A 288,358-nucleotide genomic window follows, 5' to 3' on the forward strand; every position below is an offset into this window, starting at 1 on the left:
ACCCACATAGAAGATGCTCATTGCGCCCTTTACACATGTTTTTATTTTATTTATTTTTATTTGTCCTTTTTACGAGATGTTTAAGGCCAACGCATCTGAGCTGTAGGTAATGGCAAAAATACCAACAATAATTGTAATAATAGTCTAAAAACTGGCAATCAGAAAGCAAAAAATAAATGAAAAATACATGCATAGCATGCAAAACACGAACATACTTCTATAACTTAAGGAGGCCTGATGTCATATGACAGACATTATGTCCTAATTTAAAATACACAAGACAATTTTGTAAAACAAGTCCGTCGTGTAACTGAATAAAAATAAATGCTAGTCTTCATAATATAAAGCAAGCAACTACGAAACATAAATTATTAGCCTGGGCTGCTGCAATATTATTTTTTTTAAAGTCAGAAATACATTGACCCATGCCTCCTTCCTTAAAAGACAATAGTCAGGATTTTATAACGCAGGCCTATAGATTTAGATCAGCCTAAAGATGGCTCCAGAGGTGGGTGAAATACAACATCGGCTACCTCCATTTTCCTTTAAGTCTGGAGCCATAAAGTCTAGAAATCACAGTTACACTTTATGTACAGCCATTTTATATGGCGTCAAACCTGCAGCATGTCTGGCTGCAATGAATGATAATAATCATTAACCCTACTGGATTATTTCCTGTGATGTTTCAGTGTGCGCCGTGGGTGAGCTGCCCTTATATTATTATTGCCATAAAACTTTTTTTTATTCATTTAATTAATTTTGTTTTTAAAAAAATGTTAGAAAATTAATGAAAATCCCACAATGACTGTTGTGCGTCAAAATGTCTCTAACATACGCGCACAATGACGCACACAAGTTACAACAAAACTGCATTTTAAGATCAAACTAAACAAATGGTGTGTGGGATAATCTGAGTTTTGTCATTTTCACAAGTTTACGTTGCTCACATAACGACTAAACAACATAAATCTATGGGTTAAGATGTATAAAATGAAGTATAAATTACGTGTTTAACTGTGTGGGGATTCTAAAAGTCAGCGAGCCACACAGTGTTTGTAATATAGGCCCTAGTGATCTTATTTCTTTGTGCGCATTAGTCACTCCAGGCCTATAAATTCTGCAGAACTGCAACCTGAGAACCTGCATTAAATTTGATGCTCACAGAGAAACAAACTGGCACAACTTACTTCTGGTAATTTTGCCAGTAGTGTTTGCATTACATCATAATATCTGTACCTTAAATGGAAAACAGCGTCTTGAGTTTCAGTTGGAGATGAAATGGGATAAACTAGAAAAATAGATCTCCTTCCTTAAATGACATGAAGAAACCCCTGGTAGCCATAAAACGCACATGACAATATTTCTGTTCCTACCTTAACATTGAAATCCTGATGTGGTGACATATTTTAAAGCAGCTGAGCGGCGAGTCAAACTTCTTTTATATCTCAATTCACGGCAATGACATTGATCGGAGGAGCGCCACCCAGTGGACAGAGGAAAGCAGGGCCTACAGTGCAACGCGACACAAACGCAGAATATTCCTACCGCGGTAAGATGCTGAAACAAATGACGCCGGAAAGGTCCGTGAACACAAGCTTTCAATGCTCCCAGCCGTTGTTTTTCAGCCCCTTAGTCACAGTTAATAACCTTGGTCTCAGACGCTTTATTGCACTACACTCCAAATGCTCCAGACGAATCCGCGTTTTATGGCCAAGTTACTGGAGCAACTGGGAGGATGTGCAGCAATCAAAGCGGAATTCCTGGGAGCCTCACAGGATGCACGGTATAAGGAAGGCATCAGGGCCTTATTAGCTTATGGCAGGCCATTCAAGTTGTTTTCAACTGGGCCTGCTGGTGGATACAAAGCCACCTGAAGCCAAAGTTTACCCATCTTTTTGTGCGCACGGGCTTCTTTTGACCTTCATTTGCAGGTTAACATAAATCCTCATAGTCTCAGTTCATATTTAGCATCATACTGATGTGAGGTATTTGGATTAAACCACTCCAGATGATAAATACATGCCCATATAAGACTGAGTTATCTAGAGTCCGCCCCTTTATTTACCCCAATGTCACTGCCTGATGGGTCAGCTGACTTTGAGTGGACGAAATGAAGTCTTTGAGAAACTTTGCGAACAAAGTCACGAACATAGATAAGTACATAACTTTTGGAAGGAGGCGGCCTGTTATATCTACAGGCATTCAAACAAGTGTCAAGATCGTTTCAGTGGGCCTAACACGCATGTTAGGTCACATCTCAGCCTCTCCTCATCGACAACAGCAAAATGAATGAACCCTTTGTAATGGATATCAAACAATAGCTGCAGCGGATCTCATTTCCAGCCATGAGGGAATAAAAAAAGCATCAAACCTACATATCATGCATCTGATACGATCCACGTGCTGGCATATAAAATAAACTATGGGATTTTGTTTCATCTGGGGAGTCTGCTCTTTTATCAGCGGTTTGACTTTTGGATGAAGTTCGGGAATAATCCAACTTTACAGCCAAGAGCTCAACTAGGCGCCTGCACTGAGGGTCAAGCGCAGATGTTAAAAATCTCTAAATATCAGACTTAAAATGCATGAAATGGATGAACTGATATCAGATTATATTTTGACCAATTCTATAACTATGCAGCATTGAGCGGTATTTTTTTTTGGGGGGGGGGGCAGTTGATAGCCGCCAGCAGTGTCAGGTGTGGTCTGTCTTATAGTATAGTAATAGTAATTCCAAAACACACAAAACAGATTTACAGACACCGGAGTTGTATTTGTACAATAAAGTTAAAATATTTAAGAGAAAGAATGAAACACGAACAGTAGTTTGATTTCAAGATTTCTGTCCACAAAAGTTGCGTGTGCGTGCGTAAATTTGAACAAAAAAAAATATATTCTTAAGAATTTAAGGAAAAATTAATATATATATATATTTAAAAATTGCATTACAGTAATCTCCGTGTGTATTATTAAATTATACAAAAGGAATTCAGACACATTTGGCTTCCCGCGTGAGCGAACCATACACGCAACCACGTCACTTTAAAATTTGGAAAATTGTTGATTGGTCGGGCAGACAGAATAACAGGTCTATATAATAATAATAATAATAATAATAATAATAATAATAATAATAATAATAATAATGATAATAGAGCCAACGGTGTTTAATGACAAAATAGTGTATAAATATTAGAATTCTTTATGAAGTCTGACACATTAAAAAACTCGTCATCCCGTCCAGGTAACGTGTGTAGTCTTGATGAGTGGGGTGAGTGGCTGCATGTCAGTGACAGTCTTTGTTCAGTGTTTATAGCAGGGGGTTTGTGGTGTAGTACTGTAAACGGTCTCTGTTCAGTTTCTTCTCCTTCATCCTCCTGTTCTGAAACCAGATTTTGACCTGGCGGTCTGTGAGATTGAGCATCCGTGAGAGCTGCATGCGCTTCTCCTTGTTGATGTAAACGCTGAAAAAGAATTCCCTCTCCAGTTCCCTGATCTGATACTTTGAATATGGACATCTCTTCTTGCGCGTCCTCTGGCCACCTGAAAGATAAATACATACAAAAAGAAGGCATGGGTCACCACATTAGATATTATAGAGACATTGCAGCAACATGAAATAATGAGTCTATTTCCTGCTCTGAAGCTGCGGTGGTGATCTATGAGCTTTGGAGTTCAAGTGTCGCCCTCCTCTCAGGCCTACAGGACCCAGATTTGTAAACAAAGACTGGACTTGATAGTGGGACATGTAAGTTGGGCATGAAGGGACTGCATGTCGGAAGTTGTGAAAACTTACTGAAATCTGTAAAAACCATACCGGCTGCTTTTTAAGAGTGGGGGCGTGAGCCTATAAAACAAACAGTTATGAGTATCATGTATATGTGATATGCTTGTATTGTCCGCTTTTGATTTCACTGTGCGTAAAGAGCTGTTGTTTTAGCGCCAGGGAGAGCAAATTCCATGAAAACCAGTTGTTGAGTTTAATCCCCGAATATGCTGTGAATTTGTAAATATTTATCTTTGAATAAGACGCAGGGTTTAAACCTAAATCTGCGCCAAAGTCGCATTAAAATGCCTCAGCAACTCTCCTCAGTCGAGCCAGAATAAAACATAATAAATCCAAAAGTGCGCATGTTAAAAGAAATATGACGCCCAAGTTACTTGTAATAACAAGAAGGCAAATATGAAAGACATAGGCTAGGATGTATTTACAATATTTAGATTTCACTTATATTTGAAAATATCATGTGTCATATAAATGAAGTTCACAGGCTGACTGCAAGGATATTTACGCGCACATGTGCAGGGAAAAAAAGTGGAGATCTTGTTTGAAATCTTGGAAGACAAGCTTAACGCCAAAGTCTTCACGGCCAATTTCAATCCCAAGCACGTGATCTTGTCGTTTATAACATAGTTTTGTTATAGGGTAAATCTGCAGGCCCTCCATAAACCTTACGTGCTTATAAAACAGCATATAAAAAGCTTTAAGAGCAACGCGTTAGATTTTTCTCCTTCTTGCATTCAGTGGGGCTACTCACTGCTGCTTTTGCTCTGTTTCTCCTCGCTGTGGCCGGAGGACGACTTGGGGCTGCAGCTCTCCGCCGTGTCCGAGCCCGGGTGAGCCGGAGCGGGGCTTGTTTTGGCTGCGTGTCTGTCCGCGTCTGACGCTTGTGCTGTCGGCGTTGTGCTGCTCTCTGCGCTCCCGTAGGCGGTGTCGAAGAACTGGTCGAACGCCTGTGGCAGGACGCCGTTCCTGCCAACGCTGCCATAGAAGCCGGGCGTCGGGTTGGAGGAGCTGGAGGAGTGGCTGGCGCTGGAGCTGCCTTTCACCAGGACCTCTCCCCCCCGTGAGGTCGGGCTCGTCCAGCCGTCCCTGTGCACGATGTCATCGGGGTAGCAGTGTGACAGGCTCCCCCTGCTGTGGTGCCATTTACTGGAAGTATCAATCCCATAGTCCCTGAAAGCCACATCTCTCACGGACGGGACCTGTGGCAGCGCTGAGGACTGATAGGGGTATGTCATGGGGCAAGAGGACTGGCTCTGGGTTAAATAATGAGGGAGACCCGAGAAGTCTGCTCCGGAGACGTAGTAAGTGCAACTCGGTAAATACATATTAGAGCCAGAGATCCGCTCATCAAAATCCATATTCTGCTGGTGGAAACGTCCTATAATAATCCTCGCATAGTTCCTCCGCGGCGCTGCGCTCCAGTCACTTTGAGGCAGACTGGTGGAGCAGAAATCCTTAGACGTACAAGCTGACGTGGGGATCCATCTCTATCCATTCCTGAGGGCCAAAGCCATGTGACCACTGGCACAAAATGACAGATAGCCTACGCCTCAGTGTGTAGCCTATATGAGTCAATGAGTTTATAAAGTAGACCTTTGGCTGTATGGGGAAGGAAAAATACTGAGAGGGAATTTTGTTCAGACACAATTTAGGCTATTTTGGATATTTTAAAAACGGGCTCTCTTTCATTGTAGATCTTATGTGGGGTTACTTCTATCTGGCTGTGGACTGAAATCGTTAAATTACCAAATTACAAGGCAGACCAAAACAGAGCATTATATCCAGTTTCACGCCAAGCTGTTTAACCTGCCAATTTGTACCTTTAGGTTCGTTTCTAAACCTATAACCCTCACCTTCACCTTAACCTCAGACGTCTGAAGCATTTTAAGGAGGGAAACATTTTTAGACCATGGCGACGCGATTTAGACTTTGCTATGTGAGGCTTAATCGTCATGGCACAACATTTAATGAGCTAAAACTGAGAACGTGTTGAGTTTGAAATTGCGCGTCATAATTAAGGCCCGTTACGCACATGCGTCAATTATTCTGGATGCTATTTCAGTTAATTTGATCTATTTTAAAACGACTTCACGGTTGAGCAAATGGCAGGTATGACTTCGTCGTCTCTCTGTGTGAATATAACATAGCTTCTTTAGCTATATATAGATTCGAGTGGCGGAGCAATGCGAGCCATGCTGCACTTTTGTCAGGCATCACTCCAGTTTGGCACGCAGGGACAGAAAGACAAAGGCCTGTAAAGTCACGCTTGGTTATCTGTCTTATGGCTGCTATATGTTTGTTTGGACCAGTATTTTCAGGATCATTGCAGCATGCCAGCACGACTCTGTTGCAGAAGTCACTATATGCCCAAATTTATGTTTAAGTGCGTGCTGGATTTGTCTGTTTTTACGCGTAAAAGTTGATAAACGGACCAGAAGCAGCCTGAATGAAGTTCATATGAGGCTAATCAGCTGATGTATATACACACAGTCACGGCAAAGCATCCTTAACATTTAATATAAACATACAGATGTTGTTTATAGGCTTCTAATAATGAAGGTATTATCAAAGGGGCTCCAGCCTTTGCATCGCCTGCATGTTCTCTCTTTGCAACGCCCAATATAAACCTTTGGACACGGGCTATTTCCCACACTCCAATCCATTTTCATTTGTCATCACTGCTCAGTAAGTGGGCACATGTGTCACATATCACTAATCCTGTTATGCAGCCAATTTTGGAATTTAGTCCAAATTCACTTTTTCATACATCAAAGCCTGTGAATTTGTCGTGTGCAGGGAAGCATTAGGAGACTGCGCAATATTTCATTCACTCCAGGTGGTTTGCTGTTTGACTTCAACGGTGAAACTGTTATTCATTTGGCGATTAGAATAGTCTTATATGATAATTTAGACCATAATTCCCATTTTGATTCTTTTCAGCCTCTCCTGCGCAGCGTCAGGCTGCAGGAGTGGCCCCGTTTGACACATTAAACCTCTCTTTTTTTAATTCTCACAGCACAGTTTTCAACAGCCTTAACCACGAAATTATTTGGCAACACTGTTTATCCCGAGCCAGTATGATGCGTATTAACATAGTAATATAAGTAAGAGTGGTTTCATTAGTATCTCGTGGCTAGTGCGCACGTCGGATGTGTGTGTAAACAAAAAGATGGTAAACCTTGACCTCCAGCCGGCTTTCATAATTAGGAAAACAAATGCGCAAAAACGCATTTCCATAAAATTTAAATTTCTCTTTTTCCATAGATCCACTTTAGCTTAACTGTACAGAATTACTATTTTTGCAAAGTAAGATTTTTTTTAAATGTCACCTTAAACGATGGGTTAATATTTTGAATAAAAAGTGTTAGCCTACTAAAACCAATTTATTTTTACCAAAAGATTTTCCTGGTATCATTATATCACACTGCTTAGACGATCACATGAAAGTCAAGGCTGGTTGACGTGTCTGAGTTGCCTTCAAGGGTTCAGATGCAATAAAGTTGGAGGGGGAGATGAAAAAAACAAACATGTGGCCTAATGCCTGCAGCACAAGCCCCCTGTAGGTCTTTATCACACATTTATTCTTCTGCAGAAGAATATTTACATGTGATATTTATCTCAGTGTGGCAGAAAATGCAAAAGCTGGATGTGTAAAAATACGTTTAAGATGTAGCAGTCAGTGGTGGGTGATGTGGCTGTGTGAGGAGGAAGCTTCAGGGGATTTTAAAAATAAAAGCAGTTTTCTTGGTTTCCCTGAAATTTCCTTCGACACTTCAGGAGGAATGTGGTTTAACTTAACTGCCTTGAAATCTGTGTGCGCCTCCTGCCTTCCCCGGTTCCTCAGACCATTTCACAAAGAGCCGTTTTATACTATTCAGAAAAAATGTGCCGGTTAAGATTCACAGTTTAAATGCTCCATTTGGGATGTTTGCGCTAAATAAATTACAAGTACATTTATAGAATTTGAGCAATAGCTGGAAAATGGGCATTTTATTTCAACTTATTCTGATGTTTGTAATCATTGCTGGTGTGAATAAAAAATAAAATAAAAACAGCTTTAATTTAAATGTATTTTGTGTGTGTATTAAAGGGGTTGTAAATTAAAATGAGAGTGATAGCAGGTTTCTATCGAGTGTTGAGGATTGTGGTGGTCTGTGTTTACATGTGGATCAGGGATTATGCATTTAAAGAGGAAACCAAACAAACAATGTCTAAATCCCCCCAGTGTTTGGATATTTATGATGATGTGAAAGCGTTTAAAAGAGGAGGCAATACTGCTAAAAGATTTATTACTCAAAATAAAACTTTTTTCCCCAAGATTCTTTCAGTACAACTTTGTTCGCATTAAAAATGAAGCCTTGAAGACGGAGTATTTATTTAAAAATGACTGAAACATGATGATTTGGAAGACAATAGAATTTTGAAAAACAAAAATGATCCAAGACGTTGATCCGATGTAGTTAAGATAAAACTATTTTTCTGTGTATCAGCCAATCCCTGTCATGCCAGATCTAATGATTTCTAAAGCAATAAACACGAAAACCTGGTTCGGATTATTTAAAGTGAACTATGGTGAAAAAGAAGGACATATTTAACGACCAGATGAAGGACGATAATTAAATCTGAACACACAACAGACACCAGAAAATGGTTGCACATTTGAAGTCATCAAGGTATAAAGAAAGTGAGAAGAGAAGAGAAAAAGATGCAGCCTGACAGCACCTCTGGGGAGGGGAGGCTTCTCCGGAAGCAGTGGACTGTTGGGGGGGTTTACAGCTGAGGCTGCTGTAAAACACAACAACTTAAAAACCTAATAAAACTTTCTGGATTCACAAATTCAACCTCGCATTCATCCACGAGTGTGTGGCTGTCGAGCAGATGTGATAAGACTGCAAAAAGGCAGCAGGTCTAAAATAAAGTGGGCTCATATTAAAGACGCATCCATCACTTCCTGTCCAACTGTCTGCACTTTTAAGTGTGAATGTCTGTTGTTAGTATGTGATATTGATAAATGCAGATTTGTAGCCTGTCATCTCGGTAATAGCTGTAAAGTACACTTGCAAAGCGCGGTGTGATGCATCAAAGGTGGGGAAAAATTTAAATAAATTGCTGCAGTGGCCCAAGACTAATTTAAATTTACACAAAATTCTCATCCAGAGTCAAATGTGCTCATGCATTGTGCTTTTTGGTAGGAAAAATATTCAGCTGCCATTGTGTCAATGCTAACTCCATCCCATCAGTGTTCGGAATAATTTGTTTGCTTAGGAAATATTTGGATTTTTCCTTTATTTCATTCTCCCTTCGAGTGTATAAAAGAGTTAAATCATAAATAAAGATTTTCCCTTTTGTCTGAAGTTCACTGCACAACGTCCAACACCACCCACCCCCCCCCAAACACACACACACACACACACACACACACACACACACACACACACACACACACACACACACACACACACAAGCATTACGCACAGAAGATGAAAATGATTCATCAGTTTTATCAGATAAGCCTGTTTCAACAAGAAAATCGTCTTGGCTCCAGTTTCCTCCTTGAAAATTGATTAAATTTAAGTGAAAATGTTCAAGTGTTTATTATTAGATTATGGTTGTATTAAGTATTTTATACCTATATTAGTTATTTGGCTATTATCGATGCAGTCACACATTCATACAGCACGGTTCAGGCCTGTTTTATGTGACATTTTTGGAGTGAGGTGCATTAACCTGTTTGGCTGTTAGGGGGAGCAATGACACAGAACAACAGAGGGGACACCTCATTACGCATGCAAAGGGTTTCTAAAGAGATTCAGTCACAACAATGTGCAAGAATATTTTCATCCCCATCATCCCCAAACTGTAAAGAGACAGTGACGGCAGTCCAAAAGCTGACACCATTTCAGTTTTCTAAAATCATTATCTGTATCAGAAGGTATATCTTTCCAGTCAATCAACAACCAGGAATCTGCAAGTGCTCTTGAGCAAGATGAGAAATTTGCCTGCTGCTGTTAGAGTTGGACGGGTTTGAGCTCAGTATGATGCTCCAGCTCCAGCAGGTTTGATTTTAATTTGATGGAAAAATAGGAAATATTTTACGCACAGTGTTTTTATGGAGTCCGAGAATCACATGAAAGAAGGTGATAGTATACATGTCGATATGTGATTATGATAAAATCATGTGGATCATCTTAACACCATAACACAGTCATAATAAGCCCACAGTAATAAACTATAGGTAGGAGGCTAAATATCAACACTCAAATTTTGAGAAAAGAGTTGTGCGTAAAAGATGAGAGGTTGTTGGACGGCGGATTAACAGGCCTCTCCACGAGCTCTCTCTCTCTCACATTTCTCATGTCATAAGGTTTTGTTTAAATCCAGCTTTTAAAGGCAGATTTTTAAGTTTTTGTTCCAACATGAGATGGATCTAATCACCATCAGAACAAAATGAAAACACATGAAGAGCAGGTCATGCGAGGACTTGATGAATTTACACAAATATAACAGACTGCATCTTTAATATTTACGTTTTCGATTGAGTATTAATTATCAAGTATGAGCATGAATCGGATAATGTTTTTCTAACTTTTTTAACTGGCATTTTTGCAACGAAAATTCAGGTTGCAGTCGATAAAAAGTGCAAGATCAGACAACAGTTTTCACGTGCGTAAAGTAAAAGCATGATGAAACATAAATACAATCAAAGTGATCCGGCAGGTATTTTTTTCACTTAAATTTTTTAACTAATTTTATAAGTAAGAAAGAAGAAATAGGCTTCAGCTACAATATGAGTATTGAAAAAAAAAGGCTATATATATATATGTAAAAAATGATGTAAGTCATCATCATGATGGTGTTTGAACTGTACCATGATTTAAAAAGGCTTCAACTTAAATATTGTGTAAAATCTGTCATTACTTTTATATCAGTATAATTTTTCTGTCGCCCAAATATTTGTATATCCTAAAACAGAGGTATTTTATTACTAATGCAATAAGGTTTTGAGCTCCAAACTTACTGTCAAAGCTGAAATATAACATTTTTGTAAATAAAAGGTAAGACAAATATATATGTAATGGCAATGTTTAGAAAACACATAAACATACTCAAACAAATGCTTCTGCAGAGAGAATACACACATCAGTCTATGGACACACGCTGTGCTGACAGAGCTTCGCCACTAGATGGAGACATAAGCTGTGAATGGTAGAAGCCCACAGAGACTCTGAGCTCACACAGGCCTGTGGGCCTCTACACACTCACAGTGGAGGGAATATACTACAGCAATTTCTAATTTTACCGTGGAAAATATTCGTAAAGGTTATCCTCGATCGATTAAACATCCGTTTCTAATTTGTAAAAGAAAAAAACAGACCTATGAATGAAAATGACAAGATCACATGGCGTCTCTCAAACATTTATTGTCAAAAAACTTTGGCTATTGCAGTCAAAAAAGGGAGGATAGATAGTTGCAGTCAGATAGTATTTACATGTTTAAATATGATTACTGTTCTTGACAGAAATTGCATAGGTCAACCTGTTCGACAGGAGAGTTTTTCTGAGTCAAACCCTGTTTAGGAAAAAAAAAAAAAAAAAAAAGACAGTGACGTGGACACAGTGTGGGCAAACCTATTGAAATGCTCAGGCTAGTTTGATCACGTGTCAGATACTTGCTGTTTGAGTAACATAGGCTTATTTTAAATAGAAAGGATGAAGTGTAAACTCTTTAAGCCTCCAAACTGTGGAGTGGAGAATAGCTGAATAATTGAATTATGTATACACCCAAGATATTATTGACTCTGCAAAGACAGAGTATGGAGACATGTTTTTTCTCTTAAGCGTGCTGAAAATATAATTTTCAAAATCCATTTTCTGTTATTAAATATTTGTTTTAGTCTGTCTGCATTGTGATGATCACAGTCGGAAGGTGACAGTTTGTTAGCTCCCCACTGCATCACTGTCTAAAGACGAATATTGTAACTGAATATTGTAACTTATTCCAGAGGCTTCAATCTTAATTTAAGGGTTGGATTAAGTGGAATAAAGGCGCAGGATTTCTCCGGGTGTCTTGTGCCTTTAAGGCCTAAATCTCTTATTGTTTAGTGAATATTTTAAAGAGATCAGGCATCCCTCGCAGAATCGCCTTGGTCAACATGTTGCAAACCATTTCCGATCTTCTGTCAACAGGCCGCATCGACTGGTTCCAATTAAAATGTGAGGAAGGAAATGTGTAGGTCAAAACAGAGCCGCTCTGGCGACAAAGAAACCGTTCATAATGTAATAAATTATAGCACAGTTTTTTTTTAAGATGAAGGCCCTTTTCACCTCCTGGTTCAGTGTCTCCAGAGCTAACTGGGGCTCTTGAATTTATTGACGACTTTCTTCTCCTTTACGCGCCGGTTCTGAAACCAGATTGTCACTTGTCTCTCTGTCAGGTTTGTCTGCGCGGATATCCTCCTCCTTTTGTCTTTGGTGATGAATTTATTGGCGGCGTACTCCCTTTCCAGTTCTTTGAGCTGCACCTTGGTGTATGGCACACGCTTCTTTCTCCCACGGCGCACAGAGCTGTCTCCACCAGATATAGTGTCTGTGGAGGACAAAAATAAAGTGTCACATTTTAATCTGCTCGGCTGCATCAGAGAGAAAACGAAAATCTTTTTGCATTTTCTGTATTTGATTTTCTTGTTTCAGACGAATTATTAAATATTAACATTAAAAAAAAGTTTTCTTTTTTACATGCACAAGTTTAACCGCACCTTCCCACGAACACTGCATATTCTTGTGTTCATAAAACATACCTTGTAAAGAGGACTTCCACAGGGGATTTGACTGTGGCTGCTCCTTGGTGCAGTAAACTTGACCACTCCAACCATTGGTGATGGCCCATGGCTGGTAGGGCTCCATAGGCAGTAGAGACTCGTGTCTTGGCTCAGATGGAGCACTCAGCGCAGGTACGACAGGGACGTCCAAGTAGCTGGGCTGGTAAGGACCCGAGGAATAGCCCTGATAAAACGCAAATTCCTTTGCTCTTGTCGAGAACTCCTCACCAGAGACCGATGAGTCCATGTATTTATCGCCATAACCAGAGGGCTGCGCGCAAGCCTTGACGCTGCCGTGTGACATCCTACATGGGTAATAGCTGCTGCCAAAATATCCATAAGGCAAAGATGCATTGGGCGAGCTCTGAGTGGCAGAACAGGGGCTGCATTGTTTGCCAGGCTCCCCCATGCCAGAGACTGGCACCTCACTCGCAGCGTAGGTGGTGCTCGGAGCCAGCGAGGTTGGATGCGCTAACAAATTCCTGCACTGGTTTGCAGCAAAATTGCCTCCAGTAAATCCTTCCATGTTCTTGCTTCTGTCATCCAAGCCGTTGTCGTAGAGAAACATCACCGGGTCAATCCAGTGCGAGTGGAGGAGTAATGAAGCGGTCATAGCATGCCTTACATCGAGAGGACCAACTCTTTTTCAAAATCCCCACGACTGAGCAGAGACAGGGACTCAGGCAGAGTAACGATACCAACACGCCTGAGTACATAAAGATCGCAAGGTTATTGGCCAGGGCCAAACACGTGATATGCAAAGGAGATGATAAAAGTCTAGACATCAGATAGTGCAGATCAAGCTGTATATTTGTGAAGATGTACAGCACATCAGCATATACATAAGTTATGCAGAGAAGCCCTGAGGGTATTTTTCCCAAACATTATATTGAAATCTTTCTATTGAAAGTGAGTGGAAGTGGGATGGAGAGGCAAAGCTGTCTGTCGTGTACTGTCATCAAAACATGCTTAGTGATGGGTTGTGTAACACATGGGGTGAGAAAGAAAAATATTTGAAAAGAAAAATGATTTACGCAGTTTTTTAGGGCGTAATGGGTGCGTAATTACGCGTGCCATGTCGGTTTCACAAGCTCTATATCTGTGCGCAAAGCAATATTTATTTCGGATATGTGGATTTAAAATGATGTTGCTTTTATATCTAAAGATTGGACCTTGTCATGCGCTTTCAGTCAGACGCTGCAGATTTTTTAAAAGTGTACAATCATGTTCTCAAATTATCTGAGTGGACCGGCTGGCTAGGAGAGAGGCTTTTAAGCAATTATGCATGCAGATTTTTTTTTAAAGAAAATAAACACAGATCAGTGCCTTATGGATACATTTAAAACCTGTATTATAACAACCATAATAAATGTTATTATCCGTACAATTGGCGCTGCAGCATGTAAATGCAGAAACTCGCTCAGTGTCCACTAAAATACCAAAAGTATGCCACATTTGGCTGCACTCTTCCTCATACGGGTTAGACGCGGCTGGAGGCCAAGGTCAAGTTGAAAGTTGCAGTCTGGCCAAATAGGCACTTCACGCCAGGAAGCCCGAAGAGAAAACACCGCTGAATGTTGAAGAGGAGGTTTCTGTGCTCGGTTTGAAGACAAGTTACATAAACTTGTTTTCCTCTCTTTCTTTAATCCCAGACATCGGCGATGACAAAAATATATTGGCATCAAATGTCCGAAATCAAAGCTGAGGATTGTTTATTATAATCCTCCTGCTGGAGTGAAAAAGTGACCAAAAGGAAAATAAACTCTTCCTCAGCGTGCCTACATATTTCTATTCTGCGTAAAATGCCTCTATGGAGAGCTCTTGTTTTCCTTCTGCAGGACGCACAGCTAAAAACGTAAATGTGGTATCGAGCCACACGTACAATACACAAACAAACCCCTCGCGAGTCTGTAGTGCAAGAATAAAAATAAGATGTTTACGTTGAGCCTATGTATGGCACTGAAACACTCAGCTGTGGGTGCACTGGAAAGGTTTAAATTAGTGTCAAACTGAATACTGTTTCAACTCTCAGAGTTCATTTTTGGTTTACATTTCTAATGTGCGACCACAGACGCAGAGAAATGTATACCCACCTAAATTTGAGCACCTTTTTATTTTTAATAGAGTTTTCCCACCTTTTGAGGCTGTAAATCTTTATGGCCCAAGTTCAGAGCTTGTGGGCAAGACCGAGCAGTGGTCTACGTCTCAGGGAGAAAAGCATTATGTTTTATGTTATTGAGGAGGTTCGTGTCTGATATTTGTTTTTTATTGCATTGTTATGATAACCGCCCTTTTTTTGTTTACCGCTGCATTTTGGATAGAAAGTGGCCTTTTTTAAATTTCGCATGAAACCGACAGTGAAAGTGAGCGTTGGCTGGAGAGGGATCATGTCAGCCACGTTGTTCACACATCAGAGCGGCTGTCTGTCTCAAGCAGCTGCTAGGAACTGGTATATAGGACAGTTACACAAAAAGATGATCCATGCGTAAAATGAAATTAGGTCTTGAGATGGTGATAAAGTATGTGCTGATATATTTAACTTGTTCGTTCTCGTAACTCGTTCGTCATTTTATTTTCAATATGCCGTCCATACACACACACACACACACACACACACACACACACACACACACACACACACACACACACTCTTTAACATGATAACCCAGATGGTATTATTACTGACGGTGGCCAAAGACGCAGTAAGGACATATAAAAAAAATAATAAAATGCAGTTCTTACATTTTATCATGCAAACAGTAATAAGTAGACTATAAAATAACTGGTGAAACTGGAAACTTTGATGCCAATTTACAACAAAATCCCTACAATTAATCGGAAATATTCAAATATAAAACATTTTGACTCACTGTAATCAAATGATTTTAAGATTACCTGTTAACGGATGACGGCTAAACAGAGCCGGGTTTAATAAATAAAAATTAACCTGTGAAATTGATTGTTGATTATTGTATTTTGACCAAGTTTTGACTTGCACGGTGGGTCTCATAAATATGCGCAGGGCGGTTTTACGGGTCCTTAAAATGTAGAATTTTGTTTCTTCTTTTTTTCCCCTTTTTTTTGTAATACAGCAGTGTAAAGACGCTTTCAATTGGATAAGGAGGTTAAAATTAAAACCACACAGACTTGACAACAGGCCTAAGGGTCTAGGTCTGTAGGTCTATTGTCAAATTCATGCGGACATTGCTTAGACGACAACAATGACTTGTTGCACTACAGGCTAGAGTATTGATTGAGAACAATTTGGAACAAGAAAACAGCAAAGTCATTTTCTAAGTCATCCCTGTTAGGACACAACATCCGCACCTTTCACCACCGTCAAATCTAATTAACTTATCAGTCACATATATGCATCTGTTTGCTGATGCGTGTAGACTCCTGTAACTAGCTCCAAAACTACGTAGGCCTCTATGCACATGGTAGAAATCTGCGTCAACACCAAGTTTATGAATAAACACAAATGGATGCTGAATGCAAATTTCATTAAAATAAAGAAGTGTTGAAGAGACCGAGCACGAGGGGATTACGTGCGTGCTGCAGCAGATGATGTCAGGCTGTGTGTGTCAGTCTGCTGGAGGCCTGAGACCAAAGCGCTGCTCTGTTTGCAGTACCTATCAAGTAGATGACAACACGGCTCTTAGCCTACAGTGCTTAATGGACTTTTTATGGGTTTGTCTTGTGATCGCATGACCTATGGCACCTTGGCCCCTCAGTGGCTCTTGGCAACTAGATCAGAAACATGCCGCCCTCCTGGTCTGGCCTAAGTGGGGATAGAAAGGAGGTCCACACATCAGTAAAAATTACTGAGGCTGGATGCGTGATGCAGCAGTCACAGATTTCTTCCATGGCTATAGGGAGCAGGCGATAATAAATATCCACATCTTCATTAGCGGGGAGCTTGTGCTGGATAATTTATTTCTAACTCAGAAAAAGTTTGATGCGTCCTTTTCGTTTTGGAACAACAGGCGCAGCTTCGGCGCCGTGTTTCTCTTCCCGCCGCTGCATCTGCTCTGCAGCCAAGCTTTGTTCAACGTTTCATCGTGACTTCTGAATCAGTGGGAAACACGATGCAAACTAGAACATTTGGGAGCTATTTAATTTACAAGCGCTCAGCCATGGAGGGAACATTGTGCATGGCGTGTCCAGGCATTTAGAATTTAAATTGCCATTTTCATCGTGAGAAAAAGTATCCTTCATCCTCTGTGTGTAAGGTTTGGCTGCATTTGCTTGCAAGTTTGTGGACTGCCTGAATTCACTTATTTGAGCTGTGCTTGTTGGATCAACGAGTTATTCCAACAAAACCAGAATAAATGTCATCACCACAACAAATCTGCAGCAAATACTCAACAAGGTTGGTTTAATAAAAATCTGTTAATATTTTAAGTTTACTTTGTTAACATCCAAATCCAGAAAGGAAAAGTGAATGAAATTTAAGGGAAGGTGTAAATTAATAGTTCACAAAGTTGAAGACATCACAGTTTGTCTTTATTTCCTAACAGGATATGATATGACACTCTTACCCCAAAGTAACATTTCCATTGTGAAGAGAAGTAACCCCCTCATGAAAAGAAAAAGACAGCAACATAAAGAAATGATCACAAACTATAGATAAATATGTGGAGACTAAACTGTGTTTGAAACAGAGTGAATGAGTAATTAACACCACAGATTCCCACCAGACTCTTTGCATTATAAGTTGTAAGATGTGCAGAGCTGCCACTGCGTGACAGTCCACTAATCTCTTGGATCCTCCATATATCTGACAGTTCACTGGCTTCTAAAACTGAAGGGAGTGTTGCATATTAAAAGGCTAGATCACACAGGAAACATGATTTCCAATAGGAGAGAAGTGCTCACATGATCTGTCACGCTGTGTTGGAGCTCTCTTGGCTTCATGTCTTTCACGACTTTGAAAAAGAAAGTCCTCGGGGGCAAAATGCACCCTAACTACCCTACGTTAGTCCTGTGCAGGGCCAGGCCTGGCAAGGCTGTGGACGGGGTGGAGGCTGACATTACTGGCCCTCCTCCTCACGCAGGAACTGGAACACGGAGGAGAAATCTTTAGTAGCATAACCGCGTGCGCACATCATACGGTAGATCTGATGGGCTAAGGAGCCGAGGGGGACAGGAGTCTTTGTGTTAGTGGCTGTGTTCTGCGCGAGGCCTAGGTCCTGAAAAAAAGAAAAGCAAACATACATTAGAAAACCAACAAAGCTGAAAATTAAAACTCTAAAACCAAAACCACCATTCCACCCACCACAGAGAATTTTTCTTTATGTTGCAATAATATGGGCTTGATTACCTTTTAAGAGGGATGTAAACTACTGCTGAGTAGTTCACTGCATCATTTTAAGTGGTGTGACCTAAGATAGAATTTTTTTTCCCAACACTGTCTCTTAAATCCCTGTCACATGCACAACATATGGCGGAGAAATTAGTTTCCGACTAACTCTGCTACATATACAGTATACGAATCACAACAATCCACTTAAATCCAAACATAAATACATACGTGTATCTTTATGTTCCAAAAATTGGGGCTAATAGAAAACAAATGGTTTCTCAACAATAATTAGAGGAAACAAAACTATTACAGCCACAAAATATTAGTTATGTATGTGCAAGAATGTGGCGATACGATACATATCACGATACAAGAGTTACAATTCAATATATTGTGATACTGTAAACAAGGCGATATACTGCCATTTTATTAAATCTAATTTTAGGAAAACTATCACAGTATGAAGATCACACCGCTGTATGTGTACACTCTGAGAAAAAAACATTACTTTTTTATATTTGTATTCATAGCATACCCTGTAACATGCTAGCCATATGCTGTAACGTTTGAGTGGAAGAGTCAAATTTCTGAAGAAAGATTATAACACAGCTATCTAACAGTCAGGGGTTTAAACACAAAACAAAATATATCACTACCTCAAATTCTTTTCATGTAAACTTCATTAAAATCATCATTAAAAATCAGTAGTATTTTTCACAATTGATACAGTATTAAAAAAAAAAACATTGCAATACTAAAGTGTATGGTATTTTTCTACACCAGTATAATTTTTTTTCCTAACATATGTCATAATAACAAGGTCAACATGTAGAAACCTAAAGATGAAATGTTTGTGGAAACCCAAATGCTCAATTGTAATTCTATGATTAGGAGAGTGAATGTAGTACAGTGCAACAGGTCATTAAACTAACCTTAGCCATCAGCTGGGTGCCAAAGCCTCCCTGGTAGTTATTCCCAGAGGGGACGCCCTCCATGACTCCAGGCACAGGGTTGTAGGTGTCACTGGACCAGCACCGACCTGAACTCATGTTTAGGATCTGGGCCAACAGCTTAGGATCAAGACCGAGTCTGTGAGTGAAGACAAATCCCTTGTTATTTACACAAAGTGTACTGCTGCTGCACATGCTGCTGTGATTTAAATTGACTGCATGTGCTATTATTTGTAACCAAGATAAGATTCACCTGATTCCCAAGTTCATCGTCTCTGAGGTCCCAATCATTCCAATGGCCAGAAGCATGTTGTTGCAGATTTTAGCAGCCTGTAACAAGATCACAAGTATTTTAGATTTCAATATCCTGAACGTCATCTTACATTTTTTAAATCTTATCAAAAACTCTCATTCATCTGCTATCTTCACTCATGAAACTTAAACACATGAAAATAACAATAGAACTTTATCTAAATGATGAATGCATTGCAACAATTCCCGGAAAATATGAAATATCTGCCCATACCTGTCCAGTTCCAACCTGACCGCAGTACACCACATTAGCTCCCATGCAGGTGAGCAGTTCTTTGGCTGCAGTAAATTCCTCCTCTGCTCCTCCAACCATAAAAGTCAGTTTACCCGAACTGGCAGCACCCACACCTGGGAATGCAAAATTGTGCTTATGTACAATGAACCACGTGCAAACATGCAGAGATGTATGGATGTAGCGATCATCGGTTCAAATGCAGTGATGAAAAGGAAAATAAAGGCAATTATATGAATGTGCTGAAAGTAGTTATTGTTAATTACAGCCTTCTTAGAGTAGCTGAATAGCAGCTACTTTGTGGCTGATGTTGGCAATTAGGAGATTTTTTTCATGTCGTAACTAAAAAATAAAATTCTTTTGACACGTATCACTGATGTTCACGGTAAAACAGCATGGAAGACCCATCAAACTTCTCCAAAGACAGAGAGATGATGATGAACTGTTTTGTTGTCTGACAACAGCCATATGGGTCCATATATCTCAGTACCCTTTGGTGTCCTGATTGACAAAGCTTTCTTTGGAACACAGAGGTGCAGCACAACCAACATATTTTCAGTGGGATGGGGAGACAGTTAATTAATGTTTATGAGCCTTTGTTGCACGTTGTTTCCCATCTCTCTCTACTCACTTCCTGTCAGCTCTGCATCTCTGTAATACTGACTCTAATAAGAAATAAATCCAGAGGAAAAAAAAAAACTTCAAAAGAACACTCTGTGGCTATAAGATATATTTATAAAGGTCTCAAGCATAGCCCAAAATGATTGATTAATGGACATGCTTTTGGGGTGAAAATAATGTGTCCCTTTGCTGTAATAGTTTGGAACTACAATGACTGACTCACTGTAAACGCAGGGGACCAATGAATCAAAACCGAACAACAATGTACCTCATATAAAAGGTGATACAAATGAGAAAACAGTACAGCAACCAAGGTTAAATGCTACACTAAAAAACAAGTCTGTAAAAATGTCTTTTTTAAAAAAAAGATCTGGACACGGACAATAACTTATGTCGTCTGTTCTCACTGTCCATTCCAAGTCAGTCCAAAGCTTTGGGACACTCGGAAAAAGTTTGTCAGCCCTCGCTTAGTTTTATAAACAGCCACTCTTGGAACCATTTGTACATTTGACAGTGTGTTCAGGTTCACATGGGGTTAAATTCTCAGTAATGAAGCATTACCAGGTGCAAGCCACATGGGTGCCAAGAAATTAACCAACATAGTCTAATAATTAATACTAAAGTTTACAGGAAGCTGATGGAGAGAAGCCAAGATGGGTGTTATAGGTTTCCCCCTTCTTGGTCCTCACAAGACGACTGCCAACAGTATTTTGTACTAACTGGAGTCTTTAACGACTGAGCTGCTGGAGACAGGTGGGAGCTACAACAGTCAAGCTGAGAAATAACGCATAGGTAATGACTCCAAAATTCATACAGAGTAAAGAGAATTCTGCCATGCACAACGACGACATTTTGAAGTAGTGCAGCAACTTTAACTTCTTCTCACAGACATGTAGTCTTGGAGAATCAAGATGAGAAATCTGCATAACAGTGAATGCTGATTGTGACAGTGAACAACGTGTCATTCTTGTACAACATACAATACAGGCCAAAAGTTTGGACACACCTTCTCATTCAATGCGTTTTCTTTATTTTCATGACTATTTACATTGTAGATTCTCACTGAAGGCATCAAAACTATGAATGAACACATGTGGAGTTATGTACTTAACAAAAAAGGTGAAATAACTGAAAACATGTTTTATATTCTAGTTTCTTCAAAATAGCCACCCTTTGCTCTGATTACTGCTTTGCACACTCTTGGCATTCTCTCCATGAGCTTCAAGAGGTAGTCACCTGAAATGGTTTCCACTTCACAGGTGTGCCTTATCAGGGTTAATTAGTGGAATTTCTTGCTTTATCAATGGGGTTGGGACCATCAGTTGTGTTGTGCAGAAGTCAGGTTAATACACAGCCGACAGCCCTATTGGACAACTGTTAAAATTCATATTATGGCAAGAACCAATCAGCTAACTAAAGAAAAACGAGTGGCCATCATTACTTTAAGAAATGAAGGTCAGTCAGTCCGGAAAATTGCAAAAACTTTAAATGTGTCCCCAAGTGGAGTCGCAAAACCATCAAGCGCTACACGGAAACTGGCACACATGAGGACCAACCCAGGAAAGGAAGACCAAGAGTCACCTCTGCTTCTGAGGATAAGTTCATCCGAGTCACCAGCCTCAGAAATCGCAAGTTAACAGCAGCTCAGATCAGAGACCAGATGAATGCCACACAGAGTTCTAGCAGCAGACCCATCTCTAGAACAACTGTTAAGAGGAGACTGCGCGAATCAGGCCTTCATGGTCAAATAGCTGCTAGGAAACCACTGCTAAGGAGAGGCAACAAGCAGAAGAGATTTGTTTGGGCCAAGAAACACAAGGAGTGGACATTAGACCAGTGGAAATCTGTGCTTTGGTCTGATGAGTCCAAATTTGAGATCTTTGGTTCCAACCGCCGTGTCTTTGTGAGATGCAGAAAAGGTGAACGGATGGATTCCACATGCCTGGTTCCCACTGTGAAGCATGGAGGAGGAGGTGTGGGGGTGTGGGGGTGTTTTGTTGGTGACACTGTTGGGGATTTATTCAAAATTGAAGGCACACTGAACCAGCATGGCTACCACAGCATCCTGCAGCGACATGCCATCCCATCCGGTTTGCGTTTAGTTGGACGATCATTTATTTTTCAACAGGACAATGACCCCAAACACACCTCCAGGCTGTGTAAGGGCTATTTGACCAAGAAGGAGAGTGATGGAGTGCTGCGGCAGATGACCTGGCCTCCACAGTCACCGGACCTGAACCCAATCGAGATGGTTTGGGGTGAGCTGGACCGCAGAGTGAAGGCAAAGGGGCCAACAAGTGCTAAACACCTCTGGGAACTCCTTCAAGACTGTTGGAAAACCATTTCAGGTGACTACCTCTTGAAGCTCATGGAGAGAATGCCAAGAGTGTGCAAAGCAGTAATCAGAGCAAAGGGTGGCTATTTTGAATAAACTAGAATATAAAACATGTTTTCAGTTATTTCACCTTTTTTTGTTAAGTACATAACTCCACATGTGTTCATTCATAGTTTTGATGCCTTCAGTGAGAATCTACAATGTAAATAGTCATGAAAATAAAGAAAACGCATTGAATGAGAAGGTGTGTCCAAACTTTTGGCCTGTACTGTATTTTTTAACAACTTCATATTATTGAATTTATAATTGATAATCGTAATTCTTTACATCGACTCTTTAATTTCTGAAGCGACTGGAAAACAAGTTACAGCATGTCCTCATAGCACAAAAACCAGTAAGACCTGTCGAAAATATCCCATCTGTGGTTGACAGATGACAAAAGGTATATTTCTCTCTGGAGTGGGACCATCAATGTTTATGTAACACGCCCCTTGGTGAAAATACTGAAGCTGTCAGAAAGCAGGTTTGTGGAGGAATTCCTTTCAACTGTGCCTGTTGCTTTCAAATGCAAATGCTTCACTCATGCATCTAAAGTCAGAGACCTGAGAAGCACTGTTGTTTACTCAACAGTATTTTGGGGAAAAAAAATAAAATAAATAAATTAAACACATGCATTTTTTTGTCAAACGTAATCCAATTGTTGTCCAGGACGGTCTACTAGAAGACTGCGTAGTCACTCCCTATTGGAGATGTCATATAATCCTCCAGGGAATGATCACACACACAGCACCTGTTTATCAGTCTGTAGTTATGTTATTTCAGACCTCTACTCTTTTAAGATAAGAATTCCAGTCTGAGGAAAAATGAAAGATGGCCCTTATCTCATCTGATCTTTATGTTTTTTCACACAAAGAAACTGTCAGACACATGCTGACTCAATTACATCCCCACCACCATGTGTGCTTTTATGTCTAAACTTTAACCACGCTAGATTAAACAGTCACCAACATGCCACTGCACTTCTTTTGATTTCCATCTAACCACTGGAGATGTTCAAAAAAAGTTTCATTTAGGTGATTGACGTGATATATCAAAGTATGACATACACTTCAGGTTTGCACCGGTTAACCAGCCGGCCCCACACACAAAGGCACAAGTTCAAGGCGGAAAGCTGGACAACTTTAATCCATGTGCACTACCACAGGACGGAAGCATATAAATCATTACTAATCTTTAGGCCCAGGCTATAAAATGGACCAGAATCAATTCAAATAAAGTGGCCGTCCTGACGTGGACGAGGCCAAGTTCAAACAAACTGTGTTTCTGCGTGGACCCCCGTGAAAGTCAGAGAGCACACACGTTACAGCTTGTAACGTGTGTGCAGGCAGGAGCTCCTCTTCCTCCTCCTTTTCTGCCTGATACTGTCGGTGTTCTTTATTAACTGTGACGTAGCTAAGTTGTCACCAACAAAAAAAAGTGCTGAAATGCCAATGTCTATTCACAGTTCAACATGACATAACATTAAAGCAGCTGGTGACTTCAGTTAGTATGTTGCCCCGAGAGCAAGAGTCCCTTCCCTGCATTCCACACATACAATACATACACTGTAATACATATCAGAGCTCATGATCACACCAGGTAGATAGTTGAAACTAGAGATGTTTCGATACTATCTTTCCTTCCCAGTAACAATTCTGATGCCTGAACTCATTCATATCTCTCTCTCTCTCTCTCTCTCTCTCTCTCTCTCTCTATATATATATATATATATATACATACACACATATATATATATATATATATAGAAAAGAACGTTCTGTTATTATCTAGTTTGACATTTTACCGATGGCTAACCTTACACTTTTTTTAAAACCAGAAATGAATTCTTCTTTGACACTCTAAAACAGTAGCTGCTATAATGCTGCACGGCACCACCTGCTGTGTATGCTACAGTTTTAGAGCTGCTGTGCATGGATTTATGGGAAAATTGCTGTTTCATTCAGTTTAGAAAGCACTTTAAAGTTTATCAGTAAAACACATGGTATATGATCAGTGCATAGACTTGTGTACTTGCAAATCCCCGGTCCAGCATTTAGGGCGGTGTTACTGATACTGGTATCAGCATCAAACAATTGTAATTGAAACTTCCTTTCAAATAATGTAGAACTAAAACACCTAGTTGGTTGGTCGAGCAATAGAAAATAAATCTGCAACTACTGTGATAACTGATTAATCATCTGAATAACCTTTGAAGCAGAAATGACAAGAAAATCATGTTCAAATTTTAATATTTTCAGCTTTTTCAGACTTCTGTGATAGTAAGCTAAGTATCTTGGCAAAACAAGATCAAGAACAAGGTCACAATGGGCACCAGGAGCTTGTGATGGTTTTTTTGGAAGACATTTTTATGGCATTTTTATGCCTTATAATACTAGTGAGAAGGACGTGAAAGTAAGGGGGAGAGGAGAAGACCTGCAGCAGTGAAACTGACTCAAACCTGTGCTGTAGCTGTAAGAACTCAGCCTTAATGGTATGTGCCCAACCCGGTGAGCTACTGTTTCACCTACGATAGGTGTATCTAGTTATTTACTGACATTCTATAGACCATACAATTAAACAGGAGAATAGGTGATTGATTAACTGATAATTAAAACAATTGCCTGTTGCAGCCTTGCAATAATGTAGGATTACAGGAGTGCTGGATTGGTTGGAATTATTTTTTTCTGAACAACAAAAGGTAATAATCCATTCAACAGATAAAGCATGTTCTCAAAAAGTTTTAAACTATACACTCAGTTGCCAGTCTAAAGAAACCCCCACCCATTTATTTCAGTGGGAGCTGACTTGAGACATCTTTCAGTTTAATGCAATACAGTTCGCAGCTCCACAATAGCCAGCAAAGTGGAATCAACACCTCTCTAAAATAGTTTCAACCAAAACTAAACATTATTACCTTTGTGAAGAGGGATTTATTAGGCTTTGTAAAGGCTACCCGATAACCTGACAACGGAGTGCATTTCAAGATTAGACAGTGAATTGCACAAGATATTATCCAACCTATATCGTGATTAAATATGTAAAATGTACCTCCTGATACAGGTGCATCCATAAAAACTGCCCCCATCTTCTCAGCAGCAGCAGCCATCTCTTTCGACACAGATGGGTCAATGGTGCTGGAGTCAATGAGCAGGGAGCCTTTCTTCACCTTTCTGTTGAGAGAACGACATGATTTAGAATCCAACTTAAATCCATGAGGTTTTTATTCATGTATTAAAAGAGAAATAAAAGCATACTTGAGAATGCCATTGGGTCCGGTGTACACATCTACTACATTTGGACTAGAGGGGAGCATGGTGATGATGCGGTCAGCTTTGTCTGCTACATCAGCAGGATTATCCACAATCTGAGAAAACACACACAACCACAGGATGAGAGGAGAACAAACAGGTGAAAACTGAATCAAATATAAAAGACTTCTGTATATTTTACACTCTCACCTGAGCGCCCAGCTCTTGCACTTCCTTGCAGGACTCCGGGAACACATCGGTAGCAATGACTGGGTATCCGTGCTTCAGCAAATTCTTTGCCATTGGGTTACCCATGTTGCCAAGACCAACAAACCCCACCGGTGTCTTGGAGGCCATAGACCTTGTGGAGACTGCAATACCGGCCATGGATCAATGATAAATATCCTTATCATACATTCAAGGACAAAAATTCTTGTGTGCTTGTCTTTACATTTGATGCCTTGTTTCCCCTGACGTCATGAATGGAATATCTTAATTTTTATTTTGTAGAAAATTAACAGTAAAGGTAATGTAAAACTGTGATTCGATGAAATGTATTAACATGCTTAAATTTCATGTAGGTATGAAATCCCAATCTAATCGCCCTTCAGTCCAAAGTCATCTAATCTAATTGTACCAAGCCTTGATAACAGAACATTCTTATAAAAGACAAGCATTTCATTTTAAGTTCACAGAAATGAGTCAAAGAAATAACTTTTAAAACTGTCTTTTTACTAATAACAGAGGAGATGTATCCTGTAAGGTTGTTTTACTAACATTTGTTCCCACAATACTGCATCTAAACCAAAGATGATCTAAATGATAATGCATTGCGTGCAAACTGAAAAAGCACAAAATGTATTAAAGTTTTATTTTTAAAACAGAACATGGTGCCTGTGTTGAAACCCTCTGCAGAGAGCCACCTCCATCTTTATACAAATAACTGACTTGCCAAAGTGTGCGGTGACTGATTACATAATGTGCCTTAAATAAAGATACGGGGACACAGCAGGACACAAAAGCATATGTCGACAGTTCCCACCATTCACCGTTTTGAAATGTTGTAGACGAGCATTGGCTGTTAGCACGTAGCTTCGGCACGCAAACACGACGTAACTTAAAAGAAAAGCTCCTTGGCCAGTTAAATAGTTGCCTGAAGCCCCTGCAGCAGCAAAAGCTGAAGCTAAACCCAGTCTACTAGCAAGAATTCACTCAAACTTCTCTCACAACATGTAGAGCAAAAGTAGTGTTTTCATGTCACGAGAAGCCTTCGACTAACAACACGAGCTTCTCAAGTTAGCAAAGCGACGTGCACAGCGCGCACACGGTGTCAGTTTGTTCTCCTTACCAAATGCAAAGTCAACATGCTTGCAACACCTTCCAACTAGGTACCGAGACCCTCTCAACACAGCGGCCATGCTTCTTTCCTCTTGACCTTACGTGTGACGTTGTAGTACGTACATTAATGGCGTTTCCTCGGTCCAATGAAACAACAGACATGCGCAGCACAGCCCCCCAAATACAGCCAATCAGCTGTAGGGGAGGGACCGGGGTAGACCTACATACGTGTTTCCGCCTCAACAGATATCTGTGCTAAATTTATTTTATAGTGTGTATGTTTATGGCTTTATATTTTCCGACAATGATATAAATCTCTGCAACTAAAAGAGTTTCCACGTGTTTCATAAAAATCTCATCCATAGTGGTGGGATAACTAAAAATGTCACAGTGTAAGGAGTACTCATCAATATTTATATAGCTATGTTATGATTACATTATTATTACTGACACTTCAATGTATACACATTTAATGGTTTGACATAGCTATAGCTAATTATATATATTTATATTCCAAATAATTTTCCTATTTATTCATTATTTATACTATTTGTATATTTATATTTAACACACTTATAGATCAATTTCTCAACATTTTTTTTAAATTTTATTTTTATATGCACTGTGGTTATATATTGTAATATATGATGCACATATTTGTACATATTTTTTGTAATCCTTATTTTTCAATTTTCTCTCTACATGTTGTCTTATATTGTAGCATAATGTACATATTTTAATCATACATTATAATTTCTTTATGTTGATATATAAGAGCAACTGTAACGTGATCTAGGGATCTATGAAGTATTTCTGATTGTGATTCTGATACCTGTAGTCTCACCTAGGAAGGCACCATATTTTATGATTAAGTTGAAATTGACCTGAGACTGTGAAATCTTTATACACAAGGTGAGCAACTGGTAAAGATAACTTTTGAAAAAAAAAGGAGAAGAAGTTAAAAATACACTCTTCTTTTAAAGTATAGTGGATTAGAAGTAAGTAAAGTGCAAGTAACTTAAAAATGGTTTAGTTTGTGACATTCCACAACTGCTTATAGCTTTCAGATGTTGCATGTATGTGATTTCATTTTACTGCTGAGGAGGTTTCACATCAACTTTGGTGTATTTATACATAACAATAAAAACTGTAAGAGAACATTCAGAACGACTACAACAAATATAGTCTCTATATATGTATGGAGAATATGAAGAATGCATCCAAATTAAAAATATACCTCTAATATCATATATTCTAATACTATGACTCACACTATAATCATAACCCTTGCTCACGTGATGTTACCCAAAAATATTATTTTCACTTGATGCTCCATTATGTCATTGGATGTTTTTCTTCTTCTTTGTAACAGTCTGCTCTCCGAGGTTATTTTTACATGGTAAAACTTTGTCAGACGGGTGGGATTCCCAAACGGTCCCTTTTCCGGAAATGACGTAATGTTGTTATTATTCCAGGAAGAGGGCACGGGAAAGCACTGAACTGCGTCAACAATTGTTTTTATGATAGATTCGGATTTCAGCTGCTGTTCAACATGTCAACTGGGTAAGTTTAAGATTTATTTTAGAAATGTGACCTTTAATGCCGTTGTTGTTGATATTCCCTCCGTTTGACATGTTTTTTTGTAGAAGCTAGCTCCAGAGACAGCATTGCTAACTGTTTACGTTAGCTAACCTTGTCCTCCAGTTCATAGCATTGCTCTCGAGTTAGCTGCTCTGTGTTTCGTCGAGGGCGTTGTAGCGTTTCTTATCTTACTCTGTGTGTTCGACTCGTTTAAGATAATATTTTCTTGGCAGTCTTAGGAACAGATGTCTCTTTGCCTCTCGGTTAACATGGTGCCTCGTCCAGTAAAGTATGTAACTACCGTTAGCTAGCTAGCTGCATGGCTAACTTATCCCGATGTGATCACTGTTTTCACATTAGGCCTCGAATGGTTGCTTGTAGTTGCCAGCTGTTAATTTCAGCCATTACCGTCTACTCTTGCCAATTTTATAATTAGCGTTGTACATTAGGGCAGGTGACTGCTGTAACGTAAGAGAACAGTAGTGTTAAGCGTTTCCGATCATCATCCGAGGGGCTGTTAAGAATGTCACAGGCCCAATTACGTCGGACAAAATTATATCAGCTGAGGCCGAAATGGAAGATCCACCCTGACTCACGTTAACCATGCGGTGTTTTAGTGTTAAGATTAGATAAAGGTCCGTTGTATCAAGAACAGTCTTCTCTACTGTCATCTAATTTCACGGTATTTAACATAAATAGACCTAAAAATAAAGTGGCCCAAAAGGCAATTAAAATATATAACAGTCTGATACTACTTTTGGTACTTAAAGTAAAGTGATCTTGCCAAACAGTGACTCAAATAAAAATAGATGTCAGCCATTATGATAAGTAGAGGTCTTAATGTATCAGGTGTAAAGTGGAAAACTAAGTTAAGCTCCATCATCAAAGTCATTTTCTTACCTTAAAGGATAACAGTTAAGCATAAAAAGGCACCTCCAGTGACAACATTTATACAATAAAATAATTTGTGAACAACAGAATCAAATTAAGAGTTATTGTTCACAAAGTTAAGATAGTATTGAATTACCATTACAGGCTGGGGGATTTAAAGAGTAAGCATCAGTTTTATTTTCAAAACCTAGAAAAGCGAAACTAAGAGAGATAAGAAAGATAAATACTTGAGTTAAAAAAGCTCTGGACAGTTATAAGGTATTTCTGCTGTATTTGTTGAAATTAGATAGGTACTGTTTTCTCGTTTGGAACAGGTTTTCACTTTTGCATTTGAGGAAAGACGTTATCACCATATCTAGAGGACACAGTATCATATAATCCTTTACATGCCTGTTGGTGTTATCAGTGTAACTGTGTGTCAGCAATCATTGGTGAATATATGAACTGATTTAAAAGGCCTTTGAAAGGTGTATTTAACTAATGACCAGGCCCCATACTACTTAGAGTGTTACTGATAAGTTCAGCTTTTATGGACGTAGCTAAAGTATCATTGACCTGTTGCATTGTTTGTCCATACTGCATTGAAAATGAAAGGGCATGGCTTGTCCTGTAAACTTGGGTCTCATGGATATTGTTTGGGTTTTAAAATTACAGTTTCACTGGTCATATGAGAGCAAACGTCTGGTGGCAAACTTGGAATTTTTTTGACTTAACATCTTGACATAGATTTTCCGACAGTCCTTGTGAGACAGATGAGTGTCATGGGAGGGGAGGGGCACATGTCCATTAGCCCAGTAGTCTACAGTCTGACGGCTCACATGCCACATTTATACATTTGTTAAAAAAATGTAGATTTGCAATTTGCCTATTGTTGATAACTTTCTTCATATCAAACATTTCCTCAGTTGGGACAGAGTTGCATTTACTTCAAACACGTCATCTGTTTTTTGCTTATTAAGCAAGAGCATCACGCACAAACATCAAAAACAAAATTGGTGGCATGTAACTTTCAGAAGATACTTATTCCATGAACAAATCTATTTAAGGGTTAAACAGATTATCTTCAATATGAGGACAATCAGAGATAACTCTTGTATTATTGTATAAGACATGATCTTGCATTGTCACCAGCAGACATCTGTTTACTGGAAATACTAAAAAAATAATCTTGTACCCAGATGATTAAAGATAGGAATGTCCATGCACTGTTTGATGTTGCTTGAAGGCTTCAGTGATGGCTTAGTAGATTGCCTGTGTTTGAGTCTAATGAGAGACTATAGCAGACTGGGATGGCAAATGATGAAACAAACATTTTGATATGGGTCTGAATTAAAATAAAAATCAATGAATAGTGATTATATTTGTTGTTTGACTATCGAGTGGTTAGCCTAAGTAAATTGAGGATGTTCCCACTTGAAAATGTATGCTAATAGCTGTGTTATAAAGATATGTCTAATTGTTTTAACTCTCAGATAGACAATTGATGGGATAAATTGACATTTTATTCAGTAACAGTATAGTAATTGTAGGACTCTCAGTGTAAGATCACTCTCAGTGTGTGGAGAACTGGGTTCCCTCTTCACTTTATCTCATTCACAGTTGTTTGTTTCTGTGGTTGTCAGCGTGTCAAATCATATGTTGTGTTGCTTGTCTTCTTTGTGTGTAGCCACTGCTGAGTGATTTATGGAACTGTTCCTGGACGGGACTTTGTTGAGCAACAACATGGACACGTCAAACTTTGCCCACGTCATCTTCCAGAATGTGGGGAAGAGTTACCTGCCCCATGCTGCACTGGAGTGTCACTATACCCTGACACAGTTCATCAAACCACATCCAAAGGACTGGGTTGGCATATTCAAGGTGAATAACCCTCTTCAGTGTATTAGCAAAGCATTTGAAGAACACACAAGAAATGTTATGATTATTAGTAGTTGTCAGCCACAGCTGAGGAGACAACCTTGCAGGACGTGAAACCTATGATCAGAATAGTCACTCTGCTCTTACTCGCATTGGACTCACTTCTATAGTGAATTAAAAAATGAAAATAAACAGTCTCCCATTTTATGGGAATTCCCTAAAATTCCTTCAGGTCCCCAGACCACTGATTGAGAATCACTGAACTAGAGCATATAGTGTATGATGTGCTGGGAGGTAAACCTCTAACATTCTGCATGAAAACTCCTGGTGTACAAGGGAGCAATGACACTGTGACTGTCTAAACATGACTTAAAATCCACTAGTATGTGCCAGTAAACCTTGCAGCTATGATTCAGGATTTAAATTTTGCAGAAATTGCAGGACTGACATTTTCGTAAAAAGGTGAAAACAAAATATTCATTCAGTGGTGATAAAAACGGAGAGATTGTTAAGTGCAGCTATTGTTGTATTTATTTGGAAAATTAGCTTGGAAGAGGGAATGGAGCGTTCCGACCCCAACACCACACACTTCAGTGTCCCACATGGATCTTGTTATAGGAGCACATTAAATCCAATACAGTGGCAGTAATTTATTTTAGCCTCATCTGTAGTGAATTGTGGATGTACACAGAAGCATATGTCACCGAGCTCTTCGAGGCTAACATGCTTTTTATCTTCCGGAGATGAGACGGGAGCTGGAATTAAATCACACCAGTTCAAAAAAATCAAACTAACGGCTCTCTCTTGTTGTGTTGCACACATGTGCTTCTAGTGTTCAGAGTCAGAGATATTCTTGCATCATGCACTTATTCTTCTAGCATACTGTAATGCCATTAAGCCAGCCAAGACAAATTGTTACAGTTTTGCTGAACATGAGACATTTAAATTGTTCATATTTTTGTAATATTGATGGAAGCCATATATTTATTCTCTGTCTGAAAAATGTATATCAGTGATTAATATGCTCACTGGGTGCTATTCATGATTGTGGATTTGAGAAATGGATATATACAGATGTTTTTTGTGAAGTCTCACAGAGGAATGAGGTCATTTTAGGCTACTGGAGGTGGATCAGCTAATGTCTGGAGGCTGTTTAAATCCTGGATTCAGCACTCTGTTGAAGCTGGATGCCACATCACATTGTGTTTGGCCTCAAGCTAGGCACCAACCAGCAGCATAGATCTTAAAATCACTAATTTCTTGAGCCTCTAAAACACAGAGCTGAGCTGGAAAAGGCTGAGGGCAGGATCGTAAATTGTGTAAATGTTCCTGGCAGTGCTGACAGATGAGACGTTCGTTGCCAAGTTCTTGCGTTTGTTTGCATTGAGATAACCTGGATACGCTGTGCATCAGTGTTAGCTCCTTAACGCACAATTAGTTGCTATTGGCTCTCGGTCAAACAGAGCAAATCCCGTTTTAAAGTGTTTAGTGCGCTACTACTTTCTAGTTTTTTTTTGTTTGTTTGTTTGTTTGTTTTTTAACCATTTGAAATGAATAGTGTGTGTTCCAGGTTTGTCTAAGTGTCGCGGCTAGACTAGAAAATGTTCTGTGGTTCAGTCATTTGAAACTTGTCAGCACCGCTATCAGTAATTTGGTTCAAAGAATTCTGAGTTTGAAGAATTATGACTAAAATGAAGAAATACCCCCACATTTTTGATTTATGCTTTCACATGTCAACCTAAAATAATTTACAAATGTTTAAATTATGCACTTTTGCTTGACAAGTCAAACAAACTAAATGTGCTATTGGTGATAAATAAAAGGGAGACAGGTTCTTGTTTGCACAGGGACAAAAGCAGCCTTTGGCCCTTTTGATGTTGGAACATTTACCATTTGCAAGCTGTTCTGGGCTTCATGGAGGAATGTTGTTGGGACAGGTTGTCACAGTGGCCTAGGAGAAAGCAAGCACTGCTTTATAATTAACCTGTCTTCGAGCACAACCTCTCCCTGTGATTCATGAAGAACTTGCTCCCTGAATTTATACAGTCTGACTGGCACATAGACAATACATTACCTCCTGCAGCAGCATTGCCACTGGCTTCTCTTAGCTTTCCTGCAGAGGTATGACTTTGCTGGAATGTTGATGAAATTCATGTTTAAACTAAAGTACATTTGGTGCACTCTATGGTAACATTTTGTAACTGCTTGTATGTATGAAGATTTTACTCTTGCAGTGTTACCTTGCCTGTGTTATTGCTCCAGTTACCAGTCCAGTTTTTTATGGTGGCTCTACACCGTCTCCACATCCTCTCCTCTTATTTACACACATTGCAGACCAGTGTGTTGTAAGTGAAAGAGTTCCTCTCAGAGTTTTCACCCACCACCACCTCTGCTGCTCTAATGAGTGGACTGGTAAGGGCTAGCCTTCAGTAATGACACTCTCTAACTAGGTGCATGTTTTAATTGCTTCCTGTTCTTTACTGCTGGAGGCTGGAACTGCACTGGCAACAATTGGGGGTTTTGGAGCACCGTGGCCTTCTATCTCTGGCTCTGACAAACACTCACAGTATTGTAGCTGTAGACTGTTTGTACACATGTAAGAAAATAAGCTGCCCAGGCATTTAAAAAAGCCTGTATACATCAAAGCTATATCTGCAACAGTATATATTTAACCAAGACCTGCCTGCATGAATATTTAAATTGTAATTTTTGTTAAAAAAAAACAACACTTTCAAGACTTAATCTATGTTCTGTGGTAGAGGCTGTGTAAGAGGCTGGTTTGGCAGGGTTTGTTGTGGATGCGGGTGTGTGCCTGAGTGTGCACACCGAGAGCCAGCCAGCCTGATGTGACTCTGATTTTGTTTGACAGTTTTATGGCACCGGGCTGAAGTTATGGATGTATTTTCTGTACTCCCCCTCATCAGCCATCAGTTAACAACACATAAAATACGTATAATTACATTTTGGTTTTCATTTTCAAGTCACCTATGTATAAAATTTTCACCTATTTTCCCCTTCCTGTTAGAAGTGAGTTGTAGCTGCGTTTCCACAGTTCGGCTTGTTCATGACAAGGGCCGGGCCACATGCACGTGGTGACCAGGAGTTTCACTGGTTTACAGAAATGGTCATTTTTTTTCTAGGAAAGAAAAAAAATCACAGTAGGCATTAGGCTTACGCTATCATCCCAGCACAGATTGAAAACCCCATGATGACTGTAATAAACCAGATTGAGATATTTTGGAAGTGGCACTGTGTGGATTCTAGGAAGTCTCCTTGTTAATCCTCCATTGTTATTATCTTGCACTGATGTGGTGAGAGCGTCTGGTTGAATGGATTCCCCACAATGTCTCACAGGTTGGTTGGAGCACAGCGAGGGACTATTACACATTCTTGTGGTCGCCTCTGCCTGAGAACTATGTGGAAGGCACCGCAGTCAACCGAACAGTGGTGTTTCAGGGTAAGATCATACCATAGTTTTATATAACTTTGACACCTTTTAATAACCGCATATCAGAGGGCTGCTCGGAGGATTGTTAAAACTTTAATACTGAATCAGTGGGTAGAGTTAAATGAGAACATTTCCCCACAGGTCTCTGTTCTGGTGTTAAAAGACATTTCAGTTTATGTGTTTTTTTATTTTAATACTATTTTTTATAAAGTAATAGTGAGTGACATGACAGGGAGAGAGGCATTTCTTATTTGCCGTTTCGATTCAAACCCACAACATCACAGATGCGTAGTCTACGATCCAGAACACTACACCACTATGGTACTTTTTTCAGTTTTACACACACTTATCCCAAAATTATAACTGCACTTTTTTGTAATAACTACAGCATAAGTGTGCAGTTAAAGAGAAGCTGAGGACTGAGGTGAGTTTAGGGTTTTGGAAGGATGTCTTTGCTTCTCTGTACTGCTGTGCGCTGAGTTCACTGACTGGATGTCGTCCTTCCCTAGGATATTATGTGCCCAACGACGATGCCGAGTTCTACCAGTTCTGTTATGTGACCCACAAAGGGGAGATCAGAGGAGCCAGCACGCCATTCCAGTTTCGTGCCAACAGCCCTTCAGAGGACGAGCTGCTCACTGTGGAGGATGAATGCAATTCAGACATCCTGGTGGTCACCACCAAGGCTGGCTTCCTTGAGGTATAATATGCCACTGCAGTGCTACTCAATACTTTGGCTGTCACATGCGGAACAGCTATTTAAATCTCTGAGTTCATATTAGCCATTATTAGCATGGCGGTGTACTTTGTTACCAAACATCTTGAAAAATGTATCTTTCTGTGCAGCAAAAGATGGAGGAAGCCCAGAGAGAGAAAGAGGAGCTGGTCAAAAACATGGCTCTCCTGAAGCAGCAGAAGGAGCAGATGGAAGCGGAGAAGGAGAGCCTGCAGAAGGAGTGTGAGCAGGAGAAAGAAACCTGTGCCCAGCTGAGAAGAGAGAGCCAAGTAAGAATGAACTGAGTCAGTTTTCTGTAGGCATGTAGGAGTGCCAGCTGTAAGGAGGGGAGAAAAATGTTTGTTGCTGTTGTAAAAGTTTTGTCAGTGAAGGAAAAACGCTTGTTGCTTTTTCTGCTGTTTATTACAGTTGTTTTTGGTTGTAGATTTAGCAGCTCATACTGCTAAATGTGCTAAATTATATGATTGATGCTCTTTTCTTGTTCTTGTAGTTATTCCAAGCACTGTTTTGCATTTGGCCAAACAGTCTCTTAGCACCCCCTAGTGAAAGAGCGCAAATATGCAAAGCATCCAAACTCGTGATCCACTAAACATATAAATAACTCCCTGACAGATATGAATGTCTATATTATCAAAGTTGTAATTCAGTTTTTTTATAGTATAACATTAAGTCTTAAAAGCAGTGTCAGTAATAATTCAAATGACTGTCCTCCGTCGTAAATCTGCTGCTTTTAAAACGGCTTTCAGATGAAAACATGATTACAGATTTTGTGGCTGTTAATTTTATGACTGTACTTTTATATGATTTTTTATATGGTGTGAATATAAAGATTCCAAAATTCTGCCTATAAACAAACTGTAAAAAAAAAAAAAAAAATCATTTCCCTTTGCTTTTTTGATGTCATTTTTTATGTTTGAAAACTTTGAACCGAGGCCTAATGTTCATCTAAATTTAGACTTGCAATTCTAAGACAATAAACTTTATGCTTTGCACACGTTTTCTACGTGCATTGAGTCAAAGAAGATTTTAATCCATCTAGATTTATGTATATCTGGGCACAAATTGTTATTGTTATTATTTATTTTATAAAGTATTCGTCTTCCGCATTTTATTTAGTCTTTTGTCTTTTTTAATTCCACTTCTTTTACCCAGTACATTTTATTGTCTCCCAGGAGGTGCAGAATTCATCCCAGGCTCTGCTAGAGGAGAAAGAGGAAGTGAAGAGGAGGCTGGAGGAGGCCACAGCCAGAGTTATACAGCTGGAGGAGGATCTGATTGGAGTCACCCAGAAGGGCCTACAAAAGGAAACTGAGCTGGACAGGTGAGATCAGGATGGAGGGTTTGTTGCAGATTCAACTTAATTGCAGGGTTTTTGGATATGTGCATGCTTACTCATATGATCATCACATTTCCGTATTATGTATATATATATATAACTGACAGCTAGGTCAAGTAGGACGAAAGTAGCTTGTGACTGTTTCATATTTTTTGCCTGGAGCTTTTTTTTTTAATGGTGCATAAAAAAAGTGTTATACCATAGACCATACTCTGTTGTCACTAATGAATTATTCCAAACAGCACATGTGAATATCGATGCTGTGATCAGTGATACAGTTCGTGACTAACAACTTTATGACCATTTCCTTAGTCTCAAGGACAGAGTGAAGAAAATCTCAGCGGAGAAAGAGGCACTCGAATCTCATCTCAAGAATGAGAAAGATGAGAAGGAACTGTACAAGGTAACTTGTATGCAGTATCAATATGTTTCTTCACATAAAGATTAATAACAAAACAAGGTCATTGTTCAGATAGGAAGCAGCTAATTACTTACATGTAATCATAATGTCAGTGGGGCAGACGTTGCAGTGGTTCACTTCACTGCTTTGTCAGTGACAGTTTTACAACCTGTACAGTTAGCATTTTTTATTATATTAGAGTCCCCTAAATTGGAGGTCCAGTTCATTGGCTTTTCCTGTTACTGTTTTTCACTTTTTACTACTGCGATTATTCTGTACACTCATGCCCAAACATTTAGTCTAAACAGGGCATGCCTTATTCTGTCTTCTTCTGGTCCGTCTGGTGTTTCTGTGCCTTTGTTGTGGTCGGCACCGCACAGGAACTGGGAGTGCCACTTACTGTAGTGTCGCCATGGAAATTGAGCCAAAAGCCCATACCTAATTTAACTTGCACCATCACACTGGGGCTGCTGCATGAGGAAAACTTTATGGGCCTATCTCAATCTCTGTTTTGTAATTGAGGTCATGCAACATTTATTTTAATAGTCATATGTTCTTTGGTACATGATCGTGATTGGTGTTGTATAAATGAGGCAAACGCCAAGGACCTTATGTTTTATAACTTCTCGTGTGTTTTATAACTTCTTCTGTGTGTGTGTGTGTGTGGGCATGTGTGTGTGTGTCTGTGTGTGCGTGTGTGCTCAGATTCACCTGAAAAACCGGGAGCTGGAGAACACTAAGCTGAGTGCAGAGCTGCAGATGCTGAAGTCTGTGGATGTGAACAAGGAAAACACCATTGCCCAGTTTAAAGAGGAGGTGGGACGCCTGCAGACGTGCCTCACTGAGAAGGAGAAACAGTACAGAGAGATTCTGGCCAAAGTTCCCCCCTTGGTACAAAAAAATGTTTTAAAATTTAAAAAATGGTGACCTTATGGAAATAAAAAAACCCGTCACCTAACGTGTTTGTTTCTGGCAGGGAGATATTAAGGCCCTGAAGGAGCAGCTGCGGCAGAAGGAAGAGCAGCTCCAGGCCAACCAGCAGCAGTCCGCCTTGTTAGCAGCTGAGCTGAGGGACGCCGCCAGCACCCGCGACCGTACCATGTCTGAACTCTACCACATGAAGCTGGAGGCCGATGCCCTTCGTCAGGCCAAGGCTGAAGCTCAGGCCCAGTGTGTCCGCCTGGAGCGCCTGGTGGAGCAGATGAAGGCAGAGGCTAAGAAGGAGGCTGTAAGGCTGATAACCAATCTGCTTACAATGATAGATGATATGCGAGTGTAGAAAACCTCTAATATTCTGAGAGAGTAGCAATTAGAAATTTTTATTTTTAGTTTCTGTCCTGTCATTAATTTAACCTTTAAAAACTCATCTCTGTTTATCAGAATTACATATTTAGAAGTTTTTTCATGAGAAAAAATCCCTTCATACCCTGAAATAGCTTAGATGTTACTCTACATCTTTGCATCATTTCTTATCTGTGGATCTATTATTTGCTAATTACTCCACACCTCTTTCTCCATCTGCAGCTTGCCTGTAGCATACCTGACTTTGCTTATGGCTCTCTACAAAGTTAGAAACATAACAGTAACAGAGAACATGATCTTTGGTTTGACTGCATTATCAAGCAGCTAAGAATGTCTAATGTTAGATAAACCTTGTTCCTGATCGCCAGCTAACTTTCATATAAACTTTTCGTATTCACAACCCGACTGCTGCAAGTCGCAGACTCACTGAGACAAGGTTTTGCAGTAATGACCAAACGAGCAGTGGAGTAGTAACGTTAGGTTTTCAAATAAGCGATCTGTTACTTTTAAAATATCACAATAACTGTTATTTCCCTGATTGATTGCTGAACATGATGTGCTCTAGCTGCTGCTGAAAAACAATTTAGAGCCTCTGCTTAGCGGACAGCTGAGAGGCATAGAGAGACTGTAGGGATAAATGGCATGCAGATAAGCATACTTAACATCTTACTTTGTGAATTAAGGATTTATTTTAACCTTGTTGAAAACAGTGGACTAAGTAACTAGATGACTAACAGGACTAAGACAGTTTTGGTGAGTTTTATTTTGTTTCTGTCAAGTTTGAATGAAGTGTGTTTTACAATTAGTTAACAAGACAATCACGCTAACCTTATAGTCTGTATAGTCTGTTGTAAATATGCTATTTTTTGCTAAAGGCAGTGAGAAGGTTACTGGTAGGAAGAGCAAAATAATGGAAACAGAAACAAAAAGGGTTTTATTGGTTCTGCCTTTCAGGGGGGCTGTAATTCTTTCCGTAGTTCCACATAGCTCCACATTAGAACAGCTTTTTATTGATCGCCACCATTTTACTAAAGAATCATTTGATAGCATCCCTTACAAGTGCTGGCAGACATTGTAGATGATCAATTATAATCATTTAGGTTCTATTAATAAGGGATTCCCATGTTTAATACTAATCTGTTTTTTTGTCATGTTTGTCGTCACAAGGCCAAAGCAGAAGAAGAAGCTGCTGCAGACCCAGCTGTTGTAGCAGAGCTGCAGAGAGAGGTGGAGGACCTGAAGCTGCGGCTGCACATGGCTGCAGAACACTACAAGGAGAAATACAAAGAATGTCAGCGACTGCAAAAACAAGTGCTTAGATTCTCTGATCAGCAAGGGGTGAGTCCCAACAGACACCAGCTGACATACTGTGTACCTGTGAAAGAACAGAACTTAGATTTCTGTGACAGCGTGTCATCCTGTCACATCCCTCTGAGGTTAAAGATCCTTTGGCCACTCTTCAGTCTGTGTTGCTAATGTCTTGACTGGAATGAATTTCACCCTGAGATTCATCTTTGTCAGCATTCAGTTAGCTATTTAAGATGCTATTACATGTACATTTTCATGTCTTTTTATAAAATTAATATGCAAAGCTTATTATCTACAAAAAAATATGTGAAATTGTTTAATTCAGTGATTGTTTTCAGTAGCATACTTGGTGTCCACTGATCCTGTGTATATCAGTTTAGTTTCTTTTAGTTGTTTCTGTCTTCCAGTTGCATTTAGAGCTAATTTTCAACATGTTTTTTGTCTGTCTTAGGATCTGAAGAGAAGCTCAGCACAAGAGGCCTCAACAATCCCTCCATCAGTGAGTCCAGACACATCAGTGCCAGGTGAGTTATATCTAACTGTGCCAAAGTGTAAGTCATGAAATGAGTAATTGCATTAAAAACTGCCGTCGTGCTTTGCCAAGCTGTCTGACTTGCCTTCATTGTCTTTTCAGGGAGTCCAGGTTCTGCTGATCCAATGCTGGAGGCTATCATCCAGGAGAAGCTGAAAGGCATCAGCAGAGAGGCATCTGACAGGAATGACAAGTACAGGAAATGCAAGCAAATGTTGGCGGTAAGAAACGGATTACTTGCATCCTTTTATTGCTCATGTGCCCCCAAATTAGATGTTTAAACTAAGTTGTCAAAGACTCATGCTCTATAAAAGGATTACATTCAGTATGTGCTCTTTGGATTGTAAGACACTTGGTTGTTGTCTGACTGCTCTTCAGGAGGAGAAGGAGCGTAGCTGCATGTTTGCTGATGAGCTGGCTAAGATGGAGGTGAAATTTAAGGAGCAACTGAAGTTGAATGAGAACATGAAACTGCAGTTGGCAGCAGAGGAGGATCGCTACAAGGTCAGTTCATCCTACAGTCTGTTCAGAGTACAGACACTTAGCACTGCGGTCAGGCCGTTCGCTGCCAGTGATGCTGTGCTGGTCTGTCTTTGGACACTTGCTGTGTTTTAACGCTGGGTATGGCTGGTCTAGCTCAGGAATGGAGCCTTTGATGCTATCTCTCCCCTTGAAGAAAGCCGCTCTGACAGTGTTGTTTATGAGCAGGCCTATCTGTGAGACGACATTTTACTGCTGTTTATGTCAGACTCTGGAGAACAGCAAAGCTTGGCTCTGAGGAGTCATCTCCAGTTGCCTGGCTAATGCTGTGCTTGGCTCAGATCACGCGGATATTTGCTTAGTGTCTCAGAGGAATTCAAACAGGTTGTTTTGCTTTGAGTGGTACTGTACATAAATCAGTCCTCTGCAAAGGGAAGCCTTTTGTGGCTGTGATCAATTAATGTCACGCACTGAGGCCTGAGAGTATTTCAATGATGCAGTTTTCAATCAGCAGCACGTGTCAGATATTTAAGGATTGAAATTGTCACTTTATTCTTCTGTTTTTGTGTTTTGTTTACTTCAGAGCCAGGTAGCTGAGAAGGGACGGGAGGTGAAGGAGCTGAAGGACACTCTAGCACTTGTTGTGAAGGAGAAGGAAAAAGTGGAGGGGGTTAGTGGCAGCTTTCATTTTCTCTTTTATGGACTTCTTCCACCCTTAAAATTCCTTGAAAAGTGCCATTCCCTTGCCATTTTCCCTCTCCCATTCTGGTCTGTTTTTAATATGCCTCTAATTGTAGAAGCAAAGTAAATGAGTTCTTATTTTCCATTCCATTACTTTGGACCACAGCAAGGTCCTCACTGGCCTAAAATATTGCTTCGAGGTAATGCTGTTACAGCTAAGAGGAGCAGAATGACCCAATTTGAGGTTTAGACTGTAAATTAAATTGGCGTCTGCAGCTAACATCAATAAAACGCAGCGTCACAAACCCTTTGAAAATGAGAAGAGTTTCTCTTTTAATGAAGGCACTAATTAAACTGTGTGAGTGAGAGAAAAAGCAAGAACTCACAGCTCAGGAGCTCCTGTGTGGTTGTAAGCTGTGATATATTGCTTGCCTTGACAGACCGGGAGGTAGATGGAGATGAAATCAGATATTTAGCTCTTGAGAAAACATTTTTAATTCTAACATTGGTCTTTGTTGTAAAAAAAATTCTTTAAATTCTGCTGTTTCCTGCCCAGGAGCTCCAGAAGAGCAGCAGCAGCAGGAAGGGAGATCAGGGGACCAGTGAGAAAACCAGCTTGGAGAGTATCCAGTCCAGTGTGCCTTTATTCCTGCAGTACCCTGTTCCTTACACCCAGGATGCCCCCACCCCTTTGCTGGTCTCTCAGAGCCCCAGCAAGCTGCATTTTGGGAACCCTTACTCCATCTCAGACTCAAAAGGTTGATTTCCCTTTCAGATAAATTCACATTACTTTGTTAAAAATTCTCTAGTAGTAACTGCAGAAATGATTTACTTGTATTTACAGTATCTTTGTCTCTGAATCCCTTCCCCACAGATGAGGAAGATGAGGAGTTCTCAGATGACCAGCTGCTGAGGCTGCCCCCTGTGGGCCCGCCCTCCTGGGACAGCAATGTGGTGTGTATCCAACCCACTCGCAACCACAGCCGGCCAGAGGGCCACGAGGAGTCAGAGGAAAAGCAAAACAACAACAATGTAAGCCTCTCAGACTGTGCTGTCTGTATCTCTCCCATGTGCAGTATGCAGCTAAATACTTACAACTGACTTCTTTTTCTCCTCTGTGTTAAAACAGGGGTAGGTAGTTTTTGGTAAAAGAAAACAAATGCAGCTCTCCTCCTGCAGCCCCTCCCTCTTTTTCCGAAGCCCCTCCCACCAGATGAGCACAGGCACATGCACGTACTTCATACATTTCAATTGTGATCATGATCCTGATGCCGTTCTATCGTGGCAATTCTGTGAGAATAATCTTCCTATTTTTTTTGCAAACTTTTGGGCCTGTAAATCCCTTTGAGATCGCATACTGTGATATAAGGTTCTAGCTAATGTTAGCTGCATAAAGGTGAACTTAGATTAGCTGCAGCTGTGAGCCTTTGGCTACTGCTAGCATAAGACATTTCCTCTCCATCTCTAAAACGCGTTGCTGATATTGACTAATTTTTGTTTTGTTTATTGTCAGACATTCTTTTCGACTCTCTTTTTGATACGTCAGTCTTCCTTTGTTTTGTGGTTGCTTTGCAGTGTAGCCAGTTTTTGCTAATGCTGGAATAGTAGCTTTTACTGTGGGATTCTCTGCCATTAAATCAGGTTTTCACCATCTGAAGGGACGTGCACATGCATCTGCATTTGCAAAATAGACAATAGGAAGGTTCTGTCACAGGCTAGATTTTCTAAATCTTAGGACGCATTCACACTGGCACTTTTTAGTCCACTTTAAATGAACCCTGGTCCGCTTCCACAGATAGTTCGGTTCATTTGGAGTGGTGTGAATGCTCATTCGAACTCCGCTTGAAAAATGGGGGTCTCAGTTCACTTGCAACTGAACCCTGGTGCGGTTTGCTTACAGTGGGAAATGCGAACCAAAGAGAGGAAGTGACGTAGAGTGCAGTGCAGTGCATTTTGGTGTTTGGTGTCTTTGTGGTGACGAAGCCGGCTGAAGGAGATGGATTTCCGTTTCCGGTCCTGGCCAGTCGATGAGGTGGATTTTCTTCTTGTTCGTGCTTTTTTTCTTCCTTGTCAGTTGTCATTTCGGGCAATACTGCCGCTTTAGAAAGTGTGAAAGCGAACCGAACCAAATTAAAGTATGAAATTTTTTGGCATTCTCCGCCCAATTGAACCAAGTCCCCCGGACTATCCTGGTGTGAATGCACCCTTAAAAACAGAGCCAAGAGGAGGTGCAGAGGTCTAGTTTTCTCTCAGGCCACTTGAATTACTATATGCTGAATGGTTATTGTCCAATTTTTGCCCAGTGATGCCATAAAAGAAACCCTCCCCAGCTTTAGATATTCACAAATGTTCACAAATCACAAACTTTCTGTTTCAGGGTAATACCAACGAACAGCCCGCAGCAACTGAAACTCACAGCCCATTTGTGAACGATGGACAAACCGCCTTCTGCTTTGATCCCAGGTAACACACCCTCAGATGCTCAAACACCCATAAATGCCATCCAAGTTTGCTGCACCCTACATTTTCTAAACCTGTGCATTGTAACATGTGTAAAGTGTTTGTTCTGCTGCACAGCCCCCCTTTTGTTGGTATTAGTCAAGCAGCAGGCCACCCACGTCGCATCAGACAGATGCTCTTTATTAGCCCGTGCTCCTGGTTTGCCCACATCATCACTGCACTGCTTATAAACGTGAGCTTTCTCTCCCTGCCTTTTTCTTCTTCTGTCCTCTCCTCGTGCGCAGCATGGACATGAAGAGATGTCCACTGTGTGAGGTCATCTTCCCACCCAACTATGACCAGAGCAAGTTTGAGGAGCACGTGGAGAGCCACTGGAAAATCTGCCCCATGTGCAGCGAGCAGTTCCCGCTGGACTGCGACCAGAAGGTGTTTGAGAATCACGTGCTCACTCACTTTGACGGCCACCCGCTCAACTTCGACTAGAGCAAAAGAAAATCAGCACATCCGGTCTGCCTACTTCCTGTCGCCACTGAAATAAATCACTCTGCACTCTTTTCTGCATGTAATGGTGTGAAGATCCACTCTTTAGGACTATACCGACTTTCGCTTTGTTACTTCAACGTAGAGAAACACTTTGAAGTGATGTGACATTTTGAAATGACATTCTAATTCAGTGTATATGGCAGGGCTACTGAATCAACCTTTTTTTTATAGGTGAAAGATTTCCCTTCATTTGGATTTGAAGAATGACTTAGGGGGATAAGACTGTTGTATGTATGTATACCAACTTCAAATTGACTTGGCTCACACAGATCTGTCAGACTACAGGATGTAACGAATCAGGGAAAGAGATAAGTGTTTACCAAACTTACATTTAAAACATCCAACCAAATGGTTCCCCCCTTAAACATCACTGTACAAGTCATTTGCTCCTTCTTTATAGAAAGCAGCCTTGGTGCACTATATGCAGTCAGGGAGAACTCTTCAGTGATAACATTAAGACATGATAATACAGTATATCATCAGATCATCTATTTTAGAATAATTAAAGCCAATGATATTGTGAAAGCCTTGATACTTTGTGTATGATATAGATTTGTTTTATGTTAGGTTTCCTTTGTTTTGATTTCAGATATTTAATTGGGTTTTTGTGTCAGACTCCTTAAGAACCGTCATATCATCAGCTTATCAGTGCATGCTGAGCTTATGTTAATTTCCTTCCTTTGTTCTTCTCTTTTACAGTAATAAGTTATTTCATTCATAGAAATGTTTCATTTATTAAGTGAGTTTCATGTAACTAATACGAACTAATAAAGTCTGTTTGAATCTGAATCGTGTCCACGTGCAGTCAATAACACAGGAGTCTTGAGGCACACGTCAGAGGAATTTTTATTCTAAATGTAACAAAAGTTTACATGAAGCAGCTTTTTGAAGAAATACAGTACATCACCATTAGTTTCTCCAAACAACCTCTGGTGTTGCCTTTTCATACACTTTATACTATTGGGTTTTTTAACTCCAGAAACATATGAAAATATAATTTAATGCACTTAACACAACAATACATTCACTATACACTATATCAAAGACTTCCCTCCATACTGGCAGTACAATACTGTCACAATTCTCAATTGGACCGTAGTTCCTCAATGATAACATCCATGCAGTGAAGATGTTACTTATAATGGCTCAAAGTTTTTAAATCCCCAATCTTGTGGCATATAAAGGGGAACTATGCCCATTTTCAAAAGTCATGCATGTCATTCCTATGATCTAAGACTGTCGAGAAATATAAGTAAACATGAACAACTCTCCCAAATCCAAAGTACTGAAAGTAAAATTTGCAATGTCATAGGGTGTAAAGTCTGGAGCTGCTCCATAGACAATGAATTGACAAAGATGTTGGAGATGAATGGGGAATGCGCTGACTATACAGTGGTGGAAAAAAGTTTTCGGACACCCCATGCATTTGTGAAATATTGCATTAAGAATCACTCTTAGGTCTTCAAGTGCAATTTCTTTTAGTACAGTCACAGCCAAAATACTAAATAATCCTAAAAAAGCCATTAAGAACTTAAAATTGATTGGTTCCATAAAAATACATAAGAAATTTTGAGTATTGGGTCATTTTGGTACCAGTGATGAAGGTCGTTCTTTTTATTAAAAGACACAATTTTTGTTGCCAAGCTTCGTGTCTACATAAAGCCAGCACATTTGAAAGTTCTTCAGGAAAGGTACAGCTGCCGCCAGATAGCCAGGAAGTGCAGATGCAGTCTTTCAGCAGTTGGATACACTCTGCAGAAATACAGACGAACCAACAGCTTGGAAGACAAACCAAGATCTGGGCGTCCAAGGGTTTCTTCAGCAAGAAATGACCGCATCCTGATCCGCATGTGCAGGCAAAACCGCTGAATGACATCACAGGAGCTTCAGCAGCAGTGGTCAAACCAAACTGGTGCCCAGTGTTCCACCCGCACTGTACGTGGCTGACTTTTAGATCATGGCTTAAGGTCCTACAAGGCTATCAAGAAGCCCCTGATCAATGAGAGACAGAGGTTAGCCCGGCGTCATTGGGCCCAGGCATACAAGAACTGGACAGCCAGGAATTGAAAGAAGATTTTGTGGTCAGATGAGTCCAGTTTCCAGCTTTATCTTCCTCCTACTAATGTGAGGGTACGCAGAAGGCCAGGCGAAGCATTATCTCCAGCATGTACACAGTACCTACTGTCAATCATGGTGGAGGCAGTATCATGGTTTGGGGATGCATGAGTGCTGCTGGTGTTGGTCATCTCACTGTCTGTGATGGCACATTGAACTCTACCAAGTATTGTACCATTCTCGAAACCCACATGCTCCCTTCTGCGCGTGCACTGTTCCGTTGAGGTAAAAACTGGATGTTTCAACAAGATAATGCCTCTTGCCACACATCCAAGGCCAGTAGAACTTGGCTGCAGGAGCACAGTATCCAGGTCTTAGAGTGGCCAGCTCAATCCCCGGACATGAGCCCCATTGAAAATCTGTGGTGGATTATCAAAAGGTCTGTTTCAAAGCATAAACCAAAGAATTTAGAAGAATTAAAAGCAGTAATTCAAGAAGAATGGGACAAGATTACCCCTCAACAGTGTGAAAGGCTCGTGGGGAACATACCAGCCAGGATTAGAGCTCTACTAGGTGCCAATGGCAGGACTACTAAATATTAATTTGATGATGTGATGGTTTATTTATTTTTTGTTCATTTTTGAACACATTCTCTGTTATTTGTTGACTTTGATACCGACAATGTTGAGAACTGACATATTGAAACTGTCAAGAATTTAGTTTTGTTAGTTTTTCTTGTAAACAATAAACAAAAAAATATAATTTGTATTTGTTTGTATCTGTCTAATGCAGCCACACCTTTTGAAACACAAAAAAGATTTTTCCACAAATATTTCATGATAATATTTGAGATTGTGTACAATTTTAAGGGTGTCCGAAAACTTTTTTCCACCACTGTATATGTCCATTGTCTGTTTCAGAACTGAGGACATTACAACAGAATAAAGCTCAATTGGCTATAAAAAAAAAAAAAAACCAAACATTCTGCAGGTCCACAAAATCAGTCTCCCATTCATTGCCTGTGGAACAGCTCCAGACTTTATACCTGACGACATCACAAGTTTGAGACTTACTTCTCTGATGTCTGGTTTTGAGGGAGAGTAGCTCATGTTCACAAACACTGATCGGACTTTCCTATGCCATGGAAGTAACTTATTGCAGTTCTTAATTTAGGTGGTGTTCCTCTTCAGTGGATGGATTTGATGGTATATGCCTTCAACAGACATATTTTTATGGCACAAAGTAGGAGCCGCATGTGTTAACCTCACAGCCCAACATTAATGTGCTAAATACATGGCTAACATCTGCCCCAGCTTTTCTCTATCCATGACAAACACAATCACATGGTTTCATAAGAGTGGGGAGTCAGTGAACAGCAGACAGTCTGGGCTGAGCTGTCTGTGTAATGTCTGCATTCAGCTGATTTTGTCTGAACTGTCAAAATAAAGCCATACAAAGATCTGTACTGATTGGAATGGTTTACAATTCAAGGCAACTACTGCACATACAGAAATCTCACAATACTGGAAACACTGGAGGTTTGGTATACATCATCCCTTGGAGCAATGTAGAACTTGCAAACTTCTGCTCTGAAGGCCTTTTCGCCTCGTTTTTGGCTGCTACTGTACATAGACCAGAAACGAGATATTGGCAAAGAAAATGCTAATTTGTTGGCAACTTGTTACAAAAAGTGCTTTGATTCCTCGCTGTAAAAACAGCAAGAAAAAACTGCTTATGTCGTCAGGAAAGTGACCGGGAACGTTAGGCAGCTATGACACACTGAGTTCCCATTATCCCACTGAACAGCATTAAATACTATCTGAATGCTTGGGCAGGATTGTGGTGCTGAAATGCTTGCAAACGTCACCTGAGATCATCCTTTGGTGCTCACACACAAGTGTTTGCAGTAAAACAGATGAAAAAAGGTTTGGAATACTTGTGATATGAAAGGAAAAGTAACTGAGTCAAACAACTGATTATTAACATTAAGTCTGATAGAGAATGTCATACCACACACATTCTGATTGATTGCATTTGCCTCTGTTGGATCCTACTTTCCTGGGAAAAAAAAAAAAATCTTTCCCCAGTCTCCTATGACTTCACACTGCCTTTAAAGCAGGATACCTTACTGTACGTGCAAGGCTACTCGTGACTTGGTGCGGCCATTCTCCAGTCTCCAGCGAGCCCTCAGCATCAACGAGCACCATATGTCGAAACAAAATAGTCAGATAGATAAATGATAGCTTAATTGTGCAAAAATACAAAACTGTGAAATACATAAAGATTCAACATTCATAATAAAAGTTAAGGATGAATAATAACACATTTATACCATGCAATCAAAAATAGTGTCATAGCAAAGTGGGGTAAGAGAGAGAAGAGAAGGGGGAGGGGGCGGGGTTGAAAAGGGTGGAATGAGAAACAGCCTCTGCTGGTGATGGTGGTGTTCAGATGGTTGGGAAGTGGCCTGAGGGAGAGTGCTGGTCGCTCACTCGGTCTCTACTGCTGCATCTTGCGGATGATGTCAGTAGAGATGGGTGGGTGGAAGTTGATGGTATGGTGGCGGAGACCCTGAGACGTTTTGTAGCTCTTCCCACACCGGCACTTGAAGGGCTTGCGCACCCTTATCTGGGTTCGGTGGCCGTTCTTGGCGTGATATTTGATCCCGTTCACATTCTGCAATGATGATGCAAAAAATATGACACTCAACCATTACTTAACATGGAAGTTAACATGTACAACTGTGCTTCCACAACCATGTACATACATCATCAGCAAGGCCCAGGACGCCCACTCCAGTTGCGTGCTCAGTACTTCCCAAACACATGCATTGTTGCGAAAACACATAGGTTACAGTCTCATGGAGGGCACGCTTCTCATGGCAGCACGTGTTTGGGAAGTAGTGAGCATATGACTGGATAAATGAGACTTGGGTTAAACTCAAGCAGCAACCTCAGGCTGAAAAATAAAGCCAAATCGGAGATACCAAAAGCAGTTTCATGAATGACCACTTAAGGCTGGCTCCAGATCCTCATAGACCCCCTTATTAAAATGCCCAACTTTACAGCAGAAATAAACATGTTTAAAAAAAAAAACAGTTTTGGTCTTGATAGCTAATTTTCATAACAGCTGTATGGGAGGTGAATTTTTATATATCTCACCTGTTTGCATTTTATTCTGGCTTAAAGTTACGCATATTTAAGGGCTGATCAAGTGAAAGGTGGTCTGCAAGGTTTCACTACAGTCTATGAGTCACAGCTCCACCATCTCATTCAAACAGGGTCACTTCTGGCTGAAAAAAACAAGATGGCAACGGCCAAAATTCTAACCTTAAGGCTTCAAAACAGTTGTCCACAAACCAATGGGGGACGTCATGGTAGCTACATTTATTATGTTATACGATCTATAATTATACTGCACGAGTTGTGTGAGAGTTTGTGTTTTGATATAGCTTTGCTGTCATTAAATGTGGTCCCCAATGACTTTAATTCATGAAGAATGTTTGCCTTTTTGGATTCTTCATTTATTCTGGAGGCATGCAAAGTTTTCTTCATGATTTCTACATAAGACACAGTGAGTAACTGACATACAAATAGCCATTTTGAAGGTAAAGTATTATTTTTAAGGCATATCTCTGGATCTATATCAATGTACATTGCATTTTCTTTTATGCCTAATACTGTGAACCTTTGCACATCACCAAGAACAGTGTGGGGCAAGTCAAAATCTCAAGGCACACCTTTATTTATACCTGTGCAAAATAGCTTCTTAACGTGTTATCATTCTTACCACGATGTAAGACAATGAAACAAGAAAAAATAAGACAGGTAGCTTACTGATACTGTCAATTACTTTTTCTCTTTTCTTTCGGTCGTAGGTCGTCTTCGCTGGTGCTTTGTTGTAATTTGCTTTGTACAATAAGGTGATCCATTGTCCCACTCACAGCTTTCTCCTTTTGTCATCATCCTGTACATTGGCTGCCAATCAGGGCGTTTGATGTGTCACACACTTTTCTCATGCTCAAACGGGACAAATTGGTTCCCCATGACGGTTTGTCGATCAAATCAAATTAAATTACATTTTTAGCTACAGTTTGCCTCTTTATTGGGAAATGAGTGTGCACAACATGCTGATACAGTCAATTAAAAATTAATTAATAACTCTTTGTGCAAGCCAAGTTAAATATTGCAATAATAATGTGTGGTTGTCACAAACTCCCATGGCACACCTGGATTAGCAGCACGGCACACCATTTGAGAACCACTGCCCTAGAAAATATGTTTGCACATTCCCTCCTAGCTCATTTGTTTAACAAAATAACATTGTAGAAATTTTTAAATAGTATTTCTTAATGTTTTATTGTAATGTATTGTCTATTCTATATTTGTTTCTTGTCAATGCATCAAAACACCAAAGATTTGTGTGTGTGTGTGTGTGTGTGTGTGTGTGTGTGTGTGTGTGTGTGTGTGTGTGTGTGTGTGTGTGTGTGAAAACCTACTTGGCAGTAAACCAGATTCTGATTCTGATTCACACATATATATATAAAGGAGGATGCATGCTGACAGTAGGCTATAGAGAGGGGAAATAAAATGCGTTCTTCAATCTTGTTCTGCCCCTAAACAGATGCCTAATGGTGCCTGCTGCCTCAGACTAAGTCATCGCCCATAACCCTGTCATTCACGTCAGCAATGCAATTTTCTCAAGCTGCACATAATTTATCAAAACCACACACGCCAGATGTGAACGGAAAATCCTGTAAAACTCCACATCACTGAAGTGGACTAGATGTATGCATCTATGTTGACAAGCAGTAATGCCCAGCTAAGAACTGATTTTCCATTGTCAACAGTGGGGAGTCACTTTTAATTTTACATGAGCAAATAAAATCACAAATCTCACAACACAAATATCTCAGATTTTTATTTGGTCTCTCCCTGGGCATGGTAAAATAATTTGCACCATTGCTTTTTGTTTTATTTAAAGTGTGTATTCTAAGAGGAGATGCTGAGTGAAACCTACCTTGTATCTCTTTTTACAGCCTGGCACAGGGCAGGCAAAAGGCTTCTCATCTGCTCCATTCATGCACATAGAACTGAGGATGGACTCGGAGCTGATGGCGCTCTCCGTGGTCCACGATTCGTCACTATCAGACTCCTCAAAGTCTACCTCCTCCTCATCACACTCACTACCTGTGGGAGGGGGAGAGACAGAAAGTCAAACAGTAATTGACTCAGGGTATCATGACGAGACATGCGATCATACGAGCTGGAGCTCTGATTAATGGACACTTCATGACTAATCAGTGGCGATGAAATCCTGGCCTTTGAGCCTTCAGGCTCACAAGCATGGACCGTTCTCAACATGTGCTCTGGGGCAGTGTTCCTGTAATCTCTACTTCATGTGTTACAGTGCCCAAGTTTCCGGAAAGACTGAAATATGCCAATCGTGGGAAAGAATGTTTGCATTTTACTAAGGTCTTGGGATCGGAAATTTTTATCGATTAATTACAGATGTTATGCCAGAAGAAAAACCACAAGAGCTAAAAACAAGACAGAGCGTTCAAGACTATACACTCTACAAAACAACTACATGAGTACATGGGAAAACATGACAGGGGAAAGAACCTAAAGTTTTTCTCTGTTACGTAATGTACACAGGAATAAATTAGACCAGTGGTTCTCAACCTTTTCATGTCAAGGAACCCTAAATTGATACACATTACGTCACAAAGCATTTTGTTTCAGGAACCTTTCGGTTGTCTGATACGATTACGACCATTCTATAGTTGTCAATTACAGTTGAAGAGATAACCGTGGAGGAAGAGAAAGCTATTATCAGAAAAGTCATTGTTATGGTCTGTAGTGAATTAAGTGAGTATAAACAATTCCCCATTTTTCTGAGTAACCCAGGGATCCTTGAGGGAGTTCCAGGGATCTAGGGAGTCTCTCTCTGCCTCTGATTGGCTTAGCCTGGCATTCTCACCCTAACCCTAACCAATCTCATGCCTTTTGCCTAAACCTAACCACTTCAACCAATGAAGGCAACAAGCACGAGCCAGTCAGAGGGAGAGTGGGAGAGTAGGGCATATCATGCCTTCACTTTCCTAGGGAACCCAAATTCGCCCCCTGGGGCCCATGGTTAAGAACCACTGAATCAGACAAATCAGCTGAACTATGAAAGCTGTGTCTCGTTCTCTGTGGCTTGAATATGAGTTTTATTAAAGACTGTCTCCTAAGCTCTCCTGCTGATGCTTTTACTTAGAGGATAATAACTGGAGTCATAACTGCTGAGTCCATCAACCAAGTAATGGGAAACATTCAGATCTAACAACAATTTAACAGTGAAAATATCACACAAGTGGGATGAAGAATTATCAACAAGTGACACGTAATCATATCATTTCAGTTTTAATCAGCCATTTAAGTGATTACAACTGACAATTGAATCTCTTATCATTTGAAAAGTGAATAAAGGGTGAAAATACACAATGCCCTCTGCCAGTATCTTGACATTAATATCAGCTGCTACAGCTGCTTTTCTAAGTGAGTGAGCCATTGGTTTTATCCTATATGATACTTCATTAGAAGCCTATAAGATTATTGTTTTATCCCTTAAAAGCACATTGACTCTTCGCCTTGTTGCCCTACTCATAAGAAGTAACTAAGTAAGCTGGCAGAGATTCAGACACATTTCAGCTGGGTGGATGCCTGCCTTCCTAATGTCTTGAAAACAGACCTCCTGGTTGAAGGTCTCCTTGACTGCTTCACCACTCTGCTGCTAGCTTAATAAACAATGCATAACATGTATTTCACTGCGAACAGTCACTACATTCTGTACATCTTACTAGAGATGTGAGTGTGTTAAAGGGTGACTTCATCTGCGTTCTTTTACCTGTTTTTCGAATGGAAGCCAAAAGCAGTGATGTAGATTAGACCAATGATAAGTGAAAGGGACAGTTCGTATTTATTTGAAGTGGGGTTGTATGAATTACTTATCTAGTCAATGTAGTAGATGTTGATGAGTACACCCCCAGTTTGATGAAGAAGACAGGAGTACCACCATGGAAGCTAAGCAATGTACCGCTGTGGACGGGGGCAGCAGCAACATGTATTTTAGCCACCCCAAAAAATCAATATGAGTGTAAGTGTACGCTATATTTAGAATATTTTCACCACTTTACATTGCAGTCAGACAACCCTCGTTTGAGGACTTGGCTCAGATTCCGGAGTTACTCCTTAAGGAATCTGGTCCCGTTTGATTTGGCGGTGGAAACCTCTGGTGACCACATGCCTTTGCTGACCTAGACCCCAGCGGGTTTTGAGCCCTAGACCTTCTGCATGGAAGACGAGTGCTCTAACCACTACACGAGGGCCCTTTCTGGCCTTTCAAGCCAGACTACTTTGACAAAAGCAGTAATTTTACCTCACAGAACACGGGAGTTGATGGTCCACCAGCTAACATGGCGTCCACAGCAGTACATTGCTTAGCTTCCATGCTGATTTGGGGGTTAGAGGAATATAGTTTATTTGGTAAACTGATGGCACAGAATTCTTAAAAAGGCTCGTCTTAGTCACAAAGTGGCAAATTAGGCAGGCTATGTGTAGCAAAGTCATCATGCAGAAACCTACGTCTGGTCACATGGGGAAATGTTTTTAGAAGGGCTTGGGAAAATTGCCATTTTGACACTAAAACATACGCACAAATTTGAATAAATAAAGAATATTGCTGGGAAGCTACAAAATGATATATGCACCTCAAAGTAAATAAATGAATAAATAATGGACATGCCCTTTAAAAATGATTGTGTACCTGTAGGCGTATTGCTGCGGAAGGAAGAGGAAGGGGTGATGGGTGGGGTGACTGGAGGGGTGAGGTTTCCACTGGTGTGGCGAGGCGGAGTGGAAACACTGCTGCGAGACAGACTGCCTGACAGAGACAGAGACAACTTGGGCTGCACCTTCTTCTTCAAAGTTTCATGTTCTCGCCGCGCAGCATCTGTCATGAACCTGGCATTGAAGGATGTAAGACCAGTCAGGGTTTGCAGTCTGTCTTATGAAAAGAGGGTCATGTCGTTCAATGTACAATGAGCAGCTTGCTACTGTAGGACTCCCCTGATGTTTACAAAGTTCTGCTATTAAAGGTTTGCTACTGTAACACACAGTTAGAAAAAAACAACATATAATTGGCTCTATTCCCATCAAAACAAACCTTAAGCTGGGTTTATGATGGATAGTAAAGTCTTTGGTAAACGCGTATCATAAAAATGAAATGTTAACATAGACATTGTTAAAGCAAAAGTGGAATTAACAAATTAAGCAATAACCACATCAAGATGTGTTTGTGAAGGCAGGGAGACAGCGGCAGACCTTCTTGTATGCTGGCTTGTTGCATAAGACTTTTAAAACCACTATTTAAGCACCATATCAAAGACGACTGGGATGACTCTGGTGCAATAAAAAAACAAAACAGCTACTAAATACTGAAGTAATACATATAAGCAATCCACCAGATGACATTTGAAACTGCTGGTCGTTGCTTATAAGAGCTCATAGGACACAGCGGTAATACTCACTGATGCAGAGGACGTCTGAAGATAAATCTTTACGGGCCAAATGTCATAATTGTATCAGATTTAGAAGGCAGATTTACTTATAATTGAATACAAACGCTGCTGTTTTTTTCTCGATAATTGTTCATACATTTCTTTACCTGTTGATGTAGCTGAGGGCAACATATGTCGGCTGCTGCTGCTCCTGCTTCTCCAGCTGACGGGGGTCTGTATCTGAGCAGGCGAGAGAGGGATAGAGGTTAAATCTTGTCATATAAGGCAATACTGAGAATAGCAGTGTGCTTGTTCTCTAGGTTTTTTTTTACAGTGCCGTTTTCTGTTTTTCTCCCTATGTGGGATGGCTGGTTCATCCTGCACTGCAGTCTTTGCTTCACTGGGGGAGGTTTGCACAATCCAATCCATCTTCAAACAATAATCCTGACCAACCAGAAGTTAATAGTGCAGTGACAAGGTTTCTTCACTGGCTTCTCACTTACAAGTTCTCCCAGTTGTTTTAAATGAATTATACTGCGGTGCCTTGAATATCCTCGCACTGCCCAGACACAAGAGGAAAGGTCCAGGGCTGGTGTACACTATATTGACTTTACTGATTTTTAAAGGTATTGCAATTAAAATCCAGATTTTAGTTCAGATGTAAAACATGGGTCATCAATGTAGAAACACATTGACACAGTGGAAACATAATCAGTACAAACTTTTCAGCTAGATTTACAGCAGTTATTGTACATCTATGAAAATGAACTTTTCAGTACAAATGTTGAATTTGTTTTATCTTTTGAATGATAAAGATCAGAGAGTCCCCCCTGAGCAGTGCATTTAGTGGCAAACAGTAGCAGACAGTGGTTGAATTGGGTGAGTCTCAGGTATAAATGTGTGTGCATGAAAGTCAGGAGTTGGGCTGTCAAAGACCATACACGCTCAGCTGACTCGACGAATACAGGCCTATAAAAACTACTTAGCAAAAATAATCAAAATGCAGGATATTGTGCAGTGTGTAGTACAATTAGTTTGAACATGATGTCACACACCACTGTCTAGACTACAGTCATTGTTTAGTTAAGTATTGCTGGAGAAGCGCCACAGTTTCCATGCTGATGCTGGTTACTTGACTTATTTCATCTTGCCTTATGTACACTGTTTTTCATTTTTTGAAGTTAGTTTATTTAGTCATTTATTTTATACAAGTTACTCTACGCTCCACGATTAGGCTACTTAACTGTTGGTAAAATGCAGGGTCCAGGCAGTCTGAAGCTATATTCTGCAACACTACTTTTAATTAAAATATACAAGGAAAAAGTAACATCTCAAGTGCCTCCACTTTTGAATTTCCATGGCCATTTTGAAAAGCTGCACAGCAGACGCCACATTGCTCATACATGACCACACTTGACACATACTGCGTTTTCCCATGCTGTGCTCCAGACATTCATCTTGCTCAGCAGTGCTAAATGTACAACAATAGCCAATCTCCACACCCTGAGGTGAAGCGGGCCTGACTTCAAACGCTCTTCCCGCTGCCGTCCATGTGGGAGAAGAGATGCCCCATAAAACAACAGTGTCTACCACTTACCAGCTGAGCCTCCCTGTCTGCCTCTGACAGAGCTGTGAAAGACTGCCACCCCCATGTGGTTAAATCTATTGCTTGTTTCCATCCACAAGCTCATTTATGCACAACACTTACACCTAAGGCTATTTGTAACATTAAACTTTCAAATTATGCTTTTGTAAGGCACTTTGATGACAGTGCAGCTTTAACAGAATCTGCATATTCAGCAAACAAAAAACTGAACTGCACAGTCTCAGTTGATATGATTTAAAAATGCCAATGATATAAAACATATGGAAATAGTGTAATTAAAACTGTCTTGGTTAAAGGAAAAAGCAACACCTTTGTGAGGCTGTAATAAAACCCTGAGTCATACTCAATTATTGCTTCCACGATGTTGGGCTTTTCCTCCTGTTTGTTTGTTTGGAACAAAACACCTAAAACAGATTTCCATTAAATGTCTGCTGGACAGAAAGACACAGTGCCAGAGAAGAAGTGATTAAACTTTGGTGGTTCTCTCTTATATAGGGCTCCACCATTCGGTGATGTTTTGTTTTCACTGAGATGGGGACAGAAATTTGACTCCAAACTCTCACGGTGTGTCTGAAGGGGCAAGACTACGGGTTAAAGGCTTGGGCGGTATCTATTTTTTCTTACCTTATTGTCATTGTCATTGTAGCATGTATGACATTGTCTAGCCTAGTATGATTTATTTCTAATATGCAATTAGCTACTTAGACAAGTCTTACTGAGTTTAGATACTTATGGCCCATAGAACAGGCTAATGAATGAATGAATGCTGTGGTGGATACTGACACATTAGTGGGCACAACTGAGATGATGTGTTGAATAAAATCATGTGGCTACTAAACTGCTTTTGTGGTCGCAAGAAGTTGTGTCAAGATAAAGTTATATGTGGCAATATTTCCAGAGAGGGCCAGAGGTACTGTTCTTTTTTTACCACTCCTGTAACGTTATCCCCACCACTCACAGTCACCATCTTTCTCAGTTCAACTGCCTGTTCCATTACCAGAGACTGACTTCTGGTGGCAGAAACTGTACACTACAATACATTGCCTAAATGCAGCATCTCTGTATCAGTTTAATAGAGAGACAGTTTTGACAGTATTGGAGAAAAAAAAAACCCTGATAAAGAATACCAACTGGGTATCCGCACCATCAGTTATCAATAACTGTCAAGTTTTGGAAATTGGCATTAAATGTATGGTCATAAATTGATCTTGTTTACCTGTGATTCAATAACAAATTTTCTGAACTGAAACAGGAAGCTAATTTTAAACTGTATTTTAGTTAAGAAAAATTGTTATATAAAGACTGTGTGTATTTTCTTAAATGGGAAAAAAGATTGAGTAAAAACACATGTTTATAAGGTATCCAAAGAGTATTATTTAAGTCACTGACTGGCATTCGTTTGGAGAATGTCGAGGCAAGACATAATTGCAAATCGGATATTTGTTGATGTTCTCTGCATTATTACTTCAGGTACTGTCTGACCTGGTAATCACTCAAAATGAGCTCTTGAAGTATTATTACCTTCATTCAACTTCTCTTTGGTTGGAGTTTATCACTAATGCTGCATTCACATGCTCTTCGGATGGTCCCACTCCCCACTTCAACTTCAGCGTGTTCATGAGCTTTGAAGTCGTAATGTGTAAACAACATGAACGCTACAGAGAAAATGTGTTGTATTTTATTGTTCAGAGCATTTAACGTCCCAGTGAAGATTCATGTTGCTCTCCAAGTAAGGTGAAACAGTTTGAAGCTTTCTATTGCAAAGTGATTTTGTCCTAGACTTGTTGCTGCACCCCAAAACCACTAAATATTGCTTTACCTGGCTTGCTATCAGGGTTATTGCTAAAAAATAATTTTCTAACGAATCTAGGTGGACAAGAACTCAAAGATACAACCTAATACTATATTAGAAATTACATGTGAGCAAAAATAATATTCAATATGTGAATTAATAAAAAGTTTCTTAACATCAAGCAAACACTTACTTCGTCCAGCATGTTTCTGTGTAATACAACGTCAACCCGGCAAGTCGTGTACCAACATTTTTGCAGACTTTCCGAGTTGTTGTTCCAACTTAAGGGGCGTTCTGTGAACTTTACCAGTGGGAACTAATTTTTCCAATTATTCCAACACCTCATGAATGCAGGGTAATCCTCATCCTGTCATCCAGAAGCCATATTGAGACATCTATGCACATGGACCAACACTAAAACAGAAGACTACCAACACGGTGTATAAATTGAAAGTACAGACACACCATCTACCACCATCTATAAAGGAAACACACAGCACAGACTGCACTCTCTGCTTTAACAGTGTAAGCTACTGGCTTAATTCTGTCATGAGGGTGGAAGTTGATGTTGACCAGAAGAACTCGACCCAAACCACATTTAAGTATACGTGAGAAAGTTCCTGTTTTAGAGGTCTAACAGGAATCTAAATCAACAAACCGATGTCAGTCTTATTGAAAAGTAGACATGGGCGATGAAAGACGCAGAGCATCATCCACTCAGTGATTACAGCCAAGCCACTTGGTTGACGATGAAATAGTGGCAAAGTTTTATGATACTGGCAGGTAGGCTGTAAGAACAGCTTAAACCTCAGCGCCTACGGCTCAGGAGGGTTCTCTCAAGGCCTCAGTCGTAAGCAAGTGTTTCATTAACAGTGGCTTTATCCCCAGTGAGAAGGACAGCACACCTCTCTACTCTCCAGCCAAAGTCATGGAAACGCAGAGTAGGACAGACACAGTCATAATGGCACTAGTCCCCCTGCCAAAAGCCGGAGGCAGTGCAGAGACTTTTCTGAGTGCTCTGAGTTGGTATGTGTGTGTGTGTGAGTGCACAAGAAATCCCTCCTAAGATCCCTAATGAGACTCAGGGAGTGGAATGGCAGCCTGCTTGCAGACCGCTCAAACAGCAGTGGATCAATCTGTTCCCACACACTGTAAATCACACACACCTCAGGTGGGGACTGGGGTGAGGGAGGCCTGCAGGGGCCAGTTCCCCCGCAGCCTCTGCTATTCTTTTGGGGCCACCAGCAGTCAAGGACCGGGACGAAGGCGCCTCAGTTAGAGATGAGAACCCCTCTAATCAAACTACACAGGTGGTCCACCTTGGTGGCCGACTATTAAGAAACCTAGTCGGAAACAAAAACTGTGCTTATTCACCATCGCTAATTCCAGAGGCAAACAATCCAGTTCCTATAAGGCCCAGTGATTGTTTATGTATGAGTGGAAGTCAGGTGTGGGATAAAGAAGAGAATGTAAGATGAAAACAGTTTGAAAACATTTAATAGAGTTTCATAATGAGGCTCTTCATTTTTTTATGCTGTGATTTTTTAAAAGATGTAGCTTAAACATTTTTTTTTATTTCAAAAAAATCAAAAACACAAGTTTCCCACTTTACGCATATTTCGTTTTCTGCAATTGCAGTTCACAGCAAGCAGATTTCTCTCTTGGCAAAGCAAAGAAAAAAATCTGGATAAAATATAAGAAAGCTGCTGATTGTCTTGCAGGTCTGGAAAAACCCTTATAGTAATTAAAAAAACATTTAGTGAAACAACACCCAGTCTTAGAAATACAGCAAATTTCCAACCAGAGTTTTGCATTAGATTTTTAAATGCATTTCTTAGCTATTTTTTTTAAATAGTCAAACACCCTGATATATTTTCCTGAAAAAAAAACAGCAAAACTAATATACCCTACATATTTCTAATTTCATCAAACCTGTTTCATGCTTACTGCGACAGGTTCCTCACAAACCTCTTCTTTTGAAGTATTCACTATGCCTGTTGTTAGTGTCTATATGTGAAGTATGTGTATGGGAGCATAAACTGACTGAGTCAGTGTATGAGTGCAGAAAACATGATGCAATAACATGTTCTCATTAGGGCCCCTGTGACGGCCTGCAACAGGAAACCAACGGACGATCACACAACAAACCTTCCTAAGGCAACGGCAATGCTTGCTGCCCTCTTGTAACGCCCTCCACGACCCTCTCCCTCCCACACACACACACACACACACACACACACACACACACCAGACGCACAGCTCCCTCTCTCATTTCCACCAGTGTCTGGCTCTTCCATCCACCCTCATGGCCAAATGCGCTGTGGGGTACAGCAGAGTGGTGAGCATTATGGTGACATGTTTATGGCGGCTGTGAGCAGCGGGGGACATTACCAGGAGTGGTGGCACAGGTAATTCATTACGATGTGACCTCTGAGGAGGAAATGAAACAGAGTCAAGCTCCATGTGCAAGCTGCCTTTGCAGGTTACTGAAAAAAAAATACACGGGGACGTTAAAATGAACTATTATAAATACGTATAGCACAGACGGCAGCTTAAACATTCATGTGCACAAAGTCATACACACACAAAGACACATTTGTACAAACACACAGGCAAAACACAAAGGGAAACACACAAAAACACACACTTTCATCGCTGCTCATTGCAGACATATGGTAGTTGGAATTGTGATGTTCATTCGAGCCACAACTAATGACTATATTCATTTTTGATAAATCTGGCGATTATGTTCTTGATTGATTGTCTTGTCTGATCAACAGTTCAAAGATACTCAGTTTACGATGATATAAAATTGAGAAAAGCTGCAAATCAATACCAAGGAAGAGCGGTAACTATATATACATGAACTGAATATTTGCCATTTTTGCTTTCAAGCTGACAAGAGCACTGAATCCACTGACAAAATAGTTGCAGACACATTTCCTGTAAATAGAATAATTGAACAGCTGACGGATTATTTCAGCTCTAATGTGTGTTTTTCAACACAGATGCCAGTGGTTTTAGACTGATATCCAGCATTTGCAATCACTCAGTCAAACTGCATGTTTGGTAAACTGGAAAAGCAAAGTGACACAAGCAGGTTTGCTTAAATCCATAGGTGGATTATAAGATGAGAGGCCCCGTGGGCACAAATAAACAAAGGGCCCCACCATATCTCCTACGCAGGAGCAAGACACACAAACTATGTTGTGGTTTTTGTGTCTTTTTGTAGTTGTTTGGGTCTCTGTAAAGTAATTTTGTGTCTTTTTGGTCATTTTATGTCACTTTGTAGTCATTTTGTGTCTCCTTGTGGTTGTTTTGCATCTCTGTCATCATTTTAAGCCTCTTCGACATCAGTACATGTTAATTTCAATGACATTTTGCAGGTAAAGGCCAGGGGGGCCCTGACACTTTAGGCCCATGCCTATGCCCGGCAGGTTCATTCAGTAATCCATCCATGCTTAAATCCATAATATTGGGTGGGCTATCAGCTCTCAGAACTACACTTATATACAAAGGTCAGAGAATTTCAGAGACATTCTAGGTTACTGTAATTTGCAAATCAAGGCATGAAAAATAAAAATGAACAGAAAAGTTTTAGGTTCAATTTCACTTTTACACTCTAATTTATGTCAATGTAGGAGGAACCTTCATATCTACAGCATTTGAAATAGGAAAATATAACATGTGTTTAACATGATCCGTTGAAATATTGAAAAAAATCTCATAAGAAATGTAACAAATTTCCGCAAATATATTATTCTGGTCTGCACTGAACTGCCCGTCTGTGTTGTGTGATGTCCGCACAGGCCGTACATCATCTCCTCTGAAGAATGTTTTATCGGGTACAGGAGCCCCTCATGTCGCAGTCACCGCACAGGAACAGGAGCACTGCTGTCGGGGGATGGGGAAATGTAATTAGGCCCACCAGGTGCACAGATCAGGGAACCAGTTACTGCTTCCCAAATTTATTACTTCCGCACAGATTTTGGGGGTGCATACCAAAAAAATCTACTAAATGAGCCTCCAGTGAGAATTGGCAACAAACAGACTCATTGTTGCTAAGCCTGGACACTTCAGGCCATCAGTGTGCCAGGCCTCAGCAGCACACACATACTCACAGATCTGAATAACACGGTCGCTATTTCTTTCTGCTCTACAGTGGCCTGGTCGCTCAGTGATAAAGTAAACATTTCACTGACTTAGTGCGTGATGTTTTTTCATGCTGCACAAGAATACCAGACCATTGAGGAGATCTTTCGAGCTTAACATGACTTAGGCTCAGTGTTAAAACTGTCCTCTGGTCTTAGTGGTGTTTTCTGCAGCTCATTAGCAATCATGTCCTTTAACATTACCTGAATTTGTTCACAAAGGTCTGAGCGGACCAACCAACATTCATATTAAATGTGCTGTCACAGTGGTGGACAAACAGTAACAGATCCATTTTGTGTTTGTTTTATCATATTTGATGTGGAATGGAAATTATTCTGTGTAAATTATTATTATGTATTAAATTTGATTGATGATTTGATATTTGTTTTTTGAGATTGTAATTTAAGTTCTTCAGGACAGTCCTTTTCCACATGACTGTATGTGTTTGTGTGTATATTAAGATCAAAATCTTATAGCATGGAGCTTTTAAACTGTGCATCATCAGCTTTTAACAATGATGTCTTTGGGGCTTCATATATTTCAAAGTTAGTGTAATAATCTCCTTCAAGTACAGTGATTTAATGGTACAAAACTACTCTGGAAGGATTATGATGTATCAAGTATGAGGATTATTTAAATTACCAATTATTTCTCTCTGTAATTTGCCAATTATGATTTTCAATATGCTTTCATTTACTGAAGATTGGCCCTTTGAGCTGGTTACTGTATGACACATTACGCTGCGTTGTTAAATGAGTCTAGCAAGAAAGTTTTGGCCTATAATATCCACCATAAGCTTTTACTGTACAGACCAAGGTCTGAGGAAAAGCCTCTCAACCAGTAGCAGAGCAGCGCCACCTCTTGTTCACAGACCCAACCAGCAGGCTGGCTGGGGAAAATGGGGACAAGAATGTGTGCTTGTTTTCCAGGCGCCTAATTATAAAGGAGAATGTGCTTTAAGCAGCAGGCCACCAGATGAGGAGGAAGACAGGCCAAATCAAGCACTCTCTCTGTAATTATGCTTCACAGGCACTTGGCACAACGCGCAAGATTTCGCACTTCTCAGAGTGGGCACAGGCCAGCGGACAAAGGAGGGGGGGCAGCAAAGTTTTTCCACTCCGAGCCAACTAATTGCCTCATTATTCCCCAATAAGTCATTTGGAAGCATTTTTTTCTGACGCTAACACCTCAGACACATGCACGGCTCACAATCGGAGGGCAGAGGATATTAGAGCCAGTCAAGCAACAAACAAGAACAACAGAGACAGCTGGGCCTTGTCAGCTTCAATAATACGAGTCTGAAATATTAGATTGGGAAACAGATGTAGGAACTAAGAGAGTGTCAAACTGTGAGGAGGGGAATTCACTTTGTAGACTCGACTTCAAATATAAATGCTCTAGCACATCACAAAACTGTTCACAGTATAATGTAAAAGGTATGTGAGATAAAACTAAATGAATTAGTAGTTTCTGACCCTTTTTTAAATACACTTTTATGCACTCTATTTTTTTATGTATTCTATTAAACACATGGATGTAGCAAAGAAGTATGGAGGACCAAAACATAGAATAAATATAAAATAATGAATAAATAATTAAATGTGTATGTATTTAATAATAAAGTGAATTAATTCTATAAGTAAATCGGACTGTGGCACATAACACAACCACCTGGGAATTAGATAAAAACCCTGATGAAGATGAAATTCTCATATAAACTCAGGACCATACTTTTATTTTTACAAATTAGGCTACTTAAGTAAAATTAAAGCATAACTTTTCACCTGTACACAAAGGTGACTTTGACCAATATAAAGCCCTTTGGAAGCACATACATTTGTACATTTTTTCTATACAGTAAAGATAAGATAATTTCATTAAACACACAAGTTAATGATGCTCTGATTAAATGGGCACCATCTGGAATTGGCCATCAATCACACAAATAACTCAAACAAAAGTCCGAAATTTCATCAATAAGAAAAATCTATCATAAAGTAACCTAGGCAAATAAATATTTTAATAGCTTAATCCATAATGTAATGTTTGACTTTCCAGTAAGCACACACAGGGAGTCATTGTTATTGTCTTGCCTCACATGAACTACAGGAGGCGCTGTTGATTATGGTGGGACTTGAAGTGCAGTCGGCAGGGCAGCATTTGAGCTGCTGTTTAGTGTTCACTGATTGTGATGTTAAGGATGCTATGAATTGATGGTGCTGTGTACTCTAGACCAGAGTTCAGGTGGGACTGGATATGATTCCAATTCAATGAAATAAAGGATAATAAAATTGTATATTTTTTCAGACCATGATACAGTTGTTACAATCACAGTCATGAAGCCAAGTCAAAGTCCAAATTTTTACATCACCATGGCAACACAGTCTCTAATAAACTGCTGCAGGAGTGCATGCAATTATTTATTCTAGCCAGTTCCACATGTCTGCCTTAAAAATGTATTTGTTTTTTACTTTTTCCGACGGTCGGACTTGGGGTGGCCTATCCTTTAAAATCACATGATGACAACTGATTTAAAAAAAACAACAACATATAAATGAGTATAAAAAGTTGTACAAAGTTGTAAGAGTTGTGGACTTGTGATCAACACCGATGACATCATGCACTCTCAAGAGAGATTTTTTAATCAAATGAATACTACAACTTGTGGCCTTTCACACAAGTGTGCATAACCCATAGTTTGTCACTCAGTGGACAAACTGTCACAGCAAAAGCTGAACATGATTACTAACTAACTATTTTCTTTTCAGAAACCAATACAGTATCTGAGTTTTTCCCACCTACAGTATCAGCTGACAGACACCATATCTGGTTAAAGGTGATAGCTATAGGCTACCGATATGGATATGGAACTAGATATACCCATATACTGTAAAACTCCAATTAAAAGTCCCAGTTAAACGCCCAGTCCCTTTGTCTAGTCTGGTGTGGCTGCACATTTTGACAAATAAACACCTGTCTCAATAAGACACCTGGTCTCATTTCCAAGCAGCAATTTTTTCTTTGGATGTATAAAAGTGGGTTGTTGGCTACCTCAAATGATGTGTCCATTCCTTGATTAGGGTTGTAAGAGTCCTCAGATCAAAAGAATCAAAAGGATTTTTCATAAAAATTAATCCAAGTTGTGAGTATTGTTTAAACAGGATAAAGTGATGTTGTGTCGGTATGGCGGGTGCTGTAATCCTCGAGTGCCATAACTCACCCTCTATCTGATGCACTGTCTGTCGGAGCTAGATCAAATAAATGATTCATAATTGATTTATTATCTGAAGTCTAATTTTTAAACAAGTGATATTCATACTGGTTGAAACAAACAATTTGGTTGTATTTCCCAATCTTTGCTGAGCAACAGTTTTGTGCGAAAGAAATTCAAGGCCTTTCTCATATAGATGCCTGTCCCAAATATAAGCCTGTTGATTTTGGTGATTTAAGCAAATAATAGCCCAGGCTATTAATTGTTAAAAGTTTTATGGTATGTCTAAGGCACTTATTATTGTCATTTACTCTCACTCATTGTAATTACTTAGCATGTGAGAAATATGAGAATATGACACATTTCATGAGAATTTATTTATGCTAATGCCAGTATAGACAGATAGACAGATAGATAGATAGATAGATAGATAGATAGATAGATAGATAGAATGCATCTCTACATCCACCCTGTCAGAAACACTCTCTGACCAGACCAAAATGCAACATCTGCTTGGAGAAAACAGTGTCAGCACCATAGATACAGCAAGATATGTAGTTATGTAGTGCATGTCATGCCTAAGAGACAACCAACACAGCAACATTATAGTTCATCTCATCATAGATCTCACTTTGCCTTTTTATTTACTCCTTCATTTAAAACGTTTTTCTCCTTTAAAATGAATGCCTATGCATTTGAAATAATACATTGTCTGTCTTAATGTGTAATTGTGATTTGGCAACACAATGTCATGCCAGTAAAGCTTATTGAGTTGAATTGAACTGAACACAAATCAAATAACTGAAATATGCAACAATATTTGCAAAGACATAGCTAATAATATGATAAAGAAACTTAACGCTTCTTAAAGTGATAAAAAAACAAATAAGACATGTTGAACAGTGACTTGGTTAAAGAGTGCATCCTGAGCTCCAGCAGGTGATATAACTGTTCTACACTGTCAGGCGGACTGAAACAAGCTGATAAGTAAGTAATGTATCTACGGTGGCTCGTGCAGGCTGCAAGTTAACTCACAGCGCTTCCAATGCAGCGCTGCGCGCGGGCCTCGATCTGCAATAATTTTGCACGAGCGACTCGACGGAACGTAAAGAAACGGTCTCCTACTTCAGTGCCGCTCTGCCGCTGTTACAGCTGTCTTATCACTGACAGGGCGTCGATACAGAAATACAGGTGGCGGACAGGAACTGTTATATCTACACAAAAACATCAACAGCCACCACACCTAGCAACAGGGTTGTCAGGACGCAGGAAGTAACTTGCTAGCTCGCTAACTTAGCCACTTATGCTAGCTGCAAACCTCGGCCATTGCTAGCTGCGACGCTCAGTACTTATCGGCTCTTACCGATGTGGTTATCCTCGATGTGCACGATGAGCTCGGCCAGAGAGTCGAAGTGAAGTCCGCAGCCCCCGAACCTGCAAGCGTTGGAAAAGAAAGAAGCAGCGGCGATGCCTGTCATGGTCGCTGCTGCATTGGAAATGAGGGCAGGCGGCAGCAGCAGCGAGCAGCGGGGAGACAGCAGGCGGACAGCGGTGGGAACAGCTGGAGCGACAGGGGCGGTGCGGTGACTTCTCCGAGCTGCGTCAAACCAACTGGAGACAGACAACCAGACCGGAAGTAAGGCGGTGTGACTTTCATTCATGCTTTCATTACAAGAGCATACACTGTCTTTAAAGATACCGGTAGTCAATAATCATTCATCATCATTTTGAGTCTCTTTGTAGAAGTTTTGCATGTGTTTGTTGTCATTTTGTGTCTCTGTGGATGTTTTGCCCCTTTTTCGTACACATTGTAAGGCTCTTTGTGTCTCTTTGCAGCTGTTTTGCATCTCTTTTTGTAGTTGTCTTGTGTCTGTTTGTGGTCATGTTGAGTCTCTTCCTGGTCAGATGTTTGTCATTGGGTGACATTTTGCAGATGGAGGCCAAGGGGGAAGGCTCCTGATACTTTGGCATCCTGGGCCTGTGCCCTGTTGGTCTGTTCAGTAATCCATCCACGAGGAACACAATTGAAATAAATTCATTTTAAGGATGATCTAATCAACTTATCAATTAAACTAGTACATTATAAACAAATCAACTGACTTAATATCGCCACTAAAGAAGTCTAAGAGCCTAGTCTAAACTAAATATAGAATATTGTTTATATTTTTTAACACGTCAGGTAATTGTATTGTCTCTCAGGGTGTAATTCTCAAATAAATTAGTGGATTTGTATATTCGTATATTATATTGTTACTATTATGTTATGACCCATAGTAATAATAAAATAGAAGATTCATTACAATGTCAGCAAAGGCACAGTTTGCCCATGTAAAAATTATGCAACTCTGACGCAGTTATTTGTAATGATAAAATACTGAGGAAAGGTTTTTTTTTTTGTTTGTTTTTGTTTTGTCTTACTTGGCACATGTAGTTTGTGTAGTCAGTACAGTTGGCAGGATTCAGGAGACCAAGGGACTTTCAGTAGTGAATCAGCACCCTTACTACAAACTACTTGCTGAATCTTTACAGTTTTTCAGTCTGTCTCCTGGTGCATCGCCTTCTCAAAAGGTGCTGCTTTAACAAACTGTCAAGTGTTTGTGTCCATGTATATCCACACTAAAATGATCTAATAATTATTCCATTATATTATAATATATATTATTATATTATTGTTATTATTATTCTTATTATTATTTATATTATACAGTTGTGACATGGATTACACACTGGAGCAACAAGTAGGTGCAATACATAATATAGCCACAAGATGGCAGTGTTGATCAGTAGATTAAAAAATGAGTCACGTCTATTCTTTGTGTTTAGTAATTTAGGGGATCTTCTACAATTATCCCAAACTTTGCCAACAGTGTTGTTACATGTATGATGCTAATAAGTACTGAAAGAGAGCAGAGTCAAATACATTTAAAATACAAGTTGCTTCAAGCTTCTGTTTGATGTTATCACGACGTGTTTAGCACCATCGAGATCACTTGATGCATCATGTGCTGTGAGGTAATTGTATTCATTTAGTTGTTTGAGATAGAGACGAGCTAGAAAAGAACACATGTTGCCATTTTGATGTATTAAAAAGTGGCCAGTTTCCGAAAGATTCAGTTATGTATGAAATCCATTTTCAGGTTACAGAAAGCAAACAACTACTGCTTGTGTGTGCAAATTTTTGAATTTTTGTCAGTGTAACAGATATAAAAGATTTTGTGTCTTGTTAAAAAAAATGTACTTTGTTTCTTTTGATCTGTTTTCAGGGGAAGCAAGGGAGTGATGCAATCACCTGCAAGACATAACTGGATGTCTGCACAATGTACACGTAAGAATACATAACACTGGTATATAGACAGAGAATATTAACCTTGTTTGTGCACAAAAATGCAGATCTGCTGCAAATTGGCAAGAAATCAGTTTTGAAAATGTCAAATTACAGAAATTATATTTACTAAAAATGTACTTTTTACATTGCGGTAACTTTAAGTCTGTGCTTGGTAGTCTTGTAGTGGGTCATAAGTGTGTCCAGTGTTTTCAGATTAGGCACCGCAGTGATGTTAAAACTATTTTTCCACTTAAGCTTGAGTGGGATTTTACTTTGAAAAGCATTATATCACATGCAGCCTCTTGTTTGAGGAAGCTCATGGCTTTTCCTGTAAGATTCTGGCATTGTGTCACTTATTGATGGTTGTGTTTGATGAGCATAGCTGCATCTAATCATTACTCTTCAACTTGTTACAGCCCATAAATGTAGATGATGTAACAGATGTGTTTGTGATTTTCTGCACTAGAGATTTACTGAATAGGTTGTTTGATTGAAATGTAGAAACACATGCAGGGGAAGGCACTTATCATAGCTGCTGGTCACTAACTAAACTCTGATAGTTATTTGCACTTCCACTTAAATTCTCCTGGTTTGCACAATTTGACTCCTGGGAGAGATCTTTTCCAACCTATATGTCATTTTAAATCTAGATTTGCAGGCCAAAGTACATTTTGGAGGGAATAACACAACTGCAAACTGCTGCACAAATTAATCCAAAATATAATCCGTGCAATGTAGTAATATAAATAAAGTCTTAAAAATGAAAGATATAAAGTTAGAGTTATCATCCATTTATATGACACTTCTTTAAAACCCAGCCAGAGAACATTATAAATGGTTTTACAAATGACTTTAATAATGCAGTATGAGCGCACACAGAAGCCTAAATTAGATGTCAAAAGAGTGATGTACTTAGCCACAAAAACTGAGCACAGAGGACATCACCCTACACTGTGATAAATCTAAAGACTCATCGCACAGGCAGCACCATTCACCAGCCACCTAATGTAAATGTTACAGGGTTGAGTGTTTGAGTGCGGGAATGTCACTGGGGTTATCTACTGGGAACCTCCCAGCACATATGTTTTGTTGAATTAGGCTCTCAGTTCCACCATAACGTACTACAGTGATGTTTGGTGTCTCTCCCGCAGCAGGGGAGTTAACTTTAACTATATGTTAAAGTTAAATGCCCACACCCCTACACAGAGTTTTAGTTACTGTACAGCTGTTTTGTAGTGCAGTAAATAGACTTTCATAGATGCTATGTCATTGACACCATAGAGCAGAGCATGACAAATTACTTAAGATTCTCTTTTCAGGACACATAAATATTTCTTTGCAGTCCACCCCAGGGTTTGATAAACAATGTCAACAATGTCACACTTTGGCAGTACTGTTTACAAGTCCTGAGGTCTGACTCATTATTCAATATTTCCTGATTTTTAATCACAACAGCTAACACATCCTTCTTAGGAGTTTGGAGACTAAATTATATCAACAATTACAGCCTACAAGTCTGGTTGAGAAGAATTAAAATGGAACCTGGCCTACATCCATTGGTAAAGCAAGCTTGAAAGTCAGCCACTTTGCATCTATGAGTCTCTTGTAGTCTTTTTTTGCATCTCTAATTAGTAATTTTGCATCCCTTGTAGTGATTATGTGTCTCTTTGTAGTCATTTTGCATCTCTTTGTAGTTGTTTTGTGTCTCTTGCAGTTACTTTGCATCTCTTTGTAGTCATTTTGTGTCTCTTTGTAGTTGTTTTTTTGTCTCTGTAATTATTTTGCATCTCTTTAAATTCATTTTGCATCTCTTTGTAGTCATTTTGCATCTCTTTTTAGAAATGTTGCATCCCTTGTAGTGATTGTCTCTTTGTAGTCATTTTGCATCTCTTTTGTAGTTGTTTTGTGTCTCCTTCAGTAACTTTGCATCTCTTTGTAGTAATTGTTTGTCTCTTTGTAGTTGTTTTTGTCTCTTTCTAATTATTTTGCATCATTTTGCATCTTTTTGTAGTTATTTTACGTTTCTTAGTAATAATTTTGAATCTCTGTGGTAATTTTGTACCTCTTTGTAGCTGTTTTGTGTCTCTTTGTGCTAATTTTGCATCTCTTTGTCATCATTTTGCACCAATTTATATTCATTTTGCATCTCATTGTAGTAATTTTGTGACTCTTTGTAGTAAATTTGTGTCTGTAGAAATTTTACATCTCTTTTTAGCTGTTTTTATGTCTCTTTGTAGTCATTTTGCATCTCTTTGTAGTAGTTGTGTGTCTCTTTTTTAAATTTTTTGTCTCTTTGTAGTCATTTTGCGTCCCTTAATAGTTGTTTTGTGTCTCTTTGTAGTCATTTTACATCCCTTAATAGTTGTTTAGTGTCTCTTTGTAGTCATTTTTGCATCTTTTGCAGTTTTCAGGGCCCTTTTAATTCTGGGGCCTTGTTCATTTAGTAATACAGGTGACAGTTTTCATATTTCACATCCTTTGCATCATTTGCGTCATTTTGTGTCTCTTTGTAGTTGTTTAGTGTCTCTAAGTGGTCTTTTATGTCCCTTTGTGGTTGTTTTGCTGGTGGTTGTCTGTTTAGTCATTTTGTGTTTCTCTGTAATCATTTTTAATCTCCTCCAGGTCGCTACATATCTCTTTGAGTGACATTTTGCGAGTAAAAGCCAGGGGGGGCCCTGACACTTTGGGCCCCTGTGTCGTGCCTGGGAGGCCTGTTCAGTAATCCAGCAATGCTTAAAATGGGCAATATAGAAATGTACCTGTAGTTTACAAAGGGCAAAGAATTTAATAGATGAACTTATAGTATTTAATTAGAATACCCTTTAAAGACTTTTTGCAGTACAATATATGTGCTTGTTTGCCATATTTTATGTAACGTTACACCGTGGATAACCAAAGATATTTTTTAGAACTGAAGATAACATGAAACTGAATGTACAATCTGCCATGGCACTTGTCTTCCGGAGGTGTTGTAATGTGGAATGGCATGCAGATGCTCCAAGAGCCCAACATTTCCATCCCTGCAGGCACAACTCTCTCTGCTAAAGGTATGAAGGGCAGGAAACAATGTTTTACAGAAACATTCCATATGTTTGAACACCCACTTTCCATCTTTGATTGTTGCATGAAGTAAAATATTTATGAAGGTGTTTTATATTATTTTGCAAATTGAAATCCTAGATGACACTTTTGTTATTTAGCCTCCTTCACCTTTTGCACCTGCTGCAACAAAGCACGCTCGCTGGTGCTAATCTTTCCAAGGTGATCTTACTCAAAAGCATTGCACAAAGGCATAATAATAAAAGGTTTAGTATAATATAGATCAAATCTGCTTTAGTGTAGGTCACTGACCCGAACTGTATCGGCTCTTTCCAACCTTAATAGTCTGCTCCTCTGGGAGCATAATGTTTGGATTGGTTGGGAAATATATTGGCAATAAAGAGACAAAAGGATGTCATAAACGTTGATTAAAGCTCTGGTTAAAAGACAGAGGCGGAGAAGCTCTGAGTTATGAGGGCTTTTCAGACTGCGTTATTGTTTCAGTGACAGAGCTCTTAGTGCGTCTAGTGGAGTGGTCGCAGGCGAGTGGTAAACATTTCTCAATGTGCGAGGAGTCATTAATCCCTGCAGCCAAGGATGGCTTCACTACCGGTGTCTGTGGCCCAAGAAATCACAGCCAGTTGGCACCAGCAGGTCACACAGAGCTCCAACATAAATGCTTTGTACTCCAAAGCTGTTTAAATCTCCTCAAATGTGCTGTAGCTAAGGCACACATTTCAAAAAAAGGCAGTGTGGAACAACTAACAACGCTCAATTCATTTGCAAGTGAAGCTGTTGATGATGCATGTAAGGTCTGCCAGGTTATGGCCCCTTTGTGAGAGATACGCTTTGTTAAAGGTCCAGTGTGTAGGATTAGGGGGCATCTGTTGGCAGAAATGGAATATGATGATCATAATTACATTTTCATTAGAGTATAATCACCTGAAAATAAGAATTGCTGTGGTGTCATTAGCTTATAGTGAGCCCTCCATATCTACATAGGGAGCGGGTCCTCTTCCAGGGAGCTTGTCCTGTTGCACTGCCATGTTTGTACAGTAGCTCAGGATAAACACACTGGCTCTAAAGAGGGCATTTTGCATTTTTTTTTATAGTGATCTCAAGGCCACTGTAGATTCTCTGACGGGGAAAGGGAGGGGTGAGCAGAGGGGTATTCAGTTGGTTGCAATCTGCAACCTCACCACTAGATGCCACTAGATTAGACACACTGGACCTTTAAAAAGTAAAAATAAAAGTAAAAATAAGTTTGATTTGACCCTCAGAAAAGAAGGCAGTAGCAAAGGAAGTGAATTATTAGGGCCTTGAGAGTGACGCCATATATGTGACTTTGATGTGAAATATGAAAACTGTCACCTGTATTACTAAATGAACAAGGCCCCAGAATAAAAAGGGCCCTGAAAACTCCATGTGCTAATTCAACTGAATGATAGGTAGGTCCTGGTATGGTTTCCAATCTTGCTGTCCTGTCTGAAAATGGTGGTTTTGACGTTTTCGGACCTTCCTTATCTAAGTTTTGTGCTTACCATTACATAGTACAAAACCAATTTATGTTTGATCAAATTACCACACAGCAAATCGGACACCAGGTAGTATTCCATCCTAGGAAAAACTGTACACATTCCCCAGAGGGAAGGCAAAATTGGGGGTTAATGGTGGCACAGCAGCTGATTTTTGCTGCAGGGTCCGGTAGCAGGTTAATCCAGCCATTACTGTCACCACATAATAGACAGCCACCTGGATACACAGGTGGCAAGTCATAATAGCTTAATACTGCATAACACTTGTGACATGAGTATCCTGGAGTGTAATTGTAGTTTAATTTCGCCCTGGGAAATATTGTGCACTGTTGTTTCTGTGTATTTGATTCATCCGAAAAGGGGTTTTCACAGAAGGCAGATTTCACAGTAAGAGAAACAGAGGTGCTGAATTCACACCCTTTTGGTCACACTTACTGGGACACTTTAACCTTAATTGTAACACCTGTGTTTTTATGGACAGGTCAAAATGTCTGAAGTAAAAATGCCTATTTTAAAGGAAAGTTTTCCGTTCTGAGTTGTTTCTTTATTTATCACTGACAAAGGAAAGAGAAGGGTGCAATATATATCAGCCTGTTAATGCAGGGCAAATTAATTATCGTAATGTTTCCAGTATGCTGCTTGAAATTTGTTACAGTATGTGAAGTCCCAAGTATTGTCTTTGAAGTGATGAAGTGTGTGACTGAAACTCATTTCACACTCAGTGAACTGATGTCACTCCGCTCATGGGACAGTTATCAGTGAAGACGCGGTGCAGCGCGCTCATTTGCATGCCTGATTGGTCAGTACTGGAGATCCAGCTTTGCACCACACCCACTCCAGGTCCAGCACTGTCCATCCATGCCTCTGGATGTGCATTTGCAAACTCCGCCCCGCTCGCGCCGCCTCCAAGCGGACCGCAATGATTTAGAAGTTCAGGAATCCCACGTGACGTCACCCGGGGGTGACGTTATGCTTCTCTAAATAGATCGTATTGTAATCTTTTCTCAGTCCAACGTGGTTTCTTCTGAGAGACTGCTTCACATTTTCTACACTTGTTTGGTAAGTTGAAAACCTCACGCCACCATGCAGAGGACCGTGCACGCGCCCCTGCAGGTTTGTTGTGTTTGTTAAAGACGATCCTTGTTACTTTTTCTCCTGCTTTTTCTCATGCAACAGCTTGTTTAGTTGTTCGCTTCGGTCGAGATGTTGTTTTTTTCCCTTTTGTTCTCAGCTCATTTGCGCGTGCAAGTGTGAGAGGAGACGGGTCATGTTAGTTTGGTGAGAGTAGGTGCATTGTCATCTCACTTCGGTGTCCGTGCGTCGGCCTATCTGTTGACTGTTGTTGAAGTTGAACGCGGAGACAAGTGCCGCTGCTGCTCGGTCTGTCAGGTAGCAGCGGAGGCAAGTCTGCAGGAATTCATCTCGTCTCCGACTGAAAACTAGGCTACAGTCCGGGTCATTGCAAAGGATGATTCTCGCTGCACTTCACACTAAGTTGGCACTTCTTCCATCTTTTGCTCCACAGCTCAAAGCTGCATCATTGCCATGCCTGTCCCATCTCGGGATACGCAGGGCCGGCGTTGGTCCGGGACTCTCTGCCTGCGTGCTGCTGCGGTTCACCAGTGATCGTCTGGAAAATGATAGCCTGGTGCTTTTTGCTGTCATGCCATTTACAAAAAGAAAAGAGTGATGCTCCTGTTCCCTTGAAATTTACGTTCCCCCTTTTTTCTTCTGAACGGCAATATGACCAACATTACGTCATTCTGCAGGCCAGTCGATATTTGATTAACCGCTGAGATGTTGAGGGTTACTTTCAGGAAGGTTGTGCTGACGAGGCGCGCTTAGTGGCTGCACGGCTCGAGAGAAAAAGGAGAGATGTTTTAATCATTTGATTACTCTCCTCTGACATTATGTTTATGTGACAACACTATCAATAACCACTTGTTTCTCATGCGCGCTGCTTTAGATTAATGTGGAGGCTTCCGGTTTTATTATGTGCCTTTTAAGTGGCTCTGTTAATAACACCTGATAATAAGGCATTTAAGTTTGATGATGATGGTGGTTAATTAAATTAATGCAGAGTGACATGGACTTTTATTTTTTAAAAGATGGTTTTGAGAACAGGCAGCTATTATAGGATACTTTTATAGAATAAAGTGACGTTTTATGAAAGCAACAGTTTGAGAAAAAGTTTGTCAGAAGAATGAGCTTCACAATTTCCTCTAATTTTTTGCAAGAAGAAAAAAAAAATCAATAATCTTTTAAGACTGAACAAAGTTAACAATTATGATTTAATAGTTATAACAACAATACATGATAAGTCAGTTTTTTAGTTGTACGAAATCTTATTCTACTGGAGTCTAAGGGTCCAGGGTTTCTTTTAATATGTGGGGGGTACATATGAAATGTAGATATGAGGGTCCTCGGGCAGAAAATGTCGAGCATCACACACTTAATTTCTTGCATTCTTGTGAATTTTTAAGCACCTCCTTATGCCTTTTCTGCTCCATTTTAGGGTGTTTTAATTGTGTGAAAATAAAAATACTGGGGGGGACAAATGCACATGTTCTAAATGCTGAAGTGAATGTTTCCCCTGCGTCCCCCCTGAAATCTTCACCTTTGCTGAAGTTAATAGCCAACTCAGGAAAATAAACACAAGAATATAATAATTACAGAAATTAATACGAAACAGAAAAGACTGTAAAGTCACTAACTGAACTTACTGGATAACTTGAGTTATTTAGTAACCTTGATGCAGATCCAATTCTTCAAATATTTTGCATAATGTTCAGCGTAATTGCAGTCCAGTGGCCCATTGCAGTAATGAAATGTGACCTTTATTTGTTGATGGTTGTTGCATGTGCTCAAGGTGAAACATTCCTGTGGTAATGATTGCACTAATGCAAGAAGGGGTCGAATAACAGCAATCAACAGTTTGGCCTCACCATAAGTGTCATTATACCTTAAAAAATCTGTTGCGCTTATTTTATTTTGTTTACGTGTTCATTTTTTAATCATTTCATTCTGGGACTTTTTGTGAGGATGATGTGAGTGCCCTACTTCTTTGTGCTTGTTATGAGTTTACATGTTGTGGAAGAGAGTGGTAATTGATAGGTCTCAAGGTTTACATCACAGCAGTCTTTTTTGTCATGCATTCACTTCGAGAGCAGAAGTTCAGGGCAGACATTGTCTAAGAAGGCCATGTTCCCCGCCTCAGGCTTCGTTGTGATTCCACCTTGAACTTGTGCTGTCAAAGGCCCAGGCTAAGGGGAGTTGGAGATTTGAATTGCTGTGCATGTTTGTGCTTGCTTTAACCCCATATGCCTTTGCACCCCAGCCCCTCTTTTCCTCACCATATTGTTCAAATTCTAATATGTGGCCTACCTGGAGAATTCCTCCCCAGCTCCTCTTGAAATTGAATGCTGGACCCTAATCCTTCCCCTCACACACATCAGGATATAGTTAATGTAAAGTGTAACCAAATTTCCTCCGCTAAACTAAAACATCTATATCAAATGAGAGCCAAGTGCCTCTTCCAAGGAAAGGGGCGTTGAGTACTGATAATTTTAAGTGTGAAAGCTATTGGATAATTCACAGAGGCATTCGCAGAATTAATGGTTAAAAGTTTTATGCATCATATGGTTCGAATTTCCTGGTAAATGTGATGAAATGACCAAGTCCCATTTTAGAAACAGGAAGGTGAAAGTAAAAGTTTTGCCTCTGCTTTCACAGTCATGGACACTCTTTCTTCTCCTATTCCTATTAGTGCTTTCGGTGATGTCAGTTTTGGGGATTTATTGTAGAGTCTTAGATTTGAATGAAGTGATTCAGAGTCATACAGGTGTTCAAGAGGAAAGCCTGGTGAGGGAATAGTGCAAACAGCTGAAAGTTTCATGTAACTGTATTTGAGATGAATGTGGTCTAAAATGTTGAGAATAATCAGCGACATGTCCACAGACTTTTCGAAGCACAGCTTCTTCAGTCATACTCGCCATCACCCTTTTTCTAGTTTTGGTTGAAGGCTAGGATCAGCAGTGTTAGTCGTGTTTGTTGTGTCAGAGGAAACCAGGTGAGTTTTTAGGGGCCCTGTAGAAGAGACCAAGTGCACTGGTGACAGAAAGAGAGACCAGGGCTCATTGCTCTCTGACAGAGAGACCCTGTCCAGACCCTGTTCTGCAGGCTTGCTCATGAAGTACAGCTTGTTAGGAAAACAGCACTGCTTAGCATAACACAATATTTGAGTGTTTTGACTGTGCTTGAGGAAATAGTCTGTAGCTCTGAAAAAGACACACATGTACATGGTGTATGAAGGTATTCATGCTCGACACGTGACATGTAGCAGTGACTTGAATTTTGGGTTTGTTTTCGTGAATTGATGATGGTGGCAGGTGAAAGTAGAGGAGTAAACTTTGTGTTGACAACAAGTTTGTGAATGACAACTGTTGGGTGCAGTGTCAGTTAAGTTGTTCCAGTCCTTGTCAAGAGCGCACATGATAAACAAACACTGAATGGTGATGATTAAAATATTGGCTTCTTAACAGACCCCTTTGAGTTGTTTTGATTGATTGTAGCAGGAGAAAAACAACAGAAAACAATGTTAACTTTAGCTTCTTAATCTACAATTTCTTCCATTAAGTTTTACTTCTGTGGTGCCAAATAAAGATGCACCATGTTTTTGTACACCTACGAGCTTTCCTACTTCACCTAGGCACAATTCAAATAGTTTATAAAGGCTTAATTTATCTTTTGGAGTACAAAATTGGTCTCTATAATCCTCAGCACCCTGGACATTCAAACATCACAGCACTTATGGGGCCTTCAGGTATGGAGTCTGAATATTTATTGCCTGTTTGCATGTCCCGTACCGTTAGACCTGTACGTGTCAGTGTAAAGAATCTTCTGTGGCTTAAAGATAAAGACGGTCTCCGGGTGCTGTGCTGTGGCTGGGGATTAGTAGAGACTACTTCAATACTTTTGTCCTCACTTAACATCTGTTAAAACATCTGTATCTTGGGCATCTGTAGAACTGGCATGTGGTGACTGCTCCAAGGTTGTTTGTCAGTGATGAGGATAGTTTACACAGCAACGATAAGACCCTGAAACAAGAAATGCACTGTGATGCAATAGCCAGCAGTCACTGAACATGAAGCCCAAAATAATACTTTTTCTATAACTCAATTTACTGAGTACAATTATTTAAAAAATAAGTTAGACTTGTATCTGTGTCAACACAAACATCCTAATGAGAAATGCTTAAATAAAATACAGAATTAATAAAACAATTATTTTAAAGAGGAAGTCACTGATTAAGGACTTAGTAAGATAAGTGCCAGCTGTTGGCACTTGGCAGCTTTAATACTCTTTGCAGTCCCTAAAATGTGTGTGGTTTTTATACCAGCTATACTTGTTGCATTGATTACTATTTCATATAAAAATATAAATATATTTCTACATTTTCTGCCTACAATAATTGAACAATATTGCTGTAGACACTGTTTCCAGGAACAAATATGTAAGCTGTTGCAAAAGTTGGTATAGATATTTAAATGTGTGAGAGGCATCACATGCATCAAATGCCACGATTGATTAAAGTGCACATCAGAGTTTTTAAATGCCATGTCATTGGTTTGATCTTGAGAAGTAATTAAAAATGCACCTGTTTATTCTCTGGTTTTTCTCTCTGACATCCTGTCATAAATATAATTAGGCTGTTTTCAATTTATTTTTAAAGCTGAATGCAGAATGCATCTTTATGTGCATGATTTAGTTTCTGTATTTTTTTTCTAGGTATTTACAGAATTTGTTGGCTTTTAATTTTAATGTGACTCTGGTTTCATTTTATTTTATTTTTTTAAAAGAGCTCCCCTCTGCCGGGAATGTTTGTCCTCTTTGGCGCTCTAAATTATTAAAGCATCTAAAACAATAACCAAAGCCATTGCACATTTGACATGATGCATTGCTTTGGCTGTAGTGTGCTGAACAATTACTCACAAAGCACAGATTTGGCAGTAGTTGCAAGTAAACAAATAATTTTAAAGTTGTGTTTAGAACAAATAAAGTGCCCCTTGTATGTATCCGTCAGGCAACGCTGCTCTGCCACCCCTCCCTTTCTTTTTCTCACAATGAGATGTCCACTAACTGAAAACCCTAATTAAATCCTAAAATGATGACTGCACGACTGAAATGTGAAAACAGAATGTAAGTTTAAAAAAAAGAAGGTATTTGATGTCTTTTTAGTGCCTTCCATTTAGAGTTCACTTCATCTCACTGCATTACTAAATTAGTGCAAATGGATTTTTTTACGCTACTAATGAGGAGAAATTGTAGTTTCCAGATCAGTGCCAGATGTGTTACACCAGACTGTGTCACTTTGTGGTGACAATAAACATTTAAAGACACCTTGCTGGAACTGTGGTTTCAGTATGGTGTTGGTGTTTGGTCAGACATTTCAAACATAGTTTATCGTGTCATTGTTTCCATCCAAATTGAATCTGAAACACATTTCTATTTTTCCTAGATGTGAATCTGTGCATCTGTTGGCCCAGCAGAAATGAATGTTAAATGAGTATAACAGTAAATTTAAGAGTGTCATAGAAGTACATCACTTTTTGTCGTTATTTCTGTTCATGACTGGCTTCAGAGCAGATAATAGTTGATATGATTATGTGTAATAAATACAAGAAAGTCCAGTGTTCACAGTCCTTTTATAACCCAGAGTCTTTGCCTGGATGTCATTTTAGTGGATCCTTTATTACTGTAGTGTGAGAAAGCTGTTTATTACTGAATATAACCACACAGCTGTTTCAGGTGCAATGGCAATTTTTTTGTGTAGCGTGACACAGTGAGTGTGTTTTTCCTCTTGGAAGCAGGCAGGGGAAACTCAAGTCATTCACTTCCTCTCTCCGCTTTCTCCTTTTGTCTTTGTTTTTGCAGTTTTATGAGAAGGTGGCCAGAGTGATGAACTCAGACCAGGAAAGGCCGTTCGTGTGCAACGCTCCTGGCTGTTCTCAGGTAAGTGTGTTGAGACCAACAACACAGCACAGTGTGTACGCGTGCATGTCTGCCTGTAATATGAAGAGGTGTACATTGAGGAGGCCTGAGGAGTGGGTTACTGCCTCACGCATGGGGGAGAAACAGAATAGCATGGAACTAAGTGCAACACAAAGTGTAAATAACGCTGCAGGTGTTAAAATACCTATAGAAAAAAGTGCTATTTGAAGTCAACACCAGGGTCTTTTAGGATAACGAAGAACAGCAGATGCTATTTTGGGTTAAAGCTTCAGTGTACAGGCGTATCTGTGTCAGAATGTTTTTTGTCTTCTACACACAGTTCTTACAATTCTACCTTTAAAAAAAATCAACAGCGATTCCCCACGGAGGATCATCTAATGATACATCGACACAAACATGAGATGACCCTTAAGTTCCCCTCCATAAAGAACGACAACATGTTATCAGGTGAGTTGCGGCTGCATCAATACAGACGCACACCCACTACCTCAGCAGGGCTCACAAGAAACTCGTAGCTCATTTGCAGGTGTGTGCCTCAGTGACTCATCCTCAGACTCACTTGTCTATCATCAGAAAACTTCACGGCATGTCTATACCAGTTGTTTACAGTAATGTAAATCATACGACACACATCACCTCGCAGCTCAGCTTTACTCCGTCTATACCACTTACACGCACTTCAGGAGACGCTGACGTATGACTATAGTCTTCATCACGTTAAGCTACAGTGTGATTAGTGTTTGCCTATCATCAGAGGTGTCCTGATCTTACTATAGAAGGAGTGGGAGATGGTTTACAGAGGTTTTATGGATGCTGCCTCAGGTGACATACTGACGGGCACATTAATCTACAGTTCAAAGAAACACCAAATCATAGATTATGTACTGAATACACAAGTGTCAACCCAAGGCCAATCCATAAGTATAGATCTCCGTTCCTAGAAACGGCCAGGCCACACTAGATGACAGCACCAGCCACGCCGCAGAGATTGTGTCTTCTTTATTATTTACACTCAGCGGACAGCGGGATCGGATTTTCTAGGCCGGGTGTTCTTATCGTCTGAGTTACAGCTCTGACCATTTCTCTCATTGAGACCTTGAACTCAGGATGAAATACTCAGTGCTTATATAGTGAGTTACAACTCATCCACACATGGTAACAAGCTCTAAGCTGGTCACCAAAACCGTCTTCTCTTTAACTTATAGTGCTATAATTGTTGCCCTAGAGTTAACCTCCTGCTCCACTGACTCATAAGTGTTATCCTCACCTAAAAACAGACATTACATGCTTTTTATTAATAGAACTTGAGTTCTCAGAAATGGAAAACGTGTATTTGTAGTAAAACTGTGTTTTGGGCACACAGGTCATGATGAAAGTTTGAGTCAATCTCCAGTCTAGCCAGAATGGATAAACAGACCATGAAGTATGCTTTTAGCCTTTGAAACAAGCCTGATCCTAAAATCACCTTCGACTGTCTGAAACCTGATCTCTGCGCACCCCCCACAACGTCAAGTTGAATACCACAGCTCAACAAATGAGACCCCCACTCAGTAGGTGGGATCTGTGCTTTATCAGCTGAAATGGGCTGTCAAGCGCAGTATCTCTCTCTCGCTAACAGAGTGGAGGTTATGTTTTCTTAAAATCATCTCAAATATGTAACAACAATGTACATTCTTTACTCTTCAGTCTTTATGAACACCTCCACTGGCTTTCTTTAAGTCTTTAAGGTCTAACTGTTGCCCACATAAATAAATGAATAATAAGAAATAAACAGCTTTTTAACATTATGCTGAAACAATGGGGCTACAAAATACAAGACAAAGATCAGCGGACAAGAGAACTGATTTTGCAGATGAAAGGTTAAACATAGAAAATTACACAAGATACAGACACAAACTGTCAGATCTGGTAAATTCAGTGTGATATCTTTGCTTTTTAATTGGTCAAACATATACTGTACTTCTTTCTAACATGGAGTGAGTGTGTGAAATGCTGTTGTGTATAATTTTGTGTCATGTGTTTGTTTGTTTAGTGCTGAAAATGAGCTTTAAGCTAACTCTGGCTCAGTACTTAAACTTAAACAGCATCTCCTGGCTAAACAGCTCTCCTTATCTAATAATATTTAGCTCGTAAGTAGATGATTTAAGTGTCATATACAGTCAAGAAGATCGTATAAAGCATATACTACAATGAGTGTTAAAAGTTAAATCATATGTTTTATTATCTAAGTGAGTCACTTTAATAGCGATGATGCTGTAGAATGATGGAAATACTATTTACAAACAGACTGTTGCAGGGATGATGTTTTTCTGTAGGCTGACATTGAGGATAGCATCGCCCTGTTCCCTTGTCAGAAAGCCTATGAAATTTTTCTGAACACCACTTTTATGATTTTTGAAGCATAAATGCAAACCCAAGAAATAAAAAGATAACATTAGGCTATAAACAGACTGCATCACGATCACATGACTTCACCGTCGCCACCACAACAAGGCTGTACAGCCGTGTTCAGTGTGATGACATTCTCTCGTCTCATGTAGCCACTTGTTAGCAACCACCTTTTTTAAGACACATGAAAGCTTCAAAATTCACAAGTTGAGTATTTACTGATGTATTTGATGTTGTAGAACAAAATGTGAAAGTCTCTTAAGCTTGTGTTAACCACAGACCTCATTTAAGGCATTTAACCAAAAACCCATTCAAAAAACCCACTGACTTGTAAGACAAAGGAACCTGGAGTGCTAAAATACTAACTCATTTCCAAGACTCATTCCTGCACCACTCTATACCATGATATTTTTCTAGCACCATGATGTAGGGGTTGTTTTTATTTTAGTTTATAATAGGTCATGGCCTACTCAATGACTACAACTCAATAATGAGACATTTTTAATTTTACCTCTCTCTACAGGACTTTTGGTTTAGATTTTCACCAACTAGAGCCGTGCCTGTGTGGTGTTGTCGTGTGTTTTGTATGTTTTTGTTGTTGATGTTGTTGTATTTGTGGTGGTGGGATGTTTTGTGTGAGTATGTACTGTCATGTGTATAATAGTGTGTTTGGTGTGGACCCCAGGGGAGAATAGCTGCTGCTTTGGCTACAGCTAATGGGGATACTAATAATTAAAATGAAATGAAACCTCAAATTGTAACATTTATGTTTCATATAATACACAGTCCCCATAATTAAGCATGCTGCTATATTCCTTGTCCTTTAGTGTTTTGTTGTCCATGATCAGAAGTTGAATTCAAAGCTAAAACTTAACAAACCTCTCCTTGACTTGCAGACCAGACACCCACGCCAACACGCTTCTTGAAGAACTGTGAGGAGGTGGGGTTGTTCAGTGAACTGGACTGCTCCATTGAGCAGGAGTTTTGCAAGGCCCAGGAAGAAGAGGACAGTAAACAGGTACTGCAGAGTAAAGAACAAAGCCTCAGGCTGAAAAAAATAACAGAAGTGAACCCAAAGCCGCAGCCACTCAAAGGGATTAGGTCAGATAGTTGTGATCTGTTATCTGGTGCTATCATCAGTCATGTCATTAACAGCAGCCCACACACTATGAGCTGATGCACACACTTTTAATAGATTCAAAACACCTAGACCTCATGTAACTGCACTCTGCGTGCTTGTTAAAAAGCTGATAACCACATCTATGTACACACCTCTGATATTTCTGCCACATTTCTCCTTTTCATCCAAAATGTTGTTTGTCCATACACCATGTCCTGAGATCCCTATCAGTCTTGTTGACAGTGACAAACAGGGCGAGCAGGTGGAGATTTGTCATTCATCACAGATGAGGAGAAAAGAGATCAGGTTCTCCACCTGTAACTTCAAACAGCTCTCTGTGCATCTCTCAGGGAGGGAGTCTTATTTCTTCCCAGACGTACAGACAGACCCCTGAGACAACTTTTGTGGCAGCAATAAAAGACCTGGCCAGACATTCTCAGATTTGACAAAAGACGTGGTCATTTATGCATTATAGATCTACCTTGAGGCACCTTCACCTGAAACATGGGTGCTAGTCAGATCACCACAAGACAGACTGCTTATCTCATGTCTGGAGAGATGTGCAGTGCACACTGCAGCTAAGCTGTCGTCTGGGTGGTTTGGCTCTAGAGCTCGTCTGTGCTCAGGTCAGCCTTGTCTAGCCTCCCCAGCCTGTGTGGTTTATGATGGGAGGCTCTGCTAAGTCAGCAGGAGGCGAGTCGGAGCAAGACTGTCCGTGAGTGCATCGCACAATAAGCAGGGATTGAAAGCTTCAGGAAAACAGCAATGAAATATTAATTTACAGAAACAATATGAAGAGAAGTGGTTGATTTAGTTCATTCGTAAACCTTTAATTTCCTCCACTGCGGCATGTATATCTTAAGGTCAATACATGTTGTCAGGTAAACTGTTTCTAAAATGTGACCGCCTGTATTCTCTTTTCTATATTTGATAATTGCCAGCAGCTGTTTCACATTTGACTTCATGCAAAGTACTTCAACTTGCTGTTTGTTTTATGCCAAGATATGTGCATTGAGCTTATAGATATATTTTTAATTGCGGTACAGGCTTATTTTGGAACGTATATGTGGTTTACATGTAATAGATGTAAAACAAACAAACTGTCCTGCTGTGTAAACAACAATAAGTAAACCTGGTCTTCATTAGACTTTCAAAGTTTCCTCAACTCAGAAAAAGCCTGTGGATGATAGTTTACATAGTTCCTCATTACTCATTCAAACAGTTGTAATGCTTGAGTTGTGCTTTAAATGCAACCTGCTATGAAGAATGTGACACTCTTGACAGATTTCTAATCTTGTGTACTCGTTTGCTTTTCTTCCTCGCTGCAGAACATCTCACTGCACGGCCAGGCAGGCCAAGGCCAGCACCAGCAGTCCCACTCACGGATGGGCAACCATGATACCAGCATAGTGATCCAGCAGGCCCTGCCCTCTCCTCAGTCCAGCTCCGTCATCACTCAGGCTCCATCCACCAACAGACAGATAGGGTGAGTAGGCCAAGCAGTCCAAGAATCCAGCAGAACACCAGAAAGTAACAGAGAATTTATCAGACATGGAAGAGCAAGAGAAGTTTTTGTGTTTTCAGTTGTGTGAGTTTCGTCTTTGTGTTGAATGAACTGCTGACAGACTCAAAATCACGCTCTGATAGGAGTGAATCCTCTCACCTCAAGTGTGCCCCTGATATAGCGACAGCCTTAGGCTCGGCCTGGTCCTTTTGTGTCCTTGCTGATTGTCATCCCTCCGTAGTCTCTGAGGTAATGTCAGGGTTTTGTTACATTTGGAGCAGTATGTGTGTGGGGGGCTGGCGATTCATGTTTTGCTGCTCATTCAGTATTGTCCCATAGCAGAGCATGCCAAAGAGGGTCCCAGAGGACAAGATGAGGTCATTGTTGAAGCCTTAGCTGTGACTGCTTTTACAGCGGTTTAGCATTTCATGCTCTAAAATAGTTCCTTTCACTGTATGGGAATGTCAGCCACAGCCTAGGAGCTCTGTTTCTCTGATACCTTTTCGCTGCCATGCTACAGGTGTGTAAGATATAAATAACTGCAGTCTGTGTGCTGCGCTGCTTCATTGTTTGCCTGCAACGTTTCATGGTCAAGGTGCTGCATACTGTTTGTAGTGAGGCTGTGTGATTTTATAAACTCTACGTACTGTCTCGGGTCTTTTAGGGTAAAGTCTTTCCCTCAACTGACTTTTTGTCTTTATATATCAGGAACATAATCATTACCACACAAAGATTTACACACACTTTTTCCTTATGAAGACACTCCACTGACCTCATTCATTCCAAATCCCTTAACCTCAACCACCTTCAAACTTGTGCCAGGGCTTTGTTACTGTAAACCAGACCCGTGGCAAGCAAGTTAGACATTGAGATGGCTCAGTGTTAGGCCCTCGCTGTGTCGAGGTTGTCCTGTGTAGATTTACAGCTTGAGGAGCTAGTGAATATTGGATGGGAGGCCCATCACTAAGCCTGACTGACACCCCGTCAGGCTCTTTGTCGAGGACCAGGATGGAATTTCACCCCCTTGGAGGAGCAGCAATCACTGCCAGTAACAGAGACTTTGCTGGGCCTGCTTCACCTGAGTTTACCTGTCATTAAAAACTCATCAGAGCCAGTGTGGCGGTGGTTTTCGGCCACAGAGTGGCACATAAGTCTCATCTACAGTTATCTGAAGCACATTATTTGAGGCATTCCCAAATAGGGATGGGTATCTAGAACTGGTGCTAAATCGGTTTCTGATTTGTCGGCACCAAAATATCGATATGCTCCTGGACAAACTTTGCTGCCATCAGTATTCTGTAATGTTTATTCATTCTAACAGGGCTGCTCCAAATACCAGTTTGGGGGCATTGAAAAATAATTGCAATTCATCAAAGCTTTGACAGCACCTTAAATAACTTGACTATTAGCTACTTTGTTAGCATGCAGATCGTACATTAGCCATGATAGCTAGAAAAAAAAGAATTCTTTGCAAGACAGCTGAGCTGCTACTTCTAGTTTTCAGGTGTTTGGCCAAGCTCGTTGTGTATTTGTGACATACCAGTTCTTTTGGTATATCTGGGGTCCTCTTTGCAAACTTTGAAACTATACCAGCTCTGTAAGCCTGTCACATATGGTCAAACTGACCCAGTTTCAGTCGTGCTGAACTGCTAGTGATTGACATTTAATGAGAGCAAGTCTGAGTCATAAAAGTATCACTAAGTTCAAATGACCTTGTCTGAGAAACACTAAATAATTATAAGTGTTGATGCATAATGAATAATGTTGGATAACCTCATTTTAATTCATGGGATTTTTGGAGTGATGCATTTATATAAATGTATTAAAAAATAGAGCAATTGAATACTGATTTTGACATTGATTACCATGGCAGCAAAGCTTCAAAGCATTCGGGTCAGCCTTGTATTCTAATCTATCATATTTAAAATTCATTACTGCCCCGAATGATGACAAAGCTACAAGTGAGGTGATTACTTTAGACAATGCATAACTGTGTGTTACCATTCTGCACTCTCCAAGCATGGCTGACAGGGCAAAACATTCAAAAATGTGGGCTCACTTTATGAACGTCAGTTGTTTTCTATAATATTGTTTAAGTTTAGTTTCTGGTAGTGAAGCAGCATTATGGCACATCAGCACCAGGAATTTGTTCACCCAACCTTGTAGCAATTGCTCCTCACTCATTACATTTACAGGAAACTCAGAAAACAACTTGACTTGTTATTTCTGCAAAAAAAAACCCAAAAAAACAGTAATAATGAAATAACTTTTGAATCTTTTCGTGTCTATTTTTTTCACCAGAGTTTGGAGAGTAGTATCAATAAGAGCATCGATAAGTATTCGTACAGAGAACAGTTTCAATAGAATTCTAACGATACCCATCCCTATCAAGAGACACTGATATGTGCTAAAACTGCATAGGCGTCACTTGTTTACTAGGACAGTGGAATCCTCACACATGAATAGGATGAGTACATTTACACAAGAGGAATCTGGAAATGTTCACATCAGCAGGAAAATGGGTTGAGGAAACCCCTCCATTGAGAAGCAGTGCTTCCACAGGAAGCCATTAGGGCCAACCAAAGGCTCTGTGCACAGGGTCTCTCCACAGGAACTTCCCACACACAGAACAAGCCGGACACTTCACAGGCAAGCTGTGCTCTGTCGAGAGTTAGGGAGCCTACTGAAGGTCAGATCAGGGGTTCCCCTGTGGTCCTCTCAAGCGACCTAAACTGTAATCTCCAGTATATTTTGATTTCACATCCCTTTGTGAAGTGAAGGCAGTCAAAACTTGTTAATCCACAGTGCATTAAATCTTCACTGTGCAAATGTTTATGCTTAGTTTTAACCATACTAATGTCAGAGACAATTAGGAAAAAGTTATCCTCGTCAATTAATCTGCTTTGTTAGTGTGTGTGATCATTGCAGGCCTGTAAAGCTTTTAATCTTGACACACTTTATGGAGCTCTGTGGTGAATGTATCTCTGAATGAGAAAAATTCACCAAACAAAATCAGTTTAATCTCAACTCCATCTGCTTCCTTCGTTCTCGGCTGTGCTGAACGCGCAGCGTGAGCATCCAATGAATTAGGATAACAAGTCATTTTCATTGCTCCACAATGTTTACTAAAGAGCTTTGAGGCTTGGAATCAATTAGGATTGGCTTTCCTCAAGTCCATTTACTTTAGGGTTGAGCTGGGCCTGCAGCTGTGAAACCTGAGGACCTCTCTCTTTTTCTCTCTCTCTCTCCTTCTGCTCCGAGTCCCTATACAAGGTCTTTGGGGAGCTGCACTGACACAAACCAGTGTTAAAACCAGGCATAAGAAACAGCCAGCAGATCTTAATGTCACGGCTATCATTATCATACAAAGCGAAGCGGCGTCCAACAGATTTGAATGCTTTCTGCTTTTCAATTATAAACATCTGGTGCTGAGTTATGTCAGAGTTAAATGCGTTGGACATTACTAGTCAACCATGTGAGATACAACATTCTGTGGAAACCTCAACCTTTTGACTCGTAAGAGGAGATGTGCGGGTGTGGGTGTGGGCATGGGGCACTAAAAATGACATTCCTCCTTTCAGTAGAGGAACTCAGTCCAGCGTTTCCATCACAAAGCACAATCAACCTGACTGCAGCTGGTTGTAGTGAGGAGTGATTACAATCCAGATGTGGTAAAATATCTGCTCAGTTTATGATGATGTGGTATTTGAATACTTATTTTCATTTTGGCTGCGTATAAAAACAGGTGCTTATATTAAATGTGGACAGTTAGCTTAAATGAGTAATTATAGAGAACACTGAGAATTGTGTGAACCTAAAAGGTGCCATCCTCAAAACCACAGACTGTTGATGTCAGTGGTTTTGGTTTGTCACCATCATCAAATTGATTTTAAAAAATATCAAAAGAGAAGTTTGTATCGTTTTATTCTTATGCAAATGTGACATAGACAGTTTATTTTACGTTAAAGTATTCCACCATACCTGAGTTATTTTTCTTTCAGTTTTCTTCATGGAGCATTTATCTCTAAGCTTAAATGCGTCTTGCTGGTGATGTCCCACCCTGGGCATACAACTTTAAATTTGGCTGCATGATCACTGTGCAGAGCTCTGGAGGAAGTCGGTGTGCGGTTTGATTTCCCATGCTGCTTTAAATGCACAATATTTTCACACCTCAGAGCCACCAGCCACTTGTGTTCCTTCTTTTTGCCTTTAAGGGAAGTAGCAAAAATAGATGCTGATCTGCGTGCCTGCTGAGCAGCGGGGTGTCATGCAAAGCTCAAAGTGTTGGGTGACACATTTTCTGAGAACTTCCTGTGTTTTCTCAAGAGGATTTGGTGATATGCTGATTGATTATTAAAGACCAACGACTTAAAGATCTTAATTTGATAACTGCCATGCTCTCTGTTCTCTTCACTTTCAAATATTTTTTTTTAAAAAAAGCACATTTCTCTTTGCTTGATATACAGTTTTAGATAATAGCTTGCACTTTCTACAAAACGTAAAGCTAAGGGTCACATCTGGATAGCAAATAAAATTTGATTAATGTGCAAATGCAATTTGTGCATGGTCTGTCACATACAGTATAGTTTGATCCTGATGTAATATATTTAGTAGTTCTCTAAGTTGTTTACATACTACTTCTGCTGTTACAGTACAGTAAGTTAATGGTAGTGTCTTGGTGCTGATAGTCTTCATAATTTTGATTCTAGGATGCGTTGCATATCACTTTTTTATACATTGCGTAACACTTTTTCCAGTGTGTGTGATTAAAAAACTGTGCTGATTTCAACACCCATTGTGCCAGTGCCAGAACAGAGAAAGTCTCCACACCTCTGCAGAGAGTTATGGGCTTTCCACGGACAAACTTTGACCTCATGAACTTCGCAATTTAAACAAAACTTCCTTTATTATTGTTTATGATGAGATTGCATTGAGAAAGTGGTGATAAGGAGGGAGGTCTGCCCTGAGTGCAGGAGCGCGGACCTCTACAATATGCCTGAGATGCCCTCATACTCTGACTTGGCAAATGCCCCTCTCCACGGGCAACTGTGGGCAATTGTCTCAACCGTGTGTAAACTGTAGGGCTAACACACACAGAGTAGTAGCAGGCAGGGAGAAGAGAAGAGAACATAAACAAAGGTATAGAAAAACAAAGGTGTACAGTGTAATCAATTACAAAAAAGGAAGAAGAGAAAAAAGAAAGAGAGAGAATGCAGGATGTACATCTGACCTGAATTAAGATGAGCTCATTGTGTACTGCAGTGGGTTTAATAGTGCGTTTGTAGAGGAACGCCCAGACTCTGTTCCCTCTCATTCCAGCGGGGCTGTGTCATCCCTGCCCCGGGGCCACCACACATGCAGGCTCCTGCACAAGCAACTCACACACAGGGACATGCCTCACAGCTCTGGGGAGCGCAGGGATCACAATGCCGGGAAGTGTGGAAAAGGGGGATCAGAGGTGGACAGAGGAGAGGAAGAAAGGGATCAGAGGTGGATGGAGGAGAGGAAGAAGGGGATAGGAGGTAGATGGAGGGGAGGAAATGAAGGATCAGGAGGGTGGAGGAGAGAGAGAGGAGAGAGGCATTAGATGTGAGAGGACGTGGGGTTTTCTAGCAGGATGGTGGCTAGCCGGGTGGAGGAGAGGATAGAAGACATGCCTGCACAAGGAAAGGAAAAGACAAATCATGTTTTGATGAAAGTATGGACAAATCAGAGGAATGAAGGTGTGAGAAAAATGCAGTGAGATTATGAAAGGAAAGTGAAGATGGAAAACTGAATGAGAAACAGCAGGATGAGACTGACAGGCATCAGGTGGCTGCATGAGAGGAAGAGAAGTTGGTTAAGGAGCAGAGGGACAAACAGGTTAATTGATAGTGGCATTTTAGTGGATGAAGAGGGAGAAGGATGAAGTATCATTACAAGTGAAACGGGCGGTGTAAGCCAAACGTTACGACATCAGTCAGGTGCTGCTGACAGATGCCAGGTTAGCTTGTAACAGCTTATGACACAGTTTTTTCCCGGTTCACTGGTGATAGGAATGTACTGACATGCTTTTTATTCTCGTTGAAGCTGAAAGACAACCCGTCTTCACTCAGCTACAGTAAATGGCATCTAATGAATCAAAACAATATCATATTTGGTGAATAAATACCACAACACTCATGCTAATTTGCTCCAGAGTATCATCCACCACCATTTCTCAACTGTGCTTTGGCACAGCTTAACTCAGCTTGAGGCTCCCTAATATGAGGACACCCCATCCCAGATCCATCCCAGTGCAGCACCCTCCCAACAACCATCCCTCCTCTAGCCCGCTAATAAAAGTCAGCCTGTGTCGTAACCCATTAGGGCTGATTTATTTGATCAGATTCGTATTATTTCCTCAGTCCAAACCCCATGGCACTCTCCTCCCACCAGTGATTAAAGGCAGTAAATCAGGGGCAGGTCCTGTGTAGTGTTTACTCAGAGAGCCAGGCAGCTGCAAGCTGTTTGAGGCCCTTGTTTCTCCCTCTGTTTACCTCCGTTCCCATGGCGACTGCACCACCGTCTCCCGAACGTCTGGAACTTGGCCCTGGGCTGTTTTGGTTACGTTCGAAAGTTTTTAGCTGCTGTGTCTACCCAGAGCTCGCAGTGACTTCACCCAGAGAGGAGTGAGCGCAGAGATGTTGGACGAGTCGAGGAGGGAAAGAGAGGGAAAAGCGAGAGGAGGAGAGGAGGGAGGGACGAAATCTGGGGGTGGGCAGGGTGGGGGGAGGGCGAAAAGCCAAGAGCATTACATCATTGCTGGAGCAGAGTCAGAAAGGGAAGGATATGAGTCAGTGGACTGACTGCACCTCTCTCTCCCTCTTTCTCCCCACGTTCGCTCCTCTTGGACAGCAGCCAAGCCCCTTGTGTTTAAGTCTCCCAGTGCTTGAGTTGGAGTTGGGACTGTGGGGATTGGGACAGTAAAGCTTAGTGTGTGTACAGACTGCAGGATTTGTAGGTTAGAGCAAGCAAATCCAGAGGGGTTTGAGTTGAGGTGTGGGCACCCTGAGGGGTCCAGAAGAGAGTTATAGAGGATTAACTGAACAATGAGAGGAGGGGGAAACAGGAGGGAAAATAGCAGGATAACTTAGAGAAATAGACTATGGAACAAGATTTAAAAAGCAAAAGAAGGGACTCAGGGAGAGAAGAAGGTCTAGCAGTGATGTCATGGTGGAAGAGAAGGTGGGCGGGGGGGTGGAGGGGTGGTGCGGTGGTGGTTCTTGGGCGGGGATTGTGGAGGAGAGCTGGGCTGAGAGTGAGGCACTCAGTAATGTGAGAGTGCAGGGTCAGGACTGCAGAGTGTCTACCTGCTCTCCCCTGGGGCCCACAGCCCAGGCTATTATCAATCCCCTCAGTGGAGCCACAGCCTGTCATTATTCACTCACATACACACATGTTCACACACACATGCACACACAGCTGCGTGAACATGCACACACTGGCACATGCACTTATTCACACACAGACACTCAGAACATGAGTCTACTAATCCACTGCACAGTCTGGTGCATCATGTATTGACAGATGTAAACATAGAGAGCAGCAGAGAATTAAAAGAAGAAACACCTCGATTAGAAATCTTTTTTCATGCATATGGAAACCCTGCATCACAAGCTAAAGCTGAAATGATGCATTTCAATAAAGTAGGTTGATATTTAGGGCTGAAACTGACATTTATTACCTCACCAAAAAGGCTATGGTTTGTTTGTTTGTCAGCAGGATTACAATACAATACTACCGGCCCTATTATCATGAGGCCTGGTGGAAGGGTGTAGCACGGGCCAAGGAAGAACCCATTAAACTTTGGAGTGGATCCGAATCACGGGGCGGATACGCAAATTATTTTTCAATTTCATTAACATTGCAAGAAAGGGCATTTGGCCTTGGCAGAGGTCTGTGCTCCCTGAGTGCCCTTCTAATGTTGGATTACTGATTAATGAATTAATACTTTGTCAATTAATCATTTCATTAAAGAAATACATAGCCAAACACAGATTTTATAATATGGTAACAGAAAAGAAAACGTACCTCAAGTGCTCTTAAGCAGAGCAAAGAAAATAAGTTATATTAAAGAACTTTTCAGGAATATTAGTTGAAAAAACTCTGATGGATCTCTATCAGGGCAGAAATAATAAAAAAGACAGAAAACAATTAGTTTATAAAATGTCTGACAATAGTGAAAATGCCCACAAGAAGTTCCCAGAACCAAATATGACATCTTCAAATATATTGTTTGTTCCAGCCAAAAATTTTAACCCACAAAGATCCAATTCATCATCGTCATAGAAGACAAACTAAAGCAGGAAATAATTTGAAAAAGAACTTGGCAAATCAATTAATCAACTAATGTGTCATGTACCAATAAGTGAGGAAATGGACACTTTCTAACAACTTATATTCATAGTGTCTTTCTGCCTCCAGTTTGCCTCTAAAATGTCTTCATTTATCAGCAGAGTCAGCACAAAGCTGAGTTAATCCCCAGAGGAAGTACTCTCACATGTGAGTGTTGTTTTTCCACCCTCTGGACAAGCAGGTTGTGTTTGGTGTGTGTGCGGTGGTGACCGACACGGTGTTCTTCCTCCCCCTGCTCTGCTGCAGGTGACGAGCGCAGCAGTACAACCTGTACGAGCTTCAAAGAAGCCTTTCTTCTCTAGAAATCGAGAGCCTGACCTGCAACAGCCAGTGACCTGTGTGTGCGGTGTGTCGACCTCTGTCACAGTGTAACCCTGTGTCAGTGTATTTCACTGTCTTGTCTTAAATGAATGAAGAGCACATATCAGCATCTTAAAGCACTCATTTGATCTGTTAGTAATGAATTTAGAAAGTTTTTAAATTGTTACTCTCAGTCACTTTTCAGTACCCAGTTTTAACATTTTCTCATATTCTTACTCCTCAGCTTTCTGGTTGATTTCCCATAAAAGTTGCTGTGGCAATCTGCCTAGCTGGGAATATGTAACATTACTCTAAGTGTGAATGAAAGGTACAACATGCAGGCATTGTTGGCTACCGTTGGTGAGCAGTATCACCAGCGAGCCAACCACAGATTCACTCTGGCACTGTGATCATGATTTTTGTAGCTTCCTCTCATAGGATTGCTGCTTACAGTTGGCTCCTGGTCTCTACCTTTCTATAAAGTCTCAATCTCACCTGATCGCTGTGCCTAGAAAGGTCCCGAACACAGCAAAATAAGAGGAAGATGAGAAACTGCAGGCAAAGGGCAGAGTCTATGCAGATATATACACAGCCACACATTTCTAGTGGATTATAAGTGACGATTGAGAGAGATATTTTTGTATATATGTATTTTTTTCCTGCATAGCATACCTTTACATCAGAATTATTAGTATACTGTATAAAATATGTACAAGGTTATGATGGGCTTGGACATATACTGTACATTTATGAATTTGTGCATATTATACAGTTTGGTCTGCTATATAAAGATACGCAAAGGACAATACTGAAATGTCTTCAATTGTTGGATATCTAGATATATTAAATAAGCCACTTTTGAAACAAAATACTATGAATGAGGCAATTTCAAGTTGTTAAAGAGATGTAAACAAAGATTTTACAGTATAATTTTAAAAATATGTTCTCCAAAAGTTTTTCCTCTTGGCTTCTGGCAAAGAAATTGCATTAGAAATCTCATTCCACATCTGCAGTGCGAAAAAACTTCATCATGGAGTCATCATACCGAATTAAAATCCGGCAAAACAGTTTTTATGTACAAAATCAACAGCGTGTCCCTTCCAGTGCCTCGTGACTGTTATTTCATCCTATTGGATGCTGGCAGAGTCTAAACACAGAGGGGAAACTGTGTTGATGTAGCGCGCAGCTACACTGCATACCTCATTGTACTTTCATGACTTTTCCCATGTGGAAATGTTCGCAGTGTTGCTCAGATGTCATACGTGCTGTTAAATGAGTGTGATTGTGATAAATTGGGATGTTAGACGGGAATGACACACAGTCGGGATGGTAATGGTCCTGTGTGTGTGTGGAGCAATCTAAAATGTCTGGAGCGTAAATGCACATATTTAGGTCTGGAAAAATACAGGTATTTATTCAGGTGGGGGAGCATTTGCTCTGGTGCACCCCCCTCGCCCCATTTGGCCATCACTCCCTCACTACTCACTATTACGGTAATCCAGGCTATGATGCGGTCAGTTGATTATGTTAACATGTTGAAAACAGCCAACCTAAATGTTCATGGAAATGATGCTTTATTGACCAGCGTTCACCCTGATGATACTGATAACTTGATTTACTGATTCTTTTGATACAGGATATTTAAGAATCAAGTAGTGAATGCTGTTTGTTTAAGCTGTAGAGACTGAGCAGTTGCTGTATGCATGAAGGTGTAGCAGCACCCTGCAGCTGGGAATCAGTGTTCTTACAAGCAGGGGTTTGGTGGCAGTTGTATAAATGATGTCACCGCGTGCAGATGGAGTGGTCTGGCTGTTTGGACGGCTGCAGCCCTGAGCCAGTGACTGTGACAAGACTGCTGTCAATAGTTTAAGCTCAGCCCGGGCCTCATCTGTACATGTGATTTATCGATGTGGCCGTGAGTGTGGATAGGCCTGTTGGTCCGCACACGCTTTTGTGGTCACCAAGGAGGATTTTTTTCCCCACAAGGCTCCCACCACTGTAGCAGTTTCTAAAAATGATTCCCGTCATGCACGTCTTGTGGTTGTTATGACAAATATTATTCATTCATCATCTCCGTCGTCGTTATTCATCCATTGTACTACATGAAGTGGGCTTGTTTAAAGTGCATCCAAAAACTCCCAAGATGCCTCAGCTTTCAACTCTAGCATGAATACGCAGCCACACACACACTCTTTTTTTCCATTCTGACTTTGTAGCCACAGAAACAAGTGGAAACTAAAAAGGAAAGAAGTTGGGGAAAACATTTGCTCTGAAATAACGCAGATGTGAAATGAATAAATGATGCAAATAAAAGATGCAAGAGCAGCGTGGTGATCTAACACCGTAGAATTAAATAGTCCCAGGGTTCTTTTCGGGTTAAAGCATTTTGTAAACCTCTGATAAACCTGGTTGTAAAAACACATATATACTTACACATAATAACATACAGTAATACTTTATTTTAACCCTTTAATATTTATGAGCATAGACTAAACAGGGAACGAAATGTTTATAACACATTGTACTGTATAGTTGTAAGCCAATATATGGGGTATTTATTGATGCATATGTCAACAATTATAACTCCTCCTGTGAAGATCAATGATTGAATGAACATAACACAATTAATCATATAAATATATATTTATTCTATTAACTTAAAGTATTTATTTATTTATTCATATCATCCATAGCAAAGTATTAATTAGTTCTGCACTGCTCTTACTGTCAACCACAATTTTGTGCTACCTTCATAAGCATCTATCTATCTATCTATCTATCTATCTATCTATCTATCTATCTATCTATCTATCTGTGAGGGTGTTTGATGTGTGTGACCACATATTTTTAGATATGTTTACGGCTTCATTCACAAGCAGTCACTATGTTTTTCTACACCACTTGCAGATGCTTCACAAGAGAAGTTATACAGCTAACACCCTAGAGGAGGTGTTGTTTTGGTTCGATGTTGTTACATGATAAAACCCAGAATAACAATATTAGTAATCTGTAACAGTGCAAAACCTGAAGTTTTCTCAGTGTCTGTATCTCTGTGTCCTCTCAGGCCTGTCCCCGGCTCTCTGTCCTCACTGCTGCACCTACGAAACAGACAGAGACAGCCTCTGCCTGCCTCCATGCCTGGAACTCTGCCAGACCCGACCATGCCTGGCTCCTCTGCTGTGCTGATGCCTGTGAGTACAACAACAGCGCACAGAGCACAGTCACTCACGGACGCACGAACACATGCAGTCACTCACTCATATGGGACAGCAGTGTCAGTTCAGACTGCACATAAGCTAGGTATTAGTCTTGGATGTTTTCTATCAGCATTAAAATGATTTGCAACAGTTATAAGGAAGGATTCCTCCTCTGTGTTTAGAAGAAAGACTTCATTGTAATTAAGCCAAAAACCTAGAGGACCCACATTGGGAAGCGAGGAATGATAACAACCCAGAAAAACTCCTCCTATCAGGATTCTAATGATACAACATATGTTCTCATTGTAACACAAGACAGCCTGTGTTTATGGTATGGAGAAAAAAAACCTCCCATGTTTATTAAATTAAGAGCTAAGCGATTTTGGGGAAGATTGACGGTTCAGGAAAGGGGTGCAGGTTTGGGTGATATTTTTACACAAAACACACTTAGCGCAATTAAGGCTGTGTGTCAGGTTCTAGGCCTGAGTCTCTGTGGACAAGGGGGAGAGCGGGGGTCAGGCAAAAGGGGGGAGGAGAGGGGCCGTTTCTCCATGGAGACCACCAGCTGGGAGGCCGCAGCAGCTCACACACGTGTGCGCGCGGACACTCACACAAAAGGTTTCTTCTTGCCTGCGTATACTGCTCACATCATCGCCCTGCACAAGTGACCTCTCACCCTCGTCAGCGTAACCAGCTGATTTCCTCTCATTCAGGTCTCAGCTGTGACACATGACCACATTGACCAGGGTCACTAAGAGGCAGGCTGTAACCACCACACACATGAATACAGTTTCTAATGCAATCATACAACTAGCTCACACCTACACACATCTCGTTCACCTTATTAACACAACCTGCACCTAGAGAGGCCAGGGGTTTGATGTGTTAGTCAGACTGACACTCACCACACTATTATCAGAAACACACACACCCTTGTTGCACCAGCTTCCTGTGTTAAGTCCCTCCGTGCTGGCTTCCTGTTTTGGGTCAGCTCCAGTTATCATCACACAGAGCTGTGCACAGGGCAGCCTGTCATGTGAAATCAGGCTCTCATGCTGTTTCATCTCACCCCCCTCAGCCTACTGTGAAGGAAGATGAGTCTCATGCTGTAAATGCTAACACATCTATTGTGTGAACAGTGATAGCATCTTGTTAAGACATAAAAAATAGAATAAATCATCAGACTTCTTTATTGATTCATCTTGTTAAAAAGTTTTATGGTACTGGATGTGTCCACACTTATGAGTAAGACTGTTATCATGGTGTTGCATCTTCAGATGGAGAGACAAATGTCCATGGGCTCCAATATGATGGGTATGCAAGGACCCACCCACAGCAGCTCCTGCTCTTCCACTCACATTCCCTCCATGCACTCAGAAGCCAAACTGGTGAGTATATGCGTGTATTCTCATGGATACGTACAATTTTGTGCACACAAGTGCACACACTCAAGCTCAAAGTGTTGCAACTTTCTTTTCCACTGGGCTGTGCCAGCAAAGCTGTGCTCTTAGGTCTGTGTGGATTTCATCATTTGGTGTGTAATCAAAGCTGTGTCTGAACCTGCCAGTGCAGCACTGGAGACTCTGGCTGGAATAAAGGGCCCTTTATGTGGTTGTGGCTGAGCTGCCCACCGACTGCCTGATGTATATCTTAATGTACAGAACATGTTCTGTAGGTCCTGCAACTTGTTAGCACTAGTTTAACACAGAGGGGAAAAAATCAAATGACCTCATCCTTCACAAAGCAGGCAGTTAGAGCTGTGGGAATGAGACGTAGCTGAGAGAGGAGAGAGACAGAACAGAGAATAAGTACAGAAAGACTAAAAAACTGAAGGGAGAGAAACCTTCCACTCAGTTTCGGCTTTGCATGTTAGCACTGCTAACACTGACGCCAGTGACTGACAGTGTACGTCTGATTGATGTCAGTTACACTCTAAGTGATATGAACTGATTAATACTGTAGCAACGTGACCACCAGCCAACCTTTGTTTTCAAAACAAATAACTCTGAAAATGGAAAAGGCTCCATAAAAATAAGAGCAAGTGTCACGACTTGGATATCAAAAACTCACAAGCGGTAATGAAAAGCATTGGCCGCTCTTTGTGTTTGGAAAGGTTTACTGATAGCTGATTTTGCTGGACAGAAACATCTTGTGGAGAGGGAGCGAGAGGAGAGAGAGAGAGAGAGAGAGAGAGAGAGAGAGAGAGAGAGAGAGGAGGTAGCAGAGGTCATTAGAAGAGTTATTGCTCTGATAGAGGAGAGCGGGAGCATTCCCAGGGCATTTAATTCTCCCTCTTCCTCCTGCTCTCTCAAGATTGATCGTCTTTGTAGTCTTTTGAATCTCCTCAACTGTTCCTATGGTAACACGCTGGGGTAACACAATATTAGTGTATTAGGCTTATCTCTCCCCTGGCCATCATCCAGACACATCTTACTCTTTTTTCCCTCCTCCTATCTATGTAATTGAATTGTAAATGCTCTGTTAGGCCTCCCATAAACATATGCAGTCACTAAATGGCTACAGGCCCCTCAACCATGCAACTTTCTGGTTAGTTGGCCATTCAGACACGGGGCACGGTAACCAAATGTGGATCAATTGAGATTCTGCTCCCTGATGTCTGAACGCAACTGATGGAATTCCATGATTGTGGACAGAAAGTGAGAGACTAATTATGTTATCAGGGTGCGATCTCCAGCGTGGGTTTCATAAGCATAGACGGGGGTCTCTAATGTCTGTAATATCCGCGCCTGGGCCACGTCGATAAATACGGCCTCGCTATCGGATAACTGGGCCATGATCAGGCCCATGTGTCCCCTGCGACGTTCTCAATCCGGCTCTAATCGCATTACCCCAACCATGTTGACTTTCCGCCAATGGGAAATCTCCGCACTGTAACCCCACACCCCCGAGGCACGGACCTGGATGCACTCTTTCTGCTCAGCGTTTACATTGCGAGAGCGGAGAAGGGGATTGAGTGGGACTTTGATAGACATGAAGGAAACAGATAGACAGGGAGAGTGAGCAGGGGAGTTGAAAGGCGAGAGACACTATCAATATTCTGCGTGTGAGAAATAGGAGGAATTCTTTGTGAGTGACATGAAAAGACTTCTGCTCGGCCTAGTTTCCTTTGCCCCGCTGTATGTGTGCATGCATGTACGCTCATATGTGTGTGATTGTTTGATATTTTGTGGTAACTGGAGGCCTCTGTAGCAGAATTAACCCTCCCCTGTCAGAGAAATGCCCAGAGCCTGGACTAATGAAGGCTAATTGATTTTTGTGGTGGGCCAGAGCAGCAGGGAGGCCTGTCTCTGGTGTAAATAGTTAATGAGCCGAAGGACTGCTGTGGCCCCTTGGGGACTCATATCTTGCTCTAAGCTCTCTGTTTGTGCTCTCTCGGCCAAAGACTGTATCTGCATCAGTGCCCATCTTTGTTCTCTTCTATCTCTGATTTTCTCCTTAAGTGCCATCGTTTAAGTGGTACAGCAAAGCCCGACGGTGCACTAACTGACTTGTATGTTTTCCCTTTTTGCTTTTAGCTGGTTGTCTGGGAGTGTTGCTGAGATCAGAGTGTTTTATTAGTTTTGGTTCAAGTGTTTTTTTTTTTCTTCTTCTTGCAAAGGACTGGGTGCTCATGGTGCCGGGTGTGGTTGTGTTCTGCTCTGTTGTGGTCTGGGGAATAGAATGGTGCGTGTTGTGCGCTGGAGGTTGTGGGATAGTTGACCCTCGCAGCGTAGAGGAAACGCTGCAGAGAGGAGGCCAAGTTCCACAGCACGCCGGCCAAAGCATTACGTCAACGCTCAGAGCCAGTTCTCCACAGGGCCTTGCGAACGGTCGCACACACACTCACATGCTCGCTGACTGCTCCAGCTCTGTGTCATCCTCCTCGCACGGTGTCACATACTTAGACAGCCACAGACATTCACACACACACACACACACACACATACAGTCAGGTACTTCAAAAACAACAGCAAATGACACACACACATGCACAGAGCACATGCATATGCGTGGAGATGCACACACACAGTACCGTATAAACACACGTGCATATGTGCGCTGCATTTTCCTATGCATACTCCCTGTCCTCCTCAGATGGTTTGTTATCTTTGTTTGCATGATGAAAGACGTTCATTATCACTCCTCATCTGTAACAAGGGGAGCCCAAACAGCCCTTATCAAGCTGTTTCCAAATAACATCTGCGAGTGCAGACTATGGGACTTGTCTCAGCTCATGTCACTGGTGGAATTCAGCATTGTTTTTGTGTCCCTTTTAAATGAGCTCCATGCTTTCCACACATCCTTCCTGCCTGCTAATTTCAGACAGAGGGGCCTTGAAGCAGTTTGGTGCAGTTGTATGAAAATGTGTTATTTATTATCTCCCAATTATCTATTGTTTACATTGTTACTAAGGACAATAAATTTGTCACTAAGCATCGGGCTAGGTGCTGAGTTTTTTATGAGGTAAACAATACTATATGTTCCTTCACTGCAGCTCTCTTGGCTGTGGAGCTGGCACTGGATGGGTGGATGACATAATTCCTGGCATGCTCTAAATGTACTCCTTTTTACTTGAGGAGGGGAAAAAAACAGTGCGTCTCTTAAAGAAACATTTCATAGGACACAGGAGGACCAATAATCAAAGTGTTTCTAGCACGCTAATGTAGCTTTTTACATTTCATTTACACAACCCTCGCTGTTCTTATGTTTCAGTGTGGTTACAGAATTTTAACAGGCATTTGGGTTAATGGGCTTAAAGTTCAAGTTTTGCCCTGTGCAGAGAACAAGTGAAAAATGAGAAAGTTACATATATATTCTGTTGAGAAATTTCAAGAAAAGGAAACTTGTGAAGCAGTTTTCAAGTCTGCTATGCTGTGATTGATTGAGCGATTAGCTCAGTCTGAAGTCATTTGTAAGCAGTTAAAACTATTAGCGTACATGGTAACCCTATTACGTGTTCCATTCATTTCCCTCCACCATAGTAGGGGAGCACCTCTGGCTAAACCTCTTGTTGTGAGGAGGAGCAGCACACACAATAGGAGTCTGACTCCAGGTTTTGTAAGCAACATCTGTATGAATGGTGGCATTGTCAGGGTATGATGTCATTGGAGAGGGACGGTGAGCTAAGAGCACAGCTGAATCTGCACGCTGCTTCACTGAGTTCTTGAATATGTGCATCTGCACTGTATATGTTTGTGTGCATGCTCATGATGGTTTGCTTTCAGAGAGTTGACATCCTCTCTGGCTATCACTGTCCTTGGAGTCAAAACACATCTGTGGACGACGTGGGCTAAAACAAACCGTAAAGTTAAAGTTTGTGGATTTGATACAGATTTGTTATGTACATATGTGTGGTTAGTTAAGTAAATGTGAGGATGTGTGGTAAACTGAAGTCAAACAAGGACACAAGACACATGGCAAGATATGCTGAGACAGAGTTGCAGTGTAGGGAGAGCAGCCAATGTCAGAGTGTTGGATGCAAAGAACGTTTTGTGGATGATAAACACATGATGTTTCTCTCTATTGCTATGGAGGCGAGTGGTTTAGTGGAGTGCGGTGCTGAGGAGCTGCTGGATCAATGCGTGTCTGCCAGTTTATCAGTGTTGGACACAGACCAGAGAGAGGCCCCTCTCTCACCGGCTCCACTGTGTTGTCAGTGCCAAAGTGTCTGAACCACATACACACCTTATGCTGTGATAATAAATCAAGGTAAATGGACATGCTGTGATTCATTTGAGAAGCTTTATTAGCACCAACAGGATTGCTGTCATAAGAAACAATGTGTTCACTCACAGTTGCACCATTTATACACACTGCCTCCCCAAGTTAAAGGAATATTTCACCCACAAAATGGTCACTTCTATATCAATTAAAAAAGGAACCTGTTATGTTGGATTCATGAAGAAAACTTTGTTTTTCTGGCATGCCTCCACAATGAACAAAAGATTCCAAAAACTGAGAAAATTCTTGATTAATTAAAGTCAGAGTATATTACATTTAACAACCGCAACACTATATCAAAACATCTGTCTACAAACTCTCACACAACTCATGCAGTATAATCCAAGTCTCATTTATCCAGTTGTATGCTCAGTACTTCCCAAACACATGTATTTTCTCTAAAAGCTTACCATGTAAGCACTTCCATATACGACTAGCGCCCCTGGGCAAGCATGAGTGTTTGAATCCTCCTTGAGCACAGTTCAAATGCCCAGGTGTGCTACTCATTTGTATGTGAGACTGTTTATGCAGAAGTGTTTCAAATAATAATGTTTTAGTGAAAATACATGTGTTTGGGAAATACTGAGCATACGACTGGATAATTGACACTTGGGTTTTATTGCACGAGTTGTGTGAGAATTTTTAAATGGATGTTTTGGTACAGTTTTGCTGTAATTAAACACAGATGCCTTTTACTCCAAGTCATCAAGAATTTTCTCAATTTTTGGATTCTTTATTTCCCGTGGAGGCATGTGAGAAAAACAAAACTTTCTTTACAAATTCAACAGAACATGGGGTGAGTAATGCATTTCAAATGATCATGTGGGTGAAGTATTCCTTTAATTTATGCCATTAACACAAAACTGTGGCCTCTGTTTCTAGTTACTTTCATATCACTGGTGAACCATTGCATAATAATAACCATTCCACACATATCTTTGCTAAACACAATGGGCAAGATGCTACATTTTTCACATTAGAGTGTCGACCTGGCACAAGGTAAGCAATGTAATTTATGAGACTTATTTTTCTGCATTATTTAACAAAACGTAATACAATGACCGACACTATGTGATCAAGTTCAAGTAACTGAGACTTGAAAAAGATGAATTAATGATGGGAAAGGCTAGAGGCCTCTGACGTTGTCTACTATTAAATTATTTTAAAAAACTGTAATAATTCTATAGTAACCGGATAGTAGACAACTGTGTCACATACCCTTTTTACTATTTCTTACATTAGTGTTAACCCCTCATCAGGAACAGGGGTTTTTATGCTGCTTTGACCCATTCAGTTCAAAGTTTATCCAACATCACTGCATCAGTCTCAAAGGGATTTAACGTCAGTGCCTTAATCCACATGAAATTTACAATAATTTAATGTATTAAAAATGTGAACAAAATCCTGTGAGAACTTCTTGGTCGAAATAGATTTAGATCTGACCTAAGCAGTGAGTGCACTGCAGGTAAAAGATTCTGTTATATGTAGTTTGATAAAAAGCAGACCAACTTTACAGCTGAGAGTTCAAGGTTGACATTGTAAAGCTACTATACAGCAAGGTCTTTTAAGGACTGTGTATATTTGAGTAACCCTCTGCATGTCTGTGTGTGACTGTGTGTGTGTGTGTGTGTGTGTGTGTAGGTGGGTGGGGGGGTTTGGACGAGAGGATGGCAGTTGTGGCGCAGAGTGTCGCATCTGTTTGTCTTTGGATGACTGCGTGTTGTTTTAGCTGTGCTGATGGGAGGTGTATGTGAAGGCCATTTGGTCATGGTTCAGGGCCCGTGAATGGGACGGGGCTCCGGTAGAGCCAAGCTTGGGTAAACCAGCTGCCATCACCACACGGGCCAGACTGAACTGGTCCAGCCACCATGAGCCCCCCTGGAGCCTGGGCAGTGAGCGAGATCACTCACTGGACTCCAAAATAACCACCCAGACACTGGAGGGGGCGATTGGAACAAGTCTGTTGTGTCAGAGATTTTCTGTCTGATAAAGTGTGGTCAATATTGACATGTTAGGCCACTACCTCATCTCTCAAACTTAGTCTATACTTACATGTTAGAGCCACTTCTGTTTGCTTCATGGTGCTCAAAACTAACAGCCTTCTTCTATCATATTTCTTGTCTTTGCTGCTCAGTTGTTTTGACATGTTGGAGCACAAGATCTAGTGCCTGTGGTTGTCTCAGCAATGTGTAATCCCAATGCAAATGTTAATAGATTTAATATGTTGATAGAATATTTATAAATAGTGAGTGGGAAGTTAAGGGTTTTGTTTCAGCCAAAATACACACGCATATGAGTTCAGTTATTTTAAGCATCTTTGAAATGATGTTTGATTCATCCAGTTACTTTTATTAGCACGATGACACATAATTTGCCCGTCGCTTGTAATGCAGAAAATTAAGACATATGTTCGTGTTTATTGTTGTATTCATGCTCCGTGTGTCTCCCTCTCTCTGAGGCATTCTCTGTATTCAAGATTGTGGCAGTGGGTGTAGTGATAACCATGTAGGCTGCGCTGGAGCAGGGCTTTACAAGAGAGGGAACAGTGGGGATATACAGACTGGAGTCAGAGGCCCATCCATTAACTTGACAGGGTGGAGAAGCTGCCAAGAGTATGAGTGCATGCTTTGGAGCATGCTCCTTAGTGGGTGTGTGTCTCGCTGCGCCCATACCGCCACGGTTCCTCTGAGCACCACCAGAGTGCCGGGCCCTGGCAGAACAGCCGGTCTGTGTCCATCTCCCCGTCTGCGTCTGGAACCACAGGGAGGGTCTGTTCGGCCCCGGCTCTGATCAGCTTGGCCCAGAACCTGGGAGAGGAGAGAGGGGGCGACATTACAGCCCTCCCATCAGACTGTCTGCCTCTCCATTCCCTGAGGAAATCAGTTTAACAGTCCCCAGCTCTTGGCAAGCAGAGGGAGAGTGGGTGGAGGAACAGGGAAGAGGTGTGTGTGAAGGAGAGAGAGAAGGGGGGGACGTTACTGCCTCTCTGGGCGAAGAGGGAAATCTAATAAAATTGAACTAATGGGGGTGTGGAGTTTTAGGGCACAGAGAGTGGGTTTTGCAGACAGGCACTGGTGGGTAGTGGTGGTGGAGATGAGGAGGATGGAATTAGATCCTCTGAGTGCTTGGCAAAGCAGCAGAGCCAAACTCTGGCTTTCAACTGCAGATGGTGAACCCATGTTGGGTTTAGAGAGCGAGTAAGGGGGTGAAAAATACCGCCAGGAAAGTTACAGCTATGATGTATTATGCAATTAGAAATACTGTGTGCTTACACATGATCACTGCGCTTGTTTGGTGTTAACAAAAGGCTGACAGAGACAGACAGAAGCTTTAATTTTCCTCTGTGGACTCTTTAATGCAAAGCAGAAGATCTCCATTTGAAACTGTGATCTTTTAAACAATGACTCCACAGACTGGTTAAATCTTTCTAACCTGCTGTAAGGCGCCAGAGGGCCACAGGTCCCCTGATAGTACACTGCTCCACTTTTAAGGGGAATAAAAGTGCTCACCCTGACCTCACTGGGTGTGATTTACCCATCTGAGGCGGGCGTGGTCTCCTCCTTTTGTACCTGCTCCGTGCTCTTGCTTTCCTCCTCCCAGGGTTAATAGATATGAAGTCATCTGGCGAGGAGAAACCTGAGTGTGTTCTCAGGATGTGCCCAGAGCACTCACGGCGACATCACTCAAAGCCCCCAGTGTCAGAGAGGAAGCAGCCATTAATAAATATCATTAATGGGTGATCACCTGGTATCCCTGAAACCACATAAATGAGAAAGGCCTAAAAAAAAGGTGTGGGAGTGGAGAGGTCAGGGGGCAAAGGTCTGAGAGGAGACAGCTCCCCTCTGGGCAAAAGATGGTTCAACCGGAGATGGTGTTTTAACAATGGAAAATCAATAGACATACTACTTTAAGTACACTTACAGAATACATAAAATGTAGTGTCAAGCGGTTGTGATTACATATATAGGCTGGTAGTTTATAGATTTATCCTGGTAGGAGCTGACATGTCTTTATGGCTACAGTGGTCGGAGGAAGTGCTGCTTGGCTCAGATGGCCCGACAGGTGCTCTTTGTTGGGGCGGGGAAAAGTACAGAAAACAAGATCCCGGTAGTATCAAATTTATTCAGACAACATAAAAAAACAATGCACTCCATCTTCAGATTAAATGATACCATATATTTATTCTTGATGAGGACCCAAAGACAGCACGTGTTGGTCTGTTTGATTGCCTTTGCTTGAAGATAAATATATGAGTTTATTTCACTGGCAGACGGAGTGCCTTTTTTTCCATTGTTGTCTTCATTAATTTGAGACTTCCAAGATCTTGTTTTTTATGTCTCTCTGGTGTCATGGACTGCTCATCCTCTTTGCTGTGTTTTCCCAATTCTCAACAACAGCAGGGCAGACAGTGGCAGCACAGACTGTGTGCCATCCCATCTGTGAGCGCCCTGTGCCGCCGCAGGCTAACACCTGCACTGATTTAATGACTGTTTTCTGTAGCGGCCATGTTGCTGCAGGAGAAATGTATATGTATGTGTGTGTTATTAAGAGCAAAATGAATGTGGTGGTTAAGTTCTTGTGCTTAGCGCAGTCTGGGGGAAATACAACCGTGTGTTAAAGAGTCATTAGGGAGCTGATGAAGGTGTTTGAGAATCACAGCCTGCTCATCATCGCTCTGCTAACGTCCCGTAGTTGCGTCACTGTGGTTCTGGATACAAAGACTTAAGTTTTTGGCAGAGGTAGGGTTTAACTGGAGAGCTGGAGCAGTAGTGGGCACTTGTGCAGAGATAGCCTCAGGAAAAAGTTTCTATCACGGTAAGGGTTTTCTCTTTTGACACAGTATGAAAAAATATATATATATTTAAGTACTACACCTGCCATTTAATTAAGCGTTTGTTGTCTTTTCTTGCTTTATATTTCTTTATTGCTCAGATCTATTTGTGTGGGATAGGTTTCGTGTCAGATATGTTGTCTTGGTTCAACAATGTAAATATTAAAGGGACAGTTCGCCCCCTAAATCTAAAATACATGTTTTCCTCTTACCTGTAGTGCTATTTATCAATCTGTATTGTTTTTGTGTGAGTTGCACAGTGTTGGAGAGTTTGGCCGTAGAGATGTCTGCCTTCTCTCAAATATAATTGAACTAGATGGCACTCTGTGTGTGGTGCTCAAGGCGTCCAAAAAATACATTTGAAAAACTCATCAGCTATGTCTCTTTCCAGAAATCATGACCTGGTTACCCAAGATAATCCACAGACCTTGTTGTGAGCAGTTTCATGTAGGAACTATTTTCTTTGTACTGAACTGCACCCGCAAACTGTATCATGGTACAGAAGGAAAGGTGCACCTACTGCTAGCACTGCTAAGCTAGCCAACGCTAACAGCTCACCCGAGGAGGACACCAGCAATCTTTACAACATGCAGTATGCTGTGATGCAGTTGGTGGGTGTAGTTCAGTAGTAGTATCTACATAAAAACTGCGCACAACACGGTCTGTGGATTATCTTGAGTAACCAGGTCATGATTTCTGGGAAAAGACATTGCTAATAAAATTTTCAAATGTTTTTAATTAGTATTTTGAGCACCACAAGTAGAGTTCCATCTTGTTCTATCATATTAAAGAGAAGGCGGACATCTCTGCGGCAAATATCTCCAACCCTCTGCAGATCTCACAAAACATGTAAGTATGTATTTTTTATTTTGTGGTGAACTGTTCCTTTAACTTGTGTTTGGTGAAACTGGTGTGATGTTATAGTCATGCACGGTCCTTCTCTTTTGTACTTTGTCTCAATCCGGTTTGTAACCATCCCCGCTAAGGTTTTTGGAGTGGCCCCTCAGCTGTTTGACCTGCCTCTGTACTCTGACACACTTAGGCCTCTTTGGATGCACGCTAATTCAATTAATAAACAGATAGCACTGCGCTGCCAGCTGGACAGCTCTCAGAGACACTGATAAATGAGCACTAGCTGTCTTGTGCTGATGTGTGTGGGGAGGAGACACTAGAAGCCATCTAATCTCCCCCCCACCCCAAGTCTCTGTCTCTCCCACTGCTCCCCTTCACCTCCCTTTTACCCTCTCCGTCCTTCTCCCCTGGCGCCTGGTTGGCAGGGAGTCAGATGAGCATCCTAACCACTCACAGACAACTTTACTATAGCCTTAAAAACACAGCACAGAGGTAGAGAGGCAGCCAGCAGCTTCCCTTGGCTCTTGTCCATTCAGGTGACTGCCTGCTCTGTGAATAAGTGGCAGGAAGGAGATAGTCATACTCTGATTGGTTTTCTCCTTCACAAGAGGGGTGGGCCTCACCTCTGTGGTGCTGACTGACAAGCAGAAGGCTGGAGGGAAGTTGTTTAGTGTGGGCTGTCAGCCTCAGAATTCATCCTGTGACACACGGAAGATGTCCTTGTCAACACTGGTGACTATGATTGATATCTGTAAGCTTGTTTAAATCCATTTTCGGTTTAAGGTGCTTGTTTGTTATCTCTGCATGTTTAAACAAAGAAAGATATTCAGTACAAAAAGTTAGAGCATGTACATACTGGAATTTATACTATTGATAATTACAATATATAACAGTAAGCCAGAGCCTTCTCCCTGCCTTTTTGTTACCCTCAGTGGGTCTCAGTATGACTGTGATGCTGTGGACAGCTGCAGGACTGTGGCCGCTCGCTGTGTGTTAGTGTACACATTCTGTGGTTTTTTAACCCCTGTCAGGGACTTTGGGCCCTGAGAGTTGTGTTGCTGAGGCTGTGGTGAGTGTGGCTATCAGGGGTTAGGGTGTGATCAGATGGGGATAAACATTAAGAGAGGAAATTTAAAATAACGCTCACAACAAGGGTTAACTGATGAAATCATGCAGCTCCAGAAATGTAGTGCTGTTTCACTATGTCAGGCATCCCTTGATCTGACAAGCAGAAACTATACTCAGCCAAAACAGGCTTGGCAAGGTCATAATTTCACTGTGCTGGTTTCATGTACAGTTCTCTACATCAGGAAGCTATGGATGAAAAGTCAAGTTAAGATTATGAGACTACTAGTAAATCCTTTTATTAATACATATATGCAATTTGTAAATATAATACAAACCAGGAGGCTCATTTTTGTCCTACTTCTAAGGTGATTTATTTGACTGTGTCTCCTCCCTCCCTGGTAAAAAGCTTTCCACTCATGAACAGTGTGAGAGAGGAGTGGAGGGCTGATGTTGTGCTCTGGTCATGTCTCAGCGTTGTGATCCAGACCAGCTGGATGCCATTCCCTATGGGAATCATGAATGTGAAGGTTGTTAAAAGATATGGAGCCCTGGACACAGCGTGGACTCTCTGACAGCAGCTGGGAGAAGGGGGAAGGGAGCAGAGAGAGGAAAGAGAGCACTGGGAAAGAGAATAGAAAACTTTGTGGAATTCACAACAGTAGCCTTGGAATGAATGCCTTTGTTTACAGTCTATGGTTTTCAGTTGTGTTGCTAAAGTTTTGTTGAAAGTGACAAGTAGGCAAATTATAGACGGGATATATGACTGGACTTTAGCGTTTGTTCAAGTTTATTAAAGTATTTAGTAACATTAGCAGTGCACTTGGTTAAAAGATATGCATAATTCAAACAGGGTTATTGCAGATCCTTAAAAAGTCTTATAAGGCTTATGATTTATTAATCTAAAAATAAGGCCTTAGTTGGTATTAAAATGTCTTAAACCAATTTTTCATGAGTCTTAAAAATGCTCAGACATATGAAGTAGGATTTTATTAATCTTTTTTTCTGATGTTGCGTTGTAAAATCTCAAAATAATTGGTAACAACTGTTTTCTTAAAATGATTTACTGATTACCTCTTGCATTAACATCATGCACATCAGGACAGTGGAACCAACAACTGCTAGCTAGCTGTCACTGTACTCTGGTCAACATGGTGAAGTACAAATTCAATGAAAACTGGCTATTTAACTAAGATTTTGTGCCATGGTTAAAATAGAACTAAGCAATGTATACACGGCTCAGTGTATTTTATGCAAAAACTATTTGTTTTCGAACTTGGCATGACGGAAGTCAGGCTGTGGAATCCCACATGCACAAAACTGTAAAGCAGGACTCAACAACAAACGCCAGCAATTTCCCAGTTCTGTTCTACCCTTGTCTCCAAACATTTTGGCCAAATTAATGATGTTGGTTAATGTTTTTTTTCTTCAGTTTTGGTTATCGTAAAATTGGTCTTAAATTTAATTCCAAACGGCATTAAAAAGTCTTAAATCTAAGTCACTTTAAGCTGTAGGAACCCTGATCAAAGTCCAGCCGTCTCAACACTCTCTCAAGCTGTTATTCTAAAAGTGGTTCAAATGTAAATAGGTCATTTAGGAGTTCAGACATGGATTGTTTTATTTTGTCTAGGTTTGTGTACAACCGATGAAGTCTGATGACATATTTTGGCACTTACATGTTTTGGTTAGGATTTTTTTTTTCCTGGTCTTGCGGTTGTCTTTATGTGATGCCCATAAAAACAGACTCCTGAGGAGAGAAGCATTCGGTAAACACAAGGAACACAAGCGCACCTTTAGAGAGCCTCTCTCTAGTCTCGCTCCCAGGCCGTGCTGAGACACCAGTGCAGTCAGGACTAAGTAGACCACACGGTTAAAGCAACAAACCTCCTGCTGGGTCAACAGGAAGGGAGCAGTCTGAGACTCACACCTTGCCAGCAAGCTCATCTCATAGGCAGACATCCAGACACACACACACACATGTGCACGGAGGAGAGAGAGGCTATTAGGGATATGAGGAGGAGGGACTGGTGGGATGGCAATCACAGAAGGTAAAGCAGGAGAGTGACAAGACTGAAGGAGAGACAGAGGACAGCCTAAGTGGCTTTGATTTGTTCTTCTGACATATGGATTTATGGAGTCATTCATCATCTCCTAGTCAGCACATGAACCTGCTCTGTAACTGTTGATAATCAGCATGCCAATAGATGAGAGCGTGTGCAGAGTTTTTAAATATATTTTTTACAGAAAATTATGTTAAACATTGTGCTTGCTGTCCAATTTTATCCACTCAGAGGCTGAAGGCTGCACTTTCACACCACCCGGGTGCCATCGCCAACGGCAACATGAACTCCATGGGCCACATGATGGAGATGATGTCATCGCGGCAGGAGCAGGGCGCCCACCATCACATGCACTCGCACCCGCACCAGCACCTGCAAGCCCCTCCCCATGCGTACCAGCACCACAGCCACCACCACCACAGCCAGGGCCACGGCCAGGGTGGACACCACCACCCACAGGGACACAACCCCCATCACAACTCCCACAATCCTCACCTCCATCCTGGGCACCCACACCAGACCTCACCGCACCCTCCAATGCACTCTGCTTCACATGTAAGCAAAACACACTCCCTGGAGAGCCGAGGCTTTTAGACAGTCGAAAGGCTTCGCCGCAAGTTCAATAACACATTAACTACACTGCACATTTAAACCTCTCATAAGCCACTGTATATCATATATGTTGTGGCCAAAACACACAGGCAGCACTTTAGTAGACCTGTGAGCAGTTTTGAAGTCAGTTATTAGTGGTGCAGTTTATCACAGTACAGTAAAGCTAAAATTAAGCTTTAAAGTGCAAGTAAAGCAAAAATAATATGTGTTATGAGTTTGTCACACCACAGAAAAATGTGTCACTAGCAAAATTTTAATTCTTGAATAGAAAAAATAGTGAAGTATGTGAAATTAGGTTTGAATATCATGGAAAAAGGAGCAGTATTCTCTGCTCTGAGACGCTGGGGGTGTGTTCGCTGAAGGAACTGAGCTAAAGAACAAGCCACTGTGAACCAACAGACTCTCGCTAGCAGCTAACAGCATCAAAAAGTTCTCGTTCAGCAGCTAACCAAGTAGCACAAAGCACACCCACTCTCTGAGCCAAAGAACGAACTGCTGTGCAACGACAGCCTCTAGTTCAGGAGCTAATGTTAGCACAATGCGCACACCTACAGCGGTGATCAGTAACTGCTGGCAGGCTGGGTAGCTGATTTAGGCTAAAAGACAGAAATATACGCTAGTGACAGCTTTTTTTTGCTTGTGTTTATATGATTGTAGCATTAAACAGATGTATTTATTCACAAATTTATTAGACTAAGGGGGGTTAGCCAGGAGAGCTTGTTGAACGTAACGAACTCTCTGCTCACACACAAGGGAAGCATGTGATGACACTGATGCCATGCGCTCTATAACGTTGGATGGTTCCAGTGCATCATTGAGCCATGATTTTGGCCTTGCCCAAAAAATCCTGGACACAGAAACTGTGAAAAACAGTGTCTAACACTACAATTCAGTACTGTATCATTCACAGTCTTTTCACATTTCTTCAGTTAGTATTTCCTAGCATGTATAATGTGTTTAGAAAGAAATCTCTTATTTTACTTTACCTGGACTCTAAATTCACAGCAAGTCAGTGGATGAACACATTTTCCCTTGCTGCAGTCATAATGCCAAGTAGTTTCCTGGCAACCGTCTCAAAGGTAATTTTGTCCTTTGAGGTTGGTCAGCTGCAGGTCAGTGTCGGATGCCTGCCATGGAGGGAAAGGGTCAGAAAGAGGCCATAAAGTGGCCATTATAAAAGATTCTCAGTACTGTCTCTTAAACTGTGCTCCACGCCTTCCGGCACTGCCAAGCTGCCATTATGTGGCCACAACATTCTCCAGGTGCAGAAGAGTTTTATAAATGCTGGACCTGACGATGACCAGACAGCCTTGGCTAATAGTCCTGGAACATCTTAGCTGTGGATATATTTTAGTTTTATTCTAATTGAAAGTTTGAAAGTATTGCTCACAGCAATAAAAATAACATGATGTGGGACACTTTGTCCTTGCATTGTCTAACGGCCTCTGCAATGCCGAGTATTTTGGATGAAGGACATCAAGAAATGCAATTCACTGTATGTTCCAAATGTATCATTAAGGCATTAAAACAACACTCTCTGTATGCACAGAGGCCATTAAAGCAGCTTGTATTTTCCATGGTTCTCATAAAAATGGTAATGATCTGAAGACTGAAAACACTTGACCTTGCCAAGTTTATGTCAAGATCTGTCAGTGCACGTAGGGTTTTAGAAATAAGTCTTTTGACTGTGTCTGGTGGTGTTAGTCTGAGTGGAAGTGGGCGGTGGAAAACTGCCTCCTGACACCTCTTTAACAAGGTGGGCAGGCGGGTGAATCAGCCCAGTCACTCACTCACTCTGTCACCCCTGACGCCCACAGCCCGGCTCCCAGGGCACGTGGCACAACCAGATGTTGTTTTTGGGGAAGTTGCCAGACATGGAATAGCTGCAGGAGGTAATGTATAGATGCTTGTTTTGAGGCTTTGAGGGCAGCAGACAGGTGGCTGGCTGTTTTCCAGGTGTGTCAGAATAGTTACATGTCTGGTTGAGTGGTGGCAGACAGACACGCTCTCATCAGTGATGCTGATATCTTTCCCGCCCCATGTTTCAGATGTCGCCTGCCACCCAGCAAATGCAGCCCACGCAGACGATGCAGTCTCCGCCACCCAGTGGCGGACGGCGCAGGCGAGTAGTGGACGAAGATCCGGATGAACGCCGGCGGAAGTTTCTGGAGCGGAATAGAGCGGCAGCAACAAGATGCAGACAGAAGAGAAAAGTCTGGGTGATGTCATTAGAGAAGAAAGCAGAAGAGCTCACTCAGACCAACATGCAGCTTCAGGTACACTATGAACTTAAGATGTTAAAAAAACTGCAATAACTCTTGTCCATAACTTGTCCATGTATGAACCATACCACTCACAACAGTCAGCATGTATTTTTGACTTGAAATCCATATCAAGAACTTTATCATGTTATCTTGTTTTGCACCAGAGATAATGGCAGTAAGATGGATTGGTATGAGTATAAATATGTGTCCAACACTGACAGGGTCAGCTGGTAAAAATCAAAGCTGCACATCTCCAAAAACATATATATATATATATATATATATATATATATATCTCCAGTGCATATGCAAGAGGAGAGAGATGAGTCTTGGGTCTATTTTATGGACCTGACAAATCTAGTAATTAAAATTGGTACTAAATAGCTACTCTGTTGCTAAAAATATTCATCATGTTGGAAACAAAATACTTTTCTGACCCATCTTACTGTGTATAATGTTTGATAATATTGCAGACGTCTGTTTTTATCTTATTTTATTGTCCTCTATTGACAGTTATTTTTTGTTGTTGTGATGTTAGCTGCTGTAACTCTTAAATTTTCCCAGCTCAGTATCAATATTTCCTTCGCTTTGCCTCCAACAATGTTTTTTCATCTTAGGTCAGCCTAATCATCTCAAAAGTTACACACACAAGCCGCTTATCATGGCTCTTCTCGGATCCACTCGCATATGACACTTAATGATAAACAGACCGGGGACCCAACTTGGACCCGACTCACCATAATAAAACATGGCCCCAACCCTGTACAGTTCCCAGCCCAGACCTCAGGTCCTAGGGTCCGGGTGAACCCAAGAAAACTTCTACTCCACGTTGCAAATTTGCAGCACAGGTTTTCATTTAAGAACTGAAGCCCAATGCAAGATATTGATAAAAACCTTGTGTTGTGATAGGAATACACTGTTTGTTGTTCATACAAGTGATGAAGGGTAAAAGTAAAGCTTTAATTGTGGATTCAGTGGATGATGTCTTTTGTTTTTCCTGCATTTCAGAATGAAGTGACCATGCTAAAGAACGAGGTGACCCAACTCAAGCAGCTTCTCCTCACACACAAGGACTGTCCCATCACCACTATGCAGAAAGAGTCCCAAGGTTACCTCAGTGAGTAGCTCAGACATAAACACAGACACACACACACTTGGGAATTTGACCAAAAACACACCTTCATCTCTGTGCCTTAGCCCGACAGTGCGGATAGCACTGCGGGGAAACATTAATTGTCTTGCCAGAGGAAAGATTTAAACCCTACAGACTGAACTGTGATGGACACAGAGTGACTGCCAAGACTCTTCGCTCCTATGTGCTGGTATCCAGCTCCCACACTTGCAGCAGGACTCTTCCTTTCACATATGGGTGTTGCACACTCTGGTAGTCAGCCTGGACTGGGAGTTGGTAGTCTGAATCCCGAATGAGACCTGTTTTTCCATCTGACTGCACCTCTGCGCACAGAGGCAGCCGAGACTCAACGTGAGAAAGACGTCACAGGCTGCACATTGGCATCCAAGCTCTCACGGATGCCCCAAAATCTCACTGATTACCGGACTGTGCCTCGGCTCAGCCGGGCATGACATCAGAGCCCCACCCTTTGATACGGATACAAGTGACATTTCCATGTAATTAGGATAAGGCACCTCCCAGTGTGGCTTTAGTGCAGGAAAATAAGGCTCACATCCCCGTTGGCTGAATGGTTCTTTTATACAGAGGAGAGCCAACTCCCAGACTGGGCTGGGAGAGACTTTCATCAATGAGTCTAGCTTGTGTACAGATGTCACCTTCACTGTGTCCAAAATTCATCAGGCGTGTTTATGGAGTTGAGTGATTCACTTTTCCATTTTTGTGCTATCCATTTATGGTCTATTTTGGGATGACAGGTGACACTTTAGGTGTGAATTTAGTGTGTGATTGTGTTTGAAATCTATCTGCTAATAAAGCTTTTTTTTTTTTTACAATGAAATATGGTCTGTGTTTATTTTGATATTATTTATTTCATGATATTATATTTAGAAGCCTCTGCGTAGAGTTTGAAGGTCACAGTATTTACACTACTCTGCACACATGTTGTCCGTCCTCACTGATGTCTCTGCTGTCTCCTCAGGTCCAGACAGCAGTCCGGCGGGCAGTCCAGCGCCAGCATGCTCACAGCAGCAGGTCATTCAGCACAACACCATCACCACCTCCACCACAACCGTAGGGGGCAGCAATGTGCACGGGCAAACCAATCACCGCACAGACATTAACCCCATCCACTAGGGACAAGAGAGACTATAACCCCAGCCCAAACTCCCCCTACTACCCCTGCTTTCTGAGGGTCGCCAGCTGCACATGCTGACCCCCCTCTCCCTCCATCATGAAAGACCTCAAAGGCCTGTGAGGCTGCTCTTTATACAGTAGCTACAGTATGTATTTTTATAGACCAACCCTATTAACGCATTAATGTTCTATGGTTTGTTCTTCTTTCTTTTCTTTTTTTTTTTTTTTAAATCTGTTTTATCTTTGCTTTTAGTGAAAATGGAGTTTTTGCTAATCTCATGCAGCATTTAAGTGACTTTTTCTGTTGTGTAATGGTACAAAATGGACCATGATGGTCATGGAACCAGAGGACAGTGAAAAAAGCCTCAGCCTGTCATCTCTTTTAGCAGACCTTACATCTCTGTATGCCTAATGGACTGAAAAATGAGTCACATCATTCTCTGAATATCGCATGTGGGCAGTGTGTTGAGTGCATGCAACAGGCACTAAGTGATTGGGATGTTGCTGCCTTTAAGTTTGAACGTCAAACTGTCACTATGATGTCTTGAAGACAGGAATATGCAAGCAGGCGTAATGATCCGTGTATGACTGTTAACCTTTTTCCCTGTCAGCGGTATTCTTAAAGTGTGTCATAAAATACAGCACGGCAGTGAAAACATGATCAAATGGAAGCAATACATCGCAGTATTGATCATCTTCTCTACTGTATGTCCACACTGTGACCAGCACGGCCAAGCCACTCTGGTCCCAAGGACATACGATGCTGTTACAGCCACAGAACTGTACACTGTGATACCAGTGAGGCAGCTCGGGAGTTGAAACAAACTCCTCCGCTCTCCAGGACCAACTGAAGCTTTAATTATTGAGGCCTCTTTTTTTGTGTGTTTGTGCGGATTTTAGGATCCATAGTTTTGAGTATGCGTGTGACTTATGTATATTATGTTTTTTTCCCTTCTTTCCTCTGCAGAACAAAGTTCAGCAGGTGCGTAAAGAAAGCAAAACAAAAAAAGTGTGTGAGAAAGTGACAATGAGCATCATTTATTTTTATTTTTTGTTGTTGACTGGCATCACAGAACTGGCAAAGTGTTTTAAAGAGGAGCAGTTTACGCCTGTGCTTTCCAAAATGTCACAATGTGCCTGAATATTTCCTAAAAATATCTTACGTTGGCTTTCTGTACACAGCAACTCTTTGTCTTCAAACAATCAAAACCATCGTCAGTGTATTATTAATGATTTTTCTCTGTTGTTTTGTCATGGATGTGTCTGCTGCATGTAAGCGCTAAACCAGCTGACCAAGGAGAAAAACACCCGCTTTCCATTTGACCTCTGACCTCTTCATCAGTTTCTCTTCTTCTCTTTCTCAGGCCTCCTCTGCAGAGCGATGGATGTACTAATAGTGACCTTGTTTTTTTTTATCTCCCTTCCAGCCTTGAAACTTCACCTCTTTCTCATATTGACCACGACTCCTCTTTCCTTCTTTTCCTATGACCAGGAATGTCGACTCATTAGCATGATGACCATAATGCACTGTGTTTTACAGTAGGATGGATGAAATACATTCCACTGACAGGTGGAGCGATCGCAGAGCTGTCTATGCACTTTGTCCTCTGTCGCGCCAGAGGGTAGAATAGCCATATTAAGGTCCGAGTAATTCTCAGTGACCCCACCCCCCCCACCCCCTTATTCACACACCAGCGAGAAACTTAACTGTGTTTGGCTTTATGGAGAGACTGTGCCTGGCATGCATCACATGTCTGTAGATAAAAGAAGGGAACCTAGAGCTCTTGTAGTAGGATGAGGCTCAGTTAAGGACCCTGTTAAGATGGTGCCCTTTTTATTCTGGAAAATAAAGATGAAGGATGTGAACTGAAGATCTTTATCCCCATAACAAGTTCAAGTTTTGTTGAGGCATTTGGACTGTTTGTGTCACGTGTTAACCCTGGAGACTGTGTGCAGTTTGATACGTGTGTCAATGAGATGGAGAAGTTGATTCTCTTGAAAAGGGCTTTGTCGTACCATCCCTTTGAACTGAAGCTTGCCTTATTTTAGGTTGTTTTTGAAACCATATTTAGATTGTTAAACCATTCCAAATTAACCTCTTGCATGTGAACATTATGGCAATGACTTCAAAATACTTTCAACTGGAATCATTTGGAGGATGTTGCTGTTTTAAAGTTGGATACGAGAATCTCTAGTTTCATTTTTGACAGTGGGTCCAGGTTCAGAAAAAGACATTTGTTACTGCAGAGGCAGACGAAATATAAAAAAAAGGACAGATGGAAGTGCAGTGTGAGTGCGTCTGTGTGGATCTGTGTGAGGTGGAGAACAATTCTTACGTATTAATGATGTTATAATTGTATTATTTTAAATCTAAAACTATAAATATTGTACATAATGTCATTAATTTCTGTAACCCTGTACATGTAATGCAACCACCTTTCTTTTTGAAGGGAGTAAACGTGTGGTACATGTTTGTAAATAATGTTCACATAGCACTTGTTGCCTTTGTTGTACGTCGAGGCTCATTTCAGCGCTTAAATACATTGTTTATATGTAATGAACTGATGAATCCATTCTTGCCTGCATAACTTTGTACATTTTCTTTGTGCTTGTAATGACATTGTCTCCGTTTTGTTTTTGTTTTTGCATTTGTACAGATGTTAAAGTATCACTGCAGTTACATTACGGTATGAAAATAAAGCACTTGTTCTGTAACATACAACTAACTGATGGGATGTGATGTCACAGCTACTTGTGATTGAAATCCAGGGTTGGGTAGGAATAGGTTACATGTCAGGATTATGTAATCAGATTACAAAAAAATAAGTGACTGTAATCAGCCCAGATTACATTTTAAAAAATGTGTAATTCGGTTATAGATACATCGTCGAGGATTACCTGACCACATGTTTAATTGTGTCTTTAAAATATGGCAGCATTTTGAGTGAGTGCTCCTCTTTCATTTCAAGAGCAAGGACCTCCATGTGACCTTTGAGTAAAAAAACTTGCCCAGAAGAAACAGCATCCATCATGTTGTAGAATATGAACAGTACATCTGTGGTTTGTGCCAGTACTGTTTTTGTAAAGGTCATCTGATTTGACCAACTGTAAATGCAGAATATGCAAAATACATTTTATTTGCCTTGGAAATGTTCTGAGATGTTTAAAGAGAAAAAAGAATAACTGTTATGGCTGCATCCTTAATTTTAGTGTAAGGTGCAATATTTGCAATGTTTGATTTTGACGTAATCCCAAAATATTCCAATTACATTTTTCTCCCAATACAATGTATAACATTATCTCTTACAAAAATTGCCATGTAATTAGTATTAAGTAGGTGAAAACATTTCAAAGTAACCTGACCCAACCCTGTGAAATCTAGTGACACGATTATATCCTGTGCAAATAACCAGAGTGAAAACAATAACGAAGACATCAATGTAATATTTACAGATATTTAAAGAATTAAACTTCTGTTCACCTAAAACTATCAACAGTACTTTCCCTGATGTTTGTCCTTGAGACATAACTGCTCATTAAATAGTTAAGTGCTTTAAAGGTTTAGAATACTCATTAATTATTAAACTGTCTAGACATCTTGATAGTTGCCCGATGAAATAACATGGCAGTTAACTTTAGTACACAAACAACTACGTGGCAATCGGTCAAAACAATAACCAACTAAAACTACAGCACACTGCAGCAGGTCAGATACATTTTTAAAGCCACAACAAAAGTCAAAAATAATGACATTAACAAGCTGTGAGTGTTGTTGCAACATGCAAAGCTGCCCCTAAACTTTAATCGAAGATATTGAGTACTTTAATATTGCTTTAAGGCCCTGAATTAAGATAATAAAAAATGTAATAGTATTAACTTTTTTATTACACTGAATGCCCACAGCAGTTTTGGGAGATGATACTGTTTCTAATTGCTTTGCAATGGAAGTTCTTTGTAGCACAGTGACCCCTGGTGGACATTTTGTTGACTAACCAATACTTGACAGCAGAAACCCCATTCAAGAACAGGTGCAGCCACACCTGTAAAACACTGCAACATAAGTCAATTTACAAAAGTTTTTTAGACTGTAAAATCATGGCAGCCTTCAGTGATCATTTAGACACTCAGATTTAGAAAAAAACATTTTATTTCATGACAATTCAGCTCCAGTTTCAAGGTGTTTCATTATCAAGCATGTTCTGACTGAATGACATATGAACTGTACTTCCCCCTTTCACACAATCAAACAAAAATGATGACATGAAATGATTTCCATAGCACTCAGGCCTGACAACAGGCTGAAGTGGTTGTTGTTTAATCTGTAATATTTGAGTTGCTCATGCGGACGGCGATCCGCAGATCTGGATCCAGGCTAAGAGAACGTATTTAATTTGCAGTGCATCAGAGCTCAGTCCAACCTATAAATCAGCTGCAAAGACATGTACAAATCCAACAACGTGCTGATTTACACTGGCTGAGACAATCAAACAGTCTCTAAAATCAACAGCCAATAATCAAAAATACGCTCTATAAAGAGGAAATGCTTTGATCATTTGTGTTGCAGCACCAAAACACTTCATATCCAGCCACGTGTTGACAGGAATCTGTCAATCATGTCAAAGGACCTCGCTGGTTGGTCATAAGGCAGAATGTGTCCTCCTCCTCGGATGATGACCTGCGTGACACGAGGACCGATGACAGAATTTAACACAAGTATTAATGGGGTACTTTTCATATTGTTTATCTGATGTTGTTCACGTCTGCTCACCTGGTAAAAATCTCTCACTTGTCTCACATAACCGGCCACCTCTGTGTCACTGGGCTGAAGCTTCCAGTGGAAGCGAGGGGCTGTTTTGTACTCAGCCGACCCAGTCCAGTTGACAGTGGGCAGGAACCTCTCAGTCAGCGGGGCTGCTACAATTACATCAAGCTGACCACTGTAGATTAAGACCTGGGTGTGTGTAGAAACAGAGCAAACAAGGAGAGACTGTTAGAGAGACTTTAGAGGGACTTTCCTCTGTTCAAGTGTAAGCAACATGCTACCACTGTACACCGAATAATCCTGCACCCCTCACCCTATAGTTGTCCATCAGCACCCCGAGCCACGGTTTGATGCTCTTCATGACATCTTGCAGAAGGTGCTTCTCCACCTGCGAGCCGTCATGGAACGTCAGGTTTCCCACATGGATGGCGCGTCGCACAGCTGGCAAGGTCACAAACTGGGAGAAGTACTCCTGATCTTCAGGCTCCTGTGGTGCATAAAATAATAGAATGTAGTGGCTTGTGTGTTGTTTTAAAGGGACAGTTCACCCCAAATCAACAATACATATTTTGCCTCTTGCCTGTAGTGCTATTTATCAATCTAGATTGTTTTGGTGTGAGTTGCTGAGTGTTGGAGATATCAGCTGTACAGATGTCTGCCTTCTCTCCAATATAATAGAACTAGATGGCACTCAGCTTGTGGTGCTCAAAGTGCCAAAAAAATACATTTGAAAAACTCAACAGCAATGTCTCTACTCATGAGGCTTGTGTCTGTGACAAAATGTAACCATTATTAGTGTCTTACTCGGCTGAGCTGTAACATTAGCTAGCTCAGTGGTGGTAGGTGAGCTTGCAGTGGATGCACACTTCCTTCTGCGCAGTGACACAGTTGATGGGTGTAGTTCAGTAGAGAGAGAATAGTTCCTACATGAAACTGCTCACGACAAGGTCTGTGGGTTATCTTAAGTAACTGGGTCATAATTTCTAGAAAGGGGCATTGCTGTTGAGTTCAAATTGATTTTTTGGCATTTTGAGCAACACAAGCTGAGCGCCATCTAGTCCCATTATATTAAAGAGAAGGCAGACATCTCTACAGCAGATATCTCGAACACTCAACAACTCACACCAAAACAATCTGGACTGACAAATACCACTACAGGTAAGAGAGAAAATGTGTATTTTCGATTTGGGCGTAAACTGTCCCTTTAAGTTATAAATAGGTTATTTGAACATGAAGTTTTGAATTTTTTGCTCCAGAAAGTCACACAGGAGGTGACCTACATACCTGACATGTCATGTAGTTGAAGTAGTTGGTGCAGCCGGTAGCATTTTGGAAGAAGGAGGGATATGGTGACACGTCACCATTCAGCAAGCTATCAAAAACCTGACATCAGACATTAACACAAAGATCACTGACATGTTTGATTTTAATTCACTGTTTTACAGTTTGTTAAATGTTGTGATAATAAAAATGGCATTTATTCACTGAACCATTAGAAATGATGATAAGTAACACTGACTTGTATTCTGACAAGAGAGAGGCATCTCTTACCTCAAAAGCTTCCACCCACTTCTCCTGCTGGATGAGTTTAACCCCGAGGTCTGTCTGCTGGACGACATACTGTCGTTGGAGCTCGTCTATCATGCCTGTTTGGTACATGAACTCACCATAACCACCCAGCATCTGAGATGGAAAAAATATAAAATAGTATCTCATTTCTACACGACACAGACACATTTGTAAGACATGATGATGTCGTTTAAAGACACTGTCAGATACGCACCAGTTCTGGATCACAGAGCCCATCACCAATAGCCATTCCCTTGAAGTTAATTTTCACTTTGGCGGTGGGGTTGTTTTTATGGATGTAGTAAGAAATGGCTGGAACATACTTCCCTGCATAAGACTGCACGGAGACAGAGAAGGTTTACATGGGTTAGCATGTAATGCTACTGCTATAAATTTCCACAGGGTTCATTTACAAAGCTTGAAAAGAAAACATACCTCCCCAGTTGCGTAAAACTCACTGGACTGATACTCTGGAAAGATCTGGAAGAACTGTGTTAAAGCACTTTTACAAGAAAGACATGGGAAAAATATCAGAGTTAGTAACAATCAAACAGCAGACTTATAGATCTAAGTCATAAGAACAGTATGTTAGAGTTGGATGGCAGTTTTTCTCACCTATACAGATCTCTGCCAACATCATCCTGGTCCTGAGCAAAACCTTTGTCATCATCAGTGAAGCTGAAACCTGTTCCAACCTAGAAGAACAAATAATTCCTTAAAGACTTGTAAATATTCACAGAGCATTACAAGGTCAGATGAGCTTAGAAACCTTGAATGAAAAATGTGTTTTATGTCTGAGGATAAATAATAATACCTACTGGATTGTCAATGTACAAAACTGAGTATCTCGTTGTCCAAGCGTATTCCCTCAAACCAACTGCAAAGACACAAAACATGAGCAGATCAGAAACAACGCTCCGACACAAACTACACATTGCATGTTTGAATATGCTGCTGATCAGTTCTTACCAGTCATGTTCTTATACACCACATATGGTCCGTGTTCCACAAAGAGACCGAACATGGAGGTGCCACCGGGCCCGCCTTGCAGCCAGAGCAGGACTGGAGCGTCATCTCGCTGTGCCTGTCAGTCAGGGCATCACAGAGAGGGTTGAGATCTCAGCACCACCCAGTGGTGACTTCAGATTATTGACAAAAACAAAAAAACTGAACGAACTACACTCCATTAGCAAATACCTTCTGTGTGTTATCATTCAACTTCCCAGCCAGTGATAGTAATACAGATTAAAATGGGGTCAGCTTTAGGTTTATCAGATTGTAAAAATGTGGCAAACAAGTCAAGGTAAAATGTCAAACATGTGTCTTTTGTCACCTAATATGGAATTATCAACTCTGGACTATCACATTTTGGTGGTTTTTGTCTGAAATTCAGGAACTTTTAGAGATTTTTAAAAGGAGACTCTGGTGTTTTTCAACCTGGACAGTTGTGCACTGTCAAAAAAAAGTGCTTGTTGTTATCCCTGACAGGCTTGTATTGTTATTATAAGTGTCTGACAACATTACAGAAAAGACGCCACAGAGAAGTGAAACTTTGTCTTTAGCTTTCACTGACCCAGTTTTTTGCTACTTCTCTCTTAAGGAGAAGTTTCTTTTTGAAATGTCATGAGAGGTGACCTTTATCAGGAAAAACAACAGTGAAAACATTAATGAGAGTTGGGGAGAGTAGAAGTGTTTGTTGTCTTGGAGTACAGAAAGCATATCTTATTCTTATCTAAAAGATTTTCAGTGACATGGCTGAAAATTCAGCTAATTTCGACAATGTAGAAAAGTCCACAAGATAAGCGAAAAGTAAGGAGAAACATTTGATTTCTCTGTGTCATCTTTTCCGTTAAATTATCGACCCACATAGAATAACAATCCGAGCCTGTCAGTGGCAAAAACAAGCACTTTTAATGGACATAAATCAACAGTGCAAAATTAATATGTAAATTTGATGCTTCTGCGTCTGGTGCTTTCTGGAGGACATGCAGAGAGGTGTTAGCTAATTATGTCGGTACATTCTGGACACGTCAAAAGCTTACGACCTATTGGGACAACATATATGTAACAGGATATTTTGGTACTGACTTGCCCAGGGACCCCATGGTAGTGCTACTCGGAGTAATACCAGATGACACTGAAGGGCAGGCACACACTTACATTCTCCAGATTCTATTAACTGCACCTATCAAATGTATCACTGTTCACGGGCTGGATCCAGAGACCCCCTACTCATGCAGTGTGGTTACAAAACCTATAGGAATTGTACTGTACGAAAAAGATCACTCATTACTTACACTTGCAGAAAGTAACATTTGATAAACAAGACGATAAGAGTATAATTATGCCTGATCCTATGCAATTATTGACCCATATATACTGTCTTCATCATTATTCTATTATTGTTGTTATTATTTGCCTCTATTATTTATTTTACTTTTCTTTTTTTTTAAACCCATTAAGTACAAGAAGATTATGTGAGCTGAATGTGGATGTGGGGAGCAGGAAGATGTGGGAGGGGAAGCGCTGTAGCTGCAGCTGTCTCTTAAGACTGGAACAGTTTCAAAAATTGTTGTCTCCATTAGTCGCTTAGACACAAAAAGATGGAAAGACAGGGTCTGCAACGACTCCTGTAACTTGTAGCTGTAACATACAGAAGCATCTGCACACACTGAACTGTAAGGCTGAACAAGAATCTCTCGGACTGAATGCAAAGTGAATTCTGTAGGAGATAAATAGTGACTGTCATGCACTATAATATGAGGTCCAAAAAAATTGAAAGAATATGTGTATCTTCAGGGCTGCAAGCTCAATCTTTCACTCAGTGCCATGAAAAGGTATGTGATATTGCTACACTGACATATGAAATACAGATAAGGGAATTGGTTACTGATTTATAGCTTTAACAACACAAAAAGCCCCTAAATACCTTATTTCCTTTTGGCCTCGGTTGATAAAACCTGACTTCTAACACAAAGCAGGGTCTACCACCATAGCTGACATTCCCACACTCACTGCAGCTGACTAAACACACAGGTGCACTTCCTTATCACAAACTGACTGAGGGGGCACAGTAAAAGCATCTGAAGTGTGATTCTTTTGAGTTCCAACAGATCAAGTGCGTGATTTACTATTTATATCAAAAATCCTTCCTCCTCCTTATGATCCTGTCCCAAACTGCAGCACTGACAATAATGAAACTGCGTAATGAGAAAAGCCCCTGCTGTAAAGAAGAAGTTTGAGCCTACCATCAGTGCAGGGAAGAACCAGAAGAAGAGGTTGCTGTTGTATTTCTTGTTGACAGTGAGGTACCCTGCATAGCTCTTGACGTTGGCACCTGGCAGGTCTCCTACCAGACTCAGTTTCCTGGCTGTAAGAAAAAGATGTGATCATTATAAAACTGTAAACATGAGTCCAGCTGACTGCAGTGTTTTAGTAGTGTTATGCAATGTGGGTGCACTTATACCTTCGTCTATGGCTCCCTTCTCCAGGTAGGGAGTGAGGAAGAGAGGAGACCCGGGGTCGACTCCATTCAGGCCGCTGACACGGTGAGATTTTCGGCAGAAAAACGAGGAGCAGCCTCGGGAGAGTGCGGAGTCCAGACAGGCCCACAGTAAGAGGACACCCAGAGTCCTCCTCCACAGCCTGCCCATAGTTACAAAACCCATATCAGACTACAGGACTCAGGTCTGCCCTCAGTGAACCTCAAACATCGCAAAGTCACTCACATTTCAAAACAGTCTGACCACAAGCACAGCGCGAGCCTGACAGCACCCGGAAGTAGGCGGAAAAAAAAAAACACATTTAATTTGTTAAAACTCACCTCATGTTCACCGTGGTTTCTATGGCAACGGGATAAATGTCAGCCCTTATTCAGAAAGACGACCAGAAGTTGGTCTGCTGTGGACTGAGTTATGCGTGAACATGATAAGATGAGTCACATGACCAGCTCTCCGTAGGCCATATGACATATTGCGTCACGTGGTCATAGTTCTTGCCGTCGGCGATATAAACCCTCAGCACGGTCTTGCAGGCAACGTCCTGCTTCTTGAAGTTGCCTAAAAGGAAAAAAATGAACGTTTTTTGTGCTAAAACAGCTGCTGAACACGGCCATATTTCAAAACAGGTTAGACTGACCTGGTGAATAAACTGTGAGTGCTGTTTTAAGACAGGTGCTGCTGAGTACAACGGCTAGACAAACAAATGGGACACGAAGCTAACAAGTAAGAAGCATAGACTGTAACGTTTTATAGTATTATTATGTATACTTATACAGTGTATGATTTAGAAGGATAGTTTTGACGGTAAATATGTATGTGTGTATATGTTCACCAAAGAAAATTGAAACATTAATTGAAACATTAAAGGTCCGCTGTGTAACATTAGCAGGTTTTAGTGGCATCTAGCGGTGAATTGCAGATTGCAACCAGCTGAAACATCTTCAAATTCCTTTAGTGTTCATTGCTCAGGACGATTTTACTGTGAGCTGAATTATCCGCAAGGGTCTCCTCTTCCCCAAAACAAATGGACCAATGATATAAACCTGTATAAACACCGACTAAAGTAGTTTAATGTTACAATTCAGTGTTTCATCTACAATGTTTGGTGTGTGTGAGACTGGGCACTAGCCTAGAACTTCCATACGAGTGCTCACCTTTTTTTCTCTGATAACAAAATGTGTGCTTACCTTATTTTTGGTCCAGATGTGTAGGGCATTTTTACTTTGATTCAAATTATCTGCAGAGGTATTCTCCTCTACAAAACAACCAGGGCAGGTAAATGAAACTAGTAAAAACAATGAATAAAGCAGTGTCACAATACAAGTCAGTGTTTCTCCTACAATGTTTGGTATGTTGGAGATGGGCCGCTTGCCCAGTGCCTGCTAATGTGTGCTCACCTTTTTACTCGGACAACTTAAGATCCAGACATTGAGGAGGTTTTTATCAGGAGCCGAATCATTGGCAGAGGTGATCTCCGTAGATGAGGACCTGCTCCATATGTGGATATAAACGGCTCATTCTAAGGTAACGAAAACGAAAAAAGGTGGTCATAAACAATATATATATTTATATATACATATATATACACACACACACTACTATTGTAATAAACGATATATTCCGTTTCTGCCAATATGTTCTCCCTAAATCCCACACACTGGACCTTTAAAAAATAAAATCACTTGCTTTCTCAGTGTCCCATATTGCAAGTGATACAACTGGAGAAAGTTAAATGAAAGTGTACAGCTCTGATGCTGGTGACAGTTCACAATACAGATAAATATAGTAATAAATCCTGAATGAATAAATTAGCCTTTTGTACAAATCTTTAAAATGTCATGTTTTAAATTGGACAGTTGTATTCATAGTTTAATTTAAGCACACACCTTGTATTATTTCCCCCTGAGCACAAAGTGTTAAAGTGGTGCCTGTGAACTCACTGCCAGAGTAATGCTCAGTCAGCATTTGAAAGCCCTCTGTACACTTTATACTGTATAATTAGGTAGCATAAAAACTGGGACACATGGTTTGGCTTTGCTTCTCACTGTCATCCTGAAACTAGAGAATAAACATTTGGGTAGGCTGTGATAGGCTGGGACACCCAAGCAAAAATACCCCAAAGTCGAATCTCCGCAACAGGAAAATGATTCTCAACACTGGCGCACATTTAAAGTTGCATTGTCTGCCCAGCACCAGATGACAGACAGAGGTTAACAACCAGCTAAGTACACAATGTACATATGTATTTTTCAGGAGTTGAGGAGACCAAATTGGAGCAAAAAGACCACTGACCAATGGGTTTGGATTCATCAGGTGGCCAGACACACGACTCCGGTGGGATGATAATGTCGCTCCATGTCTGCTGAATGTGTAAGTTGGTATTTTTGTTGCCAATATGTTAGCCAGAATGACTTATGTTGGTAATACTGAATGTTAGGGCTGTGTGTCAGTCAATTTGGTCACTGATGCAGCCTTAAAAACGCTACCATGTATACTAAAATCACTCTGAATTTCTTTTCTTTTTTTCTTTTTATTGTAAATGCTATTATATTAGTATTATTATAGGTCTTTTTCACAGACGATATTTTAACTTGTCATTGTAGGAAAAGCACATTAACAACATTAACAATGACTGCGGTTTGTCCCAGTAAGCTGTGACAGTGAGCCAGCATGCCATAAATTGAAGTAGCTCAATGGGATTCAACCATCATTCATTTATTCATTTGCTCCCGTGCTTTTCCTACTGTGCCATGTTAAAATGTCTTCTGTGAAAAACACCTATAAGCCAGCATACACAACAGAAACCTGCAACTGTGAGACACAAATAGAGACAACTCATTATAAATGTTAATACTATGTGTATGTCCTGCTATGAAGGTCAGAATGCTTGCCCTTAAAAAAGCCATTAGTGTCCACCAGCACCTAACTCAAACAGTGATTTTGGTATAAATGCTGGGATTTTTAAAGCTGCAGGTATTAATGTTTGGCCACTAGGGGGCAGAAGAGCTTCAATATTAGCTGAGTGTGGTGTTGACAGACACTTTTGTGTTACAATACAATGCACAGTGGATATGAAGCTACTCACAGCTGGGGAGAAGATTGTGGACTGTGATGTGACAGCACATGTGAACAGGTGAGGAGATGAAGGCTGCAGCACACTTGTCTGATGCTTACACAGCTGTGTATTAATAGGTGAATTCACTTTTTATTACGTCTGACTTGTTGGCAATTTAAAAAGTCTGGGAAGGCTTTAAAATAGGTATGTTTTGGGGCATATTTGATGGGCAATCACACTCAGTTACATTTTTGTAACCTATATTTGCTCAACAGTTTAGTTGCACACACTCTGATCTGGAAGCTGCCCACTACAACCACACAGTCCTATCTGTTGGCCACTGAACATCTGCACTGGAGCATTTGTGGCTTTAGTGTCTTTCTCAAGGGCATCTCAGCAGTGGTAATGATAGAGAAAGGAGTACCACGCTGTCAGTTAACTGCCCAGATTTATCCTGCACTCCAGTGATTAAACAAGCAACCTGTTGGTGACAAGCAAAATAAAACTGAGGGCAGCCAACCCAAGTTGTCCCTAAATACAAGAAGAAACAGTGAAAGTAGCAGAAAGGCATGAATAGGAAATTGAGGGGGCTTCAAACCCTCCCTTCAAAATCCGTAGTTAATACCACAGACACTACATCCATCTTTTTGTTTGTGGTCTTGGAGAAAAGTGGGGGAAGCAGCCCCACCAGATGGCGCAAAAAAACTGACATTCATTCTGGCTTTTTCAGCATAACATGACATAACATGACATCTAATGAAACTGTGCCAAAGCTGGAACAATGTGGTTCAGCCAGTTGGGCCTTTGCGTGAATGGCTTATAAACTCGAGGTTTCAACACAAAACTTAATGTGTGTTTTTGATTCTGAAATCAGAGCTGAAGTCTGCTGTTTTGGGTTTTTCTTTTGCATGTCGGGCTTGCTTACATCTGGCAGCCCTGCTCCAAACTTTCACTTTAAGAAGGCGCGTCTACGCTGCAGTGTTTATTACAACCCTTAAAGTGGCACATGGAAACCATAGCTGATTTCTGCATGGCACAAATCTAGACCTACAGATTCTGCGTGTCCGGTGTGGGGAAATGCTTTGGGCGAACTGATCCACGGAGTATATTCCTGTGGCTTGTCTGACTATTTTTATCCGTGGCGGCAGCACCTTCAGTGAATGCTGCAGCGCCAGCTCCTCACCGAGGCGCGCGGCGAGCCGAGGAGAAGGATCGGCAGATTCAGACAGACGGCTGGTGGGGCTCGGGACGAGACGAGACATGAAATAGTCCATCGGTAGAGCCGTCAAAGGTGAAGCACATTGGGACGCGAGTGAAATGGAGGCACCGCCGGGGACGAGCTGCTGTGAGCGCACCTTGGCCAAACGGGAATAACCGAGCCGTGAAACGGGCTGGGATGGCAGCATCCAGTAACTCAAGCCTCTCAGGTTCATCTGTGTCCTCTGGTAAGAGTTCACATAGCCCAGAGTCAAACTAGACACTAAAGGCTTTGCTCGTAAGCAATAATAATAATAATAATAATTATTATTATTATTATTATTATTATACTGATAATAATATTGTGGTATTTGTAATAGCGCTTGTCTGTGTGTTTTGAAATATCTGCCTTTATTTGGTTTAAATCAAACTTTTTTTTTTTTTTCATCATCTTGTCTAAAACACCTCTAACACATCCACCAGGAAATGTGACATCCTCTTTTTTCCTCCATCTGCATCTCACACGTGCTTGGTAATCATTAAACAAACATATAATTAAATAACCATCCAGTGGCTGCTGTGATTTAGGATTAACCATAAGTGAAAAGCATCTCCATGTGTTATATCTGGGTTCAGTGGTGGAAACACTTCAGGGAAAGGACACCTTTCATGTGCAAAGGGATTATAAGCTTGTGAGATGCAGTCAGTGTGAGGTTGGATTTGGATGTTATCATTAGATTGCCAATCATCTCTACAATTCCCTTATTGACTTTCCACTTGGCTGGCTTTAAGGATTATCTTTGGCCTGTGTAGTCTACCATTTTCTAAAACGCAGCACCAGGCTGGGACATTGTAAAAAAAATCCTAATATGCTATGGTCCAGTGACATAATACAGTTCATACTGCCACAGTGTGCACAAAACTTCAATCGAATCCCCATTGCATATAATGAGGTATAGCTCAGTGAGTGGTGGCCATTATATATTTGTAAAAATTTCAATTTCAGGGTTGAATTTTCACAGAATGAGAACAGAAAGTGGGTTAGCAGCTGTTCAAACAAACCCAGAATGAAATAGCCGCACCATGCTTGTCTCAGTGTATATCCCACTCAGTGTTGATAAGGCGCGTTGCTTGTGTTTGCCAGGGTATAAAGTACAAACTCCACTATCACAGTGCTGTTTGATGTAGAAGCCCCGCCAACAACCAGAGGCATGTGTGTGTGAGCAAGGGACAGTGTGTGTGAAGGGGAGGGAGAGGCCGTTTATAATGTCAGGCTCAGCACTTTGGATTTATGTTTGCCGTCTCCACCAATATTTTACATTTAACTGTGAGGAGTCCAGAAAATGTGTAGTGTACAGAAATGTTAACAGAATATTGCACGGCAAAGCTATCAGTTTATTACAGGGCGAGGACATCGTATAGTATACATAATGTTTGTTTTACTTTCTTACTCTCTCTGAATCCCAACCACACCACACAGCAGAGTCACATTTCCCCTAGGTACTGCCCAATGGGAGGGAAAGACGGTCGTTTCCAAGCTGATATAGCCTGTGGCAACCACATGCTTCACAGAGCATTATCTCATGTGTGCGTTTCAGAGAGCAGCGGATTTACTGTTTGACCACTGCTGCTTTAAGAGGAAAGTCTTTTCTCTCTGTGGCATTGGAGGGTTGTCATTACTTTTGGGCTCTCAATATAATTATCAGAGGTTACAAGCTGCGCTGCTGCCAGGGATAGAGTGGTTGTCACAAGGGTATTATTATTTTCATGCGGAGCTCTTTGGCAGTCAGACACAACATTTGAATAATCTAGTCTATGAGGCATATGACTCAAAAATGAATCTCGGCTCAATTTCTGCTCCATATTAGGTCGTCTGTTCTGGCTGCAAACAAAGTGCTCTTGGTGTAGTTATTTCAGCTGCTTCGGATGATGCTGCTATCTGGTAATCTTGTTTAGAAGCTGTTGTTTCGGGCAGAGTGTGTAAATAAAGTTTATCCAACTTGTGTGACTGGCAGCAGCTTGGTTTATGATTGTAGCAATGGTAATTACATTATGAGAGCCGACGCTGATTTATTTCTGCTGCTGCTTCCTGCAAATGATTGAAATTGAGGAACAATGGTATGTACACAGACCGCCTTGCAATGTATAGACTGGATTGTATATACACAATCTGTAACTGCAACCCTGACACACAGGTGAAAAATAGTCAATGAGGCTTGACATAAAAAGATAATGACAAACTGAGAGGATTGCAACACGATTGCAGCATTCATGTTGCAATCTCTTCCTCTGCCTGGAAAGATATTTTCTGGCTATTCGTCTAGATCAGGGAGATTCCTACACATTCTTGGCACGGGTGGGCACTGAAGCATGTACTGTACCAGCAGCACACCATTTGCCAGACGGCTCCAGGAAATAAAGCTTTGAAAATAAATTGAGGGATAGAGCATGAAAGTATGCCTTCAGCTCCAGGCCTTAAATGACAAAATTGGTCAGGGAGGCAGAATTACAGCCATGTATTACAGAGAGGCTGTCTGTTCAACACAATTCTGCACATGTGTCTGCAGTTCACCTCCAAATCTTTCCACCACTCTACTTCTTGTCTTTGCCAGTGTAAATCACACAGGACTGCATTTGTGTCATCTATGCTGACTTACTGAAATGATCTGCATGTTTCACAGCATCAGTGAGTGGGGAGTTCGTCCCCCAGGTATTTAAATTCGGGTTGAACGTATCCCAGTCGTCAGTCCTGTGTTAATTACAACAACAGACTCTCTCAGTGGCAGACACGAGGCGATGCCAGAATCAGATCACTAAATCACACTTTTCCCTTTTAAACTCACCGACAATTCCTGTTAACAGAAAAAACATACAGTTTCTCTACTGGTGTACAGCCCAGTAGCACACAAACACGCTCCAGAGAGGCGCCCTCATACCTGTCACATATTATCTGGTCAGCACTAAAGCAGTGTTGAAATGCTTGTTTTGGATCAGTGTAATACACAGATGGTCTCCCTGCTGCAGCTCTGCTGCATCCCACTGACAAGACAGAGTGTGTGTGTGTGTGTGTGTGTGTGTGTGTGTGTGTGTGTGTGTGTGTGTGTGTGTTTGTGTGTGTGTGTGTGTTTATATGAAGGTCTGTATGTATCTGTGTACTCCAGAATGTGTTGTCTCTGTATGTCACTTATATATGTGAATAATACTGGCTATAAATTACATTGAGGCTGTATGTTGATATCTGTTATCTTTTTCTTTTTTAATCAAGGTGCATCTTATTCAAAATTCTCTTTCAAATGGCCAATTCAAATCTGACTTTTTTTTACTTCCCTAGCCAAGCTTATTCACATTTTCATCTTCAAGGCCTTTAGAGAGCAATGTTTTGAAGCAATAAAAGTAATATGATAGCCTTGATTTTTAGACACTCAGTTCAAGTGGAAACAGACAACTTTTGTACCCCACCTGCGCTGCTCCACACCACACAGAGTTTTGAGAGGTACGGTTGTTGACGTCACAAAGACAGTCAGATTGCTTTCTGTCATTTTCAGAGTCTAGCAACGGGGCTCTTTTTCGTTTGAGTTTTGTAACGTTTGCACAGTAACTTCAGTTGCTCCATCATCTGATTTTTCTGCTATTGCGAGTAGTAACTGCAAAGAACTTTCACTGATACTCTCTGGTAACTGGGGATAGCTACTGATAGCTACAAGGGAAAACAGAGGTGCTATCCTCTTCCTGTTTTGGTTAATGAACTTCCTTTGTGCCACAAATCAAGCCTTAATTTTCCCAGGAGATGAAACCAGACAGAATTGTATAGTGAACGCAGATGGTGCCATTATTCTATAGGTATCACATCACATTGTGCATTCAATAGTTACTTCATCCTGACAAGTAAAAGCACAAAATCTTGTGTATTTTCACTATAAGATAAGAAAGGCGTCACTGAAAATAGCAAACACAATAGGTACTAAAACATCCGAGACAGGAATAGTCAGGTAGCTCAGTGTTTGAACAACCATCTATTCTGAGTAGCTGCTCAGTTCAAGCAGAGCAGAGAAAAATACACTTAACCAACTGTAAAAATACTGGGGTGAAATATGTGGTTGTGGTGCAGCACACCAACACCAGCTTGATCATCATCATCATCATCATTGGACCGTCAAGGTCACGATAACAGTGACCGAGAAGAAACTGGGTCACACAGGATGTCTTTATTGCTCAGTACACTCACAACCTGAAATGAAAAAGGATTGAAGATCCACCAAAACAAACAAGAGACCAAAAAGTCATTCACCTTCAGACAGACATCCCAACATAGATGAGCAGGTGCATGTCGACGGTGGGAACATGGGGCATGAAACTAATATCAACACTGCCTGTTTTTATGTTTTCTTATAAGGAGACTGACTTGTATCCACTAGTGTGTAAACCTTAAGAACTAACAAGGTGATAGTTATCACACTCTCACTGTTAAGACATCTGTGTTTCGTTTCAGGCCTTGTCTCTTTAGCCGTTCGGTTAGATGTGTTGCCAGTACCTTGCAATTAGACAGCATAGAAGATATGGTGCAGTGACAGCTGTGCAGCTTGTATTTCATGCCTTTGCAGATGGACCTTGAAGTCGCATCTAGTGTTAATTAATAACCAGCATAGGGAGGAGAGGATGGATGTTTTATCACTGAGGTCCAGCATAAATATTCTTGTTTTGGTACTGGCAGGAAAGAAGTGTGAGCTGAAGATTTTAAGGGTTGAGAAACAGAAAACAACCCAAGTGTTCAAAATAAAATTCACCATTAATTTTGTCCAGTGTGTCCCTAAAAATAGCACAAAGTCCTTTGGTACTACCCAGATTGTTAGAAAGGGATACCCCTGGTCCCATACTCAAAAAGCCTGTCCCGTGGTGCATTAGTGTGCCAAGTACTTCAGGTTCTTGAATTCAAACCCTGAAGACTATCCTGTGTGAGTATGTTTACCTGGCTGTAAAGAAATCAAGCACCTCTGCCTGCCTGACAAATATGCAGACACGACAGACCTTGAATATATTCCTATAATATACAACAGGGCTATTCAATTACAAATTCAGTTCGGCTGATTTTAAAAGGAGGAAATGTAGATGGGTCCAGACATTTTCAGCAGCTTATGTAAAACCTTTTTTTTTTTTCGCTTTTGGCAAATGGCAAACAAATGCAAATGAATGTAGTTAAAAAAAAAAAAAGCTATGTTTATCCTGTCACTTTTGAAATAAAAATGGTCACATATCTGACCCAGAAACATCACAAAGTGTAGACACAGAATGAAAAAGAGCTATCAGTGCTACTGATGCACAGAACCATAACAAGTCCCTCTTTACCAGTATCTCCCTCTTCCCTCTCCGTCTCTCTCACACACATGTTCACATAGAGACACACATCTCACCTTGTAATGTTTTTCATTGAAGTTAAGGATAAGTGTTCAGGGAAAGACATAGGACATGTTTTTTTATTCTGTCGCAGCCCAGATGTTTCGAAAAGCTACAAAGCGTGGTTGGTTCTGCTTCACATGAGAAAACGTTGATTTTTGAAAGATATGACAACCAGCGTTGTGAAGCTGATCCGTACATCATGCCTGATTGGCACTGCACATGTGCAACCCAACAGAGATGAGAAGAAAACAAGATGCCTCACTTGTTAGCTCCTTTCAGACACTATATATAGTTTACATATTTTGTCATGTTGGCAAATTAGATTGATGTATGCTGGGCCACACAGAGGTTGTTTCAAGGCTGATTGTGGCGCGCCAGCCGCCAATTGAATAGGCCTCATACACAATAACCAATTAATGTTTGCATTTGTGTTGTTTGGAAAGAGCAAGTGAAACATGATCACTATTGGGGAGTTTTAGTGAGACTGGACATTGTTCCTGCTGGATAATTGAAATGACTCCACACAGAAAACTTTGTATCTTCTCCGCTGACATCTATCCTTTTTCTCTAAAATGAGTGATACTGAACATGACTGCACAGGTCATGAAAGGCTCTAAACCTGTTGTCTGCCGTGTACTCGTTATACCTCGACATGAGTTATTGTTTTATGTGCTGAGGCAGTTTTCTTTTTTTGCATGTGCGCAGACTCTAGAGCAGACGTTATCTCAGGGGATGAAAGTCTAAGGCGAGCTTGATCCTCATTCATCACATATTCTCTTTGTCACCAAAGCAAACACCCGCCGGTAATTATTTTATTGAATGTCTCTGACTGGTGAGCAATGGAGGGCAACACAATTAATAGCTGTTTCTTTGGGGGGGAAGAACCCTTCGGCTGCTCCAGAATTTTAAATTCTCCCTGATCATCAGACGCTGCACAAACTCTGAGCTGCTTAGAAATTCTTTTTGATGTTCTTTTTCTGTGTGTTTATACACGTGCACGTATATGTGTGTGTGTTTGGTTGAAAGTGGGTATGTACAGTGTAGCCCAATGTATTTGTGTGTGTTTGCGCAAGTGTGTGCTGGTGTTTGCATCAGAATCGACCCTTAAGAGTTCCCTTTTCCGAGCCGGAGCTCGCTGCAGAATTCCAGACTGAAATGCCATTCGTCATTAAAAAGAATCAGATTGAAAAGCGAGTATTTGGCAGCCGACCAGATGAAATCACATTCTTTAAACAAGCTGCAGTGGAATAAATCTTTCAGAGTGTAGCCGGCGCAATACACAGTGACAAAGCTTCAGCGTAAGGACAATACATTTTCCAAGGCAGCTTGGCCACAAATCAGCAAACGGAGCCTGAAGCCTATTTATTTGTATTTGAAGGCAGGCATTCTGCAGAGGGCTTTAGCAACAACGTTTAACCTCAAAGCATCCACTTCTCAGTTGAACTGCTTTTTCATCATTTACATAATTATTCAGCATTTGATCTTACGCACCTATCTTGTCTTTCTTGTGTAATTAATCCAACTCTTACCAAAGTAACAGCGCTATTATTATGAGAGGCAATGATGAGCTTTGGGTATGTTTGATAATGTTGCAACCAGCCTCCAGTCGAGCTCCTGCTGCAGTCAGCAGAGAAACCAGCATGACGGAATTTCTCTGATTGCCTGCTCTGTAAGTGCCGTCAGTTAAACAGATAAATATAGCACAGGAATATACAGAGACTTTGAGAGAAGTTGTGATGCAGTTTGTGCCATTTGCATGAGTATGAGTTGATTTCACAATTCTGCTGCTCGTACATCAGTGCCCACATCCAACAAGTGCTCACTGGTTTTCAAATGCCTCTCAGGTGTGTTGCATTTCTCTCACTCTGGCCTGAGGGGTGTGGCCCCGATCTGCTGATCAGTGCAAAGGAATGCTTTAATTGAGCAACATGTATCTTCTGGACCAACATGATTCATTATTCACACAGACGATTGAGTCCCTCAGTGATGGTACTGTGAGATAAAAGTGGAAAGAGACAAAAGAGACAACTTTTTCCCCTGCTAGCGTTTCCAGTAAGGGTGGGAGGAAATCGATTCAGCATAGTATTGCGATATTTTTGCGTGGCAATATTGTGTCGATGCACAGACACAAAGTAACACTGCATATACAAATTAAACTTCTGGCAGCCTACTTGAACAGTAAAATCAATGGCTTTTGTGGTCAACTAGATACATTTTGGTCTAATAAAAAGGTATAAAGAGAGATATGACCAGACTGAAAGCATTTATCTTATTAGATTACACAGATGTTGACAAAGTTTGGGAACATCTTTTGCATTTGAAAAACAGAAAGTAAATCGCAGTATATGTTATTGAAATACTCAACATATCACAAAACGTTTAAAATTGCAATAATAATATATCATGAAAAGTATTGTAATAAAATCATATCATGGGGCCTCTGGTGTTTCCCACGCCGAGCATTTCCAAGTGCTATCATAGTTGGTGCTGCTGTGACAACTGGGTCACTTTCCATTTTCCTCAGAGCCCAGCAACATGGCTCTTCTTCTTTTGCAGAGTCGAGTTTCCACAGTTACTAGGGTTGTTACACTGTCCGCCATTTCTGCTGCTGGGGATAGCAACTGCAGAATTTTCATTGATGCTCTTTGGTAACTGGGGACAGCTACTCATAGCTACTGGGGAAAACAAAAGCTCTACTTGTTGTGGTTGCACAACTGTTGACGCACTTCTTTTGTACCGTAAATTGAGCGTTCAGTTTCTCAGGAGATCATACCCGGTAGTAGACAGAATTGAATTGTGAAATCGAGGCTTAATCTTAAGGCAAATGGTGTCAATACTCTACAGCTATTACAATATTGAGAGATATTACAATAAACATGTGAGAGGCAGATTAATCATTTGTTGTTATAGTGGCTATTTTGTGCATATTGTGCTTACTATCATATGCCCTTGTGATAACAATAGGCGACCATGATTCATACTGTATGACTGAATCCTTCCAGTCAGTCTCACTGTGGGAACATGTGTGACATGCAGTAACATTTAGACATGCAATTAGATGTTAGTGGTGCTAGTTGGTCAAAACCTGTCAAGAAATGGCTAAATATTTTAAATTGCATGGAAATATTACCAGTTAGTTGCATGATTGTCATCAGAGAAACAGATACTTTCTGTTGGGTGTACTGTGCTTTAACTGATGAGCAAAAATGTTGCGCTGTAATATTTTAAAGGTATACTATGTAGGATTATAAATGCAGTCACTAGCATAAATGAAAGTAAAAGCCAACCCCAGATTCACACTCATTTAGCGTTTTGCCTCGTTATATTGGCGTTTTTTTCGATGCTTTGCCTCTTGGATGCCTGCTGCTTATGGTCTGGCACCTGGTTACTACCTTTTTATAAAGCCCCAACCTCACCTGAGTGCTGTGTGGGAACCCATAAACATTCCGTGCACAGGAAATAAGAGGAAATACAGGCAGAGTATCTGCAGAGAAATACACCACCACACATGGGTCATAAGTGATAATTGAGAGGGATTACTTCCATATGAGATTATACATTGTTTTTAAGGGAAATCCTGCATAGTATACCTTTAATTGTAGCTTTGTTTGTAACATAATACAGAAACAACATCATTATTTGAGTTTAAAGGTTCATACCTTGGAAACAGGAGCTTTACATAAAGCCTTTAACCACATCTTTTGATCCTCTTCAGTGCATAGAGTTGCTGTGGTGTGAGTGGTTAAAAACGTTTTGTCACCATAATTATTATATTATGAGTTAAAATATGCTGTACTATTTATGTCATAGTGACAGCTGGGCATTTTATTACATTACTGGCAGTGTGGTACGGTAGCAAATTTTGCCACATTTCTGACTCGTTTAGCGACACGTTTTATTACAGGTCATTACTTCATCCGCTGGGTATTACAGTAAATTATCAGTTGCTACGGGGCATTTACTTCATCACCTCTCTAACTCTTTTCAAGCTAATGTAACAGCACCATCATATATTTCAGGAATGCGTTCACATAATTATAAATCAAACACCATGTTTCCCAAAGGAAAGTCTTCCTGTGGGTTGCGAGAGCTAAATTGTATTTACTTACATTAATTTTGATTGGTGTGTTTGTGTGTTTTTTGAGACCCTGCCGGCAGGTAATATAGATCAGGTGTGTGCCGACACGATGTTTAGCGAAACACGCAGACATCTGTATTGACTGTCCTTGAAGCGGAGACACTGATTAGAAGTGTATTCACTGGTGCATCTCAAGAGGCAGCTGCACAGTGTGAGGCCATATGCATAATTATAAAACAGAGATAAACAACAGTGACATAATCATGGCGAAGGGTTCGCAGTCAGTCTACTGGGAAAGGGATAGATCCGGAGATTATAATGAGAGAAAACAGGGCACGGTCTATTAACACCACTGTGAGTTAATAACAGAAACCTGCTTTATTTTTGTGTTTTACAGACCCTGAGGATTACCAACCGCCCATATGGAAGTCCTACTGTGAGTAATCAATTCATCTTATATGTTGAACAGCAATGTTTTTGACTGATTTGACCTGACTTTGACCTTTTAGTGTGTTTCTGTAAGCAACAGCACATTTATTTGGGATCTATAAATAGCAGAGAGACATTTCTATACTTGGAAGAATTGGGCTTTGTTGTATATAGTACAATTAAATATGGTGCAGGTTCCAAAAAGCTACGCACTCACACACACACACACACACACACACACACACACACACACACACACACACAAGGCACAAACTCAAACACACTTGCCCACACAACACATTCACGCATGCACAAATGCAAAGCAGCGGATTCCTGATCTCTGAGTAAAATAGGTTACCGTCATCCAGGGAAAATACGATTTTCTACCTGCAAAGAGGCTCAGCTGAAATAAGGTCCTCAGAACACCCACCTCATTATACAATGTTTTTGCCATGTGGGAGGAAATGGATTGACTCCTCAGAATATATATAGCGCATTTGTTAAAGCAGAGCACACACAATTTCAGCTGGAAACTGTGTCTGTCCTTACAGTGATTACAGTTTAACCAATTACCATTTAAAGCCTTTATATACATTTTTCCTGTAATTAAACGTCTCTTTCCGTATAATTTTCCCAATGATGCTGCGTTTCTGAAGTCTCCCATCTTCTCCTGACTCTTCTGGACCTCTGCTGAGGTATTTTTAGAGCACACTGTGTCACAGGAATGGATGATGTCCAGATCTTGCTGGTTGGCTTAAGTCAGCCTGACAAAACATGAAAATTCACAGTGAGGAGTCCTCCTTTTCCTGCCCGGAGAATCTGCTGTGGTGAAGACTTAGCTCAGCCTTGCACAAGGATTTCTCTGCTGTAGTGCCGCTTGTAAATAATGGCGACACTGTTGCAGCCTTTAGCACTCATCTGCATCTTACAAGGTTTAGAAGTAGCAAAACGTACATGTAGGAGCGAGTGCATTGAAATATGAAACAGGAAAGACTGTGTAGGATTTAGCGGTACCTAGCAGTGAGGACTGCAGATTGCAAGCAGCTGAAACATCTCCCATGTGCTAAGCATGAACTCCTGGTTCGAAATCCTTCAGTGTTCATTGTTCAGGACATTTTACAGGGAGCCAAATTATCTGCAGAGGTCTCCAGGTGATTATAACTGGTAAAAAATGCTCAATAAAGCAGTTCCACATTACGAATCAGTGTTTCCCTGACACCTTTTTCCCTGATAACTTAAGATCCAGACATTCAGAGGGTTTTCACTGGGAGCAGAATTATCCGCAAAGGTCTTTTCCTCTAAAAAAGAAATGGACTCTGTGATTTAAACCCGGAAAAATTCTGAATAAAGCAGTTTCACGTTTAAAAAATGTGCTTTTTTCTGACGCTGTCATTGCAAAGGGGCTGCAAACTACGGTGGCCGACACAAAGATGTGAAAAATAAACACGAATGGCCCTATCCAGAGCCAGTGTGTGTTTGGTCTGCCTGTTCTGGGCTACTGTGGAAACATGGCAGTGAAACATGGTGATCTCCATAAATGAGGAACTGCTCCCTATGTAGATATAAGCGGCTCACTTTAAGGTAACAAAACCCCAACAGTATTTATTGTCAGGTGATCATACACTAAGAAACACTGTTCGGCTTGTTGTGGAGGCGCTGCTGACTATTGTGGCCAGCCTGAAAACGTCAGTGCTCCTATTTAGAGCCAGGGTTTGGTTTTGGTGTGGACAAGGACCCGCTCACTATGTACATATAATCGTCTCATTCTACGTCAGGAAAATACACCAATTCTTACTTTCAGGTCATTATACACTAAAGAAAACATACTTATTTTATCATATTCCATTTCTGGCTATATATCCCCTGAAATCCAACACACTGGACCTTTAATGTGGCAGGATTTTGGGTTTGGAAATGTGGCAGTTTGTCAGATAAAAGAGAAACTCAAGTTCTCAAAGATGAAGGATTACAAAGTTGATATGAAGAAAGGAACCGCACTTAGCTACTGATTCCTCTGTTGTGGAAACACGTCTATCCTGACAGAGAGGGAAACAGCAGGAACAGCAGCAGGGCTTCAGCTTTTCTCACATATTATTCTCTAATGGTTACATGCTTATTCTGCGAGTCTGCTGAGGTGTTTGTGGCGATTACTCCGCCTAGCACAAATCCCTCAATTCCATTTTCACTTTGCTTCACTGATTTACTTTGAGTTCACCCAATACTCTGATACAGAGGAGCTTGGATTTGCTGCATGTGTGTATTTGGAAGTGTAAGTATTTGTGTTTCACAGTATTGTGCACATGTAAGTGTATGGAGCTACATGAGGGTCAAATGTTTTGTACTTGAAAAAATAAAATTTGAAACTGAAAATTCGTGTGTTGATCTTGAATTTTGAAAAATACAACAATGAAGGCACTGTCACCCACACCCCTCTCAGTTGATGCCACGCCCCCCACGCCACATCAGGGTCAAAAGTCTGAAACTCAAAAAACAGATTTGAAACTGAAAAAAAAAAAGATCTGAAAGTGTAAAAATAAGATTTGAAACTGTAAAAAATAAGATCTGAATCTGAAAAGATAAAACTGCAACTGAAAAAAATAAGACCTCAAATGTTAAAATATATATGGAAGTGAAAAGTGAAAATAAATTATTCATTCAAAAGAATTACCAAAGTGAATCAAAATTATATTTCACCTGAAAAAACGTTTCATATACTTATTTTTTATTTTGAATACATTGTTGTATTTTTCAAAATTCAAGATCAACATATGAATTTTCAGTTTCAAATTTTATTTTTTCAAGTACAAAACATTTGACCCTAATGTAGCTCCATATAAGTGCACATTAGGTAAGTACACAACAGGTCTTAATTCACACAAATGGACTGCAGATATATGGTTCCTGTCATGTAAACCACCAGCTGCCTAGCCTTGCATATATAAGCTAATGGCTCCTGTTGTACCTTGTTACCTCTGCACTGAGTCAGAGCTGCAGTCCGACTAAAGGATGTTAAGTGGAGTCGTCGTTTGATGTCCAGGAGCGTCCCGTGTCGGAAAGCTGCACCGCATCCCTTAGTTTCCCGCACATCTTAAGTGTGTATTGAGGTTGTTATTTTGGTAGCAAATCTACAACATGTATGTAATTACAGCATGCACTGAGCTGTGTACATAACTCAGAGGGGCAGAGGGCCCTCATTAACATCCGTGTGTTTCTCTGACAGTGTACCAGCTACAGCAGGAAGCCCCGAGACCAAAGAGGATCACATGTCCTCAGGAGGTCAGTGCATCTGTAAATCTGCATACCACAGGCCATTGTATAGGACTGGAATGACTGGTGTTATATTTTTAACCATTTATTTTTAAAATATGAGCAAATAATAGTAAATGCCAGAGTCAGATTCTCGGAAATCAACAGGGAGTCTGTGAAGTCAAAACAGAAGACCTGTAATACCTCACATTTGAGAAGCTGGTAATGATAGTTTAGACGTTGCAACTGTAAATGGTTGAAATAACATACACCAACCATAGACACAGACGTCATAATAAGCAAATAACTACCACACTGATTACAGTATGATGTGATGCAGTGCTCCACAAAAGATGAAAAATACATGACAGACACAAGAATTATGAGGAAAACATGCAAAATGATTTTTTTTTTTTGTAATGTGACAATGAACTACCAAGGTTCAATCTGAACCACCTGCTGGCTCCATTTATTTCTCTCAAAAACAAAGAGGTTTTTTACCCCCCCTTGCTTCAAAAGCAACTCTAGCAGACTGCGGCCCACACTGCATTTTGCAAACTCAGTTTTCTCTCTCAGGTTTTAGCATGGAAAACATTCACTGAGAAATGATTGAGTCGAGCAGCTGGGAGCCACACCAATCAGTAACCTATGGGGAGCGACTCGCTGCTTCTTGAAACTCCCACACCTCATGAGTAACTCTTAAAACACAGTGGTATACCAGAGTTTGAAAATCAAGCATGATCCTCCAACTGCATGGTTTATTCTTTGCTTTAGATATATTTTGGAATGGAGAAATTCCCCATTTTCAAAACACATTTCATGTTTAACCTAAAAGACTTAGAGGATGTGTTTACAATACTTCAAGTATGTCTTAAAAGAGGGAAGTTTGTACTGATAAGACTAACTCTGGATGATATCCACTTGATTTGTCAGCTCAGACAGCTGAAGACTAATATTAGCTTCAGAAACTTTGGAACAGATTCTTACACAGAACAATGAGTGTGGATTTTATGTTCGCCTATCGCTTACAGTGGAAACACATTAGGAAGGGATCGAGAATAGTGCTGCAATGATTAATCAATTAATAGTGGACTGTTAGTTTAGTTAAGTTTATTTGTTTCGCATACATAAACACAAATCACATGAAATAGTCGATATAAAGTATGTGTGAGAGTGTGGTTGAAACCTATAATGGCTTAATTAAAAATAAACACACCCACTGGTAGGGCTGCCCCTGACTAAGAATTTTCCAAGACGACCAGTAGTCGTCATCGAGGGCCATTAGTCGACCAACGTCACGTTTGTAGTCGACCAATGAGAGTGAAGAGTGTAGATTTTACATATCACCTTGGTTTCTGGACATTTTCCAGCATATTGCTCAGTTTAAAACATTTGTTAGTAAAGTTATAAAATGTAATTAGTAACATTACTTTAATGAAGTAATCAAAATAGTTACATTACTTATTACTTTATATTTTTAACAGGGAAACTAGTAATCTGTAACCTATGACATTTTAAAAGTAACCTTCCCAACACTGGTCACCTGTACATGTTTAAAATGTTCACATAAAATGTGTAGGAGAAGGAAGAGTGTTGAGAAACAGGAATCTTTGCCATATTTACAGTATGAACATCAGTTGTTGGTTTTTTTTCCCCAAATCAAACGTTTTAAATGTTAAATGTATCGCCAACTAATAAAATTTATTGGATTTGAGTATTTTTAAGGCATAAAAAATATCCTCTTAAATGTGAATATTTTCTGGTTTCATCCTCCCCCTATGACAGTAAAATGAATATCTTTGGGTTGTGGGCAAAGTTTTAACTATAAAATGAATAGCTATGTAATTTGATAGTCGATTAATTGCTTTTAGTATTTTAAAAAATATTAATTCTCTCATTCCAGCCTCTTAAATGTGAATATTTTCTGTTCGTAATCATTAGTTGCAGCCCTAATCGAGAGGGAATGATTACAGCACAGAAAAGTTGTTTCAGTGTTCATATGGACCACTGATTACTGTTTTAGGACGTGAACATTTTACATAGTGACAGCAAGAACAGTAACAAGTTTAGTAAACTCTGTGCACGCAGCAGGAACACTGTTGATGGACAGCACAGACTTTACTCCCTCGGCTGTGTGAACAGAACAAGTTACTATACTTGTAACTGCCCTCGCTGTGAGAACTGTCAAGCTTCCATTGTACAGCCTACCAGAAATGATGCATGTCTCATCCTATTTTGAGTCTTGCCACGCTGTGATGAGCAAAGTGAAAGCTGTGGGCTGGCTATATGAGATTAGTGGCTACTCCTTAATTCAGAGCACAAAATGATGTTTGACTTATCACCAAAAGCACTATAATCATAACTGTGAATTCTACACTGTCGTCTGTAGAGGTGCACGAAAAGAGGGTATGAATTATAAAATTGTCCATATATAAGATGACATATACTGGATGAGATTTTTTCTTTTTCTTTTTTAGCCGCCATATCCTTTGATTTGTACTGCAGACACACTGCACACCCCGACGTGACACAGTAACACACTTAATATTAATTCTTTGCAGCTGGCCCTCTTTCACCAGCTGTTTTTCTGCTCTGCCTCTAATTCATCTCCACACTCTGTGATTTGGCTTTATGGTTTGGTAGCTGCGAATAGACGTGGGGGCACAGATGGAGATAATCTGTTCTGTGGTGTGGACTCCTTTATCTTTCACACAGGCTGTAAGAACAATTTGCAAAGCCATTTAATTGAGCTTTCATATCATATTGCTCCAGCCAATATGTCTTCCTCTGCTTACAGATGGAGAGCAGACCCAAATACTACGGCAGAGAGTGAGTGTGACGCAATTACTCTCATTGTTTTGAGGCCTTTTTTCAGATATTAATGTGCAGGCAATGCTTTCATTCATCATTACTGCCACATTAGATGTGTTTAAGTTGGTGGATGCGTATTTTTTAAAATATCCAAATTGCAAATCCTGAATAAAATTACATTAGTGGAAGAGTTACACGAGCTGCATTTTTGTCCACAGGTTTCATGGCATGATCTCTCGAGAATATGCAGATGAGCTTCTGGCAGGAGTGGAGGGTGCTTACCTCATCAGGGAGAGCCAAAGACAGCCAGGGACACACACCTTGGCCTTAAGGTACCAACACCATCAGTATGCAGCACAGATTCCCCTGAAAGGTCGACTTTATCAGCAGCCCAGTCCCCGCTCAGTGTCCTCATTGTTCACTTTTATTCATCCGCTCAACAGATCCCACCACTGCTCACCTTCACTCCTGCTGTCCTCATGTATCTCACTCCAGGTTTGGGCACCAGACCCTCAACTACAGATTGTTTTATGATGGGAAGCACTTTGTCGGGGAGAAGAGGTTCGAGTCCGTCCATGACCTTGTGACAGACGCCCTCATCACTCTCTACATTGAGACCAAGGCAGCGGAGTACATTGCCAAAATGACCACGAACCCCATCTACGAGCATCTCGGTTACACCTCGTTGCTCAAGGACAAGATGGTGCACAGGCTGAGCCGCGGACGCACGGAACCACGCAGGGTCACCTTCCAGAGAGATGAAAAGGTGAGTTTCATGAGTGATTATGTAAGTGTCCTGAACCTTTATGTGCACTGTGGGTGGTGAGACTACAGAGGCTGAAAGGTACAAAGTTTAAGCGTGTACCTCAGTGAATTGTCCTTGAGCAAGACACAGCTTCACAGATGTTGTTGTGTAGCTGAAACGATAAGTCAGTCAACTGAATAGCAGGTTGACTGCAAATTGTCAAGAACTTTGATAATCAATAAACTGCGTGATGGTTTATTTTTCACCTAAAAATGTTGATTTTCTCAGATTTGCTGCTTTTGTCTGTTTTTCTATCATTTTAAAGGATTTGTTTTACATTTTTGGAAATATGCTCATTCTTTTTCGAGCCGAGAGTTAAATGACTAAAATAATATGCTCATGTTTGTAGAGTAAATATGAAGCTACATCCAGGAGCCGGTTAGCTTAACTTAGCATTGACTTGATGGGGGAAACAGCTAGCCTGTCTCTGTTTAAACACATCCCAGCACCTCTAGGAATCCCTAACATGTTATATGATATATATGTGTTTTTATCTGTACAAAAACTGAGGTATAAATGTATGTTCAGACCAAATGCAAAGCAAATGTTTGGCACATGTTACTTGCATGAATACAGCTGCTGGAAAGTTTTTTGGAGTAAAGGTCGTGCTAACTAACTGGGGAAAGCAGCTATTGCTAACATTAGTAACACTGGAATTAAGTAACAAATGCATATTTTTGGAACTTACCATGCAAACCTGTGGTTTCACTCCTTTTTCTCCGAGCCTTGTCCCTTTTATTTTTATTCCATCCCATGTACAGTACTGACATTGAGTCGTAGAGGTTTGTACCGTATTTCCCATTCTTGGAGACGTCATGAGATCTCAGTGCTGATAGGCTTTGGCGACACAGCATCATGCAAATTTTGTGCTCCGGTTGAAACATTTCAACTTACACAGATGCTTATATGTGTCTTTCTTCATCCCCTGATGCAAACCTGCATCTGTTTGTCTCTTGGCATTGATTTTTATTGTAGTTGTGACATGCAACAAATTAGTTTCATTTGGTCCAAACACACCTTTAAAATGACAAATTTGGGTGTTACAGTGGGTTCTGTACCGGACTATTTCTTGGCTAGGACTAGTAAGTAACTTCTTTGAGATTTGTTGTCACCATGATGTTGCCAGACGAGCTCCATGAGAGTGATATCGATCCTCTCATCTAACTCCTTGCAAAAAAAGCAAATAAGCGCATATCCCAAATTTAATGTCATTGAGTTTTGGCCTGAAATCTGGCCTTTTACTCCATTATCTGACATTTCAGAGACTAACCTGTGAATCAGTGAACAAAAGAAATATAATGGAGTCATAAAAAAAATTGTTATCTGCAGCTCTATCTCTGTTGTCCTTGGTAAGAAAATCTGGCTGAAAGAGAGTTGAGTTATTTTACCATTCTAACACTGAATGTAGTTCCAATGTGCTCCATATAAACCATGAAAGAAGTAGCTGATTGAAACCAAACTCAAATATTGGTATTTGACATTTCTTCAGTGTTAAAGAAGCAGCCTTGAAAACCATTTTGAACTTGTTATCAAAAGTCCTTAAACTATTTCAGTTTTATTACTTAGAGACTTCAGTTACATGCAGTCCTAGTAGTCATAATAACCCACAATTGCCTTATGATTATATGTTTTTATTTTAAGTAGTACGTCTAATTTAGAAAAAAAATCATCTCATGATCTGGTACGTTTCTCTCAGTCCTGTTACAGAAACTGTATAATATCATTATTTTGATCTACTTCCATGCTGCTGAACATTTCCAGTACATTTTACAGTAGGATGAGAGTGCAACTGAGAGGACACTTTGTCCTGTGAGTGAGACGTACATTATCCCAGTAGCCCCTGGGTGTGTTCACTGCTGCCATGCTTCGCTGCGTCCTCTGAAAGGTAATGATGACCGAGGGGACTGGGACTTTGCTCTGCCTGCTATGCATACCAGATACACTGATCTTGGGTGAGACAAATTGCACATTGCATTCATTGGCACTTGTGAGGTGTTGCTGGATTAAAGTCTGTGAATGATTTATCAATGAGGGACGAGGGATGTCTGTTTTCATACTGGAGGAGAATCCAAACTATCCTTCCACTAGGTGGCAATCTTAACTTGTTTCCTCCTCTCTTCCAGACCTAATGATGGCACTGAGATTCACACCCAGTCCCTTTATATTGACAGATTCTGATATTTCCTTCTTCAGAGATTTAATGAGCTATATTCTTAATGTGTCTCTCAGCTTGAAGACCAGATTTATTGCTTTGGGGGATTCTTTGTTTTCAAAATGTCAGTCAGTGACAGACACATGGCAGCCCTGTCAGCAGGAGCATCAGTTGCAGTATTAATATCATCAGCCTTCAGTTTGGACTCTGTAACTTGAAACATGAGCCATTAATGCTGCATTTTTGACCTGATGGCCATGGGTCAGTCAGTGGCCCTTTGATTTATAGTGGTTTCATAGAAGCTTAGAGCTACACATGCCACTGCCGACCTCTAGGAAGCCCTCAGAGTAGAGGACTGCCCTCACAAGTGCTCTAAGACACGCAGACTGACCTGTGTTTGCTTAACACAGTGCTTTATTGAACTGTGTCCAGCGCTGTTGCACTCTGTTTGATTTGCAGCTATAATGTTTGAAAGTTTGTGCGCTGCAGCCTCCAATTAACCTCCACTTGGCAAGTAAATCTGGAGCACGTCTCTGTCTAAACGTCACATTGTCAGTTATCTAGGCGCTTTTGTAAAACTGGCTTCATATTCCTCCTGCCAAGTTTTATACACAAGGATCTGAGTCAGTGACAGCTGTGATGATGACAGGCTTTGGCAGACAGCGTTTGAAAACCACCTGCCAGTCAAGGGAAAAAGTGTTTTCTGTCTGCTCCAATATTATGTGCCCAAAAAGCAGAGACCCGGCCCGACAGCTCGAATCTGTGGCTGCTGTTTGAACTTCGTGTTTACCAATTACACAGCCACGCCCTCAGGCATTACAGCCACAGTGGCTTCACTGTATAGTCAACATTCACATGTATTTACTCAGTGTCAGGTTGATCGCACCATATTGCTGTGACTGCAGATTCTTGTGTAATTAAAATGCCCTCAGAAAGTGAGGGGGGGGGGGTGCTTGACTCGACCTGTAGATCAACCTCCTGAGTTTACTTTTCTTTGCATGTGCAGAAGTTTCCTCAGTGGTCAGAACGTCTGCCACATACCTCCTGATACTCACCACACTGGTTTACTCTCAGTGGGGAGCTCCTGACAGGCTGGTCTGCTCGCATGCCCTGAAAAGATTTCCAAAGAAATTGTCACGTTGTTTGTTAGGATAATTACCTGTTCTCTCCCGAGAGTTTCACGCTATAAAAATGCAAAAACAGCTATTTTTGTGTTTTAGTTGCAAAATGTAAAAATGTTCCTCACGCCGCATTGTGAGTGCTCATTTCCAGCCTTTTAGAAAAGGTTATTTCTTTTCAGTCGCAGCCACAGAAAAATAGATCAATTTTCAGTGTTCCTAGTGGATACACAGTGGCAATTTCTTCCACTTTTGAATAATGGCCGATATCTTTGACTGCTATACCCCTCATAGTATGCCTCTTTTTCTTTTTGTGTGAGATGTTGTTAGGGCTGTTTTGTTTGGCATGTGGGTAGTTGTATCCTGTTGTCTTACTGTGTCAGCGCCCACTGTGCCGTTTTCCCATGATTCCAAGTACTCAGTCACAACAGAGTCCGCTCAGCTGTGCTCTCACAAAGCCTTGCGGGAATAAAAGAGCCAAGCCACTGAAAAGAAAGCAGAGCTTGTTGTGTGACCACCTTTTGTGTCCTTTCTTCCACACTCTTCTTTAAGAGACAAGAAGCCATCTGCCTGCGGACAAAGAGCCCTCGTCCTCCCTCCCTCCCTCCCTCCCTCCTTCCAACCTCGCAAGGCTAAAATATCTGCAAGTGGTCTATTCCTCATCTGTCCACTCAGACTTAGCTGCAGAGCTGCATTGTATGGTATGGTATGTGTAGGTCTTTTCAAGGAATGTCAGCCACAATGACAAATATCTTCACCTGTCCTGTCACTCTCAGCTATCAGCCAGTTAACTGTTGCCCCCAAAGACAAAAAGCTGGTACACAAAAGGCTCGCAGCAGTGTTTTAACTTTGCTACTGTGTCTGTAAGCTGCCAATCCTTTCATTTTATCTCAGCTTTGCAGTTGCCCTTTGGGTCTTTTTGCTCTCCGCTTCACCACTCTGCTTTTTCCCCACCTCTTTATCATCACAAATCCAGTGCTTACTGGCTTCACGACCTCTCCTCCCTGTTTAATAAATCAGTTCAACCTTATGTTCGGGCTTAGCTGTTCGGTAAAATAGCTGTTTGCCACAAAATCCTGCAGATGCTTGTTATTTGACATGTAGTTTCCACTGCTGTCAGTGTTGTGTGCCATGGTTCAGAGCTTCTTGATTAATTAGAAAAGCCGAAAGCCCTCTGGTGCCGTTTACTGGTTGTTTACAAGCAGAGCTAATAGGGACAAATTCAGCATGAACATAGCAACAGCCCCCCACTGCCAAAATACTGTATGGCTGCAGACCTGCAAATGAGCCTGCTTTGGGATTTTACTTGGATTTGGGCACTGTGGGATTATTCCCTGTGTAAGGATTATGGCAGTAATCCCTCCCAATCCCAGTTGATGGTCTGGCTCTGCTGGTCCTCTGAGACAAATGATTGTGATTGGCGGGAGTAGCAGCATGCAGCCAGAGTGTCTGGAAGATCCAGTCTGGACGGCAGTGTGGGGAATTCCACCAGCCGACTGACATAGCTGGAGGTCAAGATCTGTTTGAATTACGAGGACAGAGCCTCATCTTCTCTGTTAGGCCAGAGAATCTTCGGTCAGTCTTTGAGCAGTTGACTGACCTATTTAGGAGACCCAGCGCTGACTGAGAGCTGCTGGCAGTTGAGTATTATCTCCAGTTAAGTGAAGTGGAGTGTGTCCGGAAGGCAGTGTGCTAATGGGAGTGTGCTCTGTGCTGTAAAGAGGGCGTCTGCACTATTGATCCTGCTTTACAGAGCTGTTGAACTGTGTGAAGCGGTCCTGACAGCACCCGACCGCCCTCACTCTCAACCTCTTGGCCCCTCCCTATCAGGGACCCTGTTCTCTCTCCCTTTCCTTTCTGGGCGTGTGAAAGAGGGCCATTGTGTGAGGCACACTCCTGCCTTCAGGCCGCCCACTACCAGTCCCATTCCCCCTGCTCTTCTTGCTCACTGCCGCTGCTGGATTCTGACCAGATGCAGAGTCAACCCCGTGCTGCCTGTCATCAGTCGCCCTCCTGGGTCAGAGGGGAGTGGAGTGTAACCGCCGCCTCTGCGCTGGGCTGTTGTCGGCAGCGTTTGCTGCACAGCACCCACGTCTCTCCCCCACATCTTTCCCCAGAGGAGATGGAGAGTCTGTGGGAACCCGAGCAGGCGAGCATGGAGGCTGAAGAAAACAGAGGAGGGGAGCTGATTACTCACAAGACTAAAAGACAAGAGAGGAAGCATCAGGAGCTCCTGGCTTTGGCTCTGGGAGTCAAATTGGGCAGCAAGGGAACACTTCTGTGGAAGCCTATTAAACTGTTGGCCTCCTGTCCACAGATCACCTCCCCTCTGGTGCGACGGAGTGCCTTGAAAGATACACCAGAGAAGCAGTGCTCCTATGAGAAGATACACAACTTCAAGGTAAGCAGGTTTTTGTTAAGAAACGTTAGATGGCTAATGACAACTAGATCTATTTATTCATACATAATTATTAGCTGTCAGTTTCCTGCAGTGGTTAAAGGGGAACACCACCCAAATTAAACAATCCAATATGTTATTTCCATGGCCAGGAAACGTTCAATTAATATTTGTGAACATGAGCTACCCTCCCTCAAAGCCAGAAACCAGAGAGGAAAGTCCCCAACTTGTCATGACCAAGTATAAAGTCTTGAGCTGCTCCATAGACAATGAATGGGCTTTTGTGGGACCACATTTTTTTTTGTTTTCTTTTTCATGACCAAATGAGCTTTATTCAGTTGTAGAGTTCTCAGTTGTGAAACCAAAAATGTACTACATACTCAGAACACTCCCCTGGGTGCTCTCAGTGTCATCTAGAACATCTTTACCAATTCATTGTCTATGGAGCAGCTCCACACCTTATACTTACCGACATCATAAAGTTGAGTTTTAGCACTCTATGTTTTTTTATTTAGCAATGAGTTGTCCCTGTTTACTAATATTTTTGGACATAAAAATTAACATGTATGGAATTTGAAAATGGGCATAATTCCCCTTTCAGTAAGAGAGACTGTTTTACAGATATGTTTTGCCTGCCTCAGATGTGTGCTTGTCCCATCACAGACCACAGTGTGTGTTGCTGTTTTGATGAGAACACACGCAGCTGACACTGCACTGAGGGGAACTAATGGACACACTATACTGCAGCCCATTAGCAGAGCACATTGATTAACATTGATTTTAAAGCTCTTAGATCCAATTTTGTAGTGGGCTGCTGATTTTGTAAAAGCAGTTATAGAGTTATAGAGAAGTATCATAGAGTCCTCCGCTCTCAGCCAAAGAGTGTAGGTGCTCAGTACATTGTGGAAAGCGGAACAGAGTTATGATTCTTAAAATATACAAAGGAGAATTTAGGGATACTTTGCCTTGGGGCGCCTTAACATTCTTGCAATTGTATCTTAAGTTTCAGTTAACAGGCAGGTTATAATGACCCCCAGCTTTTTGTATACCCCCCTTTTGAAAAAGAACAAAAAACTATCCACTCACCACCTGCCATATGCCCTCTTCACTCATCAGTGGACTGCTACCTATTCAAAGTACCAATGAAGGTGTGTGTGTGTGCACATGCATGCAGGTGTGCCTTCATTTGCCATATTATCTGTGTTTTCAGGGTGCACAGTGGGTGTACATCTGTTATTTTGACTTGCAGGCTTGCCTGTGTGCCTGCCTGCATGTATCCGATTGCCCAGGAGCAGATGCCAGACACATTATAGTTAATCCTTTAATCTGCCTTGTATATACAAATGCTCTCATTTGGCGAGGGGTCCCATCCACTGTAGCTTGGGATCACAAAGTAATCTCTGTCCTGTACATCAAAGGGGAGTTTCTCTACAGTTTGGACTGGACATAGCAATGACTTGCAATATGTAACGTGTGTATAACCATGTTGTCTTTAACCCCAGGTACACACCTTTCGAGGGCCGCACTGGTGCGAGTACTGTGCCAACTTCATGTGGGGCCTCATCGCCCAGGGTGTCCGCTGCTCAGGTAACTAAACACTCCAATATCAAAGCTGCATGTCATGTATTACACAAAGAGTATCATATAAGTCTTGGATTGAATGTGTGATCTGTGGCTGTCTCTGTCCTGTGACCGACTGTCATGGCTGTTTCAGTTGCATAATTTTTTCCTTTTTTAATTGGTGGTTCAATGATGGCATGTTTTGTTGTTATTTTCCTGTTAAAACTGTGACAAACAAGTGAGATCCTCCTGTCAGTGATTCATCGAAGCACAGTCCTCACACTTTTATATAATCACAGCTATAACTGCTGTCGCTCTTTTTGAACTCTCTTCCCCCTCAAGACTTTTTAATCACAGTCACACTCAACTGAAGTCAACTGAAAGGCAGCTTCGTGTTTTTACACACTATTTTCTAATTCCCTGATGGCTGGTTAGTGTGCAAAGAAATGCCATGTGATGTGGTATGCTGACATCCAAATGTAAGTTCCTCTGTCCACAGAAATCACTACGAATAAAATCTGTAAATGCTGATAAAAGGCAGATCAGATGAACAATAATTGTTGACCAAATATAGCAGCAGATCTAAGTGATTCAATGCATATGAGAGTTCAGTGGGGTTTTCATGTCCTCCGTAGTCACAAGATTCATTCACTGCACAGGCTCAGTCATGAAACTGATGTGCACATCAGAGGACTTGGTAGCTTTCTTCCTAAACAGAGTGTTTGTTGTTGAGACATTTGCCACGCTGATAAGCCAGCGGCAAACACTGGTATCATCAGACACCTCATGTGCTATGTGAAACAGGAGAGACTTCTTTGTCCTCTCTCACTCCCTGTCTAGCCTCTATTTTTTTTCTTATCTCCGGCTGCACTCTCTCTCTCTCTGTGAGTGCCAGCTGAGAGTGAGGACCCCAATCAGCAAACCGGCGTTAATGTCGCTCAGGCAGTAAAAACGTCTTTGTGATGAACGATTTCAGTCAGACACCCCGCGTCTACAAGTACGGCTCCTTCAAAAACTTCATTCCAAGCTGTGCCGCCACACAAGCAGGCATACTTCTAACACACACTCTGGTCGTGCCAGCTGTCCAGCGCGCATCCATGTGACTACAACCACAACAGGAACCCCCGCTCATGTAGCCATGCTCACCGTTATCTACCTTTGGCGCAGTGCATGGAGACGGCTTAGCTTCGGCTGTGCTGTCTGACAGCGCAGTTTATCACTGACTCTGGGAAACCTTTGCAAACTCCTGTCTTAAGCCCGCTGCGATGGTTGTGTTAGCATCAGTCTGAGACTAATCTCTCTCTCTCTGTTTATCTCCCTGTTGCTCTTCAAGATTGCGGGCTGAATGTACACAAACAGTGCTCCAAACTGGTTCCCAGCGACTGCCAGCCGGACCTGCGCAGGATAAAGAAAGTGTTCAGCTGTGACCTCACCACACTAGTCAAAGCTCATAACACAACACGACCCATGGTGGTGGACATGTGTATTCGAGAGATAGAGCTGAGAGGTAACATGCAGTTAATCACATTAAAAGCCATCAGTCATTACAGAGAAAGGAAAGCAGAGCTTAACGTTTGATTAAGAAATGCTCAACTCAAGCAGTCAAGTATTCTGCAATCACTTTGCGATGATTAAAAATGTCCCCTATAGCCTCTATTTCCTTTAGCTCATTTTTTTATGTCTACAGTGCAGAATTGGAGGCAGTGAGGGTGATGACGGGAAAAAAAAACTGAGACAAGCTTCCCAATTTTCTGTTGCAGGTATGAAATCTGAAGGTCTCTACAGAGTATCTGGCTTCTCAGAGCACATAGAGGATGTGAAGCTCGCCTTTGACCGAGGTTTGTTGACATCAGATTTATTTGCCCCAGGATTTTGGTCTCTGAGGTTTTAGTTCACGGGTTCATACTTTTTAAATGAGAAGCTTGTTTCAGCTGCAGTACAGCGTGAAATAGTACTGTCCATTATTTTGTGACGTACACAAGAACATTCAGCCTTTACTTTTAACTGTACTCAAACATGAAATTAAATTACATTTTTTTTCATCAACAGATGGTGAAAAGGCCGATATCAGTGCCAGTGCCTATGCAGACATTAACATCATTGCTGGTGCTTTGAAGCTCTATTTAAGAGACCTTCCCATTCCAGTCATTCCGTTTGACTTGTACCCCAGATTTATTCAAGCTGCAAGTAAGAGCTCCTCCACTCCTCCACCATGCTGTTACAGTGTTGCTGGTTCCCTGCAGTGCTCTGATACTAATCATGTTACTGATGTAATGTAGAAATTCCAAATGCTGAATCCAGACTAGAGGCCATCCACGAGAGCTTACTGCAACTCCCGCCAGCCCACTATGAGACCCTGCGTTACCTGATGGCTCACTTGAAGAGGTCAGCTCATACACACAAGTCATCAGTACAAGGACATGCAATGTGTTAGTTCTTTTATAACTAAATTCAGATCCCCTGCAAAGACTAAAACCGACAATGAATGATATAAGATTTGCATGTAAGGCAATATGGCAATACAGGTAATAATCCTCTTGTTCTTGAAGATATTTTCCTTCATTACACTGAACATTGGCACTGTAGTTTATTTTGAAATGGCAGACAGTGGTGCTGCAACATTTTGGCTGGTATTGTGTTCACCTTGCACAAATTGCAGCAGGAACTAACACAAAAGGTGTTTTGAGTGTTTTGCCAGGTGTGTATATGTCTGTCTGTGGACAGATTTGGAAGTTCGAAGATGGATGTGGTCCTTGCAAAGGGACCAGAAGTTGGGAGTGGGAAATAGGTCCCGTTGGCCCCTTAACTTTACGGTCTTGGCCCACATTTCTTTTAAAACATAGATCTCTGTGGGTGGTGTGATCCCATCGCAAGATGGTCTCTGATTAAAGATGTGTCGTACAGGCTGAATGCCACAGAGAGATTATCATCAGCTTTGGTCTTTTCATGGGATTTGCTGAAAAGGAAAGAATCATTCCAACCTTATCTTTGAACTTAACATTCCTGAGGTAAATAACCTCATGACCCAAAAAGAAAACCACTGTGAAATAGAGACCCTTTTGCGATGGGATCACACCTGCTGCGATGCAGCAATCCGCGACTTAAAACCAATATCAGCCAGAGGCGTAAAGCAGAGGGGCCAACAGCCTCTTCCCTACTTCCTATGCCCCTGCTTCCAGCCTGCTTGCTTGGACCACAGCCGTCAACTCAACCTACACGTCTGTTAAGTTGTGTGACTGGGTGCGTCTTGTACAGTTGTGACGTTATTGCAGTGACTAAAAAAATCGGTCCACAGACAGACAAATAAGCACCTGCAAAAAAACTTAAAACTGCTTCTGTGATAGTTCTTGCTACAGTAGATGTCACCTGAACCACATTTTGCCATAATGAGACACACACATAAATACTCACAAGGTGAAGGCAATGTCAGCTGTCATGAAGTTGTCACTGCTGGTAATAAATATTGAAAAACATGGAGCTGTTTTTGTATTATTCCTGATCCTACTGTTCTTTCAAACCTCAACCTGTCATCCTCTTGTGTTTTACAGGGTGACACAGTTTGAAAAGGACAATTTAATGAATGCTGAGAACCTGGGAATTGTCTATGGTCCAACGCTTATGCAGCCACCAGAGCAGAACGCTTTGACAACCCTGAATGACATGAGGCAGCAGAAACTGGTGGTGCAGCTTATGATAGAGCATGAAGATGTCTTATTCTAAGGACTGAGGCATGCAGGCCTTATTAAAGAAACGAAGGACATTTATTTATTCTGTCAAAGAGGAAATTCAAGCCACCTTGATTCTAATGAAGTTTCAGAATAGTTTGTAAATCAAATTGAACTTGAAACACTTCTTTCTCGCATGACTGTTTTAGTTGAAGTTGGTTTAGTGTTGACATCGTCTTGTTACTGTAAGTTTTGGGATTTCATACCCAGCCAAGACCATCATTTTTATATTAGGAAAGGATCCGGTATTTTTAACTACCTTCAGTGCTGTTCCCTCCTCTCTTTAATTTGAAGACTGTCACTACCTGGTGTAGGCTCAGTCATGATGACAGCGCTGTGTGAAATCTGCCCCAGGCAGCCCGTCAATCAGCGCTGGTGCTGTGTAAACCCAGCCTCACAGCAGCAGCCTAGTTAACATTCCCACATTACATATGTGCATATGGTGATTTTAGTGGGAACGCATGGTTAAAATTCATTGTAGATAAAATCAGATCATGTGATGATCAATATTTTAACTGTGCGTACTAAAAAATGGGAGATGAGACAATTGGGCGCTCATTAAGCACTTTTTTGCAACAAGTGTAAAGATTTATTTTGTAAAGATGTTTATTTTTGTCTTTTACTCTGCATCATGTTCTTTTGTCACAATAATATATACTGTTGAGAATGATGTTTGTTGAATTGATGTCTAAATACAAAACTGATCACAAGAGAAAAAAAGAATCAGAGGAGGGAGTTTGTGGATTTACCATTTTTTTTAATTTTCAGTGTGCTCAGTGTTATGGTGAGGAATACACAGGTGGATTAAATACTGATCATTTTGATTCACACGTCATCTTTAGTCATATTGCAAAACTCTTCTGCACACGTTGGTTGCCAGTTTTGTAGTATTTCTGTTTACATGCTGTAATTTGGGATATTTTCAGGGGAACAATATGATCTGGGCCCATTTAAATTTTCTTTTTGTAAGCCAGTAACATTGCTCGGTGCAGCAGTAGTTGCCATTCACTTTACAGTGCCATAGAAGTTAATAGTCACGCTACAGCTGCACCGAGTGTGTTTCTTTCACAGTTAGTTTGATGTGATTAAGTAAATCCTTTCTACAAATCCATTTTATCAAAATGTATTTTTGTGACGGTTGTAATTAAAATGTAATTTATCAAATGTTGATTTATTAAAGGAAAAAAACCTTCAGTTTAGTGCGACCTGTTGTACTTTCTCACAGTGTTGTCTCCATTTAGCATAATCTTACCGCAGTGTGATAGCTGGAGAAGAGGTTCAGTGAGAAGACAGGCCCAGCCCTATTCTAGTGAATATTTGCTTGTAGCCTGAAGCGCAGTGAATCACAGGTATGTGGTTAACAGCCTTTTTCTGTTTTATCTTGTGACAGTTATTGTCATACCCTTGCCAGGTATTTTGCCTAAAAGGCCTTATCCAATATTCAATCTCTGTCTTGCAATATAACCTTTCCACTCATCCAGTTTCACCCGCAGATTTGGTCAGCATGGTGGAATCTTGCCAGGTAGCATATGCACTTTAGTGGTGAGATGAACAGTGGTGCTCTTTGTGAGAGAGTTGCACCACAGTGTTCACACTCTGGTTTGCTGCTTTAGCGCTTTAACTTTTTCTCACTCTGAAATCTGTTTGTGGTTCCTGAGGATATGGTGGGTGCGCATCAGCCTTCACTAACTTAGAAGTAGAAAGGTTGCAGTACAATCATAGCACCTCCATTCACAATTATCTGTTTAAAGAGTTGTATAAGGATTAGCTCTAGTTTAAAGGTCCAGAGTGTAGGATTTTGTGGCATCTAGCGATGAGGTTGCACAACTGAAACTTCTGTTGTGTGCCAAGCGTGTGGGAGAACTACAGTGGAAAATGCAAAAGCTTCAATGGCCCTGTCTAGAGCCTGGGTTTGGTTTGTCCATTTGGGGCTACTGTAGAGACAACATGGCAGACTCCATGAAAGAGGACCCATATGTAGATATACACGACTCATTCTAAACATATGACTACTATATACCATTCCTGCCAATATCCATTCATCCATCCATCTGTCCATTTTCAACCGCTTATTCAAAGCCAGGTCGCAGGAGCAGCAGGCTGAGCAAAGCATTCCAGACATCCCTCTACCCAGCAACACTTTCCAGCTCCCTCTGGGGGACCCTGAGGTGTTCTTAGGCCAGATGAGATTTATAATCCCTCCAGCGTGTTCTGGGTCTCCATGGGGCCTCCTACCAGTTGGATATGCCCGGAACACCTCCAACGGGAGGCGCCCTGGAGGCATCCTGATCAGATCCCCGAAACATCTCAAGTGACTCCTTTCGATGTGAAGGAGCAGCGGCTCTACTCCGAGCTCCTTACCCTATCTCTAAGGCTGAGCCCAGCCAGCCTTCTGAGGGAATTCATTTCAGTTGCTTGTATCCGAGATATTATTCTTTCAGTCTCCATCCAGAGCTCATGACCATAGGTGAGGGTTGGGATGTTGATGGACCAGTAAATGGAAAGCTTTGCCATCGTGCACAGCTCCTGCATCACCGCAGATGCTGCGCCAAACCACCATTCCATCTCACACTTAATTCTACCCTCACTCGTGACAAAGACCCTGAGATACTTGAACTCCCTCATGACCATAATCATGATCATAACACGATCTCACACCTGGCTTCTGCCAATAGATGCCCCTAAATCCTACACACTTGACCTCTAAGTCAGTGTCTAAAATAATTTGAAATGCAAACTTGCAGCATGTTTCTATGTAGTATACAATTATGGTACAATTTTCATGCACCCCTATGTAATTGGGCAACTGTGATGTCTTACAGTGGCTTTAATACTCTTAGCTTTCTGCTAGCCTTTACTGTTGTAATAGAAAGCAATTGCATCCTCCTCTGTCTCAGCTGCATCATCAGACATGTTTTTATTTTTGGTCAATTTAACTCGGGAGGCTTATGTTCGCTGTCAAGATTTACTCAACCAAAATCTTACAAAGCTTTAATTTGTATGTTTGGGAAAAGAATAGACCGAGAGCAGCGCTGACAGCCATCACACTTCTCACTGGTTTCTTTAATCTTTGAAACACTGTTGCTTCCTGTTGATGCTGCAAAGCTGATTTCATCCTAACCACTGCCAACTGATAGATCATTGAGTCATAGGTTACATCTGCTCTGACTGTCATTTACATTTTATTTTTACATTTTTACTTTAGTAGTCGATGATTCCACCAAGTCATTGCATTACACATTAATTTTAAGGTGGTATGCGGAGTCACATATTTGACATAGAGTGTAAGTATAGAATAATTTGACAGAGCTAAGAGTATAAGTATTGCTCTCTTCCTGTTTATGGATTGTTCTCGGATACTTAAATATGAATTTTAAAACTTTGTTTCCTCCTCAGGGTCCAACAAGACCATTTTGCATTTGGACATTATTTTTGGGCAGCATTTCTGTTAGCAAGTTATTCACTGCAAACTCCACAGTTTGGAGGCCACTGAGAGAAATGGTTACTAAAGGCACAGTACATTTATACATGAACTGAAAAAATATGAAAATAAATTCAAGGCTATTCCTTTAAGGCATAACACAGATTTTGGAATATTCATCACTGCAACTTACTCCTCTGTGATTCAGTCCTGGTGGCATGAAATATACATAAGTGTATGTGACTGCTCTTTCATTTTACTTATCCAGAAACCGTATGAAATCTAAAATCTGAAATAGATGGACCCTTGACAGTACTTTGTTGCTGTTTGATTTGATCAAGATCTTCAACTATGATTTTAAGAGTCTGGGATGAGAGTGCCCTCTAGTGATTAATGAAGACACACACAGAGAAACTACCATCTTCCAGTATCACATCACCAAGGCTGCCTGCATGCAGCACACAGTCTCAGTTTTCAGAACATGTAAACATCAAAAATAACATTAACATGAGTTCTGTTTAATTCAAAAACATTTATTTTTTTAAATGTATTCAAACAATTTCAAGACTGTAACCTCAACTCATCTGTGGTGGCATTATCAGTGCAGGATGGAAATATAAATTAATTATGGATCTTCTTTTCCATAAATTGTTCAGCCAAAATACTGTTCAACTGCAGTGTAAGAAAAAAACAAGATTCATGAAACAAAAAAGTAAAAAAAGTAAATAAAATCAGTCCTTTAAAGCTCATCGTGTTGGTAGGTGAATTCCCTCGCAGATATAAAACCATCTTTATCTTCATCCTCATTTTTGAAGATGTCATCGACCATCACATCATGATCTGTGTCATTAGGTGAGTATCCGTGTTTCTCAAATTCTTTCTTCAGGTATGCTTTCACCTGTAGGGCAGACAGAATAATAATAACATTCATCAGTAGCAACACACTCTTAATGCAAAGAGAAAAGCAGCTTCAAGAATTTCACACCTCCTCTCTGCAGAGCTTCCAGTCATCATTCAGATCCATCTCCCGGAAAGACTCGTGTGACCTTGGACCATTTCTGATCTCCATGAGCTCAATGTCAAAAATGAGGGTGCTCATTGGAGGGATCTTGCCTGTAGGTTCATGTAAAAGAAGCACAGATATGTTATGGTGGAATATGTGAAGAAGGGGGGATCAGAATCTGTAACATGTTTTTGTGTGTTACAAATAGTGACCTTTTCCTTCCTTGCCATAGGCCAGGGATGGAGGGACTGTCAGCTTCCTGCGCTCTCCCGTGCACATGTTTTGCAGGCCTTTATCCCAACCCTTGAGCACCTCTCGAGTCCCAAGAGTGAACCATACTGGGTTTTTATCCCCATATTTGCGGCTGCAAAGAGTCACACAGATCCATTAGTTTTCTTTGACAAAGAAAAGTCTAGCACACACAGAAACTGATATCACAAATATAGACAGTACATTGCCACCTAACTATAAAGAAAGTCCAGTGGTCAGTGTTGAGGTCTGAATTGACAATGGCACAAATACTGAGAGGTGGTGGGCTGCAGCATAGTGTAGTCCATTAGATCCATGTAATGATTTGTACAGTCAAAACAGGCAGTGATTTTTCCTGCAAGCATTCACATAGAATTGCATAGCAGCACATGTAGCATTGTTAAAGTTTCATGCAACTCATTACCTGGAATAAAACAAGGTGCCATTACTCTCCAAGAATCCCTCGTGATGAACAAGAAGCATGTCTCCATACTTTGACTTACGGTGACACATGAAAGGTTTATGTATGACTTCGATTTTAACTTCTGGCTCAGGCAGTTTCCCCCCGGTGACAAACACTAACAATGAGGGCAGTATCGAACAAATAGAAAAAATAATCATTTTGATAGATAATAGCTCCCTCATTCGCAAAATTTACAAAAAGCTGTACCTAAAAAATGCAGTACTTAAAATAAATACATGGCAGGAATGCCAACTACGTGGCAGCCAACTTCTGCATTAACGCACCCACTGTTCAGTTGAGAGCCCTCCTCCCGCTACCATTGGCTAGATTCACCCAAAAGCCCCGCCCATTTTATATATCCTATTTTTCTATTGGTTATTTGTTCTGTCAATCACCACAATACACACCCACACTACTTAAATCCCTCTGATGTAAATGGGTGGAACGTTGTTAGCTGGGTCGTGCTAGCTTAGAGCCCGATTCACGAAAAAGTTTACGCACTTTCTCCGACGTAGAGAGTGTAAAGCCGAGGACGTTACTCCACAAATCACACTCGGGGCCCGATGGAGTCGCTGCAATCAGCTGTACATTGTATCTTGTTATGATAAACAAGTAATGAACGGCGAAGACACATAATTAAACAATGGAAGGAATGCTGCATAAATGGACCAATTACATAAGTGGTGAGTTAGTCTCGTAGTCGTCGCGTGTTGTCGGTTATTAGCGCTCGTTTTGAGGCGGCTAGCTAGCATGACAACGTCACAGCGTACTTGTGTTGAGTTGGTGATAACGTTAACAGGCAACGGGTAGCGGTAGGCTAACGTTAGCAACCTTCAACTATCGGAGCTTAAGGACCGCTTTAAACTAGCAAGCTTGTTGTCGACTAATTTATCTGCTTAACGAATTAGAAACCAATCGTATTTGTGTACGTTTAACAGGTAGCGCTAGCTAATGTCGCCACTTCCCACCATCTGTCATTATAATCTGATTTAACAACTGACTAGCTGTTGCTAACATCACGTAGGGGTTAACTCTTTTTAAGTTTATGAACTAGACAACGATGCTTTAATAAACACTTTTACTAGTGGCTTTCAATATTGAAAAATGACCACACTATTTAATCAGCAACGTTTCAACAATGATGTGATAACACTTTTTCAGGTTGGCAGCCTCGTTGGTTTGTGCTTGATGGAGGAACTTTGTCTTACTATGACTCCCAAGAGGATGCCTGGAAAGGTTGCAAGGGCAGCATTAAAATTTCAGTTTGTGAAATCCAAGGTCGGTATGGCTCAAGTCCTGTGTAATCTCACTGTCTCATTGTGCAAGTGTGTATGAGTAGCTTTCTGCTGCTTTATGATATATTCCTGGTGATAAGCATGTCTCCCTGTGTGCTGCTGTGTTTCATTAGTTAATTCCTCTGACTCTACGCGAGTTGACCTGACCATACCAGGAGAACAGTACTTTTACCTCAGAGCCATCAATGCAGCAGAGAGGCAGAAATGGCTGGTGGCACTGGGGACAGCCAAAGCTTGCCTTACAGACAACCGAACAAAGAGAGAAAAAGGTAATTGGATGCGATAACATCCTGATCTGACATTGCATGGATTGCAGCTAGTGTGCTATTGTGAACGTTTGCTATTATTATCATCACAGAACTCCAGGAGAACACAGAGGCGCTGAAAACTAAGATGTCAGAACTCAGATTGTACTGTGACCTTCTTCTGCAACAAGTTAACAAGATCAAGGAGAATGATGAGCCAGGAGACACAGCGGAGGTAAGGTTTAGGTTTGGATGAGCCGATGAAATAAGAGAAGCTGCTGCTGGTGTGAAACTGCAGTATAGGGTAGCCCATTTGCAACTAGCAAGACATCAAATTGTTGTGTGCTTGCGCTTTCTAATGGCCAGACAGACAGCAAATGCTATCACAAACACATTTTCTTTTATCAGAATCAGAATCAAAAGTACTTAATATAACTATAAAGCAAATAAAAGAAAAGAAAAATATTAAAAACATAGATATGTGGAATTTGCTAAGTCTATAAAGTGTGTAAAAATATACAAATATATGTATTGTGCTACATTACAGTGTATAAACTAGCGTTTCCGCATATAAAAATATATATTTTGCTACAATGTTCAATAGAATACATAAATAAATAGAATAAACATAAGAAATATGTACAATATGTGCATTGAATGTTAAATGTATACATTCAGGAGGTGTTGATGAGAATAAATAAGTATACAGAAGAACATTACTCAGTTGAATAACTGCACAGAATATAGCAACAGTTGAATTATTGCACAGTTAAGGCAGTGTTGCAGGGAATAGTTGTACCTTTAAGTCGCTATTACACAGTTGGAATTTAATGGATAATTATGAATTATAAATGCAGATGGATGAATTAAGTCCAAGTGCCAGTCTATTGGCCCAGAGTGGCTGAAACTGAGGGACGAGTTGTGCAGTTTGATGGCCACGGGCAGGAATGGCTTCCTGTGGTTCTTTGTGGGGGGAATGAGTGTCTAGATTTTGGAAGGTTTTGTTGGTTAACCCTAACAACATACTGTCAGGACATTTAGAGCAACAGTGGTTAATGATAGCTAATGTGTGTGCTTGTATGCCCTTTTCAGACGGGCATAGACACTGGAAACATGGTGAAGTCGACATGCACCACTTTCCTCAAGACTCTCGAGGAATGCATGCAGATAGCAAATCGTACTTTTGGTACAGATGTGGCAACACAGAGTCCACCAGGGTCTCCTCCAGTAGCAGCCATCAAACCTCAAAAGGTACTTTTGTGTTACAGCTTCTGTGTCTAGTCAGATAACTTAATAACATCTGGTATAAACAGTATGACTTGTTCTCAAAGATAATTATATATGATTATATAACTGTGTCTTATCTATCCAACAGATTAAGCCTGTCAATCATTCAAATCAGAACCTTGGAGAAAAGTAGGTGACTTTTTTCTTTCATTATACATTTTATTTTGTTTACACTGCTCTTTCAGGTAGATGTTCAGAGTAGCACTCAGCAAAGTGAGATGGAAAAACCCTGTCAGATGTTCTCTGTTGATATAATAATGTTTTGTCATTGATGTTACTTTTCCATGGCATAAGACACAATTCCCAATTTGCGCAACAGAAAAGCATCCTTAGTTTTACAATTGACAAAGCGCACTCACATTTATTCTAGATGGAGGGATTTGCCTGAAACCCCAGGAGAACCAATTGCACATGATACCCAGAGCATTGACTCTGGAGCAGAAGGACCAGATGAGCCAGAAAGACCAGACAGACCAGAAGAACATCCTTCCACACCAGGTAAGTCAGGGGTCCCCAACCAATGACTTCACCCACTGCAAAGTTCCCTGGACTCAAAACCATTACTGCATTCCATTAAAGAAAAGCCACACACAACAACAAAAGGGGCCTGGTTGTTGCGTGTACATCATCTGAACTGATGTGGATAGATTATTGCCTTTTAGTGAGCGGACAGTGATGGATGCCCCAGTTACATTATTGCATTTCCCTTAGCAGTAACAAAACTTCTGTAGAGAAGGAGCTACTGCCACTGATGGAAACTCTTTACCGATTTATTGTTTTGGGTTATTTATTATACATATTGTACCTCAACGGAATACAAAGATATGTTATTTAAAACATATAATGTAAAAAAGACAATTAAAGGAATATTTGCTGTTGTTTTTTAAGCTTACTGATGAGGGGGCCTGTAGTGCTTCCTTTATTAGATACAAGTATGTTAGAATATATCCCTTTGTATCCCTATATGTATAAGAATATATCATACACTTTGGATTAGACTGGATGTGATGCAATAGTTCCAGTTGGTACTGTCACAAATAGTTAAGACAGATGAATTTAACACCATAGTTTGTAGTTCAGTATATTAAAAACAACAACAACTAAAAGCCCCGTTTCCACCAAACACTTTTGTTGTGGTACCTTTGGAACCAAAAGTAATCCTTCAGACATGGTACCTAGACTCTAGCATTTCCACCGCAAAGAGCACCCTTAAATGTGGGCGGGGTTGTTGTCACTCACTGCTCTGTCCAGCACCCACTGTATTTCCTCATTACCGGTGACACAGAGGGAAGTCTGCACCTGATTTATTGTCCACAGAACAAGGTTACGCACCGAAATTTTGCTGCCGCAAGAGGCAGCAAAACATTCTCTCATTTTATAGTTACAGTTTACTAATAAAACTCCAGGGTATGAACAGTAGTTACATAAACCCCAAAACCAGCCACAGCTCAGCCCTGAGCAGAGTGACCGTCCACTATTGACCAATGAACGGACTGTAGTGTTCAAAGCTCCAAGTTTTAGTACCAGATCTGTGTGCTAGGTACCCCAACATAAGGGGTTTCTGGTACCATCCACAACTTTTTACAGTGGAAACAGAAAAAAAGCGTACCGAACTGAAATGTGCTGTGCCTTACTGCTCGGTGGAAATGGGGCTTAAAGGGAAATTTCGGTTTATTTCAACCTGTCTCCTATTGGCCTAAATTTGTTTCAAGTGACTAGTGACATAAAAGTAATAGTTAGCATGTTAGCCGTTAGCCTAGATACAGCCGGGCCGCATAGTAGCGTCAGACCTGTTAAAACGTAAGTGAACGGGCATACCTTCAAGTGCAAAGTTAGTCCACTAAACAAGCTTTTTCTCCACAAAGACCGCCTCATATCGTTAGGATAAATGTCAGAGAACATACAGAAAACGACATGTAAACGTGTTGTCTTACCTTACCAATGTGGTGCAATGTTTGTTTACCATCTAGCTCTGCTTTCCAAAGCGCGGCCGAAATATATATCTCGCAAGCTCTAGATAAAGCCCAGCTGGATACTACTCCAGGTGGAGGTGTCTCGTCCTCGGTCACATCCAGACCTTGAAAATAAGGCTGCAACCGGTCCCATTCCTTGCAACAGAGACATTCCTCTTCTGTGGGCACTGGGGCACAGCATTCACAGGTACGCCACCAATCTCCAGAGCTACGCAGCCTTGCAGCAGCCATTCCTCCTCTCTCGTCCTCTACCTGTTGTGCCTCTCTCTCCTCCTCCGTTCTTCAATTTCACGAAGCTCTTGGTCAGTGTATTCTGGCTCAAATAAATAAGGGTGGCCATCAGACTCTGCAAAATCAAATTCCTTCTCCACAAAGTCAAAGTCTGGCAAAAAGTCAGTCATTATTCTATAAATCTTTCATAAAATAAATGAATGAACTTTTCAGGCTACTATCCGCTTCTGCCTTCCATCTGTTGCTGCTTGTTCTCGCGAGATTTCAGGCACGGTATGAGATCACTGCTTGTTCTCGCGATATTTCAGCCGTGCTTTGGAAAGCAGAGCTAGATAGTAAACAAACATGGCACCACACCGGTAAGGTAAGACAACACATTTACATGTCGTTTTCTATATGTTCTCTGACATTTATCCTAACGATATGAGGCGGTCTTTGTGGGGAAAAAAGCTTGTTTAGTGGACTAACTTTGCACTTGAAGTATGCCCGTTCACTTACGTTTTAACAGGTCTGACACTACTATGCGCCCCAGCTGTATCTAGGCTAACAGCTAACATGCTAACTATTATTTTTATGTCACTAGTCACTAGGAGACGGGTTGACATAAACCGAAATTTCCCTTTAACTGTGAGACTTTTGGGAGATATGGAAGAGTTCAAGAACATTTTTTGGGTATGAAGGACTATAATGTAATATAATATTTATCAACATGCTTTCATTTAGTTTATAATTTCCTGAAACAGTTTTTGTTAGCTTAAAATAAGCCCTTTATATCTTAAAATGGGAAGTGGGTCCTCTTCCACAGAGACCACTGTATTGCAGCACCATGTTTCTACAGTAGCCCAGAACTGACAAACCAAACACTGGCTACTTTACTTAACCTAAAAGCTTCAGTAGCTTCTCTCCACGCTTGAAAAGGGAGGGGTGAGGGAATGGCTGTTCAACTGGTTGCAATCTGCAATCTCACTGCGAGATGCCACTAAATTCCACACTGAGGTCCTTTAATCTTAAAGAAATGAAAAGCATTTCACAAAGCTTAGCGCTAAGTAATAGTCAGGTGTGGTCATGACTGAAATCAGTCACACCTTACGTGACCCAACTGCCATGTTAGGTGACACATTGAACCTTTTAACTTATAGAGGCCAGTGCAGCGTTACTTACACTCAATACAAAATGCAGGGCTGCTCTTGAAATTTGTTATATGATTTTGCTAAAACACTAAAAGAAGGATGAGCATGAGGTTTGCGTTGGTGTAATGTGCCAGTGGTTAAAGATGATAAGTCTGCCTGATAGTTGTGCAAGCCATCAGAGTGGTGGCTCCACAATTTGCTACACACGGTTTAATGAAAACTTGGCTTCAGACTTGACTAAAACCATATTCTGCATGCCCTTTTTTCTGATATATACAGCTACTGTTTTGTCTACTGTGTCACACAGACATTGATGCCACCAACGGCAACAGCTCAGTCAATGAGGAGGAAGCTGATCCTTCTTCACACACTACCCAGGATACCTCTGAGACAGAACACTATGACGTGCCAGCAGAAGGGAACGAGGAAAACGAAGCCGACGATCAAAAGGAGACAAAACACGAGCAGAAGCACAATGTGGACCAAAGTCAAGAGCACGACAACAACAACAAGGAAGCGAGCACTGTCCAGCCTCAGCACCCACAGGAAGCTGTTCCAGACCAAGAAGAGGCGAAACACAAAGACGAGACTTCCAGAGATTCACCAGAGCTGGAAGACACAGAGCAGGTGGAAACTTTCTTCAGCACAATGAGCCACAGGTATGAAAATGCTACTCAGGAAGGTCACATCCTTTAGGACACATTGATTACTGTAGAAGTTACTGAACAATCGTCTGTGATATTTCACTATGACAGTATTAGGGTTAACCAATCTAAGCTATATGTAGTATTTTTGTCTTTGAGGAACTGCACTTCTGCTGCAACTTTTGACTAAACTGCACAGTTACTTAGTTTGTGGAAATATATTAATTGTATCACAGTGTTGCACAGAGTAGATGTATAATAACAGGTTTGGAAAGTTTTAACTGAATCCATTTCAAGATGTCATGATGAGTGTTTTACATTAGTATGTTCTCTCTTGATCACATGACACAGAGAGGCCCTCATCTGATATTTGGGTTTGTAAAGCTTTTTTGTTTCACTCTGTATTTCAAACATTTTACTCTCTGTTTTTAAGACCTTGAAGAGTGTTACTGAACGTGGACTAGAGTGTTTTTAATAATTTCTGTAATATTCAGTTATGACGTAAACAGTATTACAATGGAGAAAAATCATTGTCTCACTTAACCAGTATTCAAGATGGGGACTACAGTGTGTGCATTTTGGAGTTTGTCTTTTTAATATGATGAGACAGTTTAAGAAAAGTCACATTAGCAAAATAACAAAACATCTCTGTTAAATGGTAGACAAAGTAGCAGACTAGTCTCAGGTATTGTCAGGCATAGAATTGCATGACACTGTGTGAATCATTTCTCTGGCTTGGTTTTGACGTTTGTACCCTTTTCTTTTTTTCGTTTGAGTTGATCAAATAAAAATTGAAATGGCATACTTACCTCTAATATATTCTCCTGTTTGAATCTGTTCTACTTTTTTAGATTTAGTGATATAAGACTGGACGACGACAATGGTATCCCTACACAAGAGTTTTTGGACTCATGCTATGCAATAGTACCTGTATTAGGTAGGCCGGTCACTTTCAGTCTCTCCTCCTCTTAATCTGCCACTCCTTTTTTCCTCTTTCTCATGATGTGGTCATTTCATTCCGTAAAACTTTTATAAGGAAGTCTTTTTCTCTACTTTATTTGTCATTTCAGCATGCTCCTTTATTCATATTGTCTTTAATTAATGAGGTGGCAGCTTTCTGTCTTGGGTTCATCATCATTCTTTTCTTACATGTCGTTGTTATTTCTTTCTGGAGCTATATGTCTTTCCATGGTTTTATTTATTCTTGGTAGCCTTAAAGTTTATATTAGGTTTGTTGTTCGCTCATACATGTTCATGTGGCTGTGTGCGTGTCTTTGTGTCTATCTACACAGTGTACTACATATAGATAAAGGTCACCATAGACTGTATAAAAGAAGTGGATGTAGCCATCATGACATTCCCCATTTGTTTGTGGATTACTGTTTTAAAGCCTTGAGTTTAGTATTTTGTCCATCGCAATCTTGGATATTTGGAGCCAGAAATGACTGCATTTGGATGAGTGGGTTGAGCTTAGTAGGATAGGCATTGCTATGCTTCTTTCCCTATTGACAGGTTGCTGTGAAAGCGCCTTGTCAATCACAAGGTAGCCATGCCCTAAAGCATACCCTGCTTTATCGTCTCTTTTACTATAAATTAGACCATTAGTGACAAAATAAGCATCATGCTGTATTAAAAGTTTAAAACAAGTGATCGAGACCAAAAATTCATTAGGAAAATGTTTATTGAGGTAACAATTTAAGTGACAAGTAGAGTCATGTTCTCGTGCTTTTTGCAACCAATGGATTCGCCCCCTGCTGACCATTAGAAAGAATGCAGGCACTTGGCATTGGCTTCACTTTTCAGACCCGGAGGTTACGCCCACAGTTTCATACAGTCCATGATCGTCATGCACAGTCACACTATCAATATAAAAAAGTGCAAGACTTTAGAAACAACATTTCTTGACAAAAAACTTTTTAGAGCTTCACTAGGCTTGGCCCAATGATAAGGAGGAGAGGTAAGATTAGGATCTTTGGTCTTCAAGAATTACCTGGTGGTTTGAGAGATTATCAGGAAAACCTTAAAAAAACGACACATATGTAAACATGAAAGATGGCCAAGGTATTATCAGCCTATGTTTTGTACTAACCTTTTATAATGGTCCTCTGTAAATTTAATTGTAGATTTGTCCGAAGTGACGTGATCTTTCGATCGATTAAGCCTGCTCACCTCCAGCTGCTCTCAAATTGACAATCTCTTTCAAATTCAATTCAATTTAAATTTTATTTATAAAGCCCAATATCACAAATCACAGCGGATAAAGAAAAACTCTCCAAAAAACTCTTTAACAGGGAGAAGATGGTAGAAACCTCAGGATGAGTAACTGAGGAGGTATCCCTCTTTCAGGATGGACAGACGTGCAATAGATGTCGTACAGAACAAATCAACATAATGAATTTACAGTAATCCATATGACAAAATTATACATAAAGAGAGACAGATCTTGACACATACCCAGATACTAGTGATATGATCTGTGTTTGATATCATCTACGTCACGCAGCAGTATTACAAGCCTTCATCATTTTCCAGGGCTACCAATATCAGTACCCTTAAAGTGATACCGATACCACTAGAGTACTTTCATTGATACCTTTTTTTCCTACTTCATTTGATACCCATCATGTGAATGGAAACATAAACTATCTAAAATGCCACCAGACACCACAGGCGTGTAGTGTAGACATACTCTTGAATGTTGAGTGACGTCTCAACATAGTGAACTGCCCACTCCATCATATACACAGCATTCAGCTTCACCACACCACAGAGTGTATGGGTTGCAGCTGCTGCGGTAGTGGGCTTTGTTACATGTCACATTAAATTGAATAATGGTTGTAGTGATTGGCTGCGAGGAATATCATACACAGTCACTCAGTCAGTCTAGATCTGGGTACAAAAAGGATATAATGTATGAATGGTTTGGCTAGAAAAATTTAGATACCTTTTGGTAGTGGGTTAAAACAAACAAGGCAGCTGCATCTTTCATTGCTGGCTGTTAACTACCACAACATTGTCTTGATAAGTCTTAATATAAGAAAACTGATCTCCATAAGCAACAAAGAAATGATCATGGATTTTCTCTCCTCAGACAAGCTGGGATCCACAGTGTTTGCACCAGTTAAAATGGATTTTGTTGGAAACATCAAGGTACGCGTACATGTCTTTGACTCTTTGTCTTTTAGCAGATTTGACTGTTCAGCTAAGGAAATGATGACACAGTTGTTTTTCAAAAGTAGCTCTAAGTCTTGTGCTAAATATTATGTGACAAACAAGATGAATCAACATTAGTACTTAAGGATCTGCAATATAATATGTCCACGGGGAGACATTAGCTGTGCACAGTGCTGCTTAAAACCAGACATGACTCATCACTCCTCTCATTCTTGAGCTGTCAATGCAAATTATATAAAAACTGATTGAGCTGTTAAATGTATTATAGTTTTGTCATTTGAGTAGAATCAGGATCTGTTTCCCGCTCACGTCACTATATCACTCTCTTCACCCTGTAGAAAATTCACCAGAAGCTGATGTCCGACCCCGACAGTTTCCCCACGCTACAGTCCATCGTGTTACATGAAGTTCAGACAGATGTTGCCCAGGTGCGCAACTCAGCCACAGAGGCTCTGCTGTGGCTCAGAAGAGGCCTGAAGTTCCTCAAGGAGTTCCTGTCAGAGGTCAACGCAGGAGAACAGGACATCCAGGGAGCACTAAGTGAGTCTAGGATGCACAAATCTACAAACAAGTTCACACAACAGATTCAAGATTCGTTATATTCTGTCTGTTCTCTCACCCAGGTAATGCCTATGGAAAGACCCTTCGACAGTACCACGGCTGGGTTGTGCGAGGCGTTTTTGCTGTAGGTATTTCCTCCTCTCACTGATGCTTTTCCCCTCTGAGGTTTATCTGTGCTTGGAGTGTGACTATCGCGTGCTTCTATTTCCCCAGTTGGCGCTGAGAGCCGCCCCATCTTATCAAAACTTCGCCGCTGCCTTAGTGTCAAGAGAGGGCGATGAGCTGAAGGACGGCTTCACTAGCGGCATGCACAGGGACCTGGGAGTGTACCTACCTGCCATGCAGAAGCAGCTGGCCATCCTAGACACCCTGTATGAAGAATACAACCTGGAATCTGATGAAGTGGTGTGAAACTTGACCAGAGACAGGATCTGAGTTCAAGGAAGGATATGACCTGACTGCATGGGCAGAGTAGTGTCTAAGAGCTGGAGGAGGGTGCCAGATGCAACGAGTGCATCTTGTGTACAGAGTAGGGTGAGCATGTCCCGTGTCAGTGTGAGGTGTTTCCGGTGGTTGTTAAATTCTACTACAGTAGAGGGTCTAGGTTTGATGAAGGTATCAGTGTCTGTATTTAGGAGCAAGCATTAACAATGAAGACGTTACGGTCTGACAAAATGTAGTTTTGTGGGTCTTGTTTAAAAGACCATTGACAGTGTAGGGATTTTAAGCCCTATCGTACAGACTCCCACCATAATGACTTGTGGTGACTTTGTTACTGGTGCACATGTTGTGGCTGTGTAGTAGCTTTTTATGTACAGGTACATAATCACAAGGTATTTGGCTCTAGTGACAACCCTGGAAGATCATGTGTGATCCCCCTTGAGCTGATCGGAATGCAAAGAAATGTTTAATCAGGATTGTCCTGCTTCCTTAGATTCATGAAAGAGGGATACTCACAACTTAAACAAGGCACTATTTTGACAAGAGTAATATCAGATTGTTCCAGTGCCCAATAAATGCCTTAAGTATGTGATGGGATTGCATACTGGGCGAGCTTTTAGTCTATTAGGTAAACACTTTTTCATGCACTGACTGTTTAAGTTCAGTGGACATTATGATATGACATTGATTTAGTTTCTTTCCCTGAAATATTTAATATGATCCTGCAGGATGACAATGTATGGTTTGACATGTTGAACAATTGCTCTAGAGACTTTCCGAGGGACCAAAAAGGAGCTGTCATGGGGAATGGCTTTAGCCTCTGCTGCCTACAGTACCACAACACACAAGAATGAAAACACAAAGTGTAGCTGTTAAAGTACTGACAACTGCTGAATACTTAAGTGGACATCCTCTGCACAAACCTATGCATAAAATGCATTTTCATAATGTCTATTTATTACGTCTTAAGTTATACAGTTCACATTAATGTCACAGGGATCCGTTCAGTCCAGCTTTTGTGTGAATGTATGGACATTTGTAGCCACAGAGCATGTTTATTGATTGCATGGTTTTATGTATTAAGTAACATAGGAGCCAACGGAAACTGAATATAGGCCAAGGACTTAAATTAACCAAGTTAATATATTGATAGAGAGTTAAACTACATCGCTTCTCCTTCATCTCTGTGCTATGATAACATTCAGCTACTCTACAAATTTTTTTTAATCACGTTGTCCATGCACTGTTCTACATACTTGAGTGTTATCTTCTGTACTTAATATATTATGATGTCACTCCAACAATGAAAAAAAAAGTGTGGTAAGACTCCACCTCCTGGCCAAGTTAAAGTTTCTCCATAGAGTCACTGAGCCATTCAAGCAAAGCAGGAACATCCTTATAGGGCTTTTTTTTAAAAAAAAAAAACAAAAAAACAAGACATACCACATAGTATTTGTAACTTTATTCTAACTTTTTGTTTGTGTTTTCAGGAATGCACACAGTAATAATTCTTGAAGTTAGTCCTTTGCAGCAGGTTTACATCGCAGATGTGTAATGGGCTGGTTCACTGTTGCAGATCAATTCCAATGTTAATCCTGAGAATACTCCATTGTAATATTGCAGACATTTGATTTGGGTTTTCTATGACTGTACATAAGATGCTATTTGATTTTTACATAATAAATAATTAAGTTGTCTTAGTGTGTGTCTGGTGCTGTCGCAGATTCATATTTTATTGTCCTATATAGAGGAAATTTGTTGTCACAGTCTGTACAAATAAACACTCAGAACTGGTTACAGACAGACAGACAGACAGACAGACAAGAACATCACAAGTCTATTACAGTGACCCTGGGTTATTAAGAGCAGTAATGGTTGAGGACACCTCCTCTCAAGGGATGATAATCTGTGGCCAGGAGGGAGGAGAGTGAAGCATGGGTTGAGAGGGTGGTAGAGGTGGTGTGCGGTCAGTGCTCTGTAAGTGGTGGCAGTGTCAATGAGGGCTGGCAGGATGGGGATGCTAAATATTTAAGAAAATATATTGGTGATTTTCAGGAGCTTGATTCTGTTGATTCAGTATTGTGAAATAGCAGGTGGCGCAGTACAGAAGGATGGGTACAATAATGCTACAATACAGGAAGAGCAGGAGGAGGGTTTGACTCATGCCCTTAGTTTGGGAATCGCAGACAAATATGTAATTTTCTATTTTGTATTAGACAGGAGCCCAGAGGTATTAGGCCATATTCTCTCAACCTTGGTGACCATACACAAATACCCCTCATTTCAAATGTCAATCAAACAAATCAGTGAGTAAGCAATAGATACTAAATCTGCACAGGTGTTGTAGTTAGTCGGAACAATAGTGGCACTGAGCTCAGATAACACCTTTGCATACCTTGCTGTGTGTGTTTTGCATGTGCAGCAGTAGTGTGTCTTCTGCCAGGACCACATGCCAGCCATTCCTCCTTATAGGTCAGGGATTTTCACTTGGCTTGGGCAAACAGCTGGGCCCCTGCCTGCTTCCTGTCCCCGTGGCCTCCTTTGCATCGCCCCTTGTGCCGCAGCTGTAACGCTATACCACCCAGCATGCACTAAAATAACCCCTTTTGTTGGAAAAAGTATTTGATTTCATCTAAATACCTGTGAGAGCTCAAAATAGATCCTACATGTTTAACATCATGGCTGTATTTCTGACAGAGCGGAAATCAACAGCTATTAGTTCATGAATTAATTTTAACTGTTCAAGGTTCCCAAACTCCACAAATAGTACACTTGACTTGGGGGGGATTCTTCTGTGAGCACAGCAGATCTTTTCATTACAGAGCAGGAGAATCAGGTTGGCCACCGCATCTCCAGCGACATTTAGTGCTGCAACTGAGACATCTGTGGTACAAATCTGATTGGTCTGGTCAGGGGGAATGCACATGATGGGATAAATACGCCAAGGTAAGCTTTTACTGGGGCATCTCAGCAGACAAATTGTCCTGATGTGATTTAGAAAAGAAATACAGCATGCTAATAGAGTTAAATGGCCGTGTCCAGCCTCAAACATCTCTACTGCAACACTGGCCGGCTGCCCGTGCCCAACCTGTATCACCGTGCTTCATCTCCAGGCACAGACGCAGCTCTGAGGGGGGCTTTGTCGAGACAGAATGAAAAGCTGGGGGGAAAAACCCACTGCCACGTCTGAGAAAAGTGTTCACTGTGTGGTCTCTTAACTATTTAGTCAACCACAGCACTTTGCAAGGAGCTGCTGACAGCGTCTTTTCCCCACTTGATAGATATCAGCTTTTTCTTTTTCTTTTTTTTTTACAGTGAGTGCTCTGACAGAACATCAATAGCATCTGTATCACTGTCTATCTGCTTTTTTGCACAGCTTCCAATCACTGTCACCACTTGCTCACAACACACTGGCAGCAAAGCCACAGAAAACCCCCTGACTTAAGTTTAAAGATGCATGTGTGTAAGACAAAGTAGGGAGCTTTGAATGATTTAAATTCCTGTTTTATTTTCAGTTCTTTTTTTAAAGTTATCCACAACTACTATATAAATCATATAATCATGGAACAAAATGAACTTTCACTATCCCAGTCACAGTGTACACTATATTTCTAAAGCCTCACAGTATGTTACCACATGCATGTTATGTTTCAGCATTGATGTGCATACACAGTACAGGATACAGCACAGCAGCACAGACAGAACATTCAACACAGTTTCCAAAAGGTTATTTCAGCATTGTGCATGGCACAGTTCATCTCTATCATATAAGGGGTGTCACACATACAGTACTTAGCTACACTCTGGGCAGAGCAAGACTTCTTAAGACACCTGCTATGCTGATGAATGCGATGAATTATACAAAACAAAGTGGAAGCATTTCACACTCAAGCATGCGGAGACAATATAGTAACAGTCTTTATCTTTAAATTGCTTTTTACAGAAGAATCACCTCATAACACCTGACTACATGTAAGTATGGCTGAGAACAGGTTCTCCCTTGGCACTGCGACTCATACAGTAGCTTATGGAAAATGTCAGCTTATATCGGCAAAGTCGTTTTCACCACCGGTGCCCAACACGCAGCAGACTACATCTACACTGTTAAGTTAACTGTTGAGTTTCTCTGTTGCTGTATATGCTGTAAGACAGAAGGACTGGATAAAGAGGTATTAGAGTAAATACAGTAAGGACCACAGAAACAGACTGGAATTGAAATTCCTCCCATCGTTAGCAGCTACAGACTTCCCCAGCCTCTCCTGTGCAGTGAGAACATTAAGAACATAACAGTTTCAAGCCTTCATATACAGAATATGTCATCTCTCACTGAAGCACAGGGAAGAAACCCAGATCGTACCTAGAGGATTGCGCGTTGTCGATACTTTAAAGCTCTTGTTTTGAGTGTGCTTCAGCGTACAGTCACTGCCATCTTATTTACAAAGAGAGTAGTGGGGGGTGCCTGTGAAAGGTGCCGTGTGGAGCTACATGACCTGTTGGTTCCTGAGAAGTTTATTTTTTTTTGGATTTATGAAACCTTGTTCTGACTGAATTGTCCCTGTCAAGCACCACCACAAGCTAATGAAGCCTCCTGATATAACAGTCTCACTGACATGTAAGTGCATAATTCACGCACCTGTCTCCATCCCTAACCATGCATATTGATCTTACCATGCCTGGTTTTACCCTTTACAACTTAAATTCTTGATGTGACACTCAGAGCCTTGTTGGCAATAATAAGTAAAGTGATGGGTTACATGCTCGGATAGTGACAGCTGCTGTCATGGTCTCAGTAATCCCAGCCTCATGCAAAAGCTGTGCACTGTCATACCTGAGGCCATGGCTCTGGATGTCCTACTGCCTCTCTTTCTCAACAGTAACTGGGTCAAGATTAATACGCCTCTGGCCCCAATACAGCTCCTCTGCAACTTCTCCCACTGGCACTTAATTAAGTCTCTGCATGGCTGTCACACAACTGTTGCATCCAGAGGCTGATTCATGGTGAGGAGGCCAGTCTTAAGTCCTGCTTGTTAAGACTGAGTGCAGTTGTCCTGTGCATTTCCTATGTGTGGGTGAAGGCTTTCGCCTCCACTATAACTCCAGGGAGCGACGTGGCATCTCAGCAGCAATACAGAGGAGTTATAGATATACTGTATATACGATTTGTTTTTTTTCTTTCATCACTGGCTGCCTCTACCTTCAGAGTCTCTTGCTTGGAGCATTATTGTTCTTTTTTTTGCATGAAAATATTCCAAATAACACACAGAGGATCCTGCTGCACCGTCCAGCTTCCTCCTCAAGTGAAGTACTTGCAGTTTGTGGAGTCAATAACACAGTGTGGTGTGCACTTGAGGTGACCATATGACCTGCAAGTAACAGGAGAAACAAGTTTTAAAGGTCCAATATGTAGAATATAGGGGGATACATTGGCAGCAATGGAACATAATACAACAAGTATATTTTCTTTAGTCTATAATCACATGAAAATAAGAATCATTGTGTTTTCGATACCTGAGAATAAGCAATTTTATCTACATAGGGAGGTGGCTCCTCATCCATGAGATCATCATGTTGCACTGCCATGTTTTTACAGTAGCCCAGAATGAACAAACCAAGCACTAGCTCTAAATAGGGTCATTCATGTTTTTTTATCAGCCACTGTAGTTAGCAGCACTTCCCTGACAAACAGCATCACAAAAACACAGATTTCTTTCTAACATGAAACTGCTTTATTCAGTGTTTTTACCGGTTTAAATCAAGGGGTCCATTTGTTTTGGAGAGGAAGAGACGTGTACAGATAATTTGGCTCTGGTTAAAAACCTCTTGAACGTCTGGATCTTAAGTTATTAGAGAATAAAAGTGAGCACACATTGACAGGTGCTGAGCCATCCGACACTGTGCTGTCTCCGACAAGCCAAACAGTGTCGGAGGAACACTGACTTTTAACGTGAAACTGCTTTATTCAGTGTTTTTACTGGGTCTATTATTGGGCCCATTTGTGTTGGAGTTGAAAGATCTTCGTGGATAATTCGGCTCTTGATGAAAACCTCCTGAATGTCTGGATCAGAAAAGCTGATTTGTAATGTAAAAGTGCTTAATTCAGTGTTTTGATTCAGTGCTCTAAATCACAGGGTCCATTTGTTTGGAGAGGAAGAGACCTCTGCGGATAATTCGGCTCCTTGTAAAAACCTCCTGCCCAATGAAAACTAAAGGAATTCTAACCAGGAGAAGTTTCAGCTGGTTGCAATCTGCAATGCCTACTGCTCGATGCCACTAAATCCCCCTAAATCTCACAAACTCCTCCTTAAACATGTCAACACACGCTTCTTATACAGCACAGAGTTTTGACAACATATAGTTGTGTACTCTGCTTACCCTGGAAGATATGAATTACATGTCTGGTATCCAAAGTCCTTTCCATCACACTCCTCAGCCCCCTCATAACGGTATCCGTCTCCACAGTAAGCGTGTTTACACTCTGTGGAAAGATGAGACAGCAGGGGTGGATGGGGTTATAATATATGTGCACACCAAAGTACAACTAAGGAGCTCTCACAGAACGCCTGACGTGGACATGTGACTTACTGACACAGCCGTCAGTGACGACTCTGTTCCTGTCGTCACACTCCTCTCCGTTGGAAATCTGCACTATCCCGTCACCACAGTAACCTTCATCATCAGGTGCGTTTTCCATGGACTGGAACGGCGTCAGCTGGAATGGAAAAGTCTTTTACAGAGTTTAAAAAGTTGAACAAGAAAAGGAAAAAGAAAAGCAACAGTGTGTAAAACAAAATTGTAACACCAAAATCTATGACCCGAACGGAGACTGTAAAAATGGACGTAGCTACCGTGATGTTGTTGGTTTTTGGACTCCCGTTTTGAAGCCTTGAGTTTGGCATTTTGGTGTTTTTTGGAGCCAGAAGTGACCATATTTGACAGCCTGTCACTTGAAGTGGCCCGCCCTTAATAATAATGTAACTTTAAGGCTTAATAAAATGTAAACAGGTGAGTTATATAAAGGTTCACTCCACATACAGTTGCCATGATTGTTAAAATTATCTACAGAGACCAAAAATGTTATTGCATCAGGCTATAAATATGTTTATTTCCACTGTAAAGTTGTGCAGTTTAATGTTGGGGTCTATGGGGATTACTCGCTTCTGGAGCCAGCCTCAAGTGGCCATTAGAGGAACTCCCATTTTTGGCTTCATTTTTCAGCCCCTGAGGTTGCTGCTTGGACCAAATAGGAATTTCAGCTGCATTGCCAGCTGTTAGTCAAAAATTGTGACCATTTAATATTCAGGTAATACATACAAATTGTGACACCTCATCTGACGATATTTGGTCAAAAATCTTTCATATAATTTAACTTTTAGCGCCACAGAATCTGACAAATTCCACTAATCACAGCTATCAAAATGTGTGACCCGATCTAAATACAATGTTAACACCACATTTGGTAACAACTTTCAAAAAAGTATAACAAAAACATTTGCAGAAGCAGTGTAGCTGAAAGTCTTTTCTCAGGTCATAGAAAATGGTGGCACATCAGATTCTGTGACCTATAATAATAAAGTATGTGACACAACATGATGCAGTGTCAACTGATATTTCTGTTTGGGTCACAGATTTTGGTGTAGTGAAGATAATTAGATTTTGCTGCATGCAGTGATACCTGGATTGGCAGCCAGCCATCAATGTCTTTGAAATAGAGAGATCTCTGGTCTTTGCGGAATGCGAGAGCGTTATCTGTGTGAAGACGCTCCAGTTCTTCCTCATTGCTCACGACGAATATCTGAATGAAAGGCAAAGTGAGGAAATTTGCTGTCACGTTTTCAATATTTAGTGCATTTTGAATTAGATGGTTGGCGTCCTGCCGGAGTGCAATTTTGAGATATTGAGCATCAAAATTTAATATCTCAGCTTGAAGTATGTGTCTGAAAGCAATATCCATGTCCCCTGAAGGCATACTTTTATCTCTCAAAACTTTTTATCTTTAAATAATTTACTCAGAAGTTATTAAAACCCTATAACCTCTGGGTTTCTAAAAAAAATCACAAGTGAAAATATCCCTGTGTGTCAAATGATTCAGTACATCACAAATTTCTACACATAACTTTTTGCATTTGAGAAGACTATAAATTCCTCACCGCTGGCACTTTGGGATAGTTTCCTCTGGAAGGATAATCATCAAATGGAGCATTACTAAGAGAGCCGCAGCTACACTTTCCAGGAGGCCCAGGTGGACCACGTGCACCCTTTGTTCCAACCATGTAGAGTCCTAAACATATACAGAGAGGAGAGGAATATTATACAAAGAGAAAAAAAAGCAAAAGTTTAGTGCCAAGCAGCCAAAGTGAAGTGTTGTTGAGAGTTCAGTCTACAGTAGCTGATATAAATACTGTATGTCATTAAATCTGTGATTCATCTATCAAGAAGGAAACACAATAAACTTAACTGACTCAGAAACTTGATCAAGATAACAAATGTCACATTAATTATCTGGTGACATAACATTTGTAAAACTGCAGGGAGGCTCGCCATCTGTGAATCCATTTTAGCCACATGATGTCATAACGACAGCATCGTGTGTCACCTCAGGAGATACAGTTTCTCCGGTGCTAAATAAGACTCCTGGTGTTACCACTTACACTGGTCTAAAGTGTGCTTCCTTTTGCTGACATGGGTGTTTGCTGCTCCTCACACCAGCTTTTCACACTCTCTCAGAGAAAGTGCAGAGCCACACACAAACCAATCACTTGTTGGAGATTTCAGAAAAAAGGTTAAAGTTCTCACCTGTGGCAGGTGAACCAGGAGGACCGGGATGGCCTGGAGTTCCCTGTGGACCTGCAGGTCCCATTGGACCAACACTGCCTGTGTCTCCTTTCATTCCCTAAATGCAGTCATAACAACAGACAAGGTGGTCAAATTCTAAACATGTCTTTACATGATATTTCAGAGATTACCCAGTCCTGCGTGTACAATGAACATTTGGAGCACTGGACATGAATTACACTTTGAAGAAAAAACTTGCTTAGTGTCTCTTTTGCGTTGTCAGCATCTCTGCTTCAAGCACTTTAGACTTTGCCTGTTTGCTTAGCGTATTTTTTCTCTAATGTATGCCTGCAAAAACTTCTGTGCTCAAAATATCCTTTTTCACACTGTTTCATCCACAGATACCCCTTTTCCACCAGCATGGAACTGGTTCCGTTCTTGCTCCTGAACCTAATTTTGAACTGCTCAGAGCATTTTGACGAAAAATAAACTGGTTCAGAGCCTATAAAGTTGGTTCTCAGCTGGAATTGAGAAATAGTTGTGTGTTGTCAAGCCATTGGGTCATGAATATGATCTATTTTGTAATTGTGTTTATTATATAATAGTGTATTTTAGCAGTGAAATTATTCTCTGTTTCCTGCCCAGGGACTACAGTTGAAAATTAGATTATAGCTAACTCTGATGCAGCTAAGTAGCTGTGCACTGTCCATGTTAAATAAATAAAATAAATAGTAGGTTTTCCTTGACCTGAGGTGCAAACAGTAACGACATCAGTGGGTGTGTCATATTCTACAGGTTGGAAAGAGAGGATGCAGGAGGCAACAATGGAAAAGTCATGTGAGAAAAGAAAACAGCATACAGTGGTCTCATATTCGTTTTCTAGTAAAAACAAATATCAGTAATAATAGAACAAAAGTTTGCAGATAATCAAAGCAAACACAACTTTGCTACTCTTTACTTCTGTTGTGCAGCACCCTCCATTGATGACAGATCCTTGATTACAGTGGTTCTAGTCAAAACTGGTGGAAATGTGTTCTGGTTCACTAGATAGCAAAAAATCCTTCTAAAAATCCTAAACGGTACCAGTTCAAGAACCAGAGCTAATTTGATGGAAAAGGGGAATGACTGTCCTCTGTTCTCTTGTTAGAGGAGAGCTGTCTCTCGCTGTGTTTTAGGTCTGCCACACCCGTCTCTGAGTGGCTGGATCACCCACACCTGAACCTCATTTGATCATCAGCTGAGCTGTATATCAGCCTCCAGAATCAGTGTTCTTTGCCTGTTTGCTACTGAACTGTTTGTGGGGCTGCCTGGTGCACCTGCAGTTGAATTTGCTATTGGTGAAAGTCCAAGTTCTGGAAAGTAGCTACCTTGATGCAGCTCCCTTTGTCTTTGCTGACAGTTGTGAGGAGTGCCTCATTCAGTTAGTCTTGATAAATTTAAGGAAGCCTTACAGTTTCTCTCATTTATTTGCTCTACTTTTACCTCTGTTTTTTTTTTTTTCATTTAAGGAACTGAGTATTGTCTCTCTGTTTGATTCTGTAGACCAATTTGAATCTTTATTTTCCAGCTAGTATGGTCTTTTTGTTTATTATTTTGGCCTTGGAGACCCTTATGCCACATTTGCTCCCATTCCATCACTGCTACTTGATTTATGTCTGTTAATCATTTTCCTTTAAATAGTTGTAATTCATTGTAACAACTGAAGTGTTTCAGCAGCCTTTCTTGTTGTTTTGGTCCTATTTATGCAGAGGTTTTGGGGTAAACTTGTTATGTTGCTCCCTGTGTTTCCCCTAGATATTAAGCAAAGGTCCTAACACACACTCAAAATTAAGGCACATAAATAACTGTTAAAAACAAGGTAAAGAGAATGCCACATTCCCACAAACTCTCAAACGACTGTTGGTCTGATGCAGACAAGACATCTGTTTATAGAGATGAACAAACTCCTCACCTGCTTGCCTCTCTTCCCAGGTCGGCCAGTGGGTCCTCTGTTTCCTGAGATCCCAGGTTCTCCTTTTGGACCCATTTCACCCTGTACAACAAATCAGATCAACTCAATTTGTAATTTTTGCAAAACAACAAATTCAAAAACCTTTATTGTCTGGAATGTGTTTCTTACTTTCTGTCCAAGCATTCCTGGGAAACCCATCGCACCCTGTGGAGAAAGAAAAGTAATTGATAATGTGAAATTTAGATTACACACAACATATATGCACTATAGTGCTGCTACATTCACAGTCACCACTGCTACTGATAAACTCTGCCCACCTTGTCGCCTTTCATTCCACTCTCCCCACGATCACCTCGAGAGCCCTGATGGAGCAGATTGCAGTGTGTTACATCACATTTAGTCAGGATGAAGCAAAGAATATGTTATCAATATTGCATTTCCTCCTGGTTGGTAATTACTAAACTGGTCACATACCTTTTCCCCTTTATAACCAGGTAAACCCTGAAATTAAAGAAACAAAACATCCAAGATGAAATAAAGAAGTGTGAAGGAGAGATCATCCTTTGTATCAGTGCAGTTCATTGGTATCTCGTACCCTTGGCCCAATTTGTCCTCTGGCTCCGGGCAAACCCATCAGCCCCACGTCACCTTTCTCACCCTGACACATGGAAAAACATTAAGAATAATGCAGCTTTGTTTATTTAGACACATGTCCCAAAATATTACCCACACCCCAGAGAACAAATAATAAGTGTAAACTTTAAATTGACAGTTCTTTAGTATGGAAATGTACTGCTGCCAAGCCACAAAATAAAAATGAATAAATAAAAAATGATCAGTATCAGGTAATAACATGAAAAGATTCATATTAAAACAAGATATTTTTTTTTATGTTTTTACAAAATATTTTAATGTTATAACAAGATATTTTCCCATTATTACCTCACACAAACTTATCACGTCATAACAAGTCTCTAAATATATTTTTCTTACTGTTATATTGTGAAACATTTCACACCATAACATGCTAATTTATTCTTATAAAACATTTCATGTTATAATGTGATCATTTATTTTGTTATAACCTGAAACTGTTCACACTATAAAGTGCCAACTTAACTTATTGTTTTAATGAGAAACTTGTGTTTCAGTGAGGAAACAGTGTGTGGACAAGGATAAACTGAGGAATATGGCTCATTTAAACAATTTGATTAAGTTTGATTTAAGTACACTTCATGCTTGAGTTGAAACATGGCAAAATTTTGCTGCCTTTGAGTGCAGTGGATGATACTGTGGTAAGTACGCATACTGTGGGCTTACACTAAGAATGATTTTAACAATTCTCTGTTAAAATCAACAGGGAGAGGTGTGTAGAAACAGCTGTTTCTTACCGCCTCTCCAGCATTTTGACAGATAATCCTTCAGAAGTTCAGTTCAGTAAGGTGCTCTGCAAATGACGTATGACTTATGTGGGAGCTCTGATCGATAAATATATCTGATTTGTGGGCGATTTGAGTAGGGGATGAGCAAATGCATAAAAAAAAAATCTCCAAATTATCTTGTTGTAACAAGAGGACATCTCGTAAAAACATGAAAAGCATCTTCTTATAAAAAGAAACTTTTCCTGTTATTACCTGAAACTGATTTTTTTTTAATGGCGTGGCAGCAATACACTTCAATCAAGCATTTATATAGAAAGGTTGTAACAGAGTATTTCATTGTACAACTGGGACTGAACACAAGTCATATCTAACACTCCTCTACCTCTACCTTGTGCTGGCACTTACTGGTCTCATCTCATGCCACATATTGTATCATCTACATTATGAGGTCTGACTTACTCACTTTGGGCCCACTTGGTCCAGGCCACCCAGCTGGTCCCTGCTTCCCAGGAAGCCCAGGAGGACCTGTCCGACCCTTACAGGAGACATCAATTTTAACACACAGCCTCAGATGTAGAAATACTTTATAAAAGTCTAATAAAAACAATGGCTGCCACAGCTGAAGGAGCAGTTATCTGATTATGAAATCAGACCCTCTCATGTCTGTTTGCTTTGCAGGAGAATCTAAGTGCAGGATTTGCTGCATAAGCTGACAGCCTGCTTGCCACAGTATTTATCAGCCACTGCTGCACATGTAGGGAGAGAATGACTTTAACGAGCCCTGTCACTTTGCTCTCTTTAATTAAATGATGGGCTGTATATAGAACCGGAGCCCGTGCTTGTGGGAAATAAAATGATTTATGACCTGGCTGAAGCACTAAGCTAAATTGCACTGCAGTGCTGCAAAGCTGCTCAGTCAGGCCACCAGCCAGTGAGGCTCTCCCAGTGGGCCGCTTTTGCTGCTCGACCACAGCGACGGATCATTTAAGGAGGTCACTCCTCTTCCGCCTGCCCTGATCAAACGCTGCTGCCCTGAGCTTTCAATAAAGCTGTGTGGGCTTGTTCCTCCCATCCTAATAGAAAGGGAGGGCTGTCTGACAGGGAGGCATGATGCTGGATGTCTTTGAGGGGTCAATACTGTGGCAATAAGCTCTCTTTCACTGAGAGGAGACCATCCCTCTGCCATCAGAACAGCCTGTCTCAGCAGCTCTGCATCCCGTGCATCCTGTCCGTGTGTCTGCCTCCTGTCAAGGTTGTACTCGCTCACAATTCCTTGATGTACACAACCAGGCACTGGCAGCACTCTGAGTTACAGCTAGCGAGCAGGCGGAGGCCCTGTATCTCATATTTGAGTAAATCCACTTAGTGGGGAAAATGGAGTGATTAATGGAGACTCTCACCTTTTGCCCAGGTCTTCCGATTTCTCCCTGGCAACAGGATGCGGAGGAGGGGAAAAGGACAGAATTTATTTAATACACTCCCATCAAACATCTTTTAGTCAAGTGCAACAGGTATGTAAACATGATCTTTAGAAAATAATGCTTGTAAATATATAATGAGCTACATAACTGACACGAGACCAGCACATGGGAGAGTAAACTGCCTACCTTTTCTCCCTTAGGCCCTCCTATCCCTGGTAATCCAGGTGGACCCTGATGAACATAAAAACAATAAATATATGGCACATGCTCATAAATCTCAGAGATAACTATCTTAATTAGTTTTATTGTCCACAGCATCTCACCACAAAGTCATGTCTGCTTCTGGGAGCCCACAGCTGCAGTTTCAATTAGCTAAAGGCTGAGTGGCCACTATTGATTTAAAAAGTGCCTTGTGGGTGTCTTTTGATAAGCTGAAACGCTGCTGCAGTCCAGCTGGTGCTGTAACAGCCTCAGATGGGCAAAGCTTTGACAATCACTCAGTGGATCTGCTTTTTGCTCATGAAATGCCGGCTCAAGGCACCTATATTGAACCAAAATGTCCTCATATCTTTCATCACCGGAGTACACAAACACACGGACACATGCTTGTGTTGGTAATCCCTGGAATTTACGCAACCCAGTACGCCTTTCCAGGCACACAGCTCTTCGGACCTTTTCTGAGAATGATGTGTGGGGCACTGGCAGCCAGTGGAAAAAGGCTATTTGTGTCTGAGCTAAATGTAGAGCGTTAATGGGCTGCTGTGTTGCATGGGCCAGAGAAATCCCCATCTCCTGCTTTGCAGGAACTCTCAAGTTGAAGAGGAGATGGGGGGTAATACGCTGTTGGAGTACTGATTCTTAACACCTTGGAACACCAGAGGCAGTCTGTGATTTAGCCATACAGACAGTGGATCCTACGCAAGTCAGATTGTGGGAGGTGTGTTGGAATGGTGTAATGACGCTAATGCCAGATTTACAGTACGTTAGTGATAACTATGGTGTTTGGGAAGAATCCTACCTGAGGTCCAGGGGGACCAGGAGGCCCGCGGGGGCCTTGGATGCAGGCAGAACCTTTGTCCCCATTGCCCGACTCTGACTCACCACCACCATATGAAATGTCCTCATTCTGTAAAATAAGAATAAAATTCTGAATTTCTTTTAGAACTTGGACAAATGCTCTTTAGATAGAAAAGATGTAGCAGAATTATGCTTTTTAAAATGTTGATAAAGTTTGTCAAAGACATTTATGTCTGAAATACATCCCATTCTTGACAAAATTCGCAGCCGACAACGAAGGACTTAAGACATTTGTTCCACCATCTGAGTGTTTTGATAGCATCAAACAGGGGTCAGAAGACAGTAAGCGTGGGGCAGTTTGAGTATCACCCAAGGACATATCAACAGTCAGATATTCCACAATAGAAAGTCACATGACTTTGACTCACATGAGCGTGGCGGCGCCAAAGTGAAGGGGGTGGAGGAAACAGTGGGGGTGGAGGCGGACTCAGTAAACAGCATGGGCTGAATCTCCTCTGCTGCTCCTGGGATCTGAGAGCTGTGCAAGGTGTGCATGCAGTCAGTCACACAGGCGACGATGCCAGGGGTCAAAATTAGAGGAACACAGTCAGAAGAGGTCATGTTTATGTTTCCTTAACTTCTGCAACAACTGAATGTGAGAGCTCTGCATCAAAATGAGAACGCTTAACTCATGACTCATGGGCATGCACAGGCAACTGAGGTACATTTCATGTGACACATGTCCAACATACATCCCACATATACAGTAAAAATTAGACAAGTCAGAGAGGTCAGAACATGCAGGAGCAGCACAAGCGACAAGGAAACAGGTGCAAACTATCAAATCATGACACCCATCCAGCAGAGTTCCTTGAGCTGGACACGGATATGAAGCGCCTGTGCTTCTCACTGAAGCACTGGAGCTGGTCTCGCTATTTATAGAGGCATTTCCAGTCTACCTCATGGGCGACAAGAAAATAAAAACAAGTGTATTTTAAAACGATAAAGAGCTCAAAATGAACCCCAGACCTATGCATTTGGTATCCATGCTTTTACAGCTCAGCTCTCTCAACACCTGTGCATGCATAGTACTGTATGTACAGTACAGTACAGTACAGTACACACACAGACAGACACATACAGGCACAGGCTTACAATATTCTTACCTGCTGGGAATGAAATAAAGCTGTCCAGAAAAGAGGATTGAGCCAGGCCATAACAAAACCACAGTGGCAGATACAGTCCAAGTGTTAGAAGAGTCATGCTGCTCCAGATAGTTGCCTGACTTTATTTCTGAGCCACAGCAGCCCTCACACGCTGCCTTTCCCTCTCTCTCTCTCTCTCACTCTCTCCTCACTGTCCTCTCCCTCCTCTGCTCCCCTCCCTCTCTGCTCGCTCTGCTCTGTCTCCTTTACGCCCTCACAAGAAGGTACGCCGACCAATGCCCATTAAATCTTTCCTCTGCATCAGTGTGCGCTAAAATTACAGGAGACAGCCCGCCAGCTGCTTCGAGTGCCAATATTAGATCTCTACTACTGCAGGGGGTGCCTTTTGTTGTTTCCACTCCTCTCACAGGGAGGCTAATCATGACTAACACATAGTGGGCTTCTCTGTATGAGATTCAAATAGGAATCTGCAGGGAAGGTGCCATTTGGGATAACTTTCATTAGTGTTTCTGACTATGTTTATTTATTAGTCCGTCTTTTTGCATTCAGTGCAGTGTATTTCCCAGTGTGCATTGTGGTGTCCATTTAGTCTAGGCCAGATTGGTTTTATTGCCCCGTCTGGTCTAAAATTAAGTGTCTGCATTTTCAAGAGGGCTCTTAGGGGGGTGTGAGACCAATACAAACAAACAAAAAAACAACCTGAAAATACAAGCAGCATTAATTAATGCTTTACTTATAATATAAAAAGTGTTGTCAGAAATATCGATTAATCGATACGCATCAATTCTGAGTATTTGAAACAATTGCAATACTCTTTTTTTTTTTTTTGCAGTATGAATACATCGATACTGGCTGCACTTACTTGGTCTCTTTTTTTCTTGTTAATGTTCACTGCAGTCACACTGCTCAAACCATGAAAAGAAACGTCATTGTAGTCATGTTACATCCTTGTTATGTTTGTCTAGTTTTACATTCCATGCCCTCAATGTCAAATTCTTCCCTGTGGTATCAAAAATGGTATAAAATATAAATATTTTTCAAGGTATTGCATCAAAGCTAGAAATTCCAGTACCATGACAACTCTGGAAAATTGTATATTTTGCATAAATAATCAAGCACAAGTGGAAAAAATGTATTATTTAAAACTGGGGGTGACTGTGAGAAATAAAGCAACTTCACATAAACTAATAAATAATCATTTAACTAATAAAAATCTAGATATTGCATAAGCGTGTCACTGCGTTAGTAATCCTCTATCCATGTATTTAAGATGACAAAGTGTGAAATCAAAGGAGGGTGTAAATTTATGCATGCTTATAAGCAATTTGACAAATCTGGACCAAAATGTTTTTCAGTACTGAGCTGACCATATTTTACTTTCCTAGCATGTTAATAGTTTAATGAGCCACATACTGCATCCTAAAAATGTTTGATTATATCTATCTTTTGGGGAAAAAAACACAGATTTGTCATAAAGGAATAAAGACGAATAATCTTCAGTGTATGTGTAAAAATGTTTTATTGTTGTATTAATCATTTTGTTAAATTTACTATTACTTTGTAGTAGGAACTAATACAAAAAAGTTCAGTTATTTCATAGAAACAATCACAGTAAAACAAAAGCAGTTTTATATTTTCCCCTGTTTGAGTTTCCTGAGGAAAACAGTCACTGCTCTTCTGATAACGTTCTGGACAGATGAAAAAGCAGCTCCTTCTTTCAGTCTATAAGTTGGAGCGTGTGAGCCAAGGAAACTCCTGCAAATGCAGACAACACAGCATTATATTAGACCTGAGTTTAAACCTGAGTTCATCTTCATCCACTGAGACTGAATGTGGAGAACAGTCTGGAGTCAAACACCTCAAATAAGGGGACAGAGAGCTTAGCACCATGGATACAGTCCTCAATACAACCTTCAAACATGTCTGCGAGTGGTTGCGTGGATACATTCAACATAAACACAGAGGGCCATGCTTTCTAATTATGGGGACCCTGAAATAGAAAGGTCAGGTTGGTGTGAGGTGGAGGGATTGTGAGAGTGCACCTGGAGTGCGCGGATTACTATTGAGTGAGGCACGTCATTCACACAGCGCTACGAGGATGAGACAAGAGCCAAGTAAACATCAAGTTGTCTGTTGCTCTACACGACTCGTGACCCGAGATGCTGCAGCTTTTAATTGCGCCTGGCTTTGCTGCTGCGGCCGTCAGTGTCATTCGAGTCATTGTCCATCTCAACTTCAACTTGGTGGGCACCAGGTGAAAATAAAACAGGGGCTGCCTTTGGTCACATATACTGTCACGTGTCAAAAGGGCTCACTGTCATCACTTCATGTCTGAAAGGGCTGAGGGAAACAAAGTGGTATGAGACAAGACTTAAGGTCTCAATTCTTATGACCAATGCCAAGTTCTTGACCTTTTAATCCAGTTCTCTGGAAGTCTGCAAAAACTGTGCATAAATTGTGGATTTAGGCAGCTTTAGGCCCTGTGCATGCCCATAAGGTCGCCAAATCTGCGAGTGCACATAAGCCTGGACATTTGGATTCAGACAGGAAACCCCTCAACATTTATCCAGTGGAGGTTCCAGGCCTCCTAGAGAATGAGGACCTGATTAAATCATTATGATTTAATCTTCGCCAGAGGAAGTCTCAGCTCCCTGAGTTGAGGCATTGACGATGTTGGAGAAACACCGACACACAACAGTGTAAAAGCAGCAGTAAAGTGCAGTTACAGCATCAATTACATCCTTAACCACCAGGGGGTGTGACATTTGCACAGGATTGATTTTGTGGATTCCCTGCCTGTTATTACTGTTATTACAATAGATTGTATCTAATAATGGACGTAGCTCCTGTGACACCACCCACTGGTTTGTGGACTGCTGTTTTGAAGCCTTGAATTCGGCATTTCCACCGTCACCATCTTGTTTTTTAGAGCCAGAAACGACCATATTTGGCTGAGAGGGTGGTGCGAGGGGTGGATCTAACTCATACGGTAGGGAGGATGAGTAAAAGTAGAATCAGCTGGTGAGATGTTAGATGAAGAGCTGATGACATCAGACTCCTAGGGCACCTCTGCAAACAGCTCACTTCCAACAAGTAAACTTCTTTTACCTGCTGTGCTGTGTGATGGAAAAACACTTGCTGCAGGGATAACAGGGGACTTTAGCCAGGAATATGCCTGCTGCTTCATCACTCAAGACAAGCCATCATCAGTTGAAGATACACCTTCAAGCAGGTAGCCATGTTGTAATGGAGACAGATATCCCTGCTGCGCTGTGCTGACGGGCCAAGTTAAACCAATCTAAGCCAAGCCAGCACATGAGTATAGAAAAAGGGTTTTAGAGTGCAGCAACACCTCGCAGCCAGCCAGTCACTCAGAGCGGCCCCGCTTTAAAATATGCATGACTTTGGGCCTTAATGAAATGTAAACAGGTGAGAAATACTCCCCCTGTGCAGTTGTCATGAATATTGAAATTAGCTATAGAGACCGTTTATTGTCCTGCTGTAATCCTATACATTTCTGCCATAAAGTTAAACATTTTTACGTTGGGGTCTACGAGAATTGACTGCATTTTGGCTTCAAATGTTTGTTTTTTTTTTTTATAAAACACAGTTTTTGGCACTTCAGCATTGGCTTGATTTTTCAGCCTTTGAGGTTGATGCTCGGTTACAGACAAATAAGCCATTATAATGAGCACACTCATCTCTTGCGGATTCTTTCATTTTGACCTTCTCAGGGTGACTGAGATGACTCTACTACATATACTCCTGACAGGTGACAGTTACCTGCTGTTTTCTGTCGGAGGACGGGTCAATGAGCACATTTAGGAGACTTGGTTTCTCCCAGTCACTCAGGCTAAGCTGCAAAGCACTGCGCAGCTCCTCCACCGTCCTCACCAGGAAGCCTCGACCTCCAAATGCTGTCATGACCTCATCATAGCGCGCCTCAGGTAGCAGGGTCACAGGAGGGGCTCTGACAGGCAGCATGATGATATGAGATACATTTCATTAGATCACAGCTGATTACGTGACTTGTGAATGTATTATAATTATTTAACAAATAATGTGTGACTCACATAGAGGTCAGATCTCCCATTTTTGCCATTTCTTTCCACGTCTCAGCATCCACTCCGCTGTAAATACCATTATTGTTGACCACAATGATGACCACAGGCAGATTATACCTGTTAAAAAAACACAGAGTTCAACTGAATAGCAGCAAAGGGGTGAATTGTATATATTGTTTCAGAGGGGAGGCAACCAACCCACCTGCACATGGTTTCAACCTCCATGCCAGAAAATCCAAAGGCACTGTCTCCTTCCACACACACTATCCTTTGGTTTTTATTCTCGCTCCTCTCCACAGCGGCCGCAGCTATAGCAAAGCCAAGGCCAACTCCCATTGTTCCAAATGTTCCAGCATCCAACCTAAACATTGTCAGGATTAGGTAACAACAGTCTACTTACATTTACACAGACCTGAAAGCTTACTTTAGTCAACACTAGATCCTTACAACACCTTTTACTACAAAATGCATATTTGCTGGGCTCTTTGAAATAACTGCTCATAATCCCTAGCAGTGTGGTTTACAAAAGTTCACATTTTCCAAAGAAAGGATTGCTATTTTTGCAGGAGATAACACAACTGTCCGATACCACACAGTGGGTATGAATATGAAAACCTCAGCTTCATTACATCACTGGTTCTCTACCTCTGAAAGAATTTTACACAAAACCTTGTAAAGCATCATTTGAAAAGTTACATGGAGAGGGCTCTGATAAAATTCCCCTCAAGGACAGGGTTTTTGAGATGCCTACAATAATACCACACCTGTCTACTAGAGCCAAATTCAGGAGAGCATTTGCACAAAAATATTTAGTGAACTGGGGCGAACACAACTAAGAAGCTCATCTTTAAGCACTGCACCAATGAGACTGCCTTGCCTGTGTCGAGGTAGGTAGTTGTTCAACATAGTGCGTCCTATATCCATAGTGTTTGCACCCTCGCTGACAATGATACAGTCATGTGGCAGCAGCTGGGAAATGTGGTGAAACACTGTGTAGTAGTTCATGGGCATCGTTGACTGAAGAGCGAGTGCCTGTAGATAGAAGAAGGACACAAATCTAATATGATATACGGATAAACAGTTTGAGTAACTATCGACATAAAATAACATTTCAAAAGTGAGTTTAGACTCACCTTAGATATTTTTGCATTAGCAGCGATTTTGTTCTTCAGTGTGCTCCACCACTCTGTGTCAGAGGGATATTTCCAGCCATCTTTATGCACACCCTCTAGGAGCTGAGAAAACAATGAATAAAAAAAAAAAATCACCACTTTCCACAAACACACACACACGCTGTTCTCTTATTGTTAATCTTAATTGCACATCTGGATATTATGACAGAGGCACACAGCCCACAAGAAAAGAGATTAAGTACAAACATGAGCATTTTTGTGCACCGACTAAGTTGCAGTTACCTCAGTGACAATAGCGTTGACGTCTCCCAGGAGAGCAACAGCAGGTTTCACGTTGTTCCCCATCTCCTCAGCATAAAGGTCAACCTGCATGCAGACAACAGCTGAGTTATGTTATTAAAGCACAACATTTGAAGCAACAATAAAACACAGTGCAGGAGATATGGTCCAAGAAACACATACACTGCACTGACATGACAGTATTAAAGTCTCTACACCAATGCTGAAATTAGTTTCAGCTAAAAGTGATTTTCCTCACATCAAACACACTTGGCTTTGTGTTTTATATACCTGGATGATCTTGACACCGGGGTCAAATCTAGGTGGCAGACCAAAATGCAGGATCCAATTCAGCCTGGCTCCAAGCAGAAGCACAACGTCAGCCTGGAGAAGAGCTCTGGGCAACAGAAACAATGGAAGAGGAGATGAGGTAACATTGAGTTAGAACAAAAGCTTTACTAAATACACATATTTAGTGTATGTATAGAATGAACAGTATTAGATATAAACCTACATCTGAATATTACAAGAGCAATAGTGACACATATACATTAATTAGCAAGTAGCGGAGGTTCAGGATGTTTCCTATGTAGGATGCAGGGTTTCTACAACTTCTTGAACATCACATTCAAGGACTTTCCATGCCAAATTTATTCATATTCAAGGACTCAACACGGTATTCACTTAAATCACTCTTGCATGCATGTCCCAGATGCACATTCTCGACTTAGTGGCATATGAAACAACGGTGCAACTGCGGGAGACACACATGCACACAGCGGAGCGGAGCCTATTTACTAACATTAAGCAGAAAATTACATAAAAATAACTTCTATTTCTATTCTTGCACAAAAATATGCATTCAAGCTGTTTCACTGACCCCTGTCTCCTTGCCTATTTTCAAAAACCTTCAAGGAATTGATTTATTCCATACAATTCACAAAGAATTTCAAGGACCTGTGGCAACCCTGAGGATGATAATGATACATTTGGCTGAAATCATTGCACTTCACACTTTTTTTTATCCCTGCACAAATTTAAAGTGAAAGGGAGGCTGACCTCGAGCGGGCAGCAGCCACACAGTTGGGATGATCATCAGGTAGGACCCCTTTCCCCATAGGGGTAGGCAAAAATGGCAGACCGCTTATTCCCACAAACTCCCTCAGAGCAGTTTCTGCTCGACCATAGGCTGCTCCTGTTGGGCACGACAATACTCATATCATCATGACTTACCTAATGAACTACTTGATTCACAAGCGTGTTATTCGTTGTAATAGAGACAGTGCAAATGTTTGATGTTACCTTTGCCGATGATGACTAATGGTCTTTTAGCTGCTTTCAAGACAGAGATGGCTTCAGTGATTGCACCGTGGGGAGCCACACTGACTGGTGGAGCTGGACAGCAGGACACAACTCTACAGGAGAAAGATACTTCTTTGAATTTCAATATGTCTGGAATCACAGGAGTTATACTGAGCAGAAATAATAGCATATTTATAAAAAAATGATTGCAAACCTGACTGTGCTCCTGTCCACTTTAGCATTGACCATATCCCCTGCAATGTCCACATAACAAGCACCTGGACGCCCATACATGCTTGTGCGAACTGCCTGTGAGCAAACACACATAGTTAAACAATTAAACTTAATATCATCTAACTATGTAAAATCTCTTATGTAGTCTGCTGTGATAAAAAAAACAACACAAACAAAGATCACACAATATAACATTAAGCTGGTATATTACCTTCTCTATCACTGAGGGGATGGCTTCCAGACTGCTGGGCCTTGCAGAGAACTTGCTATAAAGGCGACATGCTTCCACCTAGCGACAATTGAAAAACAGGGTCAATTTGATGAAGCATCAGCTGACAAAAATCCACATGAAGGCATGCATTACCTGAGGAAACTCCTGAAAGGCTCCTGCTGTTTCCTGGTTTCGATCCGAGGAGCCTCCAATAACAACCACTGGCCTGCACAAAGGCAATATACACTTGATAAACAACGTGACCAGGGCCCACAGGAACCACGTCAAAACTGTATATGCACCACAAGCTGCATCAGTTTATCAAGTCATACCAGCAGTTGATGTTAGCGTTGGCCATTCCACCCAGAGCATGAATGAGTCCAGGTCCAGACACCACCAGGCAGGCACCTGGTCTGAATACAACCAACCACAAGATAAGGCAACATGTAAAATGCATCCAGCTGCTCCGTTTATTCTGTTGAGTTAATAAATGTCTTACCTTCCAGTGAGGTATCCAACAGCAGATGCTGCATAGCATGCCTGTTGGGTGACAGAATTGATTTTACATTAACATATCCTCGTGTTATATTTAAGGATTATAGATACAGGTAAGCAATGTACCAGAATATTAAGTGTTTTACCGCTTGTTCATTATGCATTCCCACATATTTGATCCCTTCAGCCTGAGCAGCCATGGCCACTTCCATGATAGGAATGCCAACGATCCCAAACATGTACTCCACTTTCTGCAGGTAGAGAAAATGAGCTTTTATAAACTGACACTGCAATGTAGGTACATCATTCATCATTATCCTCAGCCTATATCAGTAATCAGTGCTTAGGGAGGAACAGAAGATACTGAACAACCCAACACATTTCCTGAACCTTCAAGCTGACATTGGACAATGCCAAATTGTAGATTACACTAGCACAAACATTAATTTATTCCATCCTCAAAATACTAAAATACTTCATCATCAAAATACTGCAACCTGACTCTCTATTATCTGGCTTGGTTACACTTGGTTTACTGTTAGAAACTGGCTGACTTTATGTGGTTTTGCTATGGTTTTTCAACTAGTCTGATTTTATCAGGTTTTATAATGTGAAACTATTGTTTTTATTACTTTTATTATTTATGAAATGAGTGAATTTGGGCACCTCCAATGCAAGTGCTCCCCTGAATAGTGTCTATGAGTCTGTGTTTAGGGGTGTATGTTGTATGATGCAGCGGCTTTGAGTCCAAACCAAATTTTCCTGTGGACAATAAGGTATACCTTACCTTACTTTACCTGTACTAGTTTTAAGAAGGAGTGTGACTACACATAAATTAACTGCATTTTACAGGATTAAAAGTTTGAACTTGACTGCGCAGGACTTGAACTTTGACACACTTTTTGCATAACGTGCATGCGTGGTCACACTGTTACCTTTCAGCGCAGACACCACCGCTAAGTTAAGTTAAAGGTAAGAAGCAGAAATTAAAAACTTCATACATATCCTCAATGTGTTTTAAACGGTCTTACCTGAGCCTTCAGAGACTCAGCTATCAGTTGAGCTCCTGTCACGTCGTCCATGGCTGTCCGCAGGCTGTTAGCTACGGTTTGTTACACTGTTGTCTGTCTGCAGAGGTACAAGTGAGGCCAAATTGTTATAAACCGTTATAACTACAGCTACACGAACAAGTTATTGACCCTCGTTTGATTCAATCCTCTACCTTCCCCTTGAACCCGCCCCATTCCTATCGCTTCCGGGTTTCAAGCCAATCAGAGGCGCTACGAACGAGTGACCTCACACCAATGAACCAATAATATTATAGGTTCCTTGTCATGATTCATAAACACTACCCTGCCAATCATTACAAGCTGAAATATATTTAAAAAGCAGGAACACAAACTGGTCTTTCTGTGATGAACATTTTGAAACTGGTTTATAGCTTTTTGGCGTTATTCTCACACCGAGAAATTCTGAAAGGACTTCTGCAGATTTATCAGGGACCTTATCTCTAAAGACTTCTTTATTATGGGAAAATGTGGTGTTAGGTTTCCTCAAGTACCCAAGAAGACAACGTTTTTATTAAGAACTTTAGTAATGATTCTGGCAAAGTATTATATCCATATGTAAGTTTAGCAATAATAAACCTCACTACACGAAATTGCTCTTTGATTCCACCAACAAAAAGGCTATTGCTATCTTTATGTCTTATAATATCTTTGTGTAGTGTGCTATCTCCCTGGCTCTGTTATTGATGTGTTTGTGTGCTTTGAACTGGATCACTGCTACACTTGAAGAATGAAGAACGAAGAATGTTACTTTGCCCCACACAAGGAACATTACACATCCTCTGGCAGGTAGATTTAGCACTGGAATATAATAATGCAGAGCCAACTGTACTCACCTCACTGCACCTACTGTTTACCCATACATTTAAAATGAAAAATTCAAACTTAAAAATGTGTTGAATCTCCTTTGTTATTTGTTGTACAATTCTAAATTCAATCCTGCTATCATACTTTAACCTGTCCCAGTTGAATGTGTATATCAACAGTATTTCAGATTAGTTAACTATTTGTAATTTAGTTATGGTTTAGCTACAGTTTGCAGTGGTTCTCTGGTGGTTTAACTACATTCAAATCTCAGTAGCTTTTTAGTTAGTTACCTTATCTGGGTTATGTAGTTTATATACTTAATTACAAACTACATATTCATAGTATTGTCGTGATGTATTTTGTCATGCAATGGGGCACAATGCCACAGTGTACTAGCCACAGTTGTCATTTAATTACAATCACCTGCTATTTTATATACTATGAATTTCTCTAATTGCTTAGCATTTTCCTGATTCCACCCCAACAATTAGTCTCAATATTTTCTTTAAAACTCATCCTCAGGCTGCCTTGGTGACCGTTTTAATGTAGTTTCCTGCAGATAAATTACACAACTGATCATAACAAATGAAAAAGCAAATGACATATAATGCCAGCTTTAAAGACTTTCATATGGCAATGTCTTAAACAGCTCTAAATCGTATTGTTTAAATCATTGCTGTTTTGGAATAAGGCTGATGAGTACATCAAAACATCTTAATGAATCAAGACTCTTGCCGTCATCTGCAATAAATGATAGGTGTGGCCAAGGCCAAGGCTGAACACACAACAAAAAAACTTTACAAAACATAAATGGCACATTTGTAATAGATGAGAGATTAATCAAGGATCAGTACGAATAAAATCTGAGGGATAATGTTGAACTGATAAATATCAGCAGTCACAATATTAAGAGTAAAGCTTTAACACCAGTGCATATTAGTTACCCTAAAAATATAAAAAGGAAAAAAATGATAGTTCACTCATATTAGTGCCTTGAAATGAGCTGTACACCATTGTTATGCTGTCTTTTGACTTTTCAAAATCTTAAAGCAGTTAGTAATGACACTAACTATGGCTCTTTTCTGTTGACATCTCCCAGTAAGCTCTGACAACAAGCCCGCATGAACAGTACCATCAACCCATAACTGAAGCAGCTAAATGGAACATCATTTATTAGATTTTCACTCATGCTTTACAGTGACATGTCAAAATGTGTCAAACTTCTTCAAATGCGTCATGTAGTTTGACAGAATCAAAAGACAATACTCCAAAGAAGACTCATGTTCATTATTAAATAACTCATTTCTTTATTACTCATAAAATATACAGCAATCTCAGTACTGAAAGAATTCATTGGAGCGTTGAATTCACAGTCATAATTTCTATGTACATGCTAGTTTCATCCCTCTTCAAGAAAAAGCAAGGAAAAGGAAAAAAAACGTCTTTTCCGTTCTACAGAAACTAGCAAATGTATTGTACATATTTCCAGTTAAAAGGATTTTTTTTCAACAGACAGAAAAGGGGGAGATTTGAATCATGGTAGGATCGAGTGGTTTCATTTTTTCCTGTAGTTAAAGCAAGCAAAACCTGTCAACAAACATTGACTAATATAAGAGCAAAAAATATCATTCAAACAGAAGGAAAATCAAACGCTGCCCTATCATTGGTTTACAGTGTTTCTTCTCACAAAGCTGAGCCTCAGATACCTCAGTACAGGATCAGTGCTTCTTAGAAATGTCTCATTACTTGCCTAGTGCGCATCACTGTACTTTCACAGCTGCCTCAACAAACTCATCATTTCTCAGTAACTAATGAAGGCACAAAATGAACACATAAATAGGAACCGAAATTACACAAATAATTTATTCTTGAAAGACTAAACCGCAATGGACAGGTCAATATACAAAGGTAAGGTCGATCAACTTAAAAATTACCTGGTGCACATATCAAATGTTTTTGAATGACTCAGGTCAGTAAATCAGATTTTTTCCCCCCTAAAGAGTTTAAGACATGAACATGGGTATATTAAAATTTTGATCTGAAAAAATAAATGATTTTCCGCCTGTAGGATTTACAGACTTGATGACAAGTGCATTCTGACAGATGTAGTGTGCGGATATCAACCTTCTCTAACTCATCAAGACATTTCAAAAATGAAAACTGGCTCCTTTTCCCCCCAACTAACCAATAAACCCCCAAAAATTCTCAGTCGCATTTACACAGTTAAAACTGGGTTAAAACGCATCCATGTCTTTTGGTCCCTGTCGGTTTAGCTCTCTGTGAAGTGCTACCATCCCTCTTTAGCAAGTTATTGCCGTACAAAAGTCGCTGTCCGCCCAACGAGTACAGTTTTTAGCACTCAAGAAGTCAGTGTTGGTAAAGCAGCGGTTACTGAGGTCCAGTATCAGCTGAAGGACACCTGGTGCTGGATGAGGTCTGGATGAGTGTGGGCCAGCCTGCTGCACTTCCTCCCTCTCTTGCTCTCTGGTGGGGAGGGGAAAGGGGGGGGACTCTTAAGGCTCCTGTGGGGGCTTTTCTTTCTTCTGCCCTCCCAAGCTGGCGGTGGGTGATTTTTAAGACACAGTGTGTGTGTTTATGCATTTGTCGCTCCCTCCTGCCCTTCAGTACGTCTCAGAGTCTGAGTCATTGAGCTCTTCGTCCTTGTAGAGGCCGTCGTGATGGCTGATGTTGTTGAAACTGCAGTAGGAGCTGTGCTCGTCGCGCAGCGCCGGCAGGCTGTCGAAGGTGACGCTCTTGGAGGGGCTGGTAGTGTAGTGGTTAATGGCATTGAAAGGGAGGGTGGGTGCCGGGGTGCAGGGGGACACAGGCATCATGGTGGCCAGGATGAGGGCTAGGCAGTCTGCCACATCTTTGTTGGGGGCACAAGCCAAGGCGGGTGTGTAACCTGAAACAATGACAGCAGAGTAGTGTTACATACTCTGTTAAAGTAATACACAGCTTCGATTTCAGGCATTGGTATTTCATCTGTTTAACCACCAGTGTGCAGGATTTAGCTGTGAGGTTGAAAAACTAAAATTTCTCCCCTTCACTCCTTGGAAGAGAACCTAATCTGTATGCATACATAAATGGCTCATTAGAAGGTAACAAAAACACAACTATTTTTCTTTTCAGGTGATTGTAAACTAATGAAAACACAGTTAGGAATATTATATATAATTTCTGCCAATTATTGCCTCTAAATCCTACACACTGAATTTTTAACAATGAAAGAAAAATCTGAAGGCTGTCCGTCATTTTGACAAGTTAGAACAACGAGGGCAATCTACAGTAATTCACACCCCCGTCCAGATGGTGGTGTGTGCATATTAATTGGCTATTATCTTATCTTGTCTTTGATCTCATGTGCATGACCTTGTTGTTTAGCAGTTTTAGCCATCACACTGGTAGGCTGTAATGCTACACAGCAATGCAAAATGTCTCTGCTGTGACTGCCGAAAAACATCATTCATTTCCTGTATGTGGTGTTGGCATGAAAAGTGACCGCACAGTCAGTGTCTCTGGTCATCTTTTCTCCCCATGCCCTTATAAATGCAAAATCTATATGCCATATTGTTAAAAATGAATTAATGAAAATTAAATACTATTAAATATGTCATTATCATTAAAAAAAAAGATGGGTAATGATAGATTATACAACTCAAAATGAAGACAAGAAGAAAGTCTAATGCAGCCACTGCACTGGACCTTTAAATGATTTGGCAGTAATTACATGGCTTTTCAGATTCACTACACATAAAATCGTAATGGGCCTCAAAATTTCTCATTAAGCTGATCTCAAAAATCCATGTAAGACCTGACCGAGGCATATTTTAATTGCTTGGTTATCAAATTATGATCCTGTTTTACCTGGTCTGTCTTATTATTTATTCCCTAAATGAACTTTATCCACAACATTAGTCACGTGTTTTAAAAGGTTAACACACAGCTGAAATGTCTCAAGTGTTGAACTAATTTAAACTGAATATAAAAGCAGCCTGTATGCTTAGTTGGCCCTTTCTGACACACTTTAAAAAACCAAAATATATTAAAGACAATGGTTATTAGTAAGAGAAAAACAAGATTGTGAATTTACCGTTTTCATCAACTGCAAGTACACTGGCTCCCTTTGCAAGCAGCTCTTGCACCACCACAGTTAAACCATTTCTTGCAGCCACGTGTAGAGGCCTTAAAAGAAACATAAAACATGGATGCACCAACAGGAAAGTCAATATTGCGCAATTTATATCTCTACATTAATAATTCAAATCTCCAGAGTAATCTACCCACACCACCACTCCATTCCATCACTCAGATGCAGCAAGAGACCAGACACTAATGTCACATAAGTGATACATACGTCTGTAAGGCGGCGTTAGTGGCATTAATGAGGTTTCTATCTGTAATCTTCTCCAATATCAACAAGGCACTGGTTTCATGTCCCTGTGGAAAAGAAGTAAAGTGTGATCAATATCAAAAACAACCTCACAGAAGAAATATGCAGTAAATATAAAATGTTTATAGCACTGAAACACATGCTTGCAAGACAATGCTGTTTACTTGCAGCTGTAGAGTGTAAGAACAGTGCCACCACATGGCCATACGAACCTTACTGCAGGCAAGATGAAGTGCAGTGTTCTTCACAGCATCCTGCAGAGTGAGATCTGCTTTCGCACTGCTCACCAGCAGTTCTGATCGTCAAACACAGGAAACATATTAAAGTTAATTCAATACAGCGCTGATTATTACATCCCCCAGAGATATTTATTTTCCAATCCGGTGGGTAAAATAGAGAAACGTTCATACCAACAGCGTTAGTCTGGCCATTTTCAGCAGCCATCATAAGCGGGGTCTTCCCTGCGGCGTCCACACTGTTGACCTGAGCGTTGTGGCTCAGCAGCAGCTGCAGACACTCTACATGGTCAGTGAAGGCTGCTGCATGTAGTGGGGTCCTGTAAGAATAACATAAGAACAAAGCTCACTTTTATCATACAGTCATTATGTGAGCTTTTTAATACAGTTACAAATAAGGCTGAAACTAATCAATAAAATTGATTAAAATCGATGAAGAAAAAAAGGTTGGCAATAAATTTCATCACTGATTCACTGGGTTTATGTTATGACGCACGGCAAACGCTGCAACAAAGTCTCCACTGTGTCCAGCGAGTGAGTGCGTCGCGTCATGTAACATGGGATACTCTGTCCACACTGAATCTGTTGAATATGCACTTCTGTTACGTCATGTCATACTCTAGATCAGACTGGAGACGTTACTACTTAAAAGATGGGTAAGTAGCCTACTTGTTTTCTTTCAACGTTTGTACTTTTTAAAAGAGAAAACTACTTTTATAATGTTATATTTGCTGGAAATGACAAACAACATATCCAACAGCATGTAGGCTGTGATTAGCAACAGTCATTTACCAGAAACTCTCAGCTCTCTGGTGAACACCCTCCAGCCAGGTGTCACCTTATTTAGGTTATTGTAGTGAAATACGGAGGCATTGTACAGAGAACTCATTTCAGCTTCACCAATCAGCCGTTCCTTGTCCATTGTGGCACTTTCAAAGCGAGCGACAGGAGTAAATCGAGTCGCCAGCAGCGAGTTAGGATATGCCAATAGGAAACAATGCAATCAAACTGATTTTGCCTCCGACACTTTCATGGCATCGCATTAACAGTGTACACTTTAGGTCGGACATTCATGCCATAAGTCAGAGACAGTCCACAGTAAATCATTAATTTCTTCACAACAGAAACTTGAGCAACAGCTTATCAAATATATAATAGTTACATTTACCTTTTAATATCAGTGCATTTATACATTCCCAAAGTCCATTTTTTTTTATTATTGTAGTGGCCTTGACAGTTTTTTTTTATTATTTGAAAGTTGCATTGTACAAGAAGCCAAGGAATAAGTTTCATTTTTTTTGTATAAAATGCTCTAAATAATAAAATTTGGCTTTCTTTTTATTTGGTTAAAAAAATCAATTAATTGAAATAATAACCAACAAGTTAATTGTTTTTTAAAATAGTCATTAGTTGCAGCCCTCATTTCATACCCCCTGAGGCTGTTACACTTGTCTATGATGTGTTTGTACCTATTTTTACTGTCTTTGGTGTTGACAATGGCAGGGCCCAGAGTGTCTATCAGCATTTCGGCAGCGCCTTCGTTGTCATGGATCCTGAACAAGAAAAAGACGTGCACAATTATGTCATCCGTTACAGGTCTTGTCCTGATGTATTCGCTGATCGAAACAGGAGACGGCTCAAGATCTTACACAGCACAGTGGAGGGGGCTGAAAGAATTGCCTTCGGCCTTGTGAAAAACCTCTTGTTCAAGCAAAACCTCCACGCACGTATCGTGACCTGCGGGAGAAAAAGCATTAACCAGATCAGCCTTCCTTTGAGTGCTCACAATCAGCACTCTGTTAAAACATCTGTCCTTGCCAGCATGTGTCAACATTTAGCCTTTGGGTGCAAAAGGAAATTTCATAAAAACACAGAATAAAGAACAGACATAAAAAATAAATCATCCATGTCTATTTCATATCTACATTTGCTTGAGTGCTCATTTTTGCTTTCTTGGCAGCTTGCCTGTCTTTAAGAGCATACATTACCAAACATCTGATGTACATTCCCATAACTATATTGACTGCTTTTTAAGGAACTCTTCAAAGCCTCATCTCTGTACCATTGTAGCAGGCCCAGTGCAGTGGGGTGTAGCCTTGGTTGTCTGTTAAGACAGGGAGTGTTTCCACTGATTGGGCAGCATGCAGCAGGCCTCCCAGTACCCCAATGTGTCCGCATGCCGCTGACAGGTGGACTGGTGTGCGTCCTTTACAATCCCGCACCAGGAAGTTGGCGCTGTGCTGAAGCAAGGCCTCCACGCATTCCTCGTGACCGGTCACCGCCTGAATCCAGGTAACAGTAGATGTTAGTGTTCTGACTGTTGACTGATCATATCCTGAATGATTATGTGTTTCAAATGTTTGATGAAAGCGGACCAATGTTTATTCCTTCTGTTGACATACAGGCAGAGCTGCACAGTCTAAATCAAAATCTGAGATAAGCTGACTAGCTGCCATTAAGCAGAAAAAATAAATTGGATAAATCCATATCCAAATGTGGTCCCTCAGTAAATATACAGTATGTGTCTGTGTGTGTGTGTGTGTTTGTGTAAAAGAATGGGAACGTCTCCTTACCCCTCTATGTAGGGCTGTCCTGCCCCACTTATCTTTGGCTTCTACACTGGCTCCCTTATTTAGCAGAGAATACACACAATCTGTGTGTCCACTCAGGACTGACAGCATCAGGGGGGTTCTAGGAGACAGAAATAGAAAATAATGTCAGCAATGACTTTAGAACATGAGTAAGGAACAAATAAATACATCACAAACATATTTTACTTACTGTCCATTCCCATCTTGAATGTCGACTGCACTTTGAAGATCAGCATTTCCAATCAGCAAACGCAAACACTCTGAATGACCATTAGTAGCTGCAGGGAAAGAACGAACACTCATTGTTCATTATATAATACTGAATGTGGTTTTGAAATTTCAGATGTAGGCAAACTCCTGAGCCACCAAGTCCAGGTCCATACCTGCAGCATGGATGGGGGTTCGCTTCAAGGTGAAGTCCTTAACAAGGATGGAGGCTCCCTGGTTGATCAGGACATCCACACACTCTACATGGCCCTTAAAAGCAGCCAGGTCTAGGGGCGTGCGCCCTTGGCTGTTTCTCACATCTAGATCCAGCAGAGACTGCACCAGAACCTCCATTGCTTGGTGGTGACCATGGTATGCCTGTGTGATTAATTTACCATGAATATGTTACCATAAAGAAGCTGAAACTGAGGATAATGCCATAATAAGGATAGTAGGATAAAGAGAATACGTATGATTACTCACAGCAAGGTGCAGGGGGCTGACGGGGGCTCTGACATCCGAGTCATTCAGGATGTCTGTCCCTGAGGTTTCCATTAGCTGAACAAACCAGGTACACAAGTTATAACCTACTTCAGATTTAAGGATGCACTGATTGTGAAATCCTGTGCTGATACTGATTTAAAAATAACACTTTGGCTGACAGCCAATACCAATTCTTTGTTGCTGTTTCTCACCAAAAACTAAATTTTACAAGATTACATCTGAAAAAAATCATGTTAACATTAATTTTTCGAATAGCGCTTGACACATCATAACCTAACTCTATGCAACCTCCATCAGCAGTTAGTTCAAGCTACCAGTCGCTTGGAGTTGATGACAGCTAGCTCTACTTCCGCTGATGTCAACATGGATCTGCTGTTTACAATGTACATTATCAGGCAACAATAGGGTGCATCCCCATGACGCGTCAATACTGAGATTACTGTGTTCTTTCATCCTGAAGGTGTCCTAGGATGTAAGATATCTATTTTTCCCCAAACACATTTTCTATTTTCTCCAGGAGCTTTTTTAGCCTGCGCAAAATTGATGTGACACAAAAGAAAAACATCGGCCGCTGCCATTGGTGAATGTCATTTTGTTTGCCAATAGGCTGATGGCAGTCAACGAGGCGAAAAACAGCCAATATCAATGTTCAGCTGATAAATCAGTGCATCCTTAAAGTGCATTTAAATCACTTGCTTAGACACTAAGCTCAGTACTACAGATGATCTTGGCATTGTTGCCTACTCTGAAGGCAAAAGTCAGAAAAAGATCAGCTCACTGTACTTATATCTACCATCAAATTCAAAATAACAGAGCAACTTTTCAATCTTGCGAGATCTTGAGATCTTACTCAGGCAACGTAAAATAGCCATCACAAAGCAGAACGAGCAAAATATAAGAGACGAAAACTAGGAAGTAGAAAAAGAAGTACAAATTTAACTCACCACATCTAGGGGTGTTTCACTTGCAATCTGAAAAGAGGGTGAAAGAAGCAGCAAAGCATTAAAACATTATAATAGAGCAATACATAAATACAGAGATGCTGATTGTTATGCATCGTGGATGCAGTGAATTTCTCACCAGCTCCAGACAGAGGCGATGTCCATACGCCGAGGCGTAGTGCACAGCGTTGTAGCCCTGATTGTCCCGGATCCCTGGATTTGCATCATTTCGCAGTAAATATTCCAGGCACCTGCAGAAAAAAACAAAGAGGGTGTATTAAAACAACATCATCTTTCAAGTCTTGAACCATTACTCAGCATAACCAATAACACAACTGAGCTGTTATCTATAAAACCCTCAAACACAACCTGCCTCCCACACAGCCACCCGCTCCTTTAACAAACTGAATTTTCAAAGTATTACTGACTTTCCATCTGTGTCAGAGGCCGCAGCGTAGTGGAGAGGAGTGCAGCCCCGCTCGTCTAGGTCATTGACGCTGGCCCCAGAGCCCACCAGCGCAAACAGGCACTGGTAGTTACAGTTGGCAGCAGCATAGTGCAGAGGGGTCCTGGAAAAGCAAACACAGCTCAGTTCCCTCTCCAAATCTAACAAAGAAACTGAGACAGAACAATCTATTGATCCAAAGTCATAATTAAATTCCACAAACCTGCCAAAGCTGTCCTTTCTGTTAAAGTCTGCCCCAGTGTTGAGGAGAAGATTGAGACATTCCAGGTTTCTGAGGGATTATAATATAATGAACTGATAAATATAATAATATTCTTTTTGTTATAGGTCATGAACTAAACGGTAATGCTCCCAGTTAATATTAAACATGTTATTCAGCTGTCCTGTACTCACCCTCCAGCAGCTGCAGCATGTAAACAGGTCCTTCCAAAGTCATCAGGAGTATCAATATCAAATCCTGCATTAGAGAAAAGACAATGAACAAGATCCTGTATACTGTACATTAGGAGTGGATGACTAGACAAATCTACTGGCTATCTGTAATTGGCTGAGTACATCGGCAGTTGCTATTATTTGTGTGATTTTTGTCATTTTAGTTTACTGATTTATTTTATTGGTCTGCCTCTGAGGACTGGAGGAGGAGTGAGAGCCGCAGCTCAGCAGGCAGCTGCTAAGCTGGCTGTAGGCAGAGAGACAGCAGGGAGAAACATCATGTAGAGCCAGCATATTTCACAATCTAACTTGATGAATTAAAGGTCAGGTGAGTAGGATTATGGGGATATGTTGGCAGAAACTGAATATTACATAATAAGTATTTTTTCTTTAGTGTATAATTGCCACAAAATAAGAATTGCCGTGTTTTTGTTACCTCAGAATGAGCTGTGTATATCTACATAGGGAGCTGGTCATTGTCTGCAAGGTCCGCCATGTTGCACTGCAATGTTTCTACAGAAGCCCAGAATGGACAAACCAAACACCATATAGAGGCCCCTCCACGATGAGCGGTGTCAGGAAAAAATTTGTAAGGTGAAACTGCTTTATTCAATGTTTTTCTAGTTTAAATCACTAGCTCCGTTTGTTTTGGGGAGGAAGAGACCTCTCCGGATAATTCGTCTCCCGGTAACAACCTCCGGAACATCTGGGTCTTAAGTTATCAGAGAAATATGGTGAGTCCACATTAGCAGGTGTTGGGCTAGCCGAAGGGACCTCTGCAGATAATTTGGCTCCAGGTAAAAAAATTACCTGAACAATAGAATCTGAAGGAATCCCAACTGGAAGTTCACACTTGGCACATTGGAGACATTTCAGCTGGTTGCAATCTGCAGTCCTCACCATTAGGTGCCAGTAATTCCTACACACTGCTCCTTTAAGGGTTTATTTCGACCAAACCAAAGACGGTGATTGTTGTATAACAGAGAAAAGACTAATATTGATGGTTTTGGTAAGTTTTTTAGTTTCTCTCAGGTTTGAGTGAAGTGTGCTTAACTATGAGTTAACAAGGCAATTAAGGTAGTTTCAGTTAAGTGAAAGAGATGAATTCAGAAGGTGCATGGTTGTACGTGTTTGTGCACACACACATGCATGAAAATATCGACAATCGCCAGTTGTTGGGCTGATGGAGGCCATTGCCCAACCCTAATGTATATGAAGTTTTACAGTGCAGACCTTGTCAAGAATTCTGAGTTACTAACCTGCACTAATTGAACCATTCAAATACAAGACTTCCATAATTTTCTGCTGTGACTATTTGGGTCACTACTATTGATTAAAAGTTGCTCACCTGAAGACAGGAGCTTTCTGCAGCAGTCAGAGAACCCACTGAGAGCAGCCAAATGCAGCGGGAACATACCATGAACCCCTCGTCTGAAAAAGACACAATCATGTTACTTAGTATCACTCAAATATCACTGGTGCTAAGGGTAGGAACGCACTATTAATAGTACAGAATCATCTGCATCAGTTACATAACAGACATTAAACCTATACTTTGGAAAGGTTTAAACATGCAGCTCTGCCACGATGCAGAAAGTAAGAACAGTTGCTGAAAAAGGGGCAGGCAGGCTCACTTACTTAGCTGTATCAGCTCTGTTGGTGATGAGGGTGTTGATGAGCAGCTCGTGTCCATATCGAGCTGCAATGTGCAGTGGTGTATTTCCGTTCTTATCTTCACAGTCAATCTCAGCACCTTAAAAAAAGGAAACAGACCAAGCACTTAGCTAGTGTTACGCTGAGAAGCAGTTTGGGTTTTACAGTCCAGCTTGAGAAATAAAGTCAGCAAGGCTGCATTTTAAGAGGAGCTCACCATTTTCAATGATTGCTTGAGACCTAGAAAACCTCCCATGGATTGCTGTCATGTGGAGCGGAGTCTTACCATCTTTACTCTGGAGTGAAATAAAAACATGGAGGTATCACAACGTTGATCATGACTATGGCTTTCGGCTTTAGAGTATATTTCCCAAACAGGAGGCTCCAAAAAAACTCCAAAAATTATGAAACTGCATTTCTGACATCTATTAAAAGTCAAGTAGTTTCGTAAAAATACATAAACAATCCAAATAAGCACTTTGAGTCACACACAAGCAGCAGGTGTGACTGTTTAAACACTGACTCTTAACCACAACTATTCAGTCTTTGTTTCAACTTTTAATTGTAACGCTGGTGTAATGATTTCTCAATAGCAGAACTGCATCTGGTAAAGGAGTGCCAGTTATGCAGTACCTGCTTTCCCACATCACACTGAGCAACCCTTTTCCAAGTTAAAAGTTCTCAAAAAGCCTGAGGCAACATTCTGGTTTTTACTTACCTTGATGTTGACATCAGCCCCGTTGCACACTAGGAGCTCCAAACAGAGTGCCCCGTGGCGGGACGCTGCGGTAAAATGGAGAGGAGCAAAGCCCTTCTCGTTCACCTGGTTGACATTAGCTCCGCACTCTATGAGCTCATTCACCACCACATCCTGCCCATTGTAACAGGCCACATGGAGGGGTGTGTTGCCATATGCATTGGGCTCATTGATCTGGACAACAAGAAAAACAGGGATTATACTTTCACTACTTTTACTCACAATAAAAATTATTAACAAAAATTATGTCGAGTCATTACCCAAAACATAAGAAGTGCATAAGGACAGGTTATGTGTTATTACATTTGTTTTCACTCCTCATCAGATCATAAGATAAAGCAGTGACTGCAGTGAGATGACAATAAGCTTGTAGGTGGAACTTACATCCACCCCCAAGTCCAGGAGGTATTTGACAACACTGATCATTCCACTGGAAGCTGCTGCATGTAGGGGGGTGTAAGATTTCTTATCTTTGCAGGCCACCTCGGCCCCATGAGATGCCAGCAGCTTTACCACTTCTATGTGTCCTGAAATGAAAGAGAAATATTTGATTACGTAAACAGAGATGTCATCAGCTGTTTCATTTGGTCACACAGGAACATGAGTATTCATTTTAACATTTGAGACCTTTACAGGGGCTCTATACGGAATTCAGAATGTATGTGTTATCTGGATACAGTTCCCAAGATGGAGGTGGCTGAGCTGGTGGCTAGCAGCTAATGGTGCTAACTCTATAAACAGCACTAAACAACAGCAATAATGCCAACAGAGTTATCCAGAGGGGGTAGCAGAGGTTGGGTGCTACGCTCCCGCAAATACACTGTCCTGATCTGCACTGCGCTCAGTGGCAGCAATGAGCTGGTCAGTGGGATACACAAATGCACTAAGATCCATGTGCAACCAGGCCAGTTTACTTACTACAACAAACCACAAAGAAGCTTGGATTACAACACACAAAGAGCGTGACTTCATTCTCTGCTCAGGATGCCATTACTCCACCATATCTTTAAATAGCAAATGATTGTTTGCTGCTGTATTAATGTTCTGAATGTCGTACAGTTACATAAGAAACTAATAATGTGAGGTAAACATGATTTATTACCCATGTAGGCTGCCCAGTGGATTGCACGGCGGTCCCTCTTGTCAAAGGCATTGATGTTTGCTCCTCTGGAGAGCAGGATCCTCACCATCTAACAGCAGCGATGGAGAAAGAAGAGCAGTCAGGAAAAATGTCAAAGGAAGTTACAACTTGAACAAATTCTGCTGCCTTTCAGTCAATGTGGCAACTCATTTAACCACTGTGTATACATGATGTTTAATGGGGCTAACAGGCTGAATCTCTGGTCTACACCACATGCATGCGTACAGTTTATATTGATTTAATCTTATCTTGTGAATTAGATGAGCTTCCATAAGGCTTTAAATCATTTTTTAATTGCTGAGCATACACTCAATACAGGTGCATCAACAGGACAAGAAAACATTGAGCATGAAACTCCACAACTGCCGTGCTCACATCTGTATTTGTTGGTGTTTTACTGGAGCTTTGCTGCATAACCAAAAGGTTCCTCCAAACAGCTTTTATGCACTTGATTTGCATAAGCACATTTCCACCTTTAAGATAACTCTTTTGCATGTTAGTATTTGATTCCAATGATTCATTTGCATGCAAGCACGTGATTGGACAAGCAACACACTGTGCGTCAAGCATCCTCGAGTGAGCGACCACAATTTATGACTGACAGCCCGCAGTTTGAGTTTGTTTCCATGTGGATAAACACTGACGGTCTGATAATGTGTTATTCTCTAAACAAACTGCGACTAGTTCACTAAAGAGCGGATCCATCGTTTGATGAGCTGTGGCTTCTCCAAGTACAGAGTTTGTCACAGTGTTTTTGTGCAACTGACTACCAGATCGAAAGCCTGATAATTATTACCTTATCAAAACTCTGCTACACACCAACACAGAGGCTCAGCTTAGTTGTGTGTCTAAAATCGGAAGTGAGAATAGGCGGCAGAGTACGCCAAATACTGTCAGTACAAATACCTTACTGTCATTTGTTAATTTTTCACTATGTGCAGCACTAAAAAGCTCCATGACAAAAAACTTGAAACTTAATCAGAGGAAAAAGATACCAAGAGGAAGACTAACAACTGACTACATGTTTCTCTAACTAATGCAATGTGTATGTAGCCACCAAAATAATAATTACTGCTGCAACTAACAGTTACTTTAGCTACTGAATAATCTGTACATTATTGTCTCAATTAATCGATTAATAGTTCTACCAAATAATTGGAAAACTGTGAGAAAAGCCTGTTAAAATATCCTGCAGCCTAAAATGAGTTCATCACTTGTCTTGTTTTGTCTAAACAACACTTACAAACCCCAAAAAATCTTCTAAAATTAAAGACAAAGGAAAGCAGCAAATCCTCACATTTGAGAACCTGGAAATGTCACAATTTTGGTATTTTGCTTGAAAAATAAGTTTAATTTTCTGTCAGTCTAATGATTTAATGACTAATCATTGCAGCTCTAATGGCATGACATGATTTATTGTGGTTATGACAGTTATGGTTATGGCTGGCACAGCTTTTAAACACTGGGTCAGCAGTGCTTTAAGGGGATGTTGACTGTTTCACTTCAACTTGTTAAACAGGCAATAATGTGGCCATTGTTCACTTGTTCTGTATTGCAATGCCCATTGTGTTAACTCGTTTATGGGGCAAGCAGAAACACTTCCTCTCAGTAAGAGGAGAAGATCAGGAGCTTATACCAACAGCCGCTAAACACACCCAACATCAAGCCTGTTGTGTCAATATGAGCAATACTTTTAAAGACACACACACACACACACACACACACACACACACACACACACACACAAAAACAGGACAGACTGTACAGCCACACAATCAGCAATAACTCTTAAAGTTAGCACACCTTTTGTTTCTTATAGTGAACGATATTCAAATGTGCTGCCATTTCTCTCCATTAAGATACAGCTAAATCAATACTGAAGACATTAAAACACTTGGAGTACAGCTCACAGCTGAATCAAATATTACCTCCAGATGACCGCTGAAGGCTGCATGATGCAGCGCGGTCCTGCCTGCCCTGTCGGACACATTCACATTGCTGAGCAGTGGGACGAGGGCCTCGGCGCAGCGGACTGCTTTATTCGCTGCGGCGATGTGAAGCGGCGTCTGCCAGTTCTTGTCTCGGGCGTTCACGTCTGCAGAGTGTTTCAGCAATACCTGGACAGCCTCCTGCAAGAAGTCGTCACATTAAGGTTTAAGTTCCACGCTGTTTAGATTTGTAAATCATTGCTCAACAAAAGTGTGTGTTACACAGAACCAGAGGAACCTTCACATACCTCGCTGCAGGACGCCACAGCCCGGTGCAGAGGAGTGAGCCACTTGTTATCTTTGGCATTTACTCTGGCACCTAAAAGTCAGAGGACACTGGCTGTTAGACTTTTAAGGTCACAGAGTTAGATGACACCTGGTGCAACGTTTCAACAAAACAACTCAAGCCTTTATAACAGTTTTAAGTCCTATTTATCATATCTCCATCTGCATATTCGTAAGAAAAGCGAAAACTGCAAAGGGTGCACGTCAAAGTATTTTACAATATTGAATGCAGATGCACCATCTGGCCACACAGGCATTTGAAATATGCCATTATGTTCTCAGACAGGTTAACATTGCTGATCATTTACCAGTCCATTCAATACCAAGAAAAACAAACTGTATGACAGAACCTCCATGTACGGCAGGGAGAAGAGAGGTGATGATGATGTTGCTTAAAGTGATTTGCAAGGGTTTAAGTGGATGCCAATGTAACTGATGAACCTTCCAACCTTTTTCCCAAACTAGTAACATAAATTTGGCCATATTGGTTACCATTCTTAAACCATTCTGCTTTCAGTTACATTGCTGGATGTGATATTGATGATAAATGTTTCCAGTTACTGGATACTGAGTTCTAAATGCTCTACACTACAGAAATAACAAAAATTGACTTAATCCTGTCTATACGTATACAGATATTTTTGTAAACTGATATTTTCCTCCACATTTGGCCTCTTTCCACACATGACTAGAACGGAGTTTTTTTAAAAATGCCTTCTACTGTGAAGAGCTAACAAAACTCCGGTTACTGTTAATGTGTGTGAGCACTTAAAACAGAGCGTTTGGGAAATGATGGCATCATCTTTCCAACAGACGCATGCCCCCTCTTGATTTATGTAATGAACATACACTACAAACCACAACAACAATGGCAGACTACTGGTTCGCTAACAGTTTGTTAGCATTGCCCGGTCTAATGGCGAATTAACACTTGAACTCTGTGTTGCTGCACTACTTCATAGACGAACGGAGCTGTCTGCGGTGTCCAATGTTTCTGCCCCATCTCAGTGTCCATGGTTTCAAGTCAGCCAGAGACGATGATTTTGGATCAGGAAGAGTCGAACCAGCAGATGGTGGGACACTTTCCAGGGTGGGATTGTTGTCGATGAGGAACAGAAGGAAAGGTTTAGTATGTCCAGAGCATCACTCGTATGTCTGAGTGAGCCCTTTCATCCTTACATTGAAGTTGGTGTTTTGAAAAATGTGACAATGGCTTGTATATTTTACTGCCTTTGTGACGAGGGGAGACTGCTGAAGACAGCAACAGCAACAGTAACCTGTGAGTGTTCGGACACATTTTTGAGTTCTTGTGTAGAAGAGATATTTTGTAAAATGAAGGTCGTGTGGACAATTTTTTTTTTTTTTTTTTTTTTAAATGGAGGGGAAAGAGATCTGTTTTCAAAAATATCTGTAGACATGTAGACATGGCCTTAAACAGCTTTTGTACATAAATCCTTCTCCTTTTGAAGAACATACCTGAAAGAATCAGCAGCTCAATAATTTCTGCATCTCCGAGATAGGCAGCAGCATGCAATGGAGTTCGCTTCTCATTGTCCTGTAACAAGTGAGCATTAACGACATGAGTAGGATTAGACAGAAACAAAAACACAGTGACATTATAATCACATCTTTTCTTTTCGTTATGTAACATTACAATGCAGGAACGGAGCGATAACCATTAGATGTTGACAAACAGTCACTGTTTATGGCAAAAAGAAAGTGGGTTAAACACAAATTGAGTAACCCTAAAAGCCTTCGTGTGAAACACAAGCAAATACAAACCAGCTTTATTTTGAAACAAACACCCCCACCAAGGCAGTAATGGTGAGGAATGCAATAAAAGAGGCAGAGCCAGATCATGCAGCGGGAACTGTAAAAACAAACGATGTGCTTTTTGTACTCAAAAAAACTATTATCTGAAAGAGTCATATGAGGCCTTTCAAGGACAATTACACATTAGAGGTTTTAAATTCTGTGTCGCTGGGATGTTTTTTAAATATAACAATAATATGAGGAAACAGATGCAGAGATTAGTGAGAGTCGGTTGGGATTACCTGTGCATTCACATCCTCTTTTTTGAATATGAGTGAGCGTACTTCATCTGGGTCCACATTGAAAATAGCTTTCAGCAAAGCAGGCTGTAAAAGAAAGATTATGTCAAAATCAACAGGAACATGAAACACTGTCTCAGACTTTCATTATTAAAGTAAAAAAATGAATGCCAGACCAACAGCCTGTAAGTACACCTTGTTTGTCAGACTAGAAATTTGAGAAAACAATAACCGTTCACACCTTGGAAGGTTTAGACCTTAGAGAGAATTCAGGGTCCACGTCGTCAAGCACAACAATACACACGCGGCTCATTTGCTCAGAGATTAGCTGCTAAAAAGTCCCTATATATTGTTGTTAAAAATCATTTTCAAAAAAGCACAGACTGGAGCAAAGCAATGTTCATAAAAAGATACAGACTGTCAGGATTGATACTGACAAATGCTGAGCAGCCACTTTCTAATTCAGTTCTGTGTTTACAGCCTGTTGGCAAGCAAAACCACATCCATCCCACAGCACAGAGAGAAATATCATAATCTTTCAGCGAATACAAGTCCAGCGCTGTGCTCCGAATGACTGATGTGCCGTCCATCATCGCTTTTTGTCCAAAGTCGTGACTGTGCCTGCATCGTAAGCGGAGGTCGACACGGAAAAAAGGAAAACGTCCACAGTTTATGTGGTTCACGACATCCTACATGACAACAGGTGGAAAAGATGATAAAAGTCAAAGTTTCCAAAGTAAAGCTGAAGGAAAAAATCTGGGAGTTATTTGGGAAGTCCGACTCTTATGGATCGTGCCATTCTTGCCCTGGCTTCTTAAAGAGTAGCTACATTGGCTCCACCTTTCTTAGGGGTGTATCCAAAGGGAAATGAACCACTGTGGATTTTATACAACTTCAGCTGTGCTATATAAGCAAAATACTGTATAATAAACACCATGTTTTCCTTATTTCCATTTTGCACAATTATTCATACTTGTGCCTAAAAAACTGAAACCATATCAAAGATTTATTGCAATATGTATTGACTCTCATCCAGTAAGTTATTCATTGTGACTGCTGCAGCATTTTTGCCAACACTTCCTGTAAGACAATGCTCTGTTACACAACTTGCAATGTTTCCAAATAGTGAGTCCAAACTGAGAACCCAACGCTCCAGCACAGCTGATGTAAAACTTGTCAGAGTGTCTACAACATCTGGTCCATGTATTTGCCCACATCTTCACAACTGTTAGCAGTATTACAACCTTAAGCAACAGTTAGCTTTAATATCATATTGCAGCTGCACATTTCTACTTTTAACCACCAGCTAATAAAATCACTCACATGGTGGTAAAGCATAATTTTACCACACCATAAATAACGGGGCTGCATCCCAAATTTAGCATTGCTACTTTCTTGTTCGCGTTGGATGACCTGGTCCACAAAGCACCAAGCTGGCAGCTCTGGTTCAGTCTACAACACATTTAATCAAATGTTTGCTTGAGTTTTTTTTGTTTGTTATTAACCAGTGTTACATATCTATGATTTGCAAATTGATTTGGAAACAATGCTGGAATCAATGCCCCTATCAACAGTCACGAACTGTATAATTAAGTGTGTTAATGGAGCTCCATGTGTCATGGCAGCCAGCTCAACACTGCTGCACACTCCTATCTGATCTACCATAACACCAGCAGTCTTTGATCAGGCAGTTTTCCACTGCCTGTGGGAGGAGGCTGGCATGGATGGGGAGAACAGTGAGGGCAGGGGATCCCTTCCAGAGGCTGCAACTGGTTACCCATGAAAGACCCAGATGGAACATTCCTGGCTTTCACAAAAAACTTAACTCTTCCCTGACTTTAGTCACGCTTAAAAAACAAATTAACTTGGGTTTGCAGCCACAACAACCACCATTAAACATTTTCCTCCCAACAAGTCCTAGCTGTGAAATCTGGCAATGGTAGATATGTGTCAGGTGAGCTATTATGAAACACTTCCGTTTACATGTGAGCAATCATAACCTCTGAATGAGCAATGTGCACTCATGTATCCAAAACAAAGTGTAAGATGAAGAAGCAGGAGGGTCCTGTTACAAAGAGTCAGCAGGTTTTAAAATGATCTGTCGTAATGTAATCTTATTAGCCTTTGTCTGCCTTAAATACATATCCAGAGGGAAATAGTACATAAACCTAATGTTTGAGGGAAAACAACAACACTGACATAACCTTTCCTTTGAACAGCCCATCGCTCTGCATACAATTATTTCCATGAGCTGGCTTTCTTCCTGTGTACAGTCAGAATGATGTAGCATGCAGAGTACATTCGTTCATTAAGACTTCATCCTTCATTTAACCCACCAGGCTGCCCAGCTAGCTAATTAGCTAATGTGCAGCCATGTAGACTGCATGTACACAACACTTGTAGTTTATATGGAATAGTTTGAGCCACATATTTTGCAAACCCTATCAAATAGAACTCGCTGTGTCTGGATCCAACTAGTCGTTCTGTACTGTTTCCCAGTATGTCTCAATGACTCACAACCACATTGTTATCCAGCATTCACTCTAAGCTTTGTGAAAGTCGAGCATGAAACCGAGCACTTTCACCTTTAGCAGACAGAGAACATGCACTGTATGCAAAAAACTCAACTTGTCTGCTGCAAGACGTCCGGATTTAACAAACTAAAAAGTCAAACATTGTATGCATTACTGTTTAATATAGTAAAAATCTACTGTGAACACTTAACTGACTAATTCAAAGTATACCTGGCAGTGTAGGTAAGATGATTCCATTTGAAGTATATTAAAACCAACAGGACAAGATAGTTATGCCCTTACACAAATTTAAGCCACATGATGCATTTCAGCAGTCGAATTCATGCTCAATAAGTATTTAGAATAAGCCAGACAAAGACAACCATTGCCATCTGGGGACCAAGTAGCTTACAGTCCCTTTTTAAAAAAACATAACACAATCCTCTCATTCACTTACTATAATGGCCATGAATATCTGCAGGGTGCAAGAGTGCTCAGAGTTTCTAGGGACAAATTCAGGGTAACAAACAGGCACTTGTTCCTCTTACACTGTTTCATTTTGAAGATTTCAGTATATCCCCGACAGTAAAAAGAAGGGACAAATCTACATTTTGTTGTTTTCAGTTCTGCAGTCCTGCACGACTGGTGTAGGAGATTTTCTATGCTTCTCTGGCTGCACGACTATGCACCTCCTCTCCTCATACAAGCCAGCCTAGTTAATACCATCACCATGGAGACAGCTCTTTGGCAACTCCACCGGCTCACATGAGCCCAGGTACACGATCATTCAAGCACACGCACACACACGCACACACTCAAACACAATGAAAGACACATGCACATACATATGCTACAAGAATAGCAGGCATGTCCAAAACACAGCCCTTAAATGATAAGGGAAAGCTATTCTCGTTTTCACAAGTAGGTGGCAAGTGTTTAATCTAGTTAGAGGATGCATGTCTAATAATGTCACACAGCCAGTCCCTTCACACATTTATTATAACCATTACACAGCAGTTTGCCTACTGCATGTATACAATTCAAGAAGCCCAAATAAATGTCTTTCTTCCTAAACAGGTTATAAAAAAGGTCAATTATTAGCAGTATTTACAAGGACATAGACACTTGAAACTTGAGATCAAATACACAACTTATCTGTAACGCTGTTATAGGCCAGCTATAGTAATTAAACATTAAGAAAATCACAACACTGAGCAGGGCACAAAGGCTCTCGCAGATCCCTCCTGCCACAACACAGTGGTGGTATTCAAACAAGATTAAACATTTAGTGAGGGGAATCGGTGCATAAAAGCTTCATCATTATTTATGTGTTTACATGTTACCCAATCTCTTAGCTTTAAAGCCTCACCAGCTGAGGTAGCTAGCAAATGTCACAAACGTCCAGTTGTCACAGTAACGTAGCTAACAATCAACAGATCGCTTTGGTTGTTATGGTTATCATCTCGTACTACATAACAGAGATTTAATAGCTGTTATCATCTCATACAATCACTCGGACGCTACAGCCATAGCCCAGCGTTGTATTGTTTAGTGGCAACATGCTAACTAGTCACTTCTCAACTGAGTGGCTATTAGCATTTCACGCAGGCTCGGGCTAATTGCTGAGATAAACACAGTATCATTAGCTGGTGCAACTCAACAAGCGCTTGAGCATGTGTCTCTGTGTAAATGTGATGCCTTGAAATATCGCCCCAAAACATCAAACACTCCATATGTGATTCGCCCAACAGTATTGTACTTAACTTTCACCTAATACGAGACAATTTATCAGCTAACCCCACGTGAAACGTTTAGGGAAATGCTTCCGTTTCGGGGAATAGTTGGAGAAACTCGAATTACATTCCGCTAGCGAATGTTGAAATCGGGGGAGCTAGCTAACATTAGCCAGCCGACACTAGCTTAAACTTAGGTCAGCTTTTCACACAATGATCGCTTACCTGGTCTCGAATTTTGAGAACCACCATATTTCTGGGATTTTAATTGTTCTCATGCAGATTCATAAAGGGATATTTGTCTCCTTCCGAATAGCAGTGTTTGATCTCGGTAGCTCTCCCGCTGGTCTGCTGGAGGCCTAGCGTGACGCTAGCTTAGCTCTCTTGCTAGCTGCCTAACCTGATGGCATGAAAGCAGAGGAGTAGCGGAAACTCCATAGCATTGCCGCCACCATACGTCGCCTCCCAAAAAGATGCGATCCAATTGGTCGAACCTGCTGTAGGTCCCAGTCAGAGAGCTCGTGATTGGTTGTTGCTAACAGCGCTCTGTGACAGACGCACTGTGTTGAATATTGCATTGCCGTGTACGCTTGTGTCACAATAAATGCTCTTATTTAACAACGAACGAATTAAACTATTTTTCCATGCAATGCATTTAATTCAAAGTACGATACAACCATACTGCCACCATGTGAATAATTATATCGCGCTGTTTGGCTCCGTTTGGTCGGCTTTTCACTAACAGCTGCTTATTATTCTATTTACACACAGTGACTCATCTGGAAGTTGCACAAAAAGCGAGAACCATGCTGGCACTGGCCGCACAGCAACTCTACCGGAGCCCAGGGAGTATAGTGATATATTAGTAACAGTATTCTTGCGGGAAGAGGAGTTTCTCCCGCTGACCGAAGGTAGCCAGGCTGACACAAAACCATGCTGCATGATTAATAAGCTCCATGGAAGCAGGCAATCTGTTGTTAAATTGTGTGCAGATATCACCAGCTGAGTAATAGCCTACTCCTCTGGCTTGGCTGTCTCAGATATTTTTTAGCAGCAGCTCTTAGTGCTCAAACTGTTATAAACACAATTTCTCTTTTTCCTATCATGTTAAAAATGGGAGCTGATGGGGTAAGTATTTTTTGATGAGCCACAGTGCATAGTTGGTTCACAAGCTGTTTGGGGAGGACATGCACAACTCAAACCATATAGGCCCACTCCTTCACACTTTTTAAATCATATTTCTATCTGCACACTACGACACTCTCAATCCATATCTCATGGATTTATTGCAAGATAGACCTTTCTAATGTAAAGTGAGTTCTGAAAAACCCACAGGTCGGTGGGTTTTTAAATCCGCCGTTTGTTTTCAGGTCCTGTGACCTAACATCAAAATGTGATGTAATGTGGCCCTCTAGTGACTTACCCCTCAACTACAAAAAAGGCTTTGTAAGTAACTGGTGTGCATGAAATGGACTACAGGCTTAAATGACAAATACAATATGTAAACTTTTGTGAATTTAAAACCTAAGTCTGTACTTATTACTTGTAATTTAAGCCGTTTTAATTGACACAGTGTGACTTTTAGTGCTCTAATGATTTGTGTGACTTGTAAAACTGCAAATACTTTGAATTAAACTTAATTAAACTAATTAACTAATTAACTACTTAATTATTATTATAATACTGTTAATAATATTAATAATAAATATTATATTTAAATAATAAACTTTATGAAGCACCTTTCAAAACACAATTACAAAGCACTTTGCAATAAAAAAAACTAATTTATAATACAAAGACAATGAAATGGATCAAAGGCCAAAAACGCTTCATAAAACACAAAGTAAAACAAAACAAAACAAAACAAAACAAAACAAAACTGAAATGTCATATAAGAAATTACTTAACAGCACTTTTTAAACATGATTTAAAAGCCAAGACAAAGTCTGCTGTTATAATCTTTTTAACCAGCTCACTCCAAACGTCTCACTGCACAAAAGTCTGATGAAAAACCCTATGCATTAATAATCCTCAAAATATGGGTCTCTGTTGAATAGTTCATTGAATTTACAGCCACAACAGCTGATAATAGGGGACAATAAATTCCTCTGTATAGTGAAAATGACAGACTGAGCCGGCAGGGATGACATTATGGACAAGTGCCAAAAAGCTTGGATACAAAACTGTCTGTTTTATGTCACACTCAGTGACTTATTGGTTCTGTCACAGACAGTAGATTGAGATTCAAAAATTCACAGTGCAACAATTCAAGACTGAACAATCTGCTGTTATATGTAACTTATGGAAGAAATGTGTATAAGCTACTGTACAGTAAGCTCATATCATGCACATTATTTGATTTTGTTAGGTATAGAAATAAAACAAGAACAATGTTAATGTAGTTTACTGATAATATGTAACAAGCACTAAAAGCATGTGACTCGGGAGCAGACAATAAATCTTTATGCCACTTCCAGAAAAAGTGTTAGAAAGAACCAACACCTGTAAGTTATTCAATATGGTGTCTCAAGGGGTTAGGCAGGGCACAGAGATACACCAAGAGGCATCTTCTACACCATTAAAAAACAAAAAGCAGTATGGCAAAGTACTACAGTTTTGCGAGTGAGGGAAGTAATGGGGGTCTTGTGAAAGAATGTGGGTTATGCTCACCAGGCAACTTTCCAGGGTAGTCTCACATTTCAAGGCACTGGATACAAAGAGAAGGGAGAGGGAAAAGGTTACAGCAGCTATGTTGATGATTTTGGTTGTAGGTTGGTCGCCTTTGCTGGGGGTAATCCTCCTGGATCTGTCCCTAAGCCCCCTGAAGGTCACAGTAACCAAAACAGGAATACTTTCTCTCACTGGGGAGGCTGAGGTGGAGAGGAGTTCCCACAAATTAAATTAAGGAGAAGAGAAACGGGACAAAAAGTGAATGCATAAATGGAGAAAACAGATGCATGCTCGCATACCTCCCCAATCTCCACCCCTCTTAAAAACTGCACCCTGACCCTGTGTCTCCACCCTTCTTGTTTACTGGGCTCTTTGCGTAAGTGTGAGAGAGAAACAGAGAGAGGGAGAAAAAGCAAAATGAATATGTATTGTCCTGAAACTCTGCTTTCTACTGGAGCTTGTAGAAGCTTTTGTTGGTTTCTTTTTTCAAATATTTTATGAAAACATTCTTTGCCAGACAAAAAATCCAAAGCGCCAGTCTCTATGTACTCCCACCTCCCACCAAAACAGAATAATGTATTAATATTAATAGAAATAATAAAATATGACCAGACAGATTCTTAGCTGGCCCTCTTACTGAGAAATGACATGGTCCTTAGAACCCAGGTGCCAGCTGTGGGGTCCTGCACAGCGATGAGACAGCCACAGTGACATGCATGCAGGCTCATGCCTCAGATTCACCGATGCTGGACTGTGCCCCTATCTGTCCAGCCGTCAGAATGAGGGATAGCAAACAGCTGGGCAGTCTGGTTCCTGGGATGAAAGTGGTGTCACCCACTGGGTCGTTCCCAGCTGCTGTAGGACAGTGGCAAGATGGGAAGAGAGAGGATTTCAGCTCATCGCTTCCCACCACTGTTTCTGGAGTGCTGATGTAGAGTCAGAAACCATATAATCATGTCTGCTAAAAGTCTAAAGGAACATTATGCATAGTGAGGCATAAATATAAATAAGTTAAGGCTTAAAATATTTCAAGAAGCATTAATATTTATGGGGAACCAAAATGAATGAAGATGTGTAACATCCAAGCACACTGAGCGGTGATGTGGGGAACAGGTGAACAGAGGTGAGATTAGGTACTTAGTTCGTCTGCTAAAGGGAAGACATTTGTCCTCCAGGCCAAACAGTAAACTAAGGAGAGGGACTGAAGAATGCTTTGAAGTGACAAATAAAAACGTGAGACCGTGGACAGCTGTAGATTTATGACGATGACAAATCTGCATATAATCTGTGCGAATCACACAGACCTTGCTCCTGGTTGAGATGAAAGCATCTCCCTGTTTTACCAAATGTCCTGCCAGTGGGCACTTATGTAGCCAGAGGAGTGTGAAATTCTCAGTTGGTATGTTCGCAGCTTATTGTTCCCTTTATAGATTTGAAGTGACGGGCCCAGTGCTGTGAAATGACAGATTATGATATCTTGCAATCCTTGTCAGAACACGAACTAAGCCACTGGAAACGTAAAATGCATTTGAAATTCATAGAACAGTGTTGTTGCACAGCAGCAACTCATGTGAGACTGCCAAACATTTTGTCCCAGTCAAAACCTCCAGAGTCCCAGCTGATGACAGTGACTAATATGACCAGTAGGTGGCACTGTTTCCATTTTATTAATGTTTCTGTGCACTTGTGGACGCTACAGGTGCTATTTATAGGAGGTGCATCACTGCAAACTGTATGCAGCTGTCGTGGCATTCACATGTTATGCAATAACAAGCAAATAATAGCCTCTTTACAAGCAGTGAGCTACTCCAGTGTCTTATGCCCCTGTTATCATAATTCCCGGTGCACCCATTGTTGGTATTACACTGTAAAGGAGAATTTAATACAGTTCAAATAATAAAAAGGGAGAATATACGATTTTAATAGAGTAAAATACACCAATTCTTTCCATTAAAGACAGTCTTTTGTTATCTGAGCTTTCTAGATGTTTACACAGTAGGCTACAGCACCAGTGAAAGTTAGTCTGCTCCAGTTCCTGTTCGCACGTGGACATAATTGATGAACTTGGGAGACTGTTGCACCTGCTGAGGATAGACGGTGACCGGAGCTGCCCTCGTCTCTCCATCACAGACATTATAGTCGGGGGACAGTGTAGTAGACAGAGTGTTCAGTCCGCCACTATCTTGGCTAGGATTTTTATACCGTCTCCTCCTTTGACCAAGACTATTTATAGCTCAGTCGTCACACCGCCACAGACCCTGACCGCATCCCGCACGTCCTCAAATCCAAACAGCAGCTCACACGTCAAACCCTCAACCCTGTCCTCAAGGTAAATAATAAATAATGTTTATACTTGTCATGTACAAGTGTGTGAGTGGAAGAAATTCGACGTGGTATGAGGGCAAATCACAGTGTTTCAACAATATGTATGAAGGGAACTTGGTGTTTAAGCTAATGAGTAACTAGCTAACCTTAATGTTTTAACTTGTGATTTTTAAGCAACATAGCCGATAAATTGCTTTCATGTAACAGCAGTTCTATCCTAAATAGTGAACGCAAAGAGTTAATTTATATTTAGCCTATATTTAATCATTGTTTTAAGTATAATTATGTTTTTCCAGTGTAATGAACAATTAGAAAGCAAAACAGTTTGCTAACACATAACGTCTGCGCATTGATATTTGAATTAACAGGTGGTCGCTTTGTGATCGATGTGAGTCCGCCCACAAAAGTAGACCGGAAGTGTCTGTGTCATAACATGTTGCACTCAACCATAAAACAATATAAAAAAATGTTTCCCTAAACTTGTGACGGACCATATCATCGTTGCTTTCGCAGACTATTTATTTCCAACATGAGGGGTATTGGTGCAGACCACCATCTATAAATAGACTTGCTTACAGTGTATGATCGCACCAAATGTGCAAAGTGAGAAAGTCCTTTTTCATAATCTCGTTAATTAACCAGGCTGCATCACGGTTGTCACAGGCTGCACGTGACTGCATTTAACTAATATTTTTTACATAGGAAACTGAATGGGACATAATCCCTTTGGATTATGATCGAAGTGATGTATGCCTACTTTTAAACAAATGAGTCCACTAATTATAGCCATAAATACTTGTAAAAACACCCCAGCACACTACCAACCCTTAATTACTTAATTATGCTTTATGTTACAGAATATCTAGTGGTGGAAGTCATATTCATATCATTCAGCACCATATTATATAGTAAATACTCAATTTCAAGTAGAAGTTCTGTGTTCAAAAGTTTAATCAAGGAAAAATAAGTGACACAATGTAAATATAAAAAGTTAATGTACACATAATACAGAACTTCTTTCAGTGTTATATTAGTATACTGTTAGATCATTATTATTGATGCATTGACATGTAAGCAGTGCTTGAATGTTGTAGTTGGCCAAGGTGTTGCTAATTTTAATGGTTTTATACATTATTAGGTAGTGTAATCTATTACAGCACATCATGTTTTACCTTATAAACACATGTTTTGCATGTACAATCTCAATCTGAACTAAGCTATAGATGTTCGATAAATGTAATGGAGTAAAAAGTACAATATTTCCCTTGTGTGAATACTCAAAAGTGGTGCCTCAAAACTGTACCAAGATGCAACACTTGGATATATGTACTTGGTTACTTTCCACCACTGATTACACCCTATGCTTTACTTTTGTATTTCTATCCTTTAAATTCTCTATATAACATTATAGTGCATTATGTCCCATGTTGCATGTATGTCATGTTCAATATACATGTTTAAGTATGTCCTATTTATTTAACTGAATTGCACATATTTTTGTTTTTTGCCTCTTTGTCTAAAATGGTTCTCTACTTGAATACACTGTCAATATGCACATTCTGTAGGTATAAGCATTAAACTGCACACTGTTCTGTGTTCACGTCTGTATGTGACAAATACACATTTGAATCAATCTACAGATACTTTCCTGCTTATTTTGTGTTCACAGATACTGAAGAACCAAAATTGCATGCACAAGCAGATGAAAACATGAACATGCCTGGATAGAGTCAAAAGTAAGGAGCTTTTTTTTTCTTCTTAAATATGTATTTAGATGCATGTAATGAAAGCTAATTGACAGTGCAGCTGTTCAAATGAGATTTATATTATATGGATAGTTTGATTCTCAGTTGTTTTGCTGGACACCCGGACACTCCAACAAAAACATTTAGCAGGTGTGTTACATTTGAAATAGCTTTTGTATGATGGCTTTGGTGACCAGTGCTCTTTCCACAGGTGTCATATGGTAACAGCATTTCAATCTTCACTGAACAAGGTAATAGAGAAAAAACAAGAATGACAGACCCTTCAGTGTGCACATGACATTTTCACTTAGACAGCAACACAAGAAAAACAGTGCTCATACTTGACATGAAAGCCTTTCTCAGCCACTCCAAATGACCCTTCAGCCAGCTTTCCATTTCAGAATATTTATAATATTTTTACATTGGACTTGTTCTTGGCAGGTTAATGCTCACAGATGTCTGCACTGCTCAGATGGCTTGAGGGGGCAGGTACCATCTGAGCTGTGTCAGAGAGAGAAAGTCATTTTAACAGCACCTTACACTTAGCCTAACACATAATTTCATAGTACCAATGAATGTGTTAATGAGACAAAATGTTTTCGATAGAGCAAATCTTGGCAGGCATCTGTGAATTATTCACTGGACCCGATAAGTTGGCATGTTGAGCTATACAATTGGCAAGCAATACTCACAGAAGCAGCATGTTGCATGACATCCCTGCTGTGTAATGCAAGTTAGCTATAGTGGATTATTATTGTCCTAAAGTTGACATCTGGCAGATTTGTGCCTATAAAAATGTTCTAAAGACTCCTCAGAATAATCAGTCAGAGATGACATAAGAAGTGCGAGTGAGCTTGTTTATCAAAGTGAGGAGAATACAATGCCTTTTTCTTTTTTTCACAACTGAAGTGATGGAAGTGATGAATTACGCTTTGTCACTGTGGATTTATTTCCTGTGTTTGTGTGCCATCCTTGACTGACCGTGACAGTGTGAAGGCAGCCTTCATGTCACGCAGTAGAAATTGCCGTTCCAATAGGGAGAAAGAATGCTGTGGTGTTTTGTGCCGGGTGACGTAAAGTATGACATGACAGAATGATTGAGCCAATTTTCTGCCTGAAATGGGCACAAAGGAATTACAGGGAAAACACAATTGTAAGCCTGTGTGTATATGTGTGTGCGGCTGTGTACAGTGCAACAGTGTCTGTGTACAGGTGTGCCAGTGTAACAATATGTCAAAACATACATATGTAATTGTATGTAGTTGTATGGTAGAATAGCAATAAGATTATTTACTTGTGAGGGAGAATAGTGTGTCAGAAATGTGGAGACCTGCCTTCCCAGATCTCATAGTTTAGTGTTTTTACTTCTGCAGTATTTGCTAGATCAGTGGTTCTCAACTTTTTTTCCTTTAAATTGATACAGGTCAGGTAATGGACCTCCATTTGATAAGATTTTTCTTCAGGGACTTGGAAAAGATTTTAATTGTTAGATATGATTAAGTTAGTTGTCAACTACAGTTGAGGGGATAATTATGGAGGAAGTGAAACCGATGATCATAAGAGTCACTCTTATGACTCTTACTCACATTAGGCTCACTTCTATAATTAATTAAATTGTATTTATATACAATTTTCTATTTTTGTGGGGACCCCTCAAACTCCTTCAAAGACCCCTGGGGGTCCCCAGACTCCTGATTAAGAGCCACTTGGGCTAAATGACGTAGTATGATTATGTTCTTATTAAAAGGAAGAACATCCATTAATGGAATCATGTCTTCTCAAAATAAAACCGAGTTAATTTTCTTTGACATGTATGACAGAGAATGTCACAAGATATTAATTGTGCATAATGAGTCTCACACTGACATGTTGTTTTTAAGCACAGCACAACCGAGTTTTGTTGCATTAGCCTCAGATTTTATTAATAACTTGCTAGAAGTTTGGGTTGACAAGGTTGTAGCTGTTATTAGTAATGTATTTGAAAAAGGATTTATCAGCAAACATTATGATGAAGATGTTGTGTATGTTGTATGGTACTGACTAGACCCTTACAGCTCACAGTGAATGCATGTTGTTTCCTGTCATGACTTTTTTACAACAGATCATCTGATGTTGCTTTATGATTTAATGAGTTCGTGGAGCCCAAGACAGTTATACTGTGAGACATTATGGGACATTAATAAGAGTCCCTAAACTCATAATAGACTACATAGAGTATGGTGATGACATACTGTGTGTAAACAAAGCAATTACAGGTAAATATATGGTGCCCAAAAGGCTCATAACACTGAACGCATAATGTATTATAGCCTATTCCGATGTTTTCTGATTCAGTTAAAACATCTAGCCTAATTGTGATGCCCTTGTGTTGCATGCATGAAAGCTAAATTAAAACAAGCCATGAGCATGAAGCATTGCAAAGTACTGCGTTATAAAATGTATGCAGTTGTGATGCTGTGATAGGTAAAATCTGCATGCTATCCCTCAATTCTGTCATGATCCACATATTTGTTGGGTTGGGGGCATTTTGTGTAATTCTCTGTGATCCAAAAGACTTAAAAACAGCTTTGGTAATTAGTACCCAGCACCCAGTGCCAGTCTGCATAATGTGTTCTTTAGCTGGATTTCACACTTGGAAATAAGCTCTCATTCTATCCATCATTTCACTTGCAAAATGACAGATGAATAATAATTATGTAATTTCACCAGTGGTTGCAATCACAGAAACACTTTCAAAATTCTTAAAAACACACACTGTGAAGTGAGATTTGTTGCTTGAATGTGCATCTCTCATGATATGTTTCTCAGCCTCATGTTCATGCTTGTTGACACCTTTAAAACTATTTTTTGTGTGGTCCAGGATCTATTATTGGCTCTGGCTGTAAGTGTTTTCTGTTCCATAACAAGATGAATCCCCAACATGGCATTAGGTTACCAGGCAACAGTGTACACTTCACTGCTTGGTTATAATTTTCTTTGTATAGTTATGATGCTTAATAGTAAGTGACTACATGGCAGTCGGCCAAAATTAACCACTGTTAGCAGAACCCGTAGAGCCTGATGTATGTCAGGAGGCGTAGAGCCTAGCAGGCTATATTTGGCTGCTATGTTCCCTTCAAAGAGACGAGTTCTAGGTCTGGACTTGACATTTCTCTTAGACTGGAAAAAATGGGTTTGGGTCAGTGAGTTTTTGTGGGAGGAGGGGTGTTGTTGATGCCCAGAGGAAGGTGCTGGTCTCTGTTCTGCAGTGGCTCATTGTTATTTTCTCTTCATCGGTACAGTACAGGAAGCATAAATGACAGGATAAAACTTGCAATTATATGTGTTGAAACACAACACTGTCTTTATTACATAAAAGGCTGTCAGGACTTTTTTGTCAAAGGTTATTATTACTGTAATCTACATATGATACACCTAAGAACAGGACAAATTGTGACTGTCAGGTTAAAGCTTGGTACATGTATGATTTCTCTGCTTTGAGAAAGTTCTCTAATCTCTTAGGCTCATGTAATCCTTGTAAAACTTATATTTTCATGTAAAATACATTGTCAGCAACTGAAAACAACATAGTTCTTCTTGGTTATTGAAAAGGTGACATGTTGGAGAAACCAGGTTAGGATTGCACATGACTGGATTGTGCAATGCACCTTGGTGTTGGTCTATAGTTAAGACCTCTGGAGTGCCCAGGAGGTACAAGCCTTTTTGTTCTGGCAGTGGCACAACATATTCATAAGTGATGTTTGAAAACAGTCAGCTAAGGTCAGTTCATCTACATAGGAATCATTGCTAAGCAGCTACAGACCTTAAAGCCTCTAAACTCACTGATCATTTGCATTGCTAGCAAACAAGCATTTTTCCCACTGCAGTGTAAGTAATAAAACCTTGTACTCTATGTTACCCCTATGTTCTGTTTTTGGTTAGTCTCCTCTGCGTGTGTTGTATGTGTTTTGAGGTAAAACAGAAGCATGCAGAGTGCAGTCCTGGGCTTTATCTCAGTGTGTTGTTGTGAAAAAGAGATGGAGAGTCATGTTCACACCTTTATTTATTTTGCTGTTCTTGGCTGCTGCTGCTCCAGTGGAAGCAAGAGTGTTGCTGTACAGCAGACATTGTGCAGACAATCTGAACGTAGCCCAGGTGCCACGAAACTATTCTGACTTAAATCAGTTTCCCTCAAACAGACCATTAGTGTTTGTTGTTTCTGTTCTTTCTTTCCTTGCAGTTACACGTTATTAACAGCAACTCTGTTCAAGGCAGTTGCACTTCAATCAATCCTTAAACCAACCCGATGATGTATCTCCAGCTCTCCTGCAGGTTGAAAAAGTCAGAGGTGTTCTCACAGTGCAGAGCTGGGTCTGGAACTTGGTGAATAAAGGAGTAGGTTGTGGTGTATGTGTGAGGAATATTTTTCTTTGTATAGAGATAGTAGGAGGGAAGCAGTGGCCCAGAGGGGGAGTCTGACTCCTGTTGCAGCTGAGACACAGAGCATGGTGGGTTTAGCCTGGTGCTCTCAGTATTGTTCATTCAGCCCCACTGTAGACCCCAGGGCTCTCTGGGGGACCTACCTCCATTTGTTTTCACTTCCTGTCCAAATGGAGTTGGAGAGATGAATCATTCATGTCTTTGAGAGGCCTCTTGTGTGGATGAAAAATGGGGAGATTTAAGACTCCCGCTTTGAGTATTCAAGATAGATTAATGTACTTTTTGCCCAAGCAACATATTTATGACTTCCATTTGTGTTTTTTTATTCTCATGTTAATTCTTTGGTCGCCATTTTTTAAAGGCTTGCTATTCCTCTCTGTTTATTTTTATCTTAAGTATGTGTCTTGCCTTTCTACTTATACCCATCTGCTTATCTGTCTGTCAGTATGCCCACTGACAGGCGCCATGTGGAGTGCCCCTGCCCTAACTCGATCCTGCTCTGTCAAATCTGCATGGTGAAATCAGTGAAGGTGATTAATGAGCTGTGCTTCAGAGTCCTTGGTATGCTAAGCCTGACGGGCAGATTGTCACTGAACTGTCACAGGGTGGGACTGTTTTCCTTGATGGCAGAAACAGACAAACTTCAGACTTCACAGGTCCATTAGTTGTCACTCCATGCCATCCCAAGTAGAGTTCTCAATGGACCAAAAAAATTACAACATGCACTGAACAGATCTGTGTGAGCTGAAGTCCAAACACAGCCCATCCAAGATCATCACATAAAATACTGAACCTGAGCCCAACCAAGCCCGAAACCCCAAAAAGCACTAGTCTGCTTCTATCACCCAGGACACACTGGCTATGTGGCGATGGAAGCCACGCACGACTCCAGCTCGGTGGTTCACCTACTTTCCATGTATATCTCCACCAGAGAAGCTCCCTGCTCCACCTGGGAAGAAGGACAGAGAGCCCAGCACAGAGCCTGGCTGCTCCCTCTCCGTCTCTCCCTGCCTGCACTTTTTAAGATTTTTTTATTTAATTTTTTTTCCCATAGCCTGAGCCCTACCCAACCCAGCCAATCAATGCACACTTTCAGCCCAAACTGACTTGTTGGACTTTTCAAGACCCGCCGGGCTAAGGTTGAGATTGAGAACTCTAATTCCAAGCAAGATCCCAAGCATCCTCTGGGGCCCTGACTGGGCTGCCATACGTCATGCTAAACATCTCTTTGTTGTTACCTTTCATCTGTGGGTACCTGCCACCTCTCTCAGCCCATCCTGTGAGTTATGGGACTGCAGGAGGTCATGGCTGCAACCCCTCCCCACTTGGCGTGAAATGTGCAGAACAAACGGATCCAGGAATTACACAGAGATTGGACACACTGGCTGGATATATAAGAGCAGAGCTCTCATAAAGGTCTCTGTGGCCAGATAGGTGTGAAAGGGTTACCAGCCCATCTGTTACCGAAACAGAAAAATGTACCCTCTTTGAGGTGACAACCTTAGAGTATTCTTTAAATTCTCTCTTTTAGCTTTGAGTGGCATCATCACAGCAAAGCTGCTGACAAAATGTAAGGTTTCCAAAAGCGTGGCCTTTAGATGTATTTAAAAGCACAGAATAACATCAGTAAATGCCATCTTTTGTCGGTGAGCAGACCAAAAAAATGAAGATGCTATGGATGCCTGCAGATGTTTTTCTTTCTCTCATTTATGAGGTCCATTAAAGATAGGAATCTTAGTAATTTGTAGTTCAAAAGGACACATCCACACTCTTAACTTCATTTCATCTTTTGATTTCTCACACACAGCCTTAAGGAGATCACACAGTTTGAACAGTTTTTGGTTTTGTGCTTGCTGTTTCTCCATGTGTTATAGAGGAGACAGCCAAAGCTTGTTAGGCCTCGTGTTATTGAAGGGGCTGGGTTGAAAAGTCAGTTTGGTTACTGGATCTGAGATGAAAGGCAGAGGTCAGGAACGCTGTAGCCACTCCCAAGCACAGCATGGTGGGATTGCTATGCGCATTTGTGTGCATGTGTGTTAGTTTGTCTGTTCATGTGTATTTGTTTGCAGAGTGAGTGTCTTGATTTGTATTTCAACAGTATCTGTACTCCTTGGACCTCTGTGCTGTCCAGTTGCTTCAACACAGTGTTTGCTGTGTGTCAGAGTATTTGTCTTCCTGGTCCTTGGAGTATGGAAAGTTCACATTAATATCTCCAGCATGTCTACCCGTTCTTGGTTACTTCATTTCTTGTTCCTGTTTTAATCAACCTGCAGGGTGCACTGTTGCTGAAGGATCCACCAGGGGCTTTACCCCGCTTGGACAGTGTCCCACAATTACAAGTCCTGCTGCCGTAGTTACCTCTATGCTTTCTGCTCTCAATCAAGGTAATGAAACTCACAATAGGACAAGTGAGACAAAAGGACACTTCACTGTTACAAACCATGCAATGTCAAACACCAAAACACAAGATAATTGTGTCAGTGTAATATAATAGTGATTTGACAAATTTAAAATGAAGAGAAACTGGGAGATTTAGAGGAAAAACATCATGAGAATGACTATTTGCACCATACAACAATTCATCAGTGGTTGACACAACTTTAGCACTGCTGTTGTTTTCCCACCGAACGAATGAGATGACCCCAGAACCATGCCTTCTCAGGGGAGAAAGGAAATAGAGAGCTTTTTGAGTTGTTTTGGCACTCTCAAAGGAATTGCAAAAGTAGAACATTGTTTTTACAATATACTTGGGAGTTTGTGGAACATAAGCCAGTAACTTCACTGCATATGGATAGGATAGCTCACCGGGGTGAATTTGGAACTGTGGTGGAAAAATATATACGAGTATGATGCTATAATAAGACCCAGAAACTCAAGGTCACCCTTGCAAAGTGTTTAAAAATACATCTAGAGCCCCTCCAGGTTTATGCATATGGAGCAGTCCAGACATTAACATTGTAACAGAGGTGGCGGGTGCACTGTGGGACATTTCCACATGCATAGCACTGCCTTAATAATCAGAGGAAGAGCTATTTTTCAGAGGTATTGTTGCGTCCGAGACCTTTGAGACACCACAGGAGGCGAGTGCTGTGACTGTGCTGTGGTCAAGTAGAGAAGTGGTGGCGTAGGTGGAAGTGGCTTGGACAATAAGCGTCAGCCCACCCTTCCCATAGTAAACTTGATTTCCTGTTGCACTGTTTTTAGTCGGACCTTTAAAATCCATGAATGGAGTTTTGCTTGAGTCTTTAAAGGTCATTGATGAATCTAGAATAACAGTTAAGCAGTTAGCAGAACCTATTAAACAACCACAGGTTTTATTTTGTTCCTTTATTCCCTGTACCTAACATATCCAGGTCACTGAGGTGAGATTTGTCCTTCTAAAAGAAGATCTGAAAACTGCATGTACTACTACTACTACTGTGACTGCAGTAACAATGCTGGTATTTTTCAAAAGGGCAAATGACTCTAATAAAATGTGTTTTCTGGTAATACCATATTGATAATACCAAAATACATATTTTGTTAACATATTAAGATAATAGCTCCAAGGCACTTGGGAAGGATGATGCTATGATTATCCACTCATAAATGGGCTTGACTAGCAGGATGTGGATTGGAAGAATGCCTCTGAACAGAGAACCTTTGTTTTTATTAATCCCTCAGGGATTTTCTAAGGTCAGCCAAACTTGGCTGGATTCCATCACAGTCACATGTGACTGTTTGGGCCTACGTGTTTGTATGATACAGATGAGGTGTTTGGCTCCTGCAGGCATTTCAGTGATGTAGTTCCGAGAGCCACTGATGCAATAATTCTGCATGCTGTGGTTTTATGCACAAAGTTTCCTCTGAATCCTACATCATGTTCATTGGTTAACAGCTTGCTAAAATGCCAGCTGACATTAAGAATGATCTTTCAAAGGCTTAAATCAATGCTAAGCCTTTTGGTGTTGGGATATCGTCAGAAGATCAATAGTTGTGTGTTGCTTTGAGAGAAGGGGGACAAAGTGGAACATGAAGTAGGCTTGTCATGACTGAATGTAGGGTGGAAGTTGTACAACAACATCATTGTCAATTTGATACAAACAGTGGATCAATGGTTTCCAGCAGAGATGAGCACATTGATCAGTAAAAATACTGAGAGCTGCCCTCTGTTTCCAGTGGGCCTTTGTGCTCCATATCTATTTTTAGAAAGCCTATGGCAGTAGATGAAGGCACGGCATCGGGGATCTATTCAAAGTTAGAAAGTAAACTGACCTCAAGGTCAGTGCACAATAAGTGGATGCTCTGAAACTGTGTTTTTGCCTTTTTGAAACTCTGTTATGGTTCATTCTTTCTCTCACACCTCAGATTGAAGGTTCACCGCAGATGAATGAACACATTTTTCTGAAAGGTTTTTTATTTTTGAGGGTACATGTTGATTCATCTCTCTCCTTGAATAGCACCACCTCTGTCTTTTTTATGTCCGGCCTCTCTCGCAAGAGCAATGCATAAAGCTGCATGGGCTCCATCTAACTGTGGTTTTAGCTGCAATGCAAAACTTTGTTGGCAATGTTTCAAGATTAAGTACCAAACATGACTGCCTTTAAATGCGTTTTCATGTTATTTGATCCAACCTGTTAAGTGCATTCTATATCACCCTGAAAGTCCAACAGGAAATACCACAGGACGCCAGACAGAGTAACCCAATAAAAACAAGAGCGCCCATATCATTAGTGGGGAAACACGCTCACATAACACATCCAGATGTACAGGCTAATTGGATTTTACCATCAAATCAACAGTCATAGTGCCTTTGTGCTTTTATGAGACTGACCGCAAGGTAAAGGGAAAATGGGCTGTTTGAAGTGACAAAACTTTACCCGCGGCTTTTAGCAGGTAGGATGGCTGGGCTTTGTTGCCAGTATAGCATGCTGTACTCCACATGCAGAGACTGGGGCGGCAATGTGCCATGGCCTCACTCACTAAATTGATCTGAGAACTCTTCCACATTTTGCATTGGTGAGTCATCGGGGGCTGATGTAAGTAAGATGGCGGGCATTGAGGTAATTGGTGTGGAGAGGTAATTTCCCTCCTGTACCAGGGCTGCCCCCAGAGCTGTCAGGTGGCCACAAGAGAGAAGAAACTCAGGGACAGGGGGGAGGCATGGTTACGTCAGGAGTTGCTGTTATTATGCGCTATCCCCTCTCTTGGGAGGAACATCCCCTCTGACTGGAGAACTCAGCACCTGACAATGATCACATCCGCCACAGTCCTCCCAGGGTAGCATGATGAAACACTGCATCCACACAGGTAGAAAGACAAGCAATAGGTAGGAAGTCAGAGAGGTGGATAAATGAATTTGATTAAAACAGATTCTCATAAACATTAATTGATTAATATCGCGTAAGAGGGCTATTAGAGTCACTCTGTGATGAGTTTGTGTTACAATAGACAACCCCCCTCTGAGATACACGGGGGCTTTGAAGTTCAGAGAACACGGAACAACAAAACATGGCTGACTCATCCCCTCCCACACATGGATCATCCGCTATTAAGGGGAACAAAACATTTTCTTGCTGGATTAAATGAGTTATAAGGAGCACTGTTGTCCACCCCTCATATCTGTTGCAACACTTAAGTTCAGCTCCTTTCCTTCTCCAGTTTGCCTCCCTGCTGGGTTTCATCATGCACAGTGTGTCACAAGGCAGCAGTGCTATGGTGATTAAGCCGCAGAACTTGGGAGTTGAGTTTGGAACTGGTACAGTAATTGTGGTAATGTGAGTAGGCTTATTTGGGAGAAAAAAACAAGTCTCCAGGTTATGACCAGTGTTTCTTGAAATAGAACGGAAACAGCTGAGGTACCGTGGCGGGAAGTATCTCTTATTGTCTTATTATATTTCTAGTTCCAGTAGATAATTTAAATTGGCTGAGTTGAAGTAAATAACATGATTTGTGTGATGTGTGTACAGATGCATGTGTATGTGTGTGTTTGCTGACATCTATAATGGCCTTTTGTTTAAATTTGGAAATTGCTGGGGGCACTTCATCGGTCTGGCCCACTTGTTCCCTCATCTCTAATATTCCCCCCACTCTGTGTCAGTGCTCTGATGTCAAAACATACACACATGCACAGACACAGACACAGACACACACACACACACACACACACACACACACACACACACACACAGACGCACACATACACACGCAGAGTTTGTGTTTGATATGAGGGAGGTGACAGACAGTCGAGCCCATGCCCCGGAGAGCAGAACGGAGTGGCTCTCCAGCAGGGACGCTGACGTTCACACTTAAATGCTTTAATAGGACTAAAGTAGACAAAGGCCGCCAGTGACGCAGTAGGAGCTATAATGGGCTTGCCACATTGCAGGTTTACTGGACCCTGCCTATTGGACAGAGCTATTTCCAATCCTACAATCCCTCATCAGCCTCAGGAAGCTAGTTATAAATAAAAAGTGTAGGTTAATCGCTGCTAACCTGCCCCAGTGAATTGTTTATTTTTTCTTGGTTTTTTTTAAGGAGCAGTAGGTCAGGTTGTCTGGGTATTTTCTGGAAACTTATTACTTACAAGTACAGAGAAATTTGTTGGATTTCTTGTACTTTTGTAAGACAAAATAAAGCTAAATCTATTTATATTATACAGAGCAGTCTGTCAACAACCACTTAACAAATAGATTAACAAATAAATAGATAAATAAATAAAACTAATCCACAAATGATCAATCAGTTTAAAGGCAAAAATAGTCTGAGTTGCATATAGTATTTTTTGTGTGTGTGTAATAGCGGAAAATCACAGTAACAGGAAGATTGCGAAATATGACCTCCTAATTTCAAGACAGATCTTACTGTCATGTCATATAAATAGGGATTTCATTGTCATGATAATTATCAATCATGTGATGGCCTTACTTCCTCTTTTGATCAATTATGCCTCAGCCTATGTTCAGGTCAGCCTGCAGGGTCAGAGCTTGCCTGCTCTGACAGATACTGTGACAGATGGAGCTCTGGGTCTTTAGCCATCATTACCTTGGACTTGAAGGCTTGTTATCTCTCACACCATCTTATCCAACTTCACTGCCAAAACTAATTCATGAAGATCAGGAGTTTGCTAAATCTGTTCAACTAAAATGTGTCACTAAGGGGAGATTGGAATAATAATTTCTTGACAGATTTGCCACAGTGTTCCATGTTTGTGAAAATCATTCTTCAGCTATTACACAGAGTAAACAAGGATGAAAAACATTTTATTTAGATAATTAATGAGTTTTGACACTACAGAGAAGCAGTGGGGAATGACAACAAATGCACGAGTCCCCTTTTTGTATATGAATAATCAAGTAGCGCAATATCATACATTAGCTTCAGAGTTGTTTTTTGCCTGGGGCGAGCCTGCAAGCTGTGCATTTCCTTCTTGGCTTCTTGGTTGTGCTGTGATAAAAGGACCGAGGGGTTAAATGTTTGTCCAGCTGAAACAACACAGTAAAACTCCTTCTCTGTGTCTCTGTAGCCGAGTCGTCAGAGCTCAGGACCTAAAAATAGCTGTGCTGGCTCCACGCCCCTGGCTGGGGGACAGGTCAAATTATGAAGGAAGATGAAAAATTTAAAGGCACAGGCTGCTTGGCCACAAACCCAGCCCTGCATCAGTGGTCAGATAGAACATTTGACTTGACTTTTATGGGCTGGAGTCAGATTATATTAACTACAGATCTTGGCCAGATTGGGATGTAATATTAATTGAAAAAGTCCTACTACAGAGCTACTTGATGCTCAGAATTTAGTATTAAGGTGTTTGAGATTTATATGTGTACAGTAGTGTGTTGTGTTTGATATTCTTCTGCTGCTTCATACAGCATCAAGATGGTTCTTGACACAGTTTGAGAGGTTTATGTAATTGCGACCATGGTGTTATGGCATCTTACAGTTGGCTTCCTTGGCTAGCTGAAAGCATGCTTCCTGAGTAGCAGTACTGCCCTGGATACACACTGAACCCCACACATACACTTAGCTAATGCAGTGAGGTAACACTCTGAGTCTTAAATGAACGCTATGTTCATTTGGTGTCTGGCTTGACTTAACACATCTTGTTGTTTTTTTGTCACTCATGCAGATTTTTACCTAAATGCCACTGCATTTCTGTTCGGTTGCTTGTTGAACTATATCACCATATTTTTTGTACTATTTGCCCAAAAAATGTCAATACACTATTTTTATGTTTTGTGAATCATATAAAAGACAAGCAGCCCTTTTACAAAACCTTTGACATAACATATGCTGCACAAAGATGAACTTTACATGTGCCTCTTTCAGTACATCAAGGCAGAAATGGATCAGTCCTCCCATGTACCTGAGAGAACAAAATGAAGACATAAATAGAGTGAGTGAGAGAGACTGGTTCAACAAATCATAAAAGAGAGAGAGAGAGGAATCAAGCCTCCATCTGCAGAGAGGGAGTCAGGAGACATGCCTTCTGGCAGGAGCAGAAGAAGACAGCTGTGTTTGGTGTGGTATTTTTAAACGCATCAATGCTGCTCCAATCCCCGCGCCTCGCCTGACCTATTTTTAGCCAGGGCTGGCCATTGTTCTATTTCTGTCACCTGTGGGCCACGCAGTTGTTGATTCACATGCAAATGAAGCTTGCTCCCTCCCTGGCTTGCATTACTGCCTCAGCGAGGTGCTCAGTGCTCAGTACACGGCTTTCCTAGCAACTCAGCTTTACATTTTTCTCAGTCTCTGCTCAGACACTTTGCTGAGGAGAGAAAAAGCCACTGAAGAGGAATAGGGAGAGAGGCAGATAAGAAGAAAAAAAAGCTGGACTTGCCATCCTCTCTGAAAACTGTGTTAGTGTTTGGACCAGATTGAAGCAGGCACCGGGAGAGTGGCAGCCCTGCAGAGAGAGTGTGCAGTTTGTGTTATTGCTCTTCAGTGAGAGTGGTTTATCAGAGGAGGAGGCAGAGGAAGGGAGAGAGTTGCCTGTTGTCGTGGTCTCTCCCCTGAGTGGCTGAGGGGTGGCTCTTGGTGACAGGAAACGCAAGGCTTGCAATGAGACCTGAGCGCTGAGTGGAGTATGCTGCAGACGATTTACGAGGGCGAGTCAAGTTTCTCCACAACAGAAGGGCGCGTTGGACACCAGCAGCCCCTCAACCAGAGCAAGATGCACAACGTGAACAACTCAGGTGATCACATAGTCCGGTGTTTCTACTCCTTTTGAGGAATCTCAGTTTTTATCCCTTTTTTTCTCTTCTCTGCCTTTCCTCTATCTCTGAATCTGATCCTACTTCTCCGCTATTTTACATCGTCTGTGCCTCTCGCACGCATTCACTCTGTCTCTCTCTCCCCCATACTCTCAACTCTTTGCGCTCAGCCGGTCTCTCATTCTGTGTGAAAACAGAACTCAAAGCTTCTCAGCACAGCAACGTGGTAGGATCAGGCACTTCTTCCTGAATCAAGGTATTTGCTCTTGTCATGGTAAAGGCTGCTTTATGATTTGTCTTTCTCAGAAGGATTGTGACCTTAATGTGTGTTAAAAGATATTTTGTGAAGAGTTAAAAAGTGCTGTTTAATTTTATGTATTAAACACGCACAGAGTGTTGTAATTCTACTAAAATGAGGAAACGTGTTAACACTATTCCCATGCTCTAGTTGCCTGAAATGAGTCACTGTGAACATGAAAGGGATGTTGTGTTTTGCCAGCTTCCATGTCAGCATGCACTTTTCAGGGAACAGGAAAAACTGTGACAGAAATACTGAGGGGACAACTGAAAGGTTTCTCTCAGGATATTTACCACAGACATTGACTGTTCTATTTTTGACCTGAGAATTGAATTGAAGAGGACATGGCTGACATCAGTATGACTAACGTCTATTCACTGTATTGACTCAAGATGAGTCACACCTAATTTGCTTTTGTTTTTTTCAGCATGTAGCTATTGATAAAATGTGAAAATTGTCTCCTGAAATTAGTTCAGAGTTGAAGCATTGTGCTCTGTAAACACATTGTGATGTGGGCTGCTGAGAAGCATGTGTAATGAGAAAGTACAAACTGAGTCATGTGAGTGCTTAATTTACTGACAAATATATATAGACCTTTGAGTTGTCGCTGCCTTATCTACAATTAGCCAACAGCAAGAGGGGACAACACAATGTTGAGTACTTCAGACTAATAGTTAGATATTTTAATTTGATTCAGTATTTTTTATGTAAAAGATAAGTAAGGAACTCTCAACAAGAAATAAAAAAACAGCCCTAAGTCTGTCTTCAGGCAAGCAAAACGGGTGACTGAAAACCTCCGGAGGCACTGGGCTAAACGTGAGGAGATTTAAAAATAAGACGGGGGGATGACAGGGAGATGACACATTCCATGTCTGTCAATAGAGCAGGTTATTTGACTATCAGGCTACAGGAGCAGGGCTTTCTTCTCCTGCCTTAGCGGCCTGTGAGCCAAACAACAGATATACCGAGCGCCTGAATTCGGGCTCCTTGCTTATTCTGTGGGTCAGCTATTCTTAGGTGAGTTATTTTCAGCTTATGGCATTAGCCTGCTAAGATTAGGCGTCTGTGCGTTATCATTCCATCTCGGCATGCTCCTGATATAACAGTGGTTTGGAACAGATATTTATAGAGAATTCTGTCATTTGCCGGTTTAATTTGTTCTTTCCACTTTATAGTAAATCACTTGACAGTGACTAACATTATCTGTCTAAAAATGCTACTCCAGTACGCCTTTGTATGAGTTTACTAGATGTCATGTGAATGTTGTTGGTAGAGCACACATTCCCTTTAAAACAGACATGGGGGTGGGCTTATTTTGTGCTCTGTATTAATGTTTTAGGATGTTAATTTATTTGTCATGGTTATTGTTGTTGAAGTGATCTTTGTATGAGCTAAATAGTTTACTTGTGAAATGTTGTATAAAGCAAACCTCTTGACATTTTATGTGATACTCTACTTCTCTGTTGTTAGATTTCAAGTGGAACATGAAAATAAAGGGCGTAATCCCATTTTTATTGTGATCAGTGTCAGTAACATCAAAGTTCTCACAAAAACAGTCCTCAGATGGGCTCTCCAACAAGGGAAAACTAATTAGTTTCCCCTGGGTTCAAAATATTATGTAAAATGTCACACAGTCTCCTTTCAGTAAGGGCCTTTCAGACAATAACAGTGCTGCACCTTTCAAGTCCTCTTGTGTGTATCTCATATGCATTCAGGTTGTCTTGTGTTTTTGGTGTGCTCACTTCTGAAGAGGTTGTGCAAAATAACACAAATGAATGAGATTTTCTTTCAGTATTGCTTAACAGCTGCTCATTATAGCAATGAGGTAACATAGTATTTGAAAACCATCAGTAATTGTAAGGCAAACAACTTATTGGACAAAGCTCAGCTGAAAGTGTAGTAACTTGTGCATATTTTTTCTTTTTTTTCCTAATATGCATGGCATTGAAAAGCACAGTTTATGGCTTTTGTTTTATCAGTAAGGCCAAGGGATGCCTTTCCTCTGGAGTGTTTGCTGTGGCTCAAGGCATCAAGGCAATCGACTGATTGATTTATTAGGAATGTTATTGACTGTAGGATCTGGTGCCAATGTTGTCCACTGAGGAGAGGATAATGATTTTAAAAAAGTCTTGATGGAGGGACTTGTTAATTATCACCTACAGTTTCCTGGGTTTTCTCCATGTGTTTGCTTAGATAGATAGATTTAGTATGTGGTTTGAGTGTTGTTGTTTTGTTAGACAGTTTGGCATGATGGCAGGACAGGCGACTGGACTGCTGGCTCCCCTCAGCGAAAGGCCCGTGTTGGTTCAGCTCAGCCCTCTTTGTTAGCAGATAGCCTGCAAGCCACAGCTCTGGCTCAGCTGCAAGGACGAGCCTGAGTCTTAAAAATAAAGACCTGTTTCTTGCTTTAGACATGCCAGCTGCTCAAAATAACAAGGCACTTAATGAGAGATCCAGCGCCACATTGCAGTCCCAAGCATCAGCTTATTTTTGCCCTCAAACATCTTCTGTATCTCTAGTTCTATTTATACTGTCAGACAGGGAATTTAGATCAGCAACCATCTCTAGTGCTCACTGACTACATGCAACACACAACATGTTTAAAGTGTAAACAGAAAACTGTGCCATTATGTATATTGCCAAAACTGTTTTTTCATTTATAACATAAACACTGAATCCATGGTCAGTAACACTGAGCCATGTATCCTTATAACACAGTTTGTTTCACTGGAAAACAAAAGGAGCAACGGCTCTTTCAGCGCTAATGGTGAGCTACACTTTAATTGTGGCATTGTTTTGGTTGTTTTACTAGTCTTTGTTTGTTTTGTCGCAAAGTATTTATGAGGAAATCTGTGAAAAGCAGATTACTGAACTGTGACAATCCATATTATTATTAGTATTAGTATTTATGTGCATTGTTTACACAGTTTATGTACTGCAAAAAAATTGAGACTGAGACTAAGGACAAAGTAAATCAGTTCATTTGTTTGTTTGATTCTTAACATGTAGGATTCAAGTGATGTTTTTTAACTTCATGTGAATGCAACTATTGCAAAACTGTAACAACAATATTAACATTAATATTAGCATGAATTAAATAATGATGGATATTCCTGGATTAACTTTTGCTCTCACAGTACACATGCAGCATGTGCATTTTTATTACCGAAAAACCAACTTAACTAAGCCTAAATTCCTGAATAAATATTTATGACTATAAACATCACTTTTGTACATTTTCTTAAACCTCCACAGGGCCCTAAAGCTGTTTATTCGGTTATCAACAATTACCCATCAACACTAAACTCAATGTGTTACAGCAAAATTTAAGTTTTTTCTTTTTGAGGATAAAATCTGAATATTATCAGCCTTATTCAGTGACACCAAAAGGTACCTCTAGGTGTGAACTAACTTGTTAAGATGTAAAAATAGCTGTGCCATTTTCAGTATAAACAGCTCTTTCTCAAGTTAGTTGTCAGTTTAAGTGCTTGCGGGGAAAAAAGATTACACTGAAACGTCAAGGTGTTCTTTAAAACTACTAAAGTCCAACATGAGGCCGACTTATTTTGATAATGTTTTACTATAAGTAGCTACGTATTTCAGACTCTTCGCATGTAATAGTAATGTCACTGGTGATGTGTATCTATTCTCTCTCAGGGGTGGGAAGACTGCTAATGTGGCCTGAGGCAAAAAAAGACAGCCATCCAACATCTCAAATTAAGGCTGTGATTGTCACTCTAACCACCACCAAGGCTAATGAGAGGCAGATCGGTTATAGAAATAAACACTTTGGGGACACTGGCGGTGCGACACTGCAGTGGGAGTGTGGTCACAGGCCATGAGTCACCCTATCCCCCCTTGGCAGACCCTCCACAGGGAGGAATTTGGGCATGGGGCCGGGTGCTTGTCGCTCCCTTGTGCTAAAAACAAATTTGGGACCTGTCATTCATAAATCTCTTGTTTACCAGTGCCTAGAGACACATCTGTGCACTTTCTACCAATCAGAATGCACCTCACTTTCACCCGGAAAAAAAAAAAAAGCATTCATATCAGGGGTCATGATTGCCAGTGGCACTATAGGACCACTGAACCAGAAGTGTCAGGCCCTTCTTTGTGAGCGATCATTTCAAAAGTGACCCGAAAGTTACATAAATGCAACACTGCGCTTTTATTTTTGCCCGTGTTAAATTGAGCAGGCGGCCTCGCAACTGTGACAGTCTTTCGCACATTGTCTATATTAAGACCCTGCTCAGAAAAGCATTTATATTTAGCCCTAGTTACTGGTGGTTCCGTATTCTCCTCTGCCTAAGGAGTATTTTTGTTATATAGAAGCAGACAATTTCAGTTTCAGACTAGTTTCAGGGTGCATTTGACTTTAATATGTCAACTAGATATGTAGGGCTAATGTATTATGTGGTTGAGTGAAGTACATAGACAGAGGCATATTTTAACTTTTTCTTTGTCTCAATCAGCATGGAGATTAATGTCAGTCATGAGGAATGTAAGTTGTAAATTATGCATTCGGTGGAGACTTCAGCAGAGCTCGAACAACGCCTGCCTACCTTAAGGACCTTATTATGTTCCCTCAACATTGTCATCCCATCCAGCGTGATTCCTGCTAACACAGTGGACAGACAGCGGACAAGAGTAGAACAGGCACATGCGGCTGTTGTGGTTTCCTCAAGGGCCATTTCATACAGCCTTGATTATCAAAGGTGGCTTAAGCTTTCACACTCCTCTTCCTCCTCCCCCTTCCCATCCTGTTAAACCACTGTCTGAGATTTTCTGATGGAGGCTCAGCTTGATGTACTGATCAAAGTGGAGATCCTTAATGCCAGTCACAGTGAGGGTACAGAATGAAATATGAGATTAATTAGATATCTCAGTGGTGAATTCTCCCAGGCAGCAGGTGTTTTTTGTTGCTATATTTAGGTCCATTAGGCAAAAGTAGCACCAGGGCTGTCTGAATCTCTGAGCCCTTCAATGGTTCACAGGTTCTCATCTGCCCCTGGAACAGTGCCCGAGACAGAAGAGTCCTTTGTCAAGTACTTACAAGCTAAGATTAATATTCCCTGTCAGGAGAGAAGGGTCTGTTCTACAGGTGCCTGTTCTCTGCGCCTTCCGAGCCGTTGCCCTCCTCTGTCATTTCATGGAAGCTGTTTTTAGAACACAGAAAGAAAAATTACAGTACGGGAGTCCCCTCTAGCTGTCTTCACTCTTTGAACATGTTTTTAGACAAGTTATCACTTAACCACTGAATCTCTACTGTGTGTGTGTGTGTGTGTGTGTCTGTGTGTGTCTGTGTGTGTATGTGTCGGAAGGTTTTGTAATGCTTTCTCTCTGTCTCTCTCTGCTGGGGACTCCTTTCTTATATAAGAGCTGAAAAGCTGATATAATAGTCAACATGTCACATTGCCACTGTAGGCAGGAGATGACATGCAGTGAGACTCGATATCTGCAGGATGGGGAGACATAATTACGTCGCCAGCGTTGCCATGGCAGCGGCAAGTTAGGGTGGTGGATACTAGGGTGTGGGGGTTGTCACAGACCAGGATTGCGCCACTTGCTTTTATGTTTCTATTTATAATCATCACCGCCGCATACACATGGAATGGTGGCAATGAAAAACAGGCTACATGACAAAACAAATGGGCGCCAGTGAGCTTCACAGCATCAGTGAACAGGAGGGCACTGCTTCCTAATTGATGGCTACTGTAGACTGACGCTGCTTCTTTTGGCAGGTTTAAACTCCTTTTTATTGGCATTTCATTGTAGTTTATGAGGATAAATGCATGACAGAACCACCACAAGGTTATTCATGTGAACATATAAATCCTAACGTGTTGGTTTTCTCTCATGCTTCCAAAGAACAGGTGATGTAGTAACATTGCTTGTATTTGTTCCCTCAGATGTGACCCTTGAGAAGATTACAGCAATGAATGCACTCAATAAATCTCCCTCTAGCCACAGGAATTTTAAGTAGCTTTGAATATTTCTCTGGTCTCAAAATGGAAGAGACATTATACAGTCTGGACGATATGTACCCGTCCTTGAATGTCACATCATGATCAGCATAAATAATATGTAATTTTGACATTTTTGTTTAATTACTGATCAAAGATAGGCCTCAGTACACTATTAAATATCTGAAATGGTTCAAAGATGTAATTTTGTGGAAAGAAAAAAACATTTCTTACTGTAGCAAGGAGTCAATTAAATACAGGGTGGATGAAAACAAGCATAAAAACGATAAAGAAAATTATTATACAATCACTAATCATCCTCTATGGAATAGATAGATGAAGTAGCCCTGTCTCCCATGTTCTTAACTTGCAATCGATTTTCTCTGTGGAACAACCTATATATAGAGCTCGGAGACCAAAGGGATGCCCTCTCACTTTGTATCTGGCAATTACTTATAATGGAGCTAGTTGTCAAAGACAAAGGCAGTTTTTACGGATGCACACTTTGCAGCGTCTGCACTCAAGAGCAGAAATGGAAAGATCACAGGAACATGAATTCATAAACATATGCGGGTTCCATGCACAAAAACATTTTGCCTTAAATCATGTATGTTAACAAGGGATATATCTGCATGATGTTCCGGTAGAGACATGGAGGCCTTCCTTTTATTTATTCATCAAACAGTGGGAAGATAGGGTTTATGTAAATACTTTAAATGACCACTTGAACATTTCGTGCCAACTGTCCATTGAGTCTGTTATGCAGTTGCTCCCAGTAGACGCACAGTATGCTGACGGATGTGATCCCATGTTTGTTTATAGAAACTCTTATAATTGCAGGTTTGCGAGGATCACAACAGAGAAAGCTGTGCTCCTCATTTCTGACCCTTCTTTCGCTCCCCTCTCATGCTTTATTTTTTTCATTGTTAAAACACCATGTCTCTATTTTAGACTCTTAATTTTCCTGTCCTCTTTCACTCTGAGTATGTTTTACTCTGCAGCAATATACTGCCATATACAGCTACCTCTGGTTGCAGGATTTGAGTTGATACAGTTAAAGGTGCAATAAAGGGACTAACAAATCTCCTTTTTCTCTTTTTTTCTCTCTGCTTTCATCTGTGGCCCGCAGTAGACATTAAGTCAGACGTGCCATTGGCTGTGGAACCCTTATCTCCGTTGGACCTGCGTACAGATCTGAGGATGCTGGGGTCAGGCTCGGACCCGGGACTGTGGGAGAGGCAGCTGCAGCAGGAGCTGCTCCTCATTCAGAAGCAGCAGCAGATCCAGAAGCAGCTACTAATCAGCGAGTTCCAGAAGCAGCATGAGAAGTTGACCCGTCAGCACCAGGCTCAGCTCCAGGAGCACCTCAAGGTCAGCATTGCACCGAACAGTTGCATGGAGGACAGCACAGCAGTGTACACAGTGGCTCAGCACAGCACCACAGTGTACAAAACAGCAGAGCACAACGTAGCATGGCATACTGCAGAGCAGTAGAAAACATTATAGCTCAGGACAACATTACAGAGTGCAGAAAAGAAGAAACAACTTAGCACAGCAAGGCAGGGTGTTGAGCAATACATTACAGAACAGTGTGAGTTATGTTTTTAAAGACGAGTACAGAATAGTCCATCACAGAAATAGAGAAACTGCAGAAGCTCACATAAGCCATTTTCATTTTAAAAACATATTTGTCAGTGTGCTCTCTTCATGCTAACTTGAGGCCTGCGTGTTTCTCAGCTCCAGCACGAGCTCCAGGCCATGAAACAGCAGCAGGAACTTGCAGAGAAGGAGCGTCGTCTAGAGCAACAGCAGCAGCAGAACCAGCAGGAGAAGGAGCAGGAGAGGCATCGGCGAGAGCAGCATGTTTCCAGCCTGATCCTCAGGGGCAAGGAGCGCTCCCGGGAGAGTAAGAGCTTGACACCGTCATCATCACCATCTCCTTACCATCAGGGGTGGAATTAGTTATTTTGTGGGCCTGAGGCAAAAGCGAGCATGGGGCCCCAAATCGTAACCCTCGCATTTCCATTATCCTTTTTATGCATTACTTTAGAGTGGGGCCTAAGTGAAATATTAATGTAACAGCTGGATAGCTTTAGCTTTAATAGCTTTACTGCAGCTGAAAACTCCACTTGTATGTTCATATTGGGTCATATACATGTTCTACATCATTATTAATAGGATAACAGCCTTCGATTCATGTGGCAGGATTACAGTATAGGTTTACTATAGCCTTTGTAGGCAAGTTAGCCATAATTAGCCATAAAATGCTATTTTATTTTCATAAACTACATTGGCCTGATATTAAACTGCTTATTCAGATCTCCCTTAGCTGATGCAAAACCAATAGCTGCTCATCGCGGTGGTAATGTGTTTACTGTACCTTAATAAAACACCCACACAATAGTATTTGACAAAGCTAACTGCAAACCACTGAGATAAAAATGTAAGGATTAGTAAGGCTTCTTGCATACCCCTTGCATCAAGTCACGTAGATATTTTCGGTGTTATTGTTTTAATATATCCAGCAGCAGGGCAGTTGAGGTAAAATATTGTGTCATTGCTCTGGGGTGACAGCAGATACAGATATCTCAAAAGCTAATGTGTATAAAACCAGAACTATCTGCGAGTACTGTGAGAAAATGTGTTTTTACTTGTTCGGTGAAGCAACCCTTTAAGACAATATCCTCTTACTTACTAATGGCAGTTTCAGTGGGATCATATTATGCAGTATAGCAGTAAGGTTAAACATTCACGTATAGACTAATGTTCTCACTGCATGGGACAATGTGATTGCTCTTCATAAGCAGGGTTGTTCTGATTTCATGTCTTCGGCTATTGCAGACAAGATTTGTCAATATTAGATCTAAGTGTCCTGGAGGATGTCTGGGCACTGGGCACATTACTAAGCTGAAATGAATTAAGTCATCAGATGAACAGGAATATCCAGCATCAAATATAATGATATAATGATGACATGGTACTTAAGCAGTACGTGCTGCTGCTGATGACATAAGGTTGGCCAGTGACATTTAACTTTAGAATTAAGGAGAAAATGTCTTTCTATAGCTCGATGAAAATAGCCACAGATATAGCATTTCATTTCTGTTTTTACCTTATAGCTAATAATAGACAGGATTTATGACTTTGTCAGGTCAGGTAATTTGAAACTGTGCCCTGCAACTGTAACCCTCCAAAGGGAAAGAACATCTCTCTGCAGTATCACTTTAGCAGCTTGAAACTAATATAGTGCTCTGAGACCACTAGGGGGAGATCTTCCTACATAAGTGGTGGCTGCTCAGGAAGACAGTGTAAACTCAGTATGAAGAAATAAAGGAGAAAAAAAACTCTGGAATTTATCTACTTTAAGACAGTGTTGAATTCCAGCAGTAAGTAACATGTGATACAGCTGAGGGAGTCTGTTACAGTAGGGTTAAAGCAGTGGAAGTATTCAGCATTCAGACAGAAGTACTAATATCACACTGTGTAAATATTCCAAGACGAGGAAATTCTGCATTCAAAACCTTATTTAAGTAAAAGTATTTTTAGCAAAATGTATTTACAGCACTAAAAATACTCATTGTGCCATAAAATGTGCCATATCAGTGTTTTACTGTTATATACTATGTTTCTGGATTAATATAACTGCTGCATTAATGTGTGTGCTGCATTACTGCTTTATGTTTATTTTGTGTTAATTTTAACCCCTTTATATACTATTGGGTAGTTTAATCTACAGCAGTGCATCATATTCTGTAAGATCATCATATATTTGTGGCGTCGCTCTCTGTGATAATGGATCTTTGAAAAGTTAGCTAGTAATAAGTTAAGAAAAACGGCCCTGTTTTCAGCTTTGTGGCGATACGTTTTCCAGCTGATCCAAGACAGCTTTGCAGTAGGAGAATTTTTTGACACATAAAGTAACACTTTCTCCTTCAGTTTAACACAAACATTTAAAATCAACACAAGTGGAGATATTGATTCTGCCAGACAAATGTAGTGGGTTAAAAAGTACAATATTTCCCTCTAAAAATAAAGTATAAAAATGAAAATACTACCTTGAATATGAGCTTCAGTTCAGTACTTGAGTAAATGTACTTTGTTGCCCTCCACCACTGGGATAAAGTTTGATATGTAATGTTATCTGTGCAATAATATATCATGAGTAAGAGCCCTAGGGTGACCCCAATCCTGTTGGTTCCGTCTTTTGGTCTCACAGGTGCAGTGGCAAGTACCGAGGTCAAGCAGAAACTCCAAGAGTTTCTGTTGAGCAAATCCGCAAAGGACCCCACCAGCAATGGAGTCAATCATTCTTTCATCCACCACCCAAAACTCTGGTACACGTGAGTATTTTCTGTTATTTATAAACACACAACTACTATATTTAAATCGCACAGAAACATAATCCACATCATCGTATCGCCCTCTCATGAGTTTGATCTATTTTTGTCTGATCAGGTCCTCTCACCACACATCACTGGACCAAAGCTCTCCACCTCTGGGCGGCACTTCCCCCACCTGCCAGTACACTCTGCCATCACCCGTAGAGAGCAAGGACGACTTCCCCTTGAGGAAGACAGGTTTGTTAATGCGCACACACACAGCACAGGCTTCAAAATGCAAATACACGTATATACATGCATGCATAAATCTGCATAGACACACAGCTAGTGAAAAAGATTGCAGTTAAAAATATTTCAGTGTGAGTGTTAAGATGTGACCTTGTTGTAGAAATTTTTCATGTACTACGCTGGGTTATAAATACAGTGAGTGTGTTTTTGACCCTTGTCAGTCAAGAGGTCGGTGTACCCATGGACTATTTCCTGAGGTTGCTTATGACCTGCTAATAACATCAGTTAGGCTCATTATGACCCCCCCTGCCTCATCCCTCCAGGGCTCAAAACTTTCATAAGAGGTGACGCATGCCAGAAAAGTAACTTAAACCTTCCTTATTCCTATCGGATTATTCTAAAGCACACATGCAATAATACAGCTAAATTGTATGTTTTCACTTTATAAGTTAAAATTTTAATTAGGCTTATTTGTACTGAAATTACCTTGCCATTATTTAAAAGGAACTACATTTGTCCCCATGTTACAATAATAAACACAGTTCCAAGGCCTCTTTGAGCTGTTTAGTGGCAAATGGGAGAATTAAATCGTATTAATTTCTCCTGAGTTATGGGCTTTAAAAGCTATTTTGAAAAGACACAGGTTCCCACCAAAAAGCAGCTCAGGTTTGTTGGTTTAAAGTTCGAGGAATCCTTTGGGGATGGTTGTATAAATAAGAATAATTCCTGCCTCTTGGTTTGCACAAGCACAAGCTCGCCAAGCTAAAAACTTCATAATTCTGCAATGAGGTCACCAAATTACATTATGTTCTCTTCCCTTCTGTGTCTCTTTTAATTACATGGGAAAACAATTATACTTGTTGAGTTATTTAACTGCAGGCCTGTCATGTTGCGTGTATACATAATTTAGAGATCAGGCAAAGGAATTATATCTTGTAAAGTCTCTGCATGGTAAAAATAAATATTAGAAAGGTAAATGAAAGCTTTGAGAGCTTTTATTTATTGTAATCTCTTTTAATCAAAACATCTTCCCAGAACAGAGAAATGCCTCATGTAAATATATATTTGCATCTCTGGGATATGCCCTTAGACCCATATGGTAAGGAGCTGGCTCACAAGTATAATAACTAGCTGAAGACAGTTTTCTAAAATAACAGAGAAGCTGTTTATGGTAGCATTGTTTGTCTTTCACTGTGAAGACAAAAAGGCATGTTTAAACAAATAACCGGCCAGATTGAGTTTCAGTCTCAACATTTTCATCTTTTTATTCATGGTTAAATCGTCTCCTCGCTGCTGTGCCTGCCTCTCTCGCACTGATAAAACTATTTCTTGCTCTTTGGATTCCTGAATCTATATGTGGTCATTTCCTGCTTAGGCCTTCCTCCCCCACTTCCTGTCTGTCTTTATTAAAGTCCTCTGAGAGCTTGGCACCCGAGGGGGACACACAAAGGTAGTGTTGTTCCCTGAACCACTGGCTGTCACTGATAGCTGATTGGCAGGTGTTGCCGAGTTAAGACGGGCACAAGCAGGATGAACGTCGACAGGACTGTTTGTTTAAGCAAAGATAGCTCTCTCAAAACAAAGTGGAGATGGCTCCAATGCTCCACGTTTTAGACTCCCGACTGCTTTATTCGGCCAAAGGGCTGAGCGCCATCTTTTTATGGTTGAGGTTCACAATGAGTTTATGATGGCTTGTAGCATGCAGCCTGGTGGTCAATAAGTCTCTTTAAAAACTGAAATAAAATTTAGCTTCAATCCATTTTGAGCACAACATTTAGTACATACAGGAATAGACATTATAGTAGAACCTCAAAGTCTCCAAAAAATACAAACATAATCTGTAGAGACAACTGTTTCAGCTATGGATCAAGAAGTCCTGTAAATATCCCCTCAAGTAAACACTGTGCTTTGATCTCTACTATTAAGTGTCCCATTAATAGTTATATCATCCTTAAAAACAACAACAGAGCTGTAATGCCCTTGGCTTTATTTCACCCGTTCAAAAACTAGTTTAAAGAACCTCACGTAATTAGCTTGTTTACTTGGTACATATCCTCTTTGTTTCACTTCCAGGGCCTAGAATAGACTGGACAGAGGGCACGCGATAGTCTGTGGCAAGAATAGTTGCAGCTTAGCAGTAAGAAGTGCAACACCCTCTCTGGTCTTGACCCAGTTACCAAATGTGTGCATTCAGCAGGTGCAGGAAAGATTTTCAAAAATAATTCCACAAAGGCAAAACTGTACAGCCCAAAGCATATCAAAGTAAAGTTTGTGTGCAGTTACCTGATCTTGTGTATCAGAGGCATTGATGAAGGAATTGAAGTTGCTGATCTGACAACACAGAATATAGAAACTCTGAAGGACTGTATCTTAGCTTTGGTTTAAGCGTTTATTTTGTTACAGAAACAGCAAACACTGAGCATTAATTCATCAGTGTCAGCATCACTTTAAACCAGAGTGTCAGGGAAAATGCATAGCAGGCCTCTTTATGTACAGAACACACACCTCAGCTTTCCACACAGCCATCTGTCCAGATCCACACTCTCATGGACGCAGACACTCAATGTGACAGCGGAGTTAAAATTCTGATTAAGCTGAGATAGCATAACACATTCACTTGCACAGCCACGAGCCCTGCAGCACCACTTTCAAATGTAATAAGGTGATTGATTTATGACTCTGGTATATTGCAGCCATTACTGTATGTTTCCGTTAACTGAGAAGTCAGAGCAGAAGTGACCCAGGTGTTCAGTGTATGTGCTTTGCAGCTGCCATCATTGCCTCCTGTTGCACTGTGCATCAGGGCTTTTTTTTTTTCCATGGAGACCAGTGAGAAAGTGTTTGTTCCCGAGGTGCTGTCTGGCGTTCCCGTGGCGACCAATTGGGATGCGTAGCTTGGTGGCAGCAGTGTGTAAAAATAGAAAGCAATCAAGGCAGCAGGGCGTGAAGCAGATTCATACGACTCCCAGCAGCATTTTTTCTCCATTTATCTCTGCTGCCTCCTTTCTTCCTCCCTCGCTCTCTTTCATTCTACCTCACACCCACAGGATTAGAGGTCTGTGCCACGTATTAGGGAAGAGGGTTTTGCTGCTTTTGACAAAAGCCAGAAATAGCAGCATCTGGCCCACTCTCCTAGCTGTGCCCCCATCACCGCTCCCTCTCCTCCCCCTCCCTGCAGTCACAGCCTCACTTCCCCATGTATAGCAGTATGTTGTACACGTTGCAAAAGACCTATTTAATTATTGATCTGAACTAAATAATTGAAACAGGTTGGCTATTGTGTAACAGGTTTACATAACTTCAATACAGCTTTGTGCTCTGGCTTTCTGTCAAAAGACCAGCTTATCTATTCTGCTTGTTTATTTGAGTGTGTAAGGCTAGCTGTGGGATTCCATGTCCAAAGGGTTGATGGGAAGTCCATATGAGACGTGTTGACCTAGTGAGTCACTGTCACTGTGACTAGACGAGAGCACGACTCAACAGCCAGGCACAAAAGACTTGCATTCACATAACAGATGCTTTCATTATTAAAGCTTGTTTCCTGCTTGCCTAGATTCAACCTCCACATTATTTCACATCTTTTGATTTATGTAATCTTTCCATAGCTACATCTGTGCCACACACATCACATTTTTCAGACTGGTTTATTAATTAGTGATATTGTCTTATTTTATGAGAGGTTGGCAGAGCTGTATATGTAACTACCATTAGGCTGCTCTGTTCATTAGTCGGTCCACAAAAATTTCCCCACCCTTTGGCAGCCGCAGTTTTTTCCCCAGGTGGTTGAAATTTGGCATGGAGGTCAAGTGTGTGTGTGTGTGTGTGTGTGTGTGTGTGTGAAGGTGTGTTTTTGGGTTTCTGCTAATGGCCTAAAGGGGAAGAGGCACTGGGAGCGGCCTGTGACAAAAAGGCACATAACTTCTAAATGGATTCAGATAATATGAACGAACTTTATAGAAAGACACAGACAGACAGACAGACAGACAGACATATACACTCACACCATTTTGCCATGTACCCTTTCATAAGTAATGAACAGGTTGTCTTAGAAGACATTACTGCACTAGTTACAAGTGTTTGTGAGGTTGTGTGTCTGTGAATGTGTAAAGGTGTGGATGCATGCACGTACATGATTGCAGGTGTTGCAAATCAGTGCTTATTTGAATACTTAAAATAAAGCAAGGCTGTAAAGCGGTGTTGTCAGTGATAATGTCCTGAAATCTCATTTAGCCACTCGTTAGTAACCACCTCTTTTAAGACACATAAAAGCCGCAAAACTCACAGGTGGGGCATTCACTGACATATTTTATACTGTAACGTAAAAGTCTCATGAGCTTGTGTTAACCACAGACCTTATTTCAGGCATCTAACAAAAAACCCATTCAAAAATACCATTTACTTCAAGACAAGGGAAGTGGGAGTGCAAAAATGCCAACTCATTTCTAGGTTTTAGGACTAATTTCCTGCACCACTCTATTACATTCTCAGTTCGCAAATTTTATCATAAAGTAAAGGGATTATAAAGATATGTAACCTCAGTATTTCATAAGTTCCTGGTTATGCCCCTGCGTAGTATTTAAACTTTTCTGTAAGTTGTTTAGAAGTAAAGGCAAAGGCAAAAAACGTGGGTCAAATAAGACTTTGTTGTGCAATGACTACACTTCCCCCCTATGTTCAACTTTTCTGTTCAATGTCAGCAGCTTTGTTTCAGTACGTCACGGATGATAGTCATCAGTTGTGTGTAACAGTATTAGCGTGGAATAAGGCGTTCCTGGAAAATAGCATCTATGCTCAGTGAAAATACCGTGGTTGGAGAGAGGTTTAAAAATGATTTAATAATATAAAGTGAATCAAAATGCCAATTTTTGACAAATGTTCTTAAATCCATCATTATTACCAGCTGAAAAGTTTGAAAGCAATATGTCTATTGTGAAGAATATTACATCAGCAATTCTGTCAACACTGATGGACTGGATTTGTAAATCTGGATCAGTTCAGGCCAAGCTGTGTGTGTGAGAGTGTGTGTGTGTGTGTGTGTGTGTGTGTGTGTGTGTGTGTGTGTGACATTGGAGTGTGTTCAGACTGTGTATTTGGGTATCTCTGTTTTGCATTAGTAGGAGGGGGCGTGGGGAGAGCCTGAAACATCTGCCATGTTTTTGTGTTAGTTTAACTGTTGCTACTGTATCAGACTGTGGTCACCAGGGCGGCAGGTAGCGGACTATTTCACTTAGAGCCTGTGTGTTGCTCAACCTAATTTAGTCCAGATGAGGTGGAAATGGGCCCAATCCTGACTCATTTAATTTATCTGAAACCTGCTCTGAATTTCTCTGAAACTGAAATTGTTACATGTCCAAGCGTGACAACATTGCTTATTTTTTAACTGATTTATAGTCTCTTTATTTCTCCTTAAGTTTCCTCTTATTTTACAGTGTTACTATTTTCTTTGATAATGTTCATTTCACTCAGGCAGTATCAAAGCACACTGTTTGACTCTGTAAAAACAGCACACTCACATGACTATATAATCTATCTCCATTTGGTGGGGCTTCTTTATCGTCCAAAAAATGTGAATTGAGACTAACAGGAAAAAAAATGTCTGTTTCTTCACTTTTAGCCTCTGAGCCCAACCTGAAGGTACGATCCAGACTGAAGCAGAAGGTAGCGGAAAGGAGGAGCAGCCCGATGTTGAAGAGAAGAGATGGAAACATCATGACTCCTTACAAGAAGAGGGCTCTGGAACTAATGGGTATGTAATGTTTTTGGCTATGTGTTGACATTTTTTTTCTTGTTACAACATATGCTGAAAATTGTCTACAACTTATTATCTAGTGCTTTAAATGTTCTGCAAGAACATAGTTGTAGTTGTTTCAGAGCTGCATAATAATCAGTCATTTTGCAATGCAGTAGCATATTATGGTCATTGCACTTTCATGAAAGAAAGACCATTGTAATCAGGCAGCCATGACCGTACACATTAAACTGTTGTGAGGCTGCAGCTGTTGTGCCAAGCCTCTGTGTATGTGTGTTGTGTGTTGAGTGTGAGCATGCATACTGTGTCTAAACTCCTTGATGTTTCGTAGACTCGACGCCCACTAACAGTGCCCCCGGCTCTGGCCCCAGCTCTCCCATAGGGGCCTCCAGTGCCTTGGGGGCTGAAAATGGGCCCTCCTCTCTGCCTACTACCACAAAAACTGAGGTATGTCTATAAATCATCCACACTGCTTTTGATTTGCCAAAAAATGAAGCAAAAGTCATATGGCTGTTGTTATTCCGCATGCAAATCATTTGAATATCAAAACTATACTTTGATGTCAGGGCACTAAATGCCTGTCTGCCCTTCTGCTTGCAGCTATAAAAACAGCCAGTTGTCCTCTGTCTGTTACACTCCAGTGAAAATGGCTCCCCACACTGACATTAAAGAGGCACAGCTTGACCCACATGTCTGATTACCTCAAGTTTGCTTATGTAGAGATGACACATTATGCAGTGCAAAAACAACAGTAGAAATTAATGCTGCACATTAAAGCTGCACATTTTGCTATCCAACATTTTTCTTCCAGATGTGCTGTACAATCAGTTTTATGTTTTGAAAAAAAAAAAAAACATCTTTAGTTTGGCTGTAAGGTTGCTGTTGGCTTGTCATTGTATTTCTGTCATTGGCTTGGCGGCATGCCTCCTCTGAGTTCTTCGGAGGCGTTTTGCAATGGATTCATGGCTGAGTTACTGACCAGAGCTCCCCTTGGACTGAGCTTACAAAGCAGACCATTATAGAGGGTGGCAGATATGACACATCTCTGAACAATCTTAACAGAACAGCTGTGTTTTCCTTAACCGTCGATGTTTACTCTCCCAGGGATGTCCAACGACACAGAGAAGGGGGAGACGCCCTGACACCGGGCTGAAGGTTGGCGCTTAGGGAGGCAGACGAACTGTGGAGTTTAATTGATATCCCAGGCACTGGTAGCCAAAGACACCCACATGCTAACAACATAAACACACAGGATTGCTATTATATCAGCCTGAGCTGAGGCTCTCATGAAAGTCATTGGTGGACTGTGGGGCAACCCGTAGACCTCATGCCTGTTGCAAAAGCAAGGCATGTTTGTGCACCGTTACATTAGGTATCCTTTTTCAGAGGGAACGGGTCCCTCGGGTCAAATATGGGCCGGATATCCACATACAGGTCACTGAGTACTGGTAGGGGTTGGAAGGATAAACATGGCTGTTCCAAAACCACATGCTGGCCTGCTTCTCTGCTGGGTACAGGAAGTATGCCCCAGTGCTGATGTTCTCTGAGAGAGTAGCCTGAGGGTGGGGACCGGGGAGTAAGAACAGGCAGCAGGCCGACTGGGGACTGAAGAACTGAAGGTGGAGCGGTAGATTTAGAGGTGCAGTGTTTTGTAATAGCGTATCATCCTCCCTGGTGCCATTCTGTGACACTCCAGGAAACTGTTGCTGCATGCCACTCCTTTATATCATGAAAACTCATACCTTTCCCTTTGCAGCAGGGCGGGCTGTTGTTCGTCATAGTGCATTAACATTTATGCCACTGCTCATGTTGTCTTTTGAAATTGTCCATAGTGGATTTTTAAATCTGTCGCCTCCTCCTAAATCTCTCTGTCTTTGCTTTGTCCTGTGTGTTTGATGCAGAGATGGCCTTCCCAGCCCAGATTGTTCCGACCTGAGGGCTCTGTGTCGATGCTGAGCTTATACACATCTCCCTCCTTACCCAACATCTCCTTGGGGCTTTCCACTGCATCCTCGCCCATTAGTGTAAGTACAAATTTTTCAGATATTCTTAGATAACGTGTGTTTTGATTTGATTTGACATGATTTAAAATCTTCCTTAATACACCAGTTTAGTGGTTCACGAGTGGCAAGTTTTTCTGCTAAGTCTGTGAGTTGAAAAACCTGCCATCAGTGGCTGTCTGGGTTCTCTGTACGACCACAGGTCACTGACCTGTGGCCCCAAATGGTTTTATCGCCCTTAGATAAATATTGTTCTGCAGTGTCTTGTGTCAGGCATGCTCTTATCTTCCTCTATTACCTCATTTATCACAGCTTTTTAAAAGGCCAAGTCCACTCAAGTGCAACTCCTGATAACACAGCACATGATATATCATCTTTTAGCTCTCAGGCACATTCCACAGAGGCCTGTTCATCAGCTGCAGGGACTTCTAACCATTGATGGTCTCTGATTTCATCATTGCCTCATTTGTAGCTACAAGAATCATTTTCATTCACAAAAAAAAACAGTTGATAGTATTGAATTTGGCTTGTCAAAATGAACCCGTTTGATCTAACCAAAATGAAAAGAGTCTTTGTCTGTCTGTCTGTCTGTCTGTCTGGATGTCTCTCCTTTGATTTCTCGACAACCATTCATCCTATCAACTTTACACTTGGCGGGTGTATTGCTGAGGACCCAAGGAAGTGCGGTGTGGCATGTGAGCTCTTGTAATCAGACATATTTACGAGAGGTGTGTTACTACTGTCAGAAGTACACACTGTGTAGTGTATTGAGAGGGGAGCCCTGTTTATCGGTATAACGCCAAACTGCATGCTGGGTACAGCTCTCTCTCTGTTGTTTGCTACAGCTCACTTCCTGTTGCTTGCCACACTGCATTCAAGAACAGAAGAAGAAACAGAGACTGTAGTAAAGTCAAACATTTCAAGCATGAGCCTTTTAACTTTTGTTCCCAGAAATATCCTGGCTTTTACTTTACCGAGGCCCTAAAATGTTTGTGTGAGCTTTTACATTCAAACGATGATGTACTCGTGTTGTTAAGGGAAGCAACTATGTCATGGCAGGTGTGTTGTTCAGGACTCAAGGAAGTGCAGTGTCAAATGTTAGATTGTTTAGATGAGCGGTTCTCGAAAAAGTTGCAAGCAGCAATACCAGAGGCCAAGCAATTAGCCTATTCTGAACAGGCACAGTTTCAACAGGCACTGTACGAGTGTCCCACAAGTCATTATAAGTGACTATCAGTACCAGTACTACCACATGTGCAGTGTGAATTAAAGAATAACCATTACTTTGTCGTCTTGGTTTCTTCTCTCAGGCTGCCATTGGGTTGAAGGACAGATCGACAGAAATCAAGCATGGGCTGCCCGGTCACCTGCTGGGCCCCGTGCCCCTTCAAACAGGCCTTGAGTCTAAAGTGAGCCCCAGTCACCAGGCCCTCCTCCAACACCTCCTCCAGAAGGAGCAGATGAGGCAGCAGAAGATGCTTTCCTCTGGTGAGACTGCATCACATGATGTTAAACATTACATTAGGTTGCCATTCATCATGCTACATATTGCTGTACTTTAAATTAAAGTACAATTTGACTTGAAAAGAAACTTAATACTAGTTTTGATTTTTTTCTGTCAAGGCCAAGGCACCATTTCTTCCCATCCTCAGTCCCCTCTGGCCATGAAGGATCGCCCCTCCAGCAGTCGGCCTAAACTACCAAAACACCGGCCCTTGAACCGGACCCAGTCTGCGCCACTGCCTCAGAACACACTGGCCCAGCTTGTCATCCAGCAGCAACACCAGCACTTCCTGGAGAAACAGAAACAGTACCAGCAGCAGATCCATATAAATAAGGTATTGTGCTGCTCATCAATATTCAAATCACAGGGGATGATTTTGACTTTCAAATTGCTTTTCACAGCATTCCCCATTCCTCTTTAGGTCTCGTGAGGTCTTATTTTACTGCAGGGAGTCTGATTTAATCATTTTAAGCACACAAATGCTGATCTATTTTTAGTATTTTGTAAAAGCATTTGTGGTAGCTCAGGTTTACAGACTCTAGCTGTTGTCTGTTCTTCCCTGGAATCCTGGTGTTATTTCTGCGAAGCAAAGAACTTCTGCCTGACTTCAAATGGGGAAGAAATGCTTCCCCTGCACTAATTCTGTTATTATAGCTTAAGGCATCAGTGTTGTTCACATGCTAACTCTGTGAAATTCAATTCAGCTAAGTTCAAATGAAGGAAAAAGTGCCCAGAATACATTTTGTTCCTCTGTGGCAATATTTGTGTTTCTGTTAGCTGGCCGAGGTGACCTCGCTATACACAGAGTGTAATTATTCTGGTGAGGGACGTGTGTGAGGTGGCAGACACTGTGAAAGGCAGCATTGTGTGAGCTCACATACTGATGTGTCCCAACGCTGGGCCCTGAAAGAGCCATGGGAACTATAGAGCAACTCTTACCTAGAAGTAATAAAAAGCACAAAGCACCACAAGCACTTATTGAGTTGTACAGGTCAGATGTACAGCTTTAACTGCTGCAGTTTCTGTTTGAATTCCTCTGTAACACTAAAAATAGCCAACATGTGTCAGTACCAGGCAGCTGAAATTAGTTTTAATATCAGCTGTAATTATTGAAGTACCTCATGAAGTTGATTTGATTTGAAAAGAGCTTTGGAATAATTGCGACATCTTGTCTAGAAACACGTGAACAGGCCCTGCTCTGATCACTCAGGCCAATGAGATCGCAAGTAAAGCCTCTTTAAGTAGAGGTTATAAATGGCCACTAATCAGGGATGAGCCCTCAGTGTTTATTGAGAGGGATCTCCGAAACATTGCCCTAATTAATTTCCTAGCAGAGGCTTGTCTACAGTTGTTTTTAAACGTCCTTCAGTGCCTGCAACAGTAGGGGGCACTGATGGAAAGTTACAAGAGCTTAGGGATTTTAGGAAGCGCCATGAGCAGTGTGTACGAATGCCAAGCTAAGAAGGCTAATTCTTATGGCTGAAAGGGTATTTTTATAAGGCCTACATTCTGTAGACAGTAATGTTGTTGGTTATCAGCTGGGGTAGGCTCTTCTCACTCCTGCTCTTGGAGCCCTCTTGTGGCAGACTTATTAAATCATGACACCATTACAGTAATTCTAAACTGAGCAGAGCTGCCATACACAGAAGCATCCCTCTGCACAGAGTTACTTTGTCAGCAGACATGCCTCTGCTTCTGGTAACGAATATTTAAGAACAAATTTTGCATTATTTCACTCTGGAAAATCTAGTTTTACAGCTATTTAACTTGTTTTAATCAATGCAGAAATGTCCTTTCAACATTTTGATGTCTCTGCTACTTAGCTACAGGTGCACCTGTCAATCAAAAGAATTAATACTCTGATTGATTTAAAGATCTTTGATGTAAGTAAGATGAAACACACATAGATTTGGATGATGACAGGCTTTAAAACTGCTGCCTTTACAGTGTCATATGCTCTCTTCATAGCCTCCTCAGCAAGCCTAAACAATAACATGCTCTCTTCACCTTGTACCTCGGTGCCACTGTTTGCAAAACATAGCCTCAATTTACCGGAGAAAACATGATTTACTGTAGGCAGGACTGTACATTTTGAACTGGTCTTTATAAAATAAAGCAAGTGTGTGACACTGATCCACTTACCTGGGACAGCCACTATTATTGAAAAGTGTTAACTCACATAAAAGCCTGGAACAATGGCTATTCTGTTTCCAGCTCTAAACCTCCTAAAATATAATTTGCTAAAGCCACTAACCATAAACTTTGTCAGTTTGACAGTTGCCTTTTTAAATGATTAAAGCTTCAGTAGCTTTATTACATGTGGGTACAGCTGGTTGTTAGCAGTTGTCAGTACAAATACTCATGGCTGTCAAATAAGAGCTTAGAAGTTAATGTGGATATGACACATTTGTGGGTTATTTATATGGTAACGGAGAGTGTTAAGAGTTTGATGTAGTGATTTCATTAGATATTTGGCACATGAGGATATGTCTCTGTAAGTGTTTTTGTTTGTTTTTTGACATCCAAATAGATCGAAAATAGCTAAGTATTATTAAATGGCTATGAAGAGGCAGCTGAAGAATGTACCTTTGTTTTAAAATGTCTTAAACAAATCCTACTGCTATTCTTTGGACCCATTTGCATGTTTAATATTGTTTTTGATAATTATTAAGTCAATTCGGGGGTGCCTGGTGGCCTTAGTGGGTAGAGCAGGTGTCCCATATATGAAATAGTGTCCTTCCTGCAGCATCTGTGGGTTCAACTCCAGCTTGTCAAGGATAGAATATAGTGTAAGTTAGAGTCAAAATAAACCTAAAAGGAGAAATTAAAGGAGAAATTACAAGAATGTTGGTATGAAATATATAAAAAAGAATTTTCTTTCTGCTTTGCTCTGATAATAAGTTGATATTTAAAGATCATTGGCTGCAGGATGTCATCATTAATGTGGAGCTGCTGTGTTTTGCAGCTGCTATCCAAGTCCATTGAGCAGTTACGTCAGCCCAATGCACACCTGCAGGAGTCAGAGGAAGAGCAGGAGGAGCAGCAGCACAGAGAGCTAACAGAGAGCATGCAGGAGGACAGGCTGCCCCCTGGAGGAGTCATCCGGAAGCACACGCTGAGTAGCAGCAGCAGCAGTGGCTCGAGCGGCGAGCTCCCCGACGCTCACTACGGGGTCATCAAGGTCAAGGAGGAGCCGGTTGACAGTGAGGATGAGGGTCTGACCAATCAGGGCTTAGAGGCAGAGCAGAGCACCTATCTCCACCAGGTCAAAGGACGGTTGGTGATAAGAGCCATGATCTGAGAAGGGAAGAGGATGAGATCACACACTTGCAACATTCGCAGATAAACAAGTCTCCACAAACATCTACATCACTTCAGTTTACACACATACACACACACCCACACACACACACACACACACACACACAGCAGCCATTGCACAGTAGGCCAGCTCTCCCTGTCACGACATATGACCCCTTTTCACTCAGCTGCAGCCCACACTCTAAGACTCTCTGTTTGTGATCTTTGTGTAGTGATTTCTGTAAAATATGTACGTTTCACTTTTGTGTATATAATAAGAAGACAATTTAGACCGTTCTTTTAAAGAGCTGCTTTGGTCGTCTAGACTCCTCTCAACTTACAAAAAGTTGTTTGTACATATACTTTGGATTTAGCATCAAAGATGATTTCTAGAGGGGACGGTTGAACAGGTGTACAGCTTTGAAGAGCCAACTTATGTCCCCATTGTGTACATTTTTGCCATTTAATATTTGAAAGCTCTTCACTTTAACTTTGAGAGTTATCATAAAGTTTGTTAAAGAATTTAAAACACTACATACTCCGCTGTTCTCAGAAATCTGTGATGATGTTCCACATTAAGTGGTCTCAAAACTGAAATAATAATGAACATCTGTCTTAGAGAGAATGTATACTTAAATCCGAACCGGGGGCGCTCCCTTAAGGCGGACTTTTTGCGCTAGGAGAGATATTGCCATTGGAATATGGTCCGCTGCTCATATTGCAATTTGAAGGATAAAGCACTAAATCCCTGCTTGGGTGTGCAGGCATCTCCCAACACACCCCGAAGTCTCCATGTCTCTCTTTCAGAGCGGTCCCAGAGCCAGGGCCCTGTGTTAAGCCGAGCTCTCCTCCCTCTCTCCCTCTGGGTCCAAATCAAAGCTCGGCGGGTTCCTGCCCAGCTTTCAGCAGAGGAGTCAGACAGAGAGAAAGAGAGAGAGGGCCGGGCAGGAAATGCCTTCTAGAAGCCAGGAGTTGGAGTGATTCATGTGTGCAGGAATGTTGAGAGAGGAGGACCTAGGGTTGGAGGAGTCCAAGGGGCCAGGCTTGAGAATTGATTTACTGTCAAGGCGAATTACAAAGTGAGTGGGGATATGGTTAAGGGAGTCCCTTTTAAAGGGAATCGCTTCCTTCGTATTCCCACATGGCATGCTTACCTCAACAAGCAGGTTTGATGTTACTTCAATAAAAAAAAACCCGGACGGGACCTTGCTTCTTCTTTTTTCTTTCTTCGAGCCTGTTTTCCCCTGAAAGTGCCCATTGCAACATGTATAGTCTGTCTTAAAGTGATCAATCAAATGTATTGCATAGCCGTAAACCTTCCTGTTTCATTTGTACCGTCGACTAAATGTAAAAAAAACAAAAAGCAAAAAAAAAAACAACAAAAAACAAAAACGCTAGTATGAGGTTCTGTGTTTGGATCCATGTGAAAATCAAAACTGTCTGTCTTATACTGTACATTCAGATTGTCCGGTTTTAATGTTTTTAGTGTAAGTAAACACAATCAGAACAATGTGAGTCTTGTTGTCTTGCTCCTTTGATTTGTTTGTAACGAGAACCCCTTTGCTGCCAGTGGGGGGGGAGAAGAGGGGGTTGGGGAATCCTGTGGTCTGTTCATAGCAGTTTGCATTTCTTCTCTTTCTTGCCTTGTGTGATAAACCTTTCTTTTTTAAAATAAAGTTCATTTACCTCTGAGGTTCTGCTGCAAATCATTTCTTCGTGTGTCCGTCGTATTAAGGGGTTGTATGGAAAAAAAGCAAAAACACATTACTGCATTAAGTCTTTTAGGAAACTTTCAAACTTTCTGTTTTGCATCTTAATTCACAATTATATTCCTAATGATTTTAATATCATCTCAAATGGACTGCCTAAATCATTAGGCCGGGTTGCTTTTCCCACACTATAACCCAACTCTTTATTTTCAGGGGATCTTTGTAACCCTTTAAAGGGAGCTCAAGAGGCTTTCAAAACATGTCTTTGATGTTAGCAAGCAAGGCTCCTTGTGGCAGTATTAGAGCAGTCAAGATAAGGTGAGCTGCAAGAGGGTGATATATTACTTGCGCAGATTCTTTCAAACCAAGCTTAAGCAATTTCACAGCAAGCTTAGTTCATGGGACTGGCCTGATATGCTATACACGCAATGATGAGACTGGAAAAGTTCACTCATAGTCTAATGTTGCCCTCTGCAGAGCTGAGAACATCTTTCAAATGACTGCCTGCTCTTTGCTTCACTTTGTACATAATGGCTCATGCCAGACCTTTAATCGGGTGTTATATAAAACAATGCATTTTATACAAACTCTTTTATAAAACTTTTATGAGAGCTCCTAAAGTATTTTCACAAAGGTATAGAGTTACATCACATTAGGAAGTATTTGAGTTGAATGAGACACTGACTCTTTCTTAAGTAGATTCCATCTGTCTTGGGCTTCAGGCCCTTGTGATTTTAAATGAGCTGTTACAAAGGCAGAAAAAATAACGAAGCCCAAATCCATCTGTGCTGCCCCTCCCTGGCTGCCCATAGAGCCAGTTGTAAAAGCAAACAAGCATTTTTAAAGGTGTAAGGAAGTAAGGACGACATAAGCCCACCTATTTCCTCTAAATGGATTAGACTCTAAGTGAGGCCTGAATTTTTATCACCTACAGTGCTGTAAAAACGAGGCTTTCTGGATGCAGTGTGCTCATACATGCAAGAATGTGTTAGAGACGGCAGTAATGATGACTTTGCAGAGTGTAAAATCAGGTGGCTTTATTTCTAATGCACAAGGATCAACAGGAAAACATGTTCTTATAATTGAAAGCCTGCCAAATCATGTAATAATGTCTCAGTGTTTGGAAGGACAGTGAGAGTGAAATCTACTCTAAGCACTGCATCGCTGACAACACTTAAAACCCAGGGGCTTACGTATATATTCTTACCACATGAATGAGGCCTAATAGCACAAACCTCATGAATTAAGTTAAATTTGTTGTGTCAGCTTTCTATACATGTGCTCCTTTGTAATTTATCTCATTGCATCCAACTGATTCTTACACCAGAGATCCAAACTGACTCTAAATAACTGCCACTGACAACTGCTAAATATTGATTAAAAAGAGAAAGTCCCGAGTAGAAGTAGACCACGTACCCCTCCACTGGTTGAGTAACGTAGCTTTGAAGCTCAGGCTGTTGGCTGGAGGTTTAATGTTTCAGCATCATGGCAAGTACACACCCCACACATTACACCCTAACCTCTGAGGAGAGGAAATACCACAAGATGACAGGTCTTGAACTTAAAAATGATGAATCTTTTACATTTCTTTTCCCGTTTCATATCCACCATGGGTGGATTATTAGAAAATGGGCCCCTGGGCACTGATATGCAAAGGGCCTCACCACCCCTCCTATATAGAGGAAAGACTCACAGATTTTGTGGTGGTTTTGTGTGTCTCTGTAGTCGTTATGCAACTTATTGTGTTTTTTTTTTTTTGTCTTTTTGAGGCAAATTTGTGTCGTTGTTGGTCCTTTTGTGTATCTCTGTGGTTATTTTGTGTCTCTTTGTGATCATTTTCAGTGGTGTAATGTAAGAAATTAATAATTCTTTGCTGTAATACTTAAGTATTTTTTGGGAGTATTGTACTTTACTTGACGGTCTTATTTTATACAACTTTCACCTTTAGTCCACTACTTTTCCTAAATAAAATGTACATGTTTACTCCATTACATTGGAGTAAAAATATCTTGCACCAGCTTTATACCAGCATCTATGGACTTCTGCATCCTGAGCATTTTCTTTACTTCACTACTACAAAATAAAATTGAAGGTGTGGTGTGTCAGTGGTTCTACCTTGCAAATTAGATCATTCATTAATCCCAAGGACAAGTGAAAACAAGTGCTCTCAAAGCCGCAGTAGAGTTTGGATTTCCAGTCAACCCCTGGCTGCATGGCAGATTAGATGCTACATGCTAGGGACTACTTTCCATTTGACGATGAGACTGACTTCATGATGGAAGCAGAAAATAACAGCAGAGAGGGCGAGAAATGACTTTTACGACATTATATATTCAAGGTGCATAGAATGCTATGACAGTATGTAAAGGACGTAAATAAGTTGCCTTGGTTAGGCTGATGGCTTGTCACAGTACACAGAGTGACACTTTCTAGACAGGTGTAAATGGCTTTCAGCTGCAGTCTTCACTGGAGTGGTAGTAACATATGCACAGTTTAGAGTTGATATAACAAAAGAAGAAAAGAACTGATAGGAGAATTCCCAGAATAAACATGCAGATGAAATCACACATGATAATTGGGTTAAACTGCTAAAGTAGAGGCCTTATGTTCACCTGGCAGCCCTGACGATCACAGTTAACACAGAACAGCTGCGGAAATGTTCCCTGGTCAGCGATCTTTAATCAGCAGATGTCAGCTCATGATACTTCCAGGTCAGTACATGCCACCAAATACATGCCAGTGTCTCCTGTATGTGGCCGGGAACCCTTCAGTTGGTGAGTTTGGCACACACCTTTGTCAGCTGGAGTAAGGGAAACAACTGTACCTATGTTCTTTGCAGCAAGTTGTTCCAGGCTCAATTTAGCAAACCACAAAACTGAAAATCAAGTTTTGCCACAAATCGTCCCACAGCATGATTTTATAAAAAATCCAATGAATCTACTTGAACCTAACAGACAGGAAAACCATTTGAAAATTTCTACATGGTTGCACTGACAGTAAATCTGATCATTCTGAAGATAACATAGCTCTATACAATCCAAGGACACTCTGATGAAGTGGGCTGCTTTGGTTCTTTCACAGTAAAAGAGGACATGCAGATATACAGCTCTTGTAGTAGAAACTAGATACACTGCAACGGGACACACACTGCTTCACTGTTTCCATCTATAAAACACAGACCCTGAATATGAATAAGCAGATAGAGAGAACAGATGGACAGTGGATACAGTAGCCTGCTAGTCCAGCTGGTTAATGTTGCAGTTTGTATATTTTTATGGGATCTATGTCAAATGCCCACTATCCTCATTCTTCTTCTTCTTCTTCTTCTTCTTTTAACCAGATGAACCAGTAAGAACTAATATAATTGCCAGAATAAATGTTGGTATTGTACATTTCTGCAAACCACAGATATACAGTGGCATGCAAAAGTCTGAGCACAAATAAACATCATTGAATATCTGTGGATAGGCCTCAAAAGAGGAAGTGCGGCCCAATAATCTCAAAGAACTAGAAACCTTTTTCAGGAAGCATGGGCAAAAATTCCCCAAAGAACTGAAAGACTCCTAGCTTGAGAAAAAAAAGTGTTAGAAGCTGTACTTGCCAAAGGGGGCGCTACTAAGCACTGACCATGCAGGATGCCCAAGCTTTGGGCTGGTTGTAACAAAGGGATAGTTGTAACACTCTCAGTTTGGCCAATTAGAAATGAGCTGTGGTGACATCATCAACATAGTCCATGCCCATTTACAATTGGAGCTCACTGGTGAAGCCACATGTCTCTGAGTCCAAATTTGTCTGTTCTAGAGCCAAAAAACAGTTTTTCAGGTGAGAAACCAAACATTTTCATCACAATTGTTTTTTGCATAGTGTCCATTGTGTTGTATGTACAATTGTTTCACTTACATAAGTAGTAGTTTCTCTAGTTTAATTTGATGTGTTTCATTAGTGGTAGCTTTGAAGCTAAATGCTAAAAACGGTTAGCTCTTTCATAGCTGCTAGGCATGGGGAGGGTTGTAACAGTTTTTAAAAAGTGGGGATTTTGGGCCCACGAAGCCTGCACCCCAGGCAAGGACATCTACATTTGTTACAACTGCTAATCAGATTAAAATAGGCTATAGGTATTATGCCTTAGTTTGCTCAGATAATAGTTACTCTTCAAAAGTGTTTATTGTTCTGTTCAAATGCTGTTCAAACGTCAACCTCATTCACGCTATGACACACACACACACAGGTTAATACTTTATTATCTTCGAAAGTGTTTTTATCTTCAAAAGTGTTGTTCAATAGTTAAAATGCTGTTCAAACGTCAACCTCATTCAGGCTACAACGCATGCACGCACATGCACACACACACACACACACACACACACACACACACACACACACACACACACACATTAATATTTTATTATTCTTTATTTTATTTATTTTATGTATATATATTTTTATTTATTTTATTGTACTTATTTTTTGTATTTATGTTATACATTTCTATTTATTTTAATATTATAATTATTGTATTCTTACAAGTTTATTGTTCCTTCTTTATTGTTCATTGAAGTGCTTGAATACATTTAGCCTATTGTGAATCTTCTTCAACCATTTTGGAGCGAAAACGCCTAAAATGACATACCCAAATTAAAATGACTGTAGCCTCTGAACCGCTCTGACTACATGCATGCATGAGGTCTTGCCAGAAAGCAAACTCTCTGAAGTTTCTTGTGAAACACTCTAGGTGATACAGAGACAGAGTAATGGGCCTCTGAAGTCAGTAAAAAGATTTTGCCTAAAATAAAATAAAAAATGATTTTCAGGATGAATAACTGTCTGTGGCTTCATCTGAGCAGGTAAATGACACTGTGGGGCTGTAGGCACACTATCAATGAACATTTGTGTCAAATTTGAAGAAGATTGCTCAAAGTATGACCGTTCTACAGTGTTTTTTTTCCATGAAAAGATCCTGGCGGAGCTCCAAAAGACAGAGCGCTCACTCTGCTTCAAAACAGTACTATCAGTGATCAAACAACACTCAGCCAGCTTCAGACATTGTACCTTATTGAAATTAGGTGTGATTATGATAGCTGATGTTGTTTATGACAGAAACACCATAAAATATCACCAAATAAAGCCATATGAAACGTGAAAGTTGAGATCCCACTTTCTAGGCAGTATATCTCAGTCAAAAATAGTGGTAGGAGTGAGACTCTTACCTTTTATAAAACAGCAACGTCTCCACTGACGGCTCCGCATGAGCTCGAGTAATCCTTTAACTTTTCCCTTCGAAAAACATGACATGACTTGTCATCACTCATCGCGATTTTGGACTTCGTGTGTTTAGGCTGCTCTGGTGCGAAATACATAATAAATAAAAGAAAAATGCTCTCAGCTTCTTGAATCCGGTGATGCCAAACATCACATCATTTGATGAGGTAGTGTGCCTGTGAGATACCATTTAACAGAGGAGGGAGGGAGAGCGGACGCCAGTGTCCAAGGGGAGTTAGAGAGGTCATTGTTACATCCATCCCCAGCTAGTGTTACAACTCACCCTGGTACTGGGGTACGTTGTAACAATATACCTCTTTGTATTTGACATTAATTTCCATAATCTGTGATGGTGTAGTAGAGGTCAAAGTGTGTGTTATTTATAGCAGACAAATATGGGTACCACATATCAAAATTTAAGAGCTCTAACAAAAAACCCACTGAGTTACACTTGCCCAAAGAAAAAGTGTTACAATCATCCCTGGTCTCCCCTAATCTTGCTTAAAATATTGAAGAAATGCTTTTTGCCTTTTGGAAATCAGGCCATCTTTTCCTTGCTTAGCTAATCACAGTTAACAAAATTTTAACCAGGGGTGCTCAAACTTTTGCATGCCACTGTATTACATTCCATACGCAGCGGATATGTTGAAACATTACATTTCAATTTTTAATGTCATGTTGTGTCAACACTGTGGTTAATGTGTGGTTCGGTTCAAGCACATAAAACATTTGCTGTTAGAATAGCATCATGTTTTGGCTTACAGTACCAGGGACTTTTGTCACTGTCACTATAAAAACAGCTGCTCATATTTGCACTATTATTAAAAAACATTGGTTTTGCTGGTCTCAAACAGTCTGCTGCTATCTGCTGCTTGGCAGCCAGATAAGGTGTCTTGCCATCCACCATCCACTCCTCCTGATGAGAAACTCAGCTCATATGTAATCTGAACTACGGTGTACATATAAAACGTAAGAACACTTTATTCTATACCTAGTTTCACGCAGGCTGTCAGGTTTCTGTGTCCTAATATTGAAGGCAAACGCACAGCATAGAAGTGGTATTTCATCAGCATTGTGATATATGAGAAGCCTTTGTTGGCATGACAACAAACTTACACGTTCAAATAGAATATGCAAACCAGTAAATTATAACCTAGAAATATTGGCCTTATATCAACTCTTCTCTTGTGTATAATGCGCAGTGATGTTGAGGGAGCTGAATTCTATTTATGCCACAAAGCTGTGATGAAGAATGTGTTTGCTAGCTGTTAACAAATTAAATCAGTTTGTGTTTCCATCATATTTCTTATGTTGGAGTTTGACATAGTGTATATAAATATGTTTGCCTCGTAAGTCGAGGTGAATGAGGAAGTCATTTGTGAGATGAACCTCCACTGCTTCAAACCCTGCCCACCGGAGTTGAAGATGACAGAGGGCTAAAACAGCACATGAAGGAAATTTTCCAGCTTTCTTGTGTGCATGTCAAGATTTGCATGAATCTGGCATCTAGTAGTACAACGTGGTGTTTTTCTTTCCATGTGCTGTTAACCCTGCTCAGGGTGCAGGACAGTGCAGTGCTGGCAGCAAATGGAGGAGACTGTTTTGTGTGCTGGTGTGAAAACGTGCACCACAAAAAAAAAGGATATAAAGAAAAGAGGACTGATGTCAGATGGGTGTGCAGCCGACTCATTTCTGTTGGATTCGTTGTGGCCTGTGATGTCTGCGAGGCCAAGATTTCTTTCTTTGATGGCTTGTGTGCCTGTCGTTTCACATTAAATCATGTACTTCATGAGATTAATATAATCTTTAACCATATTTCAAAAATAAAGCTTGATTTGTTTAGTAAGCATTTCAAAGAATTGTGTATTTATGAACAAAATATGTGTTGTTTCACACTTCTTATGAGTCAACAAACCACAGGAGACACCTTTCTTCTTTCAAGAGCAGAAGAAGAACTCCACATCCTTTCTAGTCTCCTGAGATAAAACATTGATGACCCAACATAGATAGCGTTTATATTACTGTCAGTCTCCCTGACTGGTGCCATCCATAGTGTTATCTTATCCTTTCAAGGATTAATATACCTTTTCAAGTTTAATGAGATAAGAGACCTGGGGGAGTTCTCCCCCTGCTGTGTTCAAAGATCATCCGGCCTGAGGAACTGCTTTATCTCAGCCACTGATTGACCTGGCTGATAGGTGATACTGAGGAACCACAGTGGCCGAGGGAAGTGGCCTCTCCACTGAGGAGATGGGGACTGGCAAACTTGGCCTCTGCTGTCTGAGAGAATCCCATCAGTGGGGCTCTGGCGTCCCTGGGATGCCGTCTCCTCCCTTTGATTCCTCAGACCAGGCACTTTTACGTGCCCACCTCCCTCACACCGTCCAATCCAGAGCCCATAAAGCAAGTCTGCTGCTCTCCAGCTAGTTGGACAGGACGTGTTTGTAAGTGTTGCCTGAACGCACCGCCAGGCAAAATGACACCCAGAGGGCTCGTAAGACTTGTGATTTCTTCTCCAAGCCCATGCCAAGAGACCAGTTTGAGCTCCAGCTCAGTTCTCCTAAAATTTTGCCATTTGTGGCTTGTGACCATGGACCACTGGGGTTTGTCTCATGATCTACACGGCACGGTAATACGATGTATTGACTAGGGATATAATCATAAGGGAAACAGAGAAAGCCAGTAATAATGGCCCGAGTGAAACACCACATAATAACCCCGCTCTTCAAAGGAAAATTGTTCCTGAAAAAATATTCAGATCTCCAGCAAACCTCCTAACAACAATGATATAATCGTTCAAATAAATTATCATTCAACAAACATTCATTCAACACTTTCATGGAAAGTGTGACAAATTTCTTATTCTCTGGTTTGTTTCTACATTTTAAGATATTCCAGGAGATTTAAGACACAAGATAGCGAGGTCTGAGGAATGCAGCCTGAGGGAGCATTGCTCCGGGGAAATATTTTTCAAGGAGGGTTTAAGGGCTCTCTCATTATCACTATATATTGAGAGAATAAAACGGGGGGCCCCTGAAAAGGTCCCCGAGGCATCTGCATGCAAGGGAGTTCATGCCACGCACTATATCACAGGCTAATCTCTGAGGGAATCATCTGTGTGTGTGGATACATGAGGCACGTGTTGGTGGAGTAGCAGGTCGGAGACAGTGGGGAAAGCAGGGCTCCAAGCTCCATTAATGTTGCTGCTGCCATGTTTGCTCATCTGTGCAATTTCCAAATAACGTCATCACTCAGATACACTGGAGGATACGCCTGATGCCTGTGGGCTGTCTCATTTTAAATTTACTGCTACTATGTAAGATTTCATAGTTTGAGGTAGTCATAGATATAATCTGTACTGAAGTGATACTTTTTCTAAACAGTTTTGTAAAAATTAGTTTATTTTTGATCCATTTTGGGAAAATGATGTTGTTCAAACTCTATGATTATGTACAGCTAAAATTAAGTATACGGGTTACAGTTCTCTCACATGAAATCATATTATCATAAAGCTATTTTTTCACTATGTTCTCAGTCTTCCCATGAAAGCTGTATTTTAAACATCAGGCACCCAGTGGTTCTGCCAAGGGATGGCCACCTCAACACATTCTCACTCCCACCTCATTAAATACAGAGAGAACTTGGACACTTGGTTCAGTGGCCCTACACATCAAAATTTGACACTCCAAGTACCCCTCCAGCATCCATTTTGGACGCTCAGGGACAGCGGGTCAGTTTACACTCGTTACGTTTTTATTAAAATAACTCAACTGACTTTTGGTTTCACACAAACAGCAGTCCCCTGGGTGAAAGTCCAGAGTTTGTTTGACCAATCCACCTCAAATGCAGACTTTCTCGCTCTTTTTACTACGGCAGTTGCGCAGAGTGTCAAATGCTGCTGCTCGGTGCGTCTCATACCATTCCTGAAGGGTGCCTCCGTGTGTTGGTATCTGGTGCTGAGGGCCACTGACCAAGCATCAGTATTTGATGAGTTGGGAGTGAGACCCGTTGCCCATCTACATCAGGTTTGCTTTGAATGTTTATAGCAACATGGTTACTCTTTTCTCCTGGTGTTAAAATTCATAGAGCAGAAGTGACAATGTGCTGGGCTCGTGTTGCACACCTGAGCACAAAGAAGACTCTCAGGCGTGCATGAGTTTAAGATCCTTTACTTCTGTAAACACAGAAACACAAGCACATCAGCACGACCACATCGCGACATGCAGGCTGGCTGGGGGGTCCACTGATTAATTAGCGCTAGCTTGCACCTCACTTAAACTAACCAGTCCCGTTCCTGACAAACTGACATTAAACAAAATATGCGCTTGTGCTTTAACACTTAGCTAACACACTGATAACATTTGGCACACTCACACAACTCATATTTCAGTAGGTAACGCTTTTGATGTTGTGATTCACCATTTACTCCTGTTAGGTGAAGCACGTTTTCATCAGACTTTTACTCAACTTGCAAAATGCTGAACAGCAACACACATTTGCATTACAGTCTCTTATTATTACACACACTGTATGCTCACGTGTCACAACATCATATTCAACATATTTCCATACTTTCAGCTCACCTGTAAACACAGAAACACAAGCACATCAGCACGACCACATCGCGACATGCAGGCTGGCTGGGGGGTCCACTGATTAATTAGCGCTAGCTTGCACCTCACTTAAAGGACCCTTAGGCTGCCTCAAAGTGCCTGTGAAGAGCTTTACTCATTTTATACACATTCTAACCCACTGCAAATATTAGCTGATCTTATGCACAAAAATAAGATTACAAATAAATACAAATAATGACAGCCAAATAATGAGAAAATAGTACACACGTAATACAAACTAAGAATAGGGGGTGTCCGCTTATATTGCCCACATTACTATGAGTCCCACACTTGAACAGTGGAGGTTCTCAAAGGCCTTTTAGTGTTTGGTAGATTGGATGACAAATAACATCATGTAAGTCATGCGCACATACTTATCACTCATCCTGACCTTTTCCTTTTTATTTGAGAATTTTATATTTCCTTTGTCAATGTAAAAAGTAAGCAAATGCAAAAATAAATAAATTAATTAAGTGATTAATTGATCAATTAATTTTGATATACTTTATTAATCTCCCTGAGGGGAAATTCAATTTTTTCACTCTTGCTTGTCAATTACACACAGGTCCGAAAGACACACACATGCACAAACAGGACCTATACATGCACAAAGTAGAGCGATGTCAGAGTGAGGGGCTGTCTTGGTCAGGCGCCCTGAGTGGTTGGGGGGTTCGGTGCCTCACTCAAGGGCACCTAGGCAGTGCCCTTGACAGTTTAGGGTGGGACAAAGGCCATTTTGAGGAGATGGGTCTTCAGCTGTTTTTTAAAAATTTCTATAGAGACCGCAGACCGTAAATCTAATGGAAGAGAGTTCCATAGTGTTGGAGCCACGACTTCAAAGGCACAATCACGTTTTGTTTTGGTCCTGTTCTGAAGACCTAAGGGACCTACTGACAATATGTGGATGGTGAAGATCACTAATGTATTCAGGTGCCTGACCGTGGAGGGCTCCGTACATGAGAACAAGTATTTTGAAGTGAATCCTGAACCTGATGGGAAACCAGTGTAAAGCATCTAAAATGAGAGTAATGTGGGTAGATGTGTTAGACCTAGTTAACAGCCTAGCAGCAGCGTTCTGGATTATTTGAAGACGATTCAGAGAAGATTAACAGCTAAAGCAGGAGAGGCACGAGAAATAATTAAAGGCTTAGGAAATGACACGCGATCTGGACCTTGTGTCGAGATTTCTTTTGTCAAATTGGACAATTCTTAATAGTTATAACCCCCTTTATTGTTGTAAATGAAAGCAAAGCCTGATGTATGGAGTTAATTATGGATCTGTTCTTCCAGAGGACAAATCAAATTAAGGCGGCCATGTATTTGAATTATGCTTCACTTTTGCAAAAGTTGTTTGTCTTTGCTGTGTGAAACCACAGTGAAATCCTGAGGGAGCATGAAAAGTTTGAGGTAAACGTTTCTGGACAATATATGAGCTCTGCAAAGTTTAAGAAGTCAGTAGCCTACGGTCATGATGTGCCCTGGAGAGTCACTGTATAATTCACATAATTCATAATGAGGAATGAACGACACAGTTTCATGTTGTGTGACTGGTTTTGGGTGGAGGCCAGACTGTGAAACAGCACTGTGACAGATCCACGGTGCTACATCACAGTTTTAACAGAACAGCCACAGTGTAGGCATGTTGTTGACTGAACATAACGCACCACTAATGTAATGTAAGAATGTGTTACCCGACCAGACGGGAATGTGTGCCCACGCTGGTGCTAAGAGTCGTGACAGAGCATTTCTCTTGACAAAGTGGGAAATCACCATCTATACGAGGGGATCATGTGATTTAAATGCATAGGATGCCACAAATTGTGGTACACTGGAGTAAATGGCAGTTCCCCTCATGTTTTGAAGTTCAGCTGGCACTGCCACCTCATATGGCCTGGTGTTAATCTGCCATGAACAAGCCTGCATTATGCCAAGAGTGTAGTAGAAGTGAGTGGGAAACAGGTGGCCTCGACTTTCTCTCATTCCTGGTCTGAGCGCTGGCTTCTGGACGCAAAGTTGGACAGCCTGCATTCTTCTGGGGGAATTTCCTCCCAAGCCACTTTATTAGTGAGTGAAAATAAACCTCAAATATTACTCAAGTGTTTACATATGTGGATTGGTGCAATACAGAGTCAAATTTAGGGACTGGGCTTAAAGGACAAGTTCATCATTTTTGGTAAATTTGCTTATTCGTTTCATACTGATAGTTGTGTGAGAAGATTGATACCACTCTCATGGTTGTGTGATAAATATAAAGCTACCACCAACAGCTGATTAGCTTAGCTTTAGACAAAGATTTGAATCAGGGGGACACAGTTGGCCTGACCTCCCCAAAGATAACAAAATTAAACTACCTACACCTTTAATGCTGACTTATTAATTTGTCAAAGTTCCAGTGGGGTATAATATAAACAGTGCAGGCAGTGCAGATGGACTGGGGCTTGTAGAGTGAGGGGGCCTGTTGAGAGAGCGGGCTCTCCAACAGTATGTTGGGTGGAAAACAGGACCTCGCAAATGATCACGCCTTTGTTCAAAGAGGCTGCCGTGCGAAAGTCAAAGATTTAAATCATTACCAAAAGACACTTAAAGCGACACTTACCTTTCTGGAAATTTTTACACTTTTACACTACGTAATCTGATGGCACACTGAAATGTAAGTGAATTCCACCAGAGATACAAAGTCATAGTTGCACCATTCTCACATGGTTCTAAGAAAACTCTGACCAATCACTGGATTTGGACCAAATGCAATGACTGGCCGAGTGTCCTGTCTGTCTTCCCCATGTGGAGGCCTCCGACTGACGTAACCGCTCACGTAACATCTCCTGATTCCGGTTGAGTTTTAAAACTCTGGGGTTGCGTTTGACTGTCTTGGTTGTAATGTTAATCCATGTTACACTTGCTCTCCTTTTCCGTGTATCTAACGTTACCTTGCCAACGCCTACGTCTATCATAGACATAATGAGGACGTAATAGAGGAGGCCATTGGAGGGAGGTGGAGTTGCAGGAGGAGGGGCATGGGACTTACGAGGGAGGCGGGAGTTGTGGATGTTCAAATTTTCTCTAAGTGCTGTGTGAAATGCAAGAAAGGTAAGAGTAGCTTTAAGTTGACTGAGATTCTTCAAGTAGCGCAGTTGTTTTTTGTTTGTTTGTTTTGTCAGTCAGGGTGCAGTGTACTTCTTCTGTTTCCTCAGATTTAGTTGCAGAGTGTGCACACCTTGCTTTCACACTGCTTTCCGGTCCAGGCAGCTGCAGATCCAGACCCACGGTGAGTCTGAGTGAGACAGAGAGGAGGACAGATTTTGCCCAGTCAGGCTTTGAGATAACTTTTTAACATTTACAGTGCACAGCAATTTAATACAACCCACTATCTGGCTTTTATTTGATATCTTAGTGTCTAATAAAAGTTATTGCACATTTCTGATCGGTCGTTAGCATAGTTAGCATGCACAAGTTCTAGGTGTACTATTTGACATTGCTGTCTCCCTGAACATCCTGCTGAACCCTGTTCAAACTCTCAAACTCTGTATGGAATAAAGGATAAATGGTCAACCATTTACATTGAACAGCCAAATCTGATTCAGCTGATGTAATTCTGGATCGTGTAGCCCTGCAAAGAACTCACATTACTTCAAAATGGTACCATTTGCATTATATACTCTCAAAAATGTGAACCCGTATCTGTCATTCTTTTTTAGTAAAATAGTCAGTAGTAATCTGGAACAAAATGATATGCTTATTTTATATAAATGATAAATAAAATATTAAAAACTATTGAATTAAACACATTGTTTCTTATTTTCTTTGTATTTTTGTCATATACAGATATGTAATGAGAATTGTGGGGTAATATGTATGTTGAATGCTGGCTAATGTAAGCAGAAAATCTGTCAAGTGTGCCTTTATATCTAGTGGCTAGGGCCCATCATAATAGTGTGCACTGGGAGCCATCATAACTTGGGAAGAGCATGAGTACTCGAATACTAGACATAGCAAAAATGATACATCTGATAGATCCAATGTTGTAGGCATAATGGAGACCAAGCATGAGAGTGATTTTTGGAAGTATTTCGACAAAATAAACAAAGTAAATCTGCAGTGGAAGCTATTTAGTTAGTTAACATGGCTCATTTCTACAGTCTTTGCAACACAGCAAGACCAGCTAACCCCAATCCCTACATGCATTTTCATTTCAGACCCTATGTTTTTTGGGGAGTATTTAAGTTCACAATGATAATTTAATGTAAGTACTCAAATACATAAATTATTCAAATTGCCCATCCAAAGTCGTAACTGCCATATGTGACTGCATAGCTTATTTGTTTAATGGGTTTGGAGGCACTGTTTCCAGATTTCCAATGGACTGTGTTCTCTCCTCGTCAGCATAACACAATATCTCCATAAATAACATTCTATTGTTATATCTGAAATAAAAAGAAAGCATAAATATAACTGTATATAAATTCCTCCACATATACATAAAAGACAACAGACGGTCTCTCTTGAAAGAATGTCTCATCTCATCTTCAAAAGACCTTGTCCACTGTTATCACTTATATCTTGGCCGCAGCACACAGTGTAATTCCATGGATTTGAAGAAATTGATAGCAGATTGTCTGCGAGACTTCTTCTGGCACGAGAAAATGCGTAGTAACACATCACGACTGTCTGTTTTCTCGACTAAGTGGTAAAAAAAAAAAAAAAATCAGAAAGCTAATTTACTTTGTTACTAGAGGAGGATGAAGGGCTGTCGCTGTGTGGGGTTTTGGAAACGTTTCAGGTGGAAACTTGATGAAAACAGGAAAGGATATTTTGGCTCTATATTGGGTGGAACCCACTGTGAGTTACAGGTTTAGGTTGCGGCTTTTTTGATTGGCTGCTATATGGGGAAAATCACTTTTATCCCTCAGAAGTAGAGAAAGTCACTGGTGATTACTGAAACCAGGCAGCTCTCAAGTGATTACTGCCATATACTCTTCTCCCTCAGCATCGTTTCTGCACAGGTAGTATGTTGTAACTCCAGTTTGTCTCACTAATAGACACAGTCAGGTGTCAGTCAACAATACGCAGACAGCCTGGGGAGTCATGGCAGCTCCAGCCCTCTGGTGCTGCACTTGGACGGAGATGAGAGAGCGCGGGGAGAGAGAAGGAGGCCTGCTTTCCATAAAGTTCTGGTATCCTGTGAGGCAGCTCCACTTCATAATCATAAATCGTCTAGATGGAAATTGGGGGTTCGTCATATCCCAACATAACAGGGAAGTTTCAAAATCAAAAGATGGACTGGCTGTTCTCGTGACAGTTTAATATCAATGGAAAAATTTTGAAATTTCCCAAGGTTTCTGTTCGGTTTTATTTGAAGTTTTGCAAGCGAGAGAAGGCAGCTACAGAATGCTAAGAGTTCAGTGCAAGTTCAGTTTGCAGAAAAGCATTTTCCCCTTATGATGGACATAGAGTGTATTACAGCTTGTTTTTGTCTATCCTCACAACTAATGGATGTAAAAAGTTGATATCTGTGATTCTGGGTTTAAGTGTGATCGACCCATCTCTCTCCTGGAGGCGGCTGAGGACTGAGGTCCCCGGCCTCTCCCTGGCTTGTGCTCCGGCCAGCTCCAGCCCATGCGTGTAATGCTGTTTGTAATGAGAAATCTAAACAGGGAGCAGCAGTGAGGCATGACAGGAATGTGTTTCCATTGGAGGGAGCTCCATGCAAGAAAAAGAGAGTAGGAAAAAAAAAGAAGAATAAGAAGAAACGTTGAAGCAGAGCTGTGTCCAGAAGGAGTGCTCACTTGGGCCAAAGCGGAAGACTAATGTTATTGTACATTGGCTGTCACTCTGCCAGCCCTCCCTCACCAATTGGTTCCTGGTCTCCTTACCAGTTTCTCCCCCGCCTCCCTCTCTCTCTCTCCCTGCTTCCCCGAGACTCTGTTTGCTCAGGTGGACAGTGACACAGTTCTGAATGAGCCCCAGTCGTTCCCCCATCTGCACGCATGGCTGTAGACTGTGTCATCGAGTCAGAGTCCGGAGGGGCCTGCGGAGAGCTGGAAGTTGAAGCTCCAACCCGGGTTCACTCTGGATGGGAGGGAGCAGGAAGTCGAGGGACAAACACTGAACAGAAATGGAGGGAAAATGCAAAGAAGTGAGCGGTATAAACAGAGGGAGAACAAACAAAAGGAGAGAAAAAGTTGGGGTGAAAAAGGAGGAAAAGAAAGACAAAGAATGAGCAACGGCGAGATGGGGAAAAAAATCCGACCACCCATTTTGAAAATTAGAGAGGGGTGGTTGTAGTCTGTGGAGGCCGTCTTGGTTTATGGTCCATGGAGGATGTCTTGAAACAGCGCTGTTTAGAGTTTATTTTATCATGCCACGCCGTCTCAGACCCTCTGTCAGGAATCTCATTCTGCAAAGACTAATTACAGTGTAAACACTACATTAAAGCCTGTAGGCCACTCCACTTCACTATTTACCTTTTCTTCCTAACAATCCTGACATCCCTCCGCAGATTGATTTTTTCCATAGAAACCTCCTCTGCTAGTGTTTATTTGTTTTGAAACTTGCATGCAATTCATGCTGGAGTGGATGGATACAGATTTCAGCGAGAAGCACGAATAACACAGCTCAGTTTGAAAGGCAGCAGAGTCGGTCCCACCTGCAAAATGCAACTACATTTCACTCTGAGCATAACCAGGTTTTCTTGAGGAAAAAAAATAGTAGAAAATACCAGTGTTCAAGTTGCCAAAACATTCAGCAGATACAGTACATTATATAACTGGTGATTGTCAAAGCGGTCTAACACTCAAGAGAACTGAACACAAAGCTGAATATCTCACTCTTTACTTGAAAAAATAAAAAAGACAACCAGGAAACTCTGCTTCATTAGCACATGCATGGGTGCTGAGGAGTGGTCACTCAGTGTCAGTCACCTGCGTGGCTGAGCCAGAGAGCATAATTACTACCACATGGCGGCCAAAGGGCCGGAAGAGAATGCTTTTAAGGCAGCCAAAGAGTTATGGCCCCCCAGATCTTTTAGCATATAAAATAAACAAGGGAGCTGCTACTGCGTGCAAGTGTATGTGCCTGTGTCACTGTTTGTATCATTTGTTTTTTATTTTTTACATTTTATGATAGCTGTAGAATACCTGACCCTACCATCTTGTTTGCTAAGTTAGTAACAATAACAAAAGAAATATTGAGATCCTTAAGTTTAGTATAAGAAGAAATGTCAAACCATTACAAGTAAATATCTTGCATTTATAATATAAAGAGGCTGTATAAAAGTATTACAAAATTTACTTTAGTATCAGCACTAGTCAAAAGGGTGGCCCTTATCAGTGTTATGTAACTGACTTGCAGAGATGGGGCCAAATCATTGTTTTGCAAGTCATAAGTGAGTCTCAAGTCTTTGCACAAAGTCCCAAATCCTAAACTTTGAGTTCTGAGTACTAAACCAGTCACAAGGTGCTTAAAAACAGTGTATTATTATTTTAAAATCACAAAAGTCATGAATGCTTTTTTATTTTTTGTACTTATTTGTTAAAAAGTTACTTAAAGGTTAAACTAATGTTAGCTTAGCATTAGCTCACTAACTATGTTAATATTAGCTTAGACTAAATGCTTTGTGCAACTTCAAATGTCATACCATGTTGCAAGTCTTTGCGTCTGTCTGTAATTTCCGACCAGCACATTTTGTATACTGCAGTTTGGGTTTTTTTGTTGACCACTGTGTAGGTTTTGTACACAAACAAAATTATCTATGGTATCATTTTTTCCAACTGCCGCTCAGGAGCGTAACGTTAGCTCTTTATGGTTCTCTCCTGCAGCTTGACTGGATGCCGTCAGACTTGCTGGGAATGAATAGCATTAATGTTAGTTGGTACAGGAAACGATCTGATTCGTGGCAAACTTTTTAAGTAACATTCTTTTTAATCTTTGGGCCTCAAGTATTTTTAAGTCAAAAGGCTCAAGTCAAAGTTATTGGTGTTAAAGTTCCAGTTGAGTGTTGAAGTGTTTTTTGATTTTGTCAAATTGAGTCTATATTGATCAAATTTGTGTTTGAAATCTGAATCAGGTCCACACTTCTGCTGACTAATACCAATAATTCATACTTACAGTATGCACAATGGTATAGTGGAGGGTATATACAGGTATACGGATACCACCTGTTTTTATGGCCATTTACAGGATATCCACCTATCAACCAAAAAGCCATTGGAATATATATAACCACTTACTCCTCAGTAACCTACGCATCCACCTAGTAGTACACCCACGTCATCAGCTACCACAACACCACTGCTTATGCACAAAGATGTAAGCAGCTAATTTGAACTCCTTTATACTTTATTGGATAGTTTTTTTGTACCAATGCATCATCGGCTGATCATATGTTTTGTATGTAGTCTATACAAGTCACTATATCTGTCAAATAAATGAAGCGGGGTAAAAGGTACAATATTAGCCTCTTAAATGTAGTGAAGTATCTACTAACATAAAATAGAAATAAAAGTTCAATACACAAAACTAGTATCTCAGAAATGTACTTATGTACTCGAATACATGCACTTTTTTCCCACCACTTGTTAATCAGAGTTATGTAATTAAAAACTGAATAAAGTAGGACACACAGTTACACAATTATGCAGCATTATCCCTCCGTGTTTGTCAGTATATGACTTAAAAATAGAGACTAGCGTTGGTGTGTGTTGTGTGATTCTTTTGCTGACACCTGAGGAGTGTTGATATTCAGGCTGAGCCAGTATACCCGGCAGCTGCCTGGGAGGTGTAATAGGTTGTCTTACAAAGCACAGACAGGAAATGAACCCTGGTATCAAGCTTGAATCAGCTACATCTGGACTCAATTATTCATCCTGGTTGTTTTTGGCTGGTGATAAATGATTTAGCCGCACCGCTGACACCATTTCTCAAGTACAAATATAACTATGATATAGCTTGGTGAGAGAAAAAAAAAGGTGGAAAAGCAGTTTTAGTCCTTAGATGAGGAGAATGTTGCAGTTACTTACCGGCAGCTGTTAATAGTTCTATTAAATTGTAAGGAAAAATATTTTCTAGGCTTATTGGTGATTAAATATTTGCAGGGTTGTATCATCACTAAGCTGTCTTTGTTGCTTTATTTGTCTCCTCGCTGTTTTTCCTCTTTTGTGATTAACTGCATTCATAGACAATCAATCCACACTACGCCTTCTGTAATTTCAAAATAAAGCAAATACATTATTATCCTTATCTTGACACAATGATCTGATGTTGAAGCAGATTCCAGTATTTTGTTGCACTTGCACGCAGGGTGGAGAAGAGCGAAAACATTCAAATATCTTCCCAGTCCAAATCAAACACTGCCATTTCTGGTGTGACCACAGGAGGAAGTTTAATAGCTCCTTGGAGGTTATGAACTGTTGACAGTTAATAAGTCATAAAATTTCCCCTTAAAGAGGATGCTAGATTCCATCTGCAGGGCACCCAGTACAAAGAGCCGGAAAGTAAATATCTCGCAATGGAAGTGGACTGGAATCTCTCAGTGGCTGCTCATGGAGAGTCTCTAGAGCATGTCCCTCAAGGTTTCCTGATTTCTAGAGGCATGGAGGAAAAATGACCGCATTACTGAGTAATTTTCCCTGAAAGTACACTGACTTTTTTTTCTCCTTCACTTTTGGAGAATATGGGGCCTTGAGAGCGGAGGCAGAGCATTGCAGGCAACTGACCTTCGTGATTACACCTCATATTATTGTACTTGTCATCTATTTTCTTTGGCCCTTGGGATGTTTGCCATGGTAACAGCACACAGCGGACTGTCTGGGCTGACCCATGCTGTCCTCTGCATTTCCCAGCTTGGCTGTGATGAAGGGAAGTCTCTGCCCATGATCCCTAACCCCTGATGAGGAGGGTTCTCAATTTCAGCTCCAGGTCCTGCATGGGCCTCACATCCCTCTCTGCTCCTTTGCCACCACTGTTTCGCTCCCCCTTTCAACCACAAAGGGCATCCCTCTCTTGAATAAGCAGCTATTTTCTGAGCCAGACTGTACCAGATTACCTAAACCATCCCCTTTGGCCTCGCAAAGAGAACAAGTGCCGGTCGCATGAGCACACTTCATGTTTTGTTAGGAAATAGTTGGACATTTTGGGAAGTGCACTTACTTGATATCTAGCCAAGAGTTAGATGAGAGGATTGATACCACTTTGATGTTTTGCACAGTAACTGACGCCGCCAGCTTGTTAGCTTAGCTTGGCACAAAGACTGAAAATAAGGAGTTGTTCTTAGGTAACAAAATCCACCCACCAGCACCTCTAAAGCTCAGAAATTAGCACTTTATATAGCTTTAGTTGCTGCAGAGTATTGTCATTGAATGATCAGCAGATAGATGTGGCATCAAAAGTTTGTGAGTTGCCAGATAAATTGTTTTACAACATAGTTAAAGATATATAATGCAGAATTTTCCTAAAATAAACAAAGTATAAACTCTTACAGAAGTAATCCCTCTCAATTACCGCTTACTGTACAACCCACTAGACATGTGTTGTGGCATATTTTCTTACTTTCTTCTTATTTTGCTGTATTGAAGACGTTTC

At 40.9% G+C, this 288,358-nt stretch overlaps 14 protein-coding genes across 33 annotated transcripts; 5 read left to right on the top strand and 9 right to left on the bottom strand.

Moving 5' to 3' along the window:
• Positions 1-2,748: 2,748 nt before the first annotated feature.
• hoxa11b (homeobox A11b) lies at positions 2,749-5,252 on the bottom strand. The gene is made up of 2 exons (XM_049584207.1): positions 4,539-5,252; positions 2,749-3,543 (listed from the first exon to the last, which is right to left on the bottom strand). Exons 1-2 carry the CDS (start codon positions 5,143-5,145, stop codon positions 3,311-3,313), a joined length of 840 nt encoding a protein of 279 aa, XP_049440164.1. The 5' UTR covers positions 5,146-5,252; the 3' UTR covers positions 2,749-3,310.
• A 6,232-nt stretch (positions 5,253-11,484) lies between these two features.
• hoxa13b (homeobox A13b) lies at positions 11,485-13,266 on the bottom strand. The gene is made up of 2 exons (XM_049584206.1): positions 12,586-13,266; positions 11,485-12,374 (listed from the first exon to the last, which is right to left on the bottom strand). The coding sequence occupies exons 1-2, from the start codon at positions 13,217-13,219 to the stop codon at positions 12,136-12,138; spliced, it is 873 nt and encodes a 290-aa protein (XP_049440163.1). The 5' UTR covers positions 13,220-13,266; the 3' UTR covers positions 11,485-12,135.
• A 3,824-nt stretch (positions 13,267-17,090) lies between these two features.
• On the bottom strand, positions 17,091-27,124 carry hibadhb (3-hydroxyisobutyrate dehydrogenase b). The gene is made up of 8 exons (XM_049584204.1): positions 26,997-27,124; positions 25,859-26,019; positions 25,655-25,764; positions 25,449-25,570; positions 19,388-19,521; positions 19,115-19,191; positions 18,844-19,000; positions 17,091-17,798 (listed from the first exon to the last, which is right to left on the bottom strand). The coding sequence occupies exons 1-8, from the start codon at positions 27,064-27,066 to the stop codon at positions 17,640-17,642; spliced, it is 990 nt and encodes a 329-aa protein (XP_049440161.1). The 5' UTR covers positions 27,067-27,124; the 3' UTR covers positions 17,091-17,639.
• A 1,295-nt stretch (positions 27,125-28,419) lies between these two features.
• Positions 28,420-45,330, top strand: tax1bp1b (Tax1 (human T-cell leukemia virus type I) binding protein 1b). Its single transcript, XM_049584195.1, has 18 exons — positions 28,420-28,549; positions 31,125-31,318; positions 34,670-34,772; positions 35,273-35,463; positions 35,610-35,768; positions 36,672-36,820; positions 37,148-37,238; positions 37,941-38,126; positions 38,212-38,463; positions 39,705-39,875; positions 40,297-40,369; positions 40,480-40,598; positions 40,756-40,881; positions 41,441-41,527; positions 42,095-42,296; positions 42,413-42,570; positions 43,916-44,001; positions 44,283-45,330. Exons 2-18 carry the CDS (start codon positions 31,142-31,144, stop codon positions 44,479-44,481), a joined length of 2,529 nt encoding a protein of 842 aa, XP_049440152.1. The 5' UTR covers positions 28,420-28,549; positions 31,125-31,141; the 3' UTR covers positions 44,482-45,330.
• A 49-nt stretch (positions 45,331-45,379) lies between these two features.
• Positions 45,380-67,524, bottom strand: jazf1b (JAZF zinc finger 1b). Its single transcript, XM_049584214.1, has 5 exons — positions 67,263-67,524; positions 55,306-55,378; positions 54,406-54,602; positions 51,616-51,785; positions 45,380-49,272 (listed from the first exon to the last, which is right to left on the bottom strand). The coding sequence occupies exons 1-5, from the start codon at positions 67,375-67,377 to the stop codon at positions 49,096-49,098; spliced, it is 732 nt and encodes a 243-aa protein (XP_049440171.1). The 5' UTR covers positions 67,378-67,524; the 3' UTR covers positions 45,380-49,095.
• Positions 67,506-120,757, top strand: creb5b (cAMP responsive element binding protein 5b). 3 transcript variants are annotated; one of them, XM_049584198.1, is made up of 12 exons: positions 67,506-67,535; positions 69,163-69,224; positions 80,732-80,809; positions 81,163-81,256; positions 84,094-84,215; positions 85,646-85,803; positions 97,562-97,688; positions 98,972-99,082; positions 112,455-112,778; positions 114,884-115,111; positions 116,108-116,216; positions 117,211-120,757. In XM_049584198.1, the coding sequence occupies exons 3-12, from the start codon at positions 80,756-80,758 to the stop codon at positions 117,363-117,365; spliced, it is 1,482 nt and encodes a 493-aa protein (XP_049440155.1). In that variant the 5' UTR covers positions 67,506-67,535; positions 69,163-69,224; positions 80,732-80,755; the 3' UTR covers positions 117,366-120,757. The 3 variants fall into 3 exon arrangements, with proteins under 3 accessions (XP_049440155.1, XP_049440154.1, XP_049440153.1); XM_049584197.1 differs by lacking the exons at positions 67,506-67,535; positions 69,163-69,224 and adding an exon at positions 74,737-74,857 and having other exon boundaries at positions 117,211-120,756; XM_049584196.1 differs by lacking the exons at positions 67,506-67,535; positions 69,163-69,224 and adding an exon at positions 74,784-74,911.
• Positions 120,758-121,494: 737 nt separating this feature from the next.
• Positions 121,495-127,667, bottom strand: cpvl (carboxypeptidase vitellogenic like). 2 transcript variants are annotated; one of them, XM_049583538.1, is made up of 13 exons: positions 127,520-127,667; positions 127,163-127,341; positions 126,945-127,066; positions 124,666-124,780; positions 124,515-124,573; positions 124,312-124,391; positions 124,132-124,198; positions 123,911-124,033; positions 123,679-123,810; positions 123,412-123,510; positions 122,441-122,614; positions 122,134-122,316; positions 121,495-122,040 (listed from the first exon to the last, which is right to left on the bottom strand). In XM_049583538.1, exons 1-13 carry the CDS (start codon positions 127,522-127,524, stop codon positions 121,942-121,944), a joined length of 1,437 nt encoding a protein of 478 aa, XP_049439495.1. In that variant the 5' UTR covers positions 127,525-127,667; the 3' UTR covers positions 121,495-121,941. The 2 variants fall into 2 exon arrangements, with proteins under 2 accessions (XP_049439495.1, XP_049439494.1); XM_049583537.1 differs by lacking the exon at positions 127,520-127,667 and having other exon boundaries at positions 127,163-127,364.
• Positions 127,668-127,702: 35 nt separating this feature from the next.
• chn2 (chimerin 2) lies at positions 127,703-160,358 on the top strand. Of its 6 annotated transcripts, none has more exons than XM_049583543.1 (15): positions 127,718-127,836; positions 128,616-128,720; positions 129,450-129,566; positions 141,318-141,356; positions 144,570-144,625; positions 147,393-147,424; positions 147,625-147,738; positions 147,902-148,172; positions 153,799-153,882; positions 155,382-155,466; positions 156,773-156,946; positions 157,200-157,277; positions 157,489-157,626; positions 157,719-157,824; positions 158,988-160,358. In XM_049583543.1, the coding sequence occupies exons 3-15, from the start codon at positions 129,563-129,565 to the stop codon at positions 159,157-159,159; spliced, it is 1,353 nt and encodes a 450-aa protein (XP_049439500.1). In that variant the 5' UTR covers positions 127,718-127,836; positions 128,616-128,720; positions 129,450-129,562; the 3' UTR covers positions 159,160-160,358. The 6 variants fall into 6 exon arrangements, with proteins under 6 accessions (XP_049439498.1, XP_049439500.1, XP_049439497.1 ...); XM_049583540.1 differs by having other exon boundaries at positions 127,757-127,919; XM_049583541.1 differs by lacking the exon at positions 128,616-128,720 and having other exon boundaries at positions 127,703-127,836.
• Positions 160,359-163,097: 2,739 nt separating this feature from the next.
• On the bottom strand, positions 163,098-164,594 carry fkbp14 (FKBP prolyl isomerase 14). Its single transcript, XM_049583803.1, has 4 exons — positions 164,262-164,594; positions 163,801-163,952; positions 163,571-163,698; positions 163,098-163,483 (listed from the first exon to the last, which is right to left on the bottom strand). Exons 1-4 carry the CDS (start codon positions 164,480-164,482, stop codon positions 163,325-163,327), a joined length of 660 nt encoding a protein of 219 aa, XP_049439760.1. The 5' UTR covers positions 164,483-164,594; the 3' UTR covers positions 163,098-163,324.
• A 210-nt stretch (positions 164,595-164,804) lies between these two features.
• Positions 164,805-176,978, top strand: plekha8 (pleckstrin homology domain containing, family A (phosphoinositide binding specific) member 8). Its single transcript, XM_049584162.1, has 13 exons — positions 164,805-164,983; positions 165,462-165,578; positions 165,709-165,864; positions 165,954-166,075; positions 166,933-167,091; positions 167,216-167,256; positions 167,498-167,625; positions 170,769-171,120; positions 171,957-172,042; positions 174,197-174,255; positions 174,618-174,819; positions 174,903-174,964; positions 175,054-176,978. Exons 1-13 carry the CDS (start codon positions 164,944-164,946, stop codon positions 175,249-175,251), a joined length of 1,722 nt encoding a protein of 573 aa, XP_049440119.1. The 5' UTR covers positions 164,805-164,943; the 3' UTR covers positions 175,252-176,978.
• Positions 176,979-178,349: 1,371 nt separating this feature from the next.
• Positions 178,350-191,185, bottom strand: colq (collagen-like tail subunit (single strand of homotrimer) of asymmetric acetylcholinesterase). 2 transcript variants are annotated; one of them, XM_049584732.1, is made up of 17 exons: positions 190,991-191,185; positions 190,253-190,362; positions 189,826-189,933; positions 188,994-189,038; positions 188,787-188,813; positions 187,850-187,921; positions 186,600-186,662; positions 186,479-186,505; positions 186,322-186,366; positions 186,173-186,208; positions 186,005-186,085; positions 184,075-184,171; positions 183,429-183,559; positions 182,954-183,073; positions 181,864-181,990; positions 181,654-181,756; positions 178,350-180,644 (listed from the first exon to the last, which is right to left on the bottom strand). In XM_049584732.1, exons 1-17 carry the CDS (start codon positions 191,085-191,087, stop codon positions 180,575-180,577), a joined length of 1,359 nt encoding a protein of 452 aa, XP_049440689.1. In that variant the 5' UTR covers positions 191,088-191,185; the 3' UTR covers positions 178,350-180,574. The 2 variants fall into 2 exon arrangements, with proteins under 2 accessions (XP_049440689.1, XP_049440688.1); XM_049584731.1 differs by having other exon boundaries at positions 178,351-180,644; positions 181,864-182,005.
• A 1,310-nt stretch (positions 191,186-192,495) lies between these two features.
• On the bottom strand, positions 192,496-199,940 carry hacl1 (2-hydroxyacyl-CoA lyase 1). 2 transcript variants are annotated; one of them, XM_049584565.1, is made up of 17 exons: positions 199,740-199,940; positions 198,855-198,959; positions 198,713-198,753; positions 198,546-198,626; positions 198,367-198,439; positions 198,214-198,291; positions 197,983-198,077; positions 197,769-197,881; positions 197,526-197,661; positions 196,758-196,863; positions 196,470-196,553; positions 196,188-196,289; positions 195,932-196,086; positions 195,257-195,415; positions 195,064-195,171; positions 194,774-194,960; positions 192,496-192,745 (listed from the first exon to the last, which is right to left on the bottom strand). In XM_049584565.1, exons 1-17 carry the CDS (start codon positions 199,788-199,790, stop codon positions 192,713-192,715), a joined length of 1,707 nt encoding a protein of 568 aa, XP_049440522.1. In that variant the 5' UTR covers positions 199,791-199,940; the 3' UTR covers positions 192,496-192,712. The 2 variants fall into 2 exon arrangements, with proteins under 2 accessions (XP_049440522.1, XP_049440521.1); XM_049584564.1 differs by lacking the exon at positions 192,496-192,745 and adding an exon at positions 192,754-194,288.
• Positions 199,941-201,854: 1,914 nt separating this feature from the next.
• Positions 201,855-223,025, bottom strand: ankrd28b (ankyrin repeat domain 28b). The gene is made up of 28 exons (XM_049583545.1): positions 222,699-223,025; positions 218,231-218,314; positions 217,653-217,731; positions 216,140-216,210; positions 215,832-216,032; positions 213,865-213,952; positions 213,147-213,289; positions 212,724-212,936; positions 212,223-212,301; positions 211,991-212,105; positions 211,701-211,783; positions 210,314-210,377; positions 210,123-210,191; positions 209,883-210,023; positions 209,594-209,705; positions 209,458-209,484; positions 208,493-208,567; positions 208,186-208,387; positions 207,993-208,080; positions 207,785-207,902; positions 207,274-207,493; positions 206,861-206,948; positions 206,681-206,764; positions 205,386-205,531; positions 205,188-205,270; positions 204,940-205,022; positions 204,676-204,767; positions 201,855-203,487 (listed from the first exon to the last, which is right to left on the bottom strand). The coding sequence occupies exons 1-28, from the start codon at positions 222,723-222,725 to the stop codon at positions 203,204-203,206; spliced, it is 3,159 nt and encodes a 1,052-aa protein (XP_049439502.1). The 5' UTR covers positions 222,726-223,025; the 3' UTR covers positions 201,855-203,203.
• Positions 223,026-227,256: 4,231 nt separating this feature from the next.
• Positions 227,257-267,894, top strand: hdac9b (histone deacetylase 9b). Of its 10 annotated transcripts, none has more exons than XM_049584102.1 (14): positions 227,257-227,472; positions 229,138-229,204; positions 229,425-229,464; positions 235,906-236,016; positions 250,211-250,452; positions 250,819-250,987; positions 253,298-253,421; positions 253,537-253,658; positions 259,264-259,395; positions 259,730-259,845; positions 261,300-261,422; positions 262,709-262,886; positions 263,022-263,236; positions 265,868-267,894. In XM_049584102.1, exons 4-14 carry the CDS (start codon positions 235,995-235,997, stop codon positions 266,201-266,203), a joined length of 1,779 nt encoding a protein of 592 aa, XP_049440059.1. In that variant the 5' UTR covers positions 227,257-227,472; positions 229,138-229,204; positions 229,425-229,464; positions 235,906-235,994; the 3' UTR covers positions 266,204-267,894. The 10 variants fall into 10 exon arrangements, with proteins under 10 accessions (XP_049440059.1, XP_049440060.1, XP_049440063.1 ...); XM_049584103.1 differs by having other exon boundaries at positions 250,214-250,452; XM_049584106.1 differs by lacking the exon at positions 235,906-236,016 and having other exon boundaries at positions 227,258-227,472.
• The last annotated feature ends 20,464 nt before the right edge of the window (positions 267,895-288,358 follow it).

Source organism: Epinephelus fuscoguttatus, linkage group LG8 (genome assembly GCF_011397635.1).
Source record: "Epinephelus fuscoguttatus linkage group LG8, E.fuscoguttatus.final_Chr_v1".
NCBI lineage: Eukaryota > Metazoa > Chordata > Actinopteri > Perciformes > Serranidae > Epinephelus > Epinephelus fuscoguttatus.

Bases quoted from the DNA above. Each gene is read 5' to 3' on its own strand.
- plekha8 (XM_049584162.1), top strand. From the start codon at position 164,944: ATGGAAGGAATGCTGCATAAATGGACCAATTACATAAGTG. The intron at 164,984-165,461 runs GTGAGTTAGTCT...ACACTTTTTCAG, and splicing joins ATGGACCAATTACATAAGTG to GTTGGCAGCCTCGTTGGTTT. The intron at 165,579-165,708 runs GTCGGTATGGCT...GTGTTTCATTAG, and splicing joins TTCAGTTTGTGAAATCCAAG to TTAATTCCTCTGACTCTACG.
- hdac9b (XM_049584100.1), top strand. From the start codon at position 242,694: ATGCTGCAGACGATTTACGAGGGCGAGTCAAGTTTCTCCACAACAGAA. The intron at 261,423-262,708 runs GTAAGTACAAAT...TTCTTCTCTCAG, and splicing joins CTGCATCCTCGCCCATTAGT to GCTGCCATTGGGTTGAAGGA. The intron at 263,237-265,867 runs GTATTGTGCTGC...TGTGTTTTGCAG, and splicing joins AGCAGATCCATATAAATAAG to CTGCTATCCAAGTCCATTGA.
- hoxa13b (XM_049584206.1), bottom strand. From the start codon at position 13,219: ATGACCGCTTCATTACTCCTCCACTCGCACTGGATTGACCCGGTGATG. The intron at 12,375-12,585 runs GTATGTTTTATG...TGTCCTCCACAG, and splicing joins GTGGAAGTCCTCTTTACAAG to ACACTATATCTGGTGGAGAC.
- fkbp14 (XM_049583803.1), bottom strand. From the start codon at position 164,482: ATGAGGGAGCTATTATCTATCAAAATGATTATTTTTTCTATTTGTTCG. The intron at 163,953-164,261 runs GTAATGAGTTGC...GACTCTTTGCAG, and splicing joins GGCACCTTGTTTTATTCCAG to CCGCAAATATGGGGATAAAA. The intron at 163,484-163,570 runs GTGTGAAATTCT...TCTGCCCTACAG, and splicing joins GGAAGCTCTGCAGAGAGGAG to GTGAAAGCATACCTGAAGAA.
- creb5b (XM_049584196.1), top strand. From the start codon at position 74,882: ATGCAGAGGACCGTGCACGCGCCCCTGCAG. The intron at 85,804-97,561 runs GTGAGTAGGCCA...GTGTCCTCTCAG, and splicing joins TCCACCAACAGACAGATAGG to GCCTGTCCCCGGCTCTCTGT. The intron at 99,083-112,454 runs GTGAGTATATGC...TTATCCACTCAG, and splicing joins TGCACTCAGAAGCCAAACTG to AGGCTGAAGGCTGCACTTTC.
- ankrd28b (XM_049583545.1), bottom strand. From the start codon at position 222,725: ATGGTGGTTCTCAAAATTCGAGACCAG. The intron at 217,732-218,230 runs GTAATCCCAACC...CACTTGTTACAG, and splicing joins AAGAGGATGTGAATGCACAG to GACAATGAGAAGCGAACTCC. The intron at 211,784-211,990 runs GTAAGTGAGCCT...TGTCTTTTTCAG, and splicing joins AACAGAGCTGATACAGCTAA to ACGAGGGGTTCATGGTATGT.
- colq (XM_049584731.1), bottom strand. From the start codon at position 191,087: ATGACTCTTCTAACACTTGGACTGTATCTGCCACTGTGGTTTTGTTAT. The intron at 183,074-183,428 runs GTGAGGAATTTA...CCTTTCATTCAG, and splicing joins ACTATCCCAAAGTGCCAGCG to ATATTCGTCGTGAGCAATGA. The intron at 181,757-181,863 runs GTAAGTCACATG...ATCTTTCCACAG, and splicing joins CGTCACTGACGGCTGTGTCA to AGTGTAAACACGCTTACTGT.
- cpvl (XM_049583537.1), bottom strand. From the start codon at position 127,364: ATGGGTTTTGTAACTATGGGCAGGCTGTGGAGGAGGACTCTGGGTGTC. The intron at 124,781-126,944 runs GTAGGCTCAAAC...CCTGACTGACAG, and splicing joins GGTTCTTCCCTGCACTGATG to GCACAGCGAGATGACGCTCC. The intron at 122,041-122,133 runs GTGAGCAGACGT...CGTGTCACGCAG, and splicing joins AAGTGAGAGATTTTTACCAG to GTCATCATCCGAGGAGGAGG.
- hibadhb (XM_049584204.1), bottom strand. From the start codon at position 27,066: ATGGCCGCTGTGTTGAGAGGGTCTCGGTACCTAGTTGGAAGGTGTTGC. The intron at 25,765-25,858 runs GTGAGAGTGTAA...GTGTTTTCTCAG, and splicing joins TGCAAGAGCTGGGCGCTCAG to ATTGTGGATAATCCTGCTGA. The intron at 17,799-18,843 runs GTTAGTTTAATG...TCTTTTTTTCAG, and splicing joins GCACCCAGCTGATGGCTAAG to GACCTAGGCCTCGCGCAGAA.
- hoxa11b (XM_049584207.1), bottom strand. From the start codon at position 5,145: ATGGATTTTGATGAGCGGATCTCTGGCTCTAATATGTATTTACCGAGT. The intron at 3,544-4,538 runs GTGAGTAGCCCC...TTTATCTTTCAG, and splicing joins GAAACAGAGCAAAAGCAGCA to GTGGCCAGAGGACGCGCAAG.
- tax1bp1b (XM_049584195.1), top strand. From the start codon at position 31,142: ATGGAACTGTTCCTGGACGGGACTTTGTTGAGCAACAACATGGACACG. The intron at 31,319-34,669 runs GTGAATAACCCT...AATGTCTCACAG, and splicing joins ACTGGGTTGGCATATTCAAG to GTTGGTTGGAGCACAGCGAG. The intron at 39,876-40,296 runs GTGAGTCCCAAC...TGTCTGTCTTAG, and splicing joins GATTCTCTGATCAGCAAGGG to GATCTGAAGAGAAGCTCAGC.
- hacl1 (XM_049584564.1), bottom strand. From the start codon at position 199,790: ATGGACGACGTGACAGGAGCTCAACTGATAGCTGAGTCTCTGAAGGCT. The intron at 198,440-198,545 runs GTATGACTTGAT...GCCTTTGTGCAG, and splicing joins AACGCTAACATCAACTGCTG to GCCAGTGGTTGTTATTGGAG. The intron at 196,864-197,525 runs GTCAGCCTCCCT...TCTGTTGCCCAG, and splicing joins GTGGCTGCTGCCCGCTCGAG to AGCTCTTCTCCAGGCTGACG.
- jazf1b (XM_049584214.1), bottom strand. From the start codon at position 67,377: ATGACAGGCATCGCCGCTGCTTCTTTCTTTTCCAACGCTTGCAGGTTC. The intron at 55,379-67,262 runs GTAAGAGCCGAT...TCGCCTGCTCAG, and splicing joins CATCGAGGATAACCACATCG to ATACAGACCCCCGTCAGCTG. The intron at 49,273-51,615 runs GTAGGTTTCACT...TCATCATTGCAG, and splicing joins GCTGTAAAAAGAGATACAAG to AATGTGAACGGGATCAAATA.
- chn2 (XM_049583539.1), top strand. From the start codon at position 131,648: ATGGCAGCATCCAGTAACTCAAGCCTCTCAGGTTCATCTGTGTCCTCT. The intron at 147,739-147,901 runs GTACCAACACCA...ATCTCACTCCAG, and splicing joins ACACACACCTTGGCCTTAAG to GTTTGGGCACCAGACCCTCA. The intron at 156,947-157,199 runs GTAACATGCAGT...TTTCTGTTGCAG, and splicing joins TCGAGAGATAGAGCTGAGAG to GTATGAAATCTGAAGGTCTC.